The sequence below is a fragment of the Helicoverpa armigera genome, chromosome 10, assembly GCF_030705265.1.
Source record: "Helicoverpa armigera isolate CAAS_96S chromosome 10, ASM3070526v1, whole genome shotgun sequence".
In the NCBI taxonomy this organism is placed as follows: Eukaryota; Metazoa; Arthropoda; class Insecta; order Lepidoptera; family Noctuidae; genus Helicoverpa; species Helicoverpa armigera.
In genome coordinates, this window is record NC_087129.1 from 11785830 (window position 1) to 12035526 (window position 249697).

General features: G+C 34.9%; 4 protein-coding genes across 4 annotated transcripts; 1 reads left to right on the forward strand and 3 right to left on the reverse strand.

Annotated features, from left to right (window-relative positions):
* Window positions 1-34229: 34229 nt before the first annotated feature.
* Window positions 34230-37071, reverse strand: LOC110371001 (cholinesterase). The gene is made up of 3 exons (XM_021327049.3): window positions 36517-37071; window positions 35035-36296; window positions 34230-34922 (listed from the first exon to the last, which is right to left on the reverse strand). The coding sequence occupies exons 1-3, from the start codon at window positions 36709-36711 to the stop codon at window positions 34742-34744; spliced, it is 1638 nt and encodes a 545-aa protein (XP_021182724.3). The 5' UTR covers window positions 36712-37071; the 3' UTR covers window positions 34230-34741.
* Window positions 37072-58132: 21061 nt separating this feature from the next.
* LOC110374201 (forkhead box protein A2-B) lies at window positions 58133-64141 on the forward strand. Its single transcript, XM_021331806.3, has 4 exons — window positions 58133-58492; window positions 61761-61995; window positions 62985-63060; window positions 63410-64141. The coding sequence occupies exons 1-4, from the start codon at window positions 58200-58202 to the stop codon at window positions 63472-63474; spliced, it is 669 nt and encodes a 222-aa protein (XP_021187481.1). The 5' UTR covers window positions 58133-58199; the 3' UTR covers window positions 63475-64141.
* A 4161-nt stretch (window positions 64142-68302) lies between these two features.
* LOC110374202 (solute carrier family 22 member 1) lies at window positions 68303-71054 on the reverse strand. The gene is made up of 3 exons (XM_021331807.3): window positions 70707-71054; window positions 69325-69732; window positions 68303-69151 (listed from the first exon to the last, which is right to left on the reverse strand). The coding sequence occupies exons 1-3, from the start codon at window positions 71051-71053 to the stop codon at window positions 68437-68439; spliced, it is 1470 nt and encodes a 489-aa protein (XP_021187482.3). The 5' UTR covers window position 71054; the 3' UTR covers window positions 68303-68436.
* A 53721-nt stretch (window positions 71055-124775) lies between these two features.
* LOC110374217 (protein O-mannosyl-transferase TMTC1) lies at window positions 124776-238535 on the reverse strand. The gene is made up of 15 exons (XM_021331827.3): window positions 238365-238535; window positions 194230-194571; window positions 141592-141769; window positions 140543-140616; window positions 139192-139329; window positions 135032-135208; window positions 134507-134696; window positions 134026-134147; window positions 133591-133755; window positions 130010-130123; window positions 129101-129244; window positions 127918-128117; window positions 127356-127521; window positions 126233-126356; window positions 124776-125167 (listed from the first exon to the last, which is right to left on the reverse strand). The coding sequence occupies exons 2-15, from the start codon at window positions 194559-194561 to the stop codon at window positions 124838-124840; spliced, it is 2454 nt and encodes an 817-aa protein (XP_021187502.2). The 5' UTR covers window positions 194562-194571; window positions 238365-238535; the 3' UTR covers window positions 124776-124837.
* Window positions 238536-249697: the final 11162 nt, after the last annotated feature.

Here is a 249697-nt window from a genome sequence, read left to right on the forward strand (position 1 = left end):
TCTACTCATAATGTTACATCAGTTGAAGAAAAATTAAATATATATATCTAAAAGCATTGCAATTACTTAGTTATTAATTAGCAATGTACAATAATGAACCTACATGTACATACAAATTAAAAATACAAAAAATATTTTTTCGGGGAGTATTCTTAAAGGTATTTCTGTATCCATTACTTAATTTAATATATCGAACAGTAAATCCACTACGCGACCCGAATCTTAATAGGTAATCATAAAATCAGCAATATTTAATCGAGAGGATTAATATGTCAATATCGAGAGATCGCGAGTTTTCCCCACTTCTCCATGGAGAAGCAGTGAAGAAGAAGATTACATGAATAAATCCCGGTTTACGTACGCACGCGTCAACTCCTAAGTTATAATGCAACGCAGACCTTTGAGTAATTCGGTAATGGCATAGATTATGGAATTGGGGTACAGACAGGTCAGGTCTTTATAAGACTGTTTACGTTATTTTATTAAATTAATTGACACCAATTGACAGCAGGTCTGCGCATCGCACTCTTACACTAACGTGTTTGCATCATGAATTCAATTTAGTTACCTACTTTTATAAAGTACATAAAGAGTATTTGTTTGACTATGAAGGAACGCAATATTGATTACTAGCTTCTGCCCGCGACTTCGTACGCGGATCCTGTCCCTTATGCCAGCGACTACGGGGTCAGCAAAATCAAAGATCTTAATCGCCGGATATTGAATTTTAATTTCATTAGAAACGTTCCATATATTTAATTTTTGTACTTGCAAAAGCACAGCAGACTAAACAAAACGCTGAGAACTGAACCGCAATAGACGCGACCATAGGGATAAAAGTAGTGATTCTAATTAGTCCGCATTTAAGTTGTGTGTGGCAAAAATATTACACGTATTATTACTTAAAAAACATTAAATAGATGACAAAGTCGTGGTGACTTAGTGGAAGTCGTGGTGGTTTAGTGGGTAGAGAACCAAACTCTCAAGTATGAGCGTGCGTCTTTGATTCCAGGTCTGGCAAGTACCTGCCAATGCAGCTTTTCTAAGTTCGTATGTAGGTACTTTCTAAGTATATTTTGGATCCCAATGACCGTTATTTGGAAGGCATGTTAAACTGTAGGTTCCCGCTGTCATTGAACATTCTTGGCAGTCGTTATGGGTAGTCAGACCAGTAAGTCTGACCAGTTTTACCAAGGGGTGTTCGGTTGAGCGGGTAACCGGGTTGTGGAGGTCAGATAGGCAGTCGCTCCTTGTAAAACACTGGTACTCAGTTGCATCGTGACTGGAAGTCGACAATAATAATGAGATATAAGCACCGCAGGACATCTGAGGCTGATGACGGGGAGTAGCTTCCCCGCGGGGCTATATACTGAGATATATACTGAGTTCTCCAGGGAGAGTATACTGCCCCCATCTCCGGCCGGTCGGAGTGAACCATGACGGGGGTAGGTCTCACGCCTCTGGCTTGGCTTGGCCGTCCAGAGTGGAGTCGCTAGAGCGGGGTTAGTAGCCCTGCTCGGAGGATGCCTCGTGGTAAGTGACCCACAGGGAGCGCGTAATCTGCGTTTAAAATCCGCCGAGGTATTCTCACACTTCAGCCGCTCATGTCCCTGTTGCCCTCTTGTTGCTATTCAGTGACCGATTCCCGGGGGCCCAGTAAGTGAGCTGGCGAAGTCTCCACCTGCAATTTTTACATGTATCTAATACATTGTCATCGGCAGGTGCCATAGTTCCCGGAGTTTCCCCATTCCTAGTCCATTAGCATTGCAATTTTTACATGTATCTAATACATTGTGATCGGCAGGTGCCATAGTTCCCGTAGTTTCCCCATTCCTAGTCCATTAGCATCCCATCACAATAGCCCAAGTAGTTTTCATCCACAGTTAGCAATGGTATAGCACAGAACCGGGGATTGTCTTTTTTTTAACGACGTCCACCGGGGATTGTCATTGAGTTCATATTTCTATAGTGTATAAAGGGATAATCGTCGGTTTTGTGTCACCATACCTATTTCATAACATTCGTTTCTATACATTTCAAGTGTAGTATTGCTCTTGATGTTCCACATCAGGTGTTCCAGATCTTCGATGTATATACGTCAATAGAGAGTGCCTATTAGATTGAACCACTTTTGCAAAAACGTCATATCTTTATAAGCATCTTCATAGTCTAGCTGGGCTCCTGGGGTTCCACATCAGGTGTTTTACATCTTCAATTTTTATAAGTCAACAGAGAGTGCTCATCAGATAGAACAACTTTTGCTAAAACGTCACACCTCTATATGCTATAGTCTAGCTGGGCCCCTGGAGTTCCACATCAGGTGTTTTATAAGTCAATAGAAAGTGCTTATCAAATTGAACAACTTTTGCTAAAACGTCATACCTGTATATGGTACAGAGAAGCTGGGCTCTCGGGGTTCCACATCAGGTGTTCCAGATCTTAAAATTTATTATCTCAGCTGAAAATGCTCATCACATAAAACAATTTTTGCTATGGCACCATTTTGATATCTCTTATAGTTTTGTTGGTCTGTTGGTGTTCTGCATCAAGTCTTCAAGTTTCGAAGATAAATTATAGCCTATATGTTGACCAGGCTTAATACTGACACAACAAAGAAAAAATCATTGAAATCCGTCCAGTAGTTCCGAAGATTAGCGTGTACAAACAAACAGACATACAGACATACAGACATACAGACAGATTTTTTTTTTTGGATTAGTGCTCCATTACTGTTTCTGAACCCCACCCAATTATTATTTTTTTAATATATTCAATGTACAGACACAGTTTTTTTACAGATTTATTATATGTATAGATATAGATTTTCTTATTTGTTTTAGTTTCTTTTTTGTGGCAGATTAGTAAAATTACAGCTTTGAAGCGTTCAAAATAAACGTAGATACTAATACAAATCAAGCTTCCGTTTTCATAACCTTGCAAATCATGAACGTTATTGCTACGTCTTTCTTCATCTTAAACATTACAGTAGGCAGAAAGTCCGGCTCTGTCTCTTCTATGTCGTCTGTCACGTGCCATATTGGCAGAATGGGCGTCACGTCTCCTGACATCGTCTTTGGGCAAGTTACTTCATTATCATCACGCTAATCATGAGCTTTATGACTGTTGATTAGCTTTGACTTAGCAGGATACACATCTTTATTTCTCATAAAAATATATTAGTAGGCACAAAACTCCACCTGTCTGTTCTGCACCCACCATCTATCGGTACTCTATGTCGTCTGTCACGTGCCATATTGGCAGAATGGGCGTCACGTCTCCTAACATCGTCTCCGGCCAAGTTTCTTCATTATTACCACGCTAATCATGAGCCTTATCATTTTTGATTGGCTTTGTCATCTTAATTTTTTCATGCAAATATTTCACTAGGCATAAAACTCCACCTGTCTGTTCTACACCCACTATCAGGCTACTCTATGTCGTCTGTCACGTGCCATATTGGCAGAATGGGCGTCACGTCTCCTGACATCGTCTCCGGCCAAGTTTCTTGATTATCAACACGTGGCGCGCATTCCCAGCCGCTAATCATGAGCCTTATCATTGTTGATTGGCTTTGACTGGGATAGATATGTTTATTTGAGTAGTGAATTATTGGTAGGTGCTTGAGATATATCGGGTGTGTCGTTCACAATCACATTAAATCATATCGCATATACTTTATGTTATTCTATGGCGAATTGTAAAAAAAATAATCTAATCCATTCAGTGGTTTAACCACAGGAGTAATTTTTCGTTTTTATAATTTACAACATCATGTGTAAAGCAGAGATAAAGTTAGGAGTATCGAATGTTTTGGTCAGTTGACAGCTGTCAGTTTTCAATGGAGAATTTCAGTTGTTTGTAATGACTGACTTTTATATGGTGTTCTAATTTTTGCACATTTTTATTCCATTTACTTTGTTTGAAAAAATCATTTTTTTTTATTTTAACGTATTTTTCTTTCATCTTTGTGTTAATCGACATATATTAACCAGTATATTAACGGATTTCATGTAATGTGATTATGAACGACACACCCGATATGTACGTATAAATTGTTCAATAGTTTGGTAGTGCATCTCATAATTCTGCCTATTTATTGTTGTAAATATTTAAGTCAGTATGTTCTTTTACAAAATAAATATGCATTTTAATCCCTGACATTCCCTGAATAATGGATATTTTTAAAATGTTTTTATTGGAGTCTTCAAAGTATAATTTCATTTCTTGAAATTAGGTTTATAAAATAAGCACTTTTTCACTTCAGATTACCTATATTGGGGAGCACCTCTAAACCACCGCTTCAAAGTGTTATAACTGGGAAGAAAACACAGTGATGAACAAACTTCCCAGCTCGTTTTTATTTCAGAAAAAAATAAATTAGTGGAATACTCATCGAGCACCATCACGAAAACAAAATGAATGAGGTTGATACTACTCTACTTATAATGGTTTACGCCTAAAACATCTTAAGACATGTTACAAACGGCTGTTACCAAACAACCATTACCTTAATTTAACGGTTTGTAAAGCACAAAAACAATACTAAAATGCAGGAAATTTCCTCCCGTTTATAAATCAAAAAGTATTTAGTGAACAATTTGAATTACTAATTCGGGAGAGGTTTGCTTCTTGCCGAAGATATATAATGAAGGAGGAGGATAGGGCTAGTTTGCACTTTGGTGGAACACAGGAATAATTATGGTTATACTTCGGCCGTTCAGAGAATGCGTTCCTGACACCTGTCAGTTAGTTACGACTAGTGATGGGCACAACGTAACACTGAGTTCGTTACCGTTCCCCCAAAATGAACCGCCGCATTATTTTAAGATTATTTTCGTTTTAAATTGGCGGAATCATTTAAAATTTATATTATAGTTATTTAAATGGAAACCAAAAAAAGGTAATATTCATATAATAAAATTGTTTTATTTATTCTTTGTTACAAAGTTACAATTTCTATGCAATAAAGTAAGTACATTGAATTGAATGGGCGTACAGAATATTAATCAGACTCCGATTCGCTTGAGGAGGTGATGTCTTCATCATCATCTTCGCCTACGTGTATAATTATATTAGGTATTATCAATAACAGAATCAATCCTGATATCTCGGTCAAAATCTTCCAAAATCAGGTTTTTAGTCTTTGCGCATGAAACGACAACAGACGACTATTTAGCGTCACAAAATGACGGCCAATAATGCCATAAAAGTTATCTTATAGTCCATTATTTTCAAATTCTTAAAAAGAAAAACAAAACGTATTATTTTATATTATAAGTATAACTGTATAAGAACCATCGACTTATAAGAACAGATTACGATACTTGCCTGTTATTTTTAGCACAGCACTACAAATATAAAGCGCTGACATAACCTTGTAATAGCGCAGTATAGATTTAGAAAAATATTGTTTACCAAGTTATTTGACACTCAATTTGGCACAAAATTACAACATTCATTGATTACTGATATAATAATGTTGTTTTAATGCTCATCAATTGTTAAAACGATAAACAACAACCAGCAAAAATATTTTTATCGTACTGCAACGCCATTACAAAGTTACGTCGTTAGTTCAATCGCGATGTGTCAGGAACGCATTCTCTGAACGGCCTAACTATAGTATATACTATAGATTTCGGTTTTTTTTGCAGTCTGTATATCAAACTCATATTGGCGAAATTCTACCAAAATGTGTAGTTACACACATTGGTGCGAGTACAATACCTACATGTGTTTGCCAAACAAGGTTGCTATTTCGAGGACATTTTATAAGTAAGTATTCGCACGCAATTGTAACTAGCAGTAGGTACCCCAATCTTCACAATCACAATCTTCTTGAGTCCGTCATAACTCTATAACATTTTCAGCTAAATTCATAAGAACTAGATATTTACTTAGGTTACTACTAAAGGTACTGATAGTCAAACTTCTGTGATATTAAAACATAGCAAAAATACCACATCCACAACTTCCCAATTCAACCCAGTCTAAACACGGTCCGTGATAGTGCCGTCTTAATTGCGACGCAAGAACTCGGTAACAGAGTGCAAGAAAAGACTGGAGCACACTCGCGGAACCTTGTGCCAGTTTACAAGACTCGAGCTATTTGTGAAAAGTGTAGTCATAGCCTTAACCTTATTACAGTCTTTTGTTTGTGAGCTGCGCTGATGGAATGGTAAAAGTTTTTGTTATTAATGTGAATTGTTGACTCGTTGAGATGTGATTAAATTAATCAGCTCTTATAGGATGTTTTTTTAAATGTTATTTTTAAATGTTGTGAAAAATAAACGTTAGGATATATTAAGTGTTTTATAGTGGATTTAATTATTGACATCAAACTTCTGGAAAGTCCATAAATTCCTGAATTTCAGACAAATGTCTCACATGGTTGACAATGAAACTATGAGCATGAACTACCTATTTTAATCACCTTTGCAAAATCAAAACAAATAAAATCCTTGACGGATTTTATTTGTTTTGATTTGAAAATTTCCTGAATAACTCACAATGAACACCCGAAACTTAAATAGAATTTAGCCAAAGAATGTACCAACCCCCTAACTTCAGCAACCTCTAGAAAAAACATCGGAACGTCTCATTCGTTCATTAGCGATGTAAATTCGCATCGCTTCCACTGGAACACAGCCCCTGATACAATTACCGAAGCCCTTGTAATATGCTAACTGGCAAGTGTGGAAGATGGCATTTATTTTGCAATGTAAATCGTCCGTCTTGAAAGTGCGATCTTTTTAATTAAGTTGCACTAAGAAATTGTAATTTCTTTGCTAAAGTCTTGAGTTTTGTTGAAGGATATTTTTTAAGGAAATCTTTTTAGTTTTGAGAAAAATATATGAGGTTTTTTTTAATAAGTTCTTCTTCTTATTGTTATTATCGAGCGAGGCACAGGCAATCACCTAACAAATAACAAACCCTGGTGTTAGAGTTTTCTCAAATCGGCCTAATTGCCTTCGGAGTGGAATTGTAACAACGACTGCTACCGAGTAGTAATCAGGGACAACCGGTTTACGTGCCCTTCGAGGCATGGGGGTGCAACATCGCCGACTTCAGACTCCGGGCTGACTTTCAGTATCGGACGTTGATTGAGGGTTGTAAAACAAGGATTATCGTTTCTTCATAATTTAAAGCCACAACTCTCTCCTACAGTTAAACAACTTCAGCTATATAAAATGCCTATCTATTTTCCCAATCATGTTGGGGTCGGCTTTCAGTCTAACCGGATTCAGCTGAGTACCAGTGCTTTACAAGAAGCGACTGCCTATCTGACCTCCTCAACCCAGTTACCCGGGCAACCTAATACCCCTTGGTAAGACTGGTGTCAGATTTACTGGCTTCTGACTACCCGTAACGACTGCCAAGGATGTTCAATGACAGCCGGGACCTACAGTTTAACGTGCCATCCGAATAAACTGCCTATCAATAAGTACCAAATAAAATACGATCCGTTTTCCCCTAAAATCAGCACAATTAGTATGATGACGTTTATTGAAATTCTTCCAAACAACTTGGGCGGGAACTATGCGGAGTTTTTGAATAATATGAATGAAATTTAGCAATCAACTGATTAAAATCGGGAAGCTCTAATTAAATTGGGATGAGATCCGATCGTAGTTTCATAGTTATGTTTGTAAGACTTTTGAAAAAATACCAAAAAGTTGCTGAGTTGAGTTATACTACAATGTGACTTGTAATCCATTTGCAATGCCTGAATGCGCGTATGATGATTACCTATGTATACGGTTCTTCAAACCATACAGACAGAATTGTGTTGCTGGGGAGTTTGTTCCACCACTTCTTCTTCCCAGCAAAAACACATAGGAAGTGGTGAAGGGCGGGCGTTTTGAGGGCTGTCTTTTGTATTGACGTTCGAAAAGTGCTGATTTTCAGCCTACTTTGAATAAATGACTTTTGATTTTGATTGATTTTGATTTTATGCTTTTCTTATACTGCTTTATTTGGAAACTAGCTGTTGCCCGCGACTTCGTCTGCGTGGGCAATATAGAATTGTCAAAATACTACATATTTATCCGGTATAATTATGTGTGGCCATTTATCATCATCATCATCCCCCTGCCCTTATCCCAATTTTATTAGGGGTCGTCAATATGTTTTTCTCCTTCCATACTCTTCTATCTGCCGTCGTCTCTCATGTGTGACCTTTATATTTAAATGAACGAAGTAAAGTTTGTGACGTTGTGTAAATCTCTGGACCTAGTCAACTGATTTGGAAAATGATTACGTAAGTATGGGGCGTGAGTAATTCTCACAGGATACAAAGGTCTGATAAAGCTGTCATTTGTACATTTTCTGCAGCAACTGCATGTTATCAGAAGCCAGAAAGTCTGTCAAACAATCATACCATGGATAACGTGGTGTCCATGGTATGATTGTTTGACAGTTCACTGGGTTGAGGAGATCATGTAGGTAGTCACTCCAAATAAACTATTGGTACTCAAACAGATTCGGTTTGACTGGAAGCCAACAACCACATAATTGGGGAATAGCTGGGTGGAAGATGACATAGTCATCAGGCAGGCGCATAGTTTCACTACAGGGGGAAACACTTGAGGAATTTCTGTGCACTCACTCACTTTCTTTCTTTCTTCTTTCTATGTTAAGTTGGGATTCCACCGAATTGTTTGAATTAGTTCACGAACAGGCCAATATCTGTGAGAGTCCAATTCATGTGTTCGTACTTGAAGCCTGCAGTTATTTTTCAAAATGTGCTCTCGCAATTTGTCACTTCTTTGCAGCCAGCAAAAGTAAGGCTGGTGTACAGGCTAATAATTATGTAGCTTCTCCAGAATTGATGTAAAAAGTTTCTTCGACAGCGGGCTATAGTAGCGTAGTTAATATAACAAACTAAAACAATCTTGTTGATCCTGCAAATATAGTTAGAGAAGCGGGTGTGCATGATGACCACTAAGAGTTGGTAAATACGTTCTGAAGACGTCCAAGTCGCCGAGACCAAAACTAATTCATTACTATTCAAAATATCAAGTGAAAAAAACTAAAAAACGATTATTCAAATTAGGCTGATAATTCAGCAAAACCAAAGGCAGCCCCCAAAACCCCTTCACCACTTCCTATGTGTTTTTGTGAAGGTGGAGAAAAGGATTACCAAGCTCCCAAATTCCAGGGTATGTGCAACACGTTGCATGGCATCCTGGAAAGTTACGTTATTCTCAGCCATTAGTTTGACTTTTCATTAGAGAATGCAGTCTTCTGTGCATTGAGCAGTGCAGCATTGGGTGCAGCGTGAGGGAGTGTTAGGCTTTGGCTCTGGTGGGCCTCACTGGGGTTTGCAGAATCTCCTAAAGGGGCGCGTGAAATAACGCGCATCGCTGACATGGGCACGTTAGACACGGGTCTCCTAGGAGCCGGATGGTCGACGACCCACTCAAAACTCATCGCCCACGCCTATGGTGGCCGGGAATCGGCTCCCGTGGTTTCTTACCGCAGTGGGAATTTTCAATCGTTCCGCCGCCTCATTCTTTTTCATCCCATTTCTTCTCGCCCCAGACCATGGCTTAAACCTGGGCCGGGTCCGATAGTTCGCACAGTCCACACAGAGGTGATAGTCGGAAACCATCTCCATGAGATCAGAGTTGGGAATAAATGTTTTCAAAAAAATAATAGTACATTTAGCGAAAACACTTTTTATAGCAAGTCTTTGTAACTGAATGATATCAATGATGTAAACGTAGATATATAAAAGGTGTTTTTTTAGACTCAGCTCGGGTCTGATTGTGACTATTCATAATGGAGAACAGTGTATTTGTGATCAGAAGTTGAAAGTAAGTACATACATATGTCTCTGGTATGCGACGCGTAATTTGTACGTTTTCAGGGGCGATAAAGCATTTTACGTGCGTGTGATATTCAATCGAGGAAGCTCTCATTTCTTTAATGCGCACTTTGCGTCTGGGCTTGTTTCTAAAGCTACAGAAACTTAACTCACGCTTAGCAGCGCTTGCGAGAGACATATCTTTATCCTTTCTTTTAGGATCCATAAGCGTTACATGTTTTGTACCACACAAAAAATATTTAAGGTCTACTTAATACTACTCATTTAACGTAAGTTGCTTTTAAGCCTCCACATTAATGGAAGATAAGCTAAAATAAAACCCCAGCTCAATTTGTTTATAAAAAAATGCACAACTCCATCTATGACTTTACATGATAATTAATTAATGTCAAATTTGTTGTATTTTATATACCACAGATGGAGCCGCTTTGACCGTGGCTGAATAATTTTACCCCTGTTGACCGGGATAAAAAGTAGCCTATATGTTAATCCAGGGTATCATCACCTATCTACATACCAAATTTGAATCAAATCTGTCCAGCCGTTTTTGCGTGATTGAATAACAAACTTACATCCATACATTCTCACAAACTTTGACATTTATAATATAAAAAGTAAGAAGTAAGATTTTGTCAAGGAGTACTCGATCGAAACCTTATAGGTGTGAATAACACAACATAAAGAAATATTGATTTTGAATCGACAACATATATCCGCAAAATTCGGATTATGGAGAATTTCGTTAAATTCCAATGGCCCTGACAGACAAAGCGCAGTATGATAGCCATATTTGTCAATAGATATAGATAACAGTAGATAGATCGACCATTATGTGATTTCTGGTGAAGCCAAAAACGAAACACACTTTTTTATGTAGAAGTTATAGTATTTAGAGTCACGTATTAGTATTTATAGCGTTTCTTAATTTTTGGAATCAATTCATAGAAAATGTTAAACATTTTTCAAAGTATCGCTTGTTTTGTTACAAAAATTTGTCTTTTACACATTCGGGGGCCAGCTACATGCCTCTACAGTGGTCAGTTTTTGGCCTCTTATCGCATAAAATTATGTGTCACCTATTGCCTATCTATCAAACGGTAGTGGGTTTCTAAATCTATGACAGCATAAATGACAAAAGGATTGACATCTGCGTACTAATAAAAAAAACCGGCCAAGTGCGAGTCAGACTCGCGCACGAAGGGTTCCGTACCATTATTTATAAATCGGACAAAAAAATCACGTTTGTTGTATCGGAGCACCCCAAAATATTTATTACATTCTAGTTTTCAGTATTTGTTGTTATAGCGTCAATAAAAATACATCATCTGTGAAATTTTTTTTCTCTAACTATCACGGTTCCTTAGATGCAGCCTGGTGACAGACGGACGGACAGACGGACGGACGGACGGACGGACGGACAGACAGAGGAGCGAAAACAATAGAGTCCCGTTTTATCCTTTGGGTACGGAACCCTAAAAACAAAAAAATACAGGATTCAGAAAAAGAAACAGCAAAACTCAAAAGAGGCCGTCTATACCTACTGGTTTAACAAAATATTAATAAAAATACGGTTTATCCCTGTTGACCGGGATAAAAAGTAGCCTATATGTTAATCCAGGGTATAACCTATCTACATACCAAATTTCAACCAAATCGGTCCAGCCGTTTTTGCGAGAAAGAATAACAAACATACATCCATACATTCTCACAAACATTCACGTTTATAATATATGTAGGATGTAGGATGTAGGATGTAGGATGTAGGATAGGATTGTCAAATTGAAATTTTGTCAAAAAGAAAATTTTGGAAACTGCATCGAATTAAAATGTAAATTGAGGTAAGAGGAGAATGATGATGATGTTTACATGTTGCAAATAATGATTTTTGTTTATCTGAGTAAGTAGTTGCCCACGAAAACAGCTAGTTGAAAACTCCCTTTTTCCGCACTCTTTTAGCTCACCTAAGTAGCTGAAATCACAAAATAAATTATAAATTTTCCCACTAGCGCCTCATATAATAAAGGCTTTTCATATAAAATTCCAGTAGTGACCTACCTATCAGTTTTTAATTATCAGTGCAAATACATATATCGTTGATGTAACGTGACTCTAGGGAGTTGATAGCGGGAGTTTGTATACACCTTTATATTTTGTTTGCTTTATTTGCTCTTGTGAATTTTATAATTAAGTATGTATGTTTTGCTATTTTTTTATAATGTAAAACAGGATAAAATGGACAGGCTTTTCCTAAGACAGACGGCCACTAGATTGGTGATGTTGTTAAAATCCATATTTTATATAGATTAACGATTGCATTAAGGATGACACTGAAATGTTTATTTTAATAGTCCTATAAAAAATATTTACGGGGCTTCAGCCTAGATGCTTAAAAGCGGACCTCATGTAAAAAAATAGCAAGAAACTACACCACACACCAGAATCTTTTCAAAAATAAGAGTTTTTTTTTAATATTTTATATTGGTTTTAAAATAATATTAGGTGAGGTTCAAGCTACAGACACAAACTTCACTACAAGCAGACATAACTGTATGTATGTATGTACACGAACTTCACCTAAATAAATACACGTAACTCCAACACGCGACAGTTTAGTGCAAGATAAACCTAAACTTAAAACTTTGGTTAAATCAATTTAATAGACGGGGTTAAGGCAGGGGGTTATTTGAATGAAGTTCGGGGGTATTTTAATATTAGTTTGGTTAATTTCCGTGTTAAGTGAAGGATTATGGTACTATTTCTGGTTATAGAGATGAGTTTTCCTAGTACATTGTTTTAGATATTATATGAATGAAAAGTATGTTTATACAGATTGAAAAACAAGAGAAGAATGTTAATTTCCCTATAAATTATTTCAAACTCATTTATTTCTGCGAACTTATACATATAAACAGACTTTATATAACTTATGTAAACAGACGTAGAGCACATTCTTCCATTGTTAATTTGATAGATAGGGATTGAATAAGCATTTGCTAATTAATATATTTAAACGCACATATGACACGAGTCTTTGTAAAGACCGATGTTCAAGAATATGAAAGTACGACTTCGATACCCGATGGACTAAATTGTCAATACACCTTGAGCAAGTTGGAGATTAATACGACGTTACTTTTATTTATGAGAGAAAATATACAAATACAATTACTATTGTCGAGGACCTATATTATGCAACTAGCTCTAGGAAAATATAACAAATGGTAGTCATTTTACTCAAAACCATTGTCAATACAGTTTTAAGGCGAGATTCTACCAGTGTGCAGCACTATGACGCACATAAATACCACCACTGCTGTTTCTCCACCACCCAAATGTAGACTGGGAGAAAACGCCCAAGGCGCCATTGTACAATATTGTACATAAAGTATTAAATAAATAAATATTTCTGGTCTACTTGCTATAGCAACAAAAAAATGCGTAAACGTTTCTGAAATGTCCGCGAAATTGCAGCGTTTGCTAGCTTGAAAAAGACAAATGTTGCGAACAAATGCGCGCGAACTGGTGGATTCTCGCCCTCAGAAAGCATCGCATAATTCACTACTAAACAATAAATTGATAAGCCTTCAAAGTGCTCTAGAATTGCATGAAAGGAATCGTTTTAATATTTTTCCATTCTTCTACCAGCGTTGAAATAATGGCTCGATGGAAATACTAGCAGTAGGTATAATAATGTAGTTACGGTAATTTGAGAAACTTAACGTTATTTCCGATAAAATATTAAAGTGATTTTTGCCGGTGCACGTTTTACTGTGGCGTAACATTTGAGCGGAAAGCGAGTTGCGCAAATATAAAGTAAGGGTACAAAATAATGTTTTGTGTGGTTATCATGATAATGAAGTTTAGTGTTTACAGTTACTTAGATAGGTACTAGGTAGATAAGAAGTTAAGTTAATTATTATTCAAGACACAAAAATACAAGTGAGACCAACTTGTTTTATCATAGGTTTATTGATGTAAACGTTAAACTTAAACAGGTTTATCAAGTGCTTGCAAGACAAAAAGACAAGATTTGCATTGCTTCACGATTCCCCTAGGATGATGGATGAACCGATAGCTATTTCAATGAAAAAAAAATGCTTTAAAATACCTCAGGATCTAGGCTTGTACCTTGTTCCACAGTGCCAACGACAGCTGATACAGTCCGCCCCAGTGGTGTCGTTTGCCCGTCCGATGACATTTATGGCAGCGGCACACTGAATCGAATATAAACGTAATTTATGGCTCACAGGCCTTTTTAAAATAAACATATATTTGCGATACTCTACGATATGCCGAAAATTAACTGAAAATTGTTCGTGAAAAATTTCCTTTGTTGTGATGTAAAACTCCCGGTGGTTGCATATTTTTATGGTGGGTAAAGCTTCCGTTTACTGTACCTAGATATACTAGGTAAAGCCTGTAGTTTGGTTATGGTAAAGTCAACATGGTGTCATTTCAAAATGTACTCTATAACAATGGCATTAGGTTCATCATACTGTCTAACATTCCGATGCTTTACAACGAAGGACACAGTAAACATTATCATTTTATACATTTAGGCTTTTCCAAGTAATAAAACTCACAAAAAATAACTAAAAACTTCGCATTATATAAAAATAAACACATTTAATAATTTCGAAGAAGAATCATCTTGCTAATGTCTAAAATACCTGAGTTTCTTGAACGAGCACAAATTGATTCTCCTAAAGTTAAAGTTACAAGGTACATTAGCAGTGGTGGTAGCCACGAGCCACACGTGTCTGTAACTTATCATATTTTATGCTAATACATAGCATATTGAACGAACTACCGTATTCTTGAAGTATCTTGGTATGTATGTAGATCGTTTTAATAAGAGGCTTATAACAAGAAGCTGAAAGAACTGAAAAATAAAAGAGATTACAATTTTGACTTTACGGAAAACTATGGAAATAGGAAACTATGTATATTATTACCTCACGCACTTCTTTTTGTGTGAGTGATTTATCCTATATAATAACTAGGTAATCAATATAACAGATGACAGTTAGAAAATAATTGTGGAAGGCAATTTATAACCTTCCTGCCATCATAAAGTAAAATACGTATCTATTTAAATTCTATTTGACTAAGACGTAGCAGGCTAAACTGACGTCATTGCTACGTCGTAGCACAGTTAGTAGCCTGTGACCTACGACTGCCTACGACTTGAACCTAATCTTTCTAGTATCTAACGTCATTTGTAAGAAGTTTACATTTAGTGCTTATTTACTAGACATTGAGAAACTGCGCCTTTATAATTCATTCATAACTTACAAACTTCCAGAAAACGAGAAGGTTCGCAATTTGATGTGTTTTTATTGTCATTTCACTGTTTTGCAGTAACTTATTTTCACGTATATATAACTTTTAGATAAATGTGCTTTGTAGCACGTTTGTCGTCTTTTAAACCATTAATTATTTCCTACAACATATGTACATATACGACGCGACGTGAAATGAAACAGCACTTACCCGTTAGACAAAACAGAAAACTTAATAACACTAGACTTAAATGTTCATTTATATATGAAATAAGAATTTAGTGGGTCAGAAAATGAAATTTGAAAACTTTACGCGACATCTCAGTGAGGAAGCGGAGGAAATGAGTTTTGAGCTCATTCGCGCGTCTGGACATATGTTTCCTTTACTTACTTATATTATTTTTTGTTTTGAACTGTTGTATGTAAGGAATAAATGTAGGTGGTTAGTTTAGTATTAATGTTGAAGTGAAAATAATTAAGGTGTGTAACGATTGTATGTTTAAGAGTAACTGCACACTGAAGACTAAATAGTTGACAGGTCACCCGATGGTTGGCATTTTTTTTGTAAAGAACATCTGATTGCTATCAAAGTTTTCAATCTGTCAAGTAGTCTGATACCTGTTAAATACCTGCTCGTTGTAATGTGTACGCTGCCATTCATCTTGATACTGATTTGTAAGTCCAAACAAACTATCGGCCGACTAAAAGTTTGCAGTGTGCGGATACTCTTAAAGTTGGAGTAGAAATAATTAGGATGTTACGTTTAAAACATACTGAGAATTTATTTCTTTGACTTTGAGTATCGGAGCGGTTCTGATACTTTTGCATCAATATTTACAAGAATACAATATTTATTGAAAATAAAGATGTTAAAGTATATTATATTGAAAAATAAATGCGCACAAATTGGCTTAAGCCTGCTCTCATGATATTTTATAACATTTATTTTCTCCGAACTGGCCGGACAGACTGTACAAGCACTTTGTGCGTAATAATTATATAAAAATGTTTCATTGAAAGAGTATTTTTACATTTTACATTATTAAACTATTTTACATTTATTCTTATTAAACTATTATTGGTGAAAAAATTCAACGCAAACTGGTCTTTTCAAATTATTTCAGCTATTCCATTTTCCATCGTGATTGGTTTCAAAATACGACCGTCTAGTATATATTTGGTAGCAGTGTTAGTTAAAACAATGGAACCGCAGCGAATAAACGTCATTCCGCGATCGCTTGCAGTGAAGTTAGTTCGCGGTTTTCGTGGCCCGCGGTCTGTGGCCGCGACCCATCACTGCTGTGCTGTATTTAATGAAATCATTCTAAAATGCTATCAGATCTGTGCTAGTTTTAGTTGGTTTATTCGTTTTTTCAAGTATACTAAAGTATTTGTTATACTTACATAATTCGCGAGTTTAAGTAACGATTTGTGAGAGATATATTATTATAGGTAAAAATCGGGCATCTCTTCCCGGAAAAACTTCCTTCATTTTTTTTGTGACCTCAGGCTCAGGTCGTTTTCAAAATAGTGTAACAACAAAATTTTCATTGGTTGCTATTGACAATAAAATTGTGTTTTATACAACAAATTCGTTATACAATAGTTATTTTTTTAATTTCAACGAACCCTTGTTGGTTAAATTTTAAGTAAACAATTAGTATGCAGGTGTGCAGATAATTTTCCTTTCAATTAATTAAAATTTATAGTTTCAGTCTAACGCAAGCGTATAAATCTCCTTATCCGAAAATAATAAAACCACATGTTTTAAAATAATATTAGTGGCTATTAATATGAAAGATATTGGTCCCTAAATTACATGTCAAGTGCATATGTCGATCGCACAGTTAATTGTCCATTGAATATATTTGCCAAATTAGTTTTTCCTTGTTGATTTTACAACGAAAATGATAGGATGGGATAAAATAATATTTAAATGCATTTCGTTCGTGATTGCTTGGCGATTTTTATGTACGAGGCTAGCAATTTGAAAAATGCAGCTCGATTACCGAAGTTTTTGAATTCCGATTTAAAACAAATTATTTTCTATCTGAAAATCATTTCGTGCACATGATTGACTGGAAAATATGTAGCAATTTTTGAACGTTAAGATAATAATAACCCTCAAATGCTTGGCATGGCGATTAAAAGTTCTCCGAATAAGAGAAGCATGAAAGACTTTCCTTTCCTATTTCGTATATTAACCTTCATCTATTTCGTGTACCTTAACATAAAATATCTGTACGAGTACCTAATTGTAAGCAAATGTAAACACAACTAAGTACACAAAACCCAAATAAAATGACACAGCAAATGTCCCGAGCGTTAAGCTTTACGTGCACTTAACACCAAGCAATTACAGGTTAGACGGTAATTAAAAGGCCACTAGCAAAGTAAAAACGGGTCCAATCGACCCGCGTAATGAGTGCTAGCTACTCGAGACTTTGTTGTTAAGGAAAATCTACAGTAGAAAACTTTATATTTACTTTAGTATACTAAGGTCTATCCCTTGTCCCTTGGCATGTCCCTAGTATGCTCAATCATCATCTCTCTCCTCTTTCAGTACAAGGAACTGTATATTATATATAATTGTATAAAAGTGGAGAAAAATGCACAAAAATCAAAAATCATGTTATAGCCAAATGGTGTTAGTGTTAAAATCGTGAGCAATTTTGATCATTGTGTTTATTGGGTTTGATTTCCAGTAGTTTTGCCTTCATATAGGAGACATGAAAACCTTGCATAATTGAACACAAAGATTATTGCCTAAAAATATTGTAACTGGTCAGAACAAACCTTCGGCATTACCTGCTCAGTGGCCATTTTAAACAGCTCCTGAAATCCGATTAACACTTTTTTGTGTAAATTCCTTTAAGGTTAGCAAAGTGGTTGTAAATTAAACGTACCTAATGTTTTAAGATTACGAGTATTAGCCCGGTCAAAATAGACATATGAAATAACAAAAATTCCCACAGAGCTGATTTTTGGTGGAGAGCTAGATTTGATCATTATAAATAAAATACTAAAAGTCCCCATCGATCCCATGTGTGCGTCAAAAGTTATTCGAGGTCAAATGTCAAAATTTTAGGTTTTTTGATTTTTTTTCGAAAACGGTAAGTTTTATCAAAAAAACACATCAGACCAAAATTGTAGATCTTTAAATTTTCTACAAAAATGACATTAACAGTTTTCTTCTAAATCTTACCATTTCTGAGATATAGCGATTCAAAGAGTCACACTATACATGATATGCACATATAAGCCACGTACATGCGAGGGCTGCCTTTAAGTTGTATCGTTTGAAATAAGTACAGACAATCTAATAAGTTAATACCATTTATTGTTTTTCAAAGAATTCTCTGCGATATTTAATGCACTTTAGCACGCATTAAACCCAGTTCTTGAAACATTTATTCCATTCTAAAGTGGGGGTAGTCAAATTGGCCGATTTGTACCTTCCTTCCAACCCCAGTCTTCTGGATAAAAATGGAAATGTCGAAGGAAAATAAGCGTGCGATAATTTTCTACAACTTTAAAAGCGCATTGTCGCGACTTCAGCGCTTTAAAAAAAATTGTTCTGTGTTTAATGATGCAGAACCATGCCTTAGGACTGCAGTACGCTCATATTTAGGATTTAAAAGTGGGCAATCTAGCCTTAGAGACAAGCCACTTGAAGGTAGTTCAAACCCGATATGACCCAAGATAATATCGAAGCTATGCGGCAGTTAATTGTCGCAGACCAACATGTAACATACCGTGACATAGATCCGTGGGCATAACGATTGTTTTACATTCCACAAAATTAAGTAAAGTCTTCGTGGTAAACTTTTCAGCACACCTGAAAAAGCAGTTGACTCATACAAATCCGCCATTTTCAGAATGGAATAAATGTTTCAAGAACTGGGTTTAATGCGTGCTAAAGTGCATTAAATATCGCAGAGAATTCTTTGAAAAACAATAAATGGTATTAACCTATTAGATTGTCTGTACTTATTTCAAACGATACAACTTAAAGGCAGCCCTCGTATGTACGTGGCTTATATGTGCATATCATGTATAGTGAGACTCTTTGAATCGCTATATCTCAGGAATGGTAAGATTTAGGAGAAAACTGTTAATGCCATTTTTGTAGAAAATTTAAAGATCTACGATTTTGGTCCGATGTCTTTTTTTGATAAAACTTACCGTTTTCGAAAAATAATCAAAAAACCTAAAATTTTGACATTTGACCTCGAATAACTTTTGACGCACACATGGGATCGATGGGGACTTTTAGTATTTTATTTATAATGATCAAATCTAGCTCTCCACCAAAAATCGGCTCTGTGGGAATTTTTGTTATTTGACCACTACTTTTATGTCTATTTTGACCGGGCTATATCTAAAAATCTGTGTTTGTGTGTAGAATATAAAGTGGTAACAATTTGAAATAATATTTCTCACGTCAACTGGTTCTGGTGAAATATAAGGCTCATGGGAGTCGGGATTATTTAAATATCAGTCCAATTATATTTTGGTTTGTTGAAAATTCTTTAGTGATTTATGACCGCTTTTGTATGATGAATGGTTTTATTTTTTATAGTAGTATTTTTGCAGTGCTGTCGACCATTTAGTTAAACTTGGACAACAAACGGAGATTGTTTAATATTTTAATTCTGAATTAATACATTAAGTTAATTGTGGTACAGAAATGGTAAGGATATTTTTCTATTCATTATTTACTTACTGTGAGTCTGTGATGTGGCTATTTGCATATTCAGTACTTTATTGTTACGCTATTTATGTTCTTTAATAAAATCTTATTTACCTGTAGAAAGTTCTAGATAATTTTTATGCTGTCAAAGTTTCGCACAAGGAGTCTCGGATATTAAATGAATGCAACGGACAGTTGGTGAACTTACTGAAAGTTAATTACAGTTTAAGTAACAGAAATGTATTTTTTCTCTAGTTTCTATTTATATTTTTTGTTCTGCTGCTAACTAGAAATGTTTTCTGTGACGTAAAAGTAATGAGTTTATTTTCTATTACGGTAAGGCCGTTTATACACTAGGTTAGGCAAGTCTTCGATACCATTCGTACACATTTTCGTTTGTCGACATTCTGTTTTAAAAAGAAAAAAAAAAATAGTTTTAATTACGTGAATGAAGTCGCATATAAACATATTGTATTGTATATTTCAATTTACGATATTTTACGTATTGTATTGTTGTAGTCGTTGAGAGATCAAAATCAGCGGGTATCGCAGTGTATGAAGGGCTTAAAGGTTCAATATCCAAAACATTGTGGGAGGTTGTGTCTGTTTCAGGCATTATAATTATAATGTATTAAAGCTAAGTGACGATAGTTGTGTGGGTGTACTATCTGATTACTCGTCGGTTTAATATTTTAGGAAAACAAGTGTGACTCTATAAACCTATTTCATTACAGAGAGATGAAAAAAATGGAGGCTCAGCAGATTACATTAAAGTAAAAAAACTGCATCGTAAATGCTTTTTGTTTTAAGCAACTTCCCAAAAAAGAGGAGGTTCTCAACTGGGATACTGGGGACTGGGATTAGTAGGTAAGTAAAAACAAACAAAACAATTTTAAACCGTAATTACGTTATGCAATGCATATTTTACATGGTTTAAATAAAAGCTGTTTTCTATACAAGTCTGTAACACACATATAGCTATTGAAAAACATTCGTGGGTATTGTAGTTTTATGTAAAACATCACGCGAAGTATCGGCAGGTATCACAAGTTAAAAGTGTTGCATCTCAGACGTGCACTTCGGTGTAAATGTTATGTTCTAGCTTCTTGAGGCAGGTGCACACAGGTGGATGTTGTGTATTATTTTTATATCATAAATAACAAAAAAAAAAAAAAATTATTTAATCAAACTAGGCTGAAAATCAGCACTTCAAAAAATATATACAAAGACAGCACCAATTTACCATTTTATTTTTATTTTATTTATAAACAAAGTTTATATAGACGGATTTTTTTACATTTAAATTAAATGAAATGTCAACATTATTATCATAGCTGGTCATCAAGCTATGATAATTTTCTCTTTTTTATTAGAGATGGAAAATAAATAAAATTGCCTCAACATATTACATTATTTATTTCTAGAAGAAGCATAGATACAGGTGTCGCAAACACTAAGTAAATTTCACACAATCCATTCACTTACTAATCAACCATATTACTTAAAATCTAATTAACAAATTAGTCATGACGTGATTACTTAATTGTAATGGATTACTCTAAAACGCGGCCAATTAATGTAAATTCATTTAAACTTGAGAAACAAAATTATGTTAAGCAAACATTATTTATGCGACAAGGTTCAGTTAATTCGGAATAACTTAAAGTTATGGTAATCTGTTAACGTTATCGTGTTAACTAGAAACTATTATTTGGTTATGTTTATGAAAATTGCTTGTGTATTTGTGTTTTGATTGTTTTCGTTTGTTTTGTTTGTGTAAGTAAAGAGTTTTGTCTTAATTGATCAAAATGAATATGCAAAGACAGGTACAAGTATTGATTTTTCATAAATCAATTCATTTCAAAAGAATACGTCCCTGATCAGTTAATACACAACATTAACTACACACAAACCTCGTTTTAGAGGTGTTTTCAACAGTGCGAGCTTAAACTAAGAGAATTGTGCAATTTACAGCATTACAAAGCGTGTTAAAAACTCTAAAACACTTAACAAAGAAGACAGCGATCTTCACTTATCTGCACCTCTCTTAACCGTGCAGTTGTGGCGTATTGTAACATTCTGAATATTGGATGTCACGTGTTGTTTTAATATTCAGCTGTAGAAAAGAGGCGGTGGGTCCGAGTGTCGATAGCATTCGAATGGCTGCATTTCCAAGCGAACTACATAATATTTATTTATTTATGTAAATGTAGCGGCCGGTTAACGATTACACCACAGTTTAAATATATTCTCTTGTAAACAGTTGTGAAACGTAACAATGTCACTCACACAAGCATGTGCTCGATGTACGACACTCAGTACTAGACATGGGAAAAACGTATCATTGAAAAAAAAAAAAAGATTGACATGTATCTTTTGATCACTGGGATATGTATCACTCTTTTGTATCTTTATATCCTTTTTTTTGAACGACGACGATTGAATGAGTTGTTAAAGATACACTGATAGATTCAGATTTGAACTGATACACAGAGTGAGTGATCAGAACGGAAAGATACATATCTTTTTTATCTATCTCCTGAGTTACCCATCTCTACTCAGTACTGACAGCACCGGTAGCGCCGGTAACAGCTCGTCGATACACATGCGTGTGTGAGTGACATTTGTACGAAAGTTAGTAGGTAGCTTCACAACTGTACATCTTTATTCTGTGATTAAACATTGGTATTGGAGTTAGTTCCGTTAACAGGTGAAAATACGTGTTAGTGAATATTGTTATGGAGTGATGGAATATTTTTGGTACAAATATTTTGGATGCGACATGTGAGCTATTGTTTGTGTTTGTGGTCTGTTGGCAAAATGCAATGTGATTTATGAAATAAATTAAATAGTTCCACGGATAGTTTGCAATCAAAACAACGTATTTAATATACTGTCTGAATAATTGCATTTCGCAATCCTCAGCTATCATTTTTGACTTTATATAATTTAATTTATAATTTTTCGTAATTTGCATTTGTATTTGATTTTTTAATATCTAGTGTGAAATGATAAGTACCTACATGAAAAACACAAAAATCCTAATTATAAACTGAGAATATTAATAACCTACTTCCCAAGTTTTATATTATAACATACAGAACAACCGTTCAAAAAGTATTTGAGATTCTTAGTTCATTCCTTAGCTACATTACAGTCGGTCAGACATTCCGCAAACGACCGCCGATGTGACCGCAAATGTACTGAGTGAGAACTGTGGTGTGCCCGCATCTTTAGATATTATCGATATATCGATTGTTTAGAGGTTTATGTCTTACTAACTTTAATCATTTATGATCGATAATAAGTGATTAAAGTTTTGCCTTGTTTAAGTACCTAATAAGTGTGAATATTGTGTTAAACTTAGTAAAAAGTTAGTGTAGGTAATAGGTTGTACCTACATAGTATCCTTTTATCTAGGTGCGGTAATTTTTTAAGTTATAGTTACATACAACAGTTTCTCTTCTAGAAGTGATGAGAAAATATCGATAAATTAATACCACTCCTAAAAGCAAAATGAATAGTTTAATACCCTCGGGCATAATAAACCTTTACCTAAGTTAGTTACCGCAATTTGAGTGTTCAGTAAATACCGTTTGTGTTTACAGTTATTGATATTAATTTCTACTCGTAGAAGGAATATATTTAAAGTGTTTTTAACATCACCAGTACTTTAAAATTTAAGGTTAATTTAGTTTTCATATCTTTTTTACAACCAATGCGAGAATATCCAAGACCTTAAACCCTTAGACTCAAAAACATATGTTTTTCTCCCAAACAAAGTAAACACTAAAAAATCCAGCAAAAAAACCTAGACATCCCGTAATAACATTCATACAAAATCTACTCTGACTCAGTAAAAGTACTCAACAATTCTATAAGCATCCTAGAATTTCCCACTTTGTACCTAAGCGGGTTTTTTTAAATATATATTGGTACTTTGAAGCAAAGAGTCGGCTAGGGGCATCGTATTAATATTACATGAGCCCGCCTCACTAGGAAATGATGCTAGATAGCTAGAATAACCAATTTTTGAAACGTCCAACTCAGGTGAGGACGAATTTTATTTTTGATGTCTGTGTCTGAAGTCTGAAGGCGTTTTCTTTAAAATTCCCCGCTGGATATTCGTGACATTTTTAAAAGGATATATCTTGTTTGTTTTTCAGTGTATTCTATTTGAGGTGGTTTGTATGTGCTGGTATTTTATGACTGTGTTTCAGATGATTTCCATCTGTCATCGGCTGTCATTGAACTTCTTTGACAGTCGTTACGGGTAGTCAGAAGCCAGTAAGTCTGACACCAGTCTAATCAAGGGGTATTGGGTTGCCCGGGTAACTGGGTTGTGGAGGGTTGTAAAGCACTGGAACTCAGCTGAATCCAGTTAGACTGGAAGCCAAACCCAACATACAACATATTTTGGCGCACGAAAATATTTCACACATAGCTCTCGTAACAGTAAACGATAATTTATTAATCAAATGCAAGGTAATCAGGCAACAGATTAAAACTCAGGTTCTTTAAAAAACCTAGCTTGGGAAGTAATTTGGCAGCGCAAGCAGCTTGTAAAGAAACCGAACACGTTTGCTGGAGATTTGAACGGGGATTCCAAATCAATTCCCTTTCGATCCGCGGAACGGACGCGCGGCGAATAATACCCTCATATGTGCTGCGGTTCGTATTGTTCAAGCTAGCCTTTGAAGTTTTAAATACAACTACAGAATTTTGTAGTAAAGTACAATTTTTGTAAACGTTATCGCCAGGCTAAGGAGGATAATACTGGTACTCAGCTGCATCCGTGAGACTGGAAGCCGACCCCAACATAGTTGGGAACAGGCTAGTGAGATGATTATGTTATAGCCAGGCAAACGGCTTCACTATTTGAATTTATAGCTACAGTTATATGTATAAATGAGGCTAGCAAAAATATCACTGTTCAATTTTAAATCTTTCTGAATGTATTCTACTTTGGTTTTCAGCTTATCTAAATCTAAGAATTATTGAACGACCGACAAAGGTGCTCAGTACTAGCCTCAAATTACCATTGCACAAACGCTCGTATCAAATATGATCCCTCACTCGATAATTACATGGAATGTAAAGGTCAGATTCCACCGATGCCGATGTACAGCACTGTGACTTACCCTTGTTCGGTTCTACTAGCTCTAGCAAACATTAATAACATCTAAAATGTCCGTAAAATTAACAACTTTAGTGCACAAACACGTGCTAGAAGTGGATTCGCGTTGTCTGAAAATTTTTTTCACGCCCCATTTTGGTGGAATTCCACCACAGCAATAGATAATTAGTTAGCAACATGATTGCGGTTGTCGAGCGAATACCAACTACCTGAGACGAGCCGCAGAGAATTCGAGACATGCTGTCAACCCGCTGTTCACTGGTATTTAGCTTAGGTTTCACGAGTGCTGGAAGAGGTATTTTGGTTGCGCCAATATTATTGGTTAATGGATTGTTGAATAATAAGCATTTTGTATTTGAATACTTGTACTCTCAGGGATTGGTGAAACGTTTTTGTTTAATGTTTTCAAAAGACTTCTATTAAAAAAACTAAAACGTACTCGCTTTTGAAGCCGCACTCCGGCATCGCGGTAGGTGTTGAAGCGCATCTCAAGATGTTCAAGCTTTTATATAATCTGCTATAATTCTTATATTTCAAATAAATATCTCATTATTGTTTTCTAATAAAAAAAGCTTTTTGTTCAACTCATTAAAGCAGACATAAAATCAAAGCTCAAAACAAGATGTCGGAAACTTAATTATTGTTTCAAATCGACTTACAAAACCAACTCTTTGGTCAAAACGAAATGAGGTCCGTACTTACGAGTATACATATACAAAGCTGAACAATTAATCTGTTTGTAAGTATGTGTAGGTACATGTGATTTACAAATACTTACTTTATTTTAGGCTAATTTTTGAGTAAGATTAAAGTTTTTTAAATACCAATTTGTAAAGCTGAATCGAAAAAAAAAATACATGAATTGAATTGCTGAACATAAGCGGCATCAAGTGTCAGACCTAGTATAATTATAACAACGAATTCGGATTTAACTTTTGTTACATTATTATTTAGAAACTTTGGCTTTATTAAACAAACGTTCGTTCCTTCGACTGTCTCATTAGAAACACGAAAAGTTTCTGACTGAAGAATTTATTGAATGCTTACAGAACAATGTGTTTGCTCAGTGATAACGTAGCTTGTATTAAATTAATGTTGTTCTGTTAATGTTTATGAAAATCGTGACTGTTCCTAGTCAACATAATATTAAAATATAAATAATTTTCTGGTCATGATATCTCACCAGAAAATCGTAATCATAATCTAACATTTAAAAAGATATCAACAAATTGAAAATCTCCTTCTTTCTGGGAAGTCGGTACAAAAAAAAAACACGTTGTTCAAATTCAGAACTATCGACTTTATGTAGGTATGCCAATCAATGTATCAACCGTAGCGAACGTTCATTTCATAACAAGTGCTAATGGTTAGTAATAACCTTTAGTAAGTTTATAAGACGAAGATAATCATATAATAATAATATATCCGGAAGACGCTGGATGCAGGTCGCTTCCAACAGGTATCTGTGGAGATCAAATGGGGAGGCCTATGTTCAGCAGTGGACGTCCTATGGCTGAGATGATGATGATGAAGTTTATAAGCTGTATCAAATTGCAATTTAAAGAAATATACTACCGATTATGGTTGAGTTTGACAAGACCAGTAACATAAACGTATCTACCTACAACGTCATTGTATCTTATTCTTACAAATAAATATTATTTCTTCCTTTTAGTACCAAGGTAAACACTTTTGCATCCTTCGATACATAAATATAGAGAAGAACTATCTTCTGAGTATTAGATACAAATCCAAACAACAGATATTGTTATTTATTTTTTACAGTTGACTGGTTCTATGAAAACAGTGGATGTATTTTTCCGAGGACGGAGCGAGCGAAGTAAGCAATATAGGTTTAATTAACGGAGAACAAACATTTGTGCTGCTCTTCAGCACGTCACACGATCGGGTTAGATGGTGGTGCTCAAAGTTTTATGGGAAAAACTATTTTGGTATGGTATTTGTGGGATAGAACATTAAAATGACTTAATTAAACGAGAAGATAGTAAGACAGTGGAGTATTTTTTCTTCTAATAACTTATTTTAAAGTATTTGAAAATGGTTGACATGCCCCTGTAAATATCTCAAAATTATGACTGTAAGTTGATTACTTTCTTTTAGGTACTATTATAATTGCAGAACACTACGTGAGTTATACATCAAATCAATCCCCACAGTCGAGTGTCTTGATTGCAATACATTGCAATATTCGGGCTGTTCCAGTAAAGCTTGCATTTATTGATTTCACTTCTGTACGTCATCCATACATCATCATCATCCTCCGAGCCTTTTCCCAACTATGTTGGGGTCGGCTTCCAGTCTAACCGGATTCAGCTGAGTACCAGTGCTTTACAAGAAGCGACTTTACTCGTACAGTGCTTACGTCATACATACATCGACTCATTAACTTAGGTAATGTTAATGTTAATGGTAATGTTATGTTTAAAAAGCGCTCTTCGTCCTCTCCTCTAAAAACTAACTTTGCTGTGCCCGACAGGGTCCATAATTGTTTCTTTTAATTTTACCCACCAGCCTGTACACGTTATGGAATGCAATAAAGTTATTTTTATTTTTGTTTATTGAGTATTAATTCATCCAGCTACTAATATCTTATCCAAAAATAAACTTCCAAGTTTTTAATATCCAACCACTAAAAGTAAGTCAGCCACAAAGTTTGAGCACCGCAGCACTAAATGAAATCGCCGCTAGTCTTCCTGTCACATTATTGTGGACACAGTCGGCGCTAGTTGATTCCGTACTGTTCGCTTCAAGATTCATTGCTGAGTTTTCGTGCTGAAATGTTGAAGAATTGTACAAAAACTTTTGGGTTATTTTTTGACTAGGACTACGTAGGCTTGTTTATGTTTTTGTCGGTAAAATGTCTTAAGTGAGGTTTGGTAAGTCGATGAGTTTAATGTGATGAAGAAAACTACAAGTTGTCTAGTTGCATGACAGGAAAAATCAGTAGAGATAGGCATAGCAGAAAATACTGAAAAATAACTCACTCCAAATATTAATAGATTTATGAGTGAATGAAGGATTCACTGTGGTCCTGTAAAGCAGTAAATATCACTGTCTTACAGTAGGTATACCCTTCACACCACATAATTCTGTCCTGAAAATAATTAATATTATACACATATATGTCCTTAAAGTATTTCCTCTAAACGCAACTATAAATTGCTAACTTACGTACTCATCCAATAAATTATGCAGCGACCAAAATTGAGCCCAGAATAGTATATGATAGGGTGTCATTTAGCTTGCGAGGAATACCTGATACGGCCACATCAATCTGCATTATATTTCAATTAGAAACACGGAAATATATTGCGACGGTGTATTTTAGGTCGTCAGCGAATAGTCTGAACTCAGCCTCCCTTGGGAATATAAAATTAGTTGATACACACTGCTGTGAGGAATGTCAAACTTGTGGGATGATTTCTATGGGCATAACTATAACGGAAATTATAGAGCGGATAAATAAGTAGTGAAAAAAAAATGCGACAGAAAATTCATGTTTTGTCGCATTTTAAATGCCCAATTATTTTCATAAAACAATAAATATTTAACGCTTTAGCAGTACCTAAAATAGAACACTATCCTACTCTAAGCTTTTTCGACGGAACTGTGTTTTTAACCGATAAAAAAACGTGGTTCTCACTTGCTTTGACCTGTACTCACGTTTGGCTGAATCGCTTTGGTGCGGTTTCATAGTGGTATTTTTTTTTCTATGCAAAATACCTAACTAGCTTTATACCGAAAACTATTTCTATAAAAATTGTAATCAATTAGCAAATGAGATATGTTATTGTCATCAATCAAATAAGCAAAAATTATGATCGCTGATCTTGCAACCCGTATGTCTCAGAAAGTGACTCGAGTGGGTAATTAGGCAAATCTAGGCGCCGACTGCGACCCAACAATGCCTTTGATTAGTGGATTACTAGCCAAAGCGCTTTTGGCAGTGTCCTATGGTAAGAGCATTCTTGCTAAACGCTCGCCTATTGTTTTATGAACATTTTGAGCTCAAATTAGCTGGGTTGTCAGCGGAATTTAGGAGTAATACATGTATGTGCCCATGAGTATGTATGTCATATATGCAACTTAATAATAAGGGTGCCCGTCCACGTCCGTTAGTCGGTGACTGATTTTTTGTAGAAGAAAAAATACAGAGCAATAGTGCAACGCACACGTTCTACAAAAAATCGGTGAAAAAGTAAACGTCTTACAAAAAATTTCCGTCCCGATTATCTGTCTTATAAAAAGTATGAGATGAGCGGGTAGACTAAGCTATCTAACAATAACGAACAAATCGTATCTTAACCCACTTGGGCATAATAAAAGCGGCTCAGAAAATGTCAGGAAGCCGAAACAAGGTAAGTACTGAATGGATCTATTACACAACGTCGTGAACTTCAGTTTAAAGCTCAAAACATAATGTCGTTTGTTTATGCTGTGCCTATAATGGTCACTGTCAATATGGAACAGAAGTATAGCTACTCTGTCCCTGTAACTTCACAAACTTTAATGATAAAGAAATAAATGGGTTTTCAGTAGCTATTATACTGTACTGTAAAATAATACCTTATGTATATGCTATTTGGTAGACGATGTCTTGGACAGCAGCTAGCCATTCATACTGTACATTTTTGGTTACATACATGTTAGATTTTGATAATCGGACCTTTGACCATTTTTGACCATCTTCATTGTATTGGATCATAACGGCAGTAATGTAACAGCTCTTCTATATAATAAATACTATATTTTGTACGGAAAGTGTCTCTTTCATAGAGTGTTTATTATTGAGCCAATTCACCATAACACCTTACAATAAAAATTTACCTGTGCACCAACTTATACTACTGTTTACCACTACATTACATGACTGTAACCCACCGTAAGCCGCTCCAAGTTTATTTAACTGCACATCTTGATGAGAAACAAGATGGCGTGCCATTCATTTTAAATGACTACTTCTCTCAATTAAAACATGAATACATGGCGGATACAAAATAATTAATTAATTGTGTCTACTTGATTATGGGGTTTAATGATATTTGAAGGTTATTGCTGCAGGCATTCGAGGGCTGTAAGCAAACTTTATTTAGTGTTTTTAAGTAAATAACAAGGACTGATTTAATGTCCCATCTTATATTTTTAGATGTAGGTACTTAGAAAGTACATACAAACTTAGAAAAGTTGCATTGATGCGTAACTTGGAATCCACACTCATATTTAAGAGGTTGCTTCATTACCTACTAGGCCACCACGAGTTTTATTTTATTGAGCATAGCATAATTAATTACGTAGCAATTGCGTTGTGTTTCTTATCTTAGATTAAATAATGGTGCTGACATTAAAGGAAAAGAAAAGTGCTAAGTAGAAAGGAAACTGCCGATTCACAGTGAATTTAAGAAACATTTTACTAAGCTCATTTTTATTAAAATCCCAATTCAAATCAATACCCATTTCCAAAAGATGGCAGCCATGAATATAACATCAATGTAACTTATTAAATAATTCAGTATTAATCTGAAATCTGAAGTGTTCGCCAAGTTTTCCCTAGTACAAATAAATTGAAAATACCCGATACCGGACCGTATCCGGGAATTGTGAATATTTAACGATTGTAACTTTATGGATTTGTATCTAGTTTCGTCTCTGGGGTGGCCAGACTTCTGGCTACGGAGTTCAGCATGATTTAAAGGTCTGTATTGACTACGAGACTTATTAATGCTGTGGGTGTAGAACTAAAATCTTATTAATATTATGAATGAATGCGAAAGAAAACCTCCTGTCTGTCTGTCTGCCGCGTTTTCTCGCCAAGCGCCTGTACGAGTTCAAATAAAGTTTGGCACACATGTAATTAATATACAACTTGGGAAAGGACATAAGTAATATACTTACTTTTTTCCGGGAGATAGAAGTAGGTACATAGTTTCCGCTGGGCGTTTCAATTGACTTAATCCCGAAACACTAAAAAAAAACTAATGAATTCCAACACGCACCACTCAAAATCGTACATGAACCCACAAGAGTGCCGACTCACCCTCGTCCGAAACAAAAGCAGGAAATTGAACAAACAAACTTAGGGCGAGAAAATGTAATTAATATAGCAGACTTTAGACGTTCATTAATTCAGTTTTTGCATCATATTTTATCTTCAGAGCATTCCTGTTTGACGGTACGGGTAAGATGAGGCGTTTGGCTATATATCTAGTTCGTAATGGTGAACATTTTGTTTGCGTGTTTGTCTGTCTGTTTGTTCCGTTAGATTAGATCAAATTTTACATGAACAGGTACTTTTCTGACTCTTTGTGTACGATCAACTTTGTTTCGTAAAGGTGTGCTATTTTTAAATCTGAAGATTTCTTATGATGAATTAATCATTTGGTGATTTCTTTTTAAATAGGTACCTACTGTTCACTCTTTTCTTAGAATTATTTTTGTTTAGTAATTGCCTACCTATCTACTAACGTTTGCTTTGAACAATATTGTGGAAAATAAAATTCACAGCAGTGTCTTTATCATCATTACAACCTTTTGTTTATCTCCAACAGTTTTTTTTTTCAGCATAAAACATAAATAAAGTGTGGGTGATATGCCGCGCGTCACAAATCACGGGTAAAACCGAATGCTGAGCTAGTATTAGAGTAAAAAGCATTTTATGACGGACTATTCATCTTTAGGAATTACTTTGACATGTCTTTATATTTCGGCTTTGTACGAACTTCGTATTGTTTGGTAAGCGACTGACTTCACGTTGTTATTCATTTCGTTTGTATGTGAATTGTCTTTGAAAATGTTGTATTAATGTAATAATGATATTATAGTCATTTTTGTAAAAAAAATACAGATATATTATACAAAAGTATATGGTTCGAAATGTAAACAAACAAATTATGAATTTTAGTGACGTATATATCAAAAGATTTTTTTAATGAATTAACATTATTGAAATAATCTCATTTGATACTTCGAGTAAAGGTGCTTTCAACTTAGTATCTTTATCAGAAAATGTGTATAAAAACATTATTTTTTATCTAGACATGTTTTTATCTAGATAAACCTATAATATTATTTGTTTTATTCCAATCTCAAAATGTTAGGAATATCTACTTCTCTCCCTTTTCATAAAAATTACAAAACACAAAAATACTTTCACAAAAACTCCGATCCAAAAAATCTCAAAAACCCTTTCACTGCGAAACCAGAATTAATACTCTTCTAAATCACGTCCCAAGTATTAACCCTTCAATCCTTACTTAATTTCAATTAACCCTACAATTCTTTCTTCAAAGCCATGGAGTAAGAAATGACGAACGAAGATACCATAATGCAGGTAGGTCAAAGACCTGGGTCAAACACGTACGTTGGGCACGATCAAAAATTACGTGAGAACTAACGAGGCGCTCGTTCTTTTTGACATCTATCAAAGATTTTAATAAGTATTACAAAAAATGTGAGGGTCTCAAGAAGGCGTATAAGGCAGACAACAGTACCGTTCCTTCTCCCTGGTACATACGCATGTTGGCGCGCTATTTTCTCAAGCGATTATCCGTTATGGCACCTCCGATAGTCATTTTGTTCTCCATGTTCAAAGCTAATTAATAGCTAACGAAATGGGATATCGCACGGTCGATTCGACCCTCTAGAGGTAATGACGTGTAAAATTAACGTTCCTCAGTTTTTGACAGTTTTCTATTAGCAGCAGAAATTAATAACAGGCTGAAAGCGGTTGTATTGATTTAAAAATATTTGATGTTAGTGTGATTTATTGTGTAGTGTTTTGTTTTGGGCAGTAATAGAACTGTTTTATTTTTAGAGTATTTTTTCCCTTGCATCATAACTTTTAATTTATAAACGTGTCAGTTTGGGTATGTATGCAAGAACTAGTAAACAGACTTGAATGTTTGGCAGCAATAAAGCTAATTAAATGTATAAGGGTAGTGTCCAGGGTCGAAATAATGAAATAATATTTAGACCGCTTTTTAGATAATCAAAAAATATTGGATACGTATTTTTTCTTTTTTTAATTAAACATAAAATGACAAAGATAATACACTTCAAAAATTAGGAGTGGGGGCCTTTTACGTCACAGTGTCCTGAAAATTGTAGCAACTTGTGACGTCACACTCAACTTTAACACGCTGTATCTTAACAAGTTCTGATCCAATTTAAAAAAGAAAAAATACGTATCGCTTAATTTTGGACAATCTACAAGACGGACTAATTATTATTTTTTAGGAAACTAGCCTATTGGGAAATAAATAGTTTGTTTTTAAATAGGTATCTGAAACAAGGACTAGACTTTCTTTAATTACGAAAAATGGGTCATCATCATCAGCCTATCGCAGTCCACTGCTGGACATAGGCCTCTCTAAGTGCACGCCACTGAGATCGATGGGTAATTTCAAATAATTTGTCAGAAAAAATCACAAAATTAAAATCACGGATTTTTATCCCATTATTTAAGCATGGCTTGTTCATTGCAAGGTTGACAAATTAAACTGTCCATCTGATTGACAGAACATTTATGCGTTAATTAAGATCAGCTCATTTCCTATATTGGGATGAAACGAAGTACTGATTTACACTCGGTTGCACTAAAAGAGAGGCAGTTTATTATTTAACGACTAAAAAACATTAAATTAAATATAATTACATGAGTTATCAATACTTAAAGAACGACTTATCTATCTTATACAAAGTGAGATATTTATATACTACAAATAAAAAACAGTCAAAGGAGTAAAAAATATTTTTTATAGCTAGGAGCATGCACTTACGAAATTACTACCTTGCAGGTGTTTTTTTTTCAATCATTCAACTGAATATGATTTTTATATAAAACGAGTGATATTTTTCTAGAGGTACAATTGTGAAAGTGCCTCAAACCCTTCACGGAGAAGACGCAAACTCACCCATGAGCAGTGTCGTTGCAGTTCGGCCGAAACGTCAGGAAAATTAAATGCTTTTTTCTCTTTTCTTATGTTTTGTAATAGTACTTCGAAATCTTTAATTTAATTTGTTTAAGGTTTCGGAATATTTACAATAGAAATTAAACTATCTAAACTATATTTACAAACTTAAAATTATTATCTACAAGTAAAGATCTACAAACTAGAATAAAAATTAAGAATATTTATTAATTAGAATAAAACCAATAAAAAAAAAATCTTAAATATCAAAAAAGATAAGATTAAAATGCGGTATTAAATTCTAATTCAAAACCCCTTTCACAAAAACCGGAACAAACAGGATTAAAAAATCTCTAATCTATAGATTCAAAATCAAGATATAATTGTGTTTATTTTTACACGCTCATTAATTTATTTGTTATTGCAATACATTATCAGATAATTAACGCTAGGTACCAATTAAGTTTATCTTTTCAGGTGACCATATTTTTATGCAATTCAGTACATTTTACTGATAAACCTTGTGATTCCAATCTAAATTACTGCTGTGATTGAAGAGAAGTAAATTGTAATCAAATAAGTATCGATCATATTTAGTCAAACAAGTACATATGTATATTCAGTCATTGAAACAGGATCTACTGTTATCAATATTATTAACTGCCTGTACCCCCTGGTTCCACCTCCATCCCGAGGGAACTACTGCCCGTACTCGAATAAAATAGTATGTATGTCCTTTCACAGGTTAGACTATTTATGTACAGGCCAGCAGGTCAACCTCCCTACATAGGTTTACTTTACTTGACTTACATACACACACCTATGAAGGTAAAACTCGATATTAATAATGTATTTAGCAGCTCATTCAATTCTTCATAATAACCTCTGCTTGTTTTCATTAAGTTTGTAAAATAGGTTCCAAAACGCCATCCTGTGATGCGCTGGTCTACTACCCAAAGATAGTTCTGAACCAATTTCCATATAAGTATAGGCTTCCTCTGAGAGTGGTTCCCATTTCACTGGAAGTAATTCTGTGATCTGTGGTGTAGGGTCACTAGAACAAAACAAGCAATAATTTTAACATTATTGAAACCAAGTCCAAATATAATAAAGAATAAACATTACCTAATCCATAAATTAGGGGAACAATGTTATCTTAAGCATACCTGTATTTTGCAAAATTAGTCCACATTGTAGTCATTCGATTAATGATAACTTCGTCTTCGGCCGTGGGTGCTGGTTTGTTATCCATGTCAAATAAGTAGGCCAAGTCATCGGCATGCAAGGCACAGCACGGACCGTCATTACTATCATTATCCTCATCGCTCAGTTTCACAACATTCCTTCCCCCTACATAACTAAACATATAGTAGTAGATATTCCCCGATCTAGCCTTCAAATACTTCTGTATAGTTCTCTGAATAGGATGTATGTAAACGAAATCCGAATCGAAATTTCCAATACTAAATTTCACATCATCACTAAACGATTCATCTCCAAAGTAGAAATGCGAAACAGATTCTTTCATGTCTTGCTCATCATTTCCAAAATCAAATATTCGGTCTAAGGTATTGTTTAGAACGTTCAAATTTTCAAAGAACTCTTCATTTTTAAAGAGATAGCTACCGTACAATTCATGTTTGTTGAAACCGATTAATATTGGCATGTTTTCTGCTTTTGGAGTTTCGGCAGTAAGCCAGGAATTGGATATGAAGGGTTCTACTCCGTCAAATATTTTCTCTGTGCAAGGTTTAAACATAATGTTTAAAGCTATACCAGCAGCAACTATTAGGCTTGGATCACTTTTAGTCAGAAACGAGAGCGCTTCTTTAGTATCGGCGGTTGTAAAGCCTAGGCGTTTTGCAATTTTGATTGCCACTAATCTGTCAGGTTCATATAAAACTGTTGCAGCATAAGCACTTCCACTTTGTAAAATCACTTTGTTGTAAAGTATTTCCTTTGGTGACAACAAATGCAGATCTATGGAATGTCCCCCAGCGCTTTCACCGAACAAAGTTATCTTATCGGAATCACCTCCAAACGCGTCTATATTATCTTTAACCCATCGGAGAGCTAGTAATTGGTCTTTCAGTCCTTGATTACCAGGAACTTCAGGTATATCGAGACACATGAACCCGTAAGCACCAACGCGATAATTCACGGTCACTATGATGACGTCATGTTGAACTAAGTGAGCTGATCCATATCGGCCTTTTCCTTTAGACCCCGCGTGGAAGGCACCTCCATAAATCCAAACCATTACAGGTAGCCTGTTGGATGACGAAGCTGATGCAGGAACGTAGACATTCAGGTGCAAGCAGTTAGGGTTTCCTACTATATTGCCAGTTATTTGATTCCTTTGGGGGCAGATTGAAGAGTCATCATTTGCTTCAAATATTTGTTCAAACTTGTTTTGAGGTGTTGATTCCTTAAATACATATATTTTATTTAGTGAAATGGTGATATCAAAAAATTTCGATATTTTTCAGTAGCCAGTTAAACAAGTAATTTAATATGATTAATTGGTTTTGTTATTAGGTAGAGCATGTTTAAATATGGAATAGAAGTAGGGTTGTTAACTTATTTGGGGTATCACGAGCTTCATGAAAGTCAACAGATTCACCAAGCATTACAAAAACATTACTTACTCCAAACGGATTATCCTGATTCACTTGCGCATATGGTATTCCTAAGAACATCGCATAATCACCATCATCGGCTTTCAGTCCTCGAATGAGCCCCACATTTGTATCTACTAAAGGATCAATTCTTGGTAAACATTCAACGTTATAATTTTGTATTGAGAAAAATATAAGAAAATATAATCTTCGTGAACTGATCATGGTCAAGCTTGAAAGTAATCTGGCATTAATTAAGAGCGTCACTGCATTATATAGTCAAGATTAAGATAAATCTTATCTCTTACATTTATTGCTTAAATTGATGGTCAACTCATATTTTATAGCTATGTTAATTATATTATCAGAATTATCTACAAAGGTCTCCCCTGTAGATATTTATCGCTGATCAGTAGATATGCATGATTATGGACATTGAGAACTTGTATCATTGTCTTTTGACCTCATTCATTATTCCGATATCAGGTATACTTTCACACTTTTTACTTTGAGTAAATATATCACAGACCACTATTACATCTACTAAATTCATTGACACTTGTTCACTCCTCAAGAACGATCCAATAACACTAGGTACTGAAACCTAGTGTTCAACTTTCATTGTTTACAAGTTTTTTGATACGCAAGATTATGATAAGGTCAGATATGTCTTATCATTCTTGTATTTATGTTCTTATTTGTTTAGTACATCTAAATGCACCCACACTTTAACAAGTGTAATCGTAACATACCTTTTGTTTTTTTTATTGGCAAACAGATCCAAAAAGGGCATCCTTTCATGGAAGAAAGATAGTTGTTTCCTATCTGAAGTGACCGCAGAATTCGCTATTGCTTTGCAATTTTGGGGTTTCTGAGAGGTTTTTCGGAAAAATCCTCTGTATAACGAATCACCGTTAATCCTCGGAGGCATTTCAGAGAAGTAGCTGATGGAGGCACGTCAACAAGAAGGCACAGGTAGTTTGGGTTTTCCAGAATAATTCCATGCAATGGATATACTTGACAGACCGCTGAACCATCATACGCTTTGATTTCCTCGAATTGGGGCTGCGGTGATGGTTCCTGAAAATAAGGGCAAAATAATTTAATCAAAAATAAGGTTTCAATATAACTTTCACTGGTTTGGTAATAAAGATATATCCACAGTAATATTAAAGTAAATATGTAAATATGTAAAAACAATTTAATTTGATTTGAAGCATATGACAAAAAACCTGGTTTTCACACTTTATTTTATTGAATTAATAAAAATAGAGACCCCGATACCTACTCTTAAGCCCTTAATATATTTTTAAAATTGTTTCCCGTTTTACGCTCTGAGACCCTAAAAAGCACGATATACCTATATTTCAGTTCTGTTATACTCGGAATTCGTACGAATACCCCAGATTTTTTTGCAAATGCATTCGGAGAATAAATTATTTAATAAAAAAAACTCATGGATTTTGATTTTATTTACGAAGGAAGATTTACTCCATGCTTCCTACTATGTAAAAATAATCCTGAGTTTTTGCCACTACTTGCTTTGATTTGCGCAAAAATATCATTATTTTAGCAGTATTTTGTGCAGTATTACTGCTGAAGTAGATAAAGTGAGATAATATAGGTTACATAATATTAAAATTGACTATCTCGACGTGATGTAATTTTATCTAGAGGTACTATCTCCAATTGTATAAGCTGACGAAGATAATTTTGGTCTTTTTTCGTCATTATCTGTTTTGAATCTACTGATACGAAATTTGATGCCATTGATGTTATGATCATGGCTAAATGATTTTTTATCTTTATTATGATTGCTGTGTAGAATATTAATTAGGCAGTTAATACCGTTGTTTAAATTACAAGTAGCATGGCAACCTCTTCTCTTACGTGCTAAGATGTCACTTGAGTATTTAAACGAGAAAAAGTCTGCAAATAAGTTTGCTGACCCAGAACTGCATTTTTGCATGAGTAGGTAAATAAAAAGCTGATAACAATATCTTTATTCAAAATAATCATATCGGTTGTCATTTGTATTTGTGCAATATCTTATGTTGCATCGAATAGAATTAACGTTATCGCAATACCATTTGATTCAAGACCGATAACTTATTTAGGATCCATGTTTAGTAATTTAAGACCACATAATTGTATATTAAAAAAAGTCATGGTGGCCTAGTGGGTAAAGGATCAACCTCTCGAGTATGAGGGCGCGGGTTCGATCCCAGGTCAGGCAAGTACCAATGCAACTTTTCTAAGTTCGTATGTACTTTCTAAGTATATCTTAGACACTATTGGCTGTGTTTCGGATGGCACGTAAAACTGTAGGTCCCGGCTGTCATTGAACATCCTTGGCAGTCGTTACGGGTAGTCAGAAGCCAGTAAGTCTGACACCAGTCTAACCAAGTTATATTGGGTTGCCCGGGTAACTGGGTTGAGGAGGTCAGATAGGCAGTCGCTTCTTGTAAAGCACTGGTACTCAGCTGAATCCGGTTAGACTGGAAGCCGACCTCAACATGATTGGGAAAAAGGCTCGGAGGATGAATTGTATATTAAGACCTATCATAAATTGTAACCATATTTCAAGCAAACAAATAAATTATAATTCTAAGTTTCTTTCCTTTTATGCATGATCGGAGAAACCTTTACCATCTTCACGTTTACCATCACTACTGGTTTTAATGAGTAAAATGGCCACATCCAAATAAAATGGGTCTAAATAATAATTACGAACTATAAATACATCCGTCTTCTTTAACAAGCTTGACATACCATTACGTATACTTCAGAACTAAGAAAATAATTATCAGGACGTCGTAAAAGAAGATCTATTTTCATTATACTGCGGAACGATATTGTTCGAGATCATTTTGCTGGAGCAGTTTGTCGTCGGAGAAAAATAAGTAGATATCCGGCCGAGGGCGATTCATATTCATAATGTCTTGGCGAATAATTAGTTTTCATTATTCACGAGGCCGGTCTGCAGTCTCGGAGGGACCACGCAGAAAAATATCTAGAAAGATTTTGTTGGTTCTTTGAATTTAAAATTTTGTGGTAATGCTGCATTGAGTATTAAGCTTAAGAAGATATGCGGAAGACAAGAAGACTAATTTATGAAGCAACCTTTGAGGCAATAAGTGCAGTAGGCATTATTATAGTTTTAAAGTAACCAAAAGAAAATAGGAGAAGAAAAATAAAATTACTGATAGTACTAAAGAATTCGATTTAATTTACCTGTTAATGTGTTTACATTGCCTTATCGGTTAGAGAATGCGATAAAATGAAAGATTTGATAAATACGCAAATATATCCGACAATTTTATCTCATTGGTTATGCAAGATATGTTGTCGCATTTTCTAGCATTTATCTTCAACTAGCTGGTGCCCGCGACTTCGTCTGCGCAGGTTTAGTATTTCGAACAATATGTTTACAAATTGTAGCCTATGTGTTATTCTGATGTATAAGCTATATTATTGTAAAGTTTCATTAAAATCCATTCAGTAGTTTTTGCGTGAAAGAGTAACAAACATCCATACATCCATACATCCATACATACAAACTTTCGCGTTTATAATATTAGTAGGATTTCGATGGTAGCATTGACGTAGTTTGATACTTAGACATGAGGGGGTATATTCTGCAAGTTTAATATTACCTACAGCTGATCGAGGGCCACTGAAGAAATATGAAGGATTACTCTCCCTTCGCATAACAGTAAGTTTGGAATGTAATGTAGAAGAGAAATCGTCACCTGAGCCGTAAGCCCTACATTTCACAACGCTGAAATGTTTTCTTTTAGCATTCCACATTCCATTTACGAACAAAAATGATCTACTCAAATTTTGAAAATTAACCTTGGGCGCTATAAGATCAGCAAAAAGAATAAAAGTACAAATGGTCTAAATTACTCAATAGAACTAGAGCTATAAAGGATTTGCTCCCTCCAAACACTGAAACATTATAACAATAGCAGAATTAGCTTGATATTGAAAACAGCACTGACTTAAGACTCATTGAGTTGCCTCACAATAACAATAATTGAAGTCAAGAGAATATTGTACATTGTACAATTGAGTGAGGACCAACGGGATTATATATCATTGTTCAGTCATTACTGTCTTCTAGATATTTAAATAGATTAAGTTGTTATGTTTTAAGACAATTAAATTGTATTGTTAGTATTGTTTTGAAGAATCTTTTTGTTTAACATTTAGGTTTTGTATATTTGACCTATCGAAAAGTCTGTAACAGCTTTCGTAAGTTAGAGTTAGTTTTATTAGCCAGAGGTCTGTTCGCTGGGAAGTGGTGAATTATTTCTGATTGCCTAAATCTGTGTGTATTTAACCCTAAAATTGCGAACCTGGACGCAAAAATATCGTGAAAGCGGATAAGCCTTATTGTTAAGGCAACATGGGCTATATATCTCTATAAGTTACATTAAGCATATTATACGATATTGTAGATCATATTTATTTTAGTGGGTTCCAAGTCTTTCGCCAATTCCATGTAAAAATCATAGTGACATTTAATCCTGATTTCGGAAGAATGAAGACCTGCCAAGAAGCTCATATAGCCTCATAATTACACCACAAACCACAACAGCATCCGAACATTGAATCCAATTACAAGCAACATCAGTTATATTAAGATCATAAATCGTGTCGGCGTTTGATACCCAGTTATTAATTCAGATGAAAGCCTGCTACTGACAAACGATGACAGCCCCACGTGCTAAGTGGACAGCCATTGTTTTAATACTTAATTGCTGTTTGTTAATTAGTTGGTGTTTATCATGTTCACCTGTATGCGGGAAGAATTATGCTTTGGCGGATATTATATATCCTTCTTTAAGGTACTTTCAAAACTGTCTCTCTCTGAGGCAGTCCTCCATCGAATGTCTAGCCTTTTCATATTAGGTTGGCTTCCAGTCTAATAGGATGGAAATATTTTTTTGATAACTATCGTTTAAATTGTTCTTGAGGTTTTTTATGTAAATAACCAACAAACTATGCATTTCAGTACTATGTACATACATAAAGTTAATACAAAATGTACTTGTAAATAACAGAAATTGCTAATATTTTAACTAAAACTTAAATTATTCACAAAGAAAAGTAAACCAAACCTGTTAAAACAAGTCCATTACAAAACTTTATTTCCAATTTTCTTAAAAAAAATTGCATCGTAACCTCTTTTCAGAAGTACTCGCAATTCGGCCGAGGGGAAAAGTGGGGTATATTAATAACTTATAATAGGGGCAAGGTACAGGTGTTCAAAGACCCCAACTCGCCCCAACAGTCGTCCGTTATGGGGGATTCTGGGGCTTATTGTCTCCTTACAAATTAATAACACAGTACACTTTTTGTTTACTTCTTATTAAGTACGAAATTCGAATTTATGAAAGTTGTTTTTCGGGTATTTGCTGAATTATATTTATCTGTGCATGGAGGGTGTGTTTTAAGGCTGTTTTAACAACTTTTTACATAGGTACTGGCTTTCGCCACTGATTTCACCCGCGTCCTGTGAAATACTTACCTATAGTTATCTGTTTTTTTTCAGTAGTTTATGACACAAAGGCAACAGAAAAATCAGCTTTTCAAAGTAAAGTCAAAAATAATCTATCACAATAATTTACTAAGAAACAAAGTCGAGATGACATGCATTGTTCATGATTGCTCAAAAACAACCAGTACCTTGAAACTTTAATCTAATTCAAAAGCTTCGAAACTAATTTACAAACCTCTTTTCATGAGAACAACAACCTTCAACTTACTATAAAAGTCGTTACACCAAACTATCTTCGCTCATCAATTTGCAACATCACCATTAATTTGCAAGATCCGAGTCATAATAAAACGCATATTTAATGCAGTCTAGACTTTATAACGAAACTATTTTATAAGCTCCAAGGGGAAAATGCGCCATAAATTAATATATATGCCTTAGTTTTAATGAGTGCCTACTGGTGTAAGTTGCAGTCATAATTTCTAGGCGTTATATGATATGGCTGGTTTCAAATGCTTGGGGTTGCTTGGTTAGTATTTTTTCTTCTGTTTTTAGAAGTGCGGTCTTGACGAGTTTGTTTCAATGGATATGAACGTTTTTGGTGGAAAACTAAGCTCATTTCTGAGCTAGCCAGAATTCTAATATTTTGGTTTCTGAAAACGCGTTTATAAATCCTATTTAAATTTTGAACGCGTAAAGTATGCGTGTATGTTTGTTTCTAGTCTAGGATTTTGTGCAAGAAAAACATAATTTTTTCAATTTAAAATTTTTTAACTAAACAATATTTCCATTTCTAGTTTACATATAGGTACTGAGTAAATGCAGAAAGTTGCAGCGTTGCAATAAATTAATGAAGAAGTCAGCCAGTATGCTAATTAGCTCACACTGGTGTGCTGTTACTAATAACTTCAGGTTTACCTGAAACTGCTTAGTTAACTTGTTGCTGAGGATACTATAGAAGTTAACTAATACTTGGTAAGTTAAAGATATTGGTGTAAAGGTTTCTAAGACGTAATACTTTTCATTCTAATAGGGGTTGCGTAGTTATGTAGAACTTTTTAACCGACTTAAAAGGAGTATGTATGAATGCTGGTGCATTAGAGGTATTAACCTCATGTTTGGCTGAACCGATTTTGATGGGATTTTCATCTTAGTATTTTTCGGAATAAGGGTAATGTGTTCGGTATACAGTAGATCTCAGATCTATATCGTGATGAGAAGTACAAAAGCGATTGACGTACATACTGACTATCTTAATTAGATAAGATTATTTATATCTGTCTCATCCGGTGATACTCTACACGAGTTCGTGTGTCGCGATAACACAAAGACATCTGAAATGTACTTATCTAGAAGTTAAGTGGCCTAAGACCCCCACAGACTGAATGACATTGACAGTTCAGTTTAAGATAGTCAATATAAATCCCATGAGAGAAATGATTTAGGCGATAAGTACCCTTTAAATAATGTGTGCAATACGAGTAACATGCATTTTCTTTCCGATTAAGATTTCGGAATATCGGTGGACTAATAGTTTGCAGATTATAGCAAGCACTAATTTCTTTCTCATATAGATAGATAACCTATGTACTTATCTATTTACATATTTTATTCAATGATAATATTGGTTTCAGTATTATTTTTTATCGAACTGGAGGTTTCTTTGTACAAAGGACATTTCTTGGTTTATATCCAACACTGCTCTACTCGTTAGAGTAGGCGTCTCCTTCTCCGTACATTAATTTAGAAATCAAAAGCTCAGTTCTTTATAAAACCGGTAGCACTAGTACCTACATAAATGAGGTAATTGAAACTTGGAATTTAATTAGCTACTTTATTACTTCTAAGACTTCCCTTATTTTTTAATTCCGATTAATTACATCTCTCATTTCATCCATTGTTCGGATCAAGTTCATTAATTTTCTAATTCATTTCAATTACATTCTAATTAACATTAATTCGTCAAATAGAGATCGTCAATTTTTCATTTCCGAATATTTTGCTCTCTCATTTTATAAATCTGTCCAATCTTAATTGGATTTAATTGAAATTAATATTGTTCAATTCAATTAAGTGTTAGTTCTGTGGGTCGGTGCGCATCTTAGTGTTATAAATAATAGGCTCCTGAAATCCTGAGGTTTCAATAATTAAAGGGATTCTAATTTATTGGACGGTACAGTAATGTAATTTACAGGGAATCTTCTATCTGAAATTGTTCTTAGATGATAATTAATATTTTATTATGTATCTATTAATTACACCTCTTCTACGAAATGTTTTTTACATACATTTTATCTCGATCTTATTTTGCATATGAAAAACTATTTTTACATTTCAAGGAAAATTGTGTTATAAATGAATATTCGACTATTCTTTAATAAGACTTGCAGCATCAGAATACTCACTTACTATTACTGCCTTCATTTATATTTATGTTTATATCAATTTTTCTGCTTCGTATATAATTTTCTTTGCACAGGGAAAAAAGCAAAGCAAACCATAGAGTTTCCTCTTCGGACGCATAGAACCTTATTCTATCTTATATTTACAAGAGGGCCCCATAGACCTATGGCGTCTATATTTCCCTGTGTTGCCAACTCAGGGATTTTCTACCTAATCCGACTATCATAGTAAACATGTAGTAACCTTTATTTTGGGATTCCCTTTTATTATACTCCATCGACCAGTTTACATGAATTTGAAATTAGAATAGTAGAAAAAACGCTTGCAGGCTGGTGGTAAATTTTTATTCGGGGTAGTGGTATAGGTGGCCAGGGAGTTTTAAAAATAGGGCGGTTTCTTATGTGCCAGCACTTTTCTATCCAAGAAACTACTTTATAAACCAAACCTCTTTATTATAACACCTTGGAATAATAACAATATTGTAATCGGTTATGAGTTTACAGAAAAATCTGTTTTGAATCATGACACATGCGTGATAACTAAACGACAATCTCAAATAGTTCTTTGGAACATTATTTATTTATCTAAAAAGAGAAAGATGTTGCCAGGAGGCATTGGCCATTTTGATTCAAAATTCATAACCCGACCTTCATAACAGCACTTTTCTACTCCACAAACAACATAAGGTCTGGTACCCATTCCCCTAAAACTACTTTCCATTGTCTATGGTGATGACGTGTATAATTAAGCTGGGTTTCCATTAACGCATTGTTCGTACTCACGCCGACTTTCACTAGCCGCACTTTAAGGGCCTTAGACCATTCAACCAGCCGGAGTCGTCATCACAAACTAAAATTGTCCACTGCTAGATAAAGGCCTCCTAGAACCCCAGCTTGCGGTGGTTGTGGGCAAATCAAATGCCTTTCAATAATAGGCGTGTTGGTGAGCGAAACCGTTATATGCACAAATCTGTATGTGAAACCACGCGAAACGTCTTTCAGGTTCCGAGAGGGGACGGAACTATGTAAAGCTTAATAAAAAGCTTTTAAAAGCGTTTAGCAAAATTCGTTCATTTTCGATCACCTCGTTAAGCACACAATTGGCAAACGAAAGTATTAAGTATGTAGTATAAACTTATATTAACACATACGAATATGACCGTTGGTCCGTGCCTTTGGCAGAAGGGAAGAAGGCAGTTCCCTCTCCGGTAGTTCAAATGTTCTAAGTTAAGGGCCGATGATAGATGGAGCCTTTTGACGCGTTCGCCTTTTTATAGTTGGTGTTAATGGACTGTTAAACGTTTTGTGTTAATTACGTGTGTTCTAGCCTTTTCTTTTTTCGTCTTGCCCGTTTTTGTGTAATAAATCTTGCTAGTCACGGCATTTCCCCGAAAATTTTAGTAGTTGTATGCCTGAACTACGTGTAACTATACTTTTTACTTAAGCATCATTAAATGATCGTCTATCGTAATGTGTCTATATTCGTCCCGAAATCGATTACAGACCTAATTGAGGCGATAATTTGGATAGAAAATAATTATTTTCGCTACAGTTGTTGTCCTAATATTCCTCTCCTCAAATAAATATTGTGTTAGAAGACTCAGCATATAACAAAGTAATACCAAACAATAAAGAAATACTTGAGGTCGGTGACACGTTGACCTCTGTCGGAACCTACTTTAATCTTAGTGGAGAACAAACAACGCACCTCCGCAAACCACTGGAATGTCGAGTGCCATCCATCTGCTGACTATTCTGACAATATTTACAGGAATATATAATAATGATTTACACTTAGTATGAAGAAGCTTTAGTTTTGGTTTGGTTTTGCAAGATTTGTCCTTACTTTCTTTATAATGCGGTTATCATAAATGCAAAAGAACCTACCTGACTCTGTCAATCTGTTTGATGTGTGTTCTCCCCAAAAATACTGAATTGAATTGAATGAAATTTTTACATGGATAGGTTAATCATCATCATCATCATCAGCCTATCGCAGTCCACTGCTGGACATAGGCCTCTCCAAGTGCACGCCACTGAGATCGATTTTCGGCTACTCGCATCCAGCTCCTGCCAGCCGTCTTGCGCAAGTCATCACTCCACCGTGCCTGAGGACGTCCTACACTACGCTTGCCGAGGCGTGGTCTCCACTCTAGAACTCGTTTACCCCAACGGTTATCGGTTCTTCGGCTAATATGGCCAGCCCACTGCCACTTCAGCTTGCTGATTCGGTGGGCTATGTCGATGACCTTGGTTCTCTGACGGATTACCTCATTTCTGATGCGATCCCTCAGAGATGGCTAACTTTTATTTGGGTGCAGTTCTCTTGGCATTCAGGTGAAACAGCTGGCAGAATCCAGTTTTCTATGATAGGACCAAGTCTTTTCTCAGAAGAAAAAAATAAAATCCATCTACATTTTCAGAATAGTGCTCTTCGCAGCTAAAAGGTTCACCTTGGAAAACTGCTAAACCCTTGTCAAGGTGACCAGCAATCAATATTCGGGAACACTACACTGATATTAACTTCTTCACGTCACGGTGATATTTTTGTGGTTACTCTGTCTGGCGATTTGTTTGTTTGTTTATTCTAGCTTTTTATCCATGCAATATTTGAGCTTTTTTGTTATACACACCTAATGTCGGAAATTACTTAAGTAAACACGTTTCAGGATAAGCCGAGTACATTGTCATTGAATGATTCGGTGACTCGACCACTAGGTACTGAGAGCTCCCTAGCTTGCCTACAAAGACAATGTACATATACCATTTACAATTAGATAAGACCCAAAAAGTATATTTGTAAATTGATATGCAGAAGAATGTTTTGCCCATGATAAAGTAAAATAATCGCAAGTCGTCTACTTACATAGAGTACCGTAACAAAACATTATGCAAATTCAAAATTACTACAATTATGTCTAAAACAATACCAACAACAGGTGAATTATTCTAGTGAAAACGTACACATACTTGAGACATTTCAGAGTTAATTTCAGTCTAAACACAGCTAAGACGGTGTTCCCAGAAATAGGCACGACAGTGTACGGTATGTAGTATCTCGCCCGAGATTAGTGCATCTCAGTGCACAACACAATGTTCAGTTGTGATCCGTGAATGTGTAGTTTGGTATATGTCGCGGTTAATTCTGGTAACATTTGTCTTATTTTAGAAGTAAATAGTATGAATTTTAGAAATAGGATAAAAATATTTTGCACTAAAATTATCTAAAAGGTGAGAAATAGAGGAAAAAATCTTGACACTGAATAAATAACTTTTTCGACGTTGTTATCGTGTTAGCCGAAGCACGACCACTGCTGGACCAACGCCTCCCCAAGTTTAACCAATTTTTCTCGATGCTCAGCACCAACCCTTCTCACTAAAAGAAAAACTTTAAAAAAGCTCGCAAATAATTAAATGCCAAATAAACATTTTGTCATTTACAGTACCTATGCAGCAATTGGCAGAATCACATTCTGAAGAGTAATTTATACAACCACGACATTCTCCCCATTGTTGCATCGCAAATTCTATCTCTTCCGCGTAATTGGCACCTCAAAGCACCGTGTTCTCCGTTTAGATGCAGTGCTAATTCTGTCAACACTCCCTACAGTTCAGCTGAGTATCGATAGTGCGTCGATACCTATAATCGAATCGCACCCACGTCGGATCTTCATTCGATATAGACGTGCATCTTCCAATGTGTGGTGCGACGATTAGCCTATATTTGGGATGACAATTTCGAGAACAAATATCGATTTGATTAATGTCAATTGAAATGGCTTTTTTCAGGTTTTCATCACAAGCGATAAGAACAGATAATGAAAACGTTTAGGAAGATAATGCCTTGTAAAGTCATTTGTTTTAAGGAGTATATGGACGACTTGCAGTTAAATACTTCAAATTCCATCCAAAATTTTGTAGTGGTTGTGACAACTTCACTGAAAAACATAATAAAGGGTTTCACAATTTTAGAAATACATTAAGACTAGGAGATGTTAATTTTTAATTATACCTAATAACCTGTTATATTTACCTGTTCATTGGAGTATAAAACGTAACCCAAACCTACTATCCCATACCTTACGACACCAAGAATTCATTTGGCCCGGACACAATAGGCTTGAGTAGCACCTTCTAATTCCGACCGCACTATACGTCAGGCCAGCTCTCCACACCAGATGCAATGCTATAATTGAATCCAAGCGACGGCATCTGCAGAATTGCTTACACTTAGCAGACTATAGTTTAGATGGGAGTGGGCGACAAGGCTATTACGCTTCAATTGTAACTATTAAGGTAGCTTTGATTTTAGAACGTAGGGTATGGGTTGGCTGGTGGTCTATGAAAAGTGGATGTTTTTGTTAATATAATAATAATAATAAGAGAGAAAAATCAACAAAATCAATTTGATAACTTGTTGTATGATCGGGAAGAAAAAAAGTGGGTCATACGTCAAAGTTTTGAAAATAAAATCAATAAATTTATAATTACTTATGTATAAGTAACCCGGAAAATAAAACCTATTCTTTCTGTGCGATTGTACACTTGAAACCTACCTCTAAATCTTCATAAAATAACATAAACTTAAAAATGGTAAAGTTGAGAACGGGACACAAATCTTCCGTCTTCCGTCCGCAAAGGAAATCCGTTCACCATGAGAGCATACAGTTGCGCAACAGTCGCGCAGCGGAGCAACACAGCAACTGCATAGCCAAGCGTCCAAATAGAATTAAGATGCACTTCGCATCTTGCAACAGAACTGACTTTGTGAAATTTCTCTCTAATTCATCATGCTAATTGCTGGGAAAATTGAATATTAATTGAAATGCCTTCGAAGTTCTGGCTAAGTTTTTCTTCATTATGCAGCCATTAATGCAGGTTTTTTTGCTTACGTCCGATCATGATGGAACTTTGAAATGCGATAGTTTGTGCAAGTGAGATTTGTGTTTGTAGGGATTCAAGGTTTTCTAAGCTGGAGAAGAATTCTGATAATGAGTTATTCTGATTGATAAAAGTATTGGTATCCGGTTAGACTGGAAGCCGACCCCAACATAGTTTGGGACAATGGCACGGAGGATGAAAATATTGGGTTAGCTTATGAAGCTAGGCAAGCAAGGTGCGATGGCTGAAATGTTAATGGTGTTAATGGTATTATGAGACAATACTTTAAGAAAGTCAGCTTTCGGGTTGGACCCGTACTTCACCAAAGCGGAGTTGTCGGTACACCTTTTAATGTCGGTACACCTTTTTCATACACGGTCGGTTAGCCCCATGGTAAGTTATTAATTAACTTGTGTTATGGGTGCTAACACAACTGATAGACTACTAGCTACATATATACATACTTATAAATACATATTGTAACACCCAGACCACGGCTAACAAGCATGCTCATCACACAAATGTTGACCGAGCCGGGAATCGAACCCGGGACCTCAGGTTCGGCAGTCCGGCATGGTGACCATTGCGCCATCGAGGTGGTTGTGCGCAGAAGTTTTTAATTAAACTTGCTTTTTTATGTTTTTAACAATTTGTGATCACTCCAAAAGTTAGTGATTGGCCTAAAGATAAATGTTCAATGAAGTCTTTGTCTATAATATCTATAATAATTTAATTATGATTACAATTAGTCATACCTACTTAATACTTTCGGTAATTTATGGTAGTCACGATGATTTTGTTTTCGCTCATTTTTGAAAACACTATGACAAATTTTAATATGAATCATGTAATTTTGGGTTCGTTGTAAGTTCTCATTGCACACAAAGCGGATCTACCTACCTATAAGTATAAAAAAGTAATTCTTAGTTATTTTTCCCCAAAACGTGTGACGAATTCATATCAACCCGAAATTCCGCTAAATAAACTCTACACGGAATTTCTGATGGGAAATAAATATTTGATGAAAGTAGTAAATCCCGTAGAATAGTCTATAAGGAACTCTATCGAAGTCAGTGAAGACCGTTCGCTATTAATTCGCAGTATCTGCTTCTAATGGATTCCTGCAATCTAAAGCCACTTGATGACAATGAGTACTGAAACTGTCTTATGCTGCGTTTACATCGAAAAAATGGACGAGTAATTACTGGCTCGTTTTTTGTTTTGTTTTTTTTTTAGTAAAAAATCTTTTTGTTGTGTAAATCCTTATTTTGTTTAAGTTCAATAATTAGGAAAATAATATTTATTTTCTGAAATATAATAAAATAACTTAGATTTGTTATATTTTCTAGATATAGCTGAGCTTTGAAACGTATTATGATTTTATAGAAACACTTAATTATTTTTTTTCTCAATGTAGATTATCGCTGAATACTGTTTACTATTTTTAGCATTTGAAAAAAAAAACACTTATATCAAAAGAAAATGAGTTCGTTTTTTGTAAATCTTATCTGACATATGATTGAAGCTGAGGCAATGATTGCCTTATTATCCCCACGAATCAAAATCCTATAGTTCGGCCGTTCAGAGAATGCGTTCCTGACACCTATCAGTTAGTCAGGACTAGTGATGGGCACAACATAACACTGAGTTCGTTACCGTTCCCCCAAAATAAACCGCCGCATTATTTTAAGATTATTTTCGTTTTAAATTGGCGGAATCATTTAAAATTTATATTTTAGTTATTTAAGTGGAAACCAAAAAAAGGTAATATTCATATAATAAAATCGTTTTATTTATTCTATGTTACAAAGTTACAATCTGTATTTCTATGCAATAAAGTAAGTACATTGAATTAAATGTGCGTACAGAATGTTAATCAGACTCCGATTCGCTTGAGGAGGTGGTGTCTTCATCATCATCTTCGCCTACGTGTATATTACGTGTATATTAGGTATTATCAATAACAGAATCAATCCTGATATCTCGGTCAAAATCTTCCAAAATCAGGTTTTTAGAGCTCTACCTCACTGGGACGCCATGGCGACGTCGCCAGCGGCACAGGTCTGGCTACTTCTGGCATCCAAATGTCGCCAAGTCGAGTGGCCATGGCGTCTCGACAGTCAATTGTTTACGTCGCGACCACATTGGCGACTGTGTGAGGGAGGTGCGCTTTACCGTGTACATTATAGTGGCTACTGTGGCCACGTCGCCAAGTTGCCACGGTAGCCAGAAGCCACATAGGGAACTGTAGCTCCTGGCCACGCCTCCAATTTGGCGACGTTACCAAACCGTCGCCAAGTGAGTTAGGTTCCATACATTTCAATACTAACTGCTTGGATACGTAGCCGGCGACGTCGCCATTGGCGTCCTAATGAGGCAGGGCACTTAGTCTTAGCGCACGAAACGACAACAAATGACTATTTAGCGTCACAAAATGACGGCCCATGATGCCATTTTGGGTTACCATTTTTAACCTAAACATAAAAATGCTACTTTCTTTCGCGCGTTCAGTTTGATCATAGTTTTATTTTTATATTTCATAAAAGTTATCCTATAGTCCATTATTTTCAAATTCTTAAAAAGAAAAACAAAACGTATTATTTTATATTATAAGTATAACTGTATAAGAACCATCAACCAGAAAAGATTACGATACTTGCCTGTTATTTTTAGCACAGCACTACAAATATAAAGCGCTGACATAACCTTGTAATAGCGCAGTATAGATTTAGAAAAATATTGTTTACCAAGTTATTTGACACTCAATTTGGCACAAAATTACAACATTCATTGATTATTATTGATATAATAATGTTGTTTTAATGCTCAACAATTGTTAAAACGATAAACAACCAGCAAAAATATTTTTATCGTACTGCAACGCCATTACAAAGTTACGTCGTCAGTTCAATCGCGATGTGTCAGAAACGCATTCTCTGAGCGGCCGAACTATAACATTTCAAATCTAACATGACGCTCATAGTTACAGTAACGCCTACGTCACAGGTACATTACACGGTGAAATCATGCGAACGTGACGCCCGTTAATGATCTGACGTCAATTGCCAATATTACCTTCGTAAACGCAAACGTTGGTTTTGCTGAACTTTGACGGTGTTTGTATTGGGTTATGCTGATATGTGTAGGTGGAAAATTATTGAGGTATCACTAAAATTATTTTGATTTTGACTCTCTTTGATAATTAATTTATTTACAGCTCTTTCCCACAGTTCTACCCGTGTTTACTCCGTGCACCTGTCTAAAAAATAAAGGCCTCGATAAATGGACTATCTAACTTTTAAATTAATAAAACAACAGAATTTTCGGAGATTAGCGTCAAACAAATAAGTGGTTGATCTTCATAATAATATTTATATAGATTTATCCATACAGACTTTTTTCCGGTAAATATAACAATCCTTGGTTAGACGTAGTTAGACTTCGTACCTACTTTTTGAAATGACAGGCGAAACCAAACGGCAATTATTATAGTACTGTATGAGTCCAATATTTCCTATAATTGCTTTAATGAAAATAAATGGAGAATGATTCGCTTTTACAAGCTGTTATAGCGAAAAATATTACATTACCGAAGCGATCGTAATTAGCTGATTCGTATTACCAATTACATTCGGCATTGTTTGATGTTCTCGGTATCATCGTGATATTAACTCGTTGGAGTAACTAGACTTACTGCAGTTATGATTAGTGATAATTTAAGTGCTATTTTGGTATTGCTGAATAATTCTAACGGACTGATAAATAATTTATGTGGGAGAATTACTGGTCGCTAAGTAATGAATATGTTAAGCTTTTTTGCTAAAGAGAAATATTCTATGTTACATTACAGAACCAATATCAAGTTTTTAACATTTGATGTTCAAGATAAAAGAGTAATCATTATCATCTGTTCTATTCCTAACAGTATTTTCTTTAAAAGACTGTCTACATAATTTTTTTTTTCAGCTAGTCACAAGTAACTCGACCAATTATGAAATCATAAATAAGACGTCCAAACGAGGCACCATTGGTTATAACGGTTGCGGGCATCGGCCGGTAAATGGTAAATAATTGCATTCGGATACGAGAACAGCATGGGCTTCAATTAAATCGAAACACTTAGAAATCGATTCAATTCGAAACGTTTCAATGCGATGCTCGTAATCGAATTAAATCGGATCTCACTCGGTTGCGCGAACGTTTTATTTTTCCTACGCCAATGTATATCCGTTTCGATGCCGCATTCGTAATTATTTTTCTAATTGGAAACAAATTAGTTTCGTATGGTAAAATGATTTTTTAATGTAAATTGGAACGTCTGTTTTTGATTAAAATGCGGTTACCAATACATATTATATTGTTATTTTATCCTTAAATTTTGTTTTATTTAATGTTTTGCATTTATTTACTTCCGCCTATTTTAATAATTGTTAGTTCTATCCTGAATGATTTTTTTACAATATAATCACAATTTACAACATTACACGTTATAACACCTTTTCAAGAACTCATAATTAACCATTTACTCAAATTAAAAATTCAAATGAAAATAATCATCTCGTTTCTAAGAGCCCACAAAACAATAACAAAGTTTGTCCATTAACATTCTTTTATTCTAAATGAGCATTGATGTTGGTCACAGCTGGTCTCCATTGTTGGGCCCCGGGCGTCTTCAACAAAAGGGATCGAAGTAGTTCAAGGGCACACCAAAAGGGGTCTGTTTGAGCCGCTGCAAGTCCCAAAACCTCGAAGTAAGGAAACATAAACGGAGATGCCGTAATGCAGGTAGTAAAGGCGCCTTCTTCTAGATCAAATTTGTATGGTGGTCATAACCAAAACGAATCAGTTACGACTGAATTAACGAGGCGATCGGGGTCTTTGAGACTTCTGTCAATAATGTTTGGTATTATAAAAAATGGTCGAGTCCAAAGAAGGCGTATAAGAGCGAAAATAGTAGCGATCCTCGTCCTCCGTATACCTGCATTTTGGTGCGCTACTTTCTAAAGCGATTTTCCATTATGGCACCTCCGCTTGTAATTTTGTTCTCCGTGCCCAAGACCCATAAGATTGGACGAAGTTGGGACATTAAAACTGTAAGGGAATAATGAAGATTTAATTTGTGACATGATTTAAATGTTTATTTGGATGTTTAGGGGTTTGAACATAAATGTAAGTACAATACTTGTTGGGTAACTATAGATAAATACATAATTCATTACACAATAAATTATCTTCCTACTTTTTACAATTAAGGGATTGTAGTTGGCTGTAGAAGGCCAAATGAAATGTACAGTCATGAGCAACAATGTGTACTTATAATTCTTTCCTTATTATTAAAAAAAAAATGCATGCAGCTTTAAAATAAAAATACAAGTCGCTGACATGAAGCAGTTTAATTTGAAAGCTTGCTGATGATTCGTTTAGAAATAAAATGTTCTATGATATAAATCCTTGCATGCCTTCTAAATTCAACCTCTCCATCTCGCACGTCGCACACAACAGCCGTTTCCCAAAAAAAAAAAACAAAACCTTTGAACATTTCACAATGAAACGAAAAACAAAACCATTGAGCACACATAACAAATCAATCCAGCAGCTTATAGCGAGAAATCCGCGGCACCCGTGTAAATTGGAAAAAGTAATTGAATTTAAAATGTGTACGCATTGGACGGGATCATCGAGAACAAAATGATTAGCGGAGGTGCCATAACGGATAATCTAGTAAAAAGTAGCGCGCCAAAATGCGGGTGAGTGGGGGACGAGGAACGTAACTGTTTCCGCCCTTCTTTGGACCCGATCATTTTTTGTAATAACAAAAATTTTTGACAGACGTCGCAAAGAATCCAAACGCCTCGTTAAATCACTCGTAACTGATCGTCTTAGTCATGCTCACTACGAATTTGACATGGTAGAAGGCGCCTGACCTACCTGCATCATGGCATCTCCGCTCATCTTTCCTTACTCCGTGGTCGGAATAAAAAAGCACTGTCCAACGGTGATAATTTAATAGTGACCTGTTATCTGCAACTCGCTTCGGAAATGTTTGAGCCGTGTTGGATAACTTAGCTTTGTGCAGTTCAAAAGTAATTTTGTTAAGGGTAATGGAATAGTAGCAAAGTCAAAAGGCCTACCCGTTTTTAAGCCAATCGCGTGTAATTACTAATGATGCAGTGTATGGGGTAACTCATGTTATTGTTTTCGTGTTTGATTTTTTTAAACGAGGCAAAATAATTTGCAGATATGCAAGTATTTTATAGAACGGGAATTTGTTAGAAACATGGTATATAAATGAGTATATATTTTAATGAAAACACATACAATAAAAGGCAAAAATCTTGTGTAAAAAAAATGCAAAAATAGCAGCCTATTAATCTAATCATTTGAATCTTCAACAGTTCCAACACCTAGTCCCATCAAATAGCAACAAAAAACAAAATGAACACACCATTATAGCACCTAAATCATATACAAATAAAATCTAATCTTGAACAAACACTTTTGTCACACTTGAACAAAATATATTGTAAACAAAGTTCACGCGGCTGTACAAATATCGCATTGAAACAGAAAACAATTATTAGAAGAAAACATGACGAGGACTCACGTATTGTTTTGGAGGGACAACATGAATTGGGTAGGATATTTCCTTTAATCCGTAAAATATTATGATAAGCTGCCTGCATTTTACACAAAAATACGACTGAGGAGACCTGGAAAAGGCGGTGGATAGTTTTCTCCCAAATAGTAGTACGAAGTGAATTAAGTGCGAAAAACAGGACTTGGCTAGTCCTTTACTTTCCTCACTTCGTGCAATATTATAAATGTGAAAGCAACTCTGTATATCTGTCAAACTCTTACGCCAAAACTAAGCTGATTTAGATATAATTAATACACAGATATTCTAGAGCATGACAAAGGAAAGGTTAGAATTACAAAATATTCGTCGCAGGAATATTAATTGAAAAAAAAGGGATAAAAATAAAATACAGATTTAATGCTTTAGTAAAAAAATATATATACAACGTACAATATTTTTGAATGGCTTCTAAATAAATTAAATCCATTTTTACACGCTTTTTATTAGCTTCACCTGTATGTTTGTATGTTTGTAGGTTTGTATGTTTGTATGTTTGTATGTTTGTATGTTTGTTTGTAACCGACTTCTTTGGGCGCGATTTTGACCCACTTTAAACGGCCAGATTTCGTTTAAACTTTGTAGATTTATTGAGGACCGATGACAATACACTAATTTGATAAAATTATTCCATTTTAACCGACTTCCCAAAAAGGAGGAGGTTACACATACACATCGATTACTCCGAGGTTTATTGACCGATTTACGTGATTCTTTTTTTGTTCGACTTGGAATAGCTGCTAGTTGGTCCCATATTCATCAGGTCAGGATCTGATGATGGAAACCCTGAGAAATCGAGGGCAACCTTCAAAACTTGTAGGCATACATAGGGTAAAAACTTGACACTCAGGTGTACGCCTAAAAGCACTATTCAACTGTGAAGATTTGGAGCTGACCTGATGATGGAGACCAGAGAGGGTCGAGGGAACTCGACAACTGAATATGTAAACTACCTCGTGTTTGGGCTTAAATTATTTGTATTGACAAGACCTTTGCAACAGTGAAAGTTTGGAGCTGACCTGATGATGGAGACCAGAGCAAATGGAGGGAACTCGACAACTGAATATGTAAACTACCTCGTGTTTGGGCTTAAATTATTCGTATTGACAAGACCTATGCAACAGTGAAGGTTTGGAGCTGACCTGATGATGGAGACCAGAGAAAGTCAAGGGAACTCGACAACTGAATATGTAAAATACCTCGTTTGGACTTATATTCTTTGTATTGATGAGAACTTCCCACTTGTATGGATAGTGACAACTATTCGTATCACTGAAAAGCTTTAAATAAATAACCTTTTTACAAAAAAATTAAACCGAGTTCCCAAAACACTAAAAAGCAAAAAAAAAACTAATTTTAGGTGCATCGGCCTAGAAGTCGGTGGCAAAATTAACTTAGTAACATCCATTAGACACCGACTTCTAGGCTTTTCAATTTGCAAAATATGATCTTTGTTAATTTATATAATTTTCATCTGTAGTCGATAAGGTAAGAAAATTAATTAAAATATTCTAGAATTTTTCTCTACAGTCGATAAGGCAGGACTCGATGTTAATTTTTATTTCCAATAATTATCTTTAGTCGTTTTCTCTAATATTGACAAATTTTTGTATACTAAAGAGAATTTTAATTCTACAAAACAAATAATAGTTTGAAAACAAACTAAAAAGTAGAAAATAAATAATAGTTTAAAAAAACTAAAAAACACGCTTTTTATAGAAAAACGAACTAAAAAATAGGAAATAAATTTTAATGAATTTAAATTAAGAAAACAGTGTTAAAAATTTCAATGAATATAAATTAATAATAGTGTGAATACAAAAAAATATTTAAAAAGCGTGGGGTGCTTTTTAAGATATTATCGAAATGAAAATCACTGTACTCATATCTGTCAATAAAATATTTATAACTATTGACACCATGCACCCCACGCTTTTTTTTAAATATTTTTTTTTTGTATTCACACTATTATTAATTTATATTCATTGAAATTTTTAACACTGTTTTCTTAAATTCATTAAAATTTATTTCCTATTTTTTAGTTCGTTTTTTTGCATCACAAAACCAAAGACATCAAATAAAATAAAATATTTAAATAAAAGTAGGTCTTCCAAGTTAAAAGCTTTTTTATTAAAAACTTTTTCAAATAAAAGTGATATACCACCTCCATGCACCCTAAAGAGATTACAAGCGTAGCAGAGATAGCACGGACTGGCACGAAACAACACACTGACGTTCGAATTTCGAACGGCATCAGTGCGGTCGTGGCTGCCAATCGTGTCCAACCAAAATGGCGGCTAGAACAGGTGACAGGTCGAAATGGAGACGAAGAAAATGCTCCAAAAGTCCTACGGAGGAGGATAATGATTGTGCGAGCCTGGCATGGCTGCTGAACTTCAGATTGGACGATTTCGTGAACATCAAAGTGCCTGATGACGAGCCTGTTGTGAAAGAGCCGAAGGTGGATATTCCTGATACGCCACCGGCGCTAAAGAAACCGCCGTATACATACCCTGAGCTGATTGAGAAGGCTTTGAGGGAGAATGGAGAGTTAACAGTATCTGCCATATACCAATGGATCTCGTGAGTCGCAATTTCTTTGTTAGATAGAATTTTTCTTTGTTGTTCCCTATTGAATATTTTCTTCCTAATTTTAGTAGAAAACACATTACAGTAAGTGGTTTTCAATTCATATTTGTAAAATGTATTTTATGTGAGAAAAATCAAGTTGGTCATGATTACTTATATTTCTTCTTTAAAAAAAATCTTGAGTTCTTTAATTCAGTTATCTGAACAGAAAGAGCTTTACATGATAATGTACTGGGAATGAGAAATTCACAAAATAGTATGTTTCTTACGATGTTTTACAATTTTAGATCTTATGTAGGAGTTAGTAGTTTATTGTTCTTATTACGTCGCATATATATATATTTTGAAATTTTCTCAAATGCTTATTTTACATTTTATTCAAGCAGAATTGTATAATATAAGGTTCATTTTAAGTAGGTAATGTTTCCTTTGACTTGTAAGTGCTTACATAAACCGTTGCGGTAGATGCGACACTGCGCCAAATAGGCTTACAGCATCAGAATTTATTCATCACGCTATGCAAATTATTCTAGAACTTTTGAGTTGCAATTTCTTGAGTATACATGTCACTTTAATTAGCTTCTCTGTTAATAAGAGGGTGAGTAGATAGTTGTAAGGCGATAAAATTTGCCGTCTATTTGATATATAATACTAGCTTTCGTCACCCGTGTCCCATGGGAACTACTTATCGCACCCGGGTAAATAACAATTTAGTCTACATAACACATACAAAATCTACTTTTTACCCGTTGCGGAAAAAGTACCGCGTTGGATAGCTTTTTTCTGCAAAACTTGTAGTCTTGATTACCTAATAATAGTCAAACTTTCAAATCAAATAACACCTTTCTTTATACTAAACTTCATACAACAAAAGCTTAATATCAAATTAGACGAACAAAAGAAAATGTACCTCCGTCACCCGGCACCATTTCGTGAAGGGGTGTCATTTCTATTTGTTGGTATTATAGTACAATTTACTACCATTGTTCAGCTATTGTACAGAGTTAACAGGTAATGGTTGATTTGAAACTGATTGTCACCGCGTTGTGTTTATAATTAAAGAAAATTCGGATATTTAGCTCGGCCGATTGTAAAACGGCAGCCAATTGGTTTTCTGCTGTTTAGCGCGGAACAAATATTTGAGCTAAGCGAATATTTTGAATTCATGTTAGTAATATTAATTGGATGCATTTTGACGGTATGTGAGCTGTGGTTATTATTTGTATAGCATAACGGCCATGTTTGAATGCATTTAATTGGTATTTCTAGCATGAATCTAGTTTAATAATACATTCTTTGTTCACTAATATTCACACTGAATTGAATGCAGAATGAATGTAGTCAGAAATTATTAGTAGGAATAACATTTTAATGACCAGATTAAATCTTATGTTAGGTAGTTAGATTTTCAATATAACATGAAGTAAAATCTGTATAAGTGTCTAAGCCTTAGATTTAGGTACAAGTTTTCACTTTTTCACAGTGACAACTAGGTCCCGTGTGAATCATTATCCATTGCAGCTCCCTTCAGTACAGCCAATATTTTTACTTGTAATCCCTTATGTTTACAAACTGCTACAGGTTTTCCACAAACCGTGATCCGTCACCCCCTCTTATCGCAACCGTGACGACCATTCAACAAACATCGCTAATCGAACAGATTACCAATCACAAAGCTCCCCTCTAAACGGTAGTAAACATTATCGCGATAATAAATTAATATTGTTCCCCTCCGTTACGGACCGATAAACATTGCAATCCTGATGTTTAACCATGGTGTATTGCTGATAGTGTAATTATATCGCCGGTGATTAGTTCTAGTTGGTGATTAATGAAGGACAGTATTAAAATCTGTAGGAAGTATAGAGGTCATATCGAAATCAAATGTTGGTCAGTCAGCCTTTCAAAGTGTTGAAGCAACCTTCTTGTGATTAGCATCATCTCTCGATCACATACGATAATAGAGCTAATCAAGATACAATTATACTGTTTAATTCAGCCCTTTGATCTTCAAGGTCAATACTAGGGTTGTTTGTAAGGGTTGTCGGTTCGCGTCTGACCTTTCATGGTACTCATCATGACTAAAAGGAAAAAATTGAAACTTGCTTAATTAACAAAGGTTCTATAACAGTATTTGCGACAGTTTTTTAAATTCTCAATCCTCTTAAAAAGATTCCAATGGTTATCAGGTGCCTAATCTTGTACTAGCCTGCTCAACTAAGCACATAAAAATCTTGATACCCATTTTAAAACTGGAGGCACGTAACCGATCGCTTTCCCTGTTGATCAACACCTTTAACATTTTAATACCCGAACTAATTAATAAACAGGTGCATGATATCCATCAAAATTGGACATAGGGGGATGTTTTTAAGCTGTCCATCCCTCCCTTCGCTCTAGACACTTCACAAGAGTAGTGTACTGTACCTGCTCTAATATAATTAATGTTTAATTTTTAAGTGTGTAGAGTAGTTTAGATTAAGTATCTGTAAAATTGTCAATACACTATTGCATTAGGTTCTCCTGTAATGATAGTTGTATTTTGTGATAAATAAATAAATAAATAAATAAATAAATAAAATCAACCATAACATATTTGCATAAAGTTCAAAATTGTTTTTTGTCAGTGATGTTTTTGCCGTATAATCCTCGAATTCAATAAGCAGGTGCATTAGTCTGTACAGTATTAGATAATTCTTGTATCGTGCATCGGTCGGTCGCGGTTCGCAGCGCAATCGATCTCGGTGCCAGGCGGAGACGGGGCGCGCGCCCTAGCTACGAGGTCGCGTGCCCCAATGTCTCCTGTAAACACAATGTAAGGCAGAGTTAAGCAGGTGGTGTTATACCAGATTTGGGGTTACAAGCGTTTATTGTTTTTTGTTTTTTATATGGGATTTTGGTGACGGTTCATTGGGTTATTGATAGGTGCGTTGGTTGGGTGGGAGAAAATATAGCAGGTGATATTGATATAAAACATATGAGTCATACCAGCACTCAAGCATTAAATCTTTTGGCTGTTTTATAAATAAAACATAACACAACATACATGGTGAATATACATTCAATCGAGAGCTTAAACTCGAAAATCTAAATTTAAGTTAAGCCAATATGCAAGTGCATTACAAAAATGTCATCTTTGAGAATGATCGCCGTGGCTGAAAACACCATTAAAATTAAAAGAAACATGATGAATAGGTAAAAAACTATACGGTACATTAACTACAAGTGTTATTCTGACTAACTCTTCTACCACTCTTTTCAGAGACCGTTTCCCCTTCTACAAAGCGAACGACGAGCGCTGGAAGAACTCAGTTCGACACAACTTGTCTATCAACCCTCACTTTCGTAAAGGCGCGAGAGCCCCTCAAGGCGCTGGTCACCTCTGGTCTTTGGCAGCCAACGCCATAGACCTGCTGCCTCTCAGGAACATGGTGTATGAGGAGAAGAAGACTGTTGTTGATGCTGTTGAGAAGACCAGGGTGCTCGGGTTCCCCAAGGTACTTCAAAACATTTTGCTTTTATGATAAGTAGGTATATTCTTTTAGTTTAGACTTCGACGCTATGAAAGGGTTGGGAAAATGGACACTGCTGGGGAAAACGTTACAAGTGTTCCTCATGAGGTTCTTGATTGGTTCTTAAACTCAGCTGCCAAAATAATCTTGAACATCAACATCGATCATCTCAACTCTTCTGAGTAAAATTATAACTACGAAACTCTGTCTTTTGTCTATCGTATTTTCACTGAACCGATTCAAATGAGACGTTCACAGAATTCTAGAGCCTGAGAAAGGATCTAAGATAAAGAAACCGCGGAGAACAGCTGAAGTAGAGTAATTATGCGTAGTTCGTGTTTTATTAATAAGTAGGTAAGTTGAAGTTCCGCTAAAATCCCTTCACCAAAACACCCACATTTTGTGCATTATTTTCATCCCTAAAATTATACACTGAGTTGACCTACAGTAATACTAGTAGAATTCACAATTTAATTTAAACTAATGAGATGTAGAATTGCAGGTGAATATCATCTATCCTCCACATTACTGAATTATACCGACATACTAAGGTTTCACAGCCTTCCGGGTACCACCAGTAATGAGCTCATAACATCATGTTTTGCCCCAAATATTTAAGCCGAGGTGTATAATACACTATCATAGTCAGTTATGTTTTAGTCACAAATAACAAGGGTGAGCTTCTTATGTCTGTACCTCATTATTATTAACCCGCGTCCCGTGGAAACTGTTTCGCCCAGCCGGTATAATACCTATAGCTTCTATCGATAAATGGGCTATATGTATGCAGCACTGAAAGAATTTGTCAAATCGGTCGTGTAATTCCTAAGTTTAGCGCGTTACAGATAAACACTTTCAGCTGAAAGATGTCCACTGCTACACAAAGGTACCCCACAGGTCGCCAATTTGCTTTGTCATCAATAATCAGCATTCATTCCTTTTCAAAAATTGATCATTTTGTTAATGATTTCCAGGTGATCGTGCTCGATGAGGCCGCAATAGCAGCCGCCAGCATCATCCCGGACCAAGACTTATTCACTGGGAGCACAAGTAAGTGTCCATTTGTTGAACATATTTCTCTAATGACCAAAGTTTACTTACATTTTATAGTTCGTTTTTACATGGCTGTAGGACAAAATAATATATCTGATACAACTTACGTCACAATTTTTTTCTAATAATTAAATTCAGTCCAAATCCCTCTTTGAAAAGATATAATATGGAAATTGTGATAATTTTACTTTGGCGAATTTAAATACCACAGAAGGTACAAATTACCGTGTCGTTTAACTTTTCACCGTATAATCACTAGAAGTTTTTTCCGCCTGAAAACTGCTGCTCCCAACGTACCGTGCATGTTTTTTTTAGACAAATTATTAATATTCAATAAAATTTCCAGTGTTCTTAAACCCGGTGTCGACGGAGCAAGTGGTCAGGGAAAGTGGACTCATCACGGTGGACTAGACGATATAATATTTGTGTCAATTTAGTATTATTATTGTACTGCGTGAACTTGGTTGGTTATCATGTTAAAGCGACACAACATTTTAGATATTCAAAACATGATTTTATCCATTGACGTAACTTAGTGATTCATTTTTAGTTTGTAAAAGTTATAAGTTGTTTCAATTTTAAGTCTAAACTGATATAGTTTACTACATTCCCTAGATTCTAATATTTGCCTTAGCCATACTGGTTTTAGCCATACTGGTATTTTTCATAATACTTATATAATTGGCTGTCATCTTTGAACAAGCAAACTAGGCAAACATTGTAACGTTTTCGATTTTATATCAAAATGTGCTGTTTCTGTTTTTATAATTATCTATCTTCATCAATAAAAATACAACAAAAAAATGTTAAATCGGTCCAGTAATTCACACTATGACCCAGGAAAATAGGGCTCCGTAAAAAAATCGCCTGTGTTATCTGGTAAATCGCTAATTAAATCGCAATTTTGACACTAATGTTTGTAAGTTAAGTTAACATGATAATCAACAAAGTATCGCCAGTGATTGTTAAATATAAATTAGTAATTAATATACAATTGAATGCATTAGAATAATTCGGCGATCTCATACAGCTAGTACGTATTGTAAGGCTATGTATTTGATAGTGATGGTTTTAATAAAATAATTAAAACTCCATCTGTTTTTCACAATATCCAATCATCCTGTACAGTGAGATAATATTTGCTTAAGGCCCGGTTGTTCGAAGCTCGGTTACGTCAAGGTTAGGGTTAAATTCTAGTTACAGTAAAATTAACCGGGGTTAAATTCAAAAAGCGTTGTTGAACGTCAAAATTTCATAATAAAAATGTCAAATTAACCGTGGTCAAAATTGACAAGGGTAAAATTTTAACTTTAACTTTACCGTAACGTACGAACAACCGGGCCTTAGGAACTATATTAGGAGCTAAGAAGTCTTTCTTATTGAATTAGCGAAATCAACCTATTTGCCGCAGTTAAAGATCTATCTGTAACAGTTTGTTGCCCCAAAATTAAGTAATATGGGTTATCATCTCATTTAAATCATGTTATGTAAATTACCTATATCTGTATCAACAGACATTAACACACATTTTAGCCTACAATACAAACATCAAAAGGGTAACATTCATAATCGTAATTTAACTTTATTCATCTCATCAACGCCACAATCGCAAACCCAACATAATCACAATTAAGCATTAGTCCCTCAAAAATGACTGGGTCTAACATAGGCTTTACACGTCACAATAATACTTAGTGTGTACTTAGCCACGATTTACACACACTCACGGTCTATTTGAATATTACATTCCTTGGGTTTGGTCATTGAACAGAAACATTGCAAAAGGTTCAATAGGTGTCTTTTGTGAATTTTAATGCAAGTTCGTAGACGTAGTTTGCGATTAACCATCTCCGTAACTACTTATTCATGCTGGGAGTTTGTCACCTAGAGTTTGGTCCGCAGTATTTGATCATTTGTGCCTATAACTTCGACGGATTCCATGACCAAATGGATAAAACTTTTAGGTTACCTATTATTGTTGCTACTAAAGCTTATTCCATTTACCCAACTCTAAGACCCATAGTTGCACTATTCAATTATATCGAAAAGGAAACCATAACCAGTGATATACTTGACGCTCATTGGTCAAATTGGCTGAAACTGCTAAAGTTTAAATGCAATTCACCGTAAAAAAAGTGTTTTCAGTTTTCATTATAAGAAGCATAACTATAATCTTAAGTTTTTTTGAAGTAGTTTTCAAGTTAGCCTTCTGAACTCCTCTGCATCATAATCCGAGGGTCTGTCCTGACATTGGTGTGACATGGCGTCAGCTAGGGCGCATGTCGTGGTTTCATAATAATAGTACATCACTTGCCTTGCTACGTTTATCTTTGTTACGGTAGAATTATAACAGTAAGGCTAATCGGTTTTACTTTGTGATTTTTTGGAGAAAAATATTGTAGCTTTTAAATAGCTGATGTGTATGGGAATGTATCGATGAGATCGCACGCATTTTGTTAGGTATACATTTGCAAAATTACTTTGCCGCTCAGAAGCTATCTACTTGTGAGCGAGTAAAAAAATAGTCTAGAATTGAGATATAGAGCACTGAAACGAAGCAATATAATGATCTGCTCTTTTCGGATGGAAGGCATATAAAAATTGGGAATTTGGTTTTGCAATGGCAATTTTTGCAGGTACTATCTTTGTTCGATTGTGTTCTAGTGTCCAAATGTTTAAAGTTGTCATTAGTTTAAAGTTAACCTATTTCGAATTATTATTTTAACAGCCTTACTGTTAAACATTTACTGTAATCCTACGTCTAAAGAATGTCGGGAACAGCGCGGTTTACCTTTCTGACATATGTCCTTGCACTACATTGTGTGTACTTGTACCGTTATGAACTACTGACATAACTGGTGCTTGCTTATGCTGTTATTAAAATACTACGCGTATTTTACGTGAGGTTTTATGTTCGAAAATTATTTTTAATGGTGAATATACACATGTATATGTCTGAATTTAACGCGCTGAATGAAACTAGTTTTAGAAGCCTTTATATGAAATATTCTCAAACCTCGCACACTCATGTATGTTGAATTGTAAGAATTTGGAAGAACCCCAGAAATCGCAGATGAATTTGGATGTAGCCACCTGATTCTATCATCAAAGTTCTGTAAAGGTCATGTTTTATCTCCATACCATTTTTTGCAGAAGTGAGTTAAGTAATACATGTCGGCTGCGCAAAAAGTAAGAAAAGCGTATGATAATCGAAAAACCAATTTGTTGGTCCATTTCTTGTTGTAACCCAATTTCTTTAAGATTACCCTTGAGACGGTAGAACAAAGAAATGCTTGTTCACTCCATTTTAAGTGTAAAAATTGTAGCTGGAATAACTTTTGTGATTATTATGCCAACAACATTTTATAAAGCGCGACAGACAGCATTTATAAAACCTATTAGTGAAGACAAGATTTTTTAGGATAAAATAAAAAAGGGTTAAATAATGTAAGTGATAAATCTCCGATTATCAATGACTTACGACAAAATTAAAAGCCTCTCCACTATCTCAACTCAGAATTTAAATTACTTTTCAGTAACTAGGTCTATTAATGCATAATAAGTAGATAGTAACTTTAAGCGAGTGAAGCAATTTCTTCTATGATTTAGAATTCTGGTCTCGCCTCGGAATCTTCTAACGACCTAGTAATTACATCTGAAGTGGTTCCCTTAAAAATAAATAAATTTTTAAAACAATACGTGACTGAACTTTACTATTACGGGTCCCAATTTTATTTTCAATCGTAAATTGTTATGGCATTTATGGAAACAGTAATGGAAGTATCTATTTTATTTGCTGTTGGAAATTCTTTAACATAACACAATCCATTATTGGGTATTTCAGGACTTGCTTCGTTGAGATACTGAAAAAATATTTTATTCGAGCCTTTTTTTGCTCCAAAAATATAGGTATCAACGAAGTCTTCAATCAATAAAGTTTACCTCTACTTAGAGAAAAAATGCCAAAGAGAGTCTTATATTTAGTCACGCAAAGGAAGAGTTTCTTTTAGGCACATGACTTTTACTTCATAATTAGTATCTTGATATTCCAAAAGACGAGTCAATTTATTCTTAAAGCATGATATCTATTCCAACCCACAAACTTCGCGCTTATAATATTACTAGAATCAATCTCTAATAACACCACAAAGCAACAATTAAGCCAACACAAAACCTCAACATTGGAACTATCGCCAAATACCCGTACTGCACCTAATGTTCCGATAGGCGTGGCTTTCAGTCGTACGTTACCATTCGGGGTCATCCCGGCTAATTTAGTACCTAACCCCCCCGGCCATAATACTCTCATGGAGGATTATGGCTCATCCACGGCTATTATAATGGACCAAATTGATTTACAATAGCACGGGTTAAGATTTAGTAGGCTTAAGTGTTAAGCTGGATCAAAGGTTAGTGATTTGGCTAATGTGTATTGAGTAGGTTGAATTGTTTGCGATTGCTTGATTTTGTTAATATTTGAGTGGTTTGTTTTTAAATTAATATTGGATTGCTTGAGGTTTTCTGTTAGGTAATGAATTAATTATCATAGTTAACATCCTTTTTGATTACAAAAAGCCTGTAATTTGTATGTATATGAGCACAAAGCTTGCCCACACTAATTTGGTTATTTACATTTCTTATTGTTCTATCTATTGTCATATCAAAGAAAGAGCACGCAATAAGAAATCTCCAAGAACTCACAAGTTTCAACTGATCTTTCAATATCAGCAAAACAAAACAAAGCAAATCTTAAAATAAATACAAAATCCTCTCACATCCCAGCTATAAAACAATATTCTTACATATTGGACAAGTTAAAAACATCATACTTTATTCCACTTAGGTACTCCGCATTGTCGGTTATAAAAACTTTTTTCATTATCCTGTGTATAGGGAGCTTATTGAAAATAACAGTGTCGTGAGCTTCCCTTTGTTTTATTGTAAATTGCTACTCCTGGTACCAAAGTGTTTGTATGTCTTCGTACTACAGTACCCGATTGCAGATTTGTACGAGTTTTTTCCATGTTCGTTATTTTGATGGTGGGTTTTGTCTAACTTTAAAATTGCACAAGTATTTAGAATTATTAGACGCTGGATGCAGGTCGCTTCCAACAGGTATCTGTGGAGATCAAAGGGGGAGGCCTATGTTCAGCAGTGGACGTCCTATGGCTGAGATGATGATGATGATGATGATTTAGAATTATTGTTTTGGATGTTAGGTAAAAGATCATTTCATTTACATAAGTTTTAGTAAAGCCATGTATAATGTACATTTTTACCAAATTATAGATAATTCATAACATTTGTACTTCTCGAAAGAACACAGTATCTAAAACAATATTATCACATGTTGATAGCGTAATTCCTTTTAATTTATATCTGATCTAGTTGCACACTTTGCTGTCCAGACTTTCTCTTGGGTAAGCTTTTTGAATCTTCTAAAGATGATGGTAGTTCCACAAACTTCGTTTCTGGTAATGGTAAACACAAAAATCCTCCTATAATGGCCATTATTCCAAAAATAGCTCCCGAAACTACTTCAGACAAACCATTGATAGGAGGTGCAGTTATTTGACCAAGTCTTGACAGTACTGATAAGAAGCCTAACACAGTATTCCTTATAGAAGTCGGGAATAATTCCACACCATACAAAAACACGATAATAAAAGACATGAAAAAGAAAGTGTTGCAAATACAAGCTGTGCATACCCTCGCCAAGTTTGCATGTTCAGGAATCATTATAACTACTATCATTAATATCCCTGATAAGAAGGTGGTTGTCATCAGAAAAGATCGTCTGCCTAAGTGGTTTAGTAGGAATGCGCTGGTGATTGTTCCAGGTATGAGTAGAGCTCCAGAGATGGCAACGTTCCTGTGGATGTCGCCACTCATGTTGCCGATGTATTGAGTGACGCCATAGTACCCCATGCCACACACGAAGTAGTTGAAAGATATGCAGAACAGATTAATAATGAGCCTCCTGTGATGGAAGATTTGCCAGAACTTCACTTTGTGACTTTTGATGGAAGATTGAGCTGCGTAGTACTCTTCTATTTCTGTTTTGATATTATCTGCCGGCTTGCGGTTACTGAAACAGAAGAAAACTTCAGTTACGTGTGATCAGACTGATTTTAAGCATACACTACAATTTAATGACTAGCCCAAGTACCACATAGAACAATATTAACCCCGTATCTAAAATATGATGAATGTCTGCTGTATGTCAAAATATTCTACATTCTATTCCACTTTCATACTTACAAAGCTGCAATCTTCTCCAGCACGCGCGTTGCCTTATCAATTTTCCCGTGAGCTATCAACCACTTTGGGGACTCTAAGCACAGGCACCATGGAGTGACACACAAAAACGCCGGCACTGACAGAGCTAGTTGGAAAACGTCACAGTGCCTTATGAGGTAGGAGATTCCTGCCAATGACAAGTGGCTCATGTTGACAGGTAGGTGGTAAAGGGCTGAGACCGTTTCTCTGTAGTTGGTTCCACAGTATTCGATAATGAGCACGTAGCCGGTGACGATTGCTCCACCGGAGCCAATACCCTCGATACAGCGAATCACGATGAATGATGCGGCGGTTGGCATGAATGGGACCAGGCAACCCGCTGATGCCATCACGAGTGTGCTTAGTGAAAATATTGGTAGGCGACCGAACCTGCAAAAAATGTTCAGTATTATTTATACTGTAGACGGAAAATAAATGAGAAGACTGTTTTGAAGATTTTCAAATAATATTACGTGGATATTAAACCTAATTTTGATTTGAGAAACGGATAAAGTAATTAGGATGGAGAATAGGACTTGTAGTTTGGATCCTGTTCTCGATGTCGGTAGCCACCTACTTTTTTATCCTTTTAATTTATGTTCTCTCTCTCTCTCTGTTTTTTTTTTGTAAGAATATTTAAAAATGCATAATGTTGAAGTGAATTAAGTGAAATCAGAGAGAAGAGAAACATCTTCTACTGATCCGCAAATCGCACTTCAATTATTAGCTTGAAGACTGAAATTTTCAGTAGCAATCGCTTGATTAATGCAGCAACTCACATCACAATTCAGTTTACAGGAAATTTCAGTTCACAATGTATACTCTGCTTAACGCAATTAATTGGAAACGTTTGCCAACGTTCATCAATATTTTAATATTAATTTTGAGTGACGAGACTCTTTTTCAAACAGGAATATCAACGGTAATTTAATTAAGGAGCTGACAGTAATTAAAAGGTAGTCAGCTGTGAAAATTAAAATACTATTACATCAAATCATAGGATATGATCCTGACGCTGATTTTAATGAAATTTGCTCTTGAAATAGGGGATTTTTTGCAAAGTGTCAGTTAACTGCGTTATTTGGTTAAGATATTGGTGGTCTTACTCATTATTCCATTATATACTCCATTAAATACACGTTATTTACTATGAATATAGGTAGGTAGAAAATTTAAAACAACCCTATAGTAACCTGTTATCTCTAGGTTCACCTACGCCTGCCAAAGTTCTTCAAATGCATCGTCTAAGTACGTAACAATATTATAAGCACATTTTTTCCGCACTTTTACCCGCGTCTCGTGGGACGTACAGGGATAAAATATAGCCTTTGATATTCAGGATGCGTTAATATAAAAACACTGACCTATCAGACAGGAACCCGAAGAACAAAGCTCCAAGTAACAATCCAAAATACAGCATGCTTTGCGAAAAGCTAACCAGCCATGCATTTTCACAAACTATAGAATACTTCGTCTGCATGGTCTCGGTGAACACACTTTTATCCCAAACAGGGTTTTCACAAGGACACTGGTTATCCGAAAAGTTACCACTATTCCCACAAGTAAATTGCATATGCGGAGACAGAAATAGTAAACTCAATACATGCCAAAATACCGGTATTTTGCAGAAAAAAAGAAGTGTAAATAAATATAAATGGTAGCAGGTTTTGCGATGGAAATATCTGTCGACTGGGTTTTTTAAAATCTGCATGTTTACATCTATTACATGAAGAATTCGATCGAGTTGGCTCTGGTTGTCAGTCACTGTATTTTTTTTTATTTAGGTACGTTTTTTTGTAGTTTCGTCGACAAATTTTTAAGTATTATTTGTCGGCTTTTGGTGAAAAACAACTATTTTAAAGCCACATTTAATAATTTTGTGTAAATATGCCTAATTCTCATTATTACCAACAAGACAATTGTTTAACAACAACTGCTTACTTTGAAAATTCTATCAATAATATGACCCTAAATAGTAATTAGAAGTTTATTATTCGCCACTTCTTCTTTCCAACCTAACACTAGGAAGTGGTGAAAGGGGGGTGCTGTCATTTTTGTAACTTTGATGTTAAAAAGTGCTAATCTAATTAGCCTATTTTAATAAACGGTTTTTGACTTAGACTTTGACTTTAATGAAATCCTAAAAGCATCTGGAAAAAATATAGCTGAAATGCATCACAGAATCCCCTCGACCCCAGCCTAACAAAACCAATATCACATAAGGTTCGTATCAACTGTTAGAACGAGATCAGCAGCCACCCTTATATGCTCAAATCGCTAACATTTTGCTAACAGCTAAAATATACGTTCCTGAGATAGTATTCAGAGCATTAACTGTTACACCAACATCATTTTGCGGCTGAAAAAGACGTAACTAGTCTTTATTTTTATAACGGTAGGGGTGAGAATAGCTTTTCTTGGTTGTAAAGATCAAATTGTAAGAAAATTCGGGTATGTGCAGATGTATAGTAGGTACTAGATGAGCGGTTTCATTTTCATTTTAGAAGAACAAGATATTTAACTGCTACATAGTGGCGTAATGCTTTACTGAAACATAATTTTTTATGTACTTATCCCCCTAATTTTGTGTTCTCTTGTATAGTGCCAATAAATGTTTTTTCTTTCTGTCTAAATGTGCATTCTGTTCATCAAGTCCATAATAAGTTTTGAATTTGTTGCAGTTTACGGATTAATTTTCAATACTAATTGAATACTCTCAGCAATCACCTTTAAAACATGTAAAGCAAGCATAAAGATACAAATAAATAAAAAATAATGTTATTCTATAAGCTGAGTTTAATTAAACCTTCCCGGATCGAAGGGCCACATTTTTTTCAGCAGCCACATCCAGTTTCGGTGTACATCGAGGAATGGAAGACGTCCAAGTAACGCCTTTGATAATGTATGATGCGAGGGCTGGCGTAGTCAGAATTGATTGATACGATTTTAAGTGCCGCATATATGAAATCATTTTTTTATTCATTCAAAGCTGTCTTTTGGCGTATGTCAGTTTTTGGTGTAGACATTTTCAGTCCGTGAAGTACAAGGTTATGTTTATTAAAAGCCCTCTTATATGTAGGTACCTTATGTAGGTAAATTATTTATTTTATTTGTATTTATATAATTTCTCAAGTTGAAATTTCTATTAGCTTCATATTTTTTATATTTAGCGTTCGACTAATAAATGACGTCTCATTTATTTCAGTCTTCTTCTTTATCAAGTCCAGGCCAATTAATTCTAAATGCATCAGATCCTAACAATCTCATGTAAGCAAATAATGTTATACCCGATTAAATATGGAAAACATGAACTTACGTTATTATTTTTTTTTATAAAAAAACCGCCTATGTGCGAACTCCACGAAGGGTTCCGTACCATTATTTATAAAACGTACAAAAAAAAAATCACGTTTGTTGTATGGGAGCCCCCCAAAATATTTATTTAATTCTAGTTTTCAGTATTTGTTGTGATTGCGGCAACAAAAATAGTTCATTTGTGAAAGTTTCAGTCCTCTTACTATCACGGTTCATGAGATACAGCCTGGTGACAGACGGACGGAAGGACAGTGGAGCGAAAACAATAGGGTCCCGTTTTACCCTTTGGGAAAGGAACCCTAAAAATTATCGCACCCTGTGGAAAAATGTTTACATCAGATTATGAAATATAAGTACATTTAAAAATAAACTTTATCTTGACGTGACATAGGTACTCTTAAATGACATAAAAATGCATTTTAGCAAAATATGCTCTTAGAACATTTAATACCGATAAATCATTTGAATTCCAACTCGCTGCAGGTTCGTGTTATTAATCATGTCAGTGGCTTAATGTCGAGTATGACGTGCGGGATAATATCATCTTGCTTACACGAGTCTACACATAATTATATATCATAGCTACTCTCGAAGATTTTTCGTGCGTAAATCTTTCGATTACAGGTGAATATTTGAATGAGATCGAAAAATATCAAGTCGTAAAATCTGTAGGTATTATTAATAGCCTAAATGTACTTACAATTAAAACCAATGAATAGTTAGATAGCTATATAAAATTACTTAAAAAAATTGCGAATCAAATGACCAGATAGGTACCTACCCATATTCAATGAGGTATTTGAGAAGGTACACTAGGCAACTTACGTAATTAAACCATCGTACAGACAAATTATTAAGCTGTAGTTCATAATAATTATATTCCCAAGTTCAGGGTATTCATAATTAGAAAACTAGAATTAACGTATAATTCCCAAATACACATAAGCTTACCACTCAGAGCAAACGTGCAGTATTTGGTTTACCAAAGTAAATTAGCTACATAAACGTAGTTGAGTGAATTAACTGCATAAACATAGAACATACTAGCTTTTACAGCAATTTCACCCGCTTTCCGAGAGAACTATTTTCTGCAAATGGATAAAAAGTGGCCTATAAGCCTCTGATATAAGCTATAGTGTAGACTATTTTCATTCGTTTTTTGAGAAAGGTGAACAAACATCCACAAATTCAAAATCAAAAACTTTTATTCAAATTAGGCTGAAAATCAGCACTTTTCGAACGTCAAGAACAAAAGACAAGCACCAAAACGCTCGTCCTTCACTACTTCCTCTGTGTTTTTACTGAAAATAAAAAGTGGCACAATAAATTACCCAGCAACACATGTCTGTCTATCATACAAAACAAGTCCAATGTTATATACATACATTCACCCATACAAACTTTCATAGTTTTAATATTAGTAGGATAGTATAAGATACAAACAATGATATACATACGTACGTACAGGCTACTAAAACCAAATCGTGAATATTCCGTAGCAACAATTGGTAACAGAGAGAAATCTAATACTTCCTGGATTCACTCGGCTCTATTCAAATTGGTAAATTGAAGTTTAACTACAGAACATTTCCGAATAGGAATTATCTACTTGATTAACTCATTATTGGCATTTCAGCGGTTTGAAATTATCTAGGACACAGGCTATGACCGTTGTTTCATCTCTCGAAAGCCAAACTTGTATGTGTACGTTTTGAATTGAAATAAAAATGGTCTATGGTAAATGTAATCTTTTTTCGTCATTCGTTCTTCGCAGCGCTCCACTATACGCTAGTCAGAAAAAAAGTCCAGATATCAAATTTTGATTCCCAATTTAGTTTCACTCCATTTTTTTGGAATCTCGTATCTGCGTAGGTACTGCAGAGCAAACAAAAACGGAGAATTCAGTAAAAATATTAGTTGTTCGTCCGTCCGTCCAATCAAGTTCAATTTGAGCGCGGAATTACGAACTTCTGTTTCGGAGGTAAAAACGCCTATCCTTGAATGCTATTTTTAAAGCTCGACCAAAAATTTTAAATGAAATCGGCTCCAATTTATTCAGATAATATAATAATAACGACGGATTTTTTTGCATTTAAAGATACATAATACATAACTAAGACCGAAAATACCTCATAAACCTCCTAGAGTCTAATTACCTACGTTCAACACTAGCAGATAGTCCAAGATTAACGTCACACTGAAGATGTTAGGCTGCGCTCACACGAGCCAACTGTATCAGGAGCGTGCAAGTGATTTATGCACTGTGAACAGGGAACGGCTCGATAAGAGCCGACGTGCAAGCCGCTGTAATTTAAGCTCGTGTGGACCCGGCTTTGCGATATTCGTCAGTCGAATTTATAGCGTATGTGAGTGGAAGAACAATTTTTTGTTTTTTTGGCAATTTTTGGGAATGATCTAGGTAAGAGTTGATTAGTGAAAAACGTTCAGTTTTGTCAGTTCCATCAGTTACATACCAATTTTTCTCTCTTTTTGGTCCGTATGTGCAGATGTGCGTATTAGCAGTCCGTTTGACCAGTTCAGTTTAGTTAGAAATAATTAATGAATGAAAGACTGTTCACTCGATACAGTATAACAAAGAAACAAGGATAAGATAAGACTATACGGCAAATATTTTTTTATAGTTTGAGTCATACAATCTTTGCGACATATCTGCGCGATGCGATGCAATTACCGATGACTACGTACAAATTCGTTCTCATATTCATCGTCTTGCTCAAAGAAAACCGTTATAGAAACTCTCGGTAGCACTTCGGTTGATAGAGTTGACCCCAAGGCTTAATATTCAGTGACAACGCATGCAATCACTAGATGAACGAGAAAGTTACCGAGCCCAGCTTAGTTACATTTTTAATATTCAATTTCATCTCAGTCAATTTAATATAGATCGGTCCTGTGGCTTCTTTTGTGTGGGAAACTTTAATTTAATGCTGCAAGAATATTTAAAATGAGAATTTCAATACTAAGAATTAGGCGTTTCAAAGGACCAATATTAAAGATTTGCGACTACACATTACAAGTAATAAATATGAGTACATTATTTATTTATCGAACTAGCTTCTGCCAGAGGTTTCATCCGTTACTCGAGGGAACTGTTTCCAGCTCCCAGATAAAAAGTAGCCTTATGTTATTCTGATTTACAAGGTATATTACTGCGAAGTTTCATTAAAATTTATCCAATAGTTTTTGCGTGAAAGAGAAACAAAATCTATCTACAGGTACATATAAACTCGCCCATTTTGCAATATCAGTAAGTTTATCAATATTACATTCTTGGCCATTAAGAAATCTAAAACTAAAAACGTAATAAAGATTTTTTTTTCGTAAATCCTTTTCATCAGACTATCAAATAGCATACGGAATTTTCAGAGACAATGTTTGCAGTTCGTATTTCGCCTGTCTGTCAGAATTTCTGCTAGTAGACCGGACAGACGTGCGTTTATGACGGGAACAGAACCTTTGTGTTTCGTATCTTTGGCTTGCATTGTTTCGGAGATAAAATAACATTAGCCAGTCATGGAGTTGTTGATAAAGGATGTTAGGATAGAACTTTTGAGTTGGTATTTTGTTATGCTGTTTAGATGTGATTGCAATATATTTTTTGTGTGCATATGTGTTATTTTGAATATTCCTTACAAAGTTTACTTTCTTTTCTTACGCGACTGCGTAGAAGAGTTATAAAAACTTAAAGCAATAGCGAGCCCGTTTTATAGATAAACGGTGGCTTTCTATCGCAGGTAAACATACACTCTGAATAAGAACTATAGTTACAATAATATAGAATTTTAAAATATCGGATAAGTAAAGCCACCCCGTTTTAAATACAATGAATATTAGAAAAACTAATTTTGTCAATTTTGACTTTCCGTGACACACAAACTACTTCTAAAATACTTCTAAAATCTCCAATAAAAAAGCGCCCGCTATCTCTCACACTTAGACCACACCCTATTCGTATTGAATTCATAAGCACAGCATAGGTGGAGAGCACAAAGCACTCACCGCAGCGGACAATAGCCGCTCACAGTGTGACCACGTCCTGGTCAAAGCTGACATCTTTTGCTTTTGGTCCTAGTGCGAGTATACTTCGGTGGAGGCTTTGTAGGACTTGCGTGTTATTTGGTCCTTTGGGTTTGAAGTTTTGTTTTGTGTATTTTTTAACCGACTTCCCAAAAAGGATGAGGTTCTCAATTCGGCCGGTATGTTTTTTTTTTGTTAAATTGTTATGGATAAAAATTGACGTACCTAACTATTGTCGTCACTTAATCAGAATTGAATAAAAGAGGATGAATGAGAGTTTTAAATATATTTCTTATTAATTAAACCATGGTTAGATAGGTAATTTTCTTTTAATTACAACTTAACGATTCTACTTTTATACAAAACTAGCTGTTGCCCGCGACTTCGTACGCGGATCCTGTCCCTTATGCCAGCGACTACGGGGTCAGCAAAATCAAAGATCTAAATAGTCTGATATTGAATTTTAAGGGACCGAAGAGAAACGTTCTATATACTTAATTTTTGTACTTTAACAGCAAAAGCACAGCAGACTAAACAAAACGCTGAGAACTGAACCGCAATAGACGTGACCATAGGGATAAAAGTAGTGATTCTAATCCGCATTTGTGTGTGGCAAAAATATTACACAAGTATTATTACGTAAAAAAACATTAAATAGATGACAAAGTCGTGGTGACTTAGTGGAAGTCGTGGTGGTTTAGTGGGTAGAGAACCAATCTCTCAAGTATGAGCGTGCGTCATTGATTCCAGGTCTGGCAAGTGCCTGCCAATGCAACTTTTCTAAGTTCATATGTACTTTCTACGTATATTTTGGATACCAATGACCGTCATTTGGAGGGGATGTTAAACTGTAGGTTATGGCTGTCATTGAACATTCTTGGCATTCTATAGTCCCGAGGTCTGGAAGAGACATACAATATAATAATGAGATATAACGCAACAAAGTCGGAGAGTGGGGGCTCGTGACGCCACGTCTAGGTATATATAAAATTTGTGAATTCAAGCGTTGTTTTATCTTCGTTATTATTTGTTTGTGAGAGAGAGAAAAGAAAAATACGTGTCTAAAAGACGGACTAATTACTTTTTTGATTCACCATACCTATTTCATAACATTCATTTCTATACATTTCAAGTGTAGTATTGCTCCTGAAGTTCCACATCAGGTGTTCCAGATTTTCGATGTTTATACGTCAATAGAGAGTGCATCAGATTGAACAACTTTTGCTAAAACGTCATACCTCTATATGCTATAGTCTAGCTGGGCCCCTGGTGTTCCACATCAGGTGTTTTCGATCTTCAATTTGTGTAAGTCAATAGAAAGTGCTTATCAAATTGAACAACTTTTGCTAAAACGTCATACCTGTATATGGTATAGAGAAGCTGGGCTCTTGGGGTTCCACATCAGGTGTTCCAGATCTTAAAATTTATTATCTCAGCTGAAAATGCTCATCACATGAAACAATTTTTGCCATGGCACCATTTTTGTATCTCTAATAGTTTTGTTGGTCTGTAGGAGTTCTGCATCAGGTCTTCAAGTTTCGAAGATAAATTATAGCCTATATGTTGACCAGGCTTAATACTGATACAACAAAGAAAAAATCATTGAAATCCGTTCAGTAGTTCGGAAGATTAGCGTGTACAAATCTAAGAAGATGTATACAAACTTTCATCCCCTATTTTATCCCCTTAGGGATGGAATTTATCAAAATCCTTTCTTAAGGGTTGCCTACGCTATAGTAGCTTTATGCATGCAAAGTCTCAGTCCGATCGGTTTAAAATTGACAAAGTTTCATACAAACTTTCATCCCCTATTTTATCCCCTTGGGGGTAGAATTGATCAAAATCCTTTCTTAGCGGATGCCTACGTCATAACATCTACCTGCATGCCAAATTTCAGCCCGATCCGTCCAGTGGTTTCAGCTGTGCGTTGATAGATCACTATGTCAGTCAGTCAGTCAGTCAGTCACCTTTGAGTTTTATATATTTAGATATCGTATTTATAAAACATGCATGCAAAAAAAAAACTGCATTCAAAAATTCCATCCCACTGACGTTTGCAGTTCTTGCGAACATATTTTGTGCCAAATGAAATTCAGTTTCAATTATTCTCAACCAGCCATAAATTGAAGATCTCCCAGCATATTGATATTTTTGAACGCAATTTTTATTTCGCTTCGCAAAAGATTGCGTTTTTGGACGAAAAATTAATTACATTTCGATGATTAAACGAATCATATCGTGGTATTTCAGGGAATTGGTGGTGGTTCCTTTTTTTCTATAGGAACGTTACCGCTTCTAGGTAAAATGTACAGTTTTGAGAAATGAGCTCAAAAGCTTTCTCGTTATCGCATTTTGAGATGCAACAAGTTCTGTTAAAAAGTATTAACTGATGGTGGCTTATTTACTGCTACTAGCTGTTCACCGCTGTTTTACCCGAGTCCCAAAAGGAACTTAACTCTCTTATTCTTGAATCCGGTTTAAAAAAGGTGCCTGTGTACTTACACAGGATTTAGATTATTTAAGTACCAAATAATATTAAAATCGGTTCATAATATTATAATTTTATTTATTAAAAAGACAGACAGACCGATAAACAGAGTTTTTTTTTTGCATTTTTTAAATATTAATAAGTAGGATTTAACCTTGTATGATTAAAAGCGGATAAATATTTATTTCCTATTATAATAATTTAAGATGCAAAAAAAGTAAAATTAATACACATACCCACAAAACGAATGTTCTGATCACAAGCCAAATTGAATTTTACTTATTTTCTCCATAAATAAAATAAAGATCTGTCTGAATGTTTGCAGAACATTTACATTTTAACGTGAACCTGTATTTTTGTTGAATCGAAAGGTTTATGTTTGTTCTATGTAAATGAGATCTGATTTTTTCTGACGTATTTACAGATAACCACAGGTTTTATCAGAAGACAGGAATAATGAATATTTTTGGTCCTTTCATCCGAAGTTAATCTTGTAGCGGGACAAAATAATGATGATTTTCTTTTTAGTTGTTGTATTTATATGCAACATAAACTAGTTCAATATCCATCACTTAGATTTCATACATAAGTTGTTCCTCACAGTTTCTCCCGCGTCCCGAAGGATCGACAGATTTTTTGCACTCTGATAAAAAGTTACCTGAATACTGTAATTTCAATCGGTTCAGTACCAATTTTTGGCGTGATAGCCGAGACAGACAAACCGAGCTGCTTTTGCAATTATAATAAGAAGGATTGAAAAACAAAATATGGTGAAGGTAAAACGCAGATAAAATATTACTGAAAGGTTTTTGCAAACAAGAGAAAATCGTAACTAACACTGGGAAAAGTTTAGGCAGATGATGATGATATTATTATTCCTTTTACCGGACATAAAAATAAACCTCTACCCACAATAAAGGCCGATATAATAATAACCGGAAAATGACACGTGTCCAAAGGAGATTAAGTAATAACAGTCGGCATTACGATTGTCGCATGAGCGCGCACAATCCGCGCCATGTAAGCTAAGCCTAATCTGATACGGCATTGTGTATGCCGCCTAATTATTGAGCTCAGCTGTTTGTGTACACGGCACCTAATGTACATATTTTTATTTAATAGGCCCCGCCCATGTCAGATGGTCGGTGACTGATTTTTTGTAGGAGAAAAATATCAATCAAAATCAATCAATTTTTTTTATTTCAAGTAAGCCTTTGCAGGCTCTTATGAAACGGCATATTATTTGCACGGTTCCAAAATGTTGGTCTCATGGAGAAGAGCCGGCAAGAAACTCCATAGAACTAATTCTAATAGAACACAATATTGCTATAATGGTGCAAGTTTGTACATGTCCGACAAAAAGTTGATCAGAAAATCACGATTAGATCATCCTATAAAAAGTAGGACATAGACTGGCAATATTATGGCCTACTTAAGTGCTTGAAATTATTTTTCAAAAATAAAAATTATTTTAGTTGTGGACTGTTACTGATAATTGTTTATTGGTATTTATTTGTGAATGGTATATTAAAAAAAAACTATAAAAAAAAACTTTTTTACAAAAAAATTAAACCGACTTCCCAAAACACTAAAAAGCAAAAAAAAAAAACTATTTTTAGGTGCATCGGCCTAGAATTCGGTGTCTAATGGATGTTACTAAGTTAATTTTGCCACCGACTTCTAGGCCGATGCACCTAAAAATAGTTTTTTTTTTTTTGCTTTTTGTTTTGGGAAGTCGGTTTAATTTTTTTGTAAAAGTTTTTTTTAAAGCTTTTCAGTGATACGTATAGTTGTCACTATCCATACAAGTGGGAAGTTCTCATCAATACAAAGAATATAAGTCCAAATACGAGGTATTTTACATATTCAGTTGTCGAGTTCCCTCGACTTTCTCTGGTCTCCATCATCAGGTCAGCTTCAAACCTTCACTGTTGCAAAGGTCTTGTCAATACAAATAATTTAAGCCCAAACACGAGGTAGTTTACATATTCAGTTGTCGAGTTCCCTCGACCATCTCTGGTTTCCATCATCAGATCAGCTCCAAATCTTCACTGTTGAATAGTGCTTTTAGGCGTACACCTGAGTATCAAGTTTTTACCCTATGTATGCCTACAACTTTCGAAAGTTGCCCTCGATTTCTCAGGGTTTCCATCATCAGATCCTGACCTGATGACTATGGGACCAACTGGCAGCTATTCCGAGTCGAACAAAAAAAGAATCACGTAAATCGGTCCATAAACCTCGGAGTAATCGATGTACATACATAGAAAAAAAAAAAAAAACATACCGGCCGAATTGATAACCTCCTCCTTTTTGGGAAGTCGGTTAAAAAAATACATTTTGATTCCCATACCAGCTTTTTAGTTTACCTTTTTTGTTTTAGGACGTGGGAACGTATTTATTTTTAAATGTGTGTTTGATACGATATCGTTATACGATTGAACAATTAATGATTCTATGAATTTGAAATATGAAATCATGAATTTAATAATGTTGGAAAATTAAAATGCTATTGTAGGTTTTCACGTATCCATTTCGAATTCCGTATAAATAAAATTATGTATCATTAGCATACCTATCAATTCATTTTTAGTCCTGGTATCCGATAATTTAAAAATGTTTCTATTGCATTGTATTCCTATGTTGTAAAAGTATAACATATCACTTAATTGTTGTATTAGTCGTAATTAATAGAATAGGTAGTTTTTAATTGAAATTGCTTTACGGTTTAATTTATCTATATACTTACTTTATAAACAAAAGCGGCAAATGCTAATTTACGTTTGTTTTAAGATATAATAGAAAAAAAGTGTACAAACGCTCATCTCAAAGTAATCCCAACAACAAAGAGACTTTCTATCATTCATATGCAACATTCCATAAAGCAACTAATAACACATTCTTTTTACAAACACACATTAAACACACACACACACATTGTCACAAAGCCATCGATCACCCACACAAACACATCAGAAATGCCACGATCTGAATGCATTTAATCTCCAGAACCGCAACGTTCCGCAATATCGTCATGATGAGGAGCAGACAATGGACCCTCGATCTCTACTGGATATTAAGTTTCCGCTGCCATCACAATGAAATGCCTAGGCTTCGTGTATGAATTAGTTCGGGCCATTCATGTCGGTATTATTCATTGTTATCTTCGGCCAGTGTTCCGTTACAGGGAGGATCAAGATTGGACTTGCAGTTGATTTCTGGATGTACCTGTGTTGGTAACAATGTCTGTCTAGATGTTACTGGTGAATTTTGGGTTTTGGACGTGCAAAGTTTGTTTACGCTTGGCTGTGCGCATTTTTCTGTCTATTCATTTTTTTTAAGTCAAAAGGTAAGTGGAACAAAATAATTTATTAAATGGAATTATATGCTTAGGGAATACTTAGAGTCCACAACTGAGAAAGTAGAACGACAAAAATAGATATATACATAGATAGACTTCCGAAAAAGAAAGAGGTTCTCAATTCAACCGTGTATTTATTTATTTTTGTTTTCGCGGATAAATTATTAAAATGTTTTTAAAACTTTACTGTAAAAACTGAATGTTTCTCAGAACATCCAGCACATTTTATGATGTAAGTAGGCAATAATAAAAATGCCTGTGGTTTTCATCTCCTGCTTCGAGTGGCAAGGCACTAGGCAGGATATGTAGTTCCTTAGAATATAAATAAATTTCTTATAGAAAATTGAAATATTCCACAAGTAGGCGGATGTTTTGTGCCGTGTGGGATATAACGACAAGCATGTAGGTCTTCAATATGACAATTTCATAAAACTTACACACTAGCCAAATATAAGATTTTTATAGAGCTTTCACACTAGCCAGAAAATCTACGAAATATTCTTTCCTAGAATTATGGAGTTACTTAAGTAACTAGGCATTCGCTCCAAACAGAACTGAGTACCTATCTATCAACTCAATTGCATTTGGTTAGGCTGGAACCTGACCCTAATATACATACTTGGATACTTGGGAAAAGTCTAGGCAGATTCGGCTTGAAAAATATAACCCAAAAAATACGTGAGAATTTTACACGATAATATTTTGCGAGTTAAACATAATGATTTTCATAATGTAAGCAAAATTTCACGTCATGTTAGGTTTTCATATATTCCGTCTAGATTATATTTCTTTTGCTATCAATCATTTTCAGAAAACAGCTCTAACGTGTCAGCTTTTAACATGGTCGGCTACTTAGGCATATAATGCTTTAGATATAAGAATTTTGACACGGGAATAATGTCTACCTACAATTATTTATTTAGGTACTTCCATCAATCTTGGTATCATGTTTATATTAAGTAGGTATTTATTCAGGTCAACGGAAAATTTCATTTTACTTGGGAAATTTTGTTGCTGAGTTGGTAAGTGAATAAAGTTATTTATGTTGCTAAGTTAGATTTTATTCATAAGTCCTTTTTTCTTTATGGACCTATATTTAGCAATATTATAAAAGTCATGTTATAAAATTAAACTTTCTTCTTGAATCAATCTGTCTATTAGTCAAAACCGCATCAAAATCCGTACCATATTTTCTGAGGTTTTCGCAAAGTTATCGTTAGGATCTTGTTTCATAATAAAAAGTGGTAAAGAATATTGTAACGTTTCAAATAAATAACACAAAAAAAAAACAAAACGAACTGGAAAACCTTAACACAAAAACCTTCTCAAACCATCGAACTCGATACCTATGATTGGCCGCAAGTTTCTCCATAAAACTTTAGCAATATCGGCTTTACGAATTACGGGGGGAAGCAACAAATCGTAAGCAGTAGGAAAAAAGGCTAACTGCTCACTAAGTTGTGAACAGGAGTGTTAAGTTGGTGCGCGACTACAATAAAATTGCTGCGACAGTTTAGCACTTACTGTGGGGCTTGGAAAACAGCGATTTTGTAGGTGTTTATTTACCTTACCATTTTATTATTTTATGCTATCTAAGTTAGAATTGCTGATATGTACACAAATTAAAGAGATCGTTTTGTTTTGAAACTACCGAAATGGATTGAAAAATTCTTTCACTGTTGGGAAGCTCTATTCTAATATATTTGTCTGGCTGCAGGATAAGTAGTATCGATGGGACATGGAAGAAACCGCTTACCAAAGCTTGTCGGTAAGATACACAGGAAAATTCAGCTAGTAAAGTAAGTACTTAAACGGTTTAATTTATACAAGTATCACATCAAATAGTAATAAGGCAGAAACATTCCTACCAATTTGGAAATAGGCAATTACATCTTATACCATAATATAATAATTATCTTTTTAAAATCTCGTGTTTCGTAGCCACGTAAGGTTGTGTAGGTAATGAAAAAAGTAGTATCGTTTCGGACCGCGGCGCGGGCGCGGGTGGCGGCTATTCTGCTGTTATTTCACACTACAACTCTTGGCTCGCTCATTATACACACTGCCCTACTGACTGTAAAGCAGAATGTGGGATTTTACATGAATATTTATTTGATAGGGTATTTTTGGCCAGAATCGTTACAGGTTATATTTTCTTGCTTAAGGAGCAAAACACAAACGCTCAGTTTTTTTTGCTTTAATATAAGTTTCATACTAAAGACACCTCAAAATGTCAGGCATATATGATCTATGCTGTTCACATTCACAAATAGGGTGCAGTAACGCCTGTATAAAAACTTGGAAATATGCGGTTTGTTTTTAATTTAGTTAGTAGTTATTAAAATTCGCATTTTTTAAATTATAATTTCGTTTATTTATCTTATTACCATGAAATACTTTTGCTATCTGCCCCAGCGTGCCGTATGTATAATTCCGCCCAAAGTTAAAGTTACAAGGAACGTTAGGCACAAATAATGTGTGCCCGTTTCCAAGCCATTGAATATTTTATTTCGTTATTTAGACACTAACGGTTTTCTTCTCTTTATTGCTTTAGTGATACATTGCAAGCGTTTATTGGTATGTTAGTTCGCTGCTTATCGAATATTTCTGGCTCATATTTTTCTTTGATAGCCTGAGATTGGAGGAAGTTCGCGCAATATCTGTTGGTGCGGCGTAAATGACGGTGGGAACGTCTAGCTTGGTTTATGGTTGCAGGATTAAATTCTTGCATTAGAAGTTAGCAATGTTTGATAGTTTAAAACGAATTTTCAGAATTCTTTATCTACTTTTTTGCAAAAAACAAACTTTCACATGGAGCTTTAAAACATACAAATATATGAAATAGAACTATTGCAGCTGACTATGGATTACGGATTCGTAACTACGGCTTTTTATTTACCTCCGTGCACCATGAAATTTCCAATATAACATACAGAAAACACAAAATTGATACTACCCCATCTGCCTAAATTTTTTTCATACGTTCATCCCGAATATTTAGATGACCAATACCCATTAAGTAAACCACAAACCGCCGTGATATTGTGGTTTCCATAATACATATTTTGTCCCTAAATACGGGAGCTTTTAGTTAATAATTATTACTATACCATGCTTTGTTTATTTCAGGTCGTGCTGGTATATTAAATAAGTTTTGTTTAGTGAATATTATTATGTTATTTGATGGAAATTGCGGTCGCGAGAGTGGGTTTAGCTCGCTTTAGCTGATATGATATGTTAGGTAGATTATTGTGAGTTGTTATCACTACATAGTATAAAACAAAGTAACTTTTTCTGTCCCTATATCCCTTTGTACGCTTAAGTCTTCAAAACTACGCAACCGATTTTCATGCGGTTTTTTACTTAAGTTTTTTTCTGTAACTGCTATCACCATATACTTTATCGGGAAAATGCCCCATTCGGTGACAATCAAAAGGGGCAAAGTTTTGGAGTAAGTAAGTGTAAGTAAGTGTAAGTTTTGGAACCATATATAACTGTTTTAGGCTTTCATGGTTTTCATTTTTTTATGATTTAATCCTTTGAAGTGATATTAAATCTGCACTGCCTTACATATTTGAAGCTGAAGAGTTTGTTTTCTAAAATGTGCATTCAGAAACTACTCAACTTGAAAAATGCTTTTAGGAACCAGTATGTTTGATAAAAATCCAATACCAGGCAGGTACTTAGATTTTTTATTGAAATATAAGTCAATTAATTTTCAAATCCAATCTGTGTGAACATGAATACTTTTGTGCAGTAGTTCGTTAGCTCTACTTGTTTATTTTGATGTTTGCAATGTAATGGATGCAGATTTTTATATTTTCGTTTAGATAGGCACATGAAACATGAGTCAATGTTTGTTTTTATTGCGCTACTGAGCTGTTTTTAAACAAGTTTTTGAATGAAATATATTTTTTTATTAATAGTACATATCAAAATTGGCTTCTCATGAAAATATAACGCAGGTTTTAAGTTTGCTTCGCCTTCAGGTTGAAAATAAATGTGATGTTTAAGTTGTAGAACCTAAAAATATGGTATAACCCTTTTTGGTAGTAAAAGAAAAAAAAACTTACAAACACATTTAGTTTAGGTACATTTTTTGCAATAAATGTGTAATTTCTGGTAAACTGTGTATGTGTGGATGCAAATTATTATATATTTTTAAAACAACCACTATTTTCGTTTTAGATATTACCCTAAACTTATTCACGCTTAAAACTACAGGCTCCTGAATAAACGTCCAGAAAGTAGCCTGTCATGCCACCCTGTCATGGTCATCGGCGTGACATTTTTTAGAGGCCGCCCGACGCGACGTGACGCGCTGTGACGCGTCGTGACGCGCCGTGACGTGACAGACACGTGAAATTGAGTGAACTTCACTAAATTCAGACGTGACTTCTTTCAGTTTTTTTTTAGGTATGGTCAGGAAAGGGAGTATTTATGTTCTAGGTAATTTTTGCGGTCTGACTGCGCCTTGATAGATTTAGGCGAAGTATTACAGATTTATGGACTATTTGGAAATTGTTACCCTTTGTCAGGTGGGTACTGCAAAGGACATTTATATCGATTTATTGTTTCTTAACATTCATCGGCGTACGGTGAAGGTAAGAATGACAGAATTCAAGCATCGGCAGAATTAATATTGCTGTATTGTTTTTGTAAATCTAATCATAGTTAAAATTAATTTCCGGAAATTATCTGAGTAACTGGACTTTGTATTTATACTACGAAAAGTCATCAGAATAGTTGGGTTGAGCGTGAAAAAAGTTTTTCATAAAAGACACGACCGATGTCAAAAGAACCTAAAACTATTGTCGCATGAATGTTAAAGTAAATCGAAATTTAATTTAACTTTGTTTTTTATTCGTTTATTTTTCTTTAATAAGTTTTAGTGAAAATATTTTTCTAAGCTGTCGATTGGATAATTTATGGGCTGATATTGTTTGTTTAGTTATAAATCAAATATTAGCAAAAGAGATATGAAACACATTTATTTAAAACTAAGTATTTTGACGAAGACCATTTATTTTTGAATCGTTTACCATTAATTTGCAATCTGTGTGCATAATTTGGAACACTTTTAAAAGGCTCCAAATGGGATATCGACCAAAAGATCCCACAATTTTATGTAAAATTGCAAAAAAGGTAGTGTTTTTTTTTCTTCAACTTCTGCAATATATACGTTTTCAATTTCCAACTAGGTACCTATTTCTTGTAGCCACATAAAAAGCCTGCGTATATACGCGAACGAACAGTTGTTAGTCTTAACGCTTAACACAAAAGATGGGAGCGATGAGGATGCACTTTAGCAATGTTTCCTTCACAGCCTTATTCTGAATGTACGGGAATTATGCTCGTGTTGTAGGTAATTTATTTTGCTTGTAAAGCGTATTCTTGAGGTGGTTAAGAAAATGGTGCTTGTATTTAAAGTATATAATTTATGTCTAGTAAGAATTAGCCTATTTTATGATATAGTGAATTCTTTCTGTATGTGAGTAGGTATAGTTTACTTTTATTAAACACAAAAATCCAACCAAAATGACAATAATTCCACTTCTGATTTACATTATGTAAATGTCAATACAAAATTCTTAAATATTAGTTTTGATATATAAATAATTAGTCACATGGTTAATGATTTTATTCACAAGACTACTTTTTGCTTTCAAAAACTTAATTCCAAACTTCTCGAAATAACATTGAGTTGTGTACCACGGAATAAGGCGGCCACAGACGGCTCCATTCCGTGAAAAGTTGATGGAAAGTGTAATAGGAACACTTAGGTCTCAAGTCGGCATGATGTGATGTAACGGATATTATTGTACTACTGCTGGTTTTTAGCTAGTTTATAGTTTGGAATACCTGAAATAAATACCTATAGTAAAAATTACATATTTAAGAACTTTAAAGTATGGATGCTTAAGTACATAATATATATATGTACATAGTGTTTTTTATCAGTTTAAAACGCGAACCCACTTGAGTGTTTAGTCTCAAGTACGAGGGATTCGATTTCAGAATAGACAAGGAACGAGGTAAGTTTTCTAAGTTATATGAAATCCTTAAATGTGTGTCGCACGTTAATGACTGACTGACCAATGGAGAAGGAAAACGGCGTGATGATAACTAAGGTAACTGATTTGTGCATACTTCTCTGTTTGAGAAGAGTACCACTAGGGAGACCCAAATACTGATAAGGAAGGATCAAGAATAGTTGACTGATAAGAAGAGTAATTGATCCATCACAATTCAAGAGAAAATCTTTTCACACATCCCTCTGAATCTAATATAAATAATATAAAGGGTAATAATACAAAGGTTTATAACGGATGAACCGCGTGGGTTATATCTGAGAATAGCTGCTATTCACCGATGTGTTGTGTACCAATAAGTACCGCCCACGGGATCTATTCAGATCCTACTGATCCTACTAATATTATAAACGCGAAAGTTTGTATGTATGGATGTATGGATGTTTGTTACTCTTTCACGCAAAAACTACTGAATGGATTTTAATGAAACTTTACAATAATATAGCTTATACATCAGAATAACACATAGGCTACAATTTGTAAACATATTGTTCGAAATACTAAACCTGCGCAGACGAAGTCGCGGGCACCAGCTAGTAATTCATAATTCCGAAGAGTAAATGCAAATATATACGTAATACAGTTAATAATAAACACGTCAAAGTATCATGTTGATAATTTTCGTATAGATGATATTATTAAGCTATTTTTAAAACCATTTTTGCTATCAAACATGAAATAAAACTTGGATAAGAAAACATAAAGATAGGATTATGGAATTTCTTTTTTAGGTCTGCCTTTTTAATTAGTGCTCGTGTAAGTCGCTAATAGTGATTTCTTAGAATCGTAACTCAACATAACATACGTCATTTATACGGAAGCAGCTTACGTGTGTAAAGACGGGGTTAGAGAATACCACAAGACATCTTACCTGGTGTGGATTCTTCGTAAAATTATTTCCAAAACCCTATCAATACCCCAAAAATCTTTATCCAAACATTCATTCTCTATCCAAACATACCCTAACCCTCAAATCATTCGTCAATCCATCGCAGTTTATTTTCAATATGAAAAGCTGTGTTTGTCGTACATTGTCGTTCCTGTATTGATGTACAATATTTGTGAACCACGGAGTAAGAAAATGAGCGGAGATGCCATAATGCAGGTGGGTTAAGCGCCTTCATCTAGGTCAAATATACGTACAACGGGCATGGCCGAAACGATCACTTACGAGTGAATTAAGTAGGTGTTCTGGTTCTTTGAGACATCTGTCAATGATTTTCGGTATTACAAAAATGGGCGGGTCCAAAGAAGGCGTATAAAGGCCGAGACGGTAACGTTTCTTGTCCCGCATTTTGGCGCGCTACTTTCTTAGGAGATTTTCCATTATAACATCTCCGCTATTAATTTTGTTCTCCATGTTTTGAACAGGTCCCCGTATGCTGATAGTTGTGTTTGAAGAGTAAACAGGTTGGATAACTCTTGTGTTTGGTATCTTTGGGCTTACTCCTCGTGTTGATCTTGGTCGAATGGGAATAGAGGGGGTTGTATGCTTGTATCACTAGGGATGTACTATCAATTGTTTTGGAGGTAGGTATATATTGATAGCATGTGTAGTAAGTAGAAGTAAATCTGTACTGTATGGGAAAAATCTTGTGTGGTTATCCTTTTGATTTCGTATTCGCAATATTGTAAGGATGTATGTAGGTACCTATATGTAAGTAATCGGTTACTCTTTTATGACAAAACTTCTCAATTGATTTTGGTGAAACTTAGCACTAAATAATGTACCTAGTAGCAGTAGTATACATCAGAAATACATACAGCCTTTTATCCATGGTCGGTATCTACCTGCCAAATGTCCCGGAAATTGACTATCAAGTTAACATAGCTGAATCGAATATTCAATAAAAGGGACCAATGTAGCAAAAACTAAAAAAAGTAGCAGCACTCGTAACAAATTAAAATGATCTGATAATATTTTACAATTCAGCGTGAAACGCAAATGGTCGAACGTGGTGATAAACGGGCGCCGAATGTTCACGAAATATGCCGAGTGGCCGATGCAAATGGATTCGGATGCGCTTCTAAAACCTTAGATGTATAATTGTTACTGGATGATGTTACAGAGAAGGTTTTTTTTCAAATATGCCTTTACAGGCTCATGAAACGTCACACTAGCTGCACGGTTCCGAAAATGTAGTTAGTGATATATCCGGAATATAAAGAATACACATACAACATACAGAAACACAGAACAGTGTAATTAAATGTACAGATTAATTTGGCGTAAAAGTCAGATTTGAAAGAGCTCACCCATGCAGGTAGTAAAGGTTCACCTTCCTACTGTTTATTTTGATAAATATCCAAGTATTTTCCACACCGTAAAGGCTCCAAAACGCACCTAGGTTGCAAATAATTTTGATAGAATATTTTTTTCGTAATAATATTCTAAAATCTCTTCCTGCTTCTCTATATCCGTGTACAGAGTGCACGCGATAAATTTATCGCCACTCATAATAGCCGTTTTAAAAGTTAAAAGCCGTTAACACAAAACCAGTTGTAAATTAATAGTTTGAATTTGCAATTATGATTTTTGTATTGTTGCTATCTTTTGTGTATGTAAAAGTAATTACCGCTTTATTTTAATGTTGTAATATTTTATTTTTATATAAACCACAATTAATTTTAATGGAACACAATTATATCGTGCACTATTTTGAATGTAATGAAAAAATACATTTTTGTGGTTATTTTTACAATGGTTCACCTATCTACAAAGTTACTGAGTACCTACTGATGCTTTTTTCAACCCACTCAAGAAATTTCAAACATAAAAGTAAGTTTCAGTTTTTTCTTCAACACGTACAGAATAAATCATAATAAAGCTTTTCAAAACTACAAAATAGAAAACATAATCTTCATGATAAAGTAATATTGTGCGTATAAATAATGATATCTATTGAAGAGAATGTTTCTGAGTAATAAATCGTTAAGTTGGCTTCGCTCATACATACGGCTAGGGGATGAAAGAATAATATTTAATAAATCTTATGAGAACAAATGTTCAGTACAAAGTTAGCTCGGAACTTATGCGAAGTTACAGCGTGAGCAAAGTGCTCCTGTTCTCAAATGTATTTAGTACTATTCAGATTCAGATTGCTAACGTAGGTCATATAGAAAATGTTAGGCATGATAATAGAGTCTTTGTTATTGTTAAGTCTATAAATAATCCAATAAGTTTTCTTCTATAGGGTTGTGTTTTTGAAGTTTATGCTTACAAAAACAAGTTGTAGGTTTTGTAAAATTGGTGTTTTTTTGTTGTAAAAATGGATGAAAGTTTTCTATGATTTCAGATTTAATTTTTAGCTGTAAATAAATTGCTAAATAAGACCAATTATATTATTTTGTTGAAATGTACAGAATACTCTATGCGAGTGTATAAACAACACTAATAACTGTATATAGAACAAAAGCCTATCTAAATTACCAAGAAATATAGTCTGAGATAAAATAAAAACTGAAGACATTTTTTACTATACCTTCTCAATACACTAAGCTAACTCATAAGTATTGTAATACATGCAAATAAAGCCGAGCATACATGTGAATTCAATTTATTTTCCAAAGAATGAACAATTTGATTTGAACACATTACAATATTATGCGTCTGCTACTTGGATTATTGTAGAAAGACCGAGTTATTTCAGTTATATGATATCTTAGAGATTTTCTTTGAGTGCTTTTATGTATTAAGATTGGGTTGGGAGTTATGTGGAGAACTTTTAAGTGTGGGTTTTTATTTTAAAATGTATTTTCAAGTAGATACTGTAAATGTGATGTTTTAAAAGGATCTGTTTGGGTAAAAATCTAATTGTTTGTCTGGAAATCAGACCGGACATTATGTTTAACTAATCAGTCATTAACTTAGTTACTAACGGCCAGTTTCTTCATCAAAAGTTAAAGTTATGGCTAAAGTAACGGTCAAATTCAATTTTTCTATTAGTTTTGCTGTCACTTTAGCCTTGAAAAAACGAATTTGACCGTTACTTTTACTTTAGAAATTACTTTAACTTTAACTTTTGATGAAGAAACTGGCCGTAAGTCTGCACTAAAAACTTCATTACTTTGAATATTTTTAGGGTTCCGTACCCAAAGGGTAAAACTTAGATTTTGACATTAATATGTGGTCTCCTTTTTACATAGGAAAAACGCCTTTGATCACTATTACTGTTTTAATTTAATTAAAATCCTTCGATTAGCCATGAATCATTATTCTTCGAACTGTGGCAGAAATACCAGCTTCAGTATTAACTCTAGCGTTACGTTTAGAAAAGGAATTTTAGTAAAGATTCACCTTTCTTTATTTTGTTTTAAAGGAATACGAGTTGTTTTCCCAAATGAACCCGGTTAATAATATGTCAATAGCATAACAAATACTGTATTTTATTCTAAAAATATATTCTAAAATCTCTTCCCGTTTCTCTATATCCGTGTACAGAGTGTACGCGATAAATTTATCGCCACTCATAATAGCCGTTTTAAAAGTTAAAAGCCGTTAACACAAAACCAGTTGTAAATTAATAGTTTGAATTTTCAATTATGATTTTTGTATTGTTACTATCTTTTGTGTATGTAAAAGTAATAAAAAACTTCATTACTTTGAATATTTTTAGGGTTCCGTACCCAAAGGGTAAAACTTAGATTTTGACATTAATATGTGGTCTCCTTTTTACATAGGAAAAACGCCTTTGATCACTATTACTGTTTTAATTTAATTAAAATCCTTCGATTAGCCATGAATCATTATTCTTCGAACTGTGGCAGAAATACCAGCTTCAGTATTAACTCTAGCGTTACTTTTAGTAAAGGAAATAGTCTGTTATATCTGTGTTGAGGAAATAATACTAGACCGTACTCATTCGGCATGATCTTGCTGTACCAATAGGAATAAAGTCGGTAAGTCAGTGTTGTAAGTTTTGCCACTTTTGAAACGTGGTGCTGTGTTTAGACTTAGTATCTTACTAGACTTTGAAATATTCATAATAAACTCCTGCTAATATCACAAATGCGATTTGTAAGTATTTATGTCTTCATGTTTGTTTCTCCTTCACGCAAAACCTACTGAATATATTTTTAGGAGGTTAGGAAGAGTGGAAAATCTACAGACACTCATCTCTGTTATATTTTTGTCTGGCCCAATAAATAGGTACCTGGTACATACTAACACAAAACGAGGATGTGTTTTTTACTCTCAAGCCGTTCACAAAATACGTCTCGCTAAAATTAGGATTTTAAGACCCCCAGTTATCACATTGTGTAACATTTTCTGTGACCCCCTATAAGTATTACGTCAAAAAAACTAAGTCCTCCTCCCACTGAAAATGTCAAACTTTGATTAATAGTACACAATTGTTTTTTTTTTAAATATTGATTCTATTTTTTTTTTTCAATTAAATCTAAATAAATTTAGCTGGAGAGGTACTTCTTATAAATTGATGTAGAATAACTGAGGAAAACAGATATTATACTCAGAAGTTTTTAATAAAAAAAAGTCATAGAAAATTATTATACATAGAACAAACAATACCTATGAGTACACAATAATCTTCTACGTTAACACAAAACAAGCGATACATAAAAAGGCGTAATAATACCCTCATTATTCTGAACTACCCACACATCGTCTCATCCTACTCAAAGATTGCTGTACGTCAAACCTAGTCAAACATTCCATCTTAATCCATCACTGGAACGGATTAAGTTTTCTTAAAGACCAAACAATTTATTTTTCTAATCTTTCGAATATTTTCCGAAAAGTTTTCGTGAGAATTTTGTTGAATATGTCTTGTGATAGATGGGTTAATTGTTAAAGTTTGTGAAAAATGAATGCGAATTTAAAAATATTTTTGTTCTGTGTACTGTTTTTCATGACACAGTGATAAAGGTATTTTATACAACGCTATTGTTCTTAATAAATGATTTTGATGAAGACATTATTGTTGTAAAACACTTGGCACACTACTCTGTAACGTCAGAAAATAATTTGCAAGAAATTATCATGTTTCACAATACATTGGGGTCCGTAAAGAGAATGTCAAGCAATGGATACAATTTGACACTGAAAAATATTCGGTCGCAATCCTTAGCTGTGTTCAAGTTCACTATCTCAACTAAACGCAGCACTAAACGCGCTCACTGCGTTTACATACTATTTCCTCTGCTTTCCCGCGTTACGCTTACCGGAGACTCAACAATTTCGCGTTTAGCACTGCACGCCATAGTTTAGCGTCTGCAGACTTTGTTATAATAAAACTTTATTGGCTTGTACGTGCTCTATCTTACATCGAGAGGTTTAGAAGTCTATTTGTGACTTAGATTGTATAAGAGGCGTCTAGGTGCCGTGTGAAAGATGTGTGTGAGGAGATGTTAGATATTGTTTTGGAGTGAATATAGTGATGTAATGTTTTTTGTTGCGGTAAAATGTAAGAGAAAAAGTAAATAGTTAGAAACAGAAATACGTAATTTACATGCGTTTTTATAATTTTTTATGCTCTGGATCGTGTGCTAAAACCAGATAGATTCTTTTCATGATACCTTAAATCATAACGTTATCTAGTCAGAAACACTTTTATTTTATAGATAGTAGATTTTCGCTTTATGCATGGGACTTACCTTCTAGTCAGAGAGAACTATCTAGCTATAAAAATCTCAAAAACATATGATTGTTCTCAATCAACTTTACATACTTCCCCACTATTTCATCACACTAAAAACACGAAAAAGAAAACTTGTACAAAACAGTCATACAAAAAGATCGTTACGATATCCCCGTCTTCATATGACAAGGAAAATATCGAATGATTCGTTCCTCGATCTGTGTAACATACATTCAATATTCGCAAAGATATTGAGGTCAGAAATGTTTTATTCATCATGTAAGGTCACCGTGACGCAAAAAATATACCACTGAAGTTGGCTACGTCATGTAGCATATGATAGTTGAAGTGATACGTCACTGTTGGAAGATGTATCTGTATGATGGTTTTAGGGATCTGTAGGGATCCGGAGGGTCAAAATAGGACCTTAGTGCTATGATCGTTTTTCTGTCAACATGCAGCAGTGAGCAGGTTAACGCATCTGTACGTAATGATCAATGATCGACACTTAAAATTGTATTTGATGCCAGATATGTATTTTTAATGACGCTATATTAAAAAAATATGTATAAAATATTGGAGGGGCTTTAAGGAAGATCGGGTTTAATTAGCTTTTTTTACACTGCTTATATTTTGAAGAGTACTTACGAAACTGGTGCTATTTACACTTGGCAAATTTTTCGATTATTTTATCATATTGCAAATGGTAACTAAATTCAGTTTAGCTGACAGGTGAGTGATCGTTCTGGCATTTGAGTTGTAAATGATTACTATTTCTATTAGGTACTTACATTTTTACTCTATCCCTTTCACACACTCACTAGCCAAATTTTAATTTTATTTACTTAAGTGAACATAATTCGGGATTTAAGAATCAATCTTAAATGACTCAAACGATAATAGGCATATGTATCAATAGATTGTATACGATCAATGTCTATAAATTGTGACCTAGAAAGAAACGTCTTTAAATATAAATTATTGGCCTTTCGGTCCACATTTAACTGACATCTAAGAACTAGTTCCCTCCCGAGAGTCTAAGCTCCAGTAAGAGGCATCACTTTGCCACACATTTCTGTTTAACTTTTGAGAAATATACTCCAAGTTCTTAACAAAATTACCTTGTAACTTCCAACTGAAACTGTTGAGAAAATTGTATTTTACTATTTGTGTATGAAAAGTGTTTAAATCACCAATCAAAGTGATGCAATTTTAAATCGGTAATATAATTATGATAATACATAATATCAAAAGTTTAACGCATTTATGACAACTGTCTAAAACCACGCATCACGATGTCATAAGCAAATAAGTAGCCAACCACGTTTTCAAACTCCCTGTTACAATAAAGATTAACCATAACATGACGTGAGGATTTAATTACAACGAAATTGGCATCTACAGTTCACAAAATACCCAAGATATTTTTCCATGCCACAAAAAATACACACATTAACAGCAAAGCAACTACACCTTCGCAAAACGGTCGCAAATCTTCGCAATCCACAAAACTCTTTACAATAGTGAATTTTATTCAAAACGCCACCGGAACCCGCTTAGCCGACTTCGCAAACAGCCGCAGGGTTCCGTAGGGCAAATTTACAAACTATTCGTCGTGAGTCTAGTTTCACCTGTGCAGTGGGAAGTTTAGACAATGCTATCTAAAGTGTATCGTGCCGTTTTGTGATGCGAGGTTAAAAGTTTTGTGCGGTATTCAATGGAAGAGGTTTGAAAAGAGTTGGTATGGCCAGTATGAAGATGGTTTGGTTTGGATAGTTGATTTTTTAAGATCGATAATACGATCCATGACAGGATTTCACGTTGGCCTTTCTTAAATCTCACTTTCATACTACAGTTCATAATTTGAAAATGGTTGTGTGATACAAATATGAACGAATTGTATAAATCCACGGGTATACTATTGCGGGATGTTTAAAAATAAATTAATGATTATAACAGTGCACACGCCTTAAAGTACCATTGAACAAAGAGTCTCTTCATGTGAGTGTTTAATGAGTACATCTTAATATGGTACAGGTTTCCTGAAGATTTAACTAGAAATCAGCTAAATACATGTTAAGTTAATATCTAAAATTAACCTCCCCTAAACCGCAATTGTCACCAATTGGGCCATTACTACAAGCTTTTGCTCTAAACCCTACCATGAAATCCATTGAATCGACAAATCGAGGTAATTGCACAACATAGTATTAATCGAGATGTATGGCACACCACTAATAGCCGCATAACAAGGAGCGATTAGTGATGTGCGCGAACTAATCGACTAAATTGGACAGCACTTTGATCGCGTATGCCTTTTAGGTTGAACGATTAATCGAATGGTATTTTTTTGTGTTGTGTGTTCAATTTATTTTGTTTATTACGGAATCGGATTTGTAGAAAATGTTTCAATATTTTTGATATAAAGAAATGTGTTTCTAATCCTATATTTTTTCCCTTTGCAAAAAATTGATTAATTATTTTTTTTTGGCTACATGATATACATGCAGTCTAAAAAAAAACATACATTTAAAATAATATTTATTTATTTTATATTTCACATCAAAATATACATGACAAAGGAACAACGTAACACCAATGCATTTCTGATCTCGTGAAAGCTATTGAAAAGTGTTCGTTTATATTCGTCTATTTTCGTGTGACTTCGTGCGTATTGCAGTCACGGCTGGCGTGTCAACCGATCGAATTGCACGCCTTATTTTATTACGTTTCCTTAGTTTGGTGAAGAAAATCGTTTTCTTTGGAGAACACTAAAAGAGTTTTAAATTTAAATTGGGTCTGTTTTATAGGTTTGCTTTGATGAAAAAGTGATAAAAAAAGGATTGAGAAAAAAAGGTTTCCTTTCTTCAAATTAACACATTTTTGACTTTTATGATAAAAGAAGTGGCTGACGAATTTGAATTGTATGAAAGATAATATGGCTGCAAAGAGTGTTACTTGTGAGATGACGTCAGATGAGAAGGTATGGAAAAAGAAGACATGCTGGGCCGACAACAAATAAATTAACTGGGAAAAAAGAATGATGCTGAACACATTTCCTTATGCTTATAAAAAGTACCTACAGAATGCTACATACATACAATGTGATTTCCAGATACAAGTAGCAAATAAACATTTTCACAAAACAATTATAAAATACCCGTGTTATATTAAGCAGTAACAATAGTAATAGTGCTTCTATTAATATCTCATTACCACCTAAATTCGATTAAGTATCGAATAAACGATTAGTCGATGCGGCATAATCGTCGACGTAATTACAACACCAACTATTAACTGAACGATGTTTTTGAACGTTTCGAATCAAAGGACCAAATCATTTTCTTGAATCACGTGATTTATTTTTATTGATATTTTTCAAAATGGTTTAAACTAAATTAATGTATTGAAATAGTTTGAAATAAAATATAATAAATAAATAAATAAATAATAAAATAAGCTTGTTAAAAATTTTGCAAGCAGTTCTTTTGAGAAAGTTTAAACATGAAATAGCTACCTTCATAAAAATAGGTATTTAAATGCCAAGTTTTCATTGACATTTTACAATAACTTAATTTTAACCACTCCACTGTCCACGAAGCAGACACAATAGTAAGACAATCGGGGTGTATCACGTATGACTCATGGGACAGGGAAGTTATTAAAATTGATTTTCTTTGTAAGGCCTCCACACAAAATTATCGATACCTAATTGCACGAAAGAAATCGAGAAATCTTTATAACTCGATACATTTTTATTGGAAACAAACGTGTGCCCTTGTCTCCAGGCCAAATACTCGAACGAATTACACGGTTAAACGCACAGGCGTTAAAAGCCTCCTTACTATGGAAACTCGAAATTATTTCATTTTGTGAGTTGAACAAATGAAATAATCTGTATGTATATGGACAAGGAAGTTATTAAGTAGGTATGCTTTTTATGTAATTGCATTTATTTTTGAGTTTTTACAGAGGATGAAATAGAAATTTAAATAAAACTACTTTTACGGATTTTATCGCGGTTATATTATATTATTTAATCCCGACGTTTCGGATCCTTTATAGCATCCATGGTCACGGGCAGACTAAGGTGTTGGTCGTCTTGATATATTAGTTACAAACAGCTAATCAATATAAAATAGAATTTATGAATCTTATCTAGTTATTATAATTTTTATTAGAAATAGCTACTTAAATGCTTGCATGTAAACTAATTTAGTGTAAAATGTTTAACATATCTTAGTACAGTTTACTTGACTTTAAATTGCAAAGAGGAGGGAAAATTTAGGAAAACCACCTTTTACGCTATTAAGAAAGTGGTTGGTAAAAATATGATTGCGATTTCCATGTCTTTTTTTTTTATTTATTTGTTCTTTCATTCGAGAACAATAAGTAAGTCCCCGTTAATACCCGTTCATTTGGGCTGTCATTTGTCACAGCAACATTAAGACACCGCCAGAAAGGGCTCAAATGACTCGCGCCGTATATTTTATACTGACATATATCACTTCTTCTGTTTGTTTTGATTTAATTTGTACTTCGCCTCTTCCTTATGAGGCTTCCGTATTTTTTGTTAATGTTGGTTATTTGAATAAGGGTTCTTACTCAGTAATAGCTGGTATGAAACTGATGCGAATATCTTAATGGTAACTTAGGAGAATGAGCTAAGCCTAGTCTTTAAACAAATACATGATTACCTACAGTGAAATAATCTCTGTGATATTTATTCTATGACATACCTCTGCCCTTTTGCTAATTTACAACTCAAGAACGGCTGACCCGTTTAACTGAAAAGTGACTTAGATACGGGCCTTGGATTTTATCCCCATCCTAATAAGAAAAAAAAATACTTTAAAAGGACCAACTTTACAAAAGCTCGTATTTTAAGTTATTCCACAATGCTGGCATTAAAAGTCAAGTTAGAAACAAAGTGCTAAGTTTTAGCTTGTAAGTGGTCAGCGTCGATACAAACCTATTGTTTTCATTTTAATGGTGAGTTACTGGGTTACTGAAGTAGGGTTTAAAGTAAAAGCTTTTGAGAATGGAGTATACTCTCTTTCTATGAATGCAGCAATATCAGCCATTATAAATACCGTTTTATAAATATTTTTCTTTTATATTTTTGATAATCTGATGTTAGCCTTGTAAACCAGGAAAACATGGAATACCGCGCATGGAGCCAAGGCCTGCCGGGGCTACGGGATTATTCGGGATTATACGACGGAACACGACGGTTTTTAGTCAGTAAGAGTCTGATACTCCCTCACCGATACTAACCACAACGAGGTCATTTGATGATTTTTGACGTCGTTAAATAAAGGTCCTATGTTTCATTAGACCGAAGGTAATGTCTTTAATTTACTCGCTGTTGCTTAGGTTACACTTAACCAGTTTAAGTAGTTTCAAAACCTGATCCTTATGGTCTGGTCCTTTTGTCTCACGTAACAACTTCTGACAACCAGTTTAAATCAGAAACCCTAATTGCTTCAATGTCCAAGTACTTTACTTGTTTCTGTAAATATTAACACAATTCCTTAATGAACCGAAGTAAATGTTCTGTCATTATATTTGTCTGGTCCTTTGAGACACTAATAAGGTAATTAAATAGGTAGTAGAACTAAATGAAGTGTGACCCTAGTGACTGTATTCGTAAACTACGTTCAGTAGTTAGTGGTTACGATATACTGTCAGGAGTCTAACCTAGTTAGTATTAAGACCTAAGTCTAGTCTAGACCCTTTTATGTTTATGGGCTAAATCTTGACCTTGATTTAAGAAGGATAATAAAAAATAAATAAATAAATAAATAAAATAATGTTTATTGACATAAGTAACCTTACATAGCTCTGACATTGTCGTTGAGCCACAAACTAAGCGCAGCTTGTATCTTGTGGCTCCGAGTGCGATAATTAGTCTTAATAGTATAAAGTTACATAGTATCTTTGGAGTTTTAGGAAAGGACCCAAATTTAAGTCCTAAGTCCTAAGTCCTAAGTCCTAAATATTTATAGGGTTACTCGTGATTAGAAGTTTCAAGTGGAAAAGTTTTTTTGCAGTATGTCATTTTTAGATACTTTTGGTAGAATTAATTTCAATAAACTCGAATGTGAGTTGGGAACTTATACTTACAGTTAAATTTTTGTAGCTTGAAGTGCTTCACTGATTTAAATGTAAAATACATACGTAACATATTGATTATGAGATTTTTAGAAATAATTGATATATTGTATCCTTTTCTACGCTCGACCATAATCATACATACTTAGCTTTACTTAGCTTTATCTGTATCTTTATATATATTTTATATGTAATCTCTTTCTTATGTCTAAAGTAGCGTAAGTGATAACTAAACAAAGCCATTTGTACGACTTGAAAGAAATATTGCGAACAAAAACTTAACTTTAAAAAGTTTCAAGCATTTCGCAACTTATTATATTACATTCAGTATTTTTTTGTCAACGAGCCAACTCTGTTATACTTGCTGTAGGTACTTAGCCAAAAACGTAATTAAGGTAGTGCAATTTTCAAAAACGCGTTTTGATTTTTTAAAATGTAAGGCGCCCACGGACAACTAGCTTTCAATTTTTTTGGCTTCTTTTTACCATTAAAAGACTTACTTACTAGCAATTCAAAATGTCCTACTAATTTGCCATTCTTTTATTTACCCCAACAAATAACAGCATTTACCCTCAAACGCCCAGCTTACCCCAACATCCTTAAACAACCGCCTGCAACCCGAAACCCATTCCATTTGTTCCCCAATAAATCCGTTGCAATCCATACGAGACAATTTACAAAGACATAAGGACCATTTAACAAATCTTGCAACCATTAGCGGTTACGCCGTAAAGTGTTGCCATGTCCAAAATAATTGTAGTTGGGGTGCTGTGGTATCATTTCGAGCCCCTAAGCGATTTGTACTCATTTGAATCGAGGACTGCTAATGGTGGGTTCACGGTGGCGTTTGTTTTACTGTTTAATGGCTTTTGTTGGGAATGTTACTTTTGTAAAACATGGTCTTGAAAAAGTTTAGGGTGATGTTATTTAGGTGCTTAAAGCAATGTATGTAGTTGGGCCAATCATTCTATTGCTCTTACTACTATTTTGGGGATAGATGCTGCATGATTTTCGTTTTACATATTCTCCGTACCGTCTTAAATATTGGTTAGTCTCTCAAAAGCCAGGTGTCCTCCTAAGCCAATACCCTAAAAATTTAATAAAAATAATACCCTCTTCCCCGAAAGACTACCTAAGAGTTAAAAAACAAATCTGGGTCAAGCAAGAAACTGCACCCATTAGAATAAATACAATCAAACTTATAACAATACTGAGAAAGCCACAAAGTTTTTTATACGAGTAAACTAAACGCATAAATCAGCAATTCAAAAGAGCCTCCGTAATGAGCCAAAAAGTTCTTCTTACAATAGGGTGCCGAAATACCGAAAAAATATAGTGAGGAATTCCTAATCAGTACGAAAAAGCAGTAGTTCTGAAAGACCTTAGAACATGAGTATAATATGGGAGTTCTTTTTTTTTAATTTGATAAGTTCGTACTATCATCACACTGTGTCTTAAATTATATTTTATTTTTATTTATTCAGCAGGGAACTCCAACAAAGGACATGCATTATTATAAAAAGTTATTTTAAGATTTGTGCTCCTTCAGTTATAGGAGAACAACACATGAATCTAGTACGCAGCTAGAATAAAAACCCCAGTTTCTAGTAGGATATATTAAATTATTGTTCTTGGTCGATATGCTAACAGTTAAACTAGCGATTAAAATTTAACACAGAAGCAATATATTGGTTGGAATAGTAGTCCATTTTGAGCACGGTCTCCATAGAGCTATCCAAAAGTCATGTGGAACGCCTTTACCAGGATCAGTTAATTCGTCTCGAAAACCGACAACCGAACCAATAGTCTGGTCGCCATATATCCTCAATAAATCGGCGTACTAGGATTGGTCACACACTACCACGTATTATGCTTCAGTATTGCAACTAACGGGCTAGCCTAGTACTACTGTCAGTGTGTTTTATTTCGAAGCAAATCAATTAAGTTCTCAAGAAATATCTCTGCCACTCTGAAGTTAGTCATGTGTTTCGTTTCTACGTTTTACTAGGGGTAAGTATTTTTACGAGGCAAGCTCGTACTCGCTGGGTCGTATCTTTTTTGTCAAGTCAACTCGCGCTGTCATGTCATGAAGAGTCACGAGAACTACTATGCATGACGACGCGACTTAACGCGTAATTTGACATATTTTCAAAATACGAACGTCGGGGAACATAATGACTTTCTTTCCTTCCTTCCTCCGTGGGCTGAATCGTGGTGCACGAAGCATTGTGTGTGTGATACGCCAAGAGTATGGAACTAGGTCGTCGGTACTCACATACGCATCAATATGTAAGATGTTCTGCGAATCCATTCGTATCTGCATCAAGTTGGTGATAACTGCATTAATTTGTATCGGCTTACGTGGTGTCGACTAGAATGCTATTCAATAATTCTATTCTAATTCAAGTTTTTTTTTCAGTATTTTCTTCTGAGGTTTTGCGTGCATTCACGACGCAGTAGATAAAACTTGACGTAATATCTCGAAAATATTTATGAAATGACGCCTAATAGATACCTGGTACGTATACATACCTGCGCAAGAATGCTATATCTTTTATTTTTGTTCAAAACGCGACCCGTTGGATTTTAAAGCGCATTCCGCTTGCAATGGAATTCTTTTAGGAAGCGACCGGAATACCAGCTTTCATGGCAGAACGGACGATATAAGTAGGTGAAATCTATATAGAAATACAAGAATTTGAGGCAGGGACGAAACTCCCCTTGTAAGAACACGAAAGAACTTGCGTGGGATGATTTTTAATTATTTTGTGTGTGGGCAGAGATAGATTGGTGTTTCATTTCGACTATTAATTTGTTTAATAATTTATGGTTATAATTCTGGGAAACCTTTTACTGTTGCTAAGATTTCGGAGTCTAAACTTTTTTATAACATAATTTTAACTTTATACAATTACTTACCTGTCTTTTTTTAAAGGGCAAATCCTAGGTCTTTAAGTTCTATTGCTTTCAATAAAACTCTCAGTTAACCACAACACAACAAAACTGTGATTTATCACGTATATGATCAAACTTGTAGTGCACGAGCATCGCTAAGTTCGTGGTTCAATTTCCGTGTAAAGCCGTATTCGGCTACATTACGGTGTAAGTTGGTTATTCGACCAGGTTCGAGCATCCACCGTAACCTACCGTATTTTACTGCTACAAACTTTGAATATAAGTAAATTCTATTTTAATATTTGTGTAGAGTTTTTAAAAGTGTTGTGCGGAAAATAAGTTTTGTTCCACCTAGTATTTTACTGTAGTTTTACAATGTAACCCACTGTCATAAACCTAATTCTGTCTGTACTTTAATCTGCGAAAGTATTGAATTGATTTTAATGTTATAAAAATAGTCTAGACCTTGAGAAAGTACATAGGTTATTTTTTATCCCGATCATTTAAAGTGTGTATTAGCACGTGAGTGAAACCGTGAAACCACACTTCGTCTATCAACCTTAAGTTACTTACAACTCCTTTTAATTCCGAATCACATTACAAACTGCACATACAAACTTGCCCATTGGGTTTTCTTGAATAATATTTTTTTAATTACTGTGCAAGCCACGGTGTATTAGAGCCAAAGCGAGAGCCGAGGGTAGAAGTACAGCACCCATTAAAAAATAGTTAAGTTCTTGAAGAATAAATTAATGGGTTCCGTGCCCGATGTAAATGGTAAAAAGGGGAGTTTTTTGTACCTAGTGTTTTATTTTGCTCTTAAAGGTTTGAGCATGAGGTGGTAGATATGTTAATCTTTTTGTAATGTCATTGTTTTATAGGGATAATTAATGTGGCATAGTAAGACATGTATCCAGGTACGTATAACTAAGAGCTTCTCCTTTTCCCTAAATTAATTTCACTTAAACTTGGAGTGCGTTTTTGCAATAGTATGACATTATACAGGAGTCTGCGGAAGAACGAACATTATAAAATATTACTTAAAGTTATCAATAGTTTAGCTGTAATGTCGTGATTAAAAGAAAAAATATATAAAATTCTCTTTGTGCATTACAATAAAGTATAAAAGTTAAAGTGCTTCGCTTATGATGTCATCTAACTTAAGAACTGGGGCAAATGGGTTACTACATTATGTTGTAGGATGCTGCAGCTATTTACTATAATTTATGCTCTTTACTGATTTTTAATGCAAAATAGAGTGGCATAAATGGCTTAGATTTCCTGAAATTACATAATACGATGCAATAATGGCGTCATTTTCTCAGATTATAGGTAAAAACTGTCCTTTCCAAAATTTCGAAGTTCGATGTCATTAAACATCTTTAAACCAGGTCAGTCACTGGACATCCATAAAAATTATGAAAAGAATAATCATAATTATATAAATAAAACTATTTTAGTCACATTAAAAGCTTTAAGAAAGTAATTACTTAACACCTCAACTTACGGAACCCAAAAATCTGATGAAAGAAACCGTTTATACGGCAATGATTCCTGCATTTAGCAAACACATCGTATATTATAATGGAGACATAAGAAATTGAACTCTAACCCCTATTACATAAGGTCCAACAAACTGTGAAGTACGTTACATGTACACTTAAAGAAATTAAAAGTTTATAGCAAACATTTTTAAGAGACTTTAAGCGGGATTTAAATGAATGACCCCCTTTGTATAGTTCACCGTTTGCTGTGTATTTCATCTTTGATGGTTGCTAAGAATGGTTTAACCTTTTAATCTGATGACGTTTGAAGTTAGAAAACAACTTAGCTTTGATTATTTAGCTGTTAAGTGAGTACTTTGATTAAAACGTTTTTGAGCGACAATTTAGTTAATGAAATAAAACACACTCAACTAAATTATATAATTTAAAAATATTCTCTCAATTTTTGGTAAAAGCACTCATGACCCAGTTTTGCCAATTCTCCTTTCTCCCTTAAAACCGACGTACTTTATATTTAGTACGGCAAAAGATACATAAAAACTTTCCCTCTAAAACTGCTACTAAACCCACTACAGGTCTTAAGATCGACCTCAAACAGGAGAACTAAATAAAAATAATGATCCGAAAAGACTCAACTTAGGCAAACACATAAATTGTTGCGCTAGTTGAATCCTTAGGAGAGAACGAACCAATAACTTTTGTTTCGAGCGAAAACACACCTTATTACAATCACGTAAACTTCTATTTCTATTGTCCCTTTACTTATAATGTCTTCAGTTTGATATGTATTTCTACAAACTTTGATTTGCAGTTGCTTCAGACCGTATACCTTAAGAAATAGGGTCGAATTTTGAGTGTGCCAAGAAGAGACTTTTGAGGACATGTTAACGCCTTTAGAAGCGACGAGATAATTTATTAAGAGTTTGTGACTACTTTTTTTCACACTTCTTCACCATTTTCATTTTTCACTTTTTTGTAACTGGTAATTTAAAAAACGATGTTTTTACATCTTTAGGTACTTCTAAAATCTTATTTGCGTTTATTATTTTTAATTTGATACCATGTTTTTGTGATTGAAATAATCATTTAGAAGACTCAATTTCTGAATTTCATCAATTTAGAACACTAAAGAACTTTAACACTAATTTAATGTAATATTCTTAGAGGTCAGATCAGAAGTGGTACTTGAAAATGAATAACACACGTCTATAGACATTTAACCTGGTAAGGTTTATTTCTTACAAAGGATTTAGCAGAAGCCAACTTTGAATAGCAAATACAATATCGATAATTAATTATAAGATCACGATGTGACATCTTCAACGTCCGTCATCCTTCTATCCGTCATAACTTCTTCTTCTATACCAGCCCGGTCAGGCCAGGTTGGTAGCAAGGAGGATTCATATCTAACAATATCATTATGTTATTGATATTTATTTCCTCTCCTTGATAATTTTAAAGACTTGAGAGTATTTCAATGAGTACTGGGAACTTTTACCTGGTAATACTAGAATGCAAATAAATACCGGGTATTATGAAAGTAAAAGAGTATTTTTAAAGCCTTTCCATTTTCCAAGAAGCCCTGACTGATGAATTCCTGGCAACACTGAGTGGGGTAATACGATTTACTTTTAATGCGCATTATTATGTTCAGGATTAATATTTAAAAGTCCGTTCATACAAAGCACTTCTGATATGTTATTTTATTTACTTACATTGTATTTAATTTATTGAATAACTTTTGTTTTACGTTGCCGATAAAGGGTAATATTTCAGCGATTCATTATTAAACTTAATGAGCACATACTTGTATTAATTAATTAATGCAACATGTTTACATAATAATTCTCAGTACGTAAATTATAAAGCATTAATTTGATTAAAGTATGAAGTATTGGCTCTCATAATCGAGTTATGTCATCATGAGTTTCATGTTTACATTAAAACATTTGAAGTTAGCGCTTTTTTATCATTCTTGATATCTACAATTAAGTGGCATTTACATGCTTACAACTTTCCAAATTCTTACTCCAAAAATGTCTGTGTGCAATAAATAAAAAAATATGACAGTTTCAATGAAGACTTTCAGTTACAAGTTAAAGACTGAATCAAAATTAAAAATCATTTATTCAAATTAGGCTGCAAAACAGCACCTTCAAAAGATAGCCTCCAAAACGCTCACCCTTCACCACTTCCTACTACAATACTTACGTACTTTCTGGTCTACTAAAATATTACTGCACGTAAATACTTAATAATTTAATCACGGCAAAAGATTATCAGTACTAATGAAAATCCCATCAAAACAGCAGAAAAAAAGACAAAAAAGCATCGATGATATAAATCTAGCATGCCAAAGTAAATTAAAAACCTGACAGGTAGTAAGTGCAGGGCGATGGGGGGAGGGGGGATAAAATATAGCATTTAGTATACCTACCAACAGCCGATGGCGTGGTGCCAATATTGCACTTTTTGCTACCGGTGATTCTGTCTTATAGATTTATAATTTAATCGAGTGATACGTGCACTCGGAACTTTTGGCAGCTTAAGTTATTGATGCAGTTTTTAAATTAAGTTGATGTTACGGAATTTTGAGTATGGAAAATGATTTAAATAATTTATTTGAGATCCTGTACTTGTCATCCTGTGATTGTAATGCAACTTCTTATAGCGAATTCGGTCACAAATTACTGAAATTAATTTCCTTGTAAGTTCGAATATGCCTTTGCAAGTCGAATTCAAATTCAGCCTGCTTACATTATTTAAAATACATAAGCTACTAGGTGGCTCCATCTAAGAAAACCATGTACACTTTCCACCCCCTTAAACCTCCCGAAAAAAAAAGAAAAACACTCAAAAGCCTAACATAAAATCGAACTTTACTACCGCACCGATCAATTAATAACCAAACTTTCCAAAACGCTACAAAAAAAAGAAACTTTTTGCACAAAAACCTTAGAGCTACGAGATAATCCGTAGAACGGAACGCTCAACAAAAGTTGGTCTTGAGGTCCGAAACTCTGGACCTTTTTTTAGGGGTACGTACCCAAAGGGTAAAACGGGACCCTATTGTTTTCGCTCCTCTGTCCGTCCGTCTGTCACCAGGCTGTATCTCATGAACCGTGATAGTTAGAGAGTTGAAATTTTCACAACACAACACAATTTGAACAAATACTGAAAACGAGAACAGAATAAATATTTCGAGGTGGTCCCATACACCAAACGTGATTTTTTTGCTAATTTTTGCTCGATATCCATAAATATATGTATAGAGAATAGTTTGGATGGTACGGAACCCTATGTGAGCGAGTCCGACTCGCATTTGGCTGGTTTTTCTGGTGACTTTTGTCTTTGTATCGTAATTTGGTATGCAACAGACGGCAATGCGATGGCTAATTGTAGCCAGCCGTGGTTGGCGGGGTGCCAGCTAATTCCTGGCGGGTCTGCTATGACAATATTAAGGACCAGCTTACACGGTCCGAAAACTGGATACGTTACGCCAGTGCTGAATAGTACGGCCGACTTTTTGGTTGCTAAAGGTGGATCTACGTGGTGGTTTAAGCTTAAAGTTTAAGTTAAGGTGTGGGCTTTATTTTGAACTATGTTAATTACGAGTATGCATTAGTCGTTTTAGTATACTTATAAAATTTAAATTTATCTTTATCTCTATGTACAATGATAAGTCTCCACCATCAAATTAAGTGCTTAGATGAATTGATTGAAAAGTCGTGGTGGCCTAGTGGGCAAAGAACCAACCTCTCGAGTATGAGGGCGCGGGTTCGATTCCAGGTCAAGCAAGTACCAATGCAACTTTTCTAAGTTTGTATGTACTTTCTAAGTTTATCTTAGACACCAATGACTGTGTTTCGGATGGCACGTTAAACTGTAGGTCCCGGCTGTCATTGAACATCCTTGGCAGTCGTTACGGGTAGTCAGAAGCCAGTAAGTCTGACACCAGTCTAACCAAGGGGTATCGGGTTGCCCGGGTAACTGGGTTGAGGAGGTCAGATAGGCAGTCGCTTCTTGTAAAGCACTGGTACTCAGCTGAATCCGGTTAGACTGGAAGCCGACCCCAACATAGTTTGGGAAAAGGCTCGGAGGATGATGAATTGATTGCCAAATGATCAATGTTTTAAACCATTTAATGTGTGTCAACTTGGCCATAAGCATGGCATAAGGTCGCAGTCGTAACAAAACAAACAGGTCAGTGACCTCACAAACTGCTAGCGCAAAATTTCACATTGTGCTAGACATAAAGGCCGAACTTGCCTGAGTTCAGTTAGTGCCAAATACTGACAGGTAACTATGCAATAAAGTCACTTTTTATACCGCTACCGTAGAATATCGTTTACATAGTGTAAATATAGATTTGATAAACATTTTTAACTCCCTTTTTTAACCTAACTTTTTTTGGATATATTTTTTTACTACTAGTGACTAGTGTTTTGTTTCTGTTCTTCGATATGTGTATTACAATTGAAAATAGTGCAAAATTTTCAAAAAGTTTACGTGCGTAATAAAAGCTTTTAGGTCGAGTAGGTATTGTTTTTTTTATTTAAGACCTTAATGCATATAAAACGAAAATGTAAAAAATATATATTCATGCTCTAACTCTCAGTCCAATCAACTTATAAAATACAGATAAGATAGATAATCTACAAAAAAGAAAATAAATATTTATTAAGTTTTATTTAAATAAATATCAAACCCATTACCACTGCTAACATGCGTCACCTAAACACATTTGGATCAGTCGATCTCTATCTGAATAAAACATGTGTCACTATATGTACTTTGAATATAAAATTATTTATCTTGGAAAACATATCAAATAATACTCCAGAGGTCTTAGACGTACGAAGGTCAGTTGAAAAGTTGTGGCAGTTCAAATTGTTGACTTTTTTGTTTTTTTGTAGACACTATTACAAAATTGAATTATTGATACCTTAAGGCCCAAGTTCACGAACAACTTAAACGTCAGTTTTGCATAATACAACTGTTTTCTAAGAATTTTCACGTGCAAGTTTTTTAAATAACAGATGTTTACGTTGTCGGTGAACTTGGTCTAAATAACTTAATTATGTGGTATATATTATGTGTGCAAATCAATTGCACAGCCTGCTTATTCGACGGGGGTATCAGCTTGTCCGAAATAGTTACAGTGGTCCTAGAATACGAAGGGCTTCAGAAAGAACAACGGTGGGATGTAGCCAGCAAAAGTCTCTTTTACTGCACACTGGAAGGGAAAACTTCATGATTTCCACTTACCAACAAAAATCCCACATTTCAACCTCTACGAAACAAGCATTAAAAAACATGGCTTGCACCTCTCACAAACCGGTACAAACCAGTACAAACCGATACACCACGCTAAAACTAGTCTCAATAGGATGGCATGATCTGCATCACAAACGACTGAGCAATTTTTCTGTTGAGCCGAGACCGACGCACAGCGCTGCATACATTTCCATGAAGTTTTGCATTTTTGATGAACTAAAAAAAGATGGCGATACGCTCTGAAAATCGCTGTTTGAACTTTTTTTTTTGGGATCCCATGTTGCTTTTTGGAAGTTGGGTTTAGTGTTACGGTGTTTTTGCATTGATTAGGTGTTTATTTTTTATGTAGATTATTGTGTGTTTTTCAAAATGTATAAAAAGATTTGTAGAAAATTTTTGCTGGCCCAACTAAGAGAGGGTTCAATAAATGTTTTTGCTTTTAATAAGCAGTGTACACACTCATACTTTAACATAATTTTCTTAACATTAACTTACATGTTACTAGCAACAAAAAATATCATAAAGCTACTATAATCACCAGTATTTTTCCCAATTACGCAGCTAATCAATCCAGCGTAACAAAAGGCAGAAACGAGTGACAAATGAACTCTTAGATTTCTCGGACTGTTATCTGCAAGTATCAAATCGTTTGAAACAAAAGAGGCGCGCTATAATTTCCTGGCACACTGTGAAATATGACGCCTGTTAGTAGAGTGATTAGTTACTCTGTGACACCGATTAATGGACGAAATATGGAGCTTTGTGTCAAGTGGTGTTTATTGGGATCTTTTTGAGAAGTATTTTTGGGTTTTTGTTGCAAGAATAAGTGCATTAAGCTTTAAGATGATGGGATGAAACACGAAAAAATTGGTTTATTCGCAATGATTTGCGAGATGTGAACATTAGAAAATCAAACTCTGGACACTTACAAGATAATTTTCGATTTTAAACATATGTATGTAAAAACCAGAAAGAAAAACTCTAAAGGCAATGTATTTTGGGGAAAATATTATATAATCTAAGTCTATTCTCGGCTCAGCAGGAACGATGATCGAACAATTAGACGCAAAAAAGTTTACGAAAAATATAACAAAATTAAACTTAGAAAAGTATATCCCAAAAATTCGGCCAAGACCATCCTCGTTACGATTTACGTAATCAAAAATGCAAATCTTACGTTCCAAATTACGTTGATTTTTCCCGCGCGAACGTAGAGGACGAGCGGTGTATATATTTTTTTGCCCATTTTCCAAAACTTCGCTGCGTTTTTCAGCAAGTTATTTAGGTTTTTTTGGAAGCTTATTTATTTATTCATAAGTTGCCGACCGCGGTTTTGCTCACGTGATTCCGGTGGCCGAGTTTTTTTGGTTGTTTTTGGGTTTAAAAGTGTAATTTGTTTACCAGAAAACAGCTACATAAGTACCGCTTACAGACGTATATCTGTTGCGTGGTCTTTCAGCTTTCACACCGACAGTTGTCAATTGTTTAATGTTGTGCATATGCGCGCCAAGCACAACATCTCGCGAAACCAAGTGGATAATCCACTGGTCTGAATCGTCTTTAAAGCTTGTTTTTTTTTTAAGTTCTATCTCCTACGGGGAAAATATTATATTTCCACTTAAGTTTTCTTTCGTAAAAAACCCAAAACCAAAGTGAATCTCTTCAAAATCAAAGCGCTTAAAAAGCTGTAGTATTAAAACTCACATTGCGTTATGATGCAGTTAAAAAATAAAGCAGCATAAAAATGTTGCTGAAAAGCGCTTTTCCGCTGATAAATCAACTAGAGAGATCTCTTGAATTGCACGCTTGTAGTTTCACAAAATTGTGCAAGTGACGTGAGTGGAAATATTTTACATACTACTATCATTAATTATGATTTTGCATGGTTGCAGCGTCGAGATGTACCTATATATTTGTTCAAATACTATCTCTTGTCTGCGGTTTCACACTCTGACAAAAAGTACCTGTAGGTTAACGTCCTCTCTCAAGGCTCTAGAATATTTGTGTTGGAGAATGCATTTAAAGCTTTATACATTATATTCGCAATCATAATAGTTAAGAGCAATATTAGGTAGGTGTAACGGGTGCAAAAGCAGAAGAGTTGGTATTAATGTATCTTTTTCTGACTGGCCTTCAAATTCCCTAATACTCGTACCGAATACATTCATTATTGGATAATTTCTCCAGGGTAATGGTAAGTTTGCAAACAAATGCAATGAAATTAACAAATGTAGCAGCAATACTTCAACGTAACTTCGAATGCAATATTTTCCATTTTCTCCTCATGTAACGTCAGCAAAAAACTAATAAACAACTTTGACACACGTCTTGGTAACAAATTTTTAATTAACAAGCCACGCACACAAACTTAGTTAATTACAGAAACTTCTACGTAAGTTACACATACATGAAAAATGTTAGAAATACAGTAAATGCATTAGAAATTTCCATTTGCATTCAGGCAAGTAACAGAGGGTTATATTTTCGTGTGACGTCTAAAAATGTAATGAAAAGTGGTGTTCTCATGCCACCGAGTCCTCATTAGTAAGTGACAGGTTGTTCCTAGCGACGCTGTGTTATATACCCCGGGATGTTGTCACACCGAAGCGTACCGAAACTAGAACTACAAGGTTCAATTATTTGGTTAAGATTCGTGATAATATTTTTTTTTCAAAAGTACGTATAATATAGGAAGGTTAGTAAAACCAACGTCATATTATTTAAAAAAAAAATCGTGAATGTAAGTTATAACATAAATGAAGTTCGTAAAGGATAGTTTTACCGCCAGTTTTCTGGACTCGTAATCTGTCCTACTTAAAGTCCTTAGCATACTTACAAGTTTAGAGGATTAGATCTCATTATTTGAAAAAATATGGCCTAAATAAATGATAATCCTTTTGTAACAAAACAGCGAGCCAAAAGTAAACCGATAACCAACAAAATAAACATAATAACAGACAAAAACGGACACATTTTCCAATCTAACATATAAAAGTTACACTTCGGTGTAACACACACCCCACTGGGCGTACCCGCCGGATAATTTGATTACGTATGCATTAAGTGCATTTCCATTTCCCCATATATACTGAGTGGATCCGAGATCTCTTTTAAATCCGCCGATGTGACCTTTAATGACGCGACGCTGACTGCGCCTTAAGGGATTTGCACATTAGACGTGCACGTTGTTTTATGTCTACGCCTTAAATTAACCTGCGGTTTGTTCCTTTTTGGACTTTTTGGATGTCTGTTCGGGTTTTTGAAGCGTGGTTTTTAGTGTTTCCAAATTGAAAGGGTTGGCGAGTATTTTTGAGGAATGATGTGATGTCTGTTCAGGCTTCTTACTAGAAGTACTGTAAGCTTGTAATAGATAACTATTTAGGGGATAGAATCTGTAAGCTTCTCAAGTGTTATTAAATTGTAATTATTCATAAGTATTTGGGGTTGATCTTAATCAAAGAAGTGAATAAAGTCTTGTTTTTCATCCGTCGGCGCTTTCACCTGCACCCCGTGGAAACTACTCTGTGCACCGGAACAAAATTATCTATAAATGGGCCAACTAATGCTTAAAGATCAGTAAGATTTTTCAAATCAGTCCATTAATTCTTGAGGCTGACGCGTCCAAACGAACAAATGTATAAATGAAAACAACACTGAACATTTGACTATGGAATCCAAACTTTCTTTAAACATCCTTCTCATATCGTTTTACACTCCTCATCTCTTAACCCTTATGTAAATACTTTTAGCTTATCGCAACGTTCCGTTGTTGTACAAAGTCTTATGTGTAATGTGCCTTATAAACAGGGCTGCAATCGTTTCGAATTGTAATCGTCTGCTTAACGGGTTAGAAAGAAACTTCAGTTTAGCAGTGAGAATATAGAGTGCAATGGATAACGTGGTGATAAGAAGTTAAAAAGCAATACTAAAATGTTAAAATGTAAAAAAAAAATCGTAAAAGAAGTGGTAGTTTTCGTTGCAATAGAAACAGTTTTTTTTTGTTGAGCGAGCTATAATTTAAAAATAGATAGAACTTACAATACAAGAGAAATAAAATATAATTTTCTCTCAAAAAAATATTTAAATAATATTAACATACCAATCAATAAAATTCCCTGAGAATATTAACTTTTTTAAATAGTGTATTATATCCATGTAGTAGATTTACTCATAACAGAATTAGCTTTAAACATCCGATAACCACATATTTTTCCAATCAAACAAACATCCAACATAAAAAATACTCAGAAATAAAAATATTAACCTCACAAAAGCACGCTGATATTAAATCAACAGTTTCATATTTACATATAAAGAAACAAACAAAAAAAAACATATGGATATATTCTACGGAAAGCAGGGAGATGCAGTTTTTTTGCAAAAAACTTCTAACGCGTAATGCATTGCTAATTTTCTTGTTAACTTTTCAGCGGATACTTGCGGGCTGAAAGCTGAAATGTACGTTACGTCGGGTTTTTTATTTCCCCTCTTTTTACTTGCGAGAATAGTTGTAGAATAGTCTATAGTTTTATGCATAGTTTTCTTTTGTTTTAGATGTACGTGAGAATATTAACGAGTATAACTAGACAATGCTGATGGATTTATCTCCAATATTTGCTAGTCACAACAGATAGGTAAACATTTTTTTTAAAGAAAAAGACATATATTGAAAGATACCTTACTTATACAACCTCCGATAGAAGCCTAAGAATTAAATCAGAAGAGGTTTAGTAATACTAAAATAAAATATTAGTTGTACGCATGAAACATTCGCATAAAACCTTCGTAATTACTTACGTACTTTGTACCAGAAAAAAAAAACACTAAACATGCTAAAACAAAAGCTATATCAATCCAATTACGGTAATCAGTATTGTAATCAATCTACAGCTATTGAAATCTTCATGATAATCAGAGAGATTATCGTTCCGAGACATTCCTGATGTTCAGGCAAAGTTGCGTTGGCAAGTCACGCAACCGATTCTCGAATATTTGTACGACGACCGTGAATTAAGGAAAAACATTAGTGTTATATAGGGAGGAATATATAGGAAAAATATAGAATGTTGAAGAAATTCAATGCGAGATTTCTTAGAAATATATTATTAGATTATGACTCTTCATTCTGAAGACAATGAACGAAAACCTTCCACTTTATGTAGGCAGTTCTTAGAACCGTATTAATACTTATAAAAAAATATTGGTATTGTTGTTGCTACACTTATTTAAAAATACATTTAATTTAATAGAATATGATTGCCATTATCATTATCTTTGAGGATGTACCAAAAAAAAAATCACTACATTTACTAACTGTATCTAATCTACTAAGTACGTAATCAAAAACCGCTACTTCTTTTCTTGACAAACAATCAAATTAAAAACAGAACTTCCCGAAAGACTTATCAACGATCAACGTTAATCATGCAAAGATTCTAATCAGCTATCATTACCAAATTCCTTTTGGGGACGTCTCCATGCATTGCGCGTTTTCCCACGGTCAGTCACGCGAACGCAAAATGGTAAAAGGGCGACCATTTACCGGGAAATTATTATAATAAATCGCAGCCGTTTACTTGGAAGACAGTGGCACCAAGTTACTGCTGGTGAGCATGCGACGTGTCGTTTTGGATTAAGGTTTTCTGGGTTTTGGTTTTGAAGTGAAAGCTTATATTGTCATGTTAGAATTTATATTAGTAAAAACTATTCTCTTTAAACCCACTCTTATCTCGAAGGAACTACTTCTCGCACCTGGATAAAACAATATCCTTACCTTTCTCAGGCTCCAGCCAGACTATCTGTGCATCTTTCATTTAATTCGGTTCAATAGTTCTGTTTCAAATCAGTCTATCGAACTAATCAAACTATCGGTCGACAAGTTACCAGTTCCATGGCTACTATGACTAAAACTTATTTACATCACACACACATAACAAAAGAATAAAGGCGACCTCCGTAAAACAGAGAGAGCCAACATCTTCACCATTCAACTATTCAAACAAAAGAACATCAAATGCCATAACTAATATCTTCAGCAATATCTCACAGAAGAGGCCATTCAAAAATTCCCCTCTTTCTTAAATCATTTTACAAACATTTCTATACATTACTCGTTTAGTACGTAGTCATAGCTCGGGTCGGGGTACAAAACGAGCAATGTTTGCGTAAGGCGATTGTCGAGCGTTCTTTGTGCCCCTCCCCGCGCCCCGCGCCCCGCCGAGCTGCATCGCTTCCATTCCTTAAGGAATTAGTTGGGACGTTGATGTAGGAATATGGGTATATTATTGTAGAGGGAAATGTGATAGTTTTAAATAAAGTCAACTTTGTGATTACACTTTCGATATTTTTATTGGTGCGTTCAAAAATATAATTTTATAAATCTCTGGGTTAATTTAAAAGTTTTAGGCACACTGGAACGAAAACCATGGCGTAGAGTAATTAAAGTATCTAAGTTTGAAATATTTCTTTTAAATATTTATTGCAGCTTTAAAGTTGAAAATTCAAAATAAAATATCTATGAATCTTCGTTTAATTTATTTATTTATATTTATTTATTTTTAGCCCATACTGTCCCACTGCTGGGCAAAGGCCTCCCCATCTTGCTTCCATACTTCTCGATCTTTCGACCGAGCCCACCAGTCTCGACAATAGGCGTCAAGGTCGTCACGCCATCTCTTCCGGGGCCTACCCCGCCTCTCGTTTAATTATAATATTAAAATATTTGATTTATTTCAATAAAGATATTCTAGCAGTTATTTCACAAAACAGCTCTATAAATCTGTATCTCATGTAATGATCAGTACCGCCCCAGCTTCTCACATCTGTCTCAATGCAGACGTTTAACGTACGTGTTTACAGCCGCGCCGTGCTTTGCATTCCACACTTGTTAATAGCCTTTACCTTTGTACGAGTATTTTCTAGAAGGAAGATGTATAAACAGTGGTTTGATTATAGAAGTACAGTTATAATTAACCATTTTTTATAAGTGATCAATTTATCACAAATCAGTCTAAAACGATTTAAAATCTAGTTATATTTGTTCCAATTTAATTGCACTTTAAGCATTACACTATCACATGGTTACATTTGAAACATTCCTCTTATCGTCGTAAAAAGTTTTCTATAGGGACATTTCACGTGAAGCGGACAAGGAAAAAAAAGTGAGGTTCTGAAAATCGACCCCATTCGGCCCATTTGTACTTCTAGTAGGTATTTTTGTATATTTTTTGTATAGTGTATATTTACCAAGTTATAGGTTTCAAAAGATTTGTCGTTGATTGGTACTACAATTTTTCGAAAGTAATTTTTCTAATATAACAAATCTACTATAAAATATTTTATATAGCGATACATATTAAAAATATACTGTTCTTTTTGACAATTAAAAAAAATTCAAAAATTAAAAAAAAATTGATGGCCAAAACCGGAAGTAAACTTTTCAAACCAGAATTACAGTCACTTCGACCAATTAAAAAAATTTTTTCAAAATAGCAAACGATAATGAAAGTACACTAGAAAATTTAAAATGGGATCTCTATTAGTTTAGGCGGTACGTTGAATAATATACACCCGCGTCGCAAGGGCGTCATATGTAGCAGAAAGGTTGAGCAGTTTGCGCGATATTGCAACTTTATTAATATTTTATATCGTTTTAGCGAATATTTAACCTCATTTAATGATATGAAATAAGTTTTATTAATATAATATAAATATAACTACATAAAGGTGGGTACAGACTATGTAACATAACATGTTATACGACATTGCTATATAACATGTTTCAGATAATGTGGACACTGAATGTTATAAAACATGTTATAATAACATGTTACAATAACATGTTACAATAAAATGTTTTATAACTATTTATTGTCGACATTGTGGATAGCACTGAAGAACGATAAACGACAATGGTTATATAACATTGTTGTATTGCAATGTTATTCTAGTGTGTACAGTATTGTTTAATATTGCAATTTTGAATAACAAGGTTACATAATGTGGACGTGTTATAAAACACAGGTTATATAACATGTTACATAGTCTGTACTCACCTTTATTCAAATACAAATTAATGATATATTATAAAGAAAAAACGTTTTTGGAGCAGTAGAAAAGTTTTATTATTTGCGAAACGTGACTAATAGCCCCATCTGTTAGTAACGTGTAGTACTTTTTTGTCTCTAATAGAGTTAAACGGTCAAACCTATCTACAAGAAAGAGATAGAAATATGACGCCTAACGGTTTCGTAACTCCAACTTTAGTGTTGCTTTAACCGCTCAGCGACTTGTACACGTTTTAATCTGTGACAGTTGTTATTATTAATGGCGCCGTACGGCGATCGACGTTTTAACCCATTTCACTTGGTACTTCATCGACACTACACGTTACTAACAGATGGGGCTATTAGTCACGTTTCGCAAATAATAAAACTTTTCTACTGCTCCAAAAACGTTTTTTCTTTATAATATATCATTAATTTGTATTTGAATAAAGGTGAGTACAGACTATGTAACATGTTATATAACCTGTGTTTTATAACACGTCCACATTATGTAACCTTGTTATTCAAAATTGCAACATTAAACAATACTGTACACACTAGAATAACATTGCAATACAACAATGTTATATAACCATTGTCGTTTATCGTTCTTCAGTGCTATCCACAATGTCGACAATAAATAGTTATAAAACATTTTATTGTAACATGTTATTGTAACATGTTATTATAACATGTTTTATAACATTCAGTGTCCACATAATCTGAAACATGTTATATAGCAATGACGTATAAGATGTTATGTTACATAGTCTGTACCCACCTTTATGTAGTTATATTTATATTATATTAATAAAACTTATTTCATATCATTAAATGAGGTTAAATATTCGCTAAAACGATATAAAATATTAATAAAGTTGCAATATCGCGCAAACTGCTCAACCTTTCAAGTGCTGCATATGACGCCCCTTGCGACGCGGGTGTATATTATTCAACGTACCGCCTAAACTAATAGAGATCCCATTTTAAATTTTCTAGTGTACTTTCATTATCGTTTAAACTATATTTTGAAAAAAAAATTTTTTTTTTTTAATTGGTCGAAGTGACTGTAATTCTGGTTTGAAAAGTTTACTTCCGGTTTTGGCCATCAATTTTTTTTTAATTTTTGAATTTTTTTTAACTGTCAAAAAGAACAGTATATTTTTAATATGTATTGCTATATAAAATATTTTATAGTAGATTTGTTATATTAGAAAAATTACTTTCGAAAAATTGTAGTACCAATCAACGACAAATCTTTTGAAACCTATAACTTGGTAAATATACACTATACAAAAAAAATATTTTGCGTACACATTCATACCTACTAGAAGTACAAATGGGCCGAATGGGGTCGATTTTCAGAACCTCACTTTTTTTTCCTTGTCCGCTTCACGTGAAATGTCCCTATATTCGCTTCACACCTTGTGCTACGACGTAGCAAACGCACTACGACGCTACGACTACTACGCCGTAGTACATCAGTAAACAATTTCATTGATTTTTAAATAGTTTGAGTACAGTAGCGACTTTTTACTCCTCATGCATTCATTGCAATTTATACTTTAAAGCACTACAGATAAGCTTCCAATTAGCGTATCAAGCGATCTAATCCCGTGCCTAATGTATCCTCTATCGCTTCTCACATCTGTCTAAACAGACGTACGTGTTTGCTGGAAGGGCGTGCTTTGCATTCCTAACTCGTTGATAACGTTTAACTGAACTACTTAGCTTTATAAATGTATGTGAGAAAATTAACTGTGTACTTTGATTTTCTTACGATTTTTATTATATTTGTGCACTCTTAAGGTTCACACTGACAGTATAAGAATCCGTTTTTCTCAAAACGACTCTTAACTTTGAAAAATGAACGTTAAAAATAGTGAACAGTTATTTTGTAAGGAAACTGACGTTTGTACCGTCCGTGAACTTGGGCTTAAATCTACTGTCAAAATCTCAAAACACGACAAAAGCCATTTAACTACACTTTACGAGTATCAAACTTAACAGAGTGTAATTTACAACAAATTTTCAATTAGAGCGCGGTGTAAGACTGATGATTAACTAAGATTAGTCACCGTGGTGTTACGTGCAACTATTCCGACTAATTTAAACTTTGATCTCGCCGCTCTTCTGTTGGTTAATGAGTTAACTGTTTATTGCATTTTTGTGGAAGTGTTTTTGTTTTTAGTGTATAAATAACGTTATCTACACACAAAAACAATTCTCTAAGGATCTCTGATAAAAGAAACTAATTAATAAGAAAATTACAGTATACAGAGCAAAGACACTTGGAGATTACTTTTTTTTTTTAAAGTATGTTGTGTGTATTTTCGCGTAAAGACCATTCTTTAATATCTTTTAGGATTTGCCTGATATATGAAGCCTTTATCTCTCTGAGTCTAGGGTGCTTCAAATATAAAATATATAGTCTGATAAAAAATTGCGTACAAAAAGACCTAACTTTAAAATGTTGTAATTTTTTTATCATGCCATTTAACAACCCAAAACTGAGATACACAGCCAAACTAGAAACTTACCTCCCAACTCCAATATTGAAGAACCACTGAATGCTTAAACAGGTGAAACTAAATTCCGTTCGGACTCGCTACCAGGAGTTCAGACGAATTAGGAGTTCCTTGTTTTATATCGAGCACACGTTCCTACAAACTTTGTTGCAGAGCGTCCGACTATGGTTTCCATGGAGAACAAAATTATTACTATCAGAGATGTCATTACGCAAAATCTCCTTAGAAAGTAGCGCGCCAACATGCGAGTGGAGCACGAGGATCGTTACTAGCTCAGTCTTTACACGCCTTCTTGAGTGGGTCTCATTATTTTCAAAATAATTCAATCTTTGACATGTCGGTTTAGGTTTGACAGGGAACTGATTACGCCTACCTACGTTGACTTGACCTACAAGAAGTCGCCTGACCTACCTTCCTTCTGGTACCTCCTCTCCTCTTCCTCTGTGATGGTGTCTGTGTAACATAGCTGGGGTTCGTGAAATAGTCCCTTTATCTTAAACGGGAAACTTCTGTGGACGGTGTATGCAAGTATTGAACGTTGCGATAGTGGCAGGTAAACTTGATGGTCGTTAGATCATAGTTTTAGAATGCGGTGGTTTAAGAGTAAAGTGAGCCAAAATACGAATATAATTTGTCACTTATAAGATTTAAAATAGAGACCTAGTAGTAATATCTACCATCAGTAAAATCTACCATTAACTACGTAGAACCACGCCACCTTCTCTATCAACATAGACATACAAAATATTACTTCTCAATAAAAGCAACATAACATAACCCCCCATACTCAAAACTAAGAAAAACACAAAACCAGCACAGACAAAACTCAACCTTACCACACAGATATATAGAGTTCAAATTCGAAGGGCAAGGTACCTACCACTTGTTGCGACTTGTAGCATTGTATTGTAGCGAGATTGAATCTAAAGGATTAGCCGTATTGTTGGAGGGTGTTAGCAGGGGAACACCTACTGAGGTGCTGCTACTCAGATCTTGTTGAGATATCTGCTGTGAGTTGGTAGGTTTTCTTTGGTTGAGTATGGGATATGGTTGCGTCGTTGATATGTGTTTGGTGTGGAAGGAAAAGTATGTTTTTGGTGTATTTGATGGTGGAATAAGTTAATATTGCATAGGGAATATAGACTGGAGATAGGAGGAATTCAAATGTATTTTTTTCCTAGTTGACATCAGATGTCTTTGTTCAGCTTGGAAAGTTCTTTAAATACATATATTTCTTCATTAAATTTTGAATAAAAAATATCTAATAGAAACATCTACATTCTACATACATGTACTTTATGAACACTTTTTTTCTAAAGTAAAACCACGAAAATATAATTAAATCGTTTATTCTCAGTACATTCAAAGCATTGTCACGTGCCAAAGTCTATACTTACAAATAATATTTACATCTTAGTGTGTATTTGAGATTCGCTCTTCGCTATTTTGCTATTGACAGCAACAACTTATGTAAACAACAATGGTAACCAAAATTATATAAATCGTTTTTATTTAAGTTACTTTATATTTCACAGAGAATGTTGTGATTACGGAAAATGAATTGCGTGTTTTTTTTTGGAATTGACAGTTTATATATTAGGTATTTAACTTACAAATATGTAGACATTTTTATTATTTTTGTATAAAAAGTCCGTGTTATTTTTTAAATATTAATTGCGATATTTTGAGTTCTTGCTGGCAATAGCAAAATACTTTTCAACTGCAAATGTTGACAGCAGATCATTCGAAGTATATTGTTTCATCTCCTTTGCATCAACACCGGTAAGGCCAAGCGAATTCCTTTAACTAGCTGTGGCACAATCCTTTATTATCAATTAACCATAAATATAAACAATAAAATATATTAAATTACTCATCCATCTTACAAATTCATAAAAGTAAAAAATGCAGTTCAAATCGTTTACAAAAATAAATAAATAATGGAATGTAAAAATTTTATATCACTTTTTCTGACGTTACATTAAAAAAGCAATAAAAAACTGATAGTTTAATCCGTCGATTGAATATAGAAACAGTTGTTTATCATTACAAATACTAATGCTAGCGTAAAAATTTTGTGCATTTTCATATAAATCGTCTCCCACGCACTCTGACAAAAATAGATTGTTTCTCATTTTATTATTACTACACATCGTTTTAAATTAGTTTTCTATCTAAACACATACAATTTTGGAAACTGTTTTTTCTTGAAACAGCTACCAAAATTGATGTTTGTACAGTCGGCGACATAAGTTAGGTAACACTTCACACGCCCACAAAGACAGAGCGACAACGCGTAAGTACAAAAAAATAACATCAATATATTTTGAATTTTACACGTAGCGGTCTCACTACTGACTAAAATTTTTTTTCTATTTTTTTTACGATGTCCCTAAAAAAGTTATTGGCCATTAATCGGCTTTCGTAATTTAGAAATTCATCCCCAAAAGCGTTTATTCTCACTACTAACAAAATGCTTATTTTTTGTTAACAAATGTTACGTATCAACTAACTCATGTAGCCGACAGTACCTCCACTTAACTAGATGTTGCGATATTGTCAGCGTATCTAGAACTAAGTCTGTTTAACAAAAACTGCCAAGCGTGTTCTACGTCAAAAGAAACGATCACGCTTTGTATCACACGCCATGTTGGACTGACTTGTGAGTTTGCACTTTTGTTTTTGTACGACTAAATTGAAGAGTCATGGTATAGTTAGAATTCTTGTACAGTTTGAGTCATTTGGCTGTTTGGTTGCATTATTTAAACGTAATATCGACAGGGGTTTGGGATTGTCTTAGGTAATTTTAGATACATTTGTGTCTGTTATAGTTATTTACCTTGAAAAAGTTTTTTATGTTGCTTTGAACTAGTAATCAATACTCGTACTTTCATCAGAAAAAGTATTATCTAAGCGTGGATAAGGTAACATAAAGATTTAGTAGTAGTTGTCACAATTTACGTATCACACACATTTGCTAAGTACAAACTCGCAAGAGCCATTCCATTGGATAGAGATTCACGTGTTTCACTCACTGTTTCGTCACTTAAAACAATTGAGGTATCAAATTCTAGTCCTTATTAATAGATGAGCAACCGAGACTTGCACCAAAAAGACTCTCATTTTTTCCCAAAAATCTTTAAAAATATTCAAACTTAGAATGTTCTTTACACATCTTTTGTTTTTTATTAGTAGCCAGTCTCAATTGCTCACCTAAACTCATGAAAAAGCGACCAAATCAATACGTTTTCATAAGTATATGTTCAACCAAAGGCGCACCCATAGTTCCTATAACACCGTTTGCCTTTTTCTTATCTTTCCTATGCAAGGTACACTTTTTATCTTTCAGGCCAATCTCAGATTTGTTGTGTGTAGTTTTTATTTGCGAAGAAACTGATAAGTCACGTTTTTTGGTCCCACACGATCTATTGTCACTGTCTGGTTTATCACTTGACGTTTTGGTCACACTTTTTGTGTTCACTGTTTTATTTTTTTCTTCTTTTTGCGGTATTCGCTCTTCTTTTGGACCGACAGCTAGTTGTGTGTGGTCGAAGCATTTTGTTGATTTCTGTGGAAGAATTTTAGATTTAGAAACTTCTATTATGAAGCAGAATGTAGTCATTCGCAAAAATTAAGAATTTGATTTTATTATTGTATTTTTATTTTATCGCTTTTGATTGTTCAATTTATAAAGTTGTGTTGTGTTGTACAGGTTGTATAAACTCATCCAAAATATTGCTATTAATATTAATTTTGAATATCACCCCATTACTTCATAGTGGGAATTTATCTTCTTATATATGAAAATGAATTGCTGTTCGTTAGTCTCACTAAAACTCGAGAATGGCTGGACCGATTTCGCATTTTTTGGTTTTAAAATGTTTGTAGAGTTCCAGGGAAGGTTTAAACGATACGAAGTTCGCGGGATCAGCTAGTCACTTATAAAATCAATGTAGGTATTTCTTTGTAAGTACACTAACTTAGTTTATTCTCTAATATAATATAGCTTTATCTACGAGGTAGCCACCTGCGTCTTCCTACTATCTTAGCAGAAGCGACACTTCTATTGACTTAACTGCTTTATTGAAAGCAACATAGTATATTATACCTCTCAAATGTACCAACATTGAGCAACAATGTACTACGTTAAACTTTATTATGTACTACACACTAAAATGTCGAATTTCAAGTTATTAGTAATTTGAGTTTAATAGTTTGTAGCGAAGACAATGTAGCTTGAGCGCTATGACTCATCGTTACTAAACTAAAAAGTTCTATTGATCAGACTATATGACGCCAACATTTAGGTATTACGAGTTGGTATGTTTATACAGGGGGAAGGCATTAATTATGTATATTGGCGTACGTAACGTTAGAAAATTTGTTCTTTTTTTCCACTTTAAAAAAGTTTTTTTTTTATGGCTCCACAGAAATTTAGAATGTACTACGCAGTTTTCCCGCAGTTTTACTCGCGTTCCGTGGGGGCTACTACCTGTACCCGGATAACCTTTGGATAAAACATGACTCAGAGATACTGTAGCTTCCCAACGGTGAAATATTCGGAACCTTTAAGATGCAAACAAAAAAATCCTCTTTAATATATTAGTATAGATATAATGTGCTTTAAACTTACAGTAGGATTGACAGCCTTAGAATATAATTGCGCTCTTCCCTCCAACTCCATCTTGAGTCTCCAGTCTCTTAAGTACATGTGCGCAGCGGCCGCGCTTGGCCAGCCTCGGCGCCATGTATGCCACCTATAGGTACATAATATTAATTTGTATTAGAAATTAAATACGCTGAATCCTTCTTCGTGTGAGAGGGGGGCAGTGGGACAATAAGAAAAGCCTATAACAAAATAAGAAAATACCTCTAGATGACATTTGGATACCACAAGACAGCGACCGCAGACGAGGTATGCCCAGGAAAAGATGGCGGGATGACCTGGACGTCTACAAGACTAATTTGTAGGTACACTCAAAGGATCGAGAGGTGTGACGACAAAATAGGGAGGCTTTTGCCCAGCAGTGGTACAGTTCTGGCTTAAAAAAAAGTAGATACGTATAATATCAGACGAGCTGTATTTCGGTGTCGTAAGAGTTGCAAGAGAACTATCTATGATTAATGTGTAAATAGCTGCAGTTCTAATTTCTTCAAATAAAATTACACGTGAATCGGTATAGCTGTTCGCCATGAGTAACGCCACAACACATTCTTATTCTGCGCTAGTTTCAGTCAGATATATGTAAACATTCAGTATGGCTTTCCATCAGCATTTTGTTTTAATTTGTCTTTAATTAAAATAAAAGAGCGTAATAGTCAACAAGCAAAATTGAAATGATTAAGATTTATTAAAAATAAAATCTCAAAAGAATTTAAATATAATACCTTAATTAATTGAACAGAAAAAAGCGGAGTCTGCAGAAAAGAATTGAAATTTTAATCATCGCTATGTTGAGATTAGAAATAGTTTTTCTTAACCTTGTTAGATTTTTTATAAAGAGATTATTAAAAAGGGATTATGCTAATTAGAGCTCTTGTTCTTCATCTATCTTGTAATTTTCCCAAGTACCTCTTTCCCGGGGATTTTCAAAGAATCAGTATAATTAGATTTCAATAGAGCTGTCGGATAGTTAGATAGGATAGTTCAGGATAGTGAAAAAATTTTAACTTCAGGGATAGTTACTCGAAATATGTAGTACAGTAAATGGTAAGTGAAATGGGATAGTCTGCTCAAAAGGATAGTTATCACTAACCTTGTTAATAACTGTAGTGTCCTAGACTTCTGTCCTAGTGACCGGTACATGAGCGCAGTATATCTGAAGGATATTAGATCTGCTCTCACGTTACGTTCTGCTCCTCGATACCTAAAACTCAGTCTTGTGGCTTCTAGGTAGTATTTTGCTGCTGGCGCTGGTAAACCTGGTCAAAAGAATTTCATTTAGGAAATACTTTTCAGAAGTTAAATTGGACAATACGGTTTTGCAGTAAAAAACTAAGGCAGTAAAAAGTAAAAAAACGCTGGAGTCTAAATTGAGCCAATTAACACACTAAGGATTATGTTCTCTTTGTATTTTTTTGGCCAGTACGATTTAAATTTGAACTATGAGAGAAATATTCGTAATACAATGAAGAATTCATTTAAACCACATTATATCTTTTCATTCTATTCACTAAATTCCAAAGGTATTAAAAAAATAAGAAATAAATAAGAAGAAATTATACAACTATATTTTTTTAAATCTCAGTCACCCAAAAGAACAAGCACAATAATTTATTTTCCACCATCTCAAAATTCCTCCAAAAGTTTCCACTCACCTCTACTCCTCAACCAGTCACCATAAAGCACATAATGTTCCCAGTTCCCAGGCTCCAGATCCACCAGCCTGCTGAGTATGCCCTGCTTCTCATTCTCAGTCTTCATCGTGAGCAGTTCCACGTGAGCTTGCACGAAGCGAGGCTGCAGCCATATGCACTTCTCTAGCATTGATACCGCTTGATGCGTTCGGCCACTTTTCCTAGAATTTATGGATATTTAGAAAAGGAGAAGAGGAATTTATTATTTAAAACATAGGCAAGAAGATTTTGCAAAATGAGAGAGTAATGTCCGTCTCTGTGTGCCTAAAAATTTTCAGTACTGGCTATTGACTATCTTTACCGACTTAAAAATAAAAGTGGTTGTACACGATGACTTCAGTGTGACTACGCCATCATAAGGGTGCTTACATAAAGAAACAGGTTTCCGGTACAGACAAACCTGTACGGGTAGGTACCGATCAGTGCAGGTATAATATTTCAATACAATCCTATTCACTCACTTATAAAGAAACAGGTTGTTTGTAAGCACCCTAAGGCAAAACATGAGTTGATACTACTTATTATAACAACCATGCTTTGTACCATGTTTTTACAAAAAACAAAGTATCTTTATCTTGTAGTCGTATCATATTTTACATAGAGTTCATAAGTGTTGTATGTTGGCCCACATATCGTCCTTCGACGTCAATATTCCGTTCAAACATAGTCCATAATTCATATGAACACTTCAAAACTTTACAACTCACTCCATCACTTAGTCTAGAACCTATCTTCATTATGGCACACACACATACAAAACAATGTGTAAACCACAGAGCAAGTAAAGATAACGGAGATGCCATAGGGAAGGTAGGTCAGGTACCTTCTTGAAGGTCAACTAAAGTACAATAGGGGTGATCAGGTAATAAACCAACGAGGCTTTCGGTTTCGTTGTCAAATCAATATCGACCCTTCTGATTGGTCTTGATTGGTAATTTTATTTTGAAAATAATAGGCGAGTTCTAAAGAAGGTATGTAAGAGCAGAGCTAGTAACATTCCTCTCTCCTAAAAACCCGTATTTTGGCGTGCTATTTTCTTAAGCGTTGTGCGTTATGACATCTCTGCTAGTCATTATGTTCTCCATGATTACGACACACGCACACATACACATATACAAACACTGTATAAACACGGGTTACTCACTTATAAAGCTTGCCAAGATTGTAGTGTGCGTTCACGTGGTACTTGTTGAACTTGATGGCTTGTAAGAAGTGGTGTTCGGCGTTGTCCATCCCTGAGACTAGGGTGCCAATGTTGTTGTGAGCGCTCGCGTAGGTGGGCCATAATCTAGGGGAAGAATTTATCACATAATTTCTCAATATTATTAAATTTTAAGACACTTGTTTCTATGTTGCCTCTATGGAATAAAACATTTCATTCTATGCCGTCACAATATTAATATGTTCAGCAAAACCTACTTCAAACTAAATCGATCAATTGCAATCTACATCTCTTTCTGATTCGTAGACATTAATTATTTTATTACCAGGGCAAAACATTCATTATTTAAAAGGCTTTTTAATTATCTTAATCAAAACATAAAATATCTAGTGTTTTATAACGTGAAAAGGTAAATCTTAATTTCACTGGAAATCCGAGATTTATTGCTTGGTTTACATCAGTATTTAGATAGCTAACGCTACAACAAAGGCCAACAAAATACGTTGTCCATTCAATCGCAGTCCGGTCTTCAGCAATCCACAATAGTCGGTGACTACGGGAGGCTACTTCAAGGCAATCAAAGGCGATTGACATGCAATCTGATTGCACCCCAACAATTGCAAGAGGCTCACACATTGCACTGTGCATTTACACAACAATGCAATCTGTACGGAACTACGGACCACATACTGTAACCGAGCTCCCACAATATGCTAAAACATTTTCAGAAAACATACTTGTATTATTTCAGCGAAAATTAGCTCGAGATAAAGTTAGCTTTGCTTGAAGCTTAACTCTCGGGTTAAATATCTCGCATACATGACGAATAGCTTAATAAAGTTCGCGAACTCGGCCCGCAATAGTTCGCGTTAAGGCAAACGGCTTTGTTACCTCAAAGCTTCTTTGTAATGTTTGATGGCGCTGTCTTGCTGCTCTGTCTCGCGTAGAAAGTTCGCCAAGTTGTAGTGCAGTTTAGCGTTCTGCGGCAAAGTCACTAAATCCGCCCTGTAACAAACAAAACACATTTGGAGGTAATTTACGCGCGAATGCGGCGACCGTAGAGCGAATATTGCAAGACTTGTAAATCGTGGTTACCATTTTGTGTCATGTTTAATATATTTCTCTTTAATGTTTTTGGAAATGAAAATTTCGAGGTGTTTCACCGTGAAAGTTATTAGTGTATAGGGAAAACGATTTGTGGGCGAAATTGTGTTTGTTTTACTAATGGTGGTGGGGTTTAGATCGTTTGGGTCCGAGATTGGTACCCATGAATCACGCATATTCAAAAATCGAGTACTTATTCTGAAATGTTTATTCAAAATGAAACGTAAGTTCAGGTATAATTGGCTGGTTGTAGCGCGACGCAATCCGATCTCCAAGGAGGTGTCGCCTTTCGGGTGATTAAGAGATTAAGTAGAATCTCAAGCATTGAAATGTAAATCAAGTTTGCTTATAAATACATTTACAAAGAGACTTGGAACAAAGGATAATTTTGCGAAGTCAATATCTGCGAAATCTATTTGTACTTTATGAGTTAAGTTCGCTTAACGTTGAATCTATGGGATCCATTCAAACAAGAGGCGAGACCTAAAACGTTCGACTGAAGGAGTCGTTGTGGAAGTTTATCTTCACTCGGAATGCATTCAGTTTTGGAGCCAAAAACTTTGCTTGAGGATAACGACTGACCACCCTGCTGGGAGCTGCAGTGTACACCCTCGCATACTCAAGTTAGAACTATTTAAAACAGGTGGGAAGTTTTGGTTTCACAGGTATCGTTTATACAAGACACAAGGTGCTGGTATTTGAAGCAAATTGATACTGAAAATGTTAAACGGATTCTGTGTTGCTTTGTTGCGAGTAATTCAGTTTATTTTGCTGCGAACATGTCGGGATACATTGGATGAACCGATTTGGGTGAAATCTGACGTAGTGGTAAATTAATCTTGGCAACGCATCCCTAATTTTTTCAGAGCACATAATAGATATCTACATATGTGCTCTGAAAAAAATATCTACACATATCTATCACGTATCTACACAAACATTATTTCGATAAATCTATTTATAGTATTTATAGTAAATTACTTGTCTCTTAGGGCTGTATGAAAAACCATTAGCTGATTGAAACGTTACTAATTCTAGCGCACTCTGCAAAAGTCATTATAGAACACTAATTTAAATACAGTTCTATCTGCCTCAATTTTTCCCAATTACATATTTTGGAGTCTTAGATTCCATTACAGAGCTAAATACATACATAAAGGTCGATCAAAAGCATATTAAAAATGATATTAAACAAACCAAGCGCTCCTATTTGTATTTAATCCATTAAATGAATGGAACATAAGTGAATAAACCACCGCAATAAAAACACGGCATCTCACCAGTATTTCTATTAAATAAACCTCTTAACCTCACATAACCCGGAATGACCCGACATCGTCCGAAATAGCCCGAACACATTCAATTCACCATAAACAAGTTCTAAAACGGCTTCTATAGAAAATTGAATGGACTCATAAACCCGCAACAGAATTTAATATAGCCGATATTTCATTATATCCATGGAGTATTTTATGAAATTACCGTCGTGAAAGATATCTCAGTTTGTTGGATGTTGTGAAGTGCATAGAAGGTGTAGTTGTATCGAAACATACATTTTTATAATCCTTTAGAATTAACTGTCCACCAATAGTTCTTCCCGTATCCTGTGGGTATTACTTCGCGCATCCGGATAAAAAATACTGTATAGTTTTCCTTGGTAAATGGGCTATTCAAACTGAAAACAAAATCAAGTCGGACCAGTGCAGTGGTTCCTGAAACTAGTACGTTGAAATTCTTCAGATTTATAATTTCACATAAACTAAGGGAATTGCATACTTTACCGGTAACTACTCATTTAATTCATAAATAAATCGGACACGAATTTATCCTTAAGAAAGTGAAAAATTCTTTTAGAGTCCAGTTATCAAGAACAGCTGTAGGCTACTTCTTGCCCGGATGCCCTCGGGATATGTTAACTAACCATCCGTCCAACTGTCGACATACAATTTAGCCGGCAGTGCGGGCCTCTAAAACTGACAAATAGGCGGCTTATAAAGTAACAATTTACCACCAATTACATAGTATTCAAGTTCCAAACTTTAGTGCTTAAGGCCTTTACTATTAGCGTCCGATAAGTTTGAAGGTCAAGTCTAGACAAATAGCTGGTAATTGTGAACTACCGTAGTTTGTTATTAATAGATATATTGATGTAGAAGGAAGGTGGATGGTCAAGTTTTAATGATGATGGAACTGGGGGTAAACAGGCTATTTTGTTTAATGTCTTCGTAGAAGTTCTAAGCTGGAAAGGAAATCTATTGGTAATTTGTCTTGTTATCGATTCATTTATTATGCTTGCGGCAGTCGATTTATAGTTTAATCCAGTAATTATCATGGTAACCCTTTGTCTATAATTAATATTGTAAAGGTGAAGAGTTTGTTTGTTTGACCTACTCGACCGCGAGTCCATATTTTCAAGAAAGGCTATAGACTATTTGTTTTCCGGGTGGGGGAAATAGTTCCCTTTTAACACAGGTTACACAGTGGTAAACAGGTATTAGTTAAATGCCAGTTTCGAGTAGGTTGCATTTTTGACATTAACAATCTCGCGAGTCAGATTATAGTCCCACCTATGCTATGTTTCTAATTTTACAGTAGCATACACAATGCATGGTGCAAAATGTAATGGCGTCTACGGCCGATTTCGGCCACGGCGGCTGTTCTCATTTAAGGAGATCAGCCAGCTGTGCAGGACATATTATAGTGCACGAGTAGTTGCGCAGACACAGGTGCACTCCCTATTCCTTCACTCTCATAACCCGATGGGACGGCAATCCGACACGACCGGAAAGAGATCAGGCGCAGGACCGACATTTACGTGCTCTCCGATGCATATATACTGACATTGCGTTGATGCACGTGGTTACAGATGCGTCCATCTGGCACGGGATTGCATGGCAGTATATCATCCCCCTAACCTAGTTGGCAACACGAAAAGACTAGATTGATAGGTACAGTATATTGGACTGAGCATAGGCACATGCTCAGACCAATATACTGTATATACTGTCCAATGTACAGGCCACACTAAAGTATGTCGGAACAGAATTCCTGACCTGTTAAATACAATTTTATATGGTGCCAAGTATTTGTTTTTGTGATTAAGACCGTAATTCTGAAACCTGAGCTTCATTTCCTTTTTAAGTATTTTTTTTGATTTTTCTCTTAATAGTAAACCTGACTTTTATTGCTCAATCCTTCTCTGTGTGAGAGGAGGCCTGTGCCCAGCAGTGGGACGATAAAAAGGCTGTTACAAAAAAGTAAACCTGACTGGGTCTTGTCGGCAATTGGCGCCTGATCTAAAGGATGAATAGTTGACAAAGCTGCTCCATCAATATAGCGTTACGAGATGATGTCGTATAAATACTTACCTCAAGAGAGTAGCTCTGTCCCTCCACTCGGCGTTCCTCCTATGAGTCCTCGCGACTCCACTGGCAGCCAGCACTGCTAAACCAATGGCTAGGAACATCTTAGTGCCAGGCTTGGAACACCACATCAGTTGCACTCCATATGCTGTTATTATTACACTACCCACGCTGCAAGAGAGAATGGGGTTAGATTTTGCATTTTACATTTTGAGGTCCGTAATGATAAAATGGAGTTATCGATAAAGTTGTAGGATTAGCATATTGATGAATTTATTACTTAGAGGTATCTGCCTGGACATAAATGTTTCGATTCATTCAGACTTAGCAATATTGATAGCGCGGATTTTTTTTTATTTGTATAATAAAATCGATAACAAAATACAGCAAATTGAAACTAATCGCTACACCAGCTGCTAGCTATATAATGAAATATAGTACCTGGGTATATAAAGCACTCTCTCGGCGATCACAAAACCGACTGTGACGAGTAGGTTGCTGGCAGGCACGAACGGAAGAACCATGAGCAGCAGCCCTATGACTGCTGGCGTGTGTTTTTGTACCTATGAGGGAAAATTAAAGCATAATAAGTAAGTTTGTCAATTAAAGTTTCAAGGACATGGAACCTCCACAAGATATAATATAGAACAAAGGTTTAAGTATCTACCAATAATAAGCATGATAAAGCAACTGTTTGTCTGTGAGGCTTACATAATTAGGCTAATGATCAAATCTCGACGACATTTAAGTTTCAATTATAACCTATAGTTCTCTTGGCATGTCATAAAAACCGTGACAACTTGTTCAAAATAAAAGTAACATATAACTTAGACTACTTTTCATTGTAGATATGGTAAGGAATTCCCTCGAGACAAGTGAAAACGATGGTTAAAATACTAAGCTTGGCAATGTCTATACTTACTTCTAAATCCGCAATAAACCGATAACACAGTAACAGCACAGCCCCAAAAGCCGCACAAGTGAGCAAGTTTCTCGGATCCCAGCCGCTGGTGATGAGAGGCACCGAGCTCATCTGCCAGTCGTGGCTCAATGTCCACGGGCACAGGAGCAACCACCAGTTGAACGCTGCTAAGTAGCAGAAGGTCAGCAATCTAGAAAAAATAATTTGGGTGAAAATCTATTGAAAATTATAATTTTCGATTCTATAAGTAATGGCGACAAAAAACTCAGGTTAATTATTGCTGTTTAGATTACACTTGCGAATATTGATAGGTACATTGATTGCAGTAACTTAGTTTAAATAAAATACTTCGAACGTGGTTTTTTTAATTTAAATATGCACAAAATCATATTACTTAGGTATATTGTTCTGATTGACAGCAAGAAAATTAAGCACAATATTCTAGAGACAACTACACACAAAAGAGAATCAATGTTAAAAAGAAATACTCGCAAAAATACTACATATGAAGATAATGTAACTTACCTTACAAAAAAACTAGGATGAAATGCAGCAGGATTATCCTGAGGCGAAAAAGAAGGCCACGTTCCTTGCAATAGGGCCAGCCTGAGACAGACCAGCAGAGCTAAGGACACCACTACTTTAATAGTCCTTAGAGACAGACCAGTACATTTCTTCTCAATTTTCAACGAACATATCGACCTGAAAATACACTATACTAAATTAAATGGAAATTCTCATTAATTTAAGTTGTATTAACAAACATTTTTAAGCAGAATTATGCAGTAATATGCCACGCAATGATTTATGTTCTGCGTTTACTCGGTAAAAACAATGAAATTTTCCGAGATTTTTTGCAGCAAATGGTGTGTAAATTAAACAGTACATGTCCATTGTCAAAATAAATTCCGTTCATTATTAACTTTTGGGTATTATTGGTATGCCGTGTAGCGACGGCTTAAGAATACATATGTCGCTACCCCTTCTTCCAGTGGGTGTCGTAGAAGTCGACTAATGGAGACAATTGCACCGAACACTAGTGCGAGAGAAGGAAAACTCGAAAAAAACCCTCTATCAACCCGTCTGGCCAGCGTGATAGCAGTAGGCTAAATACCTCCATGAGCAGCACAAAAAAGCCACGGCCCCTAGTTCCCGGCAGTCCCGCTATTCCCGGTCACGGTGGCGACCGTGGTTACGGCGGGGCAGGGGGTGCGAAGAATCTCCGGGTTACGGGAGGCCACCAAACAAAACTGACTCTGGCGACGTACAACGGCCGCACGCTACGGCTTGACTCGCATCTGGCGCAACTCGAGGTGGAACTTGGGAAGATTAGGTGGCACATATTAGGGTTATGTGAAGTTCGAAGAGGGGAGGACACCATAACCCTCGAATCAGGTCACCTAATGTACTTCCGAGGGAGACCAACAATCCCAAGGTGGCGTTGGGTTTCTGGTTAATAAGTCCCTAGCTGATAACGTTGTGGAGGTGTCTAGTGTGTCGAACAGGGTAGCGTACCTTATCATAAAGCTCACCGACAGGTATAGCCTCAAGGTAGTGCAAGTGTACGCACCGACCTCGACACATTCAGACGATGAAGTGGAGGATATGTTTGATGATATATCAAGGGCCCTCCACTTCACTACAAAGACCCATTACACCGTTGTCATGGGGGACTTTAACGCTAAAGTGGGAGTACAGACTTGCGGCGAATCGGCAGTAGGATCCCATGGATTTGGAAGCAGGAATCATAGGGGCAAATGCTCGTCAACTTCCTCGAACGCGAGGGGCTCTTTTGATGAACTCCTTTTCAAAAGCAGCCCCAAAGGAAGTGGACGTGGCGAAGCCCCGACACTATGACTAAAAATGAGATTGACTTCATCATGACGAACAAGAAGCACATATTCAGAGACGTCTCCGTGATCAATAGGTTTCATACCGGTAGCGATCACCGACTTGTCCGAGGCTCTCTGAATATCAACTTCAAGGCCGAACGTTTCCGTCTGATGAAGGCCAGGCTCCGACTAACACTGCTCCAAACCATGACAGGATCCGAAACGTTCCAGTCAAATTTGGAGAACCGATTTGCCGCCGTGGAAACCACAACAGACGTTAACCAGAACCACGAATATGTGGTTCGGATCCTCAGGGAGGAAGGTTCGAGATTCTGTAACATGCAGCGTAAGGGCAAGAAATCAAAGCTTTCGGAAGAGACATTAGGCTTATGAAGAAACGACGTGAAAACCCGCCTGTCACTTCGTCAGCTAAGCGGGCTCTAAACCAAGTGATCAACAAGCACGTACGACGCGACCTCCGGTACCAATACTCTTGCCATTGAAAGAGCAATTGAGCTGAATCGGGGGTCAAAGGTGTTCGTACAATCTCTTGGAAGAAGCCACTTGACGAAGCTGACCACAACAAGTGGAGAAGTCGTTTCTTCGGTGCCGGCAGTCCTTTCGGAAGTGGAAAATTTCTATGGCCGGTTATACGCATCGCATGCATCTCGACCTGATCCCGGAAATGAGGATTCTAGAGCCACATTAACACGCCATTTCACCGAAGACCTGCCAGAAGTCAGCAGTGGCGAAATCGAGATCGCTCTGAGACAGCTCAAAATGGAAAAGCCCTGGCGAGGATGGCATTACAACAGAGCTTTTAAAAGCAGGAGGTAAGCCCGTACTGGGGAGCTCCAGAAGCTTTTAATGCCGTCCTGTTTGAAGGAGAACTCCAGAGGCGTGGAGTAGAGTGTTGTCGTCCTGTTCTTCAAAAGGAGACAAAACCCAGTTGAAGAACTATCGACCCATTTCCCTCCTAAGCCACGTCTATAAGCTGTTCTCAAGAGTGATCACGAACCGACTTGCGCGAAGACTCGACGAATTCCAACCACCGGAGCAGGCTGGGTTTCGAGCGGATACGGCACCATAGACCACATCCACACAGTGCGGCAGATTATACAGAAGACCGAAGAGTATAATCAGCCCCTGTGTCTAGCATTTGTGGACTATGAGAAGGCCTTTGACTCGGTTGAAATCTGGTCTGTTCTGGGGTCCCTGCAGCGTTGTCAAGTAGATTGGCGATACATCCAAGTGATGAGATGTCTCTACGAAGCCGCTACAATGTCCGTCCAAGTACAGAATCAGCAAACAAGGCCCATACCGTTGCATCGAGGAGTGAGACAAGGGGATGTTATTTCCCCGAAACTGTTCACTAATGCAATGGAGGATATGTTCAAGACGCTGAACTGGAAAGGACGCGGCATCAACATCAATGGCGAACACATCTCTCACTTGAGATTTGCTGACGATATCGTCATCATGGCGGAAACGCTGCAGGACCTACAACAGATGCTTAACGACCTGGCTGAATCTTCTCTACGCATCGGCCTACGGATGAACTTGGACAAAACCAAGGTCATGTTCAATGAACATGTTCTACCGGAACCGATTGCGATACACGGCGCCGTTCTCGAAGTTGTTCGGAAATATGTATACCTCGGGCAGACATTGCAGTTAGGTAGAAACAACTTTGAGGACGAGGTGAATAGGAGAATTCAGTTGGGTTGGGCTGCATTTGGGAAGCTACGTCGAGTCCTAACATCGTCGATTCCACAGTGCCTAAAGACAAAAGTCTTCAATCAGTGCGTCCTACCTGTCATGACTTACGGAGCCGAAACGTGGACACTGACGGTACGGCTGGTCCACAAGTTTAAAGTCGCTCAGCGGGCTATGGAAAGAGCTATGCTCGGCGTTTCTCTGAGGGATCGCATCAGAAATGAGGTAATCCGTCAGAGAACCAAGGTCATCGACATAGCCTACCGAATCAGCAAGCTGAAGTGGCAGTGGGCTGGCCATATTAGCCGAAGAACCGATAACCGTTGGGGTAAACGAGTTCTAGAGTGGAGACCGCGCCTCGGCAAACGTAGTGTAGGACGTCCTCAGGCACGGTGGAGTGATGACTTGCGCAAGACGGCTGGCAGGAGCTGGATGCGAGAAGCCGAAAATCGATCTCAGTGGCGTGCACTTGGAGAGGCCTATGTCCAGCAGTGGACTGCGATAGGCTGATGATGATTATTGGTTAACCACGTTTTAACCGAATATGACAAGTATTAATGTGATCAAAAATGACGATTAAATAAAATGGAATTTATTTGGGGAAAATAGGATTTTGTTGTTAATGCTTAAAATTACATTTATTGTTTTATTTTTTCTTTAAAAATGTCAAACTCAAAACAAACTACAGACTTTATATTCGCTCAATATCATTATAAAAAAAAAATGGTAACACTTGCACAAATGAGAAGTAAATAAAAGCCACAAGTGTCCGACAAGTGGTCTGAACTTCAGGGCCACGGGTTCATTATAACCCTTACGATATTGTGGAGCATCCATTTTTAACAAATACACACTTTGTAGAACAGAAAATCGTTTGAAAGTAAGTCCAATCAGTTGTCATTTTTGATTGGTTTAATTGAGTTCAAATCTATGTCAATGAGTGATTACTTTAAGTTAATTGAAGTTGATTATGACTCACTTTGCGTTAATTGAATTGAATCAATTTAATTAAATCAAAGACTTTTTAAATTTTAATTGTACAATATTTTTCTAACATAGAACAGAAGCTACAATTAACAAGAGAAACTAAGGTAAAGAATTTCATAAAAGATAAAAGATTAAAATCTATTACAATACCTTTTAACAAACGGCCAACATCTATAAAAGTCGAAGGCTAGATTCAGTATAAATATCATGATGCCCGTCTCCTTGGCCAGCATACTTAGAGCTCCAAGCACCACACTCAGCCACACACACTTCTTATTACTGGTAGGCCTAGGAAAAATGGTTAAACTTTATTATGCTATATTTATTAGGATAAGGCTTTAAAGGAAGCTGCGGAAATGAGGTGGTTGATTATATTTTCTCTTATGTTTTTTTTAGAGTGTAGTATTAAATTAATTGGCTATATTATCGAGGCTGGTAATAGTAGTCTATAATTTTTCGTTTAAATTGAAAAATTGTACGTTATCGAGGAGAGGCAATTTGTATCAGTAAATCCTTTCACATTTAATGATAAATGGTTAACAGTTATTTTTACTACAGCAAAAATAACCGAAATAAAATGATGAATAATTTTACAATCCCGCAATTATGCAAGCATTCATACACATGAAGCTCACCGATCCTTTCTAGAATTAAGCCTCAATATATGTTTGAAAAAAAAATAATTGTATGTATATTTACGAAATCCCCAACAATACTTCCAATGAATTTATAATTATTTTTATTGACCAATCAATTTATTTTATTTACCCAATTTTAATACTGTATTCTGTTTACAAATTTTATTAATTTCGCCTAGGTTTTCGCAACTGGAGCTTGTAAACCTTTCAGACTCCATTGTTAGGTATTACACAGAAGCTGTCAATATATCCAGAGCCTCAATTTCTCTGTAACCCATCTACTTGTCAGACCAATACAAATACTCACTATTACCAAGGGATTAAATGAGTTTCTCATTGTGAAAAAAATACTTAAGAGGCTTTTCTCGTCTCGAAACATACGATATGTTCAATTGAAATATATTTACTTAGTACTTTGTCAAATAAATCTTTGACAGTAAGAGTATTGGGAATATCTGTGGCACGTGAACTGAATAGTTTAGGTATATTCTGTTAGTATTTCTAAAGAAATAAATAGTAATTTTGTTGTTATATTGGTACATTGAATAATATAACAAGCATCACGTCTATTCTCCTTTACTGGTTAAGTAAATCCATTCATATTTAATAGACCACACATGATTGGCTGCTTAAAAACAAATACTTCAAAGATCGATTCTTGAATCGAAGTCTGCTAAAAAGTAACTTTAAAAAATTTCCCCAGCAACGTGAAAAAGTTATTTATATGGGAAAACATATTGTTTCTTTTTTATATGAAATACACAAAATAAAGGAGCACGATGATAACATAAAGATGGCATTAACCTCTTTCATGGTGTTACAGAGTGAAATAGATACAGAAATGAGTTTGTATATTTACTTACCTATGATACGCGAGGAGGGAAGATAGGAAGAATATACAAGCTAATACATCAGCTCTGCCCACTACTCCAGCTACCTGCCAACAATACATACACTTTATTTAATTTACTAGATGCATATAAATTAACCATTTATGGAACTAAGTTTCTTAGCGTAACATGTGAAGTTTTTTGTCTTGTGAAAAGTCACAAGAGTCATCGCCAAGAAACTTCATTCTGTGTTCAAAAGCATAAATCTCTATTATCATACTAACGCAAAACTCAATAAGGAACATTGTTCCCTATGTAGTTAATTGTAAACTTTTTTCCAGGAAGGTTACACAGAATATTCTACCATATACCTACATACTTAGGTATTAAGTGAACTCCATCCGACAATTTTACCTGTTTCCCCCTAAATATGATTTAGATATAAATAAACCCTTAGACCGGTCTAAACGGATTTGTCTCATTTTGGCTTTGACATTTACCTTTATAAAATGTGAAGTCATTGACCTTTACCCAGCTCATACAAGTAGACAATGTACTAGAATGACGCTAAATATATTTTGGTCGGATTTAAACTTTTATCAACAGATTCTCTCAGCGCTTTTCAGCAACAAAATGGTAGGTAATGTCTGTTTTTAAATAGCTCTGCAGTCTAGCGATTTATTTAATTTTGGTGCGATTTAGAACTAAAGTACTTTTGTTAGCTGCAAAAAGGATGATGAACTCATCCAGGTTTCTACAGGATGAAGAAACTTTATAAGTATGGTACCTAAAGAGCTTCATCACATAGGAAATCATGCTTAAATATACTTTTGTTATACTTTGCTTAGAACCTTAGTTGGCACATTTTCATTATCAAATTATTTCTCTTAAAACTTTTGAGTGCCCGGTAAAACAGTAGTAAGGGATAACACTGATTCTTAGGGCCAATTATGCTATAGCTAGATAACTTTCATCTGATGTTTTTGTCAGTCTCTGCATACTAAATAATTATCTCACCGCCAGATTAACTGATGGTTGAAAAATCCGCCATAAATTACATAAAACTTCAAGTATCCACTCACCGCCTCAGTATGTACAGGGTGCACCGCGAACAACAGCGCCGCGAGCGCTGCAAACGGTCTCTGCAACCGCGCTATTGTAACGCACGCTCGCGCAACCAGCGCGCAACATGCAGCGTGTAACGCAACATTGCAAGCATGCCACCACCACGGTCGGAGACCCGCGAGGGCGTGGTTTAACCTGTAACAAAGAATTAAGTTTGTTTTAATGAAAGGTTTTTAGGAAAAAAAAATATAAAACGATTTTTTAATCGTACCACAAAAGGAAACCGAAAGTCAAATAAAACACAATTTGATTTATCATTCAAGTAATTGCTCATTCATTAAGCATTAAAACCAATGATCAAATAAAACTTAGTCCTGTCCATTAGCAACAAAGTTAATAATAACTAGCTTTTTCCCACGGCTTTGTAGCCGTGTCCAAACAATGCTGTTTAAAAGTAGCGTGTCGGTTTCCAAGTTATATTAGCAGCAGACCAAATATTAAATACCATTTTACAGTGAAAGTGTAACAAACAGACAAACTGACTTCCGTATTTAAATTGTTAGTAAGGATTCTATTCAATAATTAAGTATACAGAACCCTTGGTCTTTAGTTTTATGATTAATGACCCTTGTTTGTTTGTTCTAAAAGCCACAGCTATTCTCGACTCCTTAATTCAAGTTAAACTTTACCGTAACGAGGACCGTTGACGAAAGTTAATCAATTGTATGACCTTGAAGAAAAATGGAGAAAAAATTGGTTTGTTTGAACTTTAATTTAGCAAAAGTTATTAAGTTTGATTGAGTTGTTAGAATTTTGTTTTTTGTTGAGTAATAGGTTCTGGTCTGAGGGTTGATATTGTTTGAAGGGGAATAAGTTTGTGTTTGGGCATTTTACAAGGTTGCTTTAAGTTTTAGGTTCACGAAATTATTAAGGAATGGCATTAGTTTTTGTCTTCAAAATAAATAATGTAGAAGTTCATTAAACCCAGTTAAATCACTTATTAAGATACAATTTTATTGTTAAACAGTTTACGTAAAACCACTACTTAAAAATATACAATATAAATAAATTCTTCATCCAATTATTTCTTCCGCCATTACACTGAAAGGAAAAATTCCCGCAAACCTGAAACCTGCACTGAAGGTAAAACATTTAATCAATACATAGTGTATTGACACGCCATACAAAGCGACACAGACATACACTCGCCTATTTCCACGAAACGTTTTTCCAACAATATCATACAAACACATAGCAACCAATCTTGAAAAAATATTTCCCCTTGTATAATATTTTTTGTGAAAAAAGCTCGTGCTGGGGTTCCGTATCTGATGTTTTAATCAATATCGTTTGTTTGTTTGACTTGAAGTTTACCATATATGTATAATCAGTTTTTATGATGCATAATTTAATTGCTGTTTTGTTTGATAAATAACCGACAAAACCTAGAATTTAAACGTTGAAATCTGTTAATGGTATATTTTACGTGAATCGCATTTAAATAACATCTATTGATCAAAAAAACTTTACACCTTGCAATAGATTTTCACTTATACCAATTTATGCCATGTGTCTTTTTTATACACTAGCCGTTTTCCCGCGGTTTCACCCGCGTCCCGTGGGGGCTACTGTCCGCACCGGGATAAAATATAGCCTATGTTACTAGCAGATATTATAGCTTTCTAATGGTGAAAGAATATTTAAAATCGGTCCAGTAGTTTTTGAGTTTATCCATTACAACCAAACAAACAAATAAAGTTTTCCTCTTTATAATATTAGTATAGACTAACCAATATTTATTTCCAATAATTTAGCCCAAAACCCATGAAACTGATACGTCTTAAACAAAAGGAAAGCCCAATAGTACATGATAGCAGTATTATTTTTATTGGCGTCACAAAACGATACAATCAGGTTTTATTGTTCTAGATTACAGTGTAATCATAATGTGGCCATATTACGTAACTACTGTTGACATAGAGATTGCTTTGGTGGTAGTATTATTTTGTTTTATAACTAGCCGATTTTCCACGGTTTCACCCGAGTCACGTGAGAACTACCTACTGCCCGTACCTGTATAAAATATATTTTATGTTACTCGGGAAGAGAGTAGCTTTCCCACAGTGAAAGAAGTTTTCCAATCGTTGTTGTGGAGCTTTTAGGGTATAAACATTTTTTTTCTCTTTATTTTATTAGAATAGAAAAAACGTTAACTGCATGATCTAAGATCTAAGCTCTCTTTCCGTATATGGCCTAAAGTATCTAAAAAAAAATAGAAATATATTGTTTATTCTATCCTATGTGTGGAAAGTGGTAGTTTTAATAACGTAACATTGTTTAAGTAGAACACCTAATCCTAAGTGAAAAAATCTCAACCACATCACTTAGGCTAAGAATATCTTCCCCATACATAATTAACTTACTTTCCAGGAAGTATACTCAATACCCCATACTTTACTTACGCACGTCCATAATGCCATAAGTGAACTACGTGCTGGCACCTTTTTCCCTACAATTTACCATTCTACGTGTTTCTTATAAAAGGTGGGGAAAAATATACCTTTTTGTTACCCTGACACCTGTATGCCCAATAAATGGGTTATGTTTTGGTCCGGCTTTCTTTGTTAACTGTGGTGGGAAAGTGGTATTTAAATGAGATAGTTTTTTTTGGAGCTGGTTTTGCTTATTAATTTTGTACGACATAATGATTGGCTGACGTAGTAGATTACAAGAATGCCTACGGCGTAGGTATAGGTTGCTACGGCGTAGTCTTGAATACATCGTAATTTAAGTGATATGTATCTCAGATGATGTACCATATTATATATGAAGACTAGCTTTTTTATATATAATACGTATAGGCATCTACGTAGTTTCGACCTTCAAATAGCTATTAGTAACTAAACATTGTCAGTACAAACTTTATCAATTAATTATTGAGGTCAAATTAACATAGTACATAAAATACCTACAGATATTAATTTCCTAGTACCTTATGTATTTAGACCACAGGCCCTTACACGGGTATAATTAGAGGATTATAACTGACCACAACGCGGTAATTACAAACATCAGATTAGCGGCTAATTGACAGATTATCGGTTCATAACTTTGTTACATTGTGTTACTGTTTGCAGACTATCCGAGTTGTAATACTGTGTACTTTGTCAGTAATAATTATGTTTAACCAGCTCCTGTGTGTGGTGTGCCTGTATGTTGCTGGGATCAAAGTCTATATATATAAAAATGAAACCCGCTTTCCGTTGTAACGACATAACATGAAAACGGCTTGACCGATTTGGCTGAAAATTAGAGGGGAGGTAATTTAGACCCGGGAAAAGTTTTTGTCACCGTCCGGCTACGGGACGAGGGTGAAACCGCGGGCGAAAGCCAGTATTTTATAGTTTTTTAAGTTGTATTTTCCTTTCTTTCAGTTTGGACTTGTGAACGTATTCAATAAACCATTGAAGGCCTCTTATTAACGAACTTAATTTTCAATTCTTGTATACCTAACACAAGAAACTTATTTTATAAAAAAGGAAAATAATAAAAATAACCTAAACTATCAATGTTAAACGATCGATTTATTTTCATAATAAAGATCAGTTTTTGCGCATCACCTAATTAAACTAAATAACATCTTGGCTAGACTGGTGTCAGACTTACTGGCTTCTGACTACCCGTAACGACTGCCAAGGATGTTCAATGACAGCCGGGACCTACAGTTTAACGTGCCATCCGAAACACAGTCATTGGCGTCTAAGATATACTTAAAAAGTACATACAAACTTAGAAAAGTTGCATTGGTACTTGCCTGACCTGAAATCGAACCCGCGCCCTCATACTCGAGAGGTTGGTTCTTTGCCCACTAGGCCACCACGACTTTTTTTTTTCTTTTTTTTTTTGTTGTATGCTAAAAGTACTTACTGTAAAACATTGTTATTTCAAAATCTAGTGAAATGTGTTTAAAAAAATGCGAAAATCGATTTTACCGAATCCTTAATTTTTCACAACTCATACAAATTTAAATAACTGATACAAACCACGCCACATTTCACACAACATCATAATTTCCCATATATAAACCAAGCCGTCATAATAAACGAAAGCGCGCACAATTTAATAGAACATTAATGAATTTCATGGGAGGCAAACATCACGAGTGCTCAACAACACCACTACACGGTGTGTTGTCAGCCATCAACATATTTCTCCCGTGATTTTATTAATTTACCTTCGCATTTAATTATCCCTTAAATTCTCGCTAATTTTGCTTATGTATTAAACGCGTTATAACTGTACATATCGGGATAGGAACTTTGATTTTAAGTCGGTTATATTTATTAAACTTCTGAGTTTGAAAAACTTAAACTGTTCCATGCTAACAGTAACGGCACAATTGTACAATATGTCATGCTTATAAAAATGTTTAAATTTCTATTTCTTCAAGTGCCATCTGCAAATTAAATAAACATATTTTTTTAACTCTGTGTATAAAGACCTATCATGCAACAACTTAAACTTAAAAAAGTAACACATAAATTTACTTCATATCTCTAAAAGTTTATTTCAAAACTTTACCACAAAATAACCAGAAACAAACCCTTCTTCACACTATTTACATTGCAATAAACACCTTTTTATTCAACACAAACTTAAACACCGTCTAAGTGACCAAACCACTCCCACTTGAAAGGGAGTTTTATTGCATTGGCAATACTGAACGGCGATAAATGCCAAGAGATCGACTGTCACCGGATCAGCGATATTCAGGATTTAATGAGCTTCGTGAGCTATTGGGTTTCAATAGTATCGGGGAATGTAAATACCAGTTGCATTTTGTGCGTTGCAAGATTGAAAAGGTATTTTATTTTAGTTCAGGAGGCGATGTATTGTTAATAATTTGTTTAAAACAGAATTAGTTCATAATTTAAGCAATTTGCATTGAAAAAAGTGTTGAGACGAATAGGCAGACTCTTTAATAGTGCTTCTACATATCGAATTTCCTCCTCGCTTTTTTACGCCAACAGACAAAAAACCTGTCGCGTGGTTTCACGTATCATCGATTGAACTAATAGTTGTCAATTGTTTTCTGCCGCCCATGCAATCCTCTAGGAAAAACCGAGAAAACAACCTACCAGTAAGTGTGTAAACGTTTTAGGCCAAGTCAATAGGTTATGTCCGATTAATAAGAAGACGTTTTCATGTCGTTATAAAAAACAACAAGTTCCACATACATAGAATTGTAGACCCAATTCTAAAAATATAAATTATTACAACACCAAATACCTTTACTTTAAAAGACATAAAACAAACCCATATTAGGTACCTCGAACCAAAAAAAAACACAACTTCGAGCAACACTAATTTGCCGCACTCGTCGAAATCACCGCAACTCAAAGCCATTCAGGTTCGTGAAAGTTTAATAGAAGGGAAAGGCTCGCGTGATGCCCGAGGTATTAATATTTCCTATTCGCTGACAACAGCTAGTAACTCTTTCATTGCAGCAATTAAGTCGGTTAGTTCAGTTTACCGATGTACTGGGTTGCGGTAAAATTATTTCAGTTTTTGTGGTCTTTGTGAATTTATTGAAGAAGTATATTTGTCGTAATGTGTCTTCCTAAACATGCGTGGGGCACTGACGTGTCACAAATCTGTCTTAAATGGCCAAGGTATCAATACATTAAAACGTATTGATACCTTAAAGTTTTACTCATTAAAGAAAAATGAAAATATCGTAAGAAAACAGATTGACATAGAAGATTCGAATTGATCTTGCTTGCGTCTAGTCTTTTGCAGGTGAAACTATGCTTTATAGGTCAGTATTATGTAAACAGCGTAGGTAGCAATGTAAACAATGAAATAATTACAACAATGAAAAGAGATGCACGAAGTCTCAAAGGAACAATTAAAACGAATTCAATTCTCCCATAACAAAAATTTACAACAATAAAACGAGCCCAACCAAACCAACCCAAAAAAATCAACGTCAACCAAGAAAAAACATGTTATACAAAATCAATCTTCTACATAAAACAAAATGCTCTAACAAGGAAATCTCGAGAGCAATATTCTCGTAATTTAAAAGCGGGTAATAGAAAGGTATCCATTTTAGATCGGCAACTACAAACACGGGATACTAACGAAGCGACCCTTGATTGCTTTTTAATAGGGACCGGTATCAGGCAAGCAACGGACTCTAAAACCGATAGAGGTCCCATTTTGTTCGTTTTTTGATACGTGATCGTGTGTTCTTTTTTTTTCAAGTTTTAATATCTGTTCTTTTACGTGGAGGGTTATAATGAAAATTGTTGGAGAAAAAATCTAATCCCCTGGTCATTTTTTCTGCGAAAAAAGTCTATTGGTGTTAATATAGAATTCTAACATTTCATACAGCTTTACGCCTATTACATTTTTCTTTTACTAGGTGTTTTTTGACAAAAGTATATCTTAAGTTATCATTCAAAAATATAAAAAGAGTTTTAAAACACACTAACATTCTTAACACCATCAATCGTATTATTTCTTCGCCTAACCCCTATTTCTTCAAGCACTAATAAAATAAATGTCCTACGTACGAGACACATCCACAATTTACTAACGCTTCGTCTCGCCCGTTTTTCTATGACGTCACAGTTTCCCTTTTTACGTACAATGAATTGCCTGTTCACGTCACGTCTTTAGTTTTTACAACGTTATTTTGTGTAGTTTAATTAATTTCAAGTTGGGGATTTATTTGGTGTTAGACTATGAATAAAGCTTAAGGGGTACTTTTAGATAAGGGCGATAAATAGGAAGTGTTAGTTCTCTAATTGTAAAGACTAGATAAACGAAGATGTATGTAGATATATCTTTATGTAAGAAATCCTCACTCAACAGGGAAATAAAAAAAATATTTTTAAGTAGGTAGGTATGTCATTTAAAAACTATATTTCATAACATCAATTCATTCAATATTGTTAAAAACGATTTTAAGTCACAAAAACCTCAATAATACTATTCAAAGCCTATTAAATTAAATACAATACACACAACCCATAATCAACCCGAACCATCAATAAAACCTCAAATCAATGAGCATTACTTTAAAATATAATAATACGTTACGAGAACACACAAAAACACCATTACAAGTGAACAACGAACCGAAATGGCCACAGTTGACCATTTTGCACCGAACATTTACCGTAGCGAGGACCACTGTACAACATGGCTACCACAAAGAGGTATAAACAAAACAGTTTAAATGCCTGTGTCATTATAAAACATTTAGCGGCACGGAATATTACAATTTCAACGGAAATGATGTGCGCCGTTTACGTGTGTGTGTAATTAGGGGTGTCTATGTGTGTGTGTGTGGTGATATTTTTTAGATTGGTTCGTGATTTCTTTGGAAGTCGAAGTTTTAATTTGATTGAGCCTATGATTTTTGTACGATTGCATTTCTTTCATGATACATTTTAAGTAAACAAAAATATTTCTAATGACATTCTTATATCATAGTTTATTGACTAATAAATATTGGCAATGTTTTTTAGAAAGTCCTTAACTGACGTGATGACTGAAAAACATGATACATGTATTCAGTCAAATTGAATCAATTAGTTACTGTCAATAGCAACCACTACATGTAGAATTATAATAACCAGTTTTTCTGCAACAAAAAAAAAGATTTATTACTAACCAAAATCAGACCAATCAGTCTAAAACCCACTCAACAGAAGCAATATCACAAATCATCTGATATCTACATCTAGGAGTACAAGTGCCAGCCGAATATTGCTCACAACCGGCCGACCACTACAACTCGAGCTGTAGACGCAAATCGCTATAGATTCGGACTTGACTATTATGATGGCATGCAATATTTAACGAAAGGGTTTTAGAAGACTTTTTAGATAGTTAGAGAGATTTGCTGATGGAAGAATACAATTTCGGAGAACATCTTGTTTTTTTTTAAGTAGCTTGTGTTAATTTTTGTGGCTAATTAATAATGATAACTAATTATGAATTACTTTAACATATTTTGAACCAATTATTTTCCGTCAATCCCAATGACAACAGAAAATATATCGAAACAGATTTATTAAAAACCAAAATCTGACCAAACACAGAAGCAATATCACAAATGATCTGATATCCGCATCTAGGAGTACAAGTGCTTCGAATTTTGCTAACAACCAGCCGACCAGTACAACTCGAGCTGCAGACGCAAATCGCTATAGATTCGGACTTGACTATTATAATGGAGGAGGCGGAAATTTGTTTCATTTAATAAGTATTTTTTAAAGCTATGTTATCTAGAAACTTGTTAATTAAAATAGCGGTAACATAACAATACTGTAATTTTAATTCTCAAAAGAACTGCTGATACAAAGGCAATGTGGTAACCTCTTAAATACAATACAAACAGCTTCCCTGTTCGTAAATTTTTCCTAAACGAAGGGGTAGACACACATATTTATTTCTTGTACCATTTTCCTCCCGAAACATATCATTGCGAATATCTCACAGTTTCTCCTCGGCTAAGGGATAAGAGACAGCGGTCGTGTTTACGACGACTTTAAGGCCCTTCTTATAAAAGGGAGGGTCGGCGCTCGTAACGTAGGACGCGAAATGGATGGGTGGGCGGATTTGTGATCATGGTAGTGCAGTATGTTATGTTGCGACAAGAATGTGTAGAGGAAACTCTGAACTTAGTAAACTACTGATTAGTTCTTTTTTAAATGGGCTTATTATTAAGGCATTGGAAAGTTTAAAAAAATAGTAGGAGTATTAGGTACTTTTTTTTTTTTTTATCATTTATTTATTTTCTAACATATGATTTACATTTTTAAATATTAAATATAAAAATAAAAAACATTTAAAAATATAAAAAATAGGTTGCCACCGATATCGGGCACAGGGTCCAAGGTACCGGTGGTTAGGGTCCCAGAGACAGAAACCTCCTCACAATACGTGCCGTATCAAGGAGTACTGCCTTCTGAATCAGTCCCTTGATCCAGCCGCCCAACGAGAGCCTCCTGAGGTGTTCGTCGAGGCTCTTGGCTATTAAACCATTGGCCGTAACGACAATCGGCACAACAACAGCCGTGTCGACACTCCACATGGCGACAACCTCGTGCGCTAAGTCGAGATACTTTATTTGTTTCTCTTTCTCAGCTTTCACAAGGTTCTCGTCATGCGGAACGGCGACATCGACTATCATCGCGGCGCGCTAATCGATCTATCACCACAATATCAGGCTTATTGGCTACAATAGTCCTGTCAGTGATGATAGATCGATCCCAGTACAACGTGATATGGTCCTTTTCGAGAACTGGGTCGGGCGCATACCTGTAGTACGGTACCACAAGGTCTACAAGGTTGTATTGCAGAGCAAGCTGCTGGTGGATAATCTTGGCCACTTGGTTATGTCTGTGCAAATATTCACCATTAGCCAAACGAGAACAACCAGATATAATATGTCTGATAGACTCACCCGGATGGTGACATGCCCGACATATGTCAACCGTCCCGTCTTTCACGATATATCTCCGGTAGTTATTCGTAAGGATAACTTCGTCCATAATTGCACATACAAACCCTTCGGTTTCTCCAAACAAGTCACCGAAGCGTAGCCAAGATACGGACGCATTGAAGTCTACATCGGGGCCATGAAGAGCCCCGAAGAAGCGTCCGTGTAGCTGTTTGCTCTGCCATACTTCCTTGCGATCATGGGTAGTTAGTACCACAGGTCTGCGCCAGTTCTCATTTGCCAACGATAGCGGGGTGAGTCCTTTGTCCACTGCTACCATATCACGATGCATACCCACGTCGCTGATTGCTTTTTCAATTAAATTTCTGAACGCGATACATCGACGAGAACAATCGCTGTTAGACCAAATTGGATGGTGGCACAAATTCGTTTTGGGATTTAAGTACTTATTTTACTCGAGTAGAAAGCAATAGGGAGTTATTGTACACCTACCTACATTTGTGTTGTTTAATTTGTTAAACTGATAAAAATATAACGAAATTCAGGAAGATGGTCTTAATAAGCTGTTTTAAAATCATACTATATCCCAAGGACGTTATGTCTTGCCCTGCCATGTTCAAGGGAAGTGTCAGGCTTTTACTGTCTGGCCCACATTTGTTCCTTCTGGAGCCCTTTGTACCAGGGGCGTAGTAACTCTTACGAACAATCTCCTATGACTGTGGGGCATTTAGAGCCCTCGCACAGTGCAGATTGAACTATCGACGAATTGTTAGCGTTATGATTGGCTGACAGTTTATTTTTAAGGGATCGTAAATCCAATCTAACTTTTAGTCCGTCTTATATTGGCCAGATAACTTATCGTTTTAATGTACACTCTTTCACTCATCTTCATACTGATTTATGAGCCTAATATTACTCAATTGGTCGATTAAAAGTTTGCACTGTACGGAGTCTCTAAGGCCTAGATGTATTGTGGTTTTAGTACAAATAAGGCCCACTTTAAACAAACTAGAGCAAACAATTGTTGATGTAACATTATCAATGATTCACGATCACATAGCGATGCAGTATCGCTTTATTTATTCAACAACACAACCGCTGTTGTCCATAATAAATGAAGTTTGTTGATGTCGAGATAATTATTGTTGTACAATGTGTTAATTTATTAATTGGTGTGTGTGCGACTTTATTGTCTGTGTGTCTGTTTGTAGAAGTGATTGTTGGGGTATTTCAGGTAGCTTGTTTTGGAATTCAGCTGAGACCTTAGAAACTAGAAATGTATGTGTTCCGTATTTTAGAATCAACAAATAATGTATCCGATTTCATATAACCAGGTTAATTTAGTATTACCGAATATTTACTCCACGAAACCTAGGCGAGCCATAATATTATCTGTGTATGTAAATGTATATTTACGTTTTCTGTAGACACATGTTTCTGTAGCACTACATGTACAATTTATGCAGGAATTAAATAAACTTATTGAATTGTACATTAAGATAAACTTTATGAATAACCCAATTTTAATTATCACTACATAACAACCAATTAAAAACACAAAATAGTTATATTACTTGCAAACTCCAATTTAAACATCCAATACAACAAGCCAAGTCAATATAACACAGCTGTAGTACATACAAACTGGAAGAGCCGTCACTACGGCGGCTGTTTCATTTATCAAGCGCGTCGTCTCACTGGAGATGATGGCTCAATAGCGTTTCTTTTTACTTCACTGTACTGCGGACTGTCCTTTGAATGCTACAATTAAAAGGGTAGAGTGTAGACAAGATTTTTAAATTAATGAATCTACGCAATTTTGTTTATTTGAATTTTACCACACCTGTCTAGTTTTTTTTTCAATTATAAACTGAAAGCTAACCCCAAGAGATTATAGATCTATAATCTATATCTATAATCTAACCGGACGCAGCTGAGTACCAGTAGGTACTTTACAAACTGTTTAGTTCTCAAAAACAAAAATATATCTTTTATGTCTTAAGATATCTTTAAAAAAAATAAAACAAGTGAAGCAAAAACAGCGTTCTATTTTCAAAAACAACACCTAAAAAAAGAAACATAGGCAAAATGAACCAAACAAAACGCGCCAAATAAGTTATTATTATTGTCATCACATAAAACCTCGATGTGCGAGTCTACGAGTCTAACCAGTGAGGCGCGAACGGCTGACGCACTCAGAAACCCACTGAAAACGTAAACATCCTGGTATTTACTGACAAAACAATTTTTCAAACGCCCAAAGTAAGCAGACTCCACAAAATGTTATCACTGTACAGTTTAATGTAGAGATGATTGGCAGAAGATCCAATTGGAGAAAACATTTTTTTTTGCCAACGTGAACTTTAGCTTTTTATATACTTTAGTAAAGTATGACTAACCTTCACGAAAATAGAACTAAATAGTACTAATAGTACTCCTAACAAAAACGAATAATCTCAATCGGCCCAGCCGTGTCAAAATAACCGAGGAATAAACAACTCTAAAAGAGTTCTTGGAATTTGATAAAAAGCATTATTCAAAATTTATTTATTATTTTGTATGTCTTGACCAGACCACGGAACTACAGAGTCCCAAATTTTTGGAAGGCGAACCAGGGGCCGAAGCTAACACGCTGAAGCCCTTTTGAGACATGTACTTTCGAGATACCATAAGAAGCTCGTTCAAATCGTAGAACACCTAGATATTCCTAATCAAAACACTACTTATCAACGCATCATACAAGGTCATTCACTACCAACTAGCAACAAAGTTCAAGCAATAAGTTATATAACTACTGTCTCCCGCCTGTCTCCTGTCACGCCAGTTTTTTCTGTAGTCTGTAACGGAACGTATAACGTATATCTTATATTTAATGTTGGTAGTTTTTTAGTGATTCTATTGATCAGCTGTGTCAAGTTAGATAGCGGGGTCTTTGAAATTGATGTCAGAAATGTTGCGGGTTTTTTTGCATGATACGGAGTAAAAAAGGGATATCGTGTTGTCCATGTAACTGGTTTGAGGATAGGCAGATAGGTAGTTGCCGGATGTGGTAGACTGGTACTCAGCTCCATCGGATTAGACTGGAAGCCGCCCCAACGTAATTGGGAAGGATAGATGATGATGGGGCCAATGAACAGACGAAAGAGGTCGCAGGCGAGTCACCTGCTACGCTTGAAACAACTTGTGTCAACTGTCGGCCGACTGATTACTCTGCAGTAGGTTACTGTTGAAGATAGTATTTGTTTCGGAAATACCACAAGTGACATTTTATTCTAGAGTTTAGATGACGTGGGAAGTTTCTAGAGAATTTCCAATTAAAAACATATAATTGATAAGGATCTAACAGAATAAACAATTGTGTTTATTCTCAAAAAATAAAAATTTCCCCATACCTCGAAAAACATTTAAAAAACATCCCCCAAAACACAAACCTATAAAAACAAAAGCGACACTATTTCATTTCGCGTTTATATTTACGTAACAAAATTACAGTGTCATACGTCTCTGACATCAGTGAATGTCGTATAAATATTTCAGGCGGTAACTTCAGAATCTTGTCCCTGCGGTGTGAACAAACTTCTTGGTCGTACTAGTGGAGTGTTTAAGTTATCACTGGAGAAGGCGTTTATTGGGAGAGTGAATTATGTGTACTTGGATTTGATTAAAAAATAAATCCATTGGTTTAGGTTGTCTGAATTGCCTGTTGTAAGTGCATAAGTAGCAAAAGATGACATAAAATATGCCAAAGCTCGTAATTTTTCATGCATGACATTTTCAAGTCAAATAATTTAGGTAGTGTAAATGCCTATTGTTTTTTCTCTATTTATTTTATCAAATTGTTCTGTTTTTTATTGCCCCAAATACGTGAATTACCAATAATATTCTCCACTATTAAATAGTCTATTTTTCTAACACAAATAAAGAAAATCTCTGTCAGAGACAGCTACATAACTTACAACACACATGGTTCGCCCCACTCGCCAGCACCAAGACAGTGACTACCCAGTAAGTAAACGCAGCACGGTACAAGAGCACGCGTAATTACGCACACAATGGTGACATTAAAGCCGAGACCAGCGCTTATTAAAAAAGAACAAAGCTTTCTGTTCTGAGATTCTGAAACTGAGGATTATTCTCATTTTCATTATTGTTTATTTTTATTTTTTTTGTTCTATAAGTAACCGGCAAGTATTAAGGTTGGGTAAATAAATAAGAATTATTAGCTGTGTAGTACCTAATTTTATAGTTTTTAGCACCTGTTCTTGCTTACTATGGTCGGGAGTAAGAAGCTAGTCGAGTTAATTGAGAACTTGTTAAAGGCAATGCTAAAGGAGAATACATAAAGATCTTTCCTACATAATGGCGTCCACAGGCAGAATGCTAGTGGCGATCTATCAGAGCTTATCGCTGGTCCATTCTGGTAAAAGCTATACATATTTGCTTCATGATGCTTCAATCTACTCCCTGTAACTGTTACTTGGCTCTGGTAGCCGGTGACAATCTACTAGTTTTCTTCCTACATATCTTGACCTAGTTCAACGATTGTTACTATTTTTCTTCTGATTTTCCCAGAAACAGCTACTTCACATTGGAGTTTTTTTTCCAGCGGATTTGTACTCAGACTTTCCACGCGACACCGCTCGGTACGTACGTCATTTTTATACCCCCAGTTGTCAATTGTTTGCTGACGCGCATATACGCGGTTTTTTCCCTCGGAAAATCCGCCGACGAGAAAAATGCTGTAAGAGTAAAACTACAGAACATTTGTAGTTATTTGCTATAGCTGTAGATATTTGATATCTGACGCAGTTCCAGGCCACGGCCTCGCGGGATGAGAGCGAAATGATTGTAGTACGGCCTTGTTAGCGATTTCATTGCTGAATTTGTTCTGCAAAGAGGGTACTTTGAAAACAAAATACTATTGAATTTTTGAGCATCTGTTTTTATGAAAGTTATTGTATCTGATTTTATGCTAGCTTTTTCATTTATTCACCGTAACTGTAATTGTATCAATATTTTTGAGAAGCTACAAAAATAGTTCTTGTCTTTTGAGACTTACTTTCAATTGAATATTATTGGGGTTTTCCTTGTGTATTTTTTATATAAATAATATTAATTTACGAACCTTGTTAGTAATATGGCCCGACCTACTTTTCGCCTTGCTACAACGCTAAGTTGTGGCTCTGAAAATAGCGTTTTGATTTCATAGAGATTAATGACATCGTCTTAAAAATAGAATGGTTATAAATAAATTCTATTAATAAGATGAATTACGATACAGAGATTGGATGCTATAACTGGCTGCGCAAATATTCTGGCAGCCGCAGCCTGGCTGCCTAGAGCGCGGGGGGCCTAAGGGGATGAGTTTCGGCTATCAACACTTTTCTCAACTTGCTTTTTGTTTATAAAGCGACAAGGCCAATCTCCCATACTAGACTGTAGGCCAATTATCGACTTTATCTATTTCTGGCCTTACATTGTCTACCCGCTAACTTCGCGGCCCCACCCCGGCCGATGTTCGGCTGATGATTGCGCAATTCCCAGCCGGTTATTATTGCCATTGTTCGGAAATTTAACGTTTTCGTTTATTTTTTATTGGCGTCGTTTGTCATAGCCGTAGTTTAGTCGAAACAATGGCGGACATGTATCAATAGTTCCGAGAGAAATATTTTATTTGTTTTGCTCGTTTTTGTAATGACGAACGAAAATGTTTGAGGACTTTTCCGTCAAATGTTTTCCGCTTTTACAGTTGTTAGATCAATGTTATGGGTATTGGTTTTTTATTATTGTTGGGCTATGTTTCTTTTGTAGGAAGTAACTTGTAGTTATATATAACGTAGGTTAGTGATATTTTTAGCGGAACGTTTATTTCAATATATAGATGACAATATGAAACAATCTATTCTGTAAAAACTTTACTGGTAACTATTTATAAACTTTTCAAATAATGATGTCAAAAAGTATAAAAATTGTAATTAATGAACTAAAGCTAAACGAACTAAGTTAAACTAATGGTCACTTTTATCGATTGCTATAACGTTGAATTTGAAATAATAAAGTTAAGGGGACCTTGATGTTCTATCACAATGATAATAAAACTATTTCTTGAAAACTTAAATAGGTAGCTAGTAATTACGCCTAGATCTGTTTATCTGACCACTTTCTAATACTTAACCTACATAAATGTACACAGCGCTTTATAAGGCTATCATTACTTATATTATAAACGCCGAAGTAACTATGTCTGTCTAGTTTTAACGCCAAAACTACAGAAGCTGTATAAATAGAAGGTGCATAGTCAGTACTTAAGAGTCTGAAACTTCCTCACTTTGCAGTCACACAGAAAAATCATTTGATGATTTGCCAACCAAAAATAGTTGCCTCATGTGGAACTGCAGGAAACAGCTAGTACATAATATGCCCAAAATAAACAACCATATCATTACAATATGACGAATAAACTTTAAACAAATTATGAAAATGATGACGAATGCAATTTAAATTGTGCAAATAATAATGACCCCGCTTTGTGATCGAACCGTTTGTTGAAAATTAATTAGTTTGATTTATAAATACTATTGAACTGAACTCCACGGAATTAGTTTGTCATTCGCAGTGAACTCATTTAGTTTATTTAATTTATGAAACGGATCAAATAGTCAACAAACCTGTGTTGGGGTTTGGTAACGTAGATATTTTTGGGTTAACAAATATAGAGATCAATTTTGTTTTAAAATTGGTGGTTCTTTATCATAACAATTGTGTGATCGCAACAAAATATTAATCTATACGTAAAGAGTTATATTTAGTGGAGGTATAAGTACTTTTAAAAATCTGTAGTTCTTTTAATTTTGCCATCTACTTCTTTTCAAGAAAACTTTATGAGCGTTAGTCTTGACATAGAAACGTTACTCCTATTAACCATTTTTTGGTAGGCTTACATAACAGAAAACTTTCAAAGACTGCGGAATTTAAGTTTATGCTTAAAGAAAAATATCAGATTGTAAAACAAATAAAACTTTCAACACCCGATAGCATGATCGTACAAATGGCTGCTAGTAAAAATCAGCAATCGTTATCATGCAGCCAGACAGCCATTACTATTCATGAGCGTCATTACTCAACAAGTGGCCACTAAACCAAGGATCCATGCGTGAACACGGATTATAATCATGAAATACCAGGAATGATCTACAAACGTGATGCGATTTCTTTTGAAGCGTCATCATCTGCCTAGCCTTTTCTTAGCTATGTTGGTGTCAGATTCCAGTTTAACTGGATGCAGTTGAGTTCCAGTGTTTTATATCACACGCATCTCCTTAAAACAATGACTTGGGCGACCCGATATTGCCTCGTAAGATGGATAGTTGTTCTCTGGTTTCTGAAGGTTAGCGACCGTCAGAGACAAAGAAAGCTGGTGCCCACTACACGTGCCTTCGAAATACAAAGGAACTCACCGATGGTCACCAATCCACAGATAGACCATCCGAGCGTTGCCAAATTCTATTCTCTATCGACTCATGCGGATATCACTTAACCACGAGCTACTCTCAAAGACTAGCTAAACCCCACCATTTAGTCCAAAACTCTAAAATATCCATGACTAGTAAACTCCACTAAATACAGTACTAAACATGAAAGGCTCTAATACTTTACAATAGTGCAGTCACAAAGCGATCCATGAATTATAACGTACAATACGCGCGATGCACTAGCCCCGTCCGAACCCGCTCTAAATTTCAGCCCGACACTGCCGTAAAACATCGGCTATCTTGTGCGGTGTGAACCCGCCAAGCTACAGAATATTTTATTACCGTACCGTTTGAATTTTTGAAAATAACTTCGGTAAATTCATAATGTTTTGAATATTACGGTTTTGTTAAGATTTTTCTGGTGGAATTTTTGTTGAATGTCAATTTTGTGGTGTGTGATTTCTTGGCTAGTTTTGAGCAACATTTTCATTCAAAAATGCATTCATTATTTTCAATTCAGTTTATTGGCTGAAAATTCTTTTAACAAATAGTCAGACAGTAAGGTAATAACTAACTTTAAATAATTATACTTGCTTACAGTTAAATTAATGTTTACAGTTCTGGATTAAACTAAAAAGCAAATATTCGTTGTGTTGTCTACATAAATCTCTAAGACGAATAAGTAAGTTGAATGACAAGCCAGTCGCATCAAATCATGAAACATTGATCGATTTTAAACAAACAACATATTTTCTTTCAGTCTGCGGTTGCATTACTAGGAAGTCCAAATGAAAACAATTAAAAACAATAATCGACAAGAATCGAATTCATATATCACTGACTTTTAAACTGATTTATCCGATTTTCCGTGAAACTGACACAGTTTAATAAGAACCATCATCATCATCAGCCTATCGCAGTCCACTGCTGGACATAGGCCTCTCCAAGTGCACGCCACTGAGATCGATTTTCGGCTACTCGCATCCAGCTCCTGCCAGCCGTCTTGCGCAAGTCATCACTCCACCGTGCCTGAGGACGTCCTACACTACGCTTGCCGAGGCGTGGTCTCCACTCTAGAACTCGTTTACCCCAACGGTTATCGGTAATAAGAACCGTCATGAGTCAAAAGTATACTTAATTAATTATTTAAAGTATCTGTTACTGATTTATTTTGACCTGTCATTGTTTTATTTAATGTATTGTTATACTTTCGTATTTAAATCCAACTATCGTATGTCAGACAAATTATATACTTTAATTATGACAAAATAGTACGTATGTATTGTAATTTTCATATCAATTTGATTGTACATAACATACAATAGACTCGAGTGTGTTAAATTAAATATGTATCTAGCAAATATACATTTTGTCGTTCGCAACATATAATTTTAAAAATATTTTCCAAAAGATGCATGTTATGTATGAGGTGTAAAGCTGTCACATTTTACGCTTATCTGGCATACAATGCCGCAACCACTGCAAAAAAATACTACCAATACCATTACAAATAAACTAAGTAACACAGTTTAACAATGCAGCATAAACAAAACAGCGCCGCTTAGTTCCAAATAGATAACAAGTCCAGTATATAACGTTTTAAACTCTCAAAAACTTGCAACACGAGAACGTAACAGCACATAATACAACAGATAAACAAGTCTAAATTCCCTATAGTGTAGTCCACACTTTAGCCGCCAGGGAGCGCCACTTCGCCCGTACAGTTTCGTCGCCACAAATGTACCGCGAAATTGTGCAGAACTACCGTTTGAACAATGGACATTATAGTAGTTTAGCTAACGACTAAATCCCACTTAAATAATGCTTCAAATATTTTGTGAAAGCGACTGAAATAAGGATTTTATTGTAGCTATTGTTGCAGCGGTTTGTTTTGCTTGCTTGTGCTGTGAATTGCTGATTCTAAGTGTTAGTAGAGACTTAGAATGGTTGCTTCCAGCAAAATTAAAGTACAATTTTGTTCACGGCGTTTTATAGCATAGCTTTTCGATTGTAAATTTTAGGCCATGTCGTTTAATTTTCATAAAGCTAGGTTTCAAATTAAGTTTTCAACTAAATTCAACTATTTAAATGTCTCTAACGTTGATACATGTGCTTACAAAGCGATAGGGGTGTGTAAATGGCAAAATTATTCATTTAAACCTTCAACTCTCGAACATAAAACATCGTCAACAAGTACCCTTATTCAAATTCAACGACAACCCGGGCCGCGTCTTTACGTACAGATTTACTGAAGCTTACGTGAGTCACTTACACAGTCTTCCACGATAAGGGATTCGGATGAAAAGTGAGCTAAGGCTTCATGACGAATGTACACCTCTTCACGAAGGAAAATGACTGTAGTTTATCACCCGACTTGTTTTATTTGTATGACATACGGAACATATTGCCTAACGTTCGTTTTCGATGTTCGCACAAAATCGGATGAAAAATGGCGGCCGTTGTGCTGAGGTAGCATTTGGCGTAAATGGGGCGTTTGAATACTTTTTTTTGGCGTGAGGTGAATTGTGTGTATGAGCGTATTGCTTACATGTTCCGTTGCGAAGGAAATTGTGCGAGGTTTTTTTAAGTGACGATCGATCGCGGACGTGATAGGCTGAAAACGTGGCAGTATTCTCCTCTAGCAGTTTTAATCTTGAGATAGTGAATTTGAATGTGGATTTATGGACACTTCATATACTAGATATAGAAGAAACCTTAATCTCTCTTTCCTAATAAATTAAGCATTCAATCGCATGTGGCCACCGCCTACACCCAGAAAAAATATGACTAGCTGTCCCGTGCGAGAATCTAACCTACAACACGCAGCGTAGCATCAGATATGTATTACCGACCACTACGTTTGATGTGCTATCACTTAATAATACTACCAAAAAACCATGCTCATTTACCTCCATATTAAAGTACCTATCATAAACGCAACTTAATTTTACAGTATTATCACACAAAAAATATACATAAAATATCAAGGCATCTTTTTAAGTTTCCCAGCATATTCAATATGACTAGAGCACTTTAGATGCGTCGCACATTATCAACGGACGCGCGGAAGCATCAATTTTTCACTATACATATTTTAAATTATCTGTAGAGTCGAATATCGTCTCTTTGCCATGCAGATGCCTTACGTAAGACAATCGACTGCTTTGAAATTTCATTGCATTTTTAATGTAGATAGAGATGCTGTTTAGTAGTCAGGCTTTTATTTATTTATACTTCACTACCTTTTGATAATTTAAAGCTACGTGAGACTGGTACCTTTTAGGATTAAAATTTAACTGCAGAAATTATACCTGAAGCGTTATAAACCACAAAACGCAACCTTAAGCTACACATTTTTTCTTAGGAGGTTGATATGACAAAAGACACTGGATATTTACCCGCCCCAAAAAAAATTTCACAATTCAAATGTCAATTCTATAAATATCAAGCTTCTCAATAAATTCAAGACACAAATAAATAAATAGGCAACAAATAGCATGTTTAATACAAACAGGGTCGGTAACTCAGGCTCGCGACAGGTCGCGTCTATCAACGTTTTTACAAAGTCACGCGCGATTCCATTTAGTACGAGTTCGCGCGTCTGGAAGGAATCTATTCTCTGATAATGCTTCAGCATTTTTATTGAACGTTATTTTTGTATTTTGTATCGTTTAGTAATGATGATAAGTTGATCGATAAACATGTTTATTATTAGTTCATGATGATTCTCATGTGAGCTGTACAATTCTTTCAATGGTAGTTCATTTATTGGGGAAGGCTTTACGTACAGTTTTGTCCGGGTTTGTGAAATAGTTTCCATGGGACGCGATTATAACCGCTTGCAGAAGCTAGATAATCGTATCTTAAAATACACTTTGGTGTACTTTAATCGGTGAAAAAAGTAGGCGTACCTAATACCACAAACTTATCTAATACCAAAGCCATGTAGCCATAAATCAATGCGCAAATATGAAGTAACTACGTACTTATCATCTATAGAATTTACCCAAGATCTTGAAGGGTATTCAGATATTGTAACCAAATAATTGCACATGAGATTTGATTCTATATGTGTATGTGTAGATTTAGACGTTGTGTAAACATGACTTAATTAGTGTTGAAGATGTCAGTTCCCATCAAATGCAACTGAATTAATTGCTTGTGAATTTAATGGAGATATATGTAGTACTTAACCTTTATTAATATTCTATAGACGTAGAGTTTCTTTATTTCCTCGAAGACTCTTTAAAACTACTGGACCCATTTGATATATTCTGTCAGTATTTTGTCCAGGTGCGCAGAGTAAGTCTGACAATACGAAAACAATTGACTGTAGCTTTAACCAAGCTATTCTATCTTAAAAGCAGGCTATACAGACAAATAAACCTTGATCAGCGCCAAGAATCCAGAGCATTCGACTTGTTCATTCAGAGTGTATCTTTAAAAAAGCAATCTTTTGCTCCGAAGCCGATCGACCGACAAATTGTTCGGAGCGTCCCCGACTGCAATAAGTAAAAGTCTGGTTCACAACGGCCCGTTGGTGGGTCGCTGCAGGAATTGCAATCGATGTCCTGATTAGACGGCTAATGAAAATTGGGCACCCTGTACTGGGTGTAAATGATTTTTGACCGTTTTCGTAATGATTGATTTTCTGTGTGCCTATTGTGAGTAGTTTTGGTGTTTAAATGGTTTTATTTTGAGTTGAAATCATTATCATCTTCTGAGCCTTTTTCCCAACTATGTTGGGGACGGCTTCCAGTCTAACCGGATTCAGCTGAGTACCAGTGCTTTACAAGATGCGACTGCTTTTGAATTGAAATATTAAGAATTAAATGGGAAGACATGCCGCGGCGTTGGTACATAAAGAGCTTTAGAAGGGACATAAATGGTTTTTAGTCAGTAAATTAAGATTGAGAAATCATCGAAAAATATATACATCTATTTTCCCCTATTTTATTCATTACGTGCGAGTGCCGACGTGCTTCCTGCACCTCGTGTTGGACGAGAACTTTTGGCCACAGGGCGTGGTGTTTCGTCGCTTCCGTGGACAAGTGCCACAGAACTGCACGGAGTGACATGCGTGCGTAGTGAAGTGTTACTAACATAGATTTAAGTTTTTTTTTTTATATACTTACAATGTTTGTATAATATAATATGTATGTTAGTCTTTAAGGTATTTATCTATGGGCCTTTGATGCCTGATAATAAAGATGATTTGATTTGATTACATGTTTCAGTAAGTCAAGTAAGTAGAGTAGGTATATTACATAACCTCTGCGGTCAAAGAAATAAAACAGGCTTATAATACAGAGGGAGATAACTTCACGAACATAAATATACCCCAGTTTCATATCAGCGTAACGTCCCAAATCCCCGGCATTAGCAAGTTAACAATTAACTTAATAACTTACTAACATAAAGTAGGTTCTTCCTTATCAAAGGATTATCGTCTCAGCTCCCTTATATTTTACTGGGAGATAGTTGAAACCTTCAGCTTTCGAGTAATAACCGAATAAGTTATTTATTATTAGAGTAATCAAAATTACTCTCAATGTCACACCTTCTTTATCTTACTAATTTTCATGATCAAAATCAGCTTCATCAATAGTTAATCAGAAACTTAGATAAGTACATAGTATATTGTAGAGCATAGTATTAAAAATTTTAAGAAGCTATATTTCACCGTACTTCGTATTATCAGAATGTATTGACTATTCTTATCAACCTCGAATCAATTCCCAATCACACTAACTACCTACAATGACGAACTCGTCACACCAATCAATGACGAACTCGACACAAAGATCAATGACGAACCAACATCGATCATAGGAACACCTCTAAACATAATGCTATCTTTCCGTATGAGATAGCGTTGAAAAGTGGGTTGTAGAACAATAACCCTTTGTTTCAGCCAGCATTAAAGGCGTGACTTGAAAGGGGCAAAATCAGAGGTCTACTCTAACACATCGAAGCATCGGAAATTATCGAATATTGAGCCAGGTTTCAATACTGACGAGACTATTAGGCACTTGGTGCACTTGCGTCATTTGTTTTGAAATTAGATTAGGGAAGAAAATGTTAAACTAGGTATCTGAGGGCACGGCAGTGCCCCAGCCAAGACTCGAGCAAAGCGGGCACGGCCGTACCATCTTTTCTCGAAGCGTTTCGCGGCTATTTCAGCCCCCTGTATCTTCCATGTGAACAAAGCTAGGAGTTTAGATTTTCGATGACCAAGAGTAAGTATTAGAACAAGCTCAGTCTCAAAATTACAAGACATTTGAATAAATAGTTTACGAGTTATGAGCGATCAAAGTTACACCATTTTGTCACTGACTCACTCACTGACCGATCATCAAAAGTCTAAGGTACTTCTAGCAAACCGAGAACCTTCAAATTTGGCACCAAGACAGGTTATTAGCTCCATATAAAGGGAAAATTATAAAAACCTTAAAAATTAATAAAAAAAGTAGGAAACAAAATATTTGCGGTTTTTCAAGAACATTGTGTAAGAATTTTGACTGCATTGATAACTTTGTTATTTATTTATGTACAAAATGTTACTATTTGTTTTATTGTTACATAGTGTGGTATATTGTTATTATGTATTAAATATGAATTAAATACATATGAATAAATAAGCTAGGTTAAATGAAATGAATAATGATAAAATCTTTTATATAAATGCAGTGCGATAAATACTCCATGCTCGCTCATAGATGGCGTTGTCCTGATCTAAATCGCGCTATGGTTTCGTTACATAGCTCAGTATAAGTAGTACTTAAAAAAAAAACAAATAATTTCATGTGATAGTGCCATCTATCTCTAAAATAAACCGCTTTGATTCTCAAAGATATTCGATTCGAAAATTCGACGATTTCGAAAAGTTTTTACTTTATTTTTAAAAAATGCATTTTTCGTGCTACTTTAGGTGTACATATTTAGTTTGTAATATATTTAGTAAGTTGCATGTAAGCTAATTTAATTTGTTATATACTTAGAAAAGAAAGAGACCTACAAAAAATAAATTAGATCCCACCAAAAACATGAAATGTAAAAAAAAAGCCAAGCCTCTACGCAATTCTTCCACCGTAAAAAGTTGTGAGATCGCATAGAAGCCAAGTCCTGTTCAACTTTATTTGTAATAATAAATTAATATTTTGTGACTATATCAATAGTTTTGTTCACATTTCAATAATATTGTCTTGGCCATGAGCACAAGTTAAAAGTCGCTCCTAGTGTATCCCCGTGTAAATACCGTTGGATTGATAAATTTATATATGGACATGATTTTACGATTGGACTGATTATGGACTGATTGGAATTTGAGATCACGATAGACTAAACATGCGCCATAGTACATGTGCAGTTCATTGATGTTGGATGATTCTGACTGTCGGTCATTTAATAACAATAAACTAAAAGTATTTAATTCTGTGATATTAAACTTCATGTTTGACTTTCACCTCTTCCAGATATTATTATTAGCTGTATTATATATATTTATAGTTTATTGTGCTCATGGCCAAGTCAATATTATTGAAATGTGAACAAAACTATTGATATAGTCACAAAATATTAATTTATTATTACAAATAAAGTTGAACAGGACTTGGCTTCTATGCGATCTCACAACTTTTTACGGTGGAAGAATTGCGTAGAGGCTTGGCTTTTTTTTTACATTTCATGTTTTTGGTGGGATATAATTATTCAAATGAGTGCTTTGTAAATCAATGACTAAACGCATGTGGTGTTGCCGAAAAAAATATATATTTTAGTGAGTACGGTGTGAAGTGGTGTAGTGTGAGTGTGGTAGGTATATGCTATGGTAATAGGTATGCATACCTATGATTATTTTATTAATTTTGAGTTACTTAAAATACTAAAAAGAACTTACTTGATACTATATTGATGCTGTATTATTAAAGTTTTTAAAGTGTGTAAATCCATTTCCATGCAGCCGAAATGTTTGAAACTTGTCTTTGTTTATCGTTAATTTAGAGTATACCTCCTCTTGTATCAATAATTGGTGACGCTATATTTATTGATAGCTGTGAGCCTGTTTGTTGAGACTTGGAGTTTTGAGTATATTTGCATTGGAGATTACCTTCGCTGTTGGTTCATACTATGTTGTATTTGTCTTCTCTTTGATTGAATGAGGGATGAAGAGGGAACGGGAAGTGTTCTGATTATAAAGGCCCTTGTAACTTGTTTGAAATCGATTGCTTGTGTTATTTGGCTATGTATATTTTCGATGTTGCATCATCTTTAATCTTAAGGGACTAATGTTTAAGTTGAAGACAGTTTGCGTCATTAATTGGAGCGTTTGTTTTTGGTCGATCATTAAACACTTCTTTTTCTTTGAATTTATGTGTCACTGCGATAAATTTATGTTGTTATCATACCGAGAAACAATAGGCAAAATAACAGGAATTTGCCACTCTGAGTGACAAACTTCTTTTGAAATAAAAGCTCTTTCATGTAGATTTATCTGACAAATTGTTTCCAGGAACTGTGGTAGTCTTTTGTTTATTGTTGTATCATTTATGTACTTGCAAAAAATAAGACAATTAGACAGTTAAAAATCAATGACACAGTATTCGCCCAAAACATACTGTACTGTACGGCAGAATTGATTTTGATGAAAGTTGGTTTGTAGACTGATTTCTCATATTTAAACAAACACACATGTTAGATAGAAATAAATCACTAAATAATTCTTCAAAAGCCTTTTAGAATACGTAAAACGATAAAACAAACACATTAAGAAGATCGTATTGACTCTTAAGTCGGCGTATTTAAACTAAACCGGCGTATCATCTCGGCGTAGTTAGTACGCGGCGTATTTGCGTAGTACGCCGTAATATGTGTGCTTCTGATATTCCGGATAGTACTTTGAATTGCTTGGCTGTTTGTAATTGATTTTGAGTACCTACTGAGATTTGGTTGAGTACTGTTCTATGAGTAATTCGCTTAGGAAGGAGTACAGCTATCGTTTTTTGAAGAAGTTCGTCATCAGACGCTAAATGAAATATTCGAGTGTGAAAAATGGGCCTTTTAGTTAATTATATTTTATTTTACTATCACAAATACTTGTAAAGTCAAAGTCATAAATTCACAGTCAAAACTTACTACGAACTTACGTACCTACTCACGACTAATGAGGAAATACAAATGAAAACAAAATATCCGTACCAGTCATTACGAAATATTCCAAACATAATTTGGACGAGACAAATCATTTTGCGGTCGTAAAGAACACGCGCTTTATTTAAAGTACATTGCGTTTTATAAAGGAATTTGTTTCGGCGAACGCTATACAAACTTCGTATTGCGTGCTTCGGAACCGTAAAGCATCGTAATAGGTATAAGACGGCACTAGTTGGCACTGTATGTCACTAACTGTGGGAATCAGAAAATAAATGGCCTTATTATATTCCGAAGTAGGGAAAAAGCTAGTTTAGTACGCGGCGTACTCATCCAAAAAAAAAACTTTTCGGAAACTATTTTGACAGAAAGTTCATCTATATTATATAAGCGTATAATATATATAAGCGTAACACGACGCCGACACTTCGTGTGCATTAGTTTTTAAGTTGTTTATATAAAATATGTATTAGTATATTATTTTTAATGTTATAATATTTATGTATAGTGTTTGCTATGGGCCTTGATGCCTGATTTAAATAAATAAATAAATATATTTCTATTGGGAAGTGGGGAAGTGGCTGGATCGTTTTCGGTCGAAATTGGGTAGTAAATTGATTTCAAATTGTAACGTTAGGTAAGGCATGTAAAATATGTTAGAGACCGATAATTTCTTTAGTTGATCAAAAATTGTGATGTTTGTGAAAACAATATTTCCTTAGTTCTTGCAAAGGGATTTGCACGTTGGTAACTGAAAACAGTTAACTTGAATTAAATTGGAAAACCATTAGGAAGATAGGTACTACATATGGCTACTTAATGAATAAAACACCAGAATATACTCCGAGGTGTTACCATAAATAATTTATTATCCAGGGAAATGATGCACCAAAGACCATAGTAAATTCTTTTTAATGAAAAATACTTTTTCCTAGTCAAGTGTATACCCAACGGACGATGAAAGTAATGAACTAATGCATTTTATCTGTTAAAGACAGCTTGACACCTTTTGTTGAACTAACTGTAGGTGTTAACTCTACCTAGGTGCATGGACTTTCATTAATGTATACTAATACTAGGCACTTTCCCATGGTTTTATCCGCGTCTCGGGGGTACTACTGACCGTACCGGGATAAAATATAGTTACTCAGGAAGAGTGTAGATTTCCAACAGTGAAATATGTTTTAAAATCGATCGTGTACTTTGGGAGCCTTTAGTCAGGGTACTAAAAACAAAAATACCCGACTGCACACTAAAAAAAGAGTAAAACAAGCCCCACAATAATATTGATCAATACAACTTTACTGAATATAATTTATAAATATTGATGGAAAGCATCGCAGGCGGGGACCAACAGAGGCTCATTTATAGTCATTTGGGTTGTGCACCATTTAGCAGAATTTTCGTTGGTGGCGGTCAAGGTGGTCCCCGCCTGCGATGCTTTCCATCAATATTTATAAATTATATTCAGTAAAGTTGTATTGATCAATATTATTGTGGGGCTTGTTTTACTCTTTTTTTAGTGTGCAGTCGGGTATTTTGTTTTTTTTATAATAATAATTCTTTTATTTATAACTTTTTAGTTAACGAAAATGTTGTAGATGTAGAAGACTATGTATATGTAAGTACCATTTTAAATTATTTCGACGACATTTGGCTTTAGATTACGAGTGATGTTACTCCGCAACATAAATTTACCGCCAATGCGACGTTCAAGACGATCAAGACGACGTTCATGCATTTGATCAAGACGACGTGATTGTATCGCCAAAAGAATCGCTTTTTGCTTGCTAACGCATGAGTTGCTTTGCGTTGACGCAGAATTAACATGTTCCCGTGGGAATTTTGAGAAAAAACGTATCCTATATTAATTACTCCCGTGATTGAAATGAATCTAATGATACCGCATACATATTTTTTTAAAGGGAAATTTAGAAAAAATATCCCGTGGGACTTTTAGGATAAAATGTATCCTATGACACTCCCGTAATCAAGACAAATCTAACGATACCTCATACTTCAAAATCCATCAAGCCGTTTAGGCTACAGGAGGTCACAAAGGAACAGACATACATACATACTTACATACTTACATACACTCGAAAATATACCCTCCTTCTTTGGCAGTCGGGTAAAAAATGCTTCCTCTTGATTATACATATTTAACTACACATAGATACAGCCCATTTATCAAGTAAGAAGTTAACGGATAGATTTCGACGGGACGTGGGTGAAACTAATTTCGTTTAAAATTAACTAGTTAATATCTAGATACATAGATAAATATAGCCTAATAATTACTTTCCGAATGTGGGTGTAGTTTAATTGGATTAAAGGCCTACAATATACGGAAATGATGCGATTCTTTTTGTTATTACAACCTATTTGACGCCTACGTACTACAGAAATAGACGTTCATTAGCTGAATGCGATACAAATAATACCTATTTCCTCTAAGATGACAACCTTGAACATACTACCTACTGTTTTCATGGAAAAGTTAGAGGAACAATATTTGTTAAAAATGGTACATTAGTCATAATTAACTAGCTCCTGATGAAATGGTTTGTTTTTCATAATAGGTACATGAAATACTTGAAATAAGTTTGAGTTTGTTTGTCACTCTTTCAGGGTAATTGCGGTGATAAATATAATTGAAACTTTTAATAAAATGTACTCTGCATTTTGTACTAATTGATTAACTTTCAAATAAATATTTATGTCAGGTAAATTGAACTTAAAATATATGATAATTTTTATTCTACTTTTTATCCCGGGGCGCTGTCCTTTCCTTCCCTAGAGACATGAGTTAAACCGCATCCAGTCAAACAATAATTACAGTTAGAATCACCGTTAATCACAGTAAACTGGATTCTATTTAGAACTAGTTATGGTACAGTAGACATGGAATTAGCTGATATTCGAGCGTGAAATTAATTTTCTGGTGGATTTTCGTCCCTGGGGCGTGATGCGTTAATGTGCAAGTTACAGTCAGTTCCACTGCGGTGGGTAACTGTAATTATGTGGGTGAATGTACCTCGTATATGTGTTTAGATGGGACTAGTGTAGTTTAGAATTGTGTAGAGAAAATATTCTTATTCTTTATTGCACACTTAACAATACATAATAAAAAATAATAAAGATAGTTTATGTACAATGGCGAGCTTAACCCAGAATTGAAAATATCTTCTTGAAGCGTTACCAGGTAGATGTGTTGCGGGGGCGTTTGTACCGCCACTTCTTCTTCCCAGCCAAAAGGCCTATTGCATTGTGTAGGTGACCGTTTTGGGGGATGTATTTTGTCAATTTGATGTTTAAAGCTAATTTGAATATAACAAGTACCAGTCACACATTAATCCTTGCTTTAATGATTGTAAGCCTCTTTGCTTTTCTCCACTACGACAAAGATCATCCATTCCGAGGCTTTTACGTAAATGCACTTAAAATTAATATAGTAATCCCTCCGCTTGCATTTTCGAATACAACCTTTACCCCATATAAGAATTGGAATGGTGAAATAAATATTATTACATGCTCACGGACACAATATGTTTCATATAGGTATACTATGTATATGCGTAGTACATTCAATGCTGTATCTATAGGGTTTCCTGAATGAATAATCCATTAACAATGCGCAATGCAATAAGTACAAAATATTCAAAATATGGATATTTTCAACATTGTTTCATGTAATTGTCAGTGGTTATATGAATAGTATGCTGTATGGTATGTATTCCATTTTTAACATTGTGTTGGTCGTTGCTGTTTACTACAGAAAATAAATTGTTGCATTTTGTATGTTGAATTTTGAATTATTGAACAACATTTTCAAAAATGAATGCATACAAGACAAATAGAATCACAAAGAGAGTCACAGAACTATTGAATGGAAAATTAATTGTACCATATTTTGGAAAATCTGTTGTTATTTATCCATGACGATATAGAATTCAAACAAATGACTGTGCCAACAAATACCAGCTAGAAAAAATATCATTAACCCACAAACAACTATTACTAATCTACCAAAATTAAATCTAAATAAGTCATTAAATATAAATTAAAATCCGTAGCAATAAAGTCGTGGTATCGTCGTTAACATTATCAAGTCAAACATGGCGGAATTTACAAACATATTTCTGTGACAGTCACTGAATGGCACACGCCTCTACGCCATGGTAAAAACCTCCGACTCCTTGTAGCTAGTGGCGTAATTTATAAGCGGTAGCGGGAAATATTTTCTAGAGATTAAATAAGACAGCGGATTTTTGTGACAAAGTCAATTCTGGCTAGTATATGTATCTCTACCTCCATATTACCTACCTAATCTACCTCTATATAGTAGTATGTATGTTTACTTTACTCACTTAAATTACCGCTGGATGCGATCACAAGCATAACAAGAAGTTGGTACATACCTGAAACAAAAAAAAAACAATTTAAGGAACAATTGCTCATCAAAACAAAGCTACTAGGATTTTAGGTAGTTCACCATTTAAATTCTATACAGAAGTAGTAAGCAAGTATTGTTTATAAGTGGCTTTGTACTAGCATATAAGATTCTGTACAGCAAATAATTTTGCAAACTCGCTATCAGCTCAAACATTGAACCACAACATTATATAAAAAAGAACGTTCGCGTGAGTCCCACCATTAATTTAGTGCGTGAAAAGAACGCGACGAGCAACGTCGACAACCCGACTCTTTGAATGATAATAGATGCCCTTTGAACTATGGGAATTATTGCTCACGACGAATATTATTTCTAGACTATTTCTGTTTTATGCGAGGTCGTTACATTTGCTTTTTGTGAACAGAATACTGTAATATTTTCTGCGAAAGGCTTGTATGTTAGACAGTTTATTTTGCTGTGAACACAACATGCTGTAATGCAGAGTTTGTGATGGGTTAATCGAATAACTACGCTTTGTATTGCGAAATTGAGAATTGCAGTCGAGATTTTTTTTGTTCGGAAGCTAAAGTTAGATTAAATTTTTTAAACACGTTCTACATTTAAACTGAATAAAAATACTATTTCATTCATCAACTGTATTCGATTAAAAATTCTCCAATAGATGTAAGTAATAAAAATGTTGAGTTTCGACATAAGCGGCACAAAAGCAGCGAATTGAAACCTTTCTGGCATAGTTCCGTACATAAGCGCAGAACAATGTGAACCATTTTGGCACGGCTACTATTATAGAACATAGGGTCACCATTCTGGAATTAAAGGACAGGACAAAAGTAAAAAAATAAAGGAATCACGTTATGTTTTCTATTAAATGGATATAGAAATAAAAACAGAAGTATTACCTATACTTATATATTATTACATACAGGTACATTATGTTTTTATGGCAATTCTTTTAAGAGCCTGCAAGGACCTTCATTTCAAATCATTTACTATTCTAATGTCAGTTGATTGCCTACCGCTTTCAACAATGAAACGCAATGCAATGTAATCACAATTCTAACGTTACAATTAACGAACAAATTCAGCTAATTTAGCCCCTCATAAATAGTGTAATTACAACTCGCGATCCCGCCAATGACAGCGCAGTATCAGGAATTCCGCGCTTTTCCAAACGATAGCATTTACACGGCTTTTGTATTGTTTCTGACCTAAATAGGGTAGCCAAATTTTGTGTATTTATAAATGAAATGAAGAAATGTGTCTTATTTTCATGTATATGAATCCTAAATATATTATTATGAGCTTCTTGTACCGTTTAATAGTCAACACTTTATTTGTTTTGTAGTTTAGATAAGATTGTAATTTCATTTCGTAGGTTTTCACAAAAGTATAAAGCTTCCATAATATCAATATTTTGCCAAAAGTTAACAAAAGTCAACATAAAATTTCAGCAAGCTATAGAACTCATTCTTACTTTTTGTCAACATTATTGGGAATAGTCCGTCCGTAGTCCGTGAACCCCAAACCATGGTCACCCCGCTAACTGCACAGAACATTTAAATAATTCCAGGGATCCCTAAATTGGGTAGCATGTCATACGCACTGGGTGATATTTGCAGTTCTGTGGCCGAATGCCAACTGCCGTGCTATAACCGTATAAGAACTCAACTTAGTTTTACTTAAGTTCGGTTTAACAGCCTTTGTGAATCATATTTATTTAGGTTTTAATGTTTTTTGGAGTGCTGCTATCGTAAATGTAGATTGTATCTACTTAATAACTGGTCTTATGTAATGCTATTTCAATGCTTTTAAATTAAATTTTATAGGCACGTACAAGTCTTATTTGAATAACTGAATCTTTCACTGCAATATATATTTTTTAATAACTCAAAATCCTATCTGAATATGGGCAAATCCCCCGCTTGCAAGAGATCTTAGTACAGCAATGGACGTCTTTGGGCTGTGACGACGACTGTGAAAACATTCACTCTCTCAGTAACCTAGGTGACAATAAAACACATTTAGACATTACTTCATTTTTTAAACTGCCTACTGAAACATTCATGTCGCGGTCACTACACGTGACAGGTAATTTAGACAAACGTCTAGACAAACATCGCTCAACCAGTCGAGACGGTACTCAAGGTCGTATGAAACATAAAATATACATACACAATATGTATTTATATCTTGGATAATACCGTGTGTGGAAATGTATTGCTGTTGTTTTCAAATAAATTCGATAATACATGGCGTCTGTTCGTTATTTCAAGGTCATTTTCTGTACCAAGTTTAATAAAATCGATGTTCAAGGTTGTTTTTTTGAGAAAAAAATATAGAAAATACCCGTTTTATATATATAGCTTATCATGAATCAGAATTAAAAAATATTTATTACAACCGTTTATTTCTTCGATAAAATTCAAAATTAGCTCAAGAGCCATACAAAACTACCTCTATACTAAGCGTTAATATACTCTAAAGTCTAAAGCATCCAACTCAACTAGACATACTTTAACTAGGAGTGCCTTCCTCACAATAGTGGACCCGGATAGGAATAGAACTTACGACCACTCGATCGTTTGTCAACAAGCCTTTGGGCTATTGTCGCTTCAACAATGGACCGGTATCATATAGCTGGCTCCTCTCTATTTATTTACTGCATTGCGAATTCCAAAAGGGGAGTGGTTTTATTAAAATGTTTTTAGTAGTCGTGACATTATTTCATTGTTTGAAGAAGAGGAAATTAACAGATATTCAGCTTTAATAACATAATAATCTATTAGGTATATGTGATGTAATCCAAAGTGAAACATATGAATGACTTAACCTATTCGGGAGTATGTGCACGTACAAAAATTTCAATGTGTAACAATATTACATGAAAATCATCATCATCTGCCTACACCTTTCCCAACTGTGTAGGGGTTGGCTTCCAGTCCAGCAGGATGCGACTGAGTACCAGTGTTTTACAAGGACCGACTGCTTATCAGACCACCTCAATCCAGTGATCCTACCAACTCAATACCTAGGTAAGACTGTTTATCAGACTTACCGGCAACTTATTACATGAAAATCAACGCTGAAAATATTGGATTACCTACAATATAAAACTGAAACATCGATATCTCCCACCCTTAGTTCACCATGAATATTTGACACAGTCATTACCGTAATAAGAGGGGTAGGCCAGGGGGGTGGGAGGGGTGTTCATTAAAATAATGACAACTGTAGTGCTCTTAACTGGTTAAAGCGAACTCTCATTAACGCTGGTTAAAAGAACTATGTCGGTCAAGTGTCAAGTGTCAAGTGTTTTGCTGTTTTCAAATATATAACATAATTGTTATTATAACTTATATTGATACTGATTTTCGAAATTATTTGTAATGAAGATGCTATACATACGAATAAACTCTATGATAGAAGTTTTTTCAGTCATATGTGAATATCTTTCATCCGAGAAAATTACAGAAGGCCATTCAACTTGGATTCTTTGAATGTTATCAATAAAAAGGTTCAGAAGTAGTAGATAATTACCATACCATAAAGTTAAACTATATAAATTAATCAAAATATTTGAAGCCTACCAAATAAACAGAAATTCGAATATTTCAAGAAACATGAACTTATATCACAGTAAACTAACTTAGTATAATATTTACCTACACTTCAGCCTTGACGGTATAATTACCCGCCCTTTGTAACTTTACTAATTAACTCCATGTTTTGGGCATTAATTTTCTATTCCTTACAATTAGGCTTTATATCGATTTTCTAGTTTGACGGCAACATTAACCTTTGGATATCAGTGGGTCATATTTTCAAAATAAATAAAGTAATGATTTATGTTGGTAATAATCTTAATGATGAGTAGTTATTAGTCAAGTGGTAGTAACTTAACCCAGAACTATGTGTTTAAGGGACATCTGGTTTAAAAAAAGTTACTTAATATCTTATCTATAAGCATACTTAATTTCCGTACATAGATTCTTTGCGGTTTATTTAGTTCATATGATATCAATTTTTGATCTTTTGTCTCCAACTATACTACTTACTATTAACAGTGTGTATCATTTGTTTCGTAGATACATTTATAATGGGGTTAATTAATATAATATTTCCCTTTAAAATACCTCATTAACATCAGTTCCATATTAATGAAATATAAATATTTCTATAAACACGTGAAAAATAACACCAAATAATGAAGCCATTCTCACATGGAACACAAATCGTCATACCACATAGTTCATTTTCCAGTATTTTGGGCTAAAACAACAGTCAGGCTGGCATTTGGTGGTGAATGCGAACAATTGCGCTCAGTACTGTTGTAAATTTTGTAATTACCCTGTGGTAGGCCGTACCACGTGGAAACTTACTGTTGAGAAAACATTCATTGTAGTGAACAGTGAATGTTGTGGGACTGGATGTGGCTTTGAAAGTTGATTTCGTGGGAGGGGGGGAGGCTTATTATTGCACTGGTAATATGAAGGTGACAGTTTGTGAGTGTATGTGTATAATATACATATATACTCTGAATGTGTTACTTCAATCAGCTGGATCAATTTTGATATAGTTTCCAGGAAGCTTTCACTGTTAATAGAATGACTACAGATACATGGCTTTTGTCTGGGTGCAAGAAGTAATTTCGTAACGCGGGTAAAACCCCGGGTGGAAAATATTAATTAGCGTTGTAAAAATAAATTGAATTAATAAATTACTTCATTGTAATTTACCGTTTTCATTTTAAATAATTTGAATACGTACGTTATTTCATTGAGTAGAAATTCGTATGGCTGTATTAAAGTATCCCAAAATTTTCGTATGAGATTAAATATTCTTCAGTTATTTCAATATACCATGAAAACACACTTAAAAACCTCCCTGAATTTAACCATAAGGAACAGATACACATTCCAGCACTTTACATCTTGGGTATTTACCAAAAATGCCGTGGAGCGCAGTTTGACGTAATTGCTGAGCGTCATGCGACTACTCATGTCGATTGTATATTTATATGCCGATAAGCTAATTCTAGTTAATAACCACGAATTAACTCTTTATGTGTTTGCTTAGCAAATATACTACATAATATTGATTGGGTTATTTTTAATCGCAATAATTTTGCATTCTGTGCCAGTTTAATGATTAAAAGGTATAATTAAAAAGACATATGTCCTTTAGTTTACCCATTACATATGTAGGACAAGCAGTTCATATGTAATTTGCTTAGTTATTATCAACGCTAGACAATCCGTAGGATTATGTTTTTATTTTCATTCATTTAGAAAGTAGGAGTATTTTCAACAATCACTGTCCCACGTAAGCACCTTTTGAATCTCATAATTCTCACAGAAAAGCATTAAAAACACACATAAATCAATCCTACCCGCTCAAAAATCCTCCATAAATCACACAAATATTTAAAGTGCAAAATTTCGCAATCCGCTTACGGATTCCATGTAAAATAACATTTACGTACGCAAGTCTAGACGTCACACTACTTGCGCCCACATACTTACAATATATACGAGAAACATGGGGAACAAAATTACTAGCGGAGGTTCCATAACGAAAAATCTCCTAAGAAAGCAAATGCGGGTGAGAGGGGGACGATTAACGTATGACGATTACTGTCTTTGCCCTAATATGCCATCATTGGATCCGATCATTTTTTGTAACACCAAAAATCTTTGACATAAATGTCTCAAAGAACCCGAACGACTGATTAATTCGCTCGTGACTGATCGTTGAGTACATATTACGTATTTAACCGAGAAGAAGGTGCTGACCTAGCTGCATTATGTTATGGCATCTCCGCTCATCTTTCCTTATTCTGTGACGAGAAATGAACGGGACAGATTTTGCTCGGGGAAATGTGGCGTGTTTTGGTGAAATTTCTCCTTGCTACCTAAATAATTGTGGGTTCTGTTATCTTGTAGTTTTGATTTTAGTGTACCTTTACCTTGAATTTCTAGTGTGATATCATAATATAGTATTATGAGCTTCATTATTAAATGTCGTGGTGTTCGGACTAGTAGAAAGTTACATAGGTATTTGTAGTTTTGTTTTGTGTCAATGAAAGAATTTATTGCAATTTAACTGTATGTTCAAGTAAAAATAATTGCCCAAATAAAATAAAAGTCCGATACGTCAACAAATAAAATAAAAAATGTTATAACTACGGCTATTCATACTGCAATTTTATTTATTAAGAAACAGTTTCTACCATAAGCAAAAAGTAAAATTGAAAACGCATTTTTAACGGATAAACTGAAGCTCCAGTCTAATATATTATTTAAAGTCGGTCATAAATCATATCGTATATTTACATACACATTTATAAATCCAGCAAGAACAGTCTAGAATTTATAAGTCGACCTGCATCAATGAATTATAAGTATAAAACAAATGATACGCGAATAATCTCGGGGCTTAAAACAAAAGAATCATTCATCATGTTCTGTATTTTGAATGTAATATAAGAACGAACATACCTATGATTTATTCGTCCTGTTGAATGTTAAACGAAAATTAACAATGGTACTAAAGGTTGTTGACCTTATAAGTATTATATAACTCTTACGTCACTACTTAACATAATCGTCTTTTTCTGAAGTGTGTTGTTCTATTGTTACTCGTTATATAAATAATTTAGGGAAAACTTTGATTTTTTTGACTACTTAGACAAGACATTTCAGGACAAGACATTTTAATAGTACCTAGTATTGTCTTAAAAGGTACTCAGACATACAAACTGAGTAACTTTGGCATTTATAATATTAGTGAGGTTCTGAAAATCAAATTTTCTTTAGAAATAATATGAAATTGTTGGCCACCCATCCACAAACCAACACTGGCAAAGTCTATCGATCGTCTCTTACGGATGTTACTGTCCCACAAACCCTCGTTATTATGATCCTGTAATATGCAAGGTCCTTCCACCTTAACCCTTTGCATAATCTCTTAATCCCCTTTTTGATGCCCTCTGCCCCATGCTTCTTTATTCCGTCTTATGTCTGTTATGTCAAGTAAAACGCACAGTTTTCCCTTAGACAAACCATTTTACTTTGTTCTTTGATGCAGTTTTCTCACAGTTAAACCTAAATTTTACTTTATTCTTTGATACAATTTTCTGTGATAATTTTCTTTATTTTCTACATAAGAAAGTTTAATACGTGAATCAATAAATAAATCTTTAATCTGACTCAATTGCAAATGGTATCAGGGTTCTTTTTTTAGTCAAAGTAAAATGTCTTTATTTCAAATAAAACATCTGTAGGCTCTTATGAAACGTTACACTAGTTGTACGTTTCCAAAATCCATATTGCATCTCATATTATTCGTCTTTATTGTAAATAAATTTCGTCTATATTTACATTATGATCTTCATGACCTCATTCTCTTGACAGTCTCAGTTTCTCCCTAAATCAATACAAAGTGCACACAAAAATTCGGTAAAGGCAGTGTTTCTCCCCAAGGAACACCCTTACTATAAAATATAGCATAAACTGCCCTACGGCCAGCCCTTACAAAAGGGCTTATTTTAATCCCTACAATGCTTAGAAATGTTATTTATTATTCGGTACTCGCAAAGTGGTAGGTGTTTATTTTGTTTGTGAAAATGTGATGGTTGTGTTCAAAATGTTTGTAAGGGTGCCACTTTTTTGCTTGATTGTAAACAGCTAGGTTTTATGTGATAAATATTATTGTTTTTAAAATCGCTTTCATAATTCTTTTTAAGAACAGTGACTGTGTTACATTGATTTCAAATGCAAATATGTAAAAAGATTGCTAATCAACTACGTTGTTGTATTTCGTCACAACGTATCAAGTCACTAGGTTTTTTTTTTCAACGTAGTTTTTACACACTTTAAGTAAATCAGCGTATAAAAGATTATGAAATTCTCCACACGCCTTCACCTATTTCCATTCTTGCCCTATACACAAATGAAAAAGCCTCTAAAACCAACAAATAACTTTAACCACCCAAATAACCGACCAACTAATTAATCCTATACATAATAGACTGCAGTTGAGTCATTATAATATTACATATCGCAACTATATCTTATTAGGGGTGGATAAACTCCCCCGTAATGAAACTCTAGGAAAACCGCCAACTACAAACTCGTACCTGGCATAAACGATGAGTATACCGACTATGTTTCATTCATACAGGTACAAGTTATGAGATACTAGAGAATATGGAGAAATATGAGTAGGAAACATTTATTAGTAAGAACTAATATGTATTGTATAACTATGTACTTATGTATGTGTGTTTGTTGTTGATATTGCGATTGAAATTTAACTTAGTTTCATTATTAAAGTAATGTGTTGTTGTCATATTATACCATAATCCTAGATGTGTAGTACCTAACTATTGTATTAAAATTCTCATTAGATAGTTCTTGTAGCTGAGAGCACTTTTGAACTTGCGGATTTTACGCTCAGCTACACACAGGTTGTGGCGGCATAACCGCGAACCCAAACAACTGACTACTACCGAGTCAAGGCTGAACCGTCAAACCTAATGTTGAAATCAGATGAAGTCTAGCTTCAGCTAAAGACCTTAATGATGGTGCCTAAAATATGTATCTTATAAACACTTTTAGTAGAAACATTTTGTTTAATCTTATCGTTGGCTTGCTGGTTTAGTCTATGTCTAAACGCCGCATAATAGATAACATGCATATTTCAACTAAGTTTTACCAAAAATCTGACCAGCTTGCTCCCAAAACTTGTACCAAACCTCGACCGCAGAGCACTTAGGTATATAATATTTTTATTGCTACCCGACCGTACAGGGGACAGGCTAAATAAAAATATATTTGCCAAAGAAACCTCGCATTGTGGCTCGTGGCTACGTCAGGGAAATTCTTATGGTGGTTCGGTAAACGTTTCTATTATTGTATACAGATTATGGTTTGTGCGTTTGTACTGAATGTTGCGATGTTTTGAGCATTTCAAAGATGGTTTTGAGACCGTTTGTTTTCGTTTGAGTGAGCAGATATTTTGTTGATATTTAAATTATATTTGGTTTAAAAATGTAGCAATAGAATATTTAACTGATAATTGCAACAGAATGATACAATAGTCTTTAAAAGAAAACTGTTATAAAAATCATTTATTTTGTTTGCTTATGATAGCTATCACGAACTTTTTGGGGATAAGACCCTTCGTAATTCATAATTTTTCATAATTCACCTATTCAAAAGTTTTGCAAAAACAGAGAATTTTGTTCGAGCTATAACGCATCCACAATTGACAGTTCGTCTAACGCCTAACACAATTCGTTTTAAAATTATACCAAGAGTAACATCCACCATAAGCTTTCCAATTTTTATACTGCGACCAAGATTTTTCGCTCCCATCCCCTCAGTGTGTCCTCCCCTCAAAGGTCTTCATCGTCCAAGTATTTTGTGTAAGAGCTCGTCAATATTTGTGCGTTTGCTTTCATGCTATTTTTGCTCGAGTTGAGGGCGAGCCCGAGTGTTTGTTCGACGATTATCAACAAGTTGTTTCAAGGGTTAATGGAATTGAATCGATCAAATTGAGCGTTTTTTAAATGGTTTTTGAGAGAGGGGAATTTTGGTAGGTATAGTGTATAACGATTGAATTGACTGTCTTTTTTAGATGTTTTGCCATGATAACAATTGAGATTACTATTTTTACACGTATCCAATATAAATGGCTGATATTGAATAATTCCAAAAAGAGGCTTTCCAAATAATTGAATTCAATGACTGAATGAAAATGGGCCGAAAACGGAATAGGTGGACTAAAAATCATGACGATTATGATATTGACAGATGGAGCAGTTTCTTTTTAATTACACCGATACCTATCAACAACAAAGATGACAAAACATAGCCATCTATCAGTCTAACAAAACCACAAATCACATCAGTTTGCGCGCGCTAAGTCGCCAATTACCATCGATCAATATAAACGAAATATCGGTCATCTGATGTGGTAACGAGTGGGATCTGTCGATCTGACTGTCCATGGTCCGGTCATGTCATTACATGGAAATTGAGACCAGTTTTGATAAAATGAATGGCAGTTTTGGGTAATTGATTTTGACTAGTGGGTTTAGGTGATAGATAGATAGTAGGGGTGGTCAGTCAGGTAAGTATTATAAAACTTATCCCAACACAAGGGTAGGAGGATGATGATGATAGAGGTAATAAACATTTCTGCTTTGGTTCTGCTATCTTGGAAAGAGGCAGTCAGAGTAATTGGCTACTTTTTATAAGGGTTCGGGAAATAAGTAGTCCTCTTGGCACTCTGGTGGTACCTTAGGGATCAGCTAATATTTTCAGAACAAAAAGTATAACAATTGTATACGAATTTTACCTACCTACGAGCATCTTTTATTTTATAACTTGCCCGTTGACAAACATATTTTTTCCAATAATTAAGTACATGCCAATAAATCTTTCAAAAACTATCTAAATCAAACCAAACCCAAACAGTTTGAACCACAAGCGATCCGTCAGGCAGAAACCCTAATCCTAGCCTAAAACTCATTGTCTCGGGTACGTCTCGACTGAGCGCGTACGCGTATTGCTTGCCGAAGTGACAAGTGACTCATTGTGAGAAAATGGCATCAAAAACTGTTAAATGTGTGAGCTGCGATGTTGTGATTAACGAACTTCTGGCGTTTCTAAGAAATGTCTTGGAATTCATGGATGAAGAAAGCATACATCAGTTGTGTACGTCATCCTTCACAGCTGATGATATTGTCAAAGCAAAAACTTTGCTGTTTGAATCGATAGCCACTTCGAAGAAGATGCCAGTTCGTCGAAAAGACGGCAAGAAAAAAATGTCCAGGGATTTAGACGACATAATATGTCTAATGAAAGCAACAGATCCTGATCTATTTCCGATATTTGTGGCCAAGGAATTACATAAACTTCCACCTGTGACCTTTGATCATGTCGATGCGACCCGGCTTTTAAAGGACATCTTAGTGCTACAAAACAAGTGCAAGGTCTTAGAAGAGCGTATGGTGACCAAGGAACAGTTTGATGTGCTTAAGTTCGAAATACAAAATATGAAATGTGCGTCATTAGTAGACTACCATTGCTGTACCCCTAAAACCAACGTAAATAACAGAAGGGGTGCCTGTTTGGATAATAGTGTCGCATTGGATAGTGGCCCTATAGGTTTGCAGTATTTGCCGATATCATCTACGCAAAAAACATCTGATACTATGGTGAATAACTTTGTTTCGGTAGATTCGCCATCAATTAAAATAAATCGCACTAATGACGGTTGCTGGAAAAAACACAAACAAAGAGACACAGCGGCTGCGACGGGTGCAAGCGAGAGCGCGACATCTGCAGACCCAGAAACGAGTGACGCAGCGCCGGCGGGTATGAGTGAAACAGACAATGCGCTGTCAACGTGTGCGCCTGGGCCGATTGAGGCCCCTACCACTATGACGTTTGCGACTGCGGTGTCGACCGGAACTGTATCGAGTGAATTAAAAACAGTGAACAGTTCTAGTATATGTGAATCCAATGTGAATAGTGAGCAAATAGTAGTGGACCAAAACAATGAATGGACATTGGTAAAACATAAGTCATCGAAATTGAATAGGTTAGTTAGTCAAAGGGGTCGTGCTTCTCCTGAGCCTGATGTTAAATTTCGAGCGGCCGATGTGAAAGTGCCATTGTTAATCTCAAACGTAAGTACTGACACCCAAGAGGATGATATTATTAGGTACATTAAGTTAAAAACAAATGAGAGCGTGTCTTTGAAAAAGATTAACGTTAAGTCTTTTAAAAAGTACAATGCTTATAAGTTATTTGTTTCAAAGCATAAAGTAGATGTATTTTTGAATGACAAGTTGTGGCCGGAGGGCATTACTTTTAGGCGTTTCGTACATTTCATGTATCGGACTAGCTCAGAGCATAAAGTTAAAGTTCATTAATATATATTTATAATGTATAATAGCAGTAACTTGAAATTTACTACTTTTAATTGCCAATCAGCAAAACGCTCAATTGATAACATTCGAGGAATTTGTACGTGGTCAGATCTTGTAGCCCTCCAAGAGACATGGCTTCTTCCTCATGACGTGTTGATGTTAGGCACCATAAGTCACGACTTTGAATTTACTGGTAAATCAGCTGTCGATACGACCGTCGGACCGCTAAGAGGGAGACCCTATGGGGGAGTCGCCATTCTCTGGAGGAAAGGTATGTTTGACTCAGTTTCTGTTGTGGACTGTGTAAGTGAGCGAATTGTGGCCATTAAGGCAGTTATTGGTGAGCGTTCTATTCTTGTTTTTTCTGTCTACATGCCAACAGACTCGCTGGAGAATTTGACCATCTTTACAGATCTTTTAGGTGAAATATATGCTATCGTAGAAAGTTCTGACACTGAAAATGTATTTATATTAGGCGATTTTAATGCGCACCCAAAACAAAACTTTTATAATGAGTTGACTAGCTTCTGTGCGGAGCAGTCATGGGTTTGTGCCGATATACAATTTCTAGGGCTTGAGCATAATTACTACACATATATTAGTGATGCGCATGGGTGTAGGAGGTGGCTGGATCACTGTGTAGTTTCTTCGGCGGCATGGGAGACTGTCGTGGATGTAGGTATAGATGAGGATGTATATAACTCTGATCATTTACCCATATATATTGTATGTGATTTAAGCATAGTTAAGTCGAAACTGGTGAGTCAGGCTGTGCCCCGTGCTGCGACTATATGGGGTGAAAGAAATCTTTCAGAAATTAATAGGTATAAGTGTTTGTGCAATAGTAAACTGTGCGATATTGATTTCCCCCAAGAATTTATAGAGTGCAGTCATGGGTCATGCAGTTTGGCTGAACATAAAACTGTTTTAGATGAGATGTATAATCGGATTGTGAACATTCTTTGTGAGGCAGCTGAGCAATCTAAAGAGAAGGGGGACAATGGACCCAGAAAGTACAGATCTTTGTGTGGCTGGAATAAACACGTCCACAAGGCTCACAGCGAGGCTAGGCTTAAATTTAAATCCTGGATTGAACAAAAACGTCCAACTGATGGTTGTTTTTACGAACAAATGAGAGAGGCTCGTAAAGTTTTCAAAAGTCGTTTAAAATGGTGCCAGAATAACCAAGAGCAGATTAAAATGGATATGTTAACAGAACAGCGAGCTTCTAAGAATTTTGGTAAATTCTGGAAATCCACAGGTAAATTAGATTATAGGCCTAGCCTCGCGGTGAATGTGGGGGGGAAGAGTGATCACGGGGATATTGCAAACCTGTTTATGGAACATTTCCAAGTGCAATCTCCCCTTGGTCCCTCTGCTCCTACTACTGACACTGAGAATTGCTGTGGGGAGGCGGAGACACTTGTGCATTTCTCTGCCATGCAAGTCAAAAACGTCGTACAGGGAATGAGCAGGGGGAAGTCCCCCGGTCATGATGGACTTAGCATTGAACACCTGAAATACGCAGGAGTTCACATGCCGAGGGTCTTGTCACTGTTCTATACAATGTGCCTACGCCACTCATACCTTCCAGATAACCTAATGAAAACCATTGTAGTCCCCATCGTTAAAAACAGGGTAGGGGACATATCGAATAAGGGTAATTATCGTCCAATTTCCTTGGCGACGATTATGGCGAAGGTATTGGACAGTCTGCTTGATTCAAGTTTGAAAAATATCTTAACCCTTCATGAAGCACAGTTCGGGTTTCAGCCTGGACTCTCAACTGAAACTGCTATATTAAGTCTCAAGCATACTGTTCAATACTATACCGATCGTAAGACGCCGGTGTACGCCTGCTTCCTTGACCTCTCAAAGGCCTTCGATCTTGTCTCTTATGATGTGCTTTGGGAGAAGTTGAGGGACAGGGGTGCCCCTGCTGAGATACTGAAGACCCTGCGGTACTGGTATTCCCATCAAATTAATCAGGTGAGATGGTCTAACACATTGTCCCTACCGTATAAATTGGAATGCGGTGTGAGACAAGGTGGCTTGACATCTCCTAGGCTGTTTAATTTGTACGTAAATGACCTCATCACCGAGCTCAGCAGCATGCGTGTGGGTTGTCAAATAAACGGAGTCAGCGTTAACAACATTAGCTATGCGGATGACATGGTGCTGCTGGGCCCGACTGCTGGGGCAATCAGGGACATGCTCAAAGTTTGTGAGACGTATGCTGCCTCACACGGACTCACTTACAATGTGACCAAAAGTGAATTTGTAGTCTTTAAGGCCGCGGGTAGATATCCAGATTCTGTTCCAGATGTTATTAAGTTGAATGGCCTTAGCTTAAACAGAGTGTCGAAATTTAAATATCTTGGACATTTCATCACTGAAGACCTTAAAGACGATATGGACATAGAGAGGGAGCGTAGGGCACTGGCGGTCAGAGGTAATATGTTGGCGCGTAGATTTGCTCGTTGTTCGGATACTGTAAAGGTTACACTTTTTAAAGCATACTGCCAGAGCTTTTACACGAGTAATCTGTGGGTTAACTACACCAAAAGATCGCTGGATGTCCTGCGCATTCAATATAATAATGCTTTCAGGATGTTGTTGCGACTGCCCCGTTTCTGCAGCGCGTCGGAGATGTTTGCAAAGTCTCACACAGATGGTTTTCAAGCCATAATGCGTAAAAAGACCGCGTCGCTGCTGTGCAGAATGCGGAGTAGTCGCAACTATATTCTGAGAGCTATTGCGGAGAGTTATACTCCCAATATAAGATGTTTTGTGCGGAGGGTGATTAGATAGGAAACTTGTCCTTCCTGTCTGATCATTCCTTTATTAATTTATTTTCATGCTTTTTATTTTTCTTGTAATTACTAACATTAGGATATAAGCTATATGTAATACTAACAACACTATGGATCTTTGTTGTCCGAAATAAATGTATTTTATTTATTTATTTATTTATTTATTGTCCGTTACGGATTTCACACACGGTCACACATCGGACGCGTTCCGGACGACCTATAACGTAAACCGCGAATCGCGTGCGTAATGCTGTGTGTATATTGACGGAAGATATGTTAAATTCAGTGTATCGTTTTGGTCATCTTTTTTAGCCTCTTCTCAAAAGGATTAGCTTCTTGATGGGAGTACAGTTTTTATAAGACGCGTCTGCTTACTAACGCAGTCAGGTTAGATTCATTTATTTAGAAACTCTTTCATAGCTATTTCCCGCCATTTCACTCATGTGCCTACGCTACTCGGAGAAAGACTAGCTTTCTAACAGAGTAATTTTTTTTCAAATCAGTCCTTTTATAGCATTTACGCCACAAACCAACAAACTAATAAAAAAAACTTTATTATATGTATTAGTATAGATATAAAAACTTAATATTTGATAGAAGGTACATTTATTGTCTTTTTACAAGTAATACACTTATAGTGCACTGGAAGTGTTCATTCTATGCAAACTATTTCATACCATGTCACATTACATGTAGCATTGAACATTGATATCACATAGTGTGTACGCAGCATAAGCGTGCGGTTTGTTGCAAATTGTATGCAGATCGCATCGGGACTTCGGTTTTCATTTTATAAGATTGTTTGGGGAAATGTTGTATTGTGGCAAGAACGTATATATTATATTCGTATGTTAATTGAATACAAGGAACGTTTATTCAATTATGTCGTCAGATGAAGCATAAGCTACCAAGGCTTTTACAAAAATTAAGTGAAACTAGTACTTGTTTATTTAGAGGATATTAAAACTTTTATTTTAAACTAGCTGGTGCCCGCGACTTCATCTGCGCAGGTTTAGTATTTCGAACAATATGTTTACAAATTGTAGCCTATGTGTTATTCTGATGTACATATAAGCTATATTATTGTAAAGTTTCATTAAAATCCATTCAGTAGGTTTTGCGTGAAAGAGTAACAAACATCCATACATCCATACATCCATACGTACAAACTTTCGCGTATATAATATTAGTAGGATAATTACGTCTTATCTAATTACATATAAGTTTATTCCATTGATAAGTGTTATAATTATGTAGTACATTTTTCACCAAGTTCAATTCACAAGAGTTTCAAAAATTTTGAAATTATTGTGAATTAGAATTCGCACTAGAAACCTTACGAATCCTTATTTCTCAGTTAACCACTGACCTCGGAATTATTTACAATATCATCATAATTTTGATGTACCTACGGTATTTTTATTTTCAACCCTTTTAACTCCGACGTAATCATGACAAAAATTGTGGGCAAATTATTCAAAGTCCAATCTCAGTTTACGATGGGACAACCCCATCGTTTTACCGAGTTGTCGCTTTATATCTTTTTAGCTAATAGATTATTAATGGTAACATCATAATTTTGTGAGACCTGGTAATAATTCGCGGAAGTTTTTCCTGTACAAAAATTATCTAAAAGTTGACATAAAATAGTTAATTAAGAAAAACTTTATGAAACTCTTCTAGTTTAGAAAAGGTGCTTTTAAAACCACATCCTGTATATTTTATTGAAGTTATAAAAAATACCGGCACGTAGTAATTAAAATCACTTTTATAAACATTAAAACATTTATATACGCGATAAATATCGAGTTGCAGTCGAGTACATTAATATAACATTTACAATTTAACATTGGACCCCGGAAACCATAATATGAAATCAAAAATAGTCTTCAAATCACTCAGACATAATCTCAGTTTACGATCTCCTCATCATCACATCAGGTGCACAACAATTCATCAAGCAAACTTCACGGAGTATTAGGTGACAAAGATTAATACACGCCAATTTATTCGGGCACCGCTGCGGAGCGTGGTCTCTTTAATTCGATCGGTTTGCGCGGTTGGCACATACCCCAAGTTGCTATTTATCAAGGCTCCTGTTAGTAATAAATAAATCGAGTTTCGTCTTGTTAGCTCGGAAAAAAGTCTTTATGAAGCGTTTATTTCGCTAAAGTTATGAAGTAAATTCGTCAGATTTCGAAATTGGAACGTGGGCGTCTGCGTTATTTATTGGCGGTTGAAACTTTGTGAAATAAAGATGTTTGTGTAAAATATAGTGTCTAAAGCTGAGGTCCGAAAAATTCGCGCTTCATCATAAATTTTGTATAAAGCTTATCTGTCATAGTAATCCAGGTTTTATCCAACACAGTGTTTTCAGTATTATCCTTCTAAAAAACATTCAGTGTCAAACACAAATGCTTTTAAAGCATTAACCTATTTTATCAATTTCATTTCTATACAAAGCTTCAGCGAGGCTGATGCGAGCCGAAAAATAAATACCAATAACATTCTACAGCCTTTCACACACTGTTATCAATAAAAACAGTGATAAAGTTCTATCTCACACCCCGACATTCACACTATCAGATGTAAGGAAATGTTCACGTTTCTATAAAAAATAAGATTACACGACCTCTATACGTCTGCCCCTTGGGTGTTCGTTCGAGGGTAGTGTTGTCGCGTGTCCCATATTCCCGGAACGTCGCAGTTTTTCCGGAACGATGGTTGCCCCGCGGGATATTGAAAAGGTCGGGATTTTCGGAGCTCGCCGCTAGTTTTAGAGCGAATAGTTTAAATAAAATACGGTGTGACTTGTAAATAAACGATGACATCAGCTTGCGTTCGCTAGTTTTTTTTTTTTTGCTTTTAAAAATTCTATATTATTTCGTGATCATAACGTAGTTTCTAATGAAACCTTCTGATAAATAAACTTAAACTAAACAGCAAGATTTCGTTAAAATCTCCTCCATTGTTAACCTCTTCTTTTACAAGATACCTTCACAAGCATCCTGCAAAACTAGCTGCATAGTTGTAAAACAATAAATAAATTACGCCACAATCCCCAAGAAAAGCGACTCCAGCTAGCTTGTACAAAATATAAAAAGGACCGAAAACCCCGTGGCGCCGTCGCCGCGTCCCGTATTCCGGCTCCTTTAATTCCGCGTTTCCGTCCCGGTTCCCGGGTTTATTACGGGCGGCACTAGTTGGTCCCTGCTATTGGTTTTTGCTGAAAAGCGCCCCGTGTAATCCGATTTCGGCCGCTTTCGTGTTTGTTTTCATAGTCTTAGTGAAGTTATACGTTTTATGTTTGTTTTGTGGTAGTTAAACTTTAGCGAAAATATTTTGTACTTAGTCGCTGGTGTGCAGTTTTAATTTGTTACTTTATTTTGCTTTGATATTATTATGTTTTATTGGGAAAGTTATTTTTATTACCTACATTGTCACCACTTACAACAAATTAATAAGTATTGATTTTCAGTTTCTAGCTAGCTTATTACCACCAATTTATAATTATAGAGCTGATGGTAAAATGACAAACTTTTGACTTTCATGAAAATATTTTTAAGCAAACTCTTGAAGTGTGTCGTAAAATTGCAAAATTATAAAAAAAGAAATCAAATTTTCGTTCAATTTAAACGGGCAGTCTTTCGAAACGAAATTAAAATTCTGGCTTCATAAATACCTCTGCTTGTAAAACTCATAAATCGAATATTTTTGTTAACGTGAGACATTGACTCAAAACTCTGGAACATGAAAAAATGACAGGAACAATTTACGAACTGCCAAAAATGCTTCAAATTCCAAAATCAGGAAATTGAAAAATGACATAAAGGGGACGTTTACTGTTCGTGTATTTATTTTGCTTTATGATTATTAAGTCAATGGGAAAAACGTTTTATTTGACTTGTTATAAAATTTACCGGGACTTTGAAAAAGAACTATATGTGTATATTGTTTCCAGTGTGCACTCGAAATATTTTTTTGTAAATCAGTTTACCAATAACTTGGTCATTTACAACAAAAATAATTAATTCAGAAAATATTTTACCACTTTATTAGAATGTGTGAGAATACCTTTACATTACCATAAGTATTTAAATATGTATAAGCCGATCCTTAATTAGAAGTAGGCCGAGCAAATGATGTTTATTTTTTATTATAATATACATCAAACAATATATTTTTATTATACTCTAGTGGCCTAACAATATAAGTAACTTGCCCACACAACGCAATTAATGTTAGATGTAGGGTTGTTACTCACTACAACATTCCTACTATTAATAAATTATTGTTACTACAAAGCTTACAAGTACTACGACTTTTGTATTGCGTGGGTTCGATTCCAGGTCAGGCAAGTACCAATGCAACTTTTCCAAGTTTGTATGTACTTTCTAAGTATATATTGTACACCAATGACTTTGTGTCGGATAGCACGTTAAAATGTAGGTTGGAAAAATGCTCGGAAGATGGTCTGAATTTTTCTGCCAGTTATGTATAATAGTAAAACTATGTAGGTACACTAATTATATTCTTGTGAAGAAAACATGAGTGGAAAAAATAGGTTAATATGGTTCTAAGCGGAATTCTAAGTTAATAGGAAAATAAAAGCTTATGAACAGGTAAAAACAAACTTAGAATCAATTTTACCTTAAAAAAATATATTAAAAAGAGTGTTTTTTTCATGAAAGAATAGGGACAGCCCTAACCACATATAATTTCAAGCTCCAATTTGCTTGTACTACAGTTGGCCAAACAATAGAGCATTTGATAGTCCCTTACAATTGATATACCAATCAAGCATTCGCTGCATGATTGATTGGGTCTGATACATCAACTTGAACAATAACAGCACGTGTATCGATCTAGATAATTTACTACGTTACTTAAGTACTAACATCGTTATTTCGAACAAATGGCTAGTCATGTAATTAAATTTTGATCGTCATAATTGGTCTTTAACGTCTGCATCTTCTTTGACAAACAATCTACTCTGCGGTTTCAAACTTTGAGATATAATCATCAGACTTTATATCGTCCCACTGCTGGGCACAGGCCTCCTCTCACACTGAGAATAATTGAGCGTTAATCACCACGCTTGCTCAATGCGCGTTGGTGATTTCAGACTATATAGTCCAGGTTTTAATAATACAGTCCAAGTCTAAGCTTTGAAATATACTTAGTAAAAAAAACTATTACCTACTGAGGTATAATAATAATTATTGTGGTATAGGTAATAATTTAAGGAAAACGGGTAGCGTTGACCCCAAATAACTTGAGGAAGAGGAAGATAAACTAATCAATTAATATCATTTGTGTAATAAGGGTGTTGTATATTAACTAACTTTCATCTTTTCCTAAGTGTAAACAAAGCAATTGAATAAGTGTCCTCACAGCAAAAATAGTAGCCCACATGCTATGTTTATTTAGTAGAAAATAATAAGTATTCATAAAACGTGATGAAATAACTTCGTAGGAATTGCCCTTGAAGATTTTATTTATGTACTGAATATATTATTCTTAACATAATGTAGAAAGAAATTAAGTAATATTTGAATTATTTATTGGTTTTCTTGAAATATTCATAACGCATGCCGAAAGTATTTCTAATTCTATAAATACAATGCCGACTCACTAACACATATTATCCAAAGCTAGTTATTAGAGTAGCCTAGTAACGGTTAAAGTGGCCTTAGTACATTTGCTGTCATATATTTATCATTTAAAACATAATGTATACTCATACATAAGTCTAAACGTGTAAGATATACTTACAGGGGTCGTGCTGGTATTTAAATAAAGTCGACATACATCGATATACATACATACGCATATAATATTTTTTTATTTATAGCATCCAAATCGTAGCCCTGAACAATAGTATTCAGTTACCCCTAAAACTTCGATATCTTGCCCCAACGTGAGGGCTGCACTAATATTTCATGATAGCACGTGCCACAAAGACATCCTTATCCGAACGTCGCTCGCACTTTACCGAAATGTTAATTTATAGCATTCGCCGGTTTTTTCGCGCATATAATAATGGGTTCGTGGTATCTTCGCGCTTTGTCCGGGCACGGCTTATCGGGCCGGCTAATGCAGGGAAAATTATGTAAGAATTTATGGGACGCAAGGATTAAAAACTATTTTTATGTACCTGTTTGGTTAGCTGGTTTTCGTTTTCTTGTTTTGGGTATTTTGTTTAATGTCGCATTTTGGGATGAAGAGCGTTATTTATGATTTTTCAGGGGCTAGCTTTAGGTAACGACGACGGAGCGCTCCTAGAATGACCAAGTCCAGATTCTGTAAGACCCACGACTAAAATCACGCATAATTGTAACTTGGCACGAACCCGCCATACAAAAGTATATGTAATATGGCAAAAGCCATGCACGGTGTATTGCTGGCAAAACTGGCAATACTGGCAGGGGTTCGGCTCGCCAGTCAGTTCAAATATGAAGCAATAATGTTACGCAAACCAACTAGCTTTGATGTTTTCTCTTGAACGTTATAAAGGAATTATATTAGCGCTTTTATAGAATTTTATGTGATGTTTTTAATGGAATTTGTGTTTAAGATCTCTCAGGTCCAAAATATTATATTGATACTATGAGTGAAAATCATTCGAATAGTTTTAAACTTTCTGATCTTAGGGACACTTTTGCATCTTTTAGAAACAGGAGTTAATTTCAGGAACTAAGTAACACTTACTACTTCCAGTAACACTTCATGAAAATTAACAAAACGATTCAACTACCATACCTAATACATTCCAATTATTACTATTTATCATTATGTAATTTCAAATCATAATATATTTGAGTCACTGCTCCTTTTGTTAAGCTGTAGCCTAACTGCCTATCATTACCCATTTCCAGTTTAACGTTTCATTTGGCCAGTAATTATAAGGTCTATTCCACACAAGCTTGCGTGGTACGTGCGTTAAATAAACGCACAATTGCGTTGGAACAACAGTTTGCGAGTCAATTTGGTGAATGTTGCGATGCTCGATGCTAACGTGCGGTTGTGTTGACCCAATAGCGATTGGCAATTGTCTTTATAGTGACATACATGCCATATCAAACTAGAGCAAGTTTTTTGTGTCATCCAATTCGGGCCGTGTGTTCATAAATAATTTTCAAAAATTCAGGCATAATTCTAGCTCACATTTCGATATCACATTGAATTTCGATAGCTAGACGTCCATGCAGTTTTTTACACTTAAAATAGAGTTCTAAATAAATAAGATCCTTCTAAAGCTCATATTTTATGTAGAATCACGCGCGGCTCAAAAATCTAAACAAAAGCTCCCTAAACGAATAACATGAAATGTTTTAAAATGTTTTTCTGACTAGTTAAACAATACAAACTACAAACTAAAACTCACCTAAAACTCAGCGTAGTCAACGGCCGATAAGACTTATGACTATTAGCATCCGCCATCGGCATGCCCCAGTAATCATCTAAAAACAATTGCTTCAACGAGTTACTCCCCACCACGTCCCCATTCGTCACTATGGCGGGTATATCGTCATGGACAAAGTCCCCGTTGAGGCTGTTGACGTAACTGAGGACAGCTGTCGTGGTCACCATGACGTAAATTGTGACGTCACTGCAGAGAGACTTTGGTGGTGACTCCTCGCGGACAGTCGTTAGAGATCGCCGCTTCATTTTTGGGGAGGTCCGAAGTTTTAGTATTACATTTCTACATCTGCACATTTGATGGGTTCTGAAACAAAGGAAAATATTTTTGACTTAGTACAAAATGCAAAATATTTTTACAACTATTCAAAATAAATGCACCAGTTTGATTGGTCGATAGTTCTGATGTTTGGAAAGTATACCTCTATAATCCTGTGAATGGATCCGTATAATAGACGAATAAACGGGGAATCACACAGTCACAACGTAACATTTATTTAATTCTGAGCCTTTTTTGTACGTCATGGAATAATAACTAAATAAACATTTACAAAGAATATTGCTTTCGAAGATCCTTAGCCTACCTTAAATTACTGTACGGAAAAAATGCAACTGAAAAATATCTGACACTATAAAGTCTGTACAAACCACAACACTAGAACTACATGAGCGCTCAAGATTCAGTAAATGCCACTAGAAATGACCGCTGCCAAATATTCCAATAACCATATTTTCGGCCGCATTTGACCTCGTTCAGAACATTTTTACGCTACAAACGCACATTATGGGCCGAATTCAAAAATTCCAGGACTGCTTTCAATATTTTTCTACGCAAACAATACACCAATTGAATAGTTTTCCATTATTAGTACAGAATTTGCTTTTGTAAAGCCTTATAAAATAAAAGGGCAATTATTTTTAAAATGTTAAGAAAATTGCTAAAAACTGAAACAGTCACAATTGTTTTGTTTCAATTTGTGGATAACCAAACAACTCGATAGGTACCTACTATTGAACTAAGAAATTGCACGGGAAGTTTTTTAGTTTTCATTTTAAAATTCAATAAATGATAAAGTTAGATATTAACATTTGAATATTTAAAAAAGAAACACTTCCCGAAATAATAATCCCTTTAAATTTTACATAAACCTACACGTAAAGCCTTAATAAAACAACAAGTTGACATTACCTATACTAATAAAATCATTTCCCATTGACAAGTAAACAAAACTTCGCGAACAAATAAAAGCTTTTCCCGCAAAGCTGATGGATCTAATTTTTCACGGAGACTGAGCCAATTAGGCCAGGCAGTGTATTCTGTATCAGAGGCTTTTTAAATAAGAACAACCTATTAAATACTAGGTACCAGCGTGTATCTTGAAAACCAATGATAGGAAAGGTGAAGGGAAACATCTTGAGGAAACCTGAACTGACGTCTGAATTAGCCAATCCGCCTTGGGCAAGCGTGTTGATTAACATACCTTCTCTGAACGAGAGGAGGCCTGTGTCTTGTGGGGTAAATACTCTAAAACAATAAATACTATCAAAACCGGAACGACTTCCCGTCACAATAAATTAGACCACAGACAAAACTCAAATACAAAACAAAGAAACAAAATACAAAATTACACCTGAAAGCCTTATAATTTAATTTCAGATTCGCATTCACGCTCGCGGCGATTTTATTAAAACTACCGCCGATATAGAAATCCCATCACGAATAAAACCTCCGAATTCCATCCGTCTGTTCGCATGATTCCAACAATAATCTAAATAACTATTTTTCAATATAGCCTCCGCCATATTGCCGACTTATGAATTTTCGTCTGGCCTACTCACAACGGAACGTGCCCAAAATATTAGATATTAAAGGGAAAAAATCCGCCCGCAAAATTCGGTTAGGACTAAATATAAATATTTCGAGTTCCAAGCGATATGCTTTTGTTGCTTTTTGAGTGAGATTAATGTTTTAACTTGTAGTAAAACATGTTTTATTATTGTGTCTTCAAGCTACACTTAGACCTTCTACACATTTTTAATACTACAACTTTACACTTGATTGCAATATAAACAATGCAGCGATACTTCATTACACTTCAGGCTACACATATCACCCACCCTGTTCACATTACGCTTTAATAATTACACCCAGCTAATTCACAGGTAGGTTGTACTAATTTATGACCTTTAGTGTACTTTAGCATGTTTATTAGCCTCATAAAATTAATGAACACAACCTCGCGACTCACTTGATGAAGCGAGCTCATAATTTCATCCAATATGATGAGAAAAATGTCGCAAAATTGACTACATTTTGAGAGAAGTACTCGACAATTTTGTAAAGACGACGAAGAAATATGTTTTGCTGTGTACATTTTTTTGGTATGCAGTGTAAATTGCGTTTGGAGATAACAAGTTTGGCTTTACATTTGTGATGAATATGATTTTTGACGGCATTTTTTTTCCTTTTTCATCAAAAACAAACCTGAAATATCGAATTACCTTTTGAGTTGTCACCTCAAAGATGGTCGCAAAAGAGATATTAAAAAACATTAAATGGCAAGGATCAAAGGGATTTGGGAAATAATATCAAAAACGTCGTTGTACAACGCAATATTAGGAGGGTCCCTTGTCTATGCGTACTTAGGTCTGTAATATCATAACTGTGATATTAAGATTGTATGAAGGTCAGATTCTGGGATCATTCTTATTATTATAAGTGCCTGAATGTATTAAAGACTGGGTATAAAGCTTCTAGTATACAATTATTTTTTTTTATTTTACTATGTACTATATAGTTAATTTATAACAATTGAATTTTAATTTTGGTATGTAAGTACAGCAATTAATTACAATATAATTGCAGCTAATAATTGTACAAAGTAATAAAAAAGCAGACATACAATTCCAATTTATGATTTAGAAAATTTAGAAAGTAATAAAATATCTAAAGCTTTAGAGTAGGGCTTAAGTTCTTTTCAGAATATTATCCTCCATCAAAAAATTCTCGGTCAAAGTCCGTCTAGGTATTATAAATGGCGGACTAGATGTAAAAGATGGCTTAATAATGATAAAGATTCTTCGTAATTATTTTATTTTCGTCAGAAACTAGAATTTTTAAGTATTCGGTGGATAATTTAATAGGTTACCTACTAATAAACCAATTTTAATGCTATATTTATATCTATGTTTGTTGCTTGATAGCATTCGTACTGTAAATTATGTAGTTTAGTGAGGAGCATGAGTTAATTCAATCCTGATTGACAAAGTATAATATGATCATCTGCTATATTTATTGCAGTAGGTATCTGGACCCAATCACCAGAATGAAGCAGCCGAAACCGCGAGCAGAGGATAGTGTAAAACTAAAAAGTAATTTGCAAAATTAAGTCTAGACACTACTTCAAAAAATGAATTATTGTGATTAGCTGAAAACCAGATTGCCAACCAGACATTCATTAGATAATGCTTTATAGTTTTTGATACCGCAAACTATCTGGTAGATACCCATTCTAGAATACTTGCTATTCTTGCCTTTCCATGCCTATTTCTTTGACTATGCGATTAGAAAAGGTCCCCCATCTGATGTTATAAAAATGTGTATAACCCCAAACAGCTAATTTAGGGTATCAATGTAAGCGACCGTTGATATAAACATTCACCAAGTAACCATAGCAACGGAGTAACTCAGTATTTTTTAACGTACTCCATCATTGTTTACGTAAACAAAAGTCGAGCAAGCCTTAAAAAATCTTTTCATTCCAAGTAACCTGAGACGGAATCCTTACACGTTCGCAAAAAAAAAATCTTAAAAATAAAAATATATTTTGAAGTTATATTTCGCCCTAATTGTTCATTTTAAGGGGCTACGGCTGAAGCCTTGTGAACTCGTTTTGTGTAAACGAAGTAAGCTGAAACGATATTTGAACAAATAGGTGTATAAAGTACGTGTAATATAATACTAAGTTGGCAACGCAAATTCGTTCGTTACTGCGAAACTAGGGTTTTATTTTCATTGTTAACGCTTAAAGTAACGCTATACTTTTGAATCTTTTTTTTATTTTATGTTTAGGTATGTAGTCAGTGGATATTTTTTTTAGTAGAGTTGGTATAAATTGGATTTTTGGAAATTAAAGGTTGTGTTAAAGGCTCGAGCAGACCGGATGCGTATGCGTAACCACGTCGTAGTCACGCGCGTAGTTACGGCGTAACCATGAGTTGTAATGTATGGAAATGTATGAGACAGGCCACACCGCTTGCGTAACGACGCGCGTGTCTACGTTACGCAAGCGGTGTGGCCTGCATACATTTCATTACCATGCGCGTAATACGCATCCGGTCTGCTCGAGCCTTAAAGTTTATTTAATTTTCACACATTAATTATGTTGCTATTAAATTAATACGCAGTTCAGTAAAGCGAAAAAAAACTTTATTTGACTACTTATAATATATGAGGAAAAAGTGATGCTTCGTTCTGTAAGCAAAATGTAATACATAAAAAGAGAACTTAAAAACACACTTTTGACATAAAATGTAACGTCACAGATAAAATAAAAATGCACAACGTAATTTGCAATATCAATTCCCCCAAGCCTCATAGCACAAAATGTCCAATGACTCCCAAACGCCCCCCATTCACGACAACCATCAGTCAGCAACATAGAAAACACAGTCCCCAAACCCCCATACAAAAATACACGTCAAAAATTAATACAAAAGTGCAATTAGCGTCGCTGTTCAAAAGTCCCCGATTCCCCCGCAGTATCGACTGCTGACGGCTATAACCCGGTATATGCTTATGAATTTAATTTAACCGCCATCTTTATAGAGCTCACGTCGCTCGCATAAATGCTAAAGTCTCGCCCAGCTGTGCTCGTGACGTCATGAATGTTGGGTTATGTAAAAATTTTGGAACCTCCTACTGGGTACTGATGGAGATTTTGCCGTTGGTTATGCAAAGAAGCTATCAAAAATAATAATTTGGAACGTTGTTAAAGAACCTTATTTTTCGTTGGCTAATTTAAAAGGAATGTCCTGTGTGTTGTATTATTATTTTAATCTTCACATCGTAGTAGACATGTTTTTCATCAAGAACTACTTATTCTGAGGCTAAGTTTATTTAGCACCACGTTGATTGAACATGGGAGTAATATTGAACTTAAGGCTATTCAGTAAAATCTTTTATATAGAATATCCATAGTTCCAATGACCAAAATTCGAAGTTCCAATTAATCATTTCAAAATGGCGTATTGAAAAGGCCTCTTGCTCTATTACAGTCACCAAATACTGACGCATACATTGAACGCTTCTTTAGGCAAAACCAGTGTTAGATAGTTCCCAGAAATGATTATTAAATGCTTTTCATTTTCGAATATTAGTCGCTGGTAATTTTAGCCCAAAGTTATGTTCTGATTTTCCAGGAACTAATCATCACGAGCTGTCACAGCACACGCTTTGTGCCCATCGATATACTATACGTTATTATTCAGAAGAGATCGCTTTTTGAATAGAGGTTGAATGCTAAAAATCATAATCAAAAGGTCTACTAACCTTTTATTAGAAGCTTATGTACCACCGCATTTTGAGAAACCATCTACGTATTTTGAATACGGATAGTAATAAAGATGATATGTGTTAGTATAAAATCTCTAGTGCCCAGAAAAGCAAGAGTTTTGACACACCTAACTGTGTTTTCTTTTCTGGTGCATAAACTAAAAACAATGGCGCACAACTGAGCACAACTTACTTCCTAATCAAATCCTTTCCACTATGAAGTCGCAAAATTACATAAATTCCTCTCTAACCTAAAACCTTCTTTGTTTATATTATTAGCCTCAGATATTTCTGCATCGAACATCGATCGGTAACCATCTATTCAAGCAAAATATTCCTGATAATTCCAGTCGCACAAATTCAGAATATATGGACAATGGAAACCGCATACATATATGTATTTCTAGATATATAGAACAAGCTTCAGGTACAAGCTAGTATGTAGGAATTTCAGTAATATCGTGGACATTGTTCCAAATTGGATGTGCGGAATTTTCATACGATTCTCGTCTGATTGTTTAGGAAGTAGAATGAATGGACATGTTTCATTTTTTTGTTTTGTTTTAATGGACGTGTCGTGGTCGTCGTGTTTAATTTAGATCGTTTTGGAAGATGTGGTTTTGGGTGACCTATTTTGAGGCGTGAAACTGAGAGTATTTTTGCAGTTGTTTAGATATTTCGTTGATGATTAGCTTTTATAATCTTTTTTTTTTATATGGGCTTCTATTGTGATTGATTTAGATAGCGACTACCTCAAATTGGAAATCATACTGAAAAATAAAAACCCTTTAATTACAAATAGTAATATTTATTTTTCTTAATGAAAAATCAAGTCAAATGAAAAACAAGTCATTTTAGTACGATAAGAAGCGTAACACACAACAGCATTTCACATACTTCACATTCTTAACATACTTCAGTGGATTTACAAAACTAGCGTGTTTTCTGTGGCAGTGTGTGATCCTCCTTATTCTCTATAACCCTTCCCCTAAACTGACCGCTTCATTTTACGATCGTCGGTCACTTCATGTGATTAAATTAGTGTATTTAGCGTTAACCAAAAATTTTATACGTGTCTTTTATGACATGTAACAAGTGGATATATTGGTCAACTTGAATTGTAAGTCAAGGAGGTTTTATGTATTTTACTTACTCGGTAATGCAAGAGGGATGATTTTGTATTTTGATGTTACACGATTTATAATTATGACAAGTTCTTCAGTAATGAACCTTTGTTCTAAAATAGAAAGCCACAAATAGGATTGCAATCATTAACCAAGCCAAATTCACTTGACAATTAAAACAAAACTTTATACGTAAACAATAAGGTGCATTTTCAAACAGCTCTGAACAAAATATTGTTCTTTATAGAACAAAACATTTCCACGAACAAATGTATGCATAATAAAGACATAACGCAAATAAAACAGTCGTCTATTGAGTTTTCCGCTCTAATCCAATTACTCATTACTGCTACAATTTGTTTTGCTATCGCTACAAAGACTTACTACGTGCATACAAATTGTTCAACACAATTTATGATTCAGCTAGAATTTGATACAGAATATTTATCACGTTGTATTTTTTTGTTTATGATGACACATAAAAATAAGCGTGTTTATAAAGAAATACAACATAATTTTATCTACTAAAAATAAATATATTAGACTCGAGATATTTCTAATTTACCAACCCGAAAGAAAGCTTACAACTGTTTCCAAGTTCTCAGAAGATCTGTAAATCTATCCGCGAAATTTTATCTCGATTGGCCCAGTGGTTTTATAGTGAAAGCTTAGGTAACACAAAAATAATATAATATTTTAGTTAAGGTTTCGAAATTGAATCTTTTTGAATCGACAAGCCCTTACCAATTGCTCACAATTCCCCACAAAATCACAGATGGATCAATCAACAACGCTTACCTACAACCAACTGACGCAAACACGCACGATTCGTTCGAGAAAAACTCACTCATAAATCACTCAACATGAAGATTTGTACAATATAGCATACAATAGTACCTTTGCAGTCTCCAGTGAATAAATTGTGTTCAGATGTTATGCGCGATGACAATTACATTTTCGTCTGATTACTTCCTGCAAAGCTTTAGAATAATAATGAGGGCTTTTTTTTTAATGTCATCGGTTTTTATTGGTTTATGTGTGTTTTGGTTTAATTTTGTTGTGTTTTAGATTTGTAGGTTGTTGAGTTTTTGTGATAATTCAAAAATTTAATTGTAAGTTTTACTAGTGTAAGTAACTCACGATAAAGCAAACTGTAAAACCCCTTAAGTCAATTGTCGTAATTTTTAAAAACATTGTAACAACTAAAGTCGGGGTAAGAAACAGTATAAACCTTTAGTTATTTTTATAAGTTAAAACAATTAAAATAGTCACACTTATGAAATACCGAACTATCCATCCCCACTTTCTACAGAGAAGTCCCGAAACTCACTCCCAAAAACAGATTTACCTACTACAAAAAAATCTACGTAATAACAAAAAAAACAGAACACAATCTAATGCTCCATTCACACTCACTCCACCGGGCGAGTCAAGTGGCTGGCGCCAGTAATCTGCCATCGACGTTTAGTCGCAAATTACTGCATCGAACCAGTTTAAAAGCCCCTAATATACGTGCGCTCCCTAATGGTGGGTACACTTGCTAAAGCTTGTTGTATTTAGAGGTATTTGTGTGTTATAAATAAAAGCTTAGAAGGTATAATTTTGGCATTTTATTTCTGAGTTTCTACAGATCAGAATTAAGAAATGGTGTTTTTATTCCTAAGGAAAGTGTGGAAACTGTCGAATCGGTACTGATAATGCAAAGATTTTCATAGTCTCCGGAACTGTGAATTAAAGCAATAAATGCACAAAAACTTATCAGTGGCTGAATGCAAAAAATCCTTATAGTTTTATATAATTAATTGCAAACACATAACAGTCAATAAAAAAAACCTAAGACTTTTATAAAGTTCACCATAATTATACAAACTAATCCAAACCACATTTCAAAAAAATAAAAGTCACAACAAAGTCAAGGTCAAACTTAACCCTCCAACAATGACGGTACCGTCGGTACCTCCAGACATTACTTAAGACCGACTAACACTTAGCACTCAAGACCGACTTGTCCTTGTTATAGCGTGCGTGTGACTTACGAACGTTTTGCTCCGTAATGGCGTTTAAGTGGCGTTTCAGGGTTAAGCGGTGATAGGTTAAGGTGCAGTCAAATGGGCCGTGATGGAACGATATTGTGAATGCTGGGTGTCAAATGACTTAGTGATGGCTTAAGTCAAGGTCGTCTTGGCACTAGGAGAAAAGGTCATTTTGAAAAGATGTTTTTACCGTATACAAGGTGTTGATTTGCATTTGTGCCATAGTTCAGGAGGAGGACATACAATACGTAAATAATCGATTGGAATTACAGTAGATGGAAAATAACTAATATGCACTGCTTTTTTTGTCATTGTAATGTCGTGGTATTTCCGAAGTAATCCAATTTTATGAATGAAATTTATGAGTGATCGTTGCGTATGCTCCGTGTTTGCGTTTGTATGAGGGTGCAGCACGGTTTTAACGCCAGTAACATACGCGCCAAGTTTAAATAAGGCTAGATGACATTTACGGAATTCCGAAAAAAAATAAAGAAAAAAAATTACGTACGTAATTTTTTTATTGATTTGGGTCGAGAATCATTAGCATAATTACCTCCTTGAATATGGCACGGATGCAAATCAACAGCTTGTATGTAACTTGGAAAATATTTTTTTTTACTGTGTACCCTGTGTACCAAGATACCATGTTAGTAAAACGTAACTGTTACATTTAAAAATCATCATGACACCGACTACTGGAATCCTTATAAGTATTTTTTAATTAGTAACGAAATAACCTCCTCTTTCAAAGAACTGAATTAAAAAATATATATTTACTTATCATACACCCACTCACAACCTCAACCATATTCTAAAACATCAACAAAAAAAGTCCCACAAAAAAAAAGAAAAAAATCAAAAAAAGAAAACAAAAAAGTATCACGGCCATTTAACCCTCAGGAAGTGAGGCGCTCCAACCACCCGCGAGGGAGGGTTAACACTCGCGTTTATCGACACGCGTAAAGCGATGATAGTTGGGTCCTTCCGACCACAGTTACCATGGACTTTATGGACGATCCGATTAAATAATGCTGGAAGCAGGTGGACCTTTTTTGAGAGGGTTAATATTATAAAAAATATAACAAAAGATAAGGTGTTTGTGGGTACTGTTTTTGTGCAACGAGCTCAAATAAAGGACAAAAAAATGCAGAAAAAACAACATTCTGAATTTCTCCAAATAAATGGTAAAAATCCTCATTTAAAATGGATTTATTAAGTACCTCACTTTGCCTGATAAGTCTCATGATTAGAGTATGATAATTCCCATAAATTCAAATCAAGATCTATAACCAAACAGTTTGGAATGAAGGAATCTTGATACCAACAGCTATCATTGCTAGATATGAAAATTAGATACCTACAATCGCAAAATTACATACACTTGCATTCCATGCTATTCACCTACTGACAAATTGAACGTTGCAAGCATAGAATTATTGTTTACTGCGTTGTAATCAATGATCTTGTGAAGATAGTATACAATTTGGTGTACATAGTAGCTTAAACCGTTTTATTTCAATTGTTGTATGTAATACTAGCTTCCGCCAGCGGCTTCGCCCGCGTGGTGTGTTGATAAAAAGTAGCCTATGTGTTAATCCAGGGTATCACCTATCTACATACCAAATTTTAATCAAATCGGTCCAGCCGTTTTTGCGTGATTGAATAACAAACCTACATCCATACATTCTCACAAACTTTCACATTTATAATATAAGTAGGATTATTTTCTAGGACCTTTACTAACGCGAACATTAACTTCCCCAAAACTTCAAGGATTCAAAGTTTTCATTTCACGTTTAAAAAAGAGGTTTGTATGTATATTCTAAATGATGACAGCATAATTTATCACAATATCCTAACCAAAACCTATAAAAGCCACATCAAAGTTTTACCTTCATATTGCCCTCAGTCAAATCCCAACCAAAGCTGTTTATTTATTTATTTATTTATTAAAGGGTTTACCAACAGCTTCTGTGTTGATTAAGCTTAAAGTACAATTTCTGTTATTAGGTACTAGGACTTACACAGTCGCCAATTACAGGTTAACCAACATACGCTAAATAATGATAGAATTTGAAAGTAGAAAATTATACAAAACAAAATTATACAAAACAAAAAACAAAAAAACACTTCTTATTAAAATTAAAGTAAAACTAAACTTGCTGTAATAAATAACACATAAACTTATGAGAACAATAACGACTGTCTTAGAAATACTTATAAAACTATATTTTGTGAGAACATCATGAGATCAAAACTTATGGTAACTAAAAATGTAAAAAATATAAATTAAAGTAGAGCAATAGAATAAAAAATTAAATTATAAATTTAAAAACCCCGACTGTAATTAAACCCTATTAAATAACTTTTAACAGTAAGTACACTACGTAAACAAAATTTTGTCGTGTCGGGGGACCGCTCTACCTCTAATTCATTACTTTAGATACCTAACTAGTGTTTTTTTTTTAAACGAATGTTGTAATTAGGTAGGTATCATTTGATTTATGTAAGTATTTATGAAGGTAAAAAGCGGTCCCCCGACACGTCAAAATTTAGTTTACGTAGTGTACTTACTGTTACTTTTAAAAGTTATTTTTTGCTTTTTATAGGGTTTAATTACGTACTTTTTTTGGGTCGGGGGTTTTTTTAAATTTATAATTTAATTTTATTTCATGCTTTTTAAAGGAGCTCCTTAATTTTTCCTTCTTTCATTTAATTTATTTTATCTTAAGAAGGGGTCGCTATGTGCGATCTCGGCCAAAGGAAGCTGTTTAACAATCCTCATGACAAACTGGCTCTGGGAGAATTGCACAGATTGAGAAACAATAAAGATTGACCTTTGGACATTCTAGATTTTCAGCAAAAATATAAATCGTTTTATCCGTTTCATTCCGGCATTCTAGGGTTTCATCCGCCACATCCCATTTCCAGCATCAGGTTCTCGTCAATCAGAAACATGAAGAGAACTCGTCAAGACAAATTCAACGAGCCCAAACTCGATGGGTTTACTAAAAGGCAGTTCAGGGTTACGTCTCCTACCTTCGTGCTCTAACAGCAGACCAGCTCAGTGGTTCCAAAAGACATTAGTGTTTCAAATTTCAGATCCCACATATACTTGCAAGTAAACTGAGCGTGTAACATTCCTATCACATCTAGCAAACGAGCTGATGACCTTGAAGACCTGAACCGATTTCCACCAAACATAGCTAAGAACACTCCCGACTGACATACCTTTTAAACAAAAAAAACCGCATTACAATCGGATCATCCGTTTGGGAGCTACGATGCCACATACACACACACACACACACACACACACACACACACACACAGACACGTCAAACTTATAACACCCCGTCGTTTTTGCGTCGGGGGTTAAAAACATAACACATAACATTTTACGTAACATTTTGTCGATGTTGCAATTTTTGGGATTCCAGTATTTGGGCCTTAAAGATATTAATCGAGACGTTGTAAATGTCAAGATCTGGAGCTGATTTAATCACTGAGTTCATCTCTCTGCTGAGTCTGACCAGTGGCGAGTTTACTCCTATATTGGTTCTAGTTGCTGGAGTATGATACAGGTTGGTTATGGGATGTCTAGGGATATTATATGGTACTTTTAGTCCCACACTTTCCACAAGTTTCATGCAGTCTAATTTGTTATTTATTAATTTGAAGAGAAACAAAAGATCTTGCATCAGACGACGGTCACGTAGGGAATCCATTTTATAGCACTGGATACGTTGTTCATAGGGACACCGAGGAGATATTTCACCAGATGTTTAAGCGAGGTGCTTTGTGAAAGCCCTTTGAATGCTTTCAACTCTTTGTGACTGTACAGCATAGAACGGGTTCCATACCACGCTGGCAAATTCCAGGTTGCTACGAACTAAAGCGTTATATAGGACTATCTTTGTTCTAACCAGTTTAAATCCTCTCGAACTCCTCTTAAGGAATCCAAGTAATCGTGCTGATTTTGTGACAATGCCATCTATATGGCTTCTAAAATTCATGGTGTTGTCCTTAATAACGCCCAGATCGCGTACCTCAGTAACGGTGTTCAATACTGCACCTTTGATGTTGTACGATTTCAAATCGGACTGTTTCTTTCTGGAAAATCGTATGTGGCTACATTTTTGGACATTAAGCTGCATGTGGTTTAACCTGCACCAGTCCTCTATTCTGTCTAAATCCTTCTGAATTAAGAAAGTATCCTCATGTGAAGAAATAGTTTTATATATCTTAAGATCATCTGCAAACAATAAGTACTTACAGTGGAGGATTTGATGTGTAATATCATTAATGAACAGTGAGAACAGAACTGGTGCAAGATGAGAGCCCTGAGGAACTCCTGAGTCCGCATAATATGGGTAGGACTCATAGCCATTGACGACTAAAATTTGCGTTCTACGAGCCAAATAGGATGAAAACCAGTTTAGCAGTGAACCATGTATGCCATTATACTCTAGTTTCAATAATAGCAGAGAATGATTAACTTTATCAAATGCACTGCTGAAGTCAGTGTACACAGCATCTACTTCCAACCTTTTGTCAAGAGCTAATGTCACATCCGATACAAACTCGACGAGATTCGTTTCTACGCTACGACCAGCTTTAAAGCCATGTTGATTCGGTGAGATAATTTTGTCTATATGGCGAGTGACGATAGGACAGACAAGGGCTTCAAAGATCTTTGAAAAACATGATAAAATTGAAATAGGACGATAATTTTTAACATTGGCTGGATCTCCTTTTTTAAAGACCGTTACTATTTTTGCTCTTTTCCAAACATCCGGGAAGGTACCGTCAGCAAGAGAAGAATTGTAAATAAGCTGCAATGGTAGAGCAAGTTCTCGGCAACAAAGTTTAACGAATAATGGCGGTATGGAATCAGGACCAGGTCCTTTCGAGGCATCTATACATTTGAGTTTACTCAAAACTTGGTTCTCTGTAAATTTAACAGTACTTATAATTGAGTCAATCCCTGAAAATTGATTAGAATATTTATTTACCGTAGTATTGGCTGGTGCACGACTAAAAACAGATACAAATTGATCCGCAAAAAGGTTAGCTATTTCTGGACCACCACTAACTACTCTATCATTCAAAAACATGTCAGCAGGTATGCTGGATTCACCACGACGTTTATCTTTTATAAACCTCCAAAACGTTTTAGGATTCTTTGGAATATCATTCTCAATTTTACTTTTGTACTCATTGTAGCACTTATTCATTAATGTATGGCAGCGACTACGAAGTAATTCAAAGGTGAGTCTGTCCCGAGGATTCTTATATTTGCGGTATTTTTGTCTAAATTTCTCCTTTTCAGACAGCGTCCTAATAAGTGCGTTGGAAAACCAAGCTGGATATTTTGCTTTTTTCTTCGAATATTTGGGTACAAAATTGTCGATAATAGTTTGAAGCACACCATAGAAAGCTTCAACCTTTTCATTAACATTAATACAATTTTGAAAGGTGCAGTTCCAATCAACATTTTTAAATTGATTTTTGATCTGCTCATAGTCGGCTTTAAAAAAGTTGTAACCAGAACGATAGTTAGTTTTAAGTTGTTTTATATCCGAGAAAGGAACGGATATAAGCAAGTTAGGGTGATGCGAGTCCAATTTACTAAGCAGGTCAGTAGGCTTGGTGACTTTTAGATTAGGTATGTTACTTAACACTAAATCTAAGATCCTACGTTCAGCATTTTCAGTGGAATTAAATTGATGCAGTTGGTTTAGTGATAAAAAGTCAATTAGAGGATAGCCCAGTGAGTTTTCGTAATTTGATGGGGAGAGATGTACCTCCTCATTATTCCTGTTCCAATTGATGAAACCCAAGTTGAAATCACCAAGAATCACAACATCGTCAACATTATTTAATACATTATTGACATTATCTAAGAAATTCTGTAGAGAGTCTAGTTTGACTGGAGGGGGCATATAGATAACACATAACGCTATTTTCTTTATATTATTGTTTACAGATAACTCTATAGACAGCCATAGATCTTCAAAATTGCTTTCCCAGTTTTTCATTCTTACGGATTTAATTTTATTACTAAGAGCTACCATAACCCCACCTCCATCCTTTTTGGATACTTTTGAAGTCGATCGGTCTCTACGATAAATTACATAACGCGGGTCAATGAACTCTCTATTAGTTATACTATTATTTAACCAAGATTCAGTGAAGGCAATTACATCATAACTAGTAAGCAAAATATTTTTATAAACGTCCTCAGTTTTTGTTCGCATTCCACGAACATTTTGATAATAAATATCAAGCATTGCGAGTACAAAAAATGCCTATAAAGAACTTGGTAAAAACTCTTTCAAAACTATCAGCAGATGCATTTGAATAAAACACAAAACACAACACATGACAGGGCAAATGATATGAAAAATAAAACTTTGGGTAATGTCTTTTGTCATACAATATGACGGTCGGGTTGGGTCGGCAAAAACAGTCGACGGCCACAATTGCATTTTGTCCAAGCATGATTTATCGTCGGACTGGATATCTTAATAAAACTTCGCCATGTGCGACGTTGGGCTGGGTTTGCTTGACTGCAGCGAAACGTGAACGAAAGATAATGCTTTATTTATGTAGCTATTGTAGTGGTAAAGTTATTTAAAAATTATTATTTATAATTGCTATTAATTTAGATGGTTTACTGTAACGTATATAGTTAAGCAAATATGAGTCAGATAATAAAGTGTTTAGTAGAAAAAAATTTAACATAATTTTTGTATGTAGTACACTTGATCGTTGAGCACCGATATTTTATGTGAATAAGGAATATTACCTACGACTAATACATACTTGAATTTTGGGTTTAATTTACATTAAAAATATCACAAAAGCACATCAAAACCAATCATGAACATAGTTCCGATCAATCTCAAAATCAAACTCCATTGATAATATCACAAACGCAGACCAAAATCAATCTTAACATTTGATCAACATTTCAAAATCTTCACTGCTGACCTTACCGGTAGGGTCGACAAAAACATTGTCACCGTCGGCAAATGCGTTTCGTCTATAATTTATAGCAGGTCGGATATCTTAATAATTCGGGTTGAAACATAAATCATAGGGACCGTAGATTTTCTTGTTTTACCTTCGAATTTTCTGTAGGGGATGAAATGTTTTTTGACTCGATTTGATAACATCAGATAGAAATTCTCTCATCTTTTTTCTCTAGCTCAGAAACAGTGATGTGAGTGACTGATAGACATAGTACCATCTCAGTACATGTATATATGTACATAGTTTCGAGAATAAAGGTTGAACATAGAAAGAAATCTTATACTATCCGAACATCTACCATGGTCTTTCAATGTCGTCTGCGATAAACTTGCTATTAAAATAAAAATAAAGACACACAATAAACAGTGTCATTTATCAAGTTTCAACTGAAAATCGCACTTGAAATGTAGATCTTCGTAATCAGGCAAGATTAACTGCAAAATCTACATGATTTAACGAGAAAATTACTTATTAGAAGTTTCAATATTATTATCTAAAATCACTTCAATATCAGTTTTAATCAGCCTGTTTGCTAGATATAGATAGTTTCACACAACCACAACATATTAGATTACACGTTTTCATTAATTAATGGCTTCCACGAAATACTTGTGTTACCTTTTCAATTAACTAAATTGAATTATTGTATCGATGTCTCAAATATTGCTCCGTGTGTGTGTGTTTTGAACATGGAGAATAAAATGACTAGCGGAGGTGCCATTGCGTAAAATCTCCTAAGAAAGCAACGCGTCAAAATGCGGGTGAGCATGCGACAAGGAACGATATTGTTTTCGCCCTTATGTATATGGATCCGATCATATTTTGTGATAGCAAAATTCATTGACAGATGTCTTAAAGTACCCGAACACCTCGTTAGTTTACTCATAACTGATCGTTTTGTTCATGCCCACCGTACGGATTTGACGTAGAAGAAGGCGCTTGACCTACCTGCATTATGGCATCTCCGCTCATCTTTCTTACTCCGTGGTGTGTATACATATAATCAAGTTTGTACGTGGAGTTTGAACAACGTTATTTGTAGAACAAATGTCCAGTTGAAAGGTCAGTTTAGAGTAATAGACTTAAGAGCAGAAATAACGTTCTTTTATTAGGCTGTCTGAAATAAAATACATTAGGTTTATATTTTGACATTGAATGTGTACTCAAAATAAAAGTTACTAAAATAGCCGTGTAAAAAGTGTTTTTATTTAAAGTACCCATTTTGTAGGACAGAAAAAGGGTTTGAATTATCAATGAAATACTTATTTTTCTATCGTAATTTACCTATGCTGTAACTGCTTTAACTACCTATTCATTTTAGGTGTTCATTTATTTTTGTCAGATATTTTGCCATATCTCAAACCAGATTAAAGTCCAAACTCCAACTAACTAGGCTACTACTAAGACTTTATATAAATATCCGTAAGTCTTCGCTCATAGTTACAAAGAATTCTTTGTGTCAGGATTTTTTAAAATGAATAAACTGAATAACAGGCAGAGAATGCCTTGTATTGGCATTAAGTTCGCCAATGTACAATTTTTGTACATAAAGTATACTTAAAGAACTTCCCTGTACCATGAGTCATATGTGATACACACCGACTGTTTAACTTTGTGTCTGCATCCTGGACAGCGAAGTGGATAAATGAATCATCATCCTTCAAGCCTTATTTCCCAATCATGTTGGGGTCGGCTTCCAGTCTAACCGGATTCAGCTGAGTACCAGTGCTTTACAAGAAGCGACTGCCTATCTGACCTCCTCAACCCAGTAGATAAATGAATAAATATGCATTTTGCTTTTCTAAATAAACCATTAATGAAATCTTGACCAACTAATTACAGATTTATCAAATATCTTCGACGTTTAACGTCTCAAATAAATAACTTTTTTTAATTAGATGCTATTAATTTGAAAAGTTTTTATTGGCTGTAAAAATAAAGTGGAATTTATCGCGACAAGTAATTATTTTGTACAATGTTTTAACTTTACAAAATTCTTAGATTTTGGTTGGTCGTGAATTATCTTGTCTTGAGAAAATTACCCTTGGTAACTAAAAAACTTTATTCATTTTAAAAATTCAGCATGATTTTGTTTGTAAGACATATTCTTCATAAATTTCATATTTAGTGACAATTATTCTAGATGGGGTAAGAATTCAGATAACAAGTTGTTGAGAGCACCATGTGAAAAGTTATTGAAAAACACAATAATGTTACTTTCAAGACTCTTCTAAAATTTCAAAACCAGTGTAAAATATTCAAGTAACAAGATATTTTATTCTAAAATATAAAAACAAACGAAAAAGAATCACTTACAAAAATGGTATGGATTACAATTTATTAAAAGCAGTGTTTTGTTTCATACAATCAAATTGGATGGTTTCTTTGAATTTCTGTCTGGATAGAAAAAAACGATTTTACCCTTTGCAGGACGTTTTTGGTTTCACCGTTGCTAGGTTTACGACAGAGGTTTTTTTTTAATCGAGAATCACGAGGCAAGTTTCAAGGCTATGTGAGAAGTTGCTGATTTAAAATTGGTATTCTAGCAAAAAGGAATATGTAGTTTCTGCTCTTATCTTTTACATTTTTTGCATTTCTCTTACAACAAAATTCCCACCATACATTGACAAAAATCGCCATAAAACTATCACAGATTAACGCTTATTTTTCTTATAAAGATTATACTAACCACAATACTGTCAATCACCACAAATCTAGGTAATACTTGATCGTAATTACTAGAATTGTTCCACAAAAACACGTCTAATCAACCGGTCTCACCAATCAACAAGACAAATTTATCCCCACCCGTAAGCCGGTAAAAAGTCTCCCCGAAATTGCCGGTTATCCCTAACCGGGGCCCTAATGTTCACATACGCGGGTGGGGCGGGGTGGGGCGCACCCCCCCTCTAATTTACGACCACATACCATCCGCAATCTCCCAGCGCCCATTATCCGAGGACTTCCAATTAGCTGTGATACTCTATTAACGCAAGATGTAACGCAAGACGTAAAAACTTCAAATATCATGTGCCGGAATAGTGTTAATAAAAATGTCGGGTGGGGTGTTATGGTATTTTGTGGGGCAGTAAATGGTGATATTAATTGGCGGTTGTTGGTGTTAGGTGGTGGATAGCTGTAGTGTTGAACATGATTACGTCGTACCAAGTACTCTAAATGGGTAAACAGAGTTAGGTACATAACAGAAAACATAACCATTCTTCTAGCGGAGGTGCTTAAAATAGTTTACAGAACCGCTTAATTTCGCATTTTTTAAGTACTTGCAATATATGATAAATACCACCACCACTGACGATATTCCTGTGACTTAAAATTAAATAACATTTTTTCAAAATCTGAAAATTGGACTCGCCGCTACAACTGATTACTATGATAAAGCAATTATGATATGATATTCCAATTGTATTCGCTATTCAAATATTCCGCGTTTTAAATAAAAAGTTATGTGAATTTATTCAATTTCCAGGTTTCTATGATTGTTTCAACAAACTGCATAAAAAGCGAGCAAATATACGCGAATACACAGCACGAGTTTTTCCTTGAAAGCAATCAATCTATGAATAAAAGTAAACGAATTTCTATTCTGTAGAATTATTGACTTTTTCGTTTAAAAATAGAATATGGAGTTCTAATACCTAGGTAAAAATGTTAGTGATTATTTAGTATTTTCTCTTTCCACTTTACAAGAGTCTAACAGTTATGTTTTCCCATAAAATAAAAGTAAAGAAAGCTACATAAAAGCGTAGCCTTGTAAAGAAATATGACATCAAGTTGATCGGATGAATCGAGTTTCGCGATCAAATGGCGACCTTCTTAAAGTCAATTTGTTTTGGCCCTCACTTTTCCCAGTTTGACAGTTAATAAAGGCACCCGATAGAGTCTCATCTGAATTGCTAATGTTATTTTTCTTTAAATTACTTTGCTGTGAATTAAGTGGCGATTATATTCACAGATTGTTCGGCGTATCGCTGCCTTATTGCCCCATCATGCCTTTTTTAATGAAGAACGCAGTTCCCGAAATTACTTGGAACCCGGTTGGGATTTAATTAATAAGAAAGATTTTTTTGATGACCGTTGTTTATAACTGATAAGGAGTTCTGATTTTTATTTTTTGTCCTATGGTTTTAAAACAGACAGTAACATTATAATGCTGCAACAATTCTCATAACTTAGCATGGCTGTGACTGCGCTCGTGTTTGGTACAGTCATTAAGGGAATACTGGTTTATATGAGCAAAATTGACATTTAAATTAACAAAAAGACTGAGGATAAATTTACTGATCACATATTTCTGAAAATCGCAAATCGGAATTTTACTGCCATACTAAAAAAACTAAATAGCACAGCGCGATCCGCTCCCTATCACACTTTAGAGTAACGTCTACTAGATAATTATTATAATCTAATAACACCAAACCCAAATTTGCCATCATAATTCAATAAGCAATCTCAACTTAAAACAAACAAATCTACTTCAAAACCTTGGAATTGTAATGCAATTTGTCATCAGCTAGCGCTAAACATGTGAGACCCGTGTGTTGACGCAGGGCGGGGCTGGTAATCGACGGACAAACATTTGCCGATACACGCCGGGTGATTGCTTAACCTAACGGTATTGCGAGGGGCTTAAAAGTGGTGAGAATTTTTTAAAGATTTTTTTTTAAACCTATCATAATAAAGAATCTCCTGGATAAGTAGCAGTCCATGGTTCAATTGGTCACAAGGTTAAGTTACGATTGGTGTGGTTGGTCCGGAGATGGGTGTCCATCATTTTACGACAAGTTCCTTAGTGTTTTGGAAGACTCGTTATATTTTGTTTGTTTGGTGGGCCCCGACTGTCATTTGAACGTCTAGCGTCCTTGGAAGTGGTTACGAGTAGTCAGAAGCTGGTGAGTTTGACAGCAATTCAAAACTTAAGGGTATATACAACACCTTCTATAAATAAAAATCGTTTTTAATGAAACATTGCAGTCCATTAAGTTAACAGTAAAAACCTCTTGATCTGTACCCAAATAATATAGAAAAAAAGTTTGTCATCAGTCCGACCGTTTTTACATGAACGATTCCAAAACAACATGCGAGATTTTAATCTAAACAAAACCATTTGGACTAACACTGCTAATGAATGTATCGCAAAACTATAGAAGGCTTTATATTAAGCCTTTAATTCCTCGATAACGTATAAATATAAAGAAAGTAGACGTTAAATAATTCTTGGAACACATAATTTGTAATACTGTTTCAATAAACATTTCATAAGAAAGGCTTAAAATAAACAACAAGGCCAAATATTTTGTGTTTCAATCGAAAATCCCCAAACTACCTGCTCGCAACATAATTTAATCATCCAAATCCCTGAAAACAATATTATCTCTAAATAGATTTGATAATCAACCCTTTTGGTAATCGCATTAGGTGCTCGTACCACAAAACTGAAGGTAGTAGCAAACTTTTGTTCATTTGGTAATTATTGGGTTGGGTAACCTTGCGAACACACTATTTTATAGCTTTGTGTGGCTCGGGTTGTTGTTTGTTAATTTTAAGAAAATTTTACCAAGCAACAAAGAATCTAGTTGTTGGTTGTGATATACCACCATGCCTGAACTCTTCCACTACTGGTCAAAAGCATCCCTTTTTCGTCTCCTGGTTCTTCGAGCGAACCCATCTGCAATCTTGGTTGAAAGTATCGGTCTCCTGCCTCCTGCCTCCTCCAGGTCATCCTGCCAAGAGATTTGTCTGCCTAAACCCTTCGTGAGTTTTAACCTCTTGCATGCCGCTAATTAGAGAACAAAACATTAACAATAAAGAAAGAGGCGATTTTTAATACATTTAAACCTAAATGTGGCCAAAAGTCGCGCCACAGTATCCCAACATCGCTACAACTTTCCAAGTTCACGTACCCGCACAAGTTTCATTCGTAAACAATAGAGAGCCCCTAATTGAGTAATCCCGAGCACGGAACGCGGTTCTGGCTTGACGAAATGTTGCTTATACACGCTATTTGTGCCATAAACGTATTAGCGTTCAGTACTGTAAACTGTGAGTGAGCAAGCGATTGTGGGTATGTTTTCTTGGAGGCATTTAAGGAATTTGTGTTATTTTTGTTGTTAGCCTTTTTACAGCTTCTCTTTGCCTAAACAATAGCTTTCGTCTGTATCCATTACGTAGCGCACACGGATCAAAGTTACGCTATGGCCAAGATTTTATTAAATCTAACAGTCATTTCCAGAGATCGCATTTAAGCAAAGAAACAAACTTAAAGTGTATCTTCCATGTATGTATTTATTTGCTATATTTCACAAACTTAATAACAAAAATATTAGCAGATATATGCTGTACGTCACAAACAAGCATCAATATAGGATCACTAATGTCTATTTATGACACGGAAATACAATATATAGATTGACCTCGCCCCTCAGTCAAGTAGTGGTTAATAAGCCCCTTTAACAGCCACAAATCAAAACACACATGTATACCAAAACACACTCATAAATCTTCCACACGAGTAACGTAATGACTTATTTACAAAACAACCGAAAAAATACCCTTAATTTAACCATTAAATATTTAAAGAAAGAATGTATGGCGTTCAACAATCCAAGGTATGTCCCAATATTTGAGCCCTTTGCCTTCTTTACATGGAGAACAAAATGACTAGCGGAGGTGCTATAACGGAAAAAACTCCTATCAAAATAACGCGCCAAAATACGTTTGTTTGGGACGAGAAACGTTACTGTCTTCGCCCTTATACGCCTTTTTTAGACCCGACCATTTAGTGTAATACCAAAAATCGTTGACAGATGCCTCAAAGAACCCGAACACTCGTTTTGGTCATGCCCACCCTACGAATCTGACCTAGAAGAAGGCGCCTGACCTACCTGCATTATGGCATATCCGCTCATCTTTCCTTACTTCGTGCTTCTATACGTCACAACTGTCAACCGGAAGTTATGCGAGTGCCTTTTCGAAAGTCGGGTAAGCACCTCAGGGTAAATTGACCTCAAATTCGATGAACTCTAAGGTAATTTAATTAAAATAGTTTCTTAAAGTTAGTGGATGTTAGCGGTCTTGAGGTAGAGTTTGGGATAAAAACTTTCTTTATATTATTAAAGTGTTTGGAAGTAGGAAGGAGGATATTGGTTAAGAAAGATGGAGTTGTTTTTTTAGTACTACTAAACAGGTATAGAAATTATATTATGACAATGTTAAGAGATAAGAGCGCTTTCACTCTAGAGAATTTTCCAGTATTTTTTTAACGCTGCAAATTTTTTGCCGCGTGTCACAAACGAATTTGCCAACTCGAAGTACTCTAAGGGTCAATTCACACTGAAAGAGCAGCGGCCGGCAGCGGCCGGCAGCGGCCGTAATTGCAAGGGATTGAGCGTGAGCGCGGCGGGCCGCGCGGCGCCGCGCGGCGCCGCATCGCGCCGCGCTCTTACATTTTCCGTGCTCTTACGGCCGCTGCCGGCCGCTGCTCTTTCAGTGTGAATTGACCCTAAGCCTACGGTTGCTACGCCACGCTACGACGCTACGGCGTAGCGTTGCGTAGTAAATATTCTCTTATAAAAAATAAAATATTAAGAGAAAATACTGGTGTTATACAGGCTGTAATAAAACGAACGTGAGCTAAAAACGTGATACGCGGTGTAAACTGTCACAAAGGGGTGAACTTATTGCGGAAAGTAAAGGGTTTTGTGTTTAATGAAAATTCTAGATTATCTGGAAATTAGTAGCAATTATTATTAATTAGATGTTTTCTGTAAAGATAATTATTTATAAAATATGTTGTTCTGTCACTTGCCTAAATCCTTGCCTTGAGTACTTTTATACTTGTTGTTTTTTTTTCAACATAAAGCATTGTTAAGCTTGAAAAAAAGTTAACAAAGAATTGAAATGTTTTTTTAAACATTTATTTCAATAACCATCGATACATTCGTCGGTAATTTAAACATAAACACCAAAAACACAATTAAAATCACTTTAAACTTCGCAATTACCACAACACGTTAAAACGAAACAATTACAAAAATCAAATTAACAATTATTATCATCAAACATAAACCTTTATTATAACATCGAGCATAATCATATTATAAGGCAATTGTAGCCGAACATGAGCCGGCTGGCTGCACGCGATCATTTGCTACAATTAGTACTCGCAGACTGCAAACTTTTAGTCGGTCGACTGTTTGTTCGGGCTCATAAATCAGTATGGAAATGAATGGTAGTACACGTAAAAACACACAATAACAAGGATCAGGTATTCTGCCCGTATCCGACTAAAAACGTGGTTATGGATTGAAGAAGTCAAGATAGGTAGTCGCTCCTCGTAAAACTGGTACTTAGCTGCATTCAGTTAGACTGGAAGCCAACCCCAACATAGATAAGAAAAAGGCTAGGCAGATGATAAGACAGACCGACTAAAAACTGATAGAATTCACGATTTTGTTGAAAAACTAAATCCAACCACCCAATGGCTGTCAGCTTTCTGTTTAGGTACATGAGTATTACCATTCGTTTCCATATTAATCAAGCGCCCGAACAAACTATCAGCCGACTAAAAGTCTGCAGTCTACAGCTTAGGGCGCACGTTCGAGCTTTAAGCTACACGTGTGTGGCCAGCCTTACCGCGAATCGCTTATTTATTCATACAAAAGCGATATCTACACGCAATCCCGAGGCTCTATAATGCCTTTAAAGTGGTTTTTAATATTGATTGGAGTTATTGAGTCGGACAGTAAGCGCTCAATTTTATGTAAAACTACTGGTATTAGAGTTGTTGAGTTATTGAACAGTTCTTCAAGTTTTGCGATACTTGTGCAATTTTTCTTTGAAGGCTGAGCCTTTTTTAGATTCTTGATGCTAAAATTGAGTTCTCGAAAAGCTGGTGGGGTTTTACGCTGCTACAGTTAGAATGGAATTTTGTATGGATAAGCAGTACTCTGTAGACGGATCAAAGGGGTATAGTATCGCACTAGGTTTCGTTGGGATGCGAGAACGAATGATCGTGGCAAAAATAAAATATCTATTATAGCTTTAGTTAATGACGATAGTTGTTAACTTTAATTACAAAATTGACTGACAAAATTGAATTCAGTGGTATTATAAATGTAATAGTTAAAACAAAACAATAACAGCGAGATCTTCAGGTCTAACAATGGCTGACTAAGAGCTCTCTCGTCTCACCAGACGAATCTTATAAATATAATTACCTATTGTTTGTAGACGTTTATTTACTAGTCATCAATGTAAAACAATTGAAATAATTACATCTTCATGGGTCGTCCATATTATTGAATTAAATGGCAAGCGATGAGTTTGTTAGGAAGACTGAAGCGTTACCTACACAAAAAAGAATTTGAGGGAAAATCAAAAAATCCTGTTTTGATATTGTTCATCACCATCATCAGCCTTTTTATCGTCCTACTGCTGGGCATAGGCCTCTCACACAGATAATAATTGAGCGCTAATCACCACTCTTCTTCAGTGTGGGTTGATGATTTCTGGACTTAAGTCCAGATTTTATCAAGATGTCTTCGTTCACCTTTAAATTGCTATTGTTATTTTCCCGTTACTTAAACAATTTATATGTACTATTATGTACTTCTATTTCACAGATTATCCTAAAACATTCACAATAATTTTGCTCAAATTACGAATGTCCTTTTGATATTTTGACGTTATAGAATTTGTAATATTGCTCTGTATTTATTGTTCAAAACAAAATTGTATAGCGTTTTCGACTATAGAACGACTAAATGGGTTATGAGCTATATTTGTATTTAGTTTCGGTCGAAACAAACTTATTTATGAACGAAAATAGTGGATTACTGTGCTATTCTAGTAAAATACAACATATTGAGATTTCTATTGTAAATGTGGATGGTTTTGGCTTTGTTAGAACGATTTGATACTAGGCAATTTGGTCACTTGCAGACGCTCGATTTTTCAGAACTGCTTCAGATTTTATTAAACCTGAGTGCTTAACTGAAGCTTACTTATTATTGACAGTGGACAGACTACATTAAAAGATTTTTTTTGAGGACTAAAACAAATTCTACTCAGTTGAAACACACATTGAAATCTAGAGACATATCTAAAATTTTGACTATACGTCTAACACAATATAACCATAATACGAGTATTATTACGCAATCACCATACACCATGTATTTCACAGTAAATGATAATGTTATCATTAACTCGAATCAGTAAAATATCGTGGAACACTGGGCGTGTCAACACGAGTATTGCATATCACTAGTGACGTTCCGATACCAGGTATTATATAGCTGTTATTTTATAGGTAGCTGTTATTTCGTACCTGGTATTTATTTAGACAACTGCTGGTACATTTGTAATAGCTGCAATGCGCTCGTAAATGTTAATATTTTATGTCAGGGTTTTGAAGGTAGGTTTTAAGTTATAAGAGAGAGTTTATTTTATTTTTAAAACTTACTGTTAGGTCAAGTTGAAGGCATGTGGTACGAATAGGTGTTGTATATGGTGCTTACCTGAAAAAATAAGAAAAATATGTATTAGAACTGTTGAAAAGCTCTTCCTTCAGACGGCTACAAAATTCGAACCATATATATGCATCAATTTGATTATAAAATCTCAACAGAGTATAATTGCAATAAATTGTTAAATGAGTGAGTTTAAGTCTAAAATTTTCAAAAAAAAAATATCCTTTACTATTTGCGTAGTGCAGATATGGTTGTTTTATGAGCCATATTTGTATAACCAAGTGGGTATCGGGTTGCCTGGGTAACTGGGTTGAGGAGGTCAGATAGGCAGTCGCTTCTTGTAAAGCACTGGTACTCAGCTGAATCCGGTTAGACTGGAAGCCGACCCCAACATGATTGGGAAAAAGGCTCGGAGGATGATGATGAAAAGAATAACATAATATTATTTTTATATGACTCGGCGACAAGACCAATACTCCCGCTCCCGAGCTCACTCACACAAAGGCAACATGCATATTCATTCACACACATAACTATGGCTCACCGGCTTTCATAAGAAAAAAATCTTTAGTAAGAATATAAAATCGCTTCCACTTATAACTTACCCCACCCGGCCTACATAATATTCCACCATAAATTAAAACTACATTTGTTCTAACACTAAATGGGCCGGGTCTGACAATGCATAAAAACATAATGAATGTCCGATAATGACCAGCATTCCGCATGTGACAGACATGCAAGCGCGCATGTTCTGACTCATTAGTCTGACGTGTCAGACGCGTCAGACAAATGACACGTTGGCTGTTGCTTCTGGGTTATAATCAGTGTAATGATAACCTGTAAGGTATTTGATGTAAGGTTACCGCAATTGCAGTTGTAACACTATTTACCATTATTCCACTTGAGTGGTTCTAGGTGGAAATAATTGTAGTTGTAAATATTCTGCAGTAAATAAGTGTAGCTTGTAGCTAGGTAATGAAAGCAAGGGTTGATTGCTCATAAGGTTAAGCAACGGGTGGGCGCGGTCAGTACGGGGATGGGTGACAATCATATCTTAACGGTGGGATTATTCGAAACAGTTACCGAGGCCCTGGTACAAAAGAGAGTGAACAAATATTGGGGAAAATTCAGGGTCAGGGTCTATTTTAATGCGATAATTATAATATAATATCAAGTAACAAAAAACCTCTCAGAATATCTGCAAATATAAAAAAGTACACTAATATTCTCACATAAAAGTTATGTATAGCATTGTATATGAAGCATTCATTAATTCAAAGCGGTACATCAAAGGGAAACATTTACATCATAGTACAAAGTTGATTGAGCTATTTCTTCGGCCTTTTTACCAAGTATTATGTTCTGCCAACTAAACCATCTGATTCCAATGAATGGGAGAATTCATAAATATTACAGTAGTTATACGCGTTTTATAGAAAGATTTTTTTAAGATGAAGACGAAAATAGAAGTTGCTACGAGGTTATAAATGGTAAAAAAATATTGTATGAATATTGTATTTGTGTTGTATCAGCTCTTATACAAATATTTCTATCTAAATAGTCTGTCATTTGAATAAGTATTCGATAGTATATCACTGCGCGGCACTCATATAATACAATTTTAGATTTAATGGCATCATGGCAGCATTTTAAATTACCTATCCGCTAAGAAGATTGGTGACGCCTACGCTCGGCGTAGCTCGTAGCAGTGCTACGAAATCGCTACGACATTGCTACGAGTGCTACGACCCACTCAAAACTATGCAAAACTTTGTTTACACTGCAAAAGTAATTAGTGATACGCATTGCTATACTAAATTAAAATTTTAATTGTTCTAGGCCTTTTAAATGTAAGTGCGTACACAAAAAAATCAATTAATCTCCCCTTTTAATTATAAAGCACGGACCCTTGATAGCCAGTGGCTGCCCAATGAGTCTGCGAATTTATTGCCAACTTTTAATAAACCTTCTAAATAATTAATTACGAAGTTCTCCAGTATAAAAAGCGGTGACTACATTAACCCGAAATTATTTAGTGCTATTACACAAAAATACCCTTTTCATTAGGAGGCATCTAATTTAAGTCTCCAACAAAAACATGACAAATGATCGCGAGGCCTTTGTTGGGAAGTTTCGCGAGGCCTCTCAGGCGGGCTACAGACTATCAAACTCGCTTGACAAAACTTGTTGAGAAAAACAAGCCTTCATTTAATTAGAGTTAAGGATTGTGCGATGTAAGAAGTCCAGACTTTGAAACGAGTCGACGAACTGAACTGTGATGTAACGACACGCTTTCTAAATTACTGTAATGCTCTTGTTACGGCGTGTTTGTGAAATGCTTTATAATTAATTCCTCAGACTTGTTACATGAAATAAGATGAGTACTGTTAGTTTTATAAGACTTTTTTCTAAAGCCTAGCGTGTATGTATTTGGATATTTTTTTCTCATGCATCAAAATAGACCATAATGTTTATGCATCATTGCATCAATCACATTGAATTAGCAGCCATGCGGTTTCAAAACCAAAACATGTACAAATTAAATGCATCACGTACTTAATAAACATTTATTTCAAAAATCTCCAAATTACAGTCAGAAAGCAAACAATCTATACAGTCAACAAAATCAAATCGATATAAATAAGAGTCGAGCAGAGCTATTTAAAATACATTTTTTGTCGGCGTCACACACATTCGAGCGTTATGAGATTCGCATTACGAAACTTTTATGAAAAGTATTTGTTGTTATGTAAAACTTTGATAAGTGTAACAGTTTTGAATGATTGTGTGTAAGCTGTTTTTGCGATTGAAATGTCTTTAGGGATTTTTGAGGAAAATTCATTGAAAAATAACATTTGTCACTCTTTTAATGATTTTTATCAACTTTATTTATTCAAATCAAATCAAAATTCATGAATGAAAATACGTAAGGTGTTTTGCTTTTTATTTTTAAATCGGTCTTCATCAAGCAAGGTATTCTGTAAAACAGACATTAACATACTTTAGGAAATCAAAAGTATCCTATCATTCAGTAAATAACTGCTTTACGTTTCCTTCTAGAGGAAACATTAGAACAGTTTAGACATTAATGTATAAAATATGATTTACAGAATGATACCAGAAAACAACACAATTTATTCCACGAAATCTATCTTCGAATGAAAATGTTTATGTCGACGTTCATGGAAAACTTGAGAAATAATAGCTTTTTCCACTTATTACGATACTTGATTTCACCCGTGGTTTTGCCTGCATTCAGAGGGAAATACTTTGTGCATTCGGATCAAAAGTAGTACATAGCTTTCCTCAGTAAAGGCTGTTTAATACAGAAACATATTAGTAACGGTTATGTACTATAGAAATACCTATTCAAATCAGACCGGCAGTTGCAGAGGGAAGCACTTTCTTAGAAAACAAATAAAATCTACAGCTCTATGATAGTAGGTAATACATAGAAAGTAGCAAAAACAGTCACAAAATAAATGCTACATTTTCAAAAAGTCCAAAGTCCTTTTAATACTTAATGCTGTTTTAACATTTATTAGATGGATGATTCGAGTTTTTGCAGCCATCAATCATTTTGATAAAAATGTCTAGTAACTCGTTTTCGTAGACATTGTAGACACTTGTAATTGTGAACTGTCTCGATAAATGAAGTTTTTGATGTTGAAATGTTTTTTGAACATAAAGGGTAAGTATATTAAGTTAATGTTTGCTTATATGTATTGCTACATTTCATTTCTTAGTATTGTAAAAGATTTCTTTATGAATAATGAAGATATTTAAAAATATTTCTTCCTCCTTTATGAAGTTATCCGCGTTCATTTCTTATTTCCCGATAAGTAAACACCATACAAAATTGAGGATAAAAAAAATACAAAACTTCGAAAACATAAAATACCTCAAAAGATACACATCACAAACAAAGCACCCATAATAGAATTAACCAGAATTATCAAGAACTTCCTTGTAACAGACAACGTTATTTTATATTCTCTATAGAAATTGGGTCACACAACAATGGACTCTATTAACGCGGTAAAACGGTTCATTTTCCACTTCCTGACCATTAATGTCGGGTCAAAAGAACACCATTTATGGCTAACGATGACTTATTAGCGATAACAATGTTGTTATTCGCGCTTTCTTTCCCTTTTCGGACCTACTCGTGGATCTCACACTACGACTTTCAACTTTATTCCCACGAGTTAAGGTTGGGTTTTGGTTGAAGGTTTTCTATGAATTAACAATGTGTACCCTGAAAGTCGTTGTTCGTGTGATACGTCGTTGATTCTGAATAAATAGTGTTTGTGTTACTGTTGGTCAGGTTAAGGAGATCTATTGGGACCATTGCAAAACTTCAAGGTGATTACGATACTTCGACAGCAGCACACAGAGACTTCTTTCGGTATTTATTTATCTACTACTAGCTTTCACCCGCGGTTTCACCCGCGTCCCGTAGCCGGATGGTGACAAAAACTAAAACCTCTAATTTTCACCCAAATCGGTGAAGCCGTTTTCATGTTATGTCGTGACAACGGAAAGCGGGTTTCATTTTTATGTATATAGATTTTATAATTTGATAGGTAGGGGTATATATATATACGATATAGTTATCCGATGACGTACATCATAAAAATATCAATGTATAAACTAGGTAGTATCATAAAGAAATTATACATCCAACATTCAGGTCATCCAGGTGTTTTAATCGTGAGAACTAACACACCACTCAGTGACAATTATGTCACAGCTTATCAACTAGTCATTTCAACGTAATATTAATTTAATTTCTTATTACTACTTTTTGCAACCGGATAAAAAATTACCTAAGTCTTTTCTCATACTGTAAACTATCCGTGTATTACAAAATATCACATTCCTTTCATCTCGATCCATCCAAAGGTTGTTTGTAAGAGATCGCTTTTAGCGATAAGACAACCCATTGTGTCACCTAAGTTTTTTTTTTATGTAGATTGGTGTTCATGATCAAGAATATACGTATCTATCTATCAATTAAATTGGTGTAACAGTCTTTAGAGAAACTCCGGATAGACAGATATACTTTATTTCGCATTTATAATATTAGTAAGGAGGTTAGAATATAATGTGTTCACACGACCGCATTCGCGATGCGTTGCCATAAGTTGATGGGATTTATATGTAGGAAGCCGACTTGAATGTGTTTGTACGTGGGTAAGTGTGACAACGCACCATGCTGTTACACTTTATGAAGCTGCCTGTATAATGTAAGCTAGTGCTATTGTCGTCTGTTGGTCTGTTATGGCGTTTGTGGTGTAACCCCTGAACCGATTTATATTTTATTTAATTTGCAAATAGCTACAAAAATAGAAGACCAGCTTCTACTATCAGTTTTGCTCATGTCCAGGGAGGACTTTTTTCTATCTTTAGGCTCTCTCGAGGCTTTAGATTATGATTTTTGTACTACTGTAGACTAGACTACAGGCTTTAAACATTTTGTACACGATAGATTTAAATCGAATCAGTAGTTTTGGCGCGAAAGCCAAACAGACAATTAAGTGCAACTAACTATTGTACAACGCAAGTAAGAATATAAAATGCTAAATTTTTAAGTCCAAGATCAACTTTAACAGGAATCGTTGGAAGCAAACGATTCTTGTTAAAGTTGTCTACTACAGATGACAAGCTTAATATAAAAACGAAATCTTCATCCTCTGCAATCTACCGTTAACAATCACACATATAATTCAACACACACACGCACATACATATATACACTCAAAGGTACATCGTTTGAATCAATCATTCATAGGTGCGGGGGAATCGGAGGGCGCTCCGATAAAATCTGTGCGCGGCCGACTAACAAACCGAATTGCAAATACGTCTTTTTATGCACCCCTGCATTATCGTGGGTGATCGTAAGGGATATATGATCATCACAGAAAATCGCAGTTTTGGTGAAGTCTTTAGGTAAGTTGTGGTTTTCAGTTGAAATAATTCTTTGATGATTTTATAATAATAAGTCGGATTATTTTTCCGACCCAAATATCGACCAATAGAATTGCACCATTCGACGTCACGTGGTACAACCTACATGGTATTATACTGATAATTTTTTGAATATTTTCTCTGGTCGTTGCTATGTCAAACTGACAGGTTGTGGCCGACATTTGGGACGGAAAAATAATCCCCCGAATACCACAAGAGATTATAAGTGAATATTCTACATTCAAAATCAAATAACCTTACTTTGGTTATAACCTATTCATTAACTATGGATCGTATAGGTAACCTAACAAATAAACATATTTAGTTAACATTTACATTCTTCTTAAACAACATTAATTTATAGCTATTGAATTAGTTCAGTCGTGTATTCCAAATTAAAAGATACAATTTTGAACTACACATCGTCTAATAATCAAAATGTTTAAATTACTAAACTTTAACTCCAGTCTCTCTAAAAGTCGAGTAATAACTGTTAATTATTTCCAGTCCAAGAAACTTTAGAATTTACAAATAAAATCACTGTGTTATTAAAACATAAACATTACACATGCCTGTTACTTAAATTAAGTAATTGCTTGAAGTAGTAAAATTAATTAGCAACAACATCAAAGGACAATTGCTAAGTTAATTCAGCCAACAAAATATATTTATTAGTCTCAACAACACGTGTAAAATATACACGAGTATCTTCTTCGAATACCTAATTTGAAATTTTATTCAACGATAGCTACATAATTGCTAGATTGAAAAATCATATCCCGAGCCTTTTCCCAACTGTGTTGGGGTCAACTTCCAGTCTAATCGGATGCAGCTGAGTACCAGTGTTTTATAAGGAGCGACTGCCTATCTGACCTCCTCAACCCAGTTACCCGGGCAACCAAATACAACTAGGTAAGACTGGTTTTTAGACTTTCTGGCTTCTGGCTATACGTTACGACTGCCAAAGATGTTCAAGGACAGCCAGGACCTACAGTTTATCGTGCCCTAGCTACGTAAACGCTGGACTAAAAAATAAGAATGGTAAAATTTTAACAAGAGACTTACTTCACGAGAGGCTTTCCAAGTTATTTATTAAATGAACATGTGTATCATTAATTATTTCACAGAAAGTCTTAAAAACCACTATAGCATAATTACTGTTAATTATTTCAGGGAAACACACTTGACCTCTTTGTGAATACAAAACGAGCTCTTGACTCGTTTAAATCTATCCCCCAGTATAAAAGCGACATTAAGGCAACGTCACACAGCCAGATATACTACCTTTTGTCTTCATAATCCAAAATATAATCCACAGTTCGCAAAATTATGCAAACATTTAATAATAAGTTCGCTTGATTAATTATACAGGCTCCAAAAAGTAAATGAATCTGTGATTTATTTCAAAACAACTGTAAAGCATAAAAAAAATAATTTACAGTTCAACTCGCCCCTTATGCAGAAATAACTATATACCCAAAAGAAAAAGAACTAAATCGCAAATCTATCCAACAAATCTCCATCACAATTTCACAACCCAAAAATATAGCTATCATAGCCCATCTCCCACTATACACTGACCCTAAGGTCGGAAGGTAAGATCAAGTCATAAATTAGCCTCTTAACCACAGCATGGCCCTATGAATAAACGTAGGACCGTCTCCGGCCCTACTAAGGAGATAATACGGTTTAAGGGTCCAGTAAAACGGTGAGGCCCTTAAAAATATGCGTAGACGTCGTTTGGTTTGTTTAGCAGCATTGTGCTTCAAAAAGTATTACTTAATTATGTTAAGTGAGCCTTTTGAGGTAACGTAAATATGGGCTGTGTGAAGTTATGATTTATTTTTCTGAGAATATTTTAAGAGTTTATTAATAGGTAATGTTTAGATTAAAGCTGGCTGTTTCTCGTGGTTCTGACGGCATAGTGAGGGAACTACTTCGCGCACCTGGATAAAAAAGTAGTCTATTGCTTTCCTCGTTAAATGTGCTATCTTATAGTGAAAAAATATTGACATAAAAATAATCTAACCCGACATTAGGATTATTTAAAATTAAATATGCATTTTCACATTTCTAAACAAACTTCATACAAGAAATAATTCAAACAACAAAATACCGTAACCCTTTTAACCCAATAATGCATTTGTAAGCCACTAATGGAAAGTCTATAGTTTGTGGCTTCCACAATAACTTGCATTAGACTAACAAAGGGTAGGACCACGAAATAGGCCCTTTCTTCAAATAAATATAACAATATGCTCTCTGTAATGGACTCGCGTATTGTGGACTTAAATTCACTTTATATTAAGTGGCGGGATAAAGAAATTATTGAGTGGGTATTTTATATTTTACTTATCGTTATTACTCTTGAAATCTGACATGTTTAATTTGATAACATTGTACACAAAATTGAAATTAGATTAGGTACTATTAGGTTTCACAAGGGAACTCTTGATCTATTTAATAAAGACGTTATGATTATTTAAAAAATCTAACATGTGGAATGGTGACCGCTAGTTTTAAGTCGTTTTTTTCTCAGATTTAATCAAAATAGAATCTCGCAGATAACACAGAATATAAATGCTCTAGAACAAGGTTTTTTTAGCTTCAGAAATCAGCCTTGCAAAACCTTCACACGCTGTTAACAGCAATCTACAATGCACTTTCGCACGAACGCCTAGTATACACTAGCTCAAATATCCATAGAACAAGCAAGGAAGCCACAACCTTGTCACAGCAACACGTTAACACCGTTTTATCTTGTTTACCCAGCCCGACGCCATATTTGATTACAATTGAAATTCGTTGCGCGCTGTGACGTCACGCTAGTGATGTGGCCTGTTTGTTTTAGAACCCTTTTAATTTATGTGAGTGAGTTTGTGAGTTTGAGCTCTTTAGTTTTATCGATAGTGTTTGGAGTGAGTAGGTGTGAGGGTGAGTGTTGTATTTACTAATTACCTACAGAGACTATTTTCGGGATGTAATTTTAGTAAATGAATTAAATAGTTGGTAGATGTGATTATAAAGCATAATATGATAAATAGTTAATGATAAGTTGTCTTTGAAAACGTGATGTAGTCGTATAAATTTAGCCCGGCACCCAGCTTATTTACTTCACTTATAATTCACTCCTATGACGGAGGATGAGTTTTTTTATATAATAACTTTAAACTCGTTATTTTTTTCCGCGCAGTCATAAAAATTTATTCTTTCGCAATAAAAATTCTTATAAGGTTTTTCAAATTGGTCTAGGCTTCAAAACAAAACCCTTCAGCTTACACAAAAAAAACAACCCATAAAATATAAATGACGGATGGGATATAAATTATTGACCTGATGTAACAATAATAGTGACATGCATCGGTATAGTGTTGCTCATTAGTCGATAATCGATGTTAGATAACGTTCGTATGTGGGTTTGATGTCCGATTGATTTTGTTTACCTTGTCGTTTGTTTAACTGGCTTTGTTACTTGTTTGTTGTATTGACTGAATAAAGGTTTTTTTTTTGTCGGTTAGAACTAACTGACGGAAGTTATTGATGGTTGTAGATTGAATAGTACTACGCATCGGTGTACATGAGTCAAATGAGTAGAAGGAGAATTAATGTTGCGTATTTAATGATGTACAATAGGGGGAAAGCCCGAAAAAAGATACGTTACGTAAGAATGATTTCAATTACAATACATTAGAAAGCTAATAGGAATAAGGTTCATAAACAGCTAAAGGGAGCGATACCTAACTCAGCTTAGAATTGGGTAGATTGCAAATATTCATCTAATTAATTAATTGAATCGTAGCAGTATTACCGTTTAAATACTACTTGATTAATACTCAAATCGATGCATGTCAATGTCACTATTTAAATACAGGAAAAATCGAACAGAAGGTAAACGCAGTGAAAAACAAAACAATAAACGACTATTGAAATAAATTCATATCACAGTTAGAAATATTACGGGGAAGACACATACACGCGTTGAATGTAAACATTATAGTAAGCTAAGCCGGTCATCATATGTTTTGTACTGCGCGTATTCCCCGTTACATCATAAAGATGTGTTCATAATCATATTCGAGCAAAATCTTGAGTCACGGTTTATTTCAATAATTTACCATAATGTTAGGATTAGATTTCGTCCGCATCCACATCCCGACGTTTCTTTTAAATAAATATTAACCAGCATTTTGAAAAGCCTTCCTAAAATAATACCCCTATTAAAACTGCAACTAAAAGTTCTCAAAAAACATTCAAAACACTTATTTCCCTTCACCAACAAATCATATATCCTAATCCTCGTTGTATACCAGCCCTAACAACAATTGTAACAAATGACTGCGCAGTAAAACATAGGCCGCGTACACATTGGACGTTTACGCGAATAACATTACGACTCATTATGATTCGCCTTTATATCTCTCGGGGGGTAAGCAGGGCGCGTATGTGTAAAATATTTTATTAGTCCTACAGTTTTATTTCTTGGGAGAAACGTCCCAAGACATGTTATTTTATTTTGTTAGGACACGCATTTGTTTTTACTTTGTGTTGTACTGTAGGTAAATAATGTAATTGAATAAGACATTACATAGCGACTTTTCTCATAAGTACTGTACCGTAACGGCGTAATTCTCAGCAGTAAAATTATACTTATTTTAGAGATCAACTGCTCAAAATAAAAGGTGCTGATAATATCTTACTAATATTGCATAGAGGTAAAGTTTGTACAGAATATTATTAAGAAGTAATCTCTGTATCAATAGAGATACCTAATGAATGTTATGGGTTTTTTGGTATGCGGAAAGCAGTTCATAGTAAACACGGATAGATCTGCAGTCCGAAGGTAGTATGTGCTACAAATACAAGAACAGATAAAAAGTTTTACATGAATTAATAAGAACAGCTTCAGTCAGTAGACAAGGTACTTGTGTTTAGGTTAGGTACCATAAATTCTTAATATTGTATTATTAGATTTTATGATTTTAAATTGTTATTTGTTTTTAATTTTGTCCAAGTTGATAAATACCTTTTTTATTTATATTTGTATGCCGATGCTACGGCGAAACATGCAGAACTGTTACGAAATGTTACATCTATGTACCCCGTGTTTCATTCAAATAAAGATTCTTATTCTTATTCTAATGCAATACACTAAAAAAAACTAACCTTACAGGCTCTTTTTAGCCACTCCAACATTCAAACCAACTTACTCAAAAACACAAACACAAGCCACTCTTACAAGTACGTCCACCCACGTAACCACGAGCCCTTTAAACTCTGAACTGTATTTACGACATCGGCACCCTTTTAACAGCTCTAGTTAGAGCAAATAGTTAATCAAATAGTACGTGGCTCTACATCCGCGTACGGGATTAAGTAGAGCTCCTTACTGTAATCTCCATTCTTCCGTTAATAGCCTTAAGGTTCTCTTTTTTATTGAGAAAAGCTTTTTTTTCTATTGATTAGTGATTTGTTTATGTTGGGTTTAATTTAGATGTTTTTTTTTTCTTTGAAGCCGGTTGGGTTTTTACCAGTTTTTTTTTTTTGAAAAATCTATGTTCAAGTTGTTTATTTTATTAAACTGTTTTAAATGTTATTAAACTAATTTTTAGGCTGACAAGCACTTTCCAAAAATATTAAGTATCGTTTTAGGATGGTCCTTTCTCAGAAACCTTATAGGTATTCGCAGCATATAAAAATGACGTAACTCTGTATTTTCAATTATTCGGCTTACTTAAATAAAATACCTCACATTTAATGTGTTAGTATCAATTAAAATCACTCACACATGTAATTATATCTTTAGTATTCTATTTCGACAATCTAACATCTTCACCAAAAATCAATTTTCAATTAAACATACAATAGACACTAATTCACTTCTAGGCAAAGGTTGCGGTGACTTTAGCACCTACAAAGACGTACAGACACCAATTATGTCCCAGCACTTAATATCTAGTAATTGCTTTTAGTACTAGAATAACTAGAATAGCTGGTAAATAAAGAAAATATCACTTAGAGTGGTTCATGCACGTATTAAGTTAGAAACAATAATTTCTATAAGAGAATAAAGGTACGTAGTGTTTATGTTATGAGAGTAAAGTGTTACTTAATAACTATAATATATTTATCTATATAATTAAGAGGATTCTTTTATTTTCCCTAAAGGCTCCGAAAAAAACGATTTGAAAACTTTTTTCACTATTGGAAAACTACACTCTTCTCGAGTAACATATGCTATTATTTTATCCAGGAACGGGTAGTATTTCCTATGGTAAGTGTGTAAAATTGTGGAAAAACGGCATGTTAAATACAATATGACATCGATTTATTTATTATTTTTGATTTACAAATATCGATTTCAAATTCAATACAATAGATTTCTCAAATTAAAGAGAATTTTGAAGCCATCAAATGTATATTCTTTGTAGGTTTCCGACAAACGTATGTATTCATATTTCTGGGAAAATAAAAATCAAAACATTTGTTCTAAACGTTTTTCCCAGAAAAAAACATCGCATGTTTTTCCTAGAAAAAATATCGCATATTTTTCCAACGAAACAGAAATAGATTCCCATTCTCCACAATGTACCTAATATTATGAAAAATATACACATAAATATATTATGATACAGACTACGCACCACTGCTATGTCATTCAGAATATCAAAAAGTAAAAACTATCATGTCAATCAAAATATCAATATCGACAACGATGGGGACGAATTTTTTTATGCTTTCTAGTTTTAGGTTTTTTATTAGAATAGCTTTTAATTTAACTATTTTTAAATATCGAAAGGTGAAAACTATCATATCATTCAAAATATCACAAAGTAAAAACCATTGAACTTTCGTACCCATTAGTTCAGTTTGATGTCTTAACTCGCTGAAAGAGTTCACGTAAAACTTTATGAGTTAGCTGTAAGCAATATTAACTGTAACCAAGACTTTCTACACTTCACGTGATGTCTTAACTTTTCATGTTTAACAGGATCATTTGTTATTTTTGAACAGGCAAACAATTTATTTTTGTTACATTTTTCAATATTTGTCTATCGCAATAAGTACAAATAGTAATGATTTTATTACTAACTAGCTTCCACCTACGGTCTTGCTCGCGTATTGTTAAAAGTTTTTCACACACGTGGAAAAAAAATAAAGTATGTATAAGCCTTCAACTATAAGAGGCTTCCTAAAACTAAAATATTTTTTCGAATCAGTTCTTGAGATAAGAGCATTAAAGTAAAGAAACATACAAATTAACCTTGCAGCTGTAAGTATATTGGTACCTATAGATTACGTTTAGACTTCAAAGAAAATATAGTCAATCGCAATTCAGCTGAACTGGCTAGAAGTTTCTAATTAGACTAAACGAACATTAAAGTAAACACTAAATTCTTATCACCTGAGCATCAGAATAGATCGTGTGTCCTAGACATTAACGATAAATCTAAGCTAAGCTAAATGCCTGAAATTCTAGACTAAAAGCTAGATAAAGACTAGTAATTAGAAATAACGTCACTAGCATTCTACTAAAAATGTCTAAGAGGTTTTGGACAGTATTTTCTGCTAAGTAAATATTATTTTTTTCATTCGTCTTTCATATCGTGAATAAACATTTGCAATTTGCACTGGAGAACCACTTACTCTTTGGTCCTTTGGTTCGTGTGACAAGTCAGCATTAAAAAAATGAAATTATAAATCTCTAGTTTTTTTTTTTAGAAAGCAACTCATTTATGACAAAATTAAAATTCTTACTTGACAGGTGTTATTACGTATTTATACTCGTACACATACATTAGAACCTGTAGTGGCCTTCACAGCAAAGTTCAATTTCCTTTTAATGACACCAATCATAGTAAAATTAAAATCAAAAAGTTTCCCATTAACGATAGAACTTCATCACTTGATTGACAAGTTGAATTAACAGACTACATATTTAATTTTTGAATACATGACAGGCCTTAATTTCTCGAAGGGCCATTGATAATATAATCAGCTGAGCGCTATCAAAAAATCAAGCTATTTTTCCTATATGTATGTAAAAAATCTCGGATTCGAATCTCGAATGGGGAAAAAGGCTCGGAAGATGATGATGTAAAAAGCGCTATATATCCAAACACAACAGTGTTAATATTATTTTTACGTTTAATCTTTTCAATACTAACTTAAATACAGAAAATTCTTATTTTCACCACGTTCCTATAAACTCCATACTTTAACATAAGTTTCAAGCAACAAACCTCAAAAATCTACCATCCGGCAAAGCAGTCTTTTTTATAGGAACCGGAGATGAATCTAGTAAATAACTACCCTACAAACATTTGTCTCGACAGTGCGTGATGAAATTCCTTCTGTGTAACATTCTGACGTCACATTTGTTAGACCTTAGCCTAACAGACGACATACTCGTGTTCTTACGTAAACTAATTTCAGACATAACTGTGTTATTATTCTTTTGAAGGATTTTTGTCTTGGAAAAGGCATTTTTGATTTATGTGGGGTTTTTTGTTTGTAAATATTTTGGTGGTTTGATTTTCGAAAACATCATTTGATGATGTAGCTTCGTCAAAATGGTAATAATACTCTACGACTTTTACGACAGATATAAAGTTTGTTATTTTTTAGCAATAAAGAAAAAAACTTAAACTTCACTGTTTAATATTTTCATGTCAATCAATTACAGTAATTAAAGGTTAAAGCCTAGAACTATTGTTATTGAATAATTTACTTCTCGCTACAAAGATTGAAAGTACAAATACATTAATTTTAAAGGAGCTGTAGAAGCGTAATAATAATTAACTTATTTCTCAATCTTCTACGCCCTCCATTATTTCAGCATTCCCGCTTAATTTTAGCCTACTTACCTTTAATAAGTAAGTAAGGAATATTAAATATTTCCATTCCTAAGAAAATGTATTTTGTAACAGAAATTCTTTCGGGCCGATCTCAAGGAGAGAAGGACCAAATTTCAATAACCGAAACAATATTTAACTTAACGTTTCTCGGTAAAGATTCATCCATATTTCGTAATATAAACACAAGTAAATTTCGTAGTGAAACTAAATTTCAAGTTATAAGTTTAGTTATCAAAGTTAGCTTAGATCAGATGTAGACCTAGGACCTAGAACTACTTAGGTAAGATGGTTACTTAGATAGCACAGATTGCCCGGGTGGGACGTAAATCATCTTATACGTTATATGTGCTAATGGTGCGAAATTTAGATAGGCGGGACCTGATATAGGTGGGTCCTTAAGTCTGCAAAACTGTTCCTAAGAAGACCTTATGTACTTGAAAGTCCTAGGTAAGTAACTTTCTCACATAATCACCTTCAATGTAACGGAATTCTAGTTGATTTTGTGGTTAAAATTCACCAAATGAGGTAAAATTAGGTCCAGCAACAGTTTACCAATAGTTATATCCCATTATTTTAATAGCCATTCAATAAAATACAATGTACAGTCGAGTACAAACTTTACAAAACGTATCGCCGGTCGTCAAAGTAAACTGAAGTCACGTTGAGCAATAAACGAAGGCTTAAACTTAACATAATTACTTTAACTTAACTTTTACTTAAGTCGTAACAAGCAGCTGACAAGTTATGCACACGCTACGTTCTTACTTTTAAAAAATAGAAAGTTACTCATTCATGTAATTTAAATTTAGTAGTTTTAATTTATTTTCAATAAATATAATTAAAATGACAGAACCAGATTCTCCCCAATTAAAATTACTTTTAATTGAATTATTACTATTCACGGTGAGGGAATTAAAAGTTACATTAATAATAACAACTAAATTCACTTAAACTAATTGCTAAAACAATGTATTTGCAAATTTAAAAAAAAAAAACTTTTTTATGATCTTAATATATGAACTACGTGAATATATTTATCATCTATTTTTCCACGCTAATAGCTTCCGGAAATTTCCTGAACATAGTAAAATATTCAAATAAGGAAATAAACTTGCTAAGTGTTATTACAGGGAAAAAGCTTATTTTTTGTGCCATCTTATATTAATGTTTGTGTAGTCAGATTTATTTACAAAATGTGTTATAGCACCTTTTACTAATTTTTGTAGTCTTTTTTTGATGGCCAGATATTTTTAACCGACTTCCCAAAAAGGAGGAGGTTTCCGTCATCAGGTCAGGATCTGATGATGGAAACCCTGAGAAATCGAGGGCAACCTTCGAAAGTTGTAGGCATACATAGGTTAAAAACTTGATACCCAGGTGTACGCCTAAAAGCACTATTCAACAGTGAAGATTTGGAGCTGATCTGATGATGGAAACCAGAGAGGGTCGAGGGAACTCGACAACTGTATATGTAAATAACTACCTCGTGTTTGGGCTTAAATTATTTGTATTGACAAGACCTTTGCAACAGTGAAGGTTTGGAGCTGACCTGATGATGGAGACCAGAGAAAGTCGAGGGAACTCGACAACTGAATATGTAAAATACCTCGTATTTGGACTTATATTCTTTGTATTGATGAGAACTTACCACTTGTATGGATAGTGACAACTATACGTATCACTGAAAAGCTTTAAATAAAAAACTTTTTTACAAAAAAATTAAACCGACTTCCCAAAACACTAAAAAGCAAAAAAAAACTATTTTTAGGTGCATCGGCCTAGAAGTCGGTGGCAAAATTAACTTAGTAACATCCATTAGACAACGTGTTTTCGTAGTGGGAAATCCCGTGTAGTAAGCAAAAAATAAATATTTTATTGATAGAAAGAAATATGTAAGAATTAAACAAGTTGAATGATAATAAAGTAAAAAATACATTTATTTCTCACTTTAATTAGTTCACTTAATCAAAAAATTGAAACTTGTTTCGAAATTCGAAAAACTTTTTAATTTTAGACTTTATAGCAATGACATGAAATAGTCATAAATATGTCTCGCTAAAAAGTTATAATAGCAAAACTTATTAAACTAAATATTATCTAAGTAACTTTTTCAAAGTTATTTTGACGACACACGAAATTAAAATAATTTTAATAACATTTTTTTCTTACTATTAACTAGAACTTACAAAATACTTCACTTTCATTTATATTTTACTTTTATGTGCAGTTTTGGTATCGCACTATTTGGAACGTAAACAAAATTCAATACCAATACAATTGCCCCTTAAACTTCGATCTATTTTCAGAAAATTATATACCAAGAATATAATACTTAATTTGTGTTATTATCTTCTGTACTCTGATTGTCAATTTTACCAAGGCAACTGGGTTGAGATGGTCAGATAGGCAGGCGCTCCATGGAAAACACTGATACTCAGCTGCATCTGGTAAGACTGAGTTGGCAAATTGCTGGGCAGATGATTTTCCGGTAGTACTGGTACAGATAATCTCGAAACCATTTGAAAGCTTTTCGTACCTACTTTTATAAATCCGAAATCTGACAGTGCTTAATAAAAATGAATTTTTAGGTGTTTAAAAAACTACTCATGTATCTTCATCTCATGACAGGTTTTGAAATAACAAACAGGGTAACAAAAATATTTCCTTACATTTATGATAGTTAAGCTGACTTTCAAGCTAAGTTTCCCATAGAATATTAGTTTTCCTTAAACTGAATGTGTATTTCCCAGAATCCCGAGCAATTCCCACAGAATGTTGCGAACATTTGTTGCATGAATATTGAAACTGTTCAACCGAGGCTGTACTTTCAATTTGTTTACGTTCAGGATGGCAAAGATTAACAGAAATCTTTTAATAGAAACCAAATCACAGGAAAAGATAATAAAACAACGCTCTAAAGAAAATTTTCCGCCTCTAAAGAACGAAATCTGTGAAGGCCCTTTAACTAATTATACAAAATTTTCCTCATTCACAGCTTTTCTCTCTCATCGCTATTTATTAAATCCCACTTACCTATTCAAATCCTTTAATAGCTAACCATGGCACGTTAAAACACATTTATTCTAATCTAATTATTTACACTTAAAGAAAAAATTACGTTCACTCTGAAAATTAAACACGATACGTAAGACGTATTTTTGGGAAAGTCGCGCGCGGCCGTACCCCTCGGCAGTCAGCTATCGACTGTCACTACTGGTCAACACAACGTGGGAGACCGAGCTGCAGTGACGACTGCGCATGCGTGGTGCAACTAACTCTTCTCTCGGAGCATCTTACTGCTGACAAACCTCACACACGTGTGGCTCACTCGATATCGAGCCTTATGTGTTTGCGTTAAGGATGTTTGTTCGTGCATAGATAAAGTATGCAGGTATGCAAACGGCGTGAACCGTTTAAAGAAAGTTTAGAACCACATGTCGGTCCAAACGAACTCGCTCCGACTGAAGTTGTTGTTCGTTGTAATGAATGAAATCTGTGCGCTGAGAATGATGTCTTACGGCGCCGTGTTTGAGTTTGTATTTCGCGAAAAGTTTTTATCTTGTGAGACAAACGAGTCGTTTGGCTTTGATTCCGGAATGTTGATGCTAATAGAGAGTTATGAAGAGATTATTCTTTTAAGTTATGAAGATGTTTTACCTCTGATCTCTTAAGAGTTTACTTATGACGTTTTAAACGCTTAACTTTTGTTTTTCTTCATTTCCTTCTGTTCAATAAAGAATGGTTGCTATGAAGTAGAAGAAGTCTTACCTGGGGTTTGGTGCAGTGTCAGATTTTAGTGTTTTATTTTTCAATCTTTGAAGATACATTTTTACCGATTATTAAATAGACTGCAATAACTGGGAGGTCACTCCTCCTTATCCGAATAATTAATCGACCTCCACTATGAATAATTAAATTTAATAAAATTCGCGTAGCAATGAATAAATTCGCGATAAATCTTTTCAATATTTAATTACATTACGCATTCTTTTATCACCCTCCGAACATAATGCACTTAACTGATTTTATAAACATGGTACCCAACACCCCGACGAATTTAACGCTCTAGGGAGTCCAAAAGACCCCCTGTATTCAAAATTGCGGAATGTCACAGGGGTTAAGTAGTATAGATTTCGCACCCCTATATCACACCCTTAATGCAAGTCATGATCTATGGGGTGCATTGTGGACCTCTTTTCGTGGCACCTCATTAGGTGCGTGGGGTGACGATATGATTTTTTTTATTGAGTTTAGTGTCTGCTTAGATAAATATACACCTATGTATCTATGATTTTTTCGAGTTATGCCCGATTCGTCATTTTAGTGATTTGGCATCCATAAAAAACGTGTCCCAGTTGGTCATTCAATAAAATATTTTATTTTGCTTAGTCCCAATTGGTCATCCGTACTTTATTTTGTAAAAAGTACTGTCAACAAGATAAGCTTTACAATCTTGTAATATGTTTTTGTTTTATTTATTTTGGTTATGTTTTTTCCGAATATGGCAAGACGCTATTAATAAAATCGCGATTTCAACGGCGTCACACACCGCACGGCCAAAACCAAAATACCAGGATCGCATAAATCAGATGAGTAATATACCAATCAACGAGTGTCCATGGAACTGCCCACCATGTACTAGGACCGCATAACTTACAGGAGTATAGCAGTCAAGAGTGTCAGGATTTTACGTTTTTTTCCTAATTGTAGATAAACATACCAATTTACACCATCATTCATCATTTTTATGTATATAATCTCTTTGCTAGTTATGGGCCCCTGGTACTTTTGTTACCGGCACAAAAAGTATCGAGTCACATTTTCGGGTTTATAAAATGTAAATTTTATTATATTTATATGAGAGCTATACCTTTACCTACATCGAAGTTTTTTCATTTAAAATTTCTTCTAACACTTTTATTTCTGACAGTACTCTGATACGTGAAATTTTATGCGGGTGACGAATCGGTACTCAAAATTTAAATATTAAATTATTTATTTTGCTCGAATGACCAATTGGGATTTGGTGTATGGAAAAAATAGTTGGTGACCAATCGGTACTAATGACAAATTGGGAATAACTCATTTTTTCGACGGAAGTAATTGTATAGACTTAGACGGAGTATGCAATAGATAAGAGTAATGAAAAGTGCAGTAGGAATACTATTGTTATGTAACGAGATATTTTATCGATATCGATATGTAGATTATTTATTTACTCTTTATTTTAACAGTTAAATAATGAACATTCTTTTGTTTAAAGTGTCAGTAACATAATCACCAAAACATTTACAAATAGCATTAAACAGCAGTGCAATGTTGTAAACATATTTTGAGTCAGAGTACAACAAATATCAAATCCCACTGATTTGTTCCAAAAACAAATAAAACGTGGCCGCATTTAATCAACAAACATATTGACAGTAACATAATTAGACCAATATGCTCGTAAAATACCAAAATAATAAACAGATAATAATACACATCTATTTGTAAGTAAGACAAGTACAATCTTCCAATAATTTGCCATTTCGAAGCCAGTTTTTTCCTCTATACAGAATAGGTCATTATTTGTTTGAGTAAGTCTTTGGGGAAATAACGCAAGAATGAGGGTAGATGAGAAAAAACGTGAAAAACAATACGAATGTTTTGTCTGCTTGTCTGTACGTTTGGTTTTTATGTAGTCGAGTCTTATTAATGGAGTAGATAGTGAAAAGAGTACCTAGTCGTCTATCGTGGTGCTTTTGTAATTTGCCTCAGCCGGTTTACTGAATGCTTTCTTGTTAGTAGTAATATTTCTTATACTTCAAACAAATTAGCTGCAAGGATAGCTTTTCCTATTTTTATGTAGGTAAAGGGCAAACGAACAATGGTTAAAAAAATTAAACAGAAGGAAATCCTATTACGAAGGTTTTAACAAGAGCTTTGATCCAACAGATTTACCCCTTTCCTAATGAACTATTCCTAATGACTAAAAGTTACTTATTGTTTGACATCACACCTTGAACTTTGCATTATAATTTTGCTACAAATTAAAGTATTTGCAAACACTCCATTTACTTCACACTCTATGTCCACAGTATTTTGGGAACGGAAGCCCGATCACATCCTGCGCTATTATTTTTTTGTTTATTGTTGCAATTTCCGAAACTATAATTTTGTGGGGAATTGAAAGATGTTGCGTTTCTATTTAGGTAGACTTTTTATATTTATGATATTCGTTTACCTTTGCTTTTTAAATCATTTTTTTTTTTTATGTCGGGACACCTTTTCACACACGGTTGGTTAGCCCCATGGTAAGTTATTAATTAACTTGTGTTATGGGTGCTAACACAACTGATAAACAACATATAGCTACACATATACATATTTATAAATACATATTGTAACACCCAGACCACGGCCAACAAGCATTGTTTATCACAAACATGTCGACCGAACCGGGAATCGAACCCGGGATTTTGAAATATTATAAGTGCCACATATTTTTTGAAAAGTTAAAGAAATAAAGATGGCATGTCATGTAATAATATATGTAGGTCTTAATAACACATTAGTTGCTATACCTTATAAGTTAAGCTACAAAATAAATCTACCCGTATTACATAATGCAAGTTGAGAGAATTTATCACGACAAACGTATGAACTGTAACATGAAATATTAAGAGAGGATCGCTATATCTTAACATTAGGCGGAGGGAACGCGCCTCGGGGCCAAAATGTATTCATATGCATTTTGTTTTAAATATTACATGCTGATATATGAAATAGCTAGTTTGGTTTATCAAATGATAGGTAAGGATAAGTGTTCAAGAATAACAAATAATATTTTTCGCAGTTGTATTGAATGTGTAATATTATTATCTTTGAGCTAGTAACCATCTTCCCTAGGACCTTATTCAATCTACGTAGCCTTTAACTAACATTACTTCAAAACTTTAATTCTAAAATTACTCAAATCGAACACTTTCAAATTCAAATCTAGGTTACATTTCACAAAATTTTGCGTAAATTTTCTACAATTACCTAAACGACTCAAAATTCAAATTGGAATGACACAGGGCAAAAACTAAAGTGACTTTAGTTAAAGTAAGAAGGCTGTACGGCGTAGTTCCTATATCTCAGCCTCCAAATCATTGCTGAGCACTAAACTCAGGCGGCGACGAAAATCTACCATTAAAATGTAAAAGTCGACGCGCCGGTACAAATAAACTGTGTTCAGCCTACGACAGTAGGACTGGCCTTACGAATAGATGAGCGAGGAATGAACGGGTCGAGCTATGTACAGTTTTCAGCTGTATTTATCAGAGACATAGTATGTACTTATGTAAAAGTCATGGTTTTCACATAAAAAGAGACAAAAAGAAATTCTATGTACTCCCCTTATGAACTTCCTTAAGTACTCCCATTATGAACTGCCATGTGATCCTATTCGGGCGTTATTGAAGTTTTATGAGGTAGTTCCCTATTTTAAGAAAAGTCTAACTTTTATAAGTCTAAATAAGCTCAATGTTAATTTAGTCCCACTATATTATTAATACTTTTTATTTACTCAGTATGTATTGAGGAAACAGCTCCCTCTTAAAATTCCGTGCTCTCAAGTGTTTCTCAACCTCGCTCATTTCCCAACGAGACCTCGCCCTACCACCGACATCTAATTCTTTAATTATAAAATGCAAATTGAACAAAATCTGAGGCGGCAATCAATGCGTCCCGCGGGTTTATGAGGTGGAAACTCGATAGACGACAAACGCATTGTACAAACTGTTCGCGGAATTACTTCAGAGACGTGACTATGACTGAACTTGAACGTAGTTTATGGGTTAGTCGAATAAAAAGTTTTTAGGTCGCAGTCTTTACGTCTTTTGAAGATTTTGTGTGGACAGTTTTGTGGATTTGTTAAGAGTTTAGTTGGTTTATGTGTAGTGAAAAAACGACACAATACTATTGTTCACAATTAGGTTTTTTTTAAGTCGTGTTTATGGAGTTTCTTGTCCGTTCTTCTCCATGAGACTCCCTATTTGGGACCGTGCTACTTGATGTTTCGAAAGAGCTGGCATAAACCTATTTGAAATCAAAAATAATTTTGACTTGACGCTCTATTATTTACATGACCGTTGACAGGCAGCAGTAGCAAAGCGTTAAACAGAATACAGGGAAAATTAAACATGTCAAAAAAAGATCTACAGTCTAATTAGCATCACTTAAAACTCTATAAAACAGCAATTAATTAACACTTAACTCAGACAAATCAACAAAGACAAACTTGTAATTACACAAAGTAATTCCTTCATATAACACGGCTGAAGATATCCAAGTTGAAGACAGAAACATTGTAAACAGTCGGATGCAGGACGATAAAATCGGTACGTATTAATTCCGCGTCGGTTTAGCGCTCGGAACAGATGTCGCCTTAATAAAACCGAATCATTGTTCGCTCAGCGTTTGTGTTCATGAGCTACGAATAGCTGGATATGTTTAAGATTGTGTTTACAAGATTAAAAACAAATGTTTTTTAATTTTATTTGTTAGTTTAGTGCAGGTTTCTTTGATTATATTATTTGAGTATTATTTTTGAGAGAGACCTAGAGCTCTTATTCGTATAGCATATATAGCAGGTATATTTATAGGTAGCCATACAAAACTGACGCCGCGTGTGATGAATTTACGGTATTTTTTTACGGCAGAAAATCGCGTATAAGTCCTTTTGCACGCATCGGTCTATCTATACAATCTATATGCCTTGAATTAATAATAGGTAGATATTTAGTTTAATGTTTTACATTCTATGCAATCTAAAAAAAAACTATACCTTTTTACTTTCCCAAAGGTTTCCCCGACAAATCTACATACACTATTTGATTACATGATACTGATACTTCTCCATAGCATTACATCACTTTCGTAGCTCCGTGTAAACTGAAATCTATCAAGCGAAGATTTCATCAATTCGCGCGAATCGTCCAGTGATAGATATCGCGAATTATGTTTCTTAACTATCACTTAGACATCAATCACATGCTACTGGGATATTGGATTGTTACTGAAAATGTCTTTGTTAAATTAAGGTTTTCGGGATAGATTTGATTGAACATCTTAAGAATTTCGTACATAATATAGTAATTTGCTCCCAATTCTTTTAGTTTAAGTTATTCCATGGTCTATCCGGAAATATTGCGTAGATTTCATAAAGTATTTTGTATTAAATCTTAAAAAGTTATTATTTGTATTTTCATAATGTAATTCATCTTGTAATACCATACCATGTTTCTAGCAAATAAATTTCTGATTGCTGATTTCTGATTTCTGAATAAAACCACGAAACCCATACAAATAAATATAATATGCAATGCAATGGAATATTTTAACTTGTGTATGTTATGTAATCGACATACATAGTTAGAAAGAGTGTTACTTGTAACATGACGGCAGATAGAAGATGCTGCCACATGAGGCCGACCACAAATAACTTTAGAATGAGGGCAAGAGGATTATGGTGGTGATAATGATATTATGTAGACTACGAAATAGCTGTCGACAATAGGCAGGTATGTGATGAAATTCTCTCAAAAAATTAACTTGCAAATTATAAATATTTCATAAACACACACAAACTCACATACACACACACTGGCAACAAATGATACACAGTATGGTAACCACAGAGAAATTCATTAGCCCAGCCATGGCGACCGAAGTTTAGTGGTCTGTTTATTAAAATCGATGCGACCGCCAGCGACAAATACTCCGCAAAGAGTTGCACTCCTATTGTTTTCATTATAACTGGGGATAATGTGATTGTTAGGTAATTAGCCTTATTATTTGACAAGCTTACGCACGAGGATTCTCCTGTTCCGTAGGAGCCAAGCATTGGATAAAAAAGTAGTACCGTATCGATAAACGGGTTCTCTAACCCTGTAATATTTTTTCAAATTAGACCACTAGTTTCTTAGATAACAGTCAAGTTTCATGACGTTAGTAGGTAGAGATTTATATGTACCAAACACTACCTACCATATCCCTGAAAAATTTGAAAATCTGCTGACCACTTTGAATAAAGAGAACCAAATCCATGATATTTTACTATATCATCTTTATTCCACCACATTTTCAATTCCACAGCTAAAAAACTTCTTTAAGAAAGCACGACATCGCGTGACAGCCGATATTCTGGAATCATCCATTTGATATATGGATGCGGTGACAAATGACAATGATTGTACACTTTGAGCTACACACAATGTGTACATATTCGATATTTACTGTAAACGGTGTATATTGAGGTGGAACTATGATAATATGTATGTCATAATGTTGCTATCAACATCATGGTAGGTTGAGGTTCCATTCTCACGCGAATGTTGTAACTTTCCATGATGTTATATTAGTTTTCTGCTATTTTGTAGGTTCCAATGACTTATTATTCATGCAGAAAATCTTGTTTTACTAACTTCAGATTACAAGAGAACTAATATTGTTATTCTGCTCTAAATAAAGGTCAATCTACCGCCTAATAAACTGTAATAAACCTCTATGGATTTTCCATTACATTTGAAGTCATCAGCTTTTCAAATGTGTACACCTACATTAACCAATGTATTTTATAACTCTCACCTTAGCCTTATACTAGTACTTAGACCATGTAAACTCATAATCATCATGTCTTTAAATACTGAGACAGCAGTTTCGGCCCAAACATTACACGTGGCAATTTGATCACCCAAATTCCAGTACCTATACCATTAAACAAAATTATTATCGTCTGGCGAGACCAGATAACATGAAGGTAAGATATCACGGAGGAAGGAATGATAGCGAAAGTGCCGTAAGGAAGGTAGGTCTGGCGCTTTCTTGTAGGCCAAGCAACATACGGTAGGCATGATCAGTTACTAGAACTAAAGAGGCGTTCGGGTTCCTTGTCAAACAAAACCAATCTGTCAAAGATCATTCTTGATTGATTGGTGATTTTACTTTGGAAATAATGAGTGGGTTTCATAGAAGCCGCGTAAGAGTGGAGGTAGTAACATTCTTCGTCACAGGCACACCTGCATTTTGGCGAGCTACATTCTTAGAATTTTGCATTATGACATCTCCTCTAGTCATTTTATGCTCCATGGTACTTGATTACAGATTTTGTTTGTATTTGAGAGTAAAAGCAAAAGCAAATATATTAATGCGGCTCAAACAGTTTAAGATAGGTTCTGTATTTACTTTCAAGGCTGTGTTTAGATTATCAAGCGATTATTGGTAATACTAAGCGTTGGTGGTGATGTTTGTGTTGTTTTCTGTGTAAAGCGGTATTAGTAGTTTTTAGAATCGGTGTTAAAATTACCGACTAGGTAATTTTCCATCTCAAAATATAATCATCAATTTAACACAACTAAATAGGTATCTGGATTTAATTGCTAATCGACCTTTAAAACCAAAACAGTTATGTGGTTAAGTCCAATATTAATATAGGCCTACTTTTTAAAATATAAAAAAATATTGTGTAATTTGGTTTAAACACAACTTCAAAACACCTGAACCAATTTAAATGATCTTATTCTTTATTTTGATAATCTTATCGGTAATCTTAAAATGATATACCTACTTGGTAAAAGTATTAAAAGATTTATGCATATAACTAGAATGCATACGCATGCATGCACGCATAACGTAATGTTTTAATCACGTTGATGCCGCGACAAACATCCGCGCACTTAGTTTTAATTATCAAATGCGGTTACACTTTCAAATATCAGTGTGTGCTCTCAAACTGTTTGCTGAATATGTTAGTGATTTTAATGTTTCATTTAATTATGGTATAGAAAAGCTGGTTCAAATAATTCATTAATGATGATGATTGGATTATCTGTGCTATAGTTATGTGAGTAGTAGATATTAATTTGGATAAATGCATGATAAAAGTCAAACGCTTAATCATTTAAAGTTATCGGTTGCAAAGGGATCACCATGTTTTTTTTTTTCAGACCATTCATAAATATTTTATTCTAATTTCTAGTCATTTCATATTTTAAACTTTCAATAATTCCGCTCTCTCTTACGAACAATCGTGTTTTCGAACACATGAACGGTTAACTTTAAAAATTAATTGGCACAACCTTCATAAAAAGCTCATAAAATTAACTCTCCACTTCCATTATTGGTTCAGGCTTCAAAGCCAAACAAATAACTCTTTATTATATCAGTAATACAAACACTCAAAACAATAATACCACGCAAACTGTCCCTTACATTAAAAGTGTTCGCTTAACCCGTCAGTGTACACGGCCAAATTAACCGGGGTACGTGTCTTATCAGGGCTGTAACCGGTAGCAGTACCGGGGTACAACCGAACCGGTTGTGTTCGCAACAATCGTTAACCGGGCGCGTACAATTCATACGAATTGGCCTGCGAATCCCAGACGCAGCAGTGGGATAGGTGCTTTTAGATGTTACGGGCTGAAATTGCAGGAAGTGTGATTGTTGACTTTATAGGACTTTATTTTTAATTGAAATGAATAACTTTGAAAATGAAATTAAAATTACAGAAAAATATTAAAATTAATAGACGGTGCCCAAGACGTCCCATAAAAGAAGGTTATTAGAATGCAAAGCGACCGAAAAGTAACAAATATTCTATGGCACTAATAAAACTTGGAAATGCATAAGACGATACTGCTACGTTTTATTGCAATTTCTCGTTGTATCAGTTTAAAAATATCTCAAGGTACAAATACCCAACATTGCGATAAGTACTAAAGAAACTTCCTAATGTAAAGTCGTGTAGTGTAAAGCGCCCCTCTCTCCCTCGGGTACAACCTACTATTAATATTTCAAAGTTCATTTTATTTTATGGGTTGAAATGAAAAAAGGTCAAGTGCGAACCGGTTGTATAATTCAAGCTTGTTTTTACATTAAAACAGCGGTAATAAACGCATTTTATGTGAACTTATTTTTTGGTAATAATGTTAAATTGTTACCGTGAAGTTTCATTGCCTTTTTGTAAATTTTGGTATTTAATTTAATAAGTTTTTTTTACTACATACCAACTCTAAAGTAGTAAAAATGAATACAACTTACATAGAACTGTTTCAACGAAGACATAATATATATTCATGGAAATGCACTATTCCGCTGAATAGGCGTATAGTATAGGTACCTATGTTAAAATATTAACGAGAAAAATTATACAATTACGAAATCCAAAAAACGTGACGGACTTGAGAGCTGACTATAAAGCCTAAAAGTAAGTTAATAAAATAAAATGCTTTCGCCAGATTGGCAACGACCCTAGCTGGTCAGATCCCCCTTGTTTCCACGGAACTCGATAAAAATCCGGATAGCCCGCGGGCCCTATTAAAATTTCAAAGCATGATTTCATAGAAAGCCCGTTCATTAGGCTTAGGACGATTAAATGGATGTCCGTACCTATGTAATATTCATAGTTTTTTGTAACCGCCTTCGATGCTGGCAATTTATTTAACATCGATTCATTAGGTTATTCGATAAAAAGTAATCAAATTGTTGCCTATCTAGGTATTGTAAACCGTAATAAAAAAACGTTAGAAGCGCCTTTATAATATTTTTAACTTTTTAAATGTTTTAAGGTGATTTCTTTACTTAAAGCTATTTTCATAATTCATAAGAAAAAGTAGTCCGATGCCCATTGTCTATGCTTTTTTGGTTAACTACCTTTGATGTTTATTTCGGAAAACTTCCAACTTGCTTAAATCCAAATACACGAATGAATTCTCTTATTTAAGAACACATACTACATTATTTTAGTAATCTTATAGAACAATAATAAAACAACACCATAGCTGCAAAGCCTTCGAGTGCAAAAGTTGTAATTTATGCAAAAATCTAAAGTGAATTCACAGTTGCACGTGAAGACGGCACTCTGTCTCGCTAAAACTTGCTTCTGATATTTGATTATCTATTTTAAAACTTTTGCTGCATAGGGCTCAGTCATGATGGTGCATCGAAATTTATTTTTTAGAAGTTTACTTTGAAAATCATGACGCAAATGGTGTTAGTGTCAAAAACTGAAATATATGACCACCAGTTGTCTTGGTTCAGGAGAATGCTCTGACAATAACCGTGCCCAAATAAATTAAGGCAACATCAGGTGATATTTAACTAGTCTAGCACACCCTTCCACCGACCCCAGATGGAGGTTTTTCCCCTATTAAAAAAAAATAAAACCACCATTTATCTTACAAGGGAGTCTTCCCCAGAGAAATCAAAATCAAAATCAAAAATCGTTTATTCAAACTTGGCTGCAAGACAGCACTTTTTGAATGTCAGGAATTAACAATAGACAGCCCTCAAAACGCCCACCCTTCACCACTTCCTATGTGTTTTTGCTGGGAAGAAGAAGT

What these genes read in the sequence shown, in the direction of transcription:
- LOC110371001 (XM_021327049.3), bottom strand. Translation starts at nt 36,711, where the DNA reads ATGATCAGTTCACGAAGATTATATTTTCTTATATTTTTCTCAATACAA. An exon ending in ATCAGGATAATCCGTTTGGA is followed by an intron (nt 36,297 to 36,516) that starts GTAAGTAATGTT and finishes TATGTATTTAAG; the next exon opens with GAATCAACACCTCAAAACAA. An exon ending in ACTAATTTTGCAAAATACAG is followed by an intron (nt 34,923 to 35,034) that starts GTATGCTTAAGA and finishes GTTTTGTTCTAG; the next exon opens with TGACCCTACACCACAGATCA.
- LOC110374201 (XM_021331806.3), top strand. Translation starts at nt 58,200, where the DNA reads ATGGCGGCTAGAACAGGTGACAGGTCGAAATGGAGACGAAGAAAATGC. An exon ending in GCCATATACCAATGGATCTC is followed by an intron (nt 58,493 to 61,760) that starts GTGAGTCGCAAT and finishes CACTCTTTTCAG; the next exon opens with AGACCGTTTCCCCTTCTACA. An exon ending in CTTATTCACTGGGAGCACAA is followed by an intron (nt 63,061 to 63,409) that starts GTAAGTGTCCAT and finishes TAAAATTTCCAG; the next exon opens with TGTTCTTAAACCCGGTGTCG.
- LOC110374202 (XM_021331807.3), bottom strand. Translation starts at nt 71,053, where the DNA reads ATGCAGATTTTAAAAAACCCAGTCGACAGATATTTCCATCGCAAAACC. An exon ending in TTCGGGTTCCTGTCTGATAG is followed by an intron (nt 69,733 to 70,706) that starts GTCAGTGTTTTT and finishes CATTTTTTGCAG; the next exon opens with GTTCGGTCGCCTACCAATAT. An exon ending in CTGGAGAAGATTGCAGCTTT is followed by an intron (nt 69,152 to 69,324) that starts GTAAGTATGAAA and finishes CTTCTGTTTCAG; the next exon opens with TAACCGCAAGCCGGCAGATA.
- LOC110374217 (XM_021331827.3), bottom strand. Translation starts at nt 194,561, where the DNA reads ATGTGCAGATGTAGAAATGTAATACTAAAACTTCGGACCTCCCCAAAA. An exon ending in ACCCTGTACATACTGAGGCG is followed by an intron (nt 140,617 to 141,591) that starts GTGAGTGGATAC and finishes TATTGTTGGCAG; the next exon opens with GTAGCTGGAGTAGTGGGCAG. An exon ending in TGACTGGTTGAGGAGTAGAG is followed by an intron (nt 127,522 to 127,917) that starts GTGAGTGGAAAC and finishes TCTTTTGACCAG; the next exon opens with GTTTACCAGCGCCAGCAGCA.